The 237,516-nt window shown below is 44.4% G+C and overlaps 8 protein-coding genes across 17 annotated transcripts; 5 read left to right on the top strand and 3 right to left on the bottom strand.

Moving 5' to 3' along the window:
- Positions 1-30,411: 30,411 nt before the first annotated feature.
- Positions 30,412-54,867, bottom strand: LOC118918620 (uncharacterized). Its single transcript, XM_057492894.1, has 26 exons — positions 54,660-54,867; positions 50,751-50,955; positions 49,701-49,842; positions 48,909-49,042; positions 48,570-48,828; positions 48,028-48,126; positions 47,653-47,793; positions 47,445-47,525; positions 47,071-47,215; positions 46,532-46,666; positions 45,933-46,005; positions 45,278-45,463; positions 45,048-45,136; positions 41,239-41,328; positions 40,021-40,225; positions 39,779-39,917; positions 39,480-39,613; positions 38,812-38,965; positions 38,598-38,702; positions 37,858-37,956; positions 37,365-37,502; positions 33,195-33,275; positions 32,085-32,232; positions 31,280-31,429; positions 31,050-31,128; positions 30,412-30,953 (listed from the first exon to the last, which is right to left on the bottom strand). The coding sequence occupies exons 1-26, from the start codon at positions 54,733-54,735 to the stop codon at positions 30,746-30,748; spliced, it is 3,495 nt and encodes a 1,164-aa protein (XP_057348877.1). The 5' UTR covers positions 54,736-54,867; the 3' UTR covers positions 30,412-30,745.
- Positions 54,868-55,901: 1,034 nt separating this feature from the next.
- On the top strand, positions 55,902-57,939 carry CIAO2B (cytosolic iron-sulfur assembly component 2B). Its single transcript, XM_057493233.1, has 5 exons — positions 55,902-56,121; positions 56,278-56,355; positions 56,613-56,738; positions 57,205-57,250; positions 57,726-57,939. The coding sequence occupies exons 1-5, from the start codon at positions 55,966-55,968 to the stop codon at positions 57,821-57,823; spliced, it is 504 nt and encodes a 167-aa protein (XP_057349216.1). The 5' UTR covers positions 55,902-55,965; the 3' UTR covers positions 57,824-57,939.
- A 5,290-nt stretch (positions 57,940-63,229) lies between these two features.
- On the top strand, positions 63,230-66,538 carry RRAD (RRAD, Ras related glycolysis inhibitor and calcium channel regulator). The gene is made up of 5 exons (XM_036897886.2): positions 63,230-63,385; positions 63,596-63,980; positions 64,620-64,693; positions 64,826-65,030; positions 65,888-66,538. The coding sequence occupies exons 2-5, from the start codon at positions 63,611-63,613 to the stop codon at positions 66,163-66,165; spliced, it is 927 nt and encodes a 308-aa protein (XP_036753781.1). The 5' UTR covers positions 63,230-63,385; positions 63,596-63,610; the 3' UTR covers positions 66,166-66,538.
- A 2,425-nt stretch (positions 66,539-68,963) lies between these two features.
- Positions 68,964-78,784, top strand: CDH16 (cadherin 16). Of its 3 annotated transcripts, none has more exons than XM_036897897.2 (18): positions 69,059-69,188; positions 70,031-70,088; positions 70,371-70,454; positions 70,871-71,026; positions 71,096-71,234; positions 71,586-71,744; positions 72,434-72,630; positions 73,250-73,372; positions 73,580-73,730; positions 74,327-74,554; positions 74,633-74,709; positions 74,783-74,971; positions 75,072-75,313; positions 75,895-76,028; positions 76,743-76,985; positions 77,134-77,241; positions 77,528-77,644; positions 78,431-78,784. In XM_036897897.2, the coding sequence occupies exons 2-18, from the start codon at positions 70,044-70,046 to the stop codon at positions 78,526-78,528; spliced, it is 2,490 nt and encodes an 829-aa protein (XP_036753792.2). In that variant the 5' UTR covers positions 69,059-69,188; positions 70,031-70,043; the 3' UTR covers positions 78,529-78,784. The 3 variants fall into 3 exon arrangements, with proteins under 3 accessions (XP_036753790.2, XP_036753792.2, XP_036753793.2); XM_036897898.2 differs by having other exon boundaries at positions 69,144-69,212; XM_036897895.2 differs by lacking the exon at positions 70,031-70,088 and having other exon boundaries at positions 68,964-69,188.
- Positions 78,785-92,464: 13,680 nt separating this feature from the next.
- Positions 92,465-98,541, bottom strand: PDP2 (pyruvate dehydrogenase phosphatase catalytic subunit 2). 4 transcript variants are annotated; one of them, XM_036897763.2, is made up of 2 exons: positions 98,389-98,541; positions 92,465-96,355 (listed from the first exon to the last, which is right to left on the bottom strand). In XM_036897763.2, the coding sequence occupies exon 2, from the start codon at positions 96,308-96,310 to the stop codon at positions 94,895-94,897; it is 1,416 nt and encodes a 471-aa protein (XP_036753658.2). In that variant the 5' UTR covers positions 96,311-96,355; positions 98,389-98,541; the 3' UTR covers positions 92,465-94,894. The 4 variants fall into 4 exon arrangements, with proteins under 4 accessions (XP_036753658.2, XP_036753653.2, XP_036753656.2 ...); XM_036897758.2 differs by having other exon boundaries at positions 92,465-96,533; positions 98,389-98,537; XM_036897761.2 differs by lacking the exon at positions 98,389-98,541 and adding an exon at positions 98,102-98,334 and having other exon boundaries at positions 92,465-96,533.
- A 13,381-nt stretch (positions 98,542-111,922) lies between these two features.
- On the bottom strand, positions 111,923-120,358 carry CA7 (carbonic anhydrase 7). The gene is made up of 7 exons (XM_036897927.2): positions 120,212-120,358; positions 117,527-117,724; positions 114,886-115,004; positions 114,068-114,163; positions 113,900-113,962; positions 113,226-113,381; positions 111,923-112,713 (listed from the first exon to the last, which is right to left on the bottom strand). Exons 1-7 carry the CDS (start codon positions 120,249-120,251, stop codon positions 112,591-112,593), a joined length of 795 nt encoding a protein of 264 aa, XP_036753822.1. The 5' UTR covers positions 120,252-120,358; the 3' UTR covers positions 111,923-112,590.
- Positions 120,359-126,974: 6,616 nt separating this feature from the next.
- On the top strand, positions 126,975-148,949 carry NAE1 (NEDD8 activating enzyme E1 subunit 1). Of its 2 annotated transcripts, XM_036897693.2 has the most exons (20): positions 126,975-127,130; positions 129,773-129,876; positions 129,961-130,021; positions 131,322-131,352; positions 132,073-132,144; positions 132,374-132,453; positions 133,035-133,144; positions 134,913-135,022; positions 135,878-135,940; positions 136,309-136,372; positions 136,674-136,765; positions 138,557-138,616; positions 138,712-138,845; positions 140,202-140,277; positions 140,576-140,615; positions 142,020-142,106; positions 142,570-142,662; positions 144,877-144,991; positions 145,077-145,126; positions 147,978-148,949. In XM_036897693.2, the coding sequence occupies exons 1-20, from the start codon at positions 127,078-127,080 to the stop codon at positions 148,085-148,087; spliced, it is 1,605 nt and encodes a 534-aa protein (XP_036753588.1). In that variant the 5' UTR covers positions 126,975-127,077; the 3' UTR covers positions 148,088-148,949. The 2 variants fall into 2 exon arrangements, with proteins under 2 accessions (XP_036753588.1, XP_036753589.1); XM_036897694.2 differs by lacking the exon at positions 142,020-142,106.
- Positions 148,816-233,816, top strand: TERB1 (telomere repeat binding bouquet formation protein 1). Of its 4 annotated transcripts, XM_057492667.1 has the most exons (19): positions 148,816-148,949; positions 151,649-151,707; positions 151,834-151,896; positions 171,359-171,469; positions 171,654-171,782; positions 196,390-196,521; positions 197,374-197,434; positions 197,527-197,642; positions 197,742-197,864; positions 209,905-210,057; positions 211,400-211,531; positions 212,546-212,671; positions 213,850-214,007; positions 221,757-222,103; positions 223,122-223,186; positions 223,691-223,786; positions 228,338-228,487; positions 228,958-229,023; positions 232,212-233,816. In XM_057492667.1, exons 3-19 carry the CDS (start codon positions 151,866-151,868, stop codon positions 232,397-232,399), a joined length of 2,184 nt encoding a protein of 727 aa, XP_057348650.1. In that variant the 5' UTR covers positions 148,816-148,949; positions 151,649-151,707; positions 151,834-151,865; the 3' UTR covers positions 232,400-233,816. The 4 variants fall into 4 exon arrangements, with proteins under 4 accessions (XP_057348650.1, XP_057348651.1, XP_057348653.1 ...); XM_057492670.1 differs by lacking the exons at positions 151,649-151,707; positions 228,338-228,487 and adding an exon at positions 231,872-231,909 and having other exon boundaries at positions 148,827-148,949; positions 151,788-151,896; positions 232,212-232,346; XM_057492668.1 differs by lacking the exons at positions 151,649-151,707; positions 151,834-151,896.
- The last annotated feature ends 3,700 nt before the right edge of the window (positions 233,817-237,516 follow it).

Here is a 237,516-nt window from a genome sequence, read left to right as displayed (position 1 = left end):
TAAATTTGCAGTGTTAGTGTGAGAGCCTTTATGTAGGTTTCACATATAATGAGCACTAAATAAATTTAAGTTTTAAAGAACAAGCTCTATTAGCTCTATTATTTGTATAATCTAATGCCATTCCAAATGTTCACCCAAATGTGTAATCAGATCCTAAAAAACAAGATCCACAAGTTTTAGGGAAGTCATTTAGCTCAAGCAGGAGAGAGTCTGACATGGGATTTATGGCAGAGCTTGACTCAAAGATGTTCCTCAATAAATTCTGATTCTTAAAATTCCAGCTCGTCAAAAACTCAGTCCAAGGATGGCAAATAGGTGTCAACTAGATTGATGGTAGCTGGCCATTATTGCAAAGGATCGTAAGGATACACTTAAACTCACAGGAATTAGTAACAAGGGCAATGGCAATGTCTGCCTGAATGTAAGGTTTGGCAGAATTTCCCACCCTTGTGTAGTCCAATCTTGTTTTTATTTATATGGAACTGAACTAGGGTGACCGACTGTCCTGGTATTCCAGAGATGGTTCTGATTTCAGCAATGAAAGTCCTGTGTCCCAGGAAACCACTCAGTCCCAGGCAAACTGGGATGGTTGGTCACCCTAACTGAGATCCAGAGAGTGATTCATTGTCCAAAGTCAGGGAGGGAGTTTTCAGCAAAGTCAAACCTGTAGGCTCGTGGCACTAACAAACATACTCTTTCTGAATAGCAAACCGAATCAACTTCTTCCAAGGGCATGTTCCCCTGGCCCACATTGGGCCTATGTGAATGCATGTGTGTACACAAACAGAAAGGGTATAGATATGGATGTCCAATCCAAATCTTCCCCTCAGTTCTCTTTCAACTGCAAGTGACAGAAACCCAACTCAGGCAAACTTAAAGCTGAAAAGGGGTCCATTTTATTTTAATAAATACATCAAAGAGATGGACAGATCATCTTTTTTTCTTTTCTGTTTCTCCACTTTTTTCTCACTGCTTAATTCTCTCAGGCTCTCTTTGCTGGCATTCATATTCTGGCAAAGGCTGGGAGCAGCCACTTCTCCATCTTCAGGTCATAAAATTCTCAGGAAAGACTTTGGCCCATCTGGGTCTCATACTCTCCCCTCTACCAAATCACCATGTCTAGGCTGATATGATGATATTGGCCACCTTAATGTCACATGCTTTCCCATCAGGGGTTTGGGCCCTGGGATTGGCAGTCCAGAGAGAACCTGATGGATGAAAGGAGGAAAGAGAAGTTTTCCCAAAAGGAGGGAGTGGGAGTGCATTGTGGGCCCACTTAACAGCTTGTATAGTATCAGCTACATCCGGCAAAGGATGCCATTTTTCTTTTACTACCTAAAGGTTCGGGTGAAACTGGAGGGAGAAATGCCACACCAGTATGGGGAAAATGCAGACCAAACCATCCTTAAAAACATCTGCAACTTATGTTGAGAGGTGAGTGAGGCAGCTTCTACCCCAAAGCACCAAGGCAGAACTAAGTCACTCACAATGAACAGACATGTTCATCCATCTGCTCCTCTACCTCAAATCTTCCTAATCCAGCTAAGGCCTTTGAGCACTAGGACAACACAGCCCTTGTCTAAATGAGAAGATGGTGACTTTGTTTCCAGTCAATAAGGACTGTCTGAAGGCCAACAGTCAGGGAAGCAGAGTTTCTGCTGTTGGCCTCTATGGTAGGAAAAAAGGGTATCCCATGTGATACTATTCAGCAGCATCATATCCTGTTTGGGTAGACATTTGTACAAAATTTCCCATTTTTGTCTCTAAAAAATGATCCACAAGGCAGTGTTCTTACTCCACAAAAGGTCCAGGTAGGGCTCACAGACCAGCAGCTGATCTTGGTCTTTGGACTCTAGCAATGGGAGATGTGGAAAAAAATTAAAGTTGAAATATGATGCCCAGACAGACACCATGAACTTTGAAAAGGAAAGGGTCAGGTTCAAAACAAATCACTTCTAGGTTCTCTGGAGCTGGCTGAGGAGTGGGAGTGCAGAGCAGGGTGGAGTACTTTAATTGTCAGCCTAATGGGGGGCGGGGGGTGGGGGAATGATGCTGTGGGGGAAAGGGATGTGAAACACTGCTGGCAGACCCAAAGCAGCAGCACCACAGACAGCCTTGGGCAACCCCAGCCCACAGGGTAACCCACACTCTGCATTGTCTGGTGTCCAACAGGCCAGGAAGACCGGAAATAAGCTGAAGGCTGTAGGAGGCCATCTCCTCAGCTGACCTCTGTGTGCCTTTTCTGTTAAAAAATTTTCATTTGTTTTTTAATGGGATTTAAAAAATTAATAAAGGAAAATTTCACCCGTGTCAGGTATATTTAGACCTTTGCTTCTGTCCAGCTGGGTATGGATTGGTCCAGGCACCACCACCCTATGGAGGGGTTTGCTAAGAGCTGTCTCTGGTAGGGCCCACAAATGGAAGCCTGAGTGCATCTGTTCATTGCCTAGAAACACCTTCCCCACCCCCAAAACCTGGCTGAATTCTCTGAAGCCCTACTACCTGGAGCCTTTCTTTTCTAAGAATTCAGCCAGCCTGGGGCTTCCACTTCCTTGCCTTTCTGGGTGGACAGCTGCTTCTGCAGGACTCCCAGACTGACTTTGAATGCACAATAACACTTGTGGGGGGAGCAGATGGGACCCCCAGCTGTCCAGCCCAACTCTCTGGTGAAGCTAAGGGAGTTTTTTATGCCCCTTAACTCAGTTAATTCACCAACCACCTTCTGAGACAGGTCTTCTCATCCCCCTCTGAAAGATGAGAAATAGAAACTCTGGAAAGGTAACTAAGTAGCCATAGGATAGTGGCAAGACCTGACCTATTAGAGATAACAAAATAGCTAAACGTTGGGGTATATCACCTTCATTCACTCCTCACCATAACTCTGCAAATTTGGTATTATTCACTCTATTGAATGGATGAGGAAACTGAGGATCAGAGGGGTTGGTAATCCCAGGGTCATGATCTTAACCATTCCACTCTAAGGCCTCTGTTGGTGGAGATGCTTAAAGTCCTGCTTGGCTAACGAAACCAGGAGCTCAGGGAGAGTTGTGGCTGGGGTCATTCCTCCTGGAGCTTACCATGCTCCTAAAGGTCCCCAGCAAGTCAAATGAAAGGGTCCTCTTGTGGGCCTTGTGATAGGATGTGTCTTTTGACCTTGATGATTGTGCATTCCTGCCCCTGAGCCCAAATGTTTGTTCCTCTCTGGCTTAGAAGGTCGAGACATCCTGCCTCACCAAATCTGACAGAATGGATGGCTTTATCCAGATCTGGTGTCAGCAGCCACCCATATCTGCCTCTCCTTGCAGAGAGGGTGAAGTCCTCCCAGGTCCCTGAGTCTCTTGTGCATTTTTTTCTAAGGAAACAGTTTCCCTTCAGTTACTGAGGAAAGAGTGTACCATTTTGAAGCTGAAATAGGATCTGGAGCCACAAATGAGAGTCGAAGGGGGTGGGAAGGAAAGGAAATTAGTGGCTGGCACAGTGCCTAAAGCCCAGCTCTACCCAACTTCTAGTGTTTGAATAGAAACAGGCCTAAGTCCAGGATGAGGGTGTCATCTGCCTAAATGATGCAGTTTCCTGAGCCCTAAAAAATTCTTGAGATATAATTTACATATCATAAAATTCACCCTGAGGTACTTAAGAACCAGGAGGTTCTCCCTCTTTTTTACTCCCATGCTACCCTCCCCCACCAGCTCAGCCATCCCAGAGGGAGAGGAAAGCTAAGAGGAGCAAGTTTCCCCAGAATAGCATTTCTTCAGTGTTGGGATCAATAAACCCGTTTGCTTAAAAGGAACCAGATGATTTCATCCTTGTAATTACAAGTTTGACGTTTGCAAATCTTGCCCAGGCTCCAAATAAGCCTCTTTGTCATGGGAGATGGAGGGGTTTGTCTGGGTGCCTGGGGATGGGAACCTAGGGAACCTAGCCTGGTGAGCTGGGAAGAGGGCCAGGCTGGGGTCAGGAGGCCTGGCTGACCATCTTCAAGGGCAGCTTGGGACTTCTCCCTTTCCACTCCCCTACTCTTCAAGTTTCTGGTGGGTGATGGAAAACAGACTAGACAGGGGACTAGAGAATGGTAGTGGTGAACTCTAACCACACCGTCCTCCTTGTTAAGCCCCCTCCCTCAGGTCACTGATTTGCCTATGGCAGAAAAGTCTTTAGCCCAGCACTCATGACTCCCTGACAATCATTACTTTCCTTTCCAGTCCCATCTCTCATCATTTCTCCCCATGGCACCCTGCAATCTAACCACACTGGCCTGCTTGCATTTCCCACATGCATCAGTGCCTTTGCTCTTACTGTTCCCTCTATCTAGCATGACTTCCTTCCCTTTCATTCCTAGGAAAACTCATACTTTTTCTTTATGATTTCAGGAGCCTTTGATCATCCTCCACAGAATGATTGCTCCACAGAGTCTATCATCTGGGTTCATAGATGTGCCGGGGGGAAGGTTAGTGCACCAATGACACAGCAGCATCCTGGGTTCAGGGAGGATTTGGCTCCCCATTAATTTGTGTTTATTTTACTACCATGTAGCCTTCTACTGAGTGTCTCTCATCTCACTTTAAAATTTTTTAAACTTGCAGAAAATAGTAGGAAATATAGGAAAAGAAGTAAGTCCCACTACCCCAAAACAATCATTGCTAACATGATTTAAGTACATTTTTTTAGGCCTCTTTCCATCCACATCTCTTCACATAGTTATGACATTCTATAGGTACAGTTTTGAAAGCTCCATTATCACCTAACCCTGTGGCATAAGTGTTTTCCCCTGTAGTCATATCAAACTCCTAATGGCATCATGGCCAATCCCTTATGTTAGGCATTTATTTAGGTTGTTTTCTGTTATTCACTGTTATAAAATAGGTGTCTGCGAACATCATGGTGCTTAAGGCTTTTTCCTAAAAGTTTTGGATAGTGTTTTAGGGTCAATTTCCAGAAGTAGAACCACTATGTCAAAAAGTATGAGCATTTTAAGGTTCCTGATAACTGCTTCTTTTCTCTTCTTGAGTCTTAGAAACCTGTTCCCTTCTCCCTCCATTCCTCTTTTCAGTGTCTCAGACACAGGAAATGCCAACCAAGAATAAACCAAGACCTGCAGATAGAGATCAATGGATCAATAATGGAGGTTGAATAATTCAACATTCACTTCTGGCTCATTATTGACTCTTGAATCCAAATGCATCCTCTGTTACCTTCTCTCCTTTTGTCTCTTCCTGCTGATGATACCTTGACACCCTGCCTTGTTCTTGGATTCTTTCCTAAATGCCCCAAGTTCTAAACTCTCCTGGCAGGCAGAGTTTCCCATCATGCTATAATATTGTCTTGTAAATAGGCAGACAGAATTACTAGCCCATGGCCACCTCACCAGCCTGCATTTCTTCTAGGAGTACAAGAGGAACAATTGATAAAGCAGACAGTAATTCTCTTCTAGACGATACTTCTGGGCAAATAAGCAAAGAGTTCAGTTTCAGTCTACTCCAGCCCTGGCTAACTTCCTCTGCCTGGCTTGCTTCTTTCCCCTTTCTCAGCCAGGTAAAGTCTTACTTTTTCATTAAGTATGGGTTCAGAGGTCTCTGAAAAGCTTTTCTCAACTTTCCTGGGCAGAATGAATGCCCCACAGCATCCCCTTATCAATGCTTGCCCTGGAGACTGGACCCAACCTCCTCGAAGGCACCCCACAGTCTTGGTAGCTTCCCCAGCCCCACCCTATGCTACTTCATCTTGTTCCTCTTGCTTGATGGAAACTCCCAGCATGCCTTTCAGCTTAGGTAATGTTTGTGATTGAAATGGTCACAGAGATGTGCCACCCAGATCCATCTTCAGTGAAGGAGGACTTATTACCCAGCAGCTGGGAATGCTTTCAACCCCTTCAGGGATTCTCTGAGTTGCAGAGAGCTACCTGCAGGCTCTTCCTTCCTAGGCTGCTCACATCCAATGACTGATCAAGATGGAGGTATAAAGGCCCAGCAGGACAATGCCCATGGGCCATAATGGCTGCAGCGCTCCTTGTGGAGTCAGCTGAAGCTGTTATTGGTCTGCTCTGTAGCTTGACTTCTCCTTCTATTCAATTCTGCTTCTTTCCTCTCCTATCAACAGGTTTTGATCCCAAGCAAAACTTCCTAGAGAACTTGGCCTGTGCTAATGACAGTTATTCCCAGGAGAGCTTCCCACAGTGCCATCTTCCTTACTCCACCTAAGTCTGGTTGAGCTGGATGTCCAGTAAGAGGCTGTAGAGAAGCCACTTTATAAATGTGTTTAAGGTCTTGTTATGTTTTATTTTTAAAGCCTTTTAGAAATTATGTCAGAAGAAAAATGAGCCATTTTGGGACAACACCGGTGAGCTAAGTTTCTTCATTCATAAAATATGGACACTATATAGCATTTGCTTTAGAACAAAGTAATTTTTCAAACACTTGCTTACTGGAGTCTCTCAAATTCCTTCAAGGTAAGGGGGGAAGGAATTGCTGTCCTATTTTGCAGCTCAGGAAATTGAGACTCAGAACAAGTGACTGACTCATTCAAGGACATATGGTCAGGCAGACCCAGAGAGAAAGAGATCCCAGTAGAGCAAAGGAATCTTGAAGTTGAAGAAATTCAGTCCCTTCATTCTTTGTTAGAACAACCGGATGTCAAAGAGCTTTAGCAACCTATGATCCAAGAGCTAGCTGCTTCCTCAGTTTTTTAATGTATATACTGAGGACAAAGACATCTACTTGTATCTGCCAAGACTGTTCTGGCTTCGAGTGATAGAAACCTAACTAAAATGGACTTACATGAAAAAATGGAATATACTAGCTCATTTAACAGAAAAGTCTGTACTATCTTCAGGCATGACTGGATCCAGGTGTTTAAGCACTGACACCAGAAATCTGTCTGTTTCTGCCTCTGTCTCAGACTGTTGGTTCTGTTTTTCTGTTTTGGCTTCATTCACATGCTGACTCACCCTTAAGTGGGGAGGACTGCTTTTTCCTGATATTTCCACAAAAATCATGGGATTGAGTTTAATAGGCCAAGTTTGCGTTACCTGCCCTTCCCTGAACTGTGGACACTGAATTGCTATGGACAAGGTGACATCACAAGGAAAGGAATGGGTGCACTGGACAGGCAGAAACATCAGAAGGTGCCTGGATTAGTGTATCCCACAAAGTTATAAGCTCTCAAAGAATGGTGGCAATGACGGTCTTAAAGGTCCCTTCTAGCTTTGAAATTCTAGGATTTGTACAACCCTGTGATACCAATCTAGCTATAAATATTGGTAGTCAAGGGAAACACTACATACCAATTGGAGTTCACACAAGCTCTAGTCAAAACAGCATAAAACAAGCTGAGAAGGGGCCTGAAATAGGAACCTAGCAGAGCAAGGCTAGGGAGCTCATCCTCTCCTATAGCAGAAGGTAACTGCCTGTGGCTTGCCTCCTTTAGTAGCTGAGACAGAGACGGTGGCAGTGACAAGATCCGGGTGTGGCCTTGGAAGGGATTCCCTGAAGTTCCAGGGCCTTCTACATCCACAGCCTCTTCAAAAGCTTCTCCTTCTTTCAGCATCAAATGACTTGGCTGGCCTGGGGACTGGATCAGCTCTGGAGTTGAAAGCAGACATGGATAGGCTGGAAGGAGAAGTCCCCTGAGCTGCAAAGACTGCCCAGTGTGGAAGCTTTGGTTAGGTGGTGACCGAGCAATCGCCTAGACAGGGCCTTCTCTGAGGCATGTGCGCTGTGAGAGTGGATGCAGGTGGCCAGCCCAGAGGAGGCAGGGCGTGGAGCTCAGGCGCCTCCCAGGGGATCATCACACCGTACGCCAGGTAAGTGGCGCCCCCTGGAGGTTATGCTGCAACAGCTCTTCTGCTTGACACTCCTGGGCACTGTGGGAGGGAGGCATATGCCACCAAGGAAACAGGGTTCCTGGTGGTTTACCCGCTTCTCACATTAGACTCCCACTACCACAGGTTGTTTGGGTATGGTTGCATCCTCACTCTTCAGAAAAGTATTTTTTTCCCAGATATGCTGAGTATGTAGACACATTGGTCACCTAAAAGCTTGGCAAGGTCAGGATTTCTCCTGTGGAATATCTGATATCACACAGGGGAGCGAACAGTTGTACTAACACCCAAGGTCCCCACCCAGCAGCAGCCTTTCCTAGCACTGCAGAATCCCATGTTTCAGGAACAGCAAACTGATGGCATGCCCCTGGCTGGTTCTGAGAGGCCCAGCAACAGGGCCACAGTTTTGGAGTCTTGGGTCTGGGGTCTCTGGAAGGCCCCGCAGGCTACGAGTCCTTCCTCCAGGCCAAAATGTTGCTCCTTAGGCAAGAGACATGAATCAACAACAGGCGCCTCTGCCAGCTTTTGATGAATCTTCCTGCCACTGGTACTAATTTCCTGAAAGATTTTTCTTCCACCTTCAGGCTCTCCCACAAAAGGTTCTTGCTCCATAGGAGATCCATAATGATCACCCAGTGGCTCCTTGATGAGGTCACCAGCATGCTCTTCCACCAGCGCCTGTGGCTAAAAGGGCTGGGAGTCCTGGACCACAGCTGGCAGGGACTGGGGCTGGAGTAGCATCCTCCTGGGGTTGCTCCCAGTGCACAGATGAGGAGAATCAGGCCCAGAGAGGCAAGTGGCTTGCCTGAGGATACACACAAAGGAACAGGCCTGGCCAAGAACACACAGCTTCCAAATATTTCCTAGAAGAGGCATGCTGAACTCTGCTCCGTGAGGCCATCTGATCTCAGTCGCTGAGTTCTTTCAGGATTCAAATGGGTCTTTCTCCTCTTCTAATTAGCTCCACGGACAAACAGGCCCAAACCCAACCCCACTGTAGCTGTGGAGTTCAGTGCGATTATAGAGGGTTAGTAGCAGGAGGCTAGAGCGCTGTCATGATCAGCTTTCCATGGGGAAGAAGAGGGGTTTCCTCAGCAACACCTGGCTTGCCTGTGACCCCACCCTGGACTGGACACCCTGTTGGGGCCTTTCCTGGGTCCAGTGGGTGGGGACTGAGGTCCCACAGCCCTGGAGAGGAGTTGTGAGTTCCCAGGCTTGGCTGTGTAGGAGAGCACTGAGCCAGAATGACCCAGGGATCATCCTGCAGGTCGGGGAGGGAGAGTTGTCAGAGCCCTTCCTAGAGTGATCTAAAGCTCCTTGGAACAGGACACACAGGAATCTCTCTCATCTTCTACCTCCCTTCTCTCCCCTGTCACCACGTCCTGTCCTTCTGCTTTATGAACTTGCTTGCTCTGTTCCATGACGGACTCACTGTGAAGTTCTGCACTGCCCTCCCCTGGTCTCCCCACTTACACTGTCTCCTCGTGGAGTTCCTCTGCACTATGTAACCTCAAACCACGATTTCCCAGTGCTTCATGATAGAGTCTGTGCTCCCTCCCAGGCTTTCTAGCCTGGTGCTGCAGCTCTGGGCTCTCTTTCCTCCCTTGGGTTCCCTCAGTGACTATACTGACACAGAGCTGCTTGGATGGAGCAACCTAATTCCTGCTTCCAGGCCCTTGGTCTTGCTGTGCCCTCTGGTTGACATAGCTTCCCCTCTTTCTCCCCCTCTAATCCGTCTACTGTTTCCCACTGGTCCTTTGGAGCCTCCTCCGGGAAGCCTTCCTTGATTCCCCACTCCAGCCCGTTAGGTCATTGTCTCCTCTGTGTTCCCACAGTTTTTCAGGCTGACCTCGGGGTCTCAGTAATCAGACAACTGGGATGAGAAACAGATCCCTGCCTACTGCTACCTTCTGAGTGCCCCCGTCCTACCCTCCTCCAACTTGAACAGCCCCCAGCAATGCCTTGACTCTCTGTTCTAGGTGTGGGTCCACCTTCTTCCTTTCCTTTCCTCCATCCCCTGACTTTCTTGGCAGTGTCTCTTTCATTTGTCTCCTTTCCTTTCCTCATGCTTTAATTTAATGCACTTCCATCTCATTACACGAAGGACTCAAGGTATTACCTTTGTCGCTGTGTCTCTTCCTCACTGAGTCCCCACACCTGGTTTGTCACAGTTGCTTTCTCTCTCTCCACACAGTTAATGACCTTGGTTCATGGAAAGGGGAGATCTTGCTGCTTTAGAGAAGTGGTCCCCTCTCCCTCACAGAAAGCCTGTCCTAATAGGGCACACAGCAGCTCCCCAGCCCTTCCTTACCAAGGTCAGACCTGAGAGGGGTGGTGGCAGAGGGAGGGCACAGAGAAAAGACCCCCCTAGACCCTGTGCCACTGCATCTAGCCTACCTCTAACCCAAACCCCTGTGGCACTGATGGGGGAAATGGAAGACTTTTATAGCAAATCTTTGGTCAACCCCATTTGTGGACCTTCCTACCGAGCCCTCCACTACTGCTTCTTCTCTTCTAGAAACTTCAGCCTCTTATAGTATGTCCTGGGCATAGACTCACCTTGTGAGCCTCCTTACAGGGCCTCAGTGTATCCAAACTGAGCTGGAGAGAGGTCAGCTGAGGAAGGGGAAGCCTTGAAGCCCTGGCGCCTGACCCCACTGCTCCTTCTTACAGCCCATCGTCCTTCACCTGATGCCTCCCTAGACCTCAGAGCTTCTACTAGGTTGGGATCCCAGGCTTCCCCTGGAGCCTCTGTCCACACAACCTGTGGGGCTCCTGGAGGGCAGGACTGATCCTTCCCAGACCAGTCGGGTTGTGCATGACAGGGACCCAGGGGAGAAAGTCCATGCATTCACTCATCAGTGATGAGGGCCTGTGGCCCTGTGCTGCCCACCCAACCTCCTGCTCACCTCCTTGCCATGGGGGCACCATCCAGCATAGGCCCGGAGTTTCTAAAGCCAGATGTTCCACCGCCACAACCAGGAAACTGCTCTGGGGGCGGCCGGCCTTGGCCTTGGAGGTCCTGAAGCCAGGAGGATGGTGAGGCTGCAAGAGGGCTGGGCAGAGCCTGCGCCTTTCTGTAGCGCCTCAGTAGCCTGACAGCAGGCGCCGGGGCAGAGGCCGTCGGGGGCGTAGGAGCTCTCACCAGGCGGAGGCACCATTCCACTCGCCCCCTCTCCCCAGCGACGGCGAGTTTCAGCTCCCGGCGCCCTCGCGTCCGCCCGGGCTCTGGCCTTGCGCCAGGCGACTGGATCCATCACTGCAGTTGGCGGGAGGCCGGACGGCGCGTCCCCCGGGGGCTGCGAGGCCGCCGGCGCGGGCGGCCAGGCGGCCAGGCTGCGGCAGGAGGAGTGGCGGCCAGCGAGCGGCGGGAGCCCGGCGGCCGGAGGTGGCGGCGGCGGCGGCGGCGCTGCGGGGGCTGCGGTCAGCGCGGGCACCGCCGACGGGCCGCGTGCCCGGCACTAATTGGTCTTTCCTCAGCCGCCTTTGCCAGTAATTGCTGCTTCTGGGGGTGGGGAGCTGACGGGGTGTCGGAGGAGAGGAAGGGGCTCAGCCGGTGAGCCGCGGGGGCGCAGCAGACGCGAGTGCGGACCGTTCCTCCGCCAGCTCTGCACCGGTGCTTCCTTCTCGCGGCGGCCCCTGACAAGCGAGGGTAACCCTGGGGGAAAAGCCACCCAAGTATCCTGGGGCCTTCACCAAGATCCAATCAATTCTGAGAGCCTCTGCGGGTTGGGCCTGGCAGAGGCTTAAGGAGAGAAAAACTGGGTAGCCGTCGGAGGCCTCCAGGGCAGGCAGGAAGACAGGGTGGAGACAGTGCAGTGGGCAGCCCTCCCTGCACCCTCTCATCCAGCAGTGCCACCCAGAGGACTGCAGACAGGAAGAGGGGCACCTTCCCGAGTGGAAGGGGACAGTATAGGACAGGGCTTGTGGAAGACAGGGGGCCAGGCTGCTATCTAGGCCTCTCACTGGATTTCTTCCAGGCTCAAATTCCTCGGAAGGTTCTTGGGTTTCCCTGAGAGTCCTTTATGATCCTGGTATCTGCTGCAGCCTGGCTGACACATTGACTGAACCCTGGCTCCTGCTCAGCTGCACTCCCTCTAATTTGGGAGAGGATCGCCTCTGGGCAGGTGGCTGTTCAGAGATGGTTCCTTCCCCAGACCTGTGTGAGAGAGCCTGAGGAGGCAGAAATGAGGGACCCTCAGAGGCAGGCCTGGTCCAGCCCTCACTCGGGTTCCCACTGAGTAGCTATTTTGTTGCCTGTCCCCCGGTTAGGGCAGGGATGTTCTTCTGGCCATGACTCCCCTGAGAGTGGAGCTGCCACGCCTCTTCTAGAGGCCACCCTCCCTCAGGGATTGCTCGCTGTCTAGATGGAGGTAGCAGGGTAATTCAGACAGGGCTGGGTCAAATTCCTACCTCTGCTACCAGAGGTAGCAGGTCATGACCTTGAGCATGGCATTTTATTTCTTGTGCCTCACTTTCCTCATCTGTAAAATAGGTGTAATAAAAATCCATGTGACAGGGTTGTTGTGAAGAAAATTTTGCTTGAAAGGGGCTTTTCCTTCTCCAACCATCCCTTTGCTTTTGGGGTTTAGATACTGGGGTGTGGAGGACTGAATGGCCTTTACCCCACAAGTTTCTGCAGCTTCTAGTGATTTCAGAGACTCAAGGACCCCTAGGAATAAAGAGCCCAACCAACACTATAGTGTGGGACATAAAATCTGTCACAGCATTAATCACAGTAGTCCAAAGGTGGAAAAACCTAAATGTCCATCAACAGATAAATGGATAAACAAAATGTGGAACATATAAAGGAATATTATTCAGTTTTAAAAAGGAATGAAATTCTGATACATGCTACAATGTGGATGAAACCTGAAGACATTTATGCTAAGTGAAATAAGCCAGATACAGAAGGGCAAATATTGTATGATTCTGCTTATAGGAGGTATCTGGAATAGTCAAAGTCACAGGCTAGAAAGTAGAATATGGTAGTGGGTATCATGGTTTAGGGATAAAGGGGAAGAGGGCATTATTGTTTCATGGATATATAGTTTCAGTTTGGGAAAATGAAAAGTTCTGATGATGGATGGTTACACAACAATGTGAATATACTTAAGGCCACTAAACTACACTTAACTATGATTAAAATGGTAACTTTTATGTTACATATATTTTACCACCAGCCCCTCCCCTCCCTACCATACACCACACGCACACACGAAACAAAATAAAACAAAATACCTTTGGGACAGACTACAACATGCCAAGGTTGGGTTGCAGGAGAGGCCAGAGAGTAAAGAGTTTGGATGCAGCACCAAGACCTAAGCCCATGGACAACTGAGCATGGAGTGTGGATGTCCTGAGGAGCACACTTGAGACATGAAGAAAAAAGCCTGGAGTTTGCAACCTGGACAACTTTGCTGTAGCTCCCCTTGGCTGAGTGTAGCATAGCAGGCTCAGCCTGACAGGGAGCAGGCAGCAATGCTCTTTTCCTCTCAGGGCTCAAATTAAGACACCACCCACTTCATCAACCATTTTACAGATGGAGAAATTCACATCAAGTCAATGTATTTTTATTAAGGACCACCCTGTATCCAGGCTTTGAAAGGACCCTGGAGGAGATGTGTATGGAACAGGGTGTGGGGGAAAGGGAGGAAGATACCAAGCTAGCAAAGCTTCACTCCATGTAACAACCTGCCCAAGGCCTCAGGCCAATGTGAACAGGAACAAGGTTGAGCAGGACAAATGGTAAATAACAAGCTGGGTGCAGTGATAGGGCCAGTGGCAGTCTGGGTGAACTTTCCATAAGAAGTGTCTTCAAGTAGACTTGGAAGGGTGGAAAGATTTGGAGAAGTGACAAAAGGGTTTGTCCCGAGGCTGGATAGCTGAGCACAGTGTAGCACTGAAAGGGCCTGCCTAATTTGATGGTGTCAGTGAGATAGGTGGGCACCATGGGATTTGGGCTACTCAGGGCCCCAAACAACAGACAAAGGCTGGAGGTGGTAGGGAGCCTCCGAAGGCCCTAGGTTGGGGAAAGCAGGACACTTGTCCCAGAAGTATCCATAGCCAGTCTGGGACAATCCCATAGGCTCCCTTGTGCATGGTCACCCCCAGAATTGCCTCTCTTTCTCAGGTTCTTAATGTTGGTGCAGCCTCATCCAAAAGGCCATCTCCTTGAGCTGCATACCCACCTTCATGGGAAAATACAGCTGCGGGACTTCTCTCTGTTGTAGCATGGCCAATAGGGCAGCTTTCCACCCAGGAAGAGGAAGCAAAGAGGAGTAGTCCTGCTCATCTTCATCTTGCCTCCATTTTTTACCCTCCCGTCATCTTCCCTTTGGGAGGTGATGTCCAATAAAACTTTACAGAGATGATATTTAGACAGATCTTTAATAAAGAGTAGAAAAATGTGTGGTAGTGAGGGCTTTCCAGACAGAGGGAACAGTATGCACAAAGGGCTGGAGGTATGAAAGACCAGGGATTTTGGAGAAAGCACAAATATAGGGTTAGGTAAAAACATGGGGTTTCTGAAGAGGATGCATGTGGGAGAAGATGACATAGGAAAGATTTTAAACAAGGGATTTGAACTTTATCCTGGGGACAGACGGACACCATGAAGAGTTTTAAGCAGGTGGTAGCAGGCAGCCTGCAGCACGGAGTACACAAAGGTAGCATCCCCGACCAACTCCATTGCATGGTTTTGTGACATCTGCCAGTCACAGTCATCAATGTCACTTAGGTACACCTCTACCACCAGTGGTAACTGCTCCTTTCTGATATTTTGGGTGAGGAAGCCACATCCACCCTGGAGTCTGGGGTGCCAGCTGGGCCAGGGCTAGGTATGCTAGTAAATTGGAACCAGGCTCGGAACACCCCAGGAGTTTTTGGCCTCCGGGGAGGAGAAAGGGAAGCTTCTGGGAAGGTCTTCTTTTCTGATTCTTACCTCTGTGTTTCTGCTGCATGAGCACTGTCTGCCATGGCCCTGGGGCCTCAAGGGCCTTGCCCACCAGCAGCCATCTGATCCCATCCCAAACCCCAGTCCCCCAAGAAATACCTCTGTCTTAGTTGGGAGCCCCTTTGTGAAGAGCAGCTACTAGGCTTAAAAAAAGGTGGCTGAGGGGAATTAGCCTTGTCCAACCAAACTGAGCACCCCTAAGAGCATGTCCCCTTACCAAAAGGATGCTGATGCTCCATTCAGCTTGGCAATGGTTTCTTTTTTCTCCATGACTCCATGATTTAGTGGGAACTTCATGAGCTGCCCACAAGACATAGATCCAGGTGTGGGCCAGGCACTAATATCAGGAGGGATTCCACAGTTACATCAAGTCTTGCCCATCTACAAGGTGAGTTCTCACACAGAGCACACAGCCCAGAAAGGGCTCATGATCCTTTCTTGCCCTCCTGCTTCCAACCTGTCTATCACTACCACCTGGGTTGAGTGAAGTGGGGGGTGGGAGGGTGCTTCCTGAGAATGGGGCGTCTACCCTGACCCAGAAGCAAGGTAGGCCCCTAGGGTTTACAGCTGCCCAGAGGTTAAAGAATAGACATGACAACCTTCCAAACTATGATCTGAAGATTTGGGGCCCCTAAACCTCCAAGAAGCCATACTTCTCCTCCTTTCCCATCATTCCCAGCTAGTTCTCAGTGCTCAGGGACTGCAGAAGGCTCCCAGGCACTTGGATATCCCCAGAGGGGCCAACAAGATCTGAGCCAGTGCCCAGCACTACCCAAGAAGTATCCTCTGCTACCCCAACTATGGTGGGCACCCTTCTTACTCACAAAAGGCAAGAGCCACTTAAACTCCAGGCTGTTGACTCCCAGAAGATAAGGCACAGGCACAACCTGTCCCTGGGTCAAGAGCACCACTGGGTTGTCTGGGAACACTGTCCACCACAGGGCTCATGAGCCACACAATCTAAAGGCAAGGGGTGTTTCCAGCGGTCTTCCTGCATATCCTCCCATGATCCCAGCAGCCTATAATGCCTAGCTCAGTGGGACCCCTTCTAGAGACTGCTTTAGCCATAGGCCCTTTGGGAAAAGCTGGGGCTCAGTGACCCCTGGGAGGGCAGGTGTGGGAGAGGAGCAGGCTACTCAGACAGGATGCTCACCCCCAGGTACTTGCATACTTCAGTCCTTCACATCTCGAGGATCTCTGCTGACTGTCACCTCAATGAAGCCTGCTCTGACCCTCCTATTTAAAATTCCACAGCTTCCAATGTGCTTGACCTCCTTACCCTGCTCCATTTGTGCTATTCACTTATCACCTCTAAGGAGGTGAATAAGTTATTATTTGTAGTGTTTACTGCCTCTCCCCACTGGAACATCAGCCCTATAGGGAAGGAATCTTGGCTTGAACAATTCACTGAGTAGCCTGACACACAGTAGGTGTTCATTAAATACTCGAATTACAGGATGGGGCCTGCTAACCTCCTGAGGGTCTCCTTGGGGGTCCGGGTGGAAGAATCTCTGTAGGGGAGAGGAAGGGACTAGAGTTAAAGGAAGTCTACCCAATGTGCTCCTGAGATAGGGTCCGTGGCAGGGCTGGGTCCCAGGTCACGAGGGTGGCTTGCGTGCAGCCAGGTCAGGAAGCTGGAAGGACACTGTCTTCTTGGATGCACACATCCCCTCAGTCCCTGATTGTGCCCAGGCAGTCTATCAGAATCTGTGGCTGCAGCCTTCTAGGTGGGCAACCATCTGTGGGGAGAAGAGGTGCTCAGGGGTGCGCCCATCCTGGCTCTTGTCATGAGCCCTGGGGGAGAGGAGACACGCACCTTGACCACCATCAGTGGGTCAGGAGTGATGCAGGCTGAGAGGACTACAGAGCCACTCTGGGAAATGGCCCAGGGCAGACATCATCTGCAGGGGTGGGGGCACAAGGCATGCATGAAATGCACAAGCGAGCACCACTCTTAGATGGTTTGGGGTGCCTGTCTGGTTGTGGCTGGGAAGGGGACCCAGAGAGGGAGGCCCAGCAAGGAGGGAGTTAGGAGTCCTGGGTTGGAGTCCTACACCTAGAGCCAGTGTCCTCCTGCCCGTCTCTGGGCCTCCATATCTTGGTCCATGCAATGGGCCACCTGGGGTCCCAGAGGGGGTCTGCTGGGGTAGGAAAGGGCCTCTCTCTGCTACCGGGCTAGAAATGAGGGGGAAGAGACCCTCTGCCCCTGTTACCTACACTAACAGGTCTTAGCCTTTCTCTGCTGCCCAAGTTGAGGAAACAACTATATCTGGGGCTCCCTATCTTATCCCTTAGGCACCTCAGACTTTCTGTGCCCCAAACAAACTCTGCAGCCATCTTCTACTCTCCATCCATCCTGCCTCTATCTTAGAACCAGCCCCTATTATCTCCTCTGGGATTTTACCCTCCTTCCACCAGTTGGTCTTCAAGCCTCTGCTCCTGCTTCTTTCCAACCCAGTCCCAGCAGACTGAACCATCTCTCCAAAGGAACATCTTAGTGTGTCACTTCTCTACTTAAAATCTTTCCCTGATCTCCAGTGTGTTTTGGATAAAGTTGCTTAACTTCTCTAGGCCTCACTTTGTGGTAGAATGGAGAAAACTTTTCTTTATGTAGAATTGCAGAAAGGGAATACTTCTCTTTTTAGACTTTGAGAGAGTTAAATGAATGAATACCTGTAAGGTGCTTAGAAGAGTGTCTGGAACACACTCTCAAGTGCTGAGAATCCTTACTGAGGCCCACAAGGCCCTGTGTGGTATGGTCCCTGCTCACCTCCTAGCTGTGTGTTCTTCACAGGGCACCTGACCTTACACCCACACCCCAGGCACACGCCAGGTCAGAGGTCCCCCAGGAGTCAGGCACAAAGCTCAGTCTCCTACCTGGCTGCTAACTCCCAGGTCTGGTCTGTGGCCCCAGCCCTGCCTTGAGGGAAGACTGTGGGCTCTGTTCAGGGGATAGAGCTCTGGGGAAGGTGGGGAGGCAGGAGGTACTAGGTGATCTTTCTGGCCCACCACACACTGGCTGAATATCCTTACTCTCAACATCACCCTGCCTGGGGCTGGCTTGGTTTTCTGATCAGTTTTACCCATGAGCTAAGCAGAAACTCTTAGCTGTGAGTGGAGGTTGGTACCCTTGGCAGCAGTGACCACAGATTGGTGGACCAGCATGTTACTATACACGCAAACCTGCACATGTGTTTGTGCAGAGGAGGATTCTTTCAAAGGAACACACACCTGCGTCTGTGCTAGGTCTGCCCAGGCACCACCCTCAGCAGTCCGAGATGCATATAGCCCTTGATGATTGGTTGAACAGGGTCACGCAGCCTGGCTTTCCACTGAAGCTTGCGATATTCTTCTGCACCAAGCGCAGAGGTGCCAGAAGCCCCCAGCTCCCCAGGGCCTAGCTGTCACCCATGCTGGGCGTGCAGGGCTCACAGTCAGTGTCTGGAGGTCTCCCTCCTGGCTCTGCCTGGCTGCACCTAACCTGGCCTCGTCCCTCTGAGACTGGGTCTTTCTCCTACACTTCCTTCCCTGGCATTGGGCCTAGCTTCAGCTAGGTGGTCCGCCCCCACCGCCAAGCTGAGGCCCTGCTCCTCCTGCCCCTCACACGGTCACACACATTTGGCCACAGCCCTCTCCTTCCACCCAGTCCCGCCACCCCACCCGGAGCCCAGGTCCAGAGGAGGCAGTGCCCTGAGGTCCCCGACGCTGGTGCCCGGCCGTGCCCACCTCAAAAAACCCAGGATGCTGAGCACCAGCACCACTCCCTCACGGGCCTCCCACTCAGAGTGGTCGTATGTGGAAGCCGAGTCCACGAGGAAGCCTCCTACTGGGAACCTGGGTGAGGTTCCCTGCTCCTGTCGCAGACCTGGTTGGTGCTGTCAAGCCAGAAGCCTGCATGTGTTCTGGGCACCTTCCCCTCAGTCTCTGTTCTACCTCCCAAACAACTCTTGAATAGAACCCCCGCCTCCATCCTGGTGCTGCTGCTCTGGGAAGGCCACCACGAGCTCTGGCCGGGATACTGCCTCTTCACATCCCCTCCAACTCATCCCCAGTGGGATTCTGCCCCTTTGACTGGATGCAAGAAACCCTGTCTACTTATTCCTCTGACAGAAGGACTGATAGAAAACACAAATCTGACCATGTCAATCCCCTCCTTAAGACCTTTCCTGGCTCCTCCTGCCCTCAGGATAATGTCCCAGTTCCCTCACACTGACCCAGGCCCTCCTTTCCATCCAGTCACCTCCTTCCCAGCCACCCTTTGCTCCAGATACACATGGCCCCTTGCCTCCCACATCCAAGCCCCCGTGCCTCTGTCATCCCTGCCAAATGCCTTCTCCTCTGCCTGACACACCCGTACTCATGTTTAAGGCCCAGCCCAAATGGTGCCCCCTCTGCTGGGCATCTCCCCTCTGTACTTCTTCAAAACTCTATCTACTGTTGACCTTAGTACTGGGTTGAAGTTATTTCGATTGGTTGTTTTTCTCTCCAAGCAACTCTGCACTCCGTAGGAGCCGGAGTGGAGGTAGATTAATCTGATTCCTGGCATTCAACCCAGTCCCTTGAACTGTGTGGACATCTGATGTACTTACGGGACTTGGGCTGTCAGCCCATCTTGCCTTTTTTCCCTGCTGGCCCAGCCCCTAAAGTGGCTATTCTAGCAGGAGCTGAGGTTCTGCCCATTTGATTGGATGCAAGAAACCCTGTCTACTTATTCCTCTGCTCCCTTCTCCTCTGGTCCTAGCCTATCTTCAGTGTGTGTGTGTGTGTGTGTGTGTGTGTGTATATGAGTGTGTATAATTCATTCCTGCCTCCCAACCCCACAGCATTGCCTGCTCCCCTTCAGCTCCTTCCAACAGCATTTCACCACCTTTTGGTCCACACCTATCCTCTACCACTCACCTTTTTCAGGAACTATTCTATTTCTCTCTATCCCTCAAGGCCAAACTTTGTAACAGGTTGTCTTTCCCTCCACCCCTGGCTCCCCAACCCTGGCTCCTGGCCTCTCCAAGGTCACCAGCAGGCAGCTCATCTCTATCTCTAAACATAATCTTTAGATAATCTTTTAGAAGACAAAGATAGTCTTCCTTGATGGCTTCTCAGTGGCAGCTAATATTGGTGTTAGGGTTCCAATAAACCACATCCTGCATCTCACCAAGAAAGCCAGGGCACTGAAGCCGAGAACCAGGGTTCCGAGCAGCTGAGGCGTCTGTCCTCATCCCACCACCAAAGCCATTCCAACAAGGTCATCAGTGATCTCCATCTTGGCTAAATCTCTGTCATCATCTTGCTCGCCCTAGCAGCCCTCTACATGGTTGATCACAGTCCATTTCTTGAACAGCTGTCCCTCTCTAGGCTTCTGTAACACCCCTCTCTCCTCATTTTCCTGTCACTCATTGGTGACCCCGCCTCTTCTCCCAGGCCTAAGCATAAAAGTGCCCAAGTTCAACCCTCATTTCTCTTTTCATTTGGACTGTTCTCGTCCAGGCGCAAGCCTTCACACCACTGACATGCTGATGACCAGTCTTCATTCAGCACCCTTCATCTAAACCACCTTACCCCACATCTCCATGTGTACATCTAGCATACACGTCAAATTAACACGCCTCAAAATGAACTCCTGCTTTGCCCAAACCTGCTCTTGCCCCAGTCTTTTACATTTTGGTAAGCGGTACCCTATCCCTCTTGCTGCTCTGGTTCCAAACTCGTCATGTTCCTTGATTACTCTTCTCTCATGGCTCACATCCAATTCTCTGGCAAATCCTGTCAATTTTACCTTCAAAGTAAATCTGGAGTCTGACCACTCCCGCCACCTCCTCTGTAACTACCTTGGTCAAAGCCACCATCTCTGTAAGCACTTCCTTTCTCCCTGCTCCCCCCTTAATTACCACCCCACAGTCTTTTCTAAGCCACCTACAAATTCTTATACCTGACACTCTATGTTCCAAACAGTCAATGTCTGACAACTCATGGACAGTGTTTCAACAGCTGACACCCAGACTTCTGTACAATGGACACCCCAATCTCTAAACCACTGATCTCTGGGTTCTGACAATGGTCATCCCACATTCTGTCACCTGATCCACTGGATTCCAAGTAACAGTCACAGAATGTTCAGCATGCCTGGACTTCTCTCAGTGATGGCCAGTGTTCTAATAACGAATACACTAGGGTTCTAGTAACAGCCATTCATGTTCTAACAGTGGATACCTTGTTCTTAACAACAAGACATCTGGGGTGGTGGTTGTAGTCTTTTTTATTTTAATATCAATTGACACGCAGGCTCTCACTGTAGACATTTTTCTAAACTCAGTGCTTTATCCAACTGGTTGTTAATGATTACCACAGAATGTTCTGGACAGTGGGTTACTCAGTGGTCTGAGTAAACAGTAAATGCATTTGTTCTGGGTAAACTGCCAAACCCAGTGCATCAAAGGGCAATTATTGCCCCAAAAGGCTCATGTGACTCAAGGTTTGAGCCTGGCTGGAGGTGGCATTAACCTTAGGACATAAAAACTGAAACCACCTGTGGAGCTCCTTTTGCAGAGAAGGGCTGGTGGTGCCATGTGGGCTTGTTCTTGGGCTCAAGCCCCGGGGGAGCGGGAAGAGCTCAAGGTTAGCTGGGTGTGGGGGCCGGTATGTGTGCTGCATTGCTCCTTCCACACATTTAGGAAAACTTGGCCCCCCAGCAGGTCCAGTCAGTGAGCGCCTCCTCCTTGCCTGGAGATCTCCCATGGAGGAGCCAAGAACAGCGTTAACAGTGCCTTAAACACCACCTGGGCCAATCACCTCATTGTATAGGTTTGGTAACTGAGGCCTGGCCTGACTGTCACCATGTAACGTGCTCTGGTCCATGAGTTACTCAGATCCTAGCCCAGATGCAGGCATTGGTCTAGTGCCCTCCTTAGGGTCTGTCCACCTCGCAGTCCTCTGACTCTCACACAGAGGCATCAGTGGTGGCATTTCCAGTTCCTTCCCAGAGCTCTGGACACTCTGCACAGTGAACCTGTGGACACGCACAGAAGGTCTGGAAAAGGGGCCTCCTAGGAAGACATTGATGGGGGTCTTCCCCATGTGCATCTTCTTTCCTTGGGGGGTCCCACATTTGGTAACGACTAGAGGTTTTTTGGCATTCAGGGCACCTGAGAGAGAAGGGTCACCCTGACTCTTGAAAGGATCCCAACCTACCTTCCATGGCCCCAGCAACAGCTTGAAGCTTTTCACAACAATTGTGTGTTTGGCCACTTTTTCTGTTTCTCTCAGTATTCTTCTCTCTCATTATTTAAGATTTCAAAGCTGTGTTGATGGGTGCATAAAAGTTCATGTCTGTTATATGAATTATTTTTCTTTGTGTCATTTAAATATGATTTAATGACAATAAATGTGTCATTTATTTTGATTTGTTTGATATTGATATTATGATACCTCTTTCTTGTTGCTAACATTTGCCTGGCATACTTCTGGGAAGAAATCAAGCATATATACACTCTTATGTGTATTCTCATTCATATACTCCCTTGCACTAATACTCACATGTATATACAAATTCATAAATACATAAGTACATATGAGCACAGCTCATTTTTTAAAATTTTTAATTAAGTTATTATTGATATATACTCTTATGAAGGTTTCACATGAAAAAACAATATGGTTACTACATTTACTCATATTACCAAGTCCCCACCCATACCCCAATGCAGGCACTGTCCATCAGTGTAGTAAGAGAGCACAGCTCATTTAAAGAAATATGCAGAAATACAAGAGTTAAACACATGTCCATATACATACATTCATACATATGCATTTAAGTAGTTTTACATAGGTTACAATGTATCCATATGTAGCCTACATTTACTTACTACACACACACAGACACACAAAAACTACAAGTATAGTGACACCATAGGCAGTTCTTGGAATAGGCCAAGTTGAATTTAGCCTCTGCTTATGGGCCCTTCTTCCTCTTCTGAGCTCTCATCTGCCCACTCCTGCTGCTAAGGGTTGCTGATCATATCTGCTGTCCCTTCCTGAAGCACTCTTGGTCATTTCTTCCCCTCCTCTCTTATCAAAACCAAATTATTCTGTGTCCTAGTCCACTGAGATTCACTATGCAAAATGACAGAAGGCAAATTTGATCCAAGTATTATTGAACTTGGCTGTGCATCAGAATCATCTTGGGGAAGCATTGCAAAAATATAGATTCCTAGGCCCCACCCCACCATCTTCTGAGGATCTCAGGCTGCATCAGGAAATTAGATTGACAAACCCCTCCAGGAGATTTTGATGCAACCAGGTTTGGGAATGGCATTTGGATGTAGAATACACTCTCACACCCCCAGCCACAGGTGGCCAAAAATACCTCTCTGGTCATGTCCCCAGGTCTCTGCAGGTCTTACATAAACAATATCTGGGCACAAAGGAGTGGCTGTAATGGTGGCCCTTCAGGCATGGAGGCAAGATGCTGGGGCAAGGAGTTTTGAGATTCCTTGTGTGAAATTCTTTGCAGTTTACAAAGCCCTTTCACATGGCCCTCTTGCATGGGCTTCTCACTGGCTCTGGAAAGAGCTGGAAGAGGCCTAGAAGCCCAGAGAGGGGCAGTGACCAGCCTGAGGTCTCATAGGAAGCATCAGGAGGCTGAGGTCTGTTATATTACCCAGATTTATCCTGAATCCTAATCATGATTGAATAGCCGGCAACTATGATTTACCGATCCTTTATTATAGCCTGTGCCAAATTGTGCCAAACACTTTACATGTACTATCTCACTTCAGCCTCCTAAAAAAATATATAGGGTAAATATTATAATTACAGGGTATATCTTGTAATTATTGCACTATACAAATGTGGAAATGGAAGCCCAAAGAGGTGATATAATTTGCTCAAGTTCACACAGAGAGTGTCTCACATCTGAGCTCTGCTCTAAGCAGTGCTGCTGTACTGTCCTTACCCCAGCCTCTGGGAGGGCAGTTAAGCATATGGCAGGGTGGTACCCAGAGACAATATGTAAGCACAATGTTGTAGATACAGTAGAAACAATATTCCCCTTTTTCAGTAGCCATCAGATGCTAATTAAAACCAAGAGTTACAGCTTCCACCTAATCAACTAAAAAATGATGGCATCCAATTCTGGCAAAGACGGTGAAAAGGACAGTCATATATACTGTTGGTGGAGGATGAATTGATATAATGCCTTGAGAAAATAAATTGGCAATATGTTTGAGTCATAAAATGTTCACAGGCTTTGGCTCGGTAATTCCACTTCTAGTCTTTCCCTTATGAAAATGGTCAGAAATGCATTAAAAGAAAAATGCATTAAAAAATTCTTTTTGAACCATAGTCATCTGTACCATAGTGAGTACTGGAAGCATGATTTATAATTTGGGGACCAGGCAAAGTAAATATAACTATAAACTCATACGCTTATGATACGATTTTAAGTGAAAAACACCAGAGTATAAATTGTAAATACACTAATATCACGGCTATATATAAATACGCAGTAAAAAGACTGAAAGAAAATACACCAAAATATTAAAAGTGATTTAGCAAGGTTTCCCTTCTAAAAAACATTTCATCATTTATATAGGCAAAACTAACTATGAGGTCAGAATTGTGGTTCTTTGAGGGTATTGGCTGGGAAGCGGCAAGTAGAGTGGTGGGAATGTTCTAGATCTTTATCTGGTTACATATTTGTATTTATACCTACACACACTAATATACATACTAACATAGTGCTAATTTTATGTAATATTAATTTGGTTACATATTTACATTTACACAAACACTTTTATATGCATACTGACATAGTACTAGTTTTATGTAATATTAATTTTGTAAAGAATATGAATATAAATTAAATTTACACATAGTTATATTTACACATACACACACTAATATACATACTAACATAGTACTAGTTTATGAGATTATAAATTTTGTAAAGATATAAATATAAAATAAATTATAAACATATAAAATTATATATGTTATAAAATATGCTTTAAAGAAAATATAAATGTGCAGGCTCCCAGCTGGTGGTAGATTAGTGCCCTGAAATCATATCCCCATCTCCCCAGACCTTGTCTAAAGGCCCTACTTCCCCCATTGATCCTAGGAGTGTTTGAGCTGGGGGCCTGTCTTGTATTCATGTCCCTCTTGCCCAACACCTCAGGAAGGATTGGGGCTTACCCAGGGCTGTCTGCACCATCAGGCAGAGGGTGAGGCTCAGGCAGAGAATCCAATTCATGCACCAGCTGGCCGGTTTCTGCTGGGGTGATGGCCTCGCTGTGGATGTCAAATGGCAGCTGTGTCTCCACAGCATGAGCACTGGGAAGCCCCACTTTTAACTCCCTTAATCTCTGTCTGCAGGTGCTAGGGTGGGAGAAACTGTGACTAGCCTTCTGACTGGCCCACAGCTTTGGGGCAACAGGTCATGATAGAGCATATTAGCTCTTCAGAAAGACTTACCAGCCTGCAATCTCTGCCCAATTTTTTCATCTGTGCAATGGGCTTAAATATGAGCTAGTGTGAGTCAAGTTCTGAGCACACAGTAGATGCTAAGGTTGGAGCAGAATACTTGGGCAACTGGTCCCTCAGTGTCCAGGTATCCCCCCCTATGGATTTAAGGGGCTTAGGCCTCCCTGATCCCCTTTGCTTTGTCTAGTCTCTTTCTGTAGGCACTCTCCCACCCTTCCTCATACATCCTGACTCTTTCAGCCAGAATCAACATGTTGCAGTGGGTCCTGGGCCAGGTATAGAAAGTCCTGGGGGCATTCCTAGATGGCCACTGCTCTCACAAGTTCACGGTCCAACTGGGGCAGCCAGACCTGGAAGCAACCAGAGGGGCACCTGGGTGAGCCCAGAGCTGGAGGACTGTGGTGAGGGAAGGAAGGTTCCCTGGAGAAGATCCAACCTTCTAGGGGAAGGACAAGGAGTCAGTCAGGTAAAGGAGGACCCTATTTGGAATTCGGAGCTGCAGGAGCAGGTGGGTGTAGAGGTGGGGAGAGGGATGTTCCATCTTCATTCAAAGGTAAGACTGCTCCCCTCCTTATCTCTGGCTAACGCCTGGAGTCCTGCCCCACCTTTGAGAAAAGGGGGTCTGATGGGCTTCTGTGACTCCTTTCCTTAGCAAGGTAGAGCCAGTGGAGGGGAAAAGGCCCGGGGAACAGGCAGTTCTTACTTGATCCATGGCCTTCTGCTCTGTAGGCAGAGCAGAGGGTGAAAGCTTACTTCTTCTCTCAGGGCCAATTGTGTGGGCTTTTCAGAGATGTCCTCTACTCGGGACTCCTCTTCCCAGTTCTCCTCCCACAGAGGAGACTGTGTCCCTTCCTTAGTCTCAAGGAATGGACGTTCACTCCCCAGCATTGCTTCCTGAGACAGGCCCAAGGTGACCTCGCCATCCTTCAGAGTCTACATGGGCAACCCTCCAATATGCCTTGCTCTGCTCCATCAAGGGGATGGCGCAGCCCACTGCAGCCCCCTCTCCCCCTACCCACTGTGGATGCAAGCTCCTTTATATCCCTTTGGTGGAGTCAGACTGCAGGTGGCTGAGCCTCCTGGTGGGGGCAGCACTTCTCACCCTCCCTCATGGTCTCACACACAAAAAAAGCCCACAGGTGGAAGGGAAGGAAGTAGGGTGAGGATTCACGGTGTTGCAACAGCTCTCTCCAAACAAATTTCTCCCCAGTCTCTCCCCCTTCCACACTCTCTTTTTCAAGTCTTGAATGGCTGAGGGGCCCAGGAATTGTGGTAATGGTTCTTAGACCATTTCCTACAAAATTCTCTTGTAATGGTTTAGGACTTTCATGTCCACTGCATCCTGAGGTCTTGACTGACACATCAGTGTCTCCTTACGGTTAGCAAACTAGGTACCTTCATGTTCTGATGGCAGGAATGTAAGTAACATACACTTTCCTAAGGTCATTGAACAATATGGAGCATTTGTTGCTCAAACCTTTATACTACCTATCCAAAACACATTAAATTGTTTACATGATGAGTGTCCTATAGCCTTGTTGACAACAGCCTTACCCCAGCATGACCAGAAGGGATGTTACAACTATAGTATATAATAGATGCTACATGTACTTTTTTGTACATACCTTATGCTTTAATGTCAAAGCTTCCTAAGAAAGGAAAATAAAGGGAAGAGTTGAAGGGAATTTTCTGGAAGGAATGACTCCTGACAGAGTGAACTCTGGCAAAGTGCAGAGCTCCAGACTGTCTCTGGAGGGACTCTGAATGCAAGAGTGAGCTGCTGAAACCTCTTGGAACCAGAAAAAGGATGGGATTCTCTTTTGGGGAAAAACAGCTGGGAATCAGAAAATATTATTTGCCTCAATTGTAACCTTCAGTCACCACATAATGAAGCAATATTGGATGCAAAGGAAGGAAGGAAAGGGAGGGTTTAAGTGGTCTGCTATCTGAGAGGTGCTCAGGGAGCATTCCTGGGCCCTGAGAGGTCATATCGAAGTTACCAGGAAGTATGTGTTGGAGCCCTCGGGGCGCGGAGAGGCCCCCAGGAGTTGTTACCAAGCCCACAGCTGGATTGAGGCTGGGTTTTATTGAGGAGCCAGCGGTTGATGTAGAGGTGGCCAAGCACACTGGCTGAAGCCCTCCCGGGGTGTCCCTGTCTGCCTCCTAGGGGTGAGAGTTCAGGTCAGAACCCTGGTGGGCCCAGAACCATGCTCTCTTTTTTCCAACCCAGGCCCAGATGCTGAGCCAGCTCCAAGCACAGGCCTCACTGCGGTCTTGCCTCTAAAGATGTGCCTACATGTGTCTAAAGTCCAGTAGTGGACCAGGTGGGATCTTGGTCTTCCTCTCAGATCTGGCCCAGCTTAGACTCTTTCCAAACACCTTTATTTCCTTGTCATCATTATTATCATTATCCCTAGCATATAGGCAAGGAAACTGAAACCAAGGCCCCACAGGAAGTGTGAACTGGGTTGCCACAGATGGAAGGTGATTTATTGCTGGAAGGAAAGAGAAGAACAAAGGCTGGGGCCTTTGCTCATGTTGTTTCCTCTGTGTGGTATGCCCTTCCCTACAGTGTCAACCAGGTGAACTTCTAGTTATCCTCTAAAACTCAGCTCATCCCCTTGCAGGTTGACTTTGTGGATGTGCCACACTCCTACAGGACAGAGGCAGGCTCCTGCAGCCTCTTGCATCAGACCCCCATTTCTTCTATCTTTGGATTGTAGTCAAGGGAGGCAGAAGATTTTTTCAGACAAGTGTGATTGGAGTCTGTTTCTGTACCTATACTGGGGAGTATTTATTGAGCGTTTGCTGTGTGTCAGGCACTGTTCTAGGCACTTTACAGCTGTTATCATTCGATGCTCACAGCAGATATTTTAAGGGGTGACAGTATCACTGCCTCCATTTTACAGGTGGGGAAACAAGGAACAAAGAAGCTAAATAACTTGCTCAAAGATATGCATCCAGTGGAGTGCTGAACTGGCTGGAACCCTATCAGCCCTCTGTGTGTGTGATCACCTGTGTGCACAAGTTACTCAGTTTGGCACTGGTTGTACGCGTGCTAGTCTGTGTGTACTTGGGGCATCTGCCAGTGTCTTTCCAGGGGACTGGGTCCAGGTGGGCATGTCTGACCCTGCAGCACTTACTAGAGCTCATACGTGCACACCCTCCACACAGCCCTTCCTGGGACCCGGCCACAGGGAGACTCCCTGGGTCTTCTTCATGCGTGCTCCTTCCTCTGAGCCTTTGCGGGTGTCCGGCCAATCCTCTCCCTCCCTGTGTGGAAGAATCCCTAGAAGCTGGAGGGGCAGGTGAGGGAGGGAAATTGGCAGGAGTGTGGGGTCTGAGGCCCTGTTGGCAGGTGTGTCCACCCTCTCCACAGCCCTCGGGTGATGGTGACACCAAAGCTGGAGATGGTCCCCCCAAACCCAAGTCTGCCAGGTCTGGGACATACTCAGGCCTGCAGCAAGAGGCCTCTTTGTACACCTGGTGAGGTCAAAGGGCTCTGGATTTTCTGCCTGGTCCTGCTTACCTGCAGGCAGCCCCTGCAGAAGTCTTTCCCCTCAGCTTTGTGTTCTATCGGTTACCAAGTCTATCTGTCAACTCTAAAACCATAGCCCACCAGTGCCTCTCCACCTGCCTGGAAGCCTGTACTGGCCCCTCCCTGTTGTCCCTGTTCCAACTCTCATCACCACTCCCAACCATTCATGTCACCCCCTGGTTAAACCTTTCCAAGGCTGTCCATGTCCCTATTGCAGCCCACAAGGCCCCTCATAGTCTGGTCATTGAAGACCTCTGCAGCTGTACAAAACTGCTTCCTCAGCACATCTCAACCTCCAGGCCTTTGTTCCTGCTGGGCCCTCCACCAGGAATATTCTTTTCCCCACTCCCCATCCCTTGAGTCTACTACTCTGGCCTACACCTTTGAATAACCTCTGCATGACCTTCAGGACACAGCTTAGATGCCCCTCCTTTCCTGTCTCCCAAATCAGGGCTGGTCTACGCCTCTGGGCTCCTATAGCCCGTTGTGTCCCCAGAAGCACATCGGGTGTCTCCACTAAACACACTGTTTACTTGCCAGGCTCTCTACCAGCTTGTGGGGGCAGGCCTCCCTGGCAGAGGGGAGGGGATGAGAACAGAAGGCCCATACCACGGAAAGAACTTAGACTTGCCCTGAGCGCAACGGAGAGTCACTGGGAGCTTTTAAGCAGGAAAATGGCATGACTCAGAGCCCCTCTGTTTTTATGTCTCTCTTTCCTGCCCAAAATGGACTTCCCAGAACAGAACTGGTCCCAGCTGCAAGTGCTTTTCATGTAAACATCAGTGGCAGGAAGTGAGTTTGACTGGAGGAGGGTACATGTGGGACTGGAGTTGGTAGGATGGGATAGTGAGGGCAGGGGAAGTCGCTGTGATGTGTCTTAAAATTCAAATGTTTCAAGGGAATGGTGCATTGATCCTCACAAAAAAGAAATGGTTGCCCCCACCCAAAAACCTCTGTTTTTCACCTGTGGTAGCTTGAGGGAGGAGGCTTCTTCTTTTCCCGAGGGCAACAGCCTGCCTGATGCACTAGTCCAGACACCCTTCTGCCCCAAACTGTTCTCTTCTGCTCTGCTAGATGCTCTGGGACCTGTGCTGAGCTCCCCTGGAAGTTGGTCTACCCTAGCTGGGGGGAGTGGCCCAGCCAGGCCATAAAAGGTTGAGGCACTAGATGCCCACATCTCACATTCTGAGGGCCAGGGCTCTCTGGCCTGTCTGGACTCAGCTGTCTTATGCGGGGGCCAAGACTGGGTGGCACAAAGAAAGCTCCCTCCCCCAGCCCTAGTCAGAGGATGTGGGGACTGAGTTCTCTTCTAGGCTGGATTCCCTGGTCTCAGGACTTCCCTGACCCCTGGTCTTTCTCTGCCTTTTGGGGTTCATCCACCCTTCCAGCCCGGGCAGATAACATCCGTGCAGGACTGAGCATAGCCTTGGTGCCTGAAGGGCCTGGGTTCACGTCCAGCAGTCCCCATTCATACACTCTCTCAATCTTTTGCTCACTCATCAAACATTCCCTGATTCCAGGTCCTGCCCAATCCTGGTGTGGTAGATGCAAAATGGGGTCAGGCTGATTTCTACTCTCAGAGATCTCCTCAGAGGGGGAGAGAGACACAGACATAGACACAGACAATGCTGGCCTAGCATGGGCTATGTTGTAGTGGACACAGACTCAGGGCCAGGCCCAGAGAAGGCAGGGAAGGCTTCCTGGAGGAGGGATTGCCTAAGAAGCTAGAGGAATGAACTGGAACCTGCCATGAACCAAGTGGGAAAGGCACTTCATGAAGAAGGAGTTCAAGCAAAGGCCTGAGGTGGGAAGCCAGTGATGATTCAAAAGAGCATGCCAATCATGGGGGGTATATGTGCTGTCCCTTTAAGGGGCCTGACGGCAGGTCACCTGGTGCATATTACAGTCACTTAGCAGGGGGAGAAGGAGGCTGCTCTGCGGGGACAATGCCTCCCCTGCCTCACAGCTCCTCCTGGGCCTTCTGGCTTTTCTGCTTCTGCTGCTGCTTCTGCTTCAACTGCTGGATCTTGGTTGGAAATGTCTTTTCCCAGAACTGCATTCGGGCCTCCCTGAACTTCTGGCTGACTCGTGGTGTCAGGCTGATTTCCAGATATTGCTCTGACTGGTTGAATGGGGGCCAAGAAGGCAGCCCCTCACCATTGGGGTCCCTGGGTAGGAAAAATGAAGATCAAGGCCACCTTTGTCATCCCTGGGGGCAGATCTGAGTAGTCCAGGCCCAAAACCAGGTATGCCTACTTACTCACCCTGTCCGGGCAAAGTGGGTCCACTGGGCCATCATGGTGAGGCTCAGCTGCTTCTCCTCCTCTGTGGCTTCTGGAAAGGCTATGAGAGGGAGAGAGCTGGATCAGGGTCAGGGGGGTCTTGGAGAGGATCCAGGGATCCCCTGTGCCTACTAGAGCCCTCTGTTCCTGCAACCCCGCCCCAGCCTGTTGGAGGCTAACAGCCCAGGGATCACCCATCTGTCTGTCCTCACCCAGCCTGGAGCTCTCGTTTGTGAGGAAAGGACCCCCAAACATGAAAGCAAACTCAGCGCCATGGTCAGCCTTCACCCAGTCCGGCTTGATCTTCGCAAAACAACTGGGTCGATGCTGGAACTCATAGAAAAAGACTGGGACCCCAGAGTCTGTGGAGAGGGGGCCGGACCAGAGTTAGGTGCCCACAGCCTGATCAGGTCCTACTTTTGGCAGGACAGGCTCATAGTAACACCAGTGCCAGTAGTAAGAAGGATGATGAGAGAATGAGTAGCAGCAAGCACTTACTGAGCACTTGCTGGGTGTTGAGCACCATTCTGTGGGTTTCACGTGTAACCATGTCACCATCTTAACTACAGATTAGATTCTGCTATTATCGCCATTTTACAAACAAGGAAACTGAGGCACAGAGAGGTTAGGTATCTTGCCTGAGGTCACCAAAGATAGGAACTTGGAGCTGTTCTAGGGCTATGTCATGGATTAGCCACCAGGCTTGGAGGAAGTAAGACTCTTCTTTCAGGAGAAGTACTAAGCATGGCAGAAATCACTCAGGAGTCAAATGAACCCCCGAGATCGGTGATGGGCCCTGTTGGGTGACCTCTGACAAGTCACTACACCTCTCTGAGCCTTGGTTTTCTCCCCTGCAGAGTGCCCTGCCGGAGTCACCTCTCATTACTGTGACATTGCCTCCCAGAGAGGATGCAGGGTGTGGAGGCAGCAGTGGGATGTGGGGCCATGTCACCTGCGATAACCCAGCTCTTGTGCTCAAGTGGGAAGGGTGGGGCAGTTGGACAGGAATGGGCTCACCTCGAAGGTTTCTTAGAAAATCCAAGACAGGAAAGTTTATGATAGCGTCACCCAACAACTCCTGGAAGGCCTTCCGTTTGCTTGGTATATCTGAGATGCCGCCTAGATATTCATCTGTGAGGATGGGTATCGCCTCTGGGGGCATATCCTGGGGCAGAAGGTGAGGCTCAGACCTGCTCAAGTCCCACAGCCACAGCCCACCTTCCCAAGAAGTCCCACATCTTCTAGTATGGTCTCTTTCAGGTCCCAGGGCTTAAGGGCCACGGGCCAGCCACCTGCCTCCCTTGGGGGTTCTAGGTGGTGTCTATGTGAAGTCCCTAGCACAGGATTCTGGCCTGGAGCAGGTGTTCAGTTGAAGTTAATGAGGAAGTCAGTGAGAGAACAAATCATGGGGCTCCCCAGAGCTCCAGAGAGCCAGATGAGGTGATGTGAATGTGGAGGACTCCAGGAGATCCAAGAAAGGGAAATGCACCTAGATTGAGCATTTCCCTGGTACCAGTTCCCTGGTAGACTCTTCAAATGTAGCCACTGGACCAAGAGGTTTCCTTGGGTGGGAAGTTTCATTCCCATTTACAGGTGAAGAAATGGGCTCAGAGGGGTTTGGATAACTGTGGACAAGTAGCTAACGTTGGGATTTGACCCACCTGGCTCCACATCTGGCAGTGTGATCTAAACAGTTGAAGTTTGGGAACCAGACAGAGGGGGCTCAGGAGCTGTCTCTATCCTTTACCCACCAGAAGACCTTGAGCCTCAGTTTCCTCATCTGTAAAATGGGGATGATTAAAGTTCCTCCTTCTTGGTTGTAATGAGGATTGGAGGGGATGAATGCCTGTCCTAGTGCTCCGCACAGCACAGTCTCTGGCACATAGTATGTGCTCCTTTAAGGGTGGTCTACACTGATGATGATGATGATAACCTTCATTTGAGAACCACATTTGAGAACTTCATTTGAGAACTCATGTTCAAGGGAATTCCTGGGTGGAACTAAAAGTCAGCCATTGGACCAAGAGGCTTGGTGGTAGGTGTGTAGCTTGGTGGCTGGAGGGTGGGAGCAGAGACCATGCCGGCAGCACACTCAACTGTACTGCCCCTTCCTGCCTTTTGTCTCACCGGAGTGGTCAAGAAGGGTCTCATGGTGGTCAGCAGGCTGTCCAGGTCCATCTGCTCTATCTTATCCAGGAGATCCAAGCCCTGCAGAGACACCCAGGGCCCTCTCAGCACAGCCCAATTACTGCTTGCTGCCCCACTCCCAGCCACAAGCAGGCGAGTGTGCAGAGCCCTGTGCTCATTAACTCACCACAGACAAGTGTGACCAAACTCACACGTCCACAGACCAAAAAGATAAACTTCAAAATTGGAGAGGGAGGGCACGGCACCAAATACAAAAGGCAAGGGGTTAAAAGCAATCACTGAATCTGTTCAACATTCTCATAGGACATCAAAATCCCTGGGTTCTGTAGCAGGGGCTACAGGAAAAGTTAAAATGTTGTCTTTAAAGTTAAATATTGGCTTTATGTGTTACAGTTTTAAGGGCACAGCCTTTGGGTTCAAATTCCAGCTCTGCCACTTCCTGGGTGCATGACTCAGCACCCGTTACTGTCCGGGTCTCAGTTTCTTAATCTGTAAAAGAGCAATGACAAAAACCTGCCTCACAGCATTCTTTTGAGGACTAAGCGGGTTAATATATATGAGGGCCCTGACACAGAGCAAGCACTATGGAAATGTTAGCTATTGAAATTAATTTCATGGCCACTAGGCTCTTTATTAATGTTTGTGAGAACAGGAACAGAAAATCTGCAGATGAATAAACACAAACAGTGTGTACCCCAGGGGAGAGTTTATCTTCACTAAGCATTAAAGGACTAGACCAAAGGGCACAGAAGCTGAAGTAGCAACACTTTTAAAAAATGATGATCTATAAGATTGACTTACAAAAATCAACTGTGTTTTTATACACTGACAGTGAACGATCTGAAGATGATACTGAGAAAACAATCCCATTTACAGTAGCCTCCAAAAGGACAAAACACACAGAGATAAATTTAGTAGGGGAAGTGCAAGACTTGTACATTAAAAATTGGAAAACATAATTGAAAGAAGTTAAAGACTTAACTAAATGGAAAGACATCTCATTCTCATGGGTTGGAAGACTTCATATTAAGATAGTTAGGATGGTAATACTTCCCAAACTGAGCCACAGATTCAGTGTGATCCCTATCAAACCCTCAGCTGCCTTTTTTTTTTTTCCCAGAAATTGAAAAGCTGATCATAATCCATGTGGAAATGCAAGGGATTCAGTAGAGCCAATTACTATGAATTGAGTTGTATCTCCATTAAAAGATATGTGGAATCCTAACCCCAGCGCTGCAGGATGTGACCTTATTTAAATATAGGGCCTTTACAGAAATAGTTGAGTTAAGATGATCATCACAGAGGTAATCATGAGGATAGACTCTAGTCCAGTGTGATTAGTGTCCTTGTATAAAGAGGAAATTGAACACAGAGATAGATGCAGAGGGAAGACAATGTGAAGGCAGAAGGAGAATGCCATCTACAGGCCAAAGAATGCTTAAGGCTGCTGGGTGTAAGAAAAGAGGCATAGCTTCTCTCATAGTCCTCAGAAGGAACCGACCCTTTTAACATTTTGATTTCAGACTGCTAGCCTCTAGAACGATTGAGACAATTACTTTCTGTTATTTAAACCACCCAGGTTGTGGTCCTTTGTTATGGCAACCCTAGAAAAGTAATTGAGCAATCTTGAAAAAGAAGGACAAAGTTGGAAGATCCACACTTCTCAATTTCAGAACTTACTACAAAACTATAGTAATCAAGATAATGTGGTAGTGGCATAAGGATAGACATATAAATTAATGGAATAGCATTGAGAGTCCAGAAACAAGCCTTTACATGGATGGCCAAGTGATTTTCAATAAGGATACCAAGACAATTCAGTAAGGAAAGAATTGTTTTGTCAACAAGTGAAGCAGGAACAGCTGGATAATCACATGCAAAAGAATTCCTAACTTACACCATATAGAAAAGTTAATTCAAATTGATCAAAGACCTAAAGGTAAGAGCTAAAACTATAAAGTCCTCAGAAGAAAATACAGACGTAAATCCTTATGACCTTGGATTAAGCAATCATTTCTTAGGTATGACACCAAATGCACAAGCAACATAAGAAAAAATGAATTGGACTTCATCAAAATGAAAAAGTTTTGTGTTGTAAAGGACACCATCAACAAAGTGAAAAGACAAGCCAGAGAATGGGAGAAAATATTCACAAGTCATAACATCTTGAAATAAGAAAAACTCTTAAAATTCAACAATAAAAAGGAATCATCCAATTTAAAAATGGGCAAAGGCCTTTAAGGATGGATCAAAAAGAGATAATAACAAATGCTGACGAGGATGTGGAGTAGTTGAATCCTCATACACTCCTAGTGGGAATGTGAAGTGGTGCAGCCACTTTGGAAAACAGTTCGTCAGTTCTTCAAATGATTAAACATAGAGTGACTATGATCCAGTGATTCACGTCCAGGTATATAACCAAGAGAAACTAAAACATATGCTTGTACAAAAACTTGTTCATGGTAGGATCATCTGTAATAGCCCAAAAGGTGGAAACAATAGGTCTATCAACTGCAAAATGTGGCATATCCATTTAATGGACTATTTAGTCATAAAAAAAGAATGAAATACTGGTACATGGTACCATATGGATGAACCTTGAAAACATCTTGTTAGGTGAAAGAGCTCATACAAAAAACCCACATAGGGTATGATTCCATTGATTCAAAATGTCAGAAATAGGCAAATACATAAATTTGACAGAAAGTAGATCAAAAGTAGATTAGTGGTTGCCAGGGAATGGGAAGTGACTGCTAACAGGTATGAGTTTCTTTTTAGAGTGATGCAAATGTTCTGGAATAAGATAATGGCAATGGTTGCACAACTTTGTGAATATACTAAACCCACAGAATTGTATAATTGAAAAAGGGTAAATTTTATAGTATGTAAATTGTATTTCAATAAAGTTGATATTTAAAAAATTATTGTCTGCAATTGCTGGTAAAGTTGCAATAAAACCTGTAGACTCAAGTTGCTGGCAGCAGTTCAAATCAGTGTAGCAATTTCAGAAAATGCTATGCCAGTGGCAATATGGACGAAGTGGAGAGGTCTCTTTAAAGGGCATGAATTACTTTTCATGGCTGAAGTTTTCACCAGGAACATTTAGTAAACATCTAGTTGGCCAAAGACTTTACAGTTGCACTCTTATGGATAATAAGGAGTGTGCAGGGAATGCCTGTGACAGAGATGAGGGAGCAGCCCTCTGAGCCACCCAACTCCTGAAAAACATCCTCAGCTACAAAGTCCTGGGCACAGTGTTCCACACCAGGCAGGTTTGCCCAGGTGTCAGGAGGCAACCAGTTGGGCTTTCTTTCACTGTTACACTAACAACTCTTTGAATGGCAGTGTGGGGCCAAGGCTGCCTACCAGACCAGAGCACTGCTTCCCCTTAACACTCCTCTGCCATCACACACACACACACACACACACACACACACACACACACACACACCTGGTACTAAAGCGTCTACACGGTTCATCTTTGAGTATCAAGATTGCATGAACCTCTGATCTAGCAAGCACCCAAATGCCCCTCCTGGAATTAATTCCAAAGAAATAAGTCAGAGGGCAAAAACTTCAGACATGATATTCACTGTACTCTTAGCTTAAGTGATAAACACTAGAAGTTGCCCAAATGCCAAAGGGAAGGAATGTTATGATGGGACCCTCCCTTGGTGGAAGGTTTTGCAATCATTAAAATCAATTGCTGTGAAGATGGGTAGAAGAGTGAGAATAATACGATAACTTGCTCAGAAGGAAAGCATGGTGTTGACCATCTGTATGCGGAGTTCTGGAAGGGACTGGAAGGCACTTGGGCCATGGTATCCCCCAGGGGCTGGATGTTATCTGAAACCTGAGAGTCTCAGGTAATTAATCCCTTAGGTACTGAGTCATGCTAACCAGTCTCATAGAGCCTGAGGTATAAACCAGACACCAAGGCAGGACTATGCTACAGATTGGTACTGCCCAGAAGGCCACTTTATGCGAAGACTGGGTCTCCAAGAAGGAAACTTTTGCTTTGGGGAAATTAAGCTGATTTACCTTAAACCTCTCTGAGCCTCACCTTTCTCATCTGTCAAATGGGAGTGCTCAGCTCCCAGGTGTGGTGCGAGAGGCTGGGGCAGGGCACGGGGGCCAGAGGACACTTACCTTGAGGATGAGCCAGCCAAACTCGTGATTGGTGACACCCAAGAGGAAAGGCACATGGGAGAACTGCCTGTCCCTCAGGAGCTCCTTGGGGCTCTTGGGAAAGAAGGTGCCATCAATGGCGTAGGAAGCCACAGTTCCCTGCAGGAGAAAGCAAGGCAGAAGTCCTCCCTAACAGGCCAAAGTGCTTCAAAAGATGGGATCCCAGGGGTCACCAGGCTGCAAGCCTGGATGGCTGAGCCTTGAGGGAAAGAAAGAGGATGGCGGTCACCAAGCTACAGGACTGAGGGGGAGTCAGAGACCAGGCAACAGTTCTCAGGGCCAGAGGGGTCCTCCATTCATGTCCTTGGGCTTTGTTGGGCCCTCAGCTCCTTCCACTCATGGGTGGCTGACCCAGGCCTCACCCCAGATTATTGATTACCTCTCTGCCCCACAAGTGCTGGACAGGACCCCTCTGTGCCCCTGACTACCATCATCCCCCAAGAGGTGGGCGTACCAACTTGTCAAGGGGCAGCTCCTTGCTTGTCTTCTGCCGGAGGCACCGCAACATCTCAGCCGAGGAGTCAGAGCTGCAGCCCACGGAGTCCGCAAAGCTCTGGGGACAGACAAAAGTGTCTTGCCTCTCTCTCACCCATCAACTTCCACTTCCAGCTCTCTGCCTCCCAGAGAGGGGGGGGTGCATCTGTAGGAGAGCTGGGGCAGTGACATCAGAATTGGGACCTCAAGACCGTCCAGAGACCTGCCAACAACCCCGAGAGGCCTCTTTTGCCTATGAGCCTGGGTGGTCCCCAGGCACCCCATTGTATCATAGTGTCATTATCTATGTGTGTGGCTGAGTCCCCTTTACCCCTCTGAGAACTATATTCCCAGAGCCAGTGGCATTGGTAAAGTCTTGTAGAGTGAAGGAGAAAATGAGATAGAGTTTAGAGGGGGTGGGATCCCAGCAAAGGCCAGCCTGATAGATTGGGTAAGGTGGCAGGTGCTGAGGCTGGAGCAGGGTCAGGAAGTCAGTGGGAAGTGAGGCTCGAGGGGTGGGTTCCTGAATCCTTCTGCACCCAGGTGGCGCTAGTGGTTTTCCCTGCGATCCCACAGGCAGTGTGCTGCTTTCATCTGAGTGGGTCTGTCTCTGCTGACAAGGAGTGCCCTACCCATGGCACTCCCTCTGGGGCTCCAGGGCAAGCACAGGGGGAGGTGTGGCAGTTACCTGTGGGGTAAGAGAGTGACAGAAATGCAGACCTGAACCTGGGGCCCTGAGGTAGAATCCAGTACCCTCAGTAGGGTGATGATCCCACTTTGTGCTATGGCTCTGTGGAACAGCCCTGCAGCCAGCGGGGAGAGGACCTGGTGCAGTATAGAAGACAGACAGCTGTCAGAGGAGGGCAGAGGGGCTGCGAGGTTCGAGGTTCGAGACCACAGGAGACATCCTCCCTAGCCCCCTGTGGTGACTCACCAGGGCGGAGACAATGCAGCCACCAGCAGATCCGCCAAAGATGGTGACAGAGTTGTGGTCACCCCCAAAGGGGCCGATGTTCTCCCGCACCCAGCGCAGAGCAGCCACCACATCCAGGAAGCCCCAGTTGCCAGGTGCATGCTCATCCCCAGTGCTGGGGACAGGGTGGGGGCAGTGATTAGTGAAGGCTGGCTCCCTGACAGATTTCCCCGTCTTTGCAGGTTTGCTTTGAACCAGCCACCAAGTTGCCAGACCCTCCCTTGCTCCCCAGGTCTGTGAGGCATGCATTGTATCCATATGCCCAGCACACGGGGTGGGCTGACTTGGCTGGGTAGGCAGCCTGGGCTGGCTCTCAAGTGGCTGACAGAGCTTGTTGCTCCTTGCCCCCACACCCTGCTGGGACTGTGGCCCCAGATCAGGAGCCAATACCTTCGGCCCAAAGGCCCAAGTTCTCTGTATAATTCTGGCTTTGGTTGAGCCCCTCCCCCAGGGTGGAGCTTCAGGGGTCACCCAGACAGCACAGGGGAAAGGCCCTTGGTCTCTAAACCCCTTGCTTGCCCTGGAGGTCTCCATTTGAGCTCTGGACTCCCACCCTAGATCCCCATTCCTCTCATAAATTGGCCTCTCCTCAGTGCCATCAGTGCCCTCTGCCAGGACTGTCACCTCACCTGAGGAAGCCAAGGACCCCCAGGCGGTACTGCACCGTGACCACCACCACATCCCCGTAGGCGGCCAGGGCTGACCCATCCTGGGAAGTGGCAGCGCCCATAGTCAGAGAGCCCCCATGGATCCATACCATGACCTGCAGAGATGGCCATGGGGCAGTGACCCCCAGCTCCTGGGACTGAGCTGCCCACCCAGCAGCCCAGGGCACTCACAGGCCCCAGAGGCATTATGGGAACAGGGCTGGGGAGGAGACAGGCTGGGCAGAGCTGGACAGGGAGACAGGGCTTTCTGGGCTGCACACCGGCCTCCTGGCCCCTGCAGTGGCCTCAGCTGGGCTGTAGATGTTGAGAAGAAGGCAGTCCTCTGATATAGGGAAGACCTGGTTCTTTCCGTTCAGCACAAATCTACTGTTGTTCATTTTCTCCACATCCTGCAGGCACCTGCAGGAGAGGATGAACCCAAGGGCCAGCAGGTCAGCCCACAAGCCTCTAGACCCCTACCAAGCTGCCTGCTTGCCCACCTCCCCAGGGCTACTGTACTCACATCGCAGGGGTAGTGCTGGCATCCCGCACACCCTCCCAGGAAGGTGCTGGGCGTGGGGCTGAGAACCGGTTGGGGCCCAGGGGTGCCTGGGCATATGGGATGCCCAGGAAGACATTCACAAGGTGGTCAGTGCCTTTCACGCCCACCTGCCAGCCTCGCACACGACCCAGGGTGGTGTCCACTTCAGGCCGAGCACCCTCTGGCCCTGAGGACAGAATAGAGGGGCCACGGGGTAAGTTTGCAGCCTCCATGACAGGGAGGGGTGGCAAATGGACTCGTTAACATTTGCTCTTTGAGTACCTACTCTGCCAAGGCCCTGTGCTGAGCACTTTCCACACAGCACTTTGACTAACCTTCCCAGCAAGCTTGTGATTACCCTCCATTGTCTCCTCCCAGCTTCAGCATCAGCACCACTCTCCTCCAGGCCAAACCAGCCCCGACCCCCCGAGTGAAGGGACCAGGCACTTTGGGGACCCACAGACCAGCTGAACCTCAGACTGCTCCATCTGCTAAGTCAAGCGTAATAACCCTGTCTTTTTAACCCTGGAGGGACTGCCCTGCCCACAACGAGCCAATTCTTAAACAACAGACCGGGAAGTGTGTCTCTGAAATGCAAATCAACCAACCCAGAGCCCACACCCCTGCCACCTCCTCTATGGAGTGCTCACATTCTCTGCCACTAACCACCTGCCCTAATCACCCCAGGGCCAGGCACCAGACAAGCTGGTGCAGCACACCATGCCCAGAGCCCACTGAAATACCCAAACTAGCCAGTCCTAAACCTGCTCAGCCTGCCTCGCTTGTTCTGTCCCAGGAAACAATAAAGACTCCTGCCTACATCTGCCTACCCCTACTCCTACCAGACCCCATGCTTCCCTGCATTCTTCCTGTTTCTAGGGAACCATGAGTAGACTACTCCTTCCACAACAGTCATTTCTGTGTCTGTCTTATTGATGAAAATAAATCTCGGGTTTCCTTAAAACATGACAATCATGTCCTCTGGCTGGGCTGGGCTGCTCTGGAGATCACACATGACAGCGAGTGCAGAGCCCCTGCTCAGAGAGAAAGCACACCCCCGGCAGTCCTCCAAATTGAGGGCTCCTTCCCCCAGCAGGCTGCCCACCCCTCCCTGTCCCTACCTCACTCTTGCCCCCTCCCACTAAGGCCCCCAGCAGCCCCCAGGCCCCCACCTCTGCAGGTCCTGCAGGTGTGTCTTACCAGCCATTGCAGCAGGGAATGGCAGGAGCAGACAGGCCACCCAGACCAGGACCCTAGATGTAATTCTTACCACTGTCCCCATGCTCCTCACTCACAACTGACTGTGGGTAGAAGTGAAACAAAGTGGAATGAAATCCTTGCCCTTTGGTACAGCCAGTCCTGAAATGGTTATGTTATACCACCTGGCTGGTGGCCAGCCCAGTGAACCAGTGCCTGGTGCCCAGGCTAGTGGAGGTAGAATGAACCTGGGAGAGTGCACTGCAGGGGTCTGAATGATTTGACAACCCAGGCAAGGGAGCTTTGCACCCTGGTTCAAATACAGATATTTGCAATTTTGTGCAACTCCCACATCTCTAGTCACAAAACTCTTTCATTACCCCAGCAAAACACCCTGTACCGTACCATTAAGTAATCACTGTCTATTCCCACCTCTATCTCCTCACCTCCCACCCACTACATCCATCCCCTGATAATTTGATAATCATTAATCTGATTTCTGCCACTATGCATTTACCTATTCTGGATCTAGTACGTAAAAGTAATCATTCAATATATGTGACCTTTTGTCTGGCTTCTTTGACTTAGCATAATGTTTCTGAGTTTCATTCAGTTTGTGGCACAGAGCAGTGCTTCATTCTTTTTTATGGCTGAATAATATTTCACTGTATGTACAGACTACAAATTTGTTTATCCATTCATTCATTGATGGGTGTTTGAGCTATTTCTACCTTTTGGCTACTATGGATAATAGTGTTATAAACATTTACACATAAATTTCTGTGTGATCCTGTTTTCTTGGCTATATACTTAGGAACAGACTTGCTGGTCATACAGTAATTCTATGTTTAACATCTTGAAAAACTGACAAGCTCTTTTCCACAGCATCTGGCTGGTGCTTTTATAGAGTGTTGGGGCCTTTTAGGCCTTAGCAGCACTGCCATGGGGCCTCAGGACTGAGGGTACCTGGGGGGTATGTTGGCGGTGACTTGCTCATGTAAGCCCAATCTCTTGGAGGACCCTCAAGCATCAAGGCAGAAGCAGGGCACACTATCCTCAAAGTGTCCCTGAGACTTCTGGGCATGAAGGAGTTACGGTCTGAAGGTAGGCATGATGGAGGAAGGAGACAGGAAGATTCCTATTAACAACTTAAATCCTACTCCAAATCCCTGAAAGATGTGACTTGAGAGTCAGACAGCCTGTATTCAAATCATGGCTCTACAAAGTGCTAGCTGTGTGACCTTGACAAGCTACTTCACAGCTCTGGGCCGAATTTTATTATCCATAAAACAGATGATAAACAGGAACTGTCTCACAAGGCTGAAGTGAGGTTACACGTGTGAAAACAGGAGGTATGGAACCAGAGCCCACGGAAGCCTGTTCTTGCCAGGGCAGGGGTCTGTCGGCATATCTGTCTCCCTGCTGGCTTGGGAAAGCCCCTACCCCAAGGGAGGGCAGGATCTCAGTGCCTGGGCCTCAGGGTCAGGAACATGGCTGGCTGGGAGCGAGGGGAGTGGGGATGAGAGGATGGGTGGAGAATGGGGCACTGGCAAACATTTGCTAATTTGAACAGTTGGAAGTGCTGGTGAGGAACAGTGTAAGGTCATGCCTAAACAAAATGCCAGATCCTCTCCTGGGGTTCCAGCTGGCACCCAGAACTGGAGAGCCTTTAGGATCAAATTTCTGTCCTGTGAAAAATAACCAGTTCAAAGTTCTGAGTCCTCTTTTGTTGCCTCTCTAGCAAGGCCCTTCCCTCACCCTGAACTTTGATCCCCAGGCGTGATGGGGGAGGAGGGGGAGCAGGGGGAGGGAGAGAGGAAGAAGGAGATATGGAAATAGGAAACCAGCTGCAGTGAGATACCACTACACACCCACTGAAATTGATCAAATGTAAAAGACTGATAAGACCAAGTGTTGGCAAGGATATGGAGCAATTGGAACCCACATATATGGCTTATGAGGATGCAAAACTGGCATAGTCATGGAATACAGTTGGGCATTTTCTTTCAAAGTTAAACATAAACACATAACCCAGCAATACCACTCTTAGCTGTTTAGCCAGAAGAAATGAGACTGTATGTCCATACAAAGACTTGTTCATAGCAACTTTATTAAAAACAGCCAACAAATAGAAATCACTAGAATACCTATCACCGGGTGAATGGGTAAAATCTGGCATATTGCATGCGGAGTATTACTTGGCATTAAAAAGAAAGACCTACTGGTTGAATCATAAAAACTTTATGCTAAGTGACAGCAGCCAGTAAAAGATTATTCCATTTCTATGACATTCTAGAAAAGGCAACTATAGTGACAGAAAGCAGTTTGGTGGTTGTGTGGGTCTAGGGTCAGGGCAGTGACTGACTGCAGAGGGGCCTGAGGGAAATTTTTAGAGCAATAGAAGCATTCTAAAACTTGATGTGATGGTGACTCTATGTCTTACACATTTACCCAAATTTATCAAACTGTACACCTAAAATGGATTAACTTAATTGTGCAAATTGTTCCACAATTAAACTTTAAAAAAATTACTAAAACTAGACCTGGGAATCCAGTTTGGAGGAGTATACTATGCATCTGCAGGAATGCAAAATGTACATGCCACAGGTGCTCAATTAATGCTTTCAGGATGCAGGGGAAGCATTGTGGGTCACCAATTGGTGTTCACTGAAAGGAAATCCCTTCCTTCTCCCCTGGCTGTGTCAGGCCAGATGGGCAATGAAGGAATCTCCAGCCTTCGTGCCCAGTTTCAGGGGAGACTCTATGTTATGCTGACATGCAGTGGAGGGAAAGAAGGGGGACTTTCCTCCTAGAAATGTGTCTGGAGAGGGCAAGTTGGTCAGAGGTAGGGGAATAGAGGAAGTCCTAAGTCTATGAAAGAGGGATCGTCTCTTAGTGACAGAGAGAAAGTGCTTTGGGGCAACAGAGAGGCAGCGTAAACACAATTTGGTACCTTTGCATGCTGAGATAAAATGTAAGGGACTGTTTCTTTTGGGGGGGATAAGGTGGAAGAAGAAAAGTTTCGGGAACACAATGAGTAAGTAGAAAAACTAATCATGTGAAACAGTCACTGAGTTGGGAGATGTTCAGCAGAGAAGGTGGAGGTTGGGGGACAGCGAGGTGGGCAAAGGGAACTCTAGAAGGCAAGACACCTCCTTGGATGGGTGAGGGGACAAGAGTCTCTTTTCCTGGACCTTCTGGCCCCTCAATCCTACTTCCAGAAAACATACCACAGATAAATATCTTCATGTATATGCTACAATTATGTAAAGTTTGGACCCTATAGGGTGCAGAATCACTGAGAATAAAGGCATATTTCAGGAGGCAGGTGACTGAGGAAACCGCATGGGTCTCCCAGACACTTCACAGCTGGCCTAGGCTCCAGAGGCCCATAGACAAGCCCAGTCCTGCTTCTAACAAAAAATGAAGTTGGTCACCACCTCCATGGGACACAGATAAGTGAGTGAGTGGGTTCTTTAAATGTGAATGATAGATGGCACTTAATCTAGAGGGACAATGGGTGGGGACCTTTATATTCTTAATAGTTGGTAGCCTTGGTGGCTGAGGTCTCAAAGTCCCGAGCTCCTGGTGTCCAGAATTTCTATTGACCACTTACAGGTGTGAGAGCATATGGGGCTGAGAGCTACATGTGGGTGATAGTTCCCAAAGCACTCTGCTTCAAAGAGAGAGAAGAGATGGTGGGGAGGTGGTGACGTGAGGAAGGGAGGAGGAGGCCTGAAGCCCAGTGGGGTACTGGGCAAGGTAAACTTCTACTGGGGTTTGCCCATCCACAGCTTCTTGGGAGGATTTACCGAGTGCGTCTAACAGGAGAGGACCCATGGGGGGCTTGGCAACATCACACAGTAGGTTCTTAATAAATCTTTGCTGGCTGGCTGGCTGGCTGGTTGGAGAAATACATGAATGGCTAACTGGATGAAAGAAAAAACCAGTGACCCTCAGTGGGTGCGTGTGGGCACATCTGTCAGAACCAGACCTGCATTCAAGCCCACCCCTGACCTCCTCATGCCCAGACACAGGGAGCTACAGCTCTGGGTGCCTCTCCTCAGCCCCTGTTGGTTCCTGGATCTTCTGGAGAAGGGTCTTTGTCCAGAACTGGAACTTGTGGGCCTTCAGGGCTCGGCCCACCGAAGGCTGCACATTCAGCTGCAGGTATTGCTCTTCTTGGTCGTACACGGGCCAGTGGGGCAGATCCTCACCGTTGGGGTTCCTGTAGATATGTCCCCCCAAGCAAGGTCGTGTGAGAGTCACTCTGACCCCTACTGAGCTGAGACCTAAGTGCCCCAACTCAGGGCAGGCAAGACACCAAACATCTAGGTTTGGGGAATACAATGGGGAGGTTTCCAGATGTAGGAAAGAAACTACCTCCCACTATAGTGTTATCAGCTCCACTGGAGTGGGGGCGACCTGGGCTGTTTTGTCCTTTCCTGTCAGAGGGAGGCCATGGGAGTAACACAGCACTGTTACATGTGCCCCCAGCCCCTGCCCCAGGTCACCCAGAGATGGACCAAGAATCCAGCACCCACAAGGCCCCTCTTTGTCCTGTGGGTCCTGGAGCTAGGGAAGGAACCACCATGTAATTAAGGATGCATGTATGCTGATGAGGTCACCATAGATAAGGGGAGCCCCGGATGGATTCAAGATTCCCATGGAGATTGAGGTGAGGTGTGACATCTCACCCATTTCGAGCAAGGTTGGCCCAGTACTTCATCATCTTCCTGCTCAGCATCACCTCCTCCTCAGGGATTTCAGCTGCAGAAAGCAAGAGGACAAGAGCTCAGATCAGGGCCAACTTGGGTCCAGCCCATGGGCCTCACCCCACCACACTCGCCAGGGGTAGCTTTCCCTGGCCCCTCCCCTGGTCTCCGAGGCCTGGCTCTCTGCCAGCTCCCCCTGAGGGGAGCCAGCCTTCTCTGTACCCAAACTAAGCTCATTCCTGACCTAGAAGGCTCCCTTCTTCCTTTTGACACTGGAAAGTCGTCTAAGAAACAAATGTGCCTTTGAAACCCTCCCCACTGCATCCACACCAGATACCAATGGTTGGAGTAGGGAGAGGCGGAGGGAGCACATGCCCCAGTCTAAAGAATCTTGAACTAAAATTCTAGCTTAGTCTTTCTAGTGGTAAGACCTGGGACACCTAATCCCGCCCTCTCTTTGAGCCTCAGTTTCCTCATCTGTACAGTGAGGGAAATTACCCTCACACAGGGATCCAGCCAACATCCCATCCCATATCCTGGGAACAAGGTGCCTCTGAGGGACCCCACCCAGGAAGACTCACCAGAGTTCCTCCAGAATGTTCCAAAGACAAAGGGAATCTCATCACCATGGTCTGCCCTCACATGGGGTGGCTTGATGTCCTTGAAGAAGCTGGGCCGATGCTGGAATTCATAGAAGTAGACAGGGGCAAGCGAACCTAGAGGGGTGGGATGGACAGGCCATAACATGGTGTCCCCCGACCCCCAAGACTTTCCTGCATCACCCTTGGTGACAAGATAGCTAGGTCCAAAGCTTGTTGGAATCTGGACAGTGGGGGGATGGGATCTCATGCTGGAGCAGGGGCAGTGGGAAGGACCTGGGTTCAAATCATGACCTTGGAACTTCTTAGCTATGTGGTCTTGGGAAGTCACTGAATCTGTTTCCTCACCTGTAAAATGAGGGAAGTGCCTGTCTCTTAGACTAGCTATGAGGGTTTACTGACATGAGGGACATTAAAAAAACAGGTGTGGGTCAGGACCTGAACGCCAATAGACCTCACCTGGAACCTGCAGCTCTGTGCTGCCCCGTTGCTAATCTGGCCTTAGTTGCAGGTGTACTCACGCTGAAAATTTGCTACTTGGAGTGCAGGGATCACGAAGACAGCATCCTCCATCACCTCCTGGAACTGGGCTTTGAGGGCCTGGGGGTCCTCACTGTCCCCCATGTACTCCTCCATCAACAGGTCACCAATCTCAGAAGGCAACATCTAGCCAGGGTGGATCAGGAATAGTCATGTGAGGCAGGCTGGCAGGGGCAGGGAGGCAGCAGAGGCAGGCTGGGGAGATGGCTCCTGGGATGGAACAGGGAATGGGGGGAAGGTGCCAAGCTCTAGGGTGACCCTGGCCTTTGCTCATAGGGGACACTGCATGAACAGGATATCTGGAGTTTCCCCTGCTCTGGGACAGGAGAGGGGCCCCTCTCCACTGGGTCCTCACCATCATTGCTAATACTTCCTGTAGAGCAGCCTTCGTGGTCCCTCTGTCCATTTCTTTCTGAATTTTAGAGATGTTCATGAACTGTAAAGAAGCGGAGTCTTGAGTTGGGGGTAGAATGGGCCTGGAGTCACAAACTCCTGAGCAAACCTCTCCCTGCCACCCCCAGCGATAGGTATCCCAGCACCTTGGGCTTGGGGCTGGGCCTCACCATGGGGATGAGCCAACCATACTCATCATTGTTGACACCAATGATGCTGGGAACAGGTTGAAAATCAGCAGAGGCCATTAGCTCCTGGGGGTGTCTGGGCAGGAAGGTCCCATCTACCACACCGGGGATGATCTTGAAGGGCTGGGGGGACACACAAGTTCAGCTCTGATGCCCTGTGAGTGCTATCCACCCCTTCCTGGCAGGATGCTCACACATACCCAGGCTCAGCATGCCCTGGCCTTGATTTCCTGTCCTGGGCTATGAGGACACAGAGGCATGGAGATGAAGCAACTTGCCTCTGGTGTGTGAAGGGCCTACTGCCCGACACCTGTTCGCCCCCGCTCTTCACACACACACACATCCACTCAGCCCAACCTTGTTGATGTCTAGAATCTCCTCTTCACTCTTGCCTCGCAGGCAGTCCACCAGGGCCTCTGAGTCAATCTGGCCACAGGCAGATGGGTTGACCACCATCTGTAGAGATCAGGCAGGGGCTGGCTCACCTTCAGTGTAGGGGAGAGGCATTTTCCTAAGGCCCTAGTTGGGGGCAGGTGCGTGCTAAATCTCACAAAGTATTGTGCATGGATTCCTGCAGTTTTGACATTGTTCTAACTTCACTGATGCTCAGAGGTCTTTGCCAGAGGGGCCATCCCACCTGCATAGACTGTTCCATCCATAATGGAGACATTTAGGACAGCAGTTTTGGGTGGAGCAGAAAATACTCAGCTTCTGCAATGCAGAGGTCTGTAGAATCTGACACTTGAGCCCCTCAGCGATCCCTGGGTAGGTGGCAGTTCCCTAGGAGCTTCAATGTCAGGGGAGTCCCTGTTATCCCCATTAAATAGATAGAGTAATAGAGGCTGAGAGGTAAGAGAAGAGGTGGCAGGACTAGGTTTCCAACATTTGGGGGCACTCACTGCGGAGACCATGTCAGATGAGTTGGCAAGGAGGCCGGGCAACAGGGCCACACCACTCTCCATGATGGCACCGTGGAAGAGTCCTTGGGACATGGGGGACACCATGTGTGAAGATACACTTGTGCCACCTGCGGACTCACCAAAAATGGTGACACGCCCAGGGTCGCCTCCAAAGTAGGCAATATTCTGCTGGACCCAGTGTAGCGCGGCCACTTGATCCAGGTAGCCCCAGTTGCCAGATGCATGCTTGTCTCCAGTGCTGAGAAGTGGCAGGGATGGGGGTCAAGGGGTTGTCCTGGCTCCACTAAGCCCACATCGCCCAGCCTAGCCCCGTCTTACCTGAAGAAGCCCAGCACACCCAGGCGGTACTGGATAACGACCACTACTATGTCCTCAAAGGCTGCCAGTGCAGAGCCATCATATATGGAAGCCATGCCCATCACCAACCCGCCACCATGGATCCACACCATCACCTGGGGAAACGAAAGCACAGACACCATGTGGCTCCCACCCAGGCCAAACCCCACCAGGGCTGCTGTCTAGACTAACCACCACTTTGGGTCTATCCAGCTAATCACAGAGACAAAACTCAAATAGGACAGCATAGTGTCTTCATGACCTAGGCTGAAGGTGAGCCAAATTCTATTAGGAAAATTGGGTCTCCCGTACTTGGAGGCCTGCTGCATGTACCAAAGCCTGGCTCCTTTTCTCCCAAAACCTTCTCTGAGGTACAAAGAAAAGGGGCATCTCCCAAATCATCTCATATGCTAATTAATTAAAAATATCCTCCATTCTCATTGGTCTAACAGATAATCCATGGCTGGGGTCTCTGACCACCTCATGAGTGCAGCCCTCGTGCACCTGAGTGGGTCTTCTGGGCATGAGTTGGTTGGTTTAGTCCTGGGTCCAGCCCAGGGCCACATCTTCAGACCTCTGGGAACAGCAAGAGTTGTATGACTCTGTGCCTAGGGATCAGTCACCCATACTGGGTAAGAAGCACTCTTGGACCTGATAGTGAGAGGCTTCTCAACAGGGTCCATAACTGCAGTAGGGCCCAATCCGATCTTTTCCTTTCTAATCTTATAGAAGAAATGTCTTTCCACAGCTAGCTCGCTGTGGCCTGGCACTCACAGGCAGGTTGGAGCCCTCGTGGGTGTGGGCAGGTGTGTAGATATTGAGATACAGGCAATCTTCAGACATGGAGGTGAACAGCAGGGTGTGATTCAGCAGGTACTGAGCAAGTGCATCCATGAGAGTGATGTCTTGCAGACACCTGGTCACCATGGTAAGCAGTCAGTGGCTGTGGCCAAAACCAGTTTCTGGGCCCAAATTGGCTTCCAGCCTTCCTTAGTCCCACTTCCCTCAATAACCTATTCATACATAGTCCTTCTCTAGAGTCCCTCTGTACCAAGTTACAGGACACAGTCTCTAGGGAAGCTGGGATGGAGCCCAGTTTTCCAGGGAGGCTTCAACATTATGAGGGCCTTAGATACCAATCCTTCTAAAGCTGGGAAATCTTAACTCTTGGGAGTCTCTATGAGAACCATTGGTTGCATGTGTTGGCATTCACCACATTCACAAGACAGGCCTGGAATAAGGGAAAAGCACACATACATGCACTGCCTGAATGAATGGATGCTAATTTCTTATGAGAAGGGCAGTTCCTCATCCCAAGTCAGATTCTCAGGGAACCTCATCACTCCCACACAGTTTCCAGTTGTAAGAACATACACATGCCCCTTGCCCAATGCCACCTGGCCCTGTCAGTTGGCACAGTGACTGTGCAGATCGGGGGTCCCCCAATCCTCAGGGATCTTCAGTATCTGCTGCTGGGATCAGGGGTTCCTACAAGGTTCATGGAACCAACCCAAACCTCCCCTGGAGATACCCCCCTTGGTGGCAGAGAACACTAGGCATAACTAGAACCTCAAGAGATGTGTGTCTCTGCTTATCCCTTCATTACCTGGAGCTAACACCCTTTGAGTGCCAAGACCCAAGCCTGGGAAGGTTACTCCAACCTTCGAACGCTCAGTGTGCTCACTGGAAATGAATGTGGGAATCCACCAAACTCAGGGGGAAAACTGGCTGTGGGGGTTTAGACAAAATGACAACTGCAGCCTGGCTCAGAGCTCAGAGTACCCTCTACTCCAGGACCTAAAGTTCCCTGGACCCCCTGCTTACATGGCTGGGTGGGATGTCCCATCCTTTACACCACTCCAAGATTCAGAGGGCTCAGGGGGTGCAAATCGCAGCAGCCCTACAGGTGGCTTAGCAAAGGGAATTCCCAGGAAGACGTGGATCCCCACATTGGTACCCTTCATGTGGACGAGGCTCCCCTTCACCTGCCCCATGTGTGTGGTCCGGATGGGGCTGGCAGACTCCTGGCCTGTGAGCAGAGAAATGGACATCAGAGTTGAGCCTACCCTACCAGTTGCCCTCCTATCCTCAGTTCAGTCAGTGGACCCTGATTTACAAACACTGGCTTTAACAAATTTCCTGCCTGGAACCTTGTCCCCACCTCCTCACATTACTTTGTTGGGTCTTGCCCCAGCCTTTTCTACCACACTCAGTGAGGCTCCTTGGGGATCAGTACCATGGTTTAGTCCCTGGAGCTTCAAAAATGTCATATGAGCTTGGTGGGGTGTGAGTGTCCTTTTTACTGTGTGTATAGGACATATTTGGGTCATATGAGGCAGTATGAAAACTGTGGGAATTCGACAGACAAGGTTCCTGTCCTCAGGGATCTCATGCTCTAGGTGGCAAGAAATGACACAGAGGAAGCATCCTTCAAACAAAGAGTGATGTTATGAGAACCATAAAAGATTGTGAAAAGCTGTGCCTAGAATGTAAAAAGTGCAGCCTGCTCTCCTATGGGGATTAGGGAGGGAGGAAATGATTGAAAGTCACCTAACAGAGAAAGTCGATATTCCTAATAGATAAAGAACTTCTGCAAATGAGTAAGAAATATGTCTACTGTGTATATGTGCTGAAAGAATATGAAACGGTGAAAGAATGTGTTTCGACAGAATAAGGAATACAAATAAATGGTTCTTAAACAAATGAAGAGATGTTCATCTCACTCATGCTAAGAGAAAGGTACATTGAAATCTGACTATGATGTCAACTACTTATTTTGTCACAAAAAGTAGGATAATCAGACACTGTATATTTTCTCTCAGAAGTCCACAGCACCATATATGAAGTCATCTTGCTCAAAAACAAAACAAAGCAAAACCTAAAATCTGAATCTGATTAAGACTCTAGGATATAAATACAAGTTTACAGGCATACGGGGGACAAAGTAAGGGCTAAAAGACACCACAGGGATGTAATCGGCAAAACCCAAACTCTGGGATCTTCTCCAGAACAATTAGACTGTTTTCTTCAACACAACAAAATTACAAAGAAACTGAAAGAGATGCAGAGGAGGAATCTCAAAATTGAGACTCACGAAACACATCAAAAGACTGATACTGACAAATATTGGTAAGGATATAGAAAAAAATGGAACCTTCATATATTGCTGGTGAGAAGGTAAAACGGTGAAGGTGCTTTGGAAAACAATCTGGCAGTTGAAAAGGTTCAACAGAGTTCCCACATGACTCAGCAATTCCACTCCTAGATATAAACCCAAGAGAACTGAAAACAAACGTCCACACAAAAACTTGTACACAAATATTCACAGCAGGATTATCTATAATAGTCCTTAGTAGAAATGATCCACATGTCCATCAACTGATAAATGTGTCAATAAAATATATCATATCTACATAATGGATATTACTTAGCAATAAAAAGAAGTACTGAATGTACTATGACATGGATGAACCTTGAAAATATTATGCTCAGTGAAAGAAGCCAGTCACAAAGGACCACATATTAGATGATTCCATTTATATGAAATGTCCAGAACTGGCATATCCACAGAGACAGAAAGCAAACTGGTGGTTGCCTGGGCTGAGGCTGGAGATTGTGGTTGAAGGGAAAAGGGAAATGATATGGTCAACTCTGTGAATATCCCAAAAGGCATTGAATTATACACTTAAAATGGGTGAATGGCATGCTATGTGAATTATATCTCAAAGCTGTTATTTAAAGGAAGGAAACACATCTACCGATTTTTAAAGTATAAACCTTATTTGAATCCTGATTTTAAAAAACTATCCAAATATCATTTATGAGATAATACAAGAACATTTGACTAGATATTTGACTACATTAAGAAATCATGGTATTTATATATATTCCTTTTCTTTAAGTACAACATGAAAAAATTACAGATGATATGATGTCAGGGATTTGCTTCAAATAATGGGGCAAGGGAGAGGTGGTAGTCCAGGCAAAACTAGATTGCTCAAGTCTTGATACTTGTTGGGTTTGTTACATCATCCTCTCTACCTCAGATGGGGAGTCCCTAGTGTCGTGTGGTCCCAGGCAGCCCACCCTCTCTGTGCCTCAAGGTGCAGGAAGATATGCAGTCAGGTTTCCAGTTCCCCTGGTACTTTTAATCTCCACTGGCTCCCACCTCCCTGGTTCTTTCCCTCCTGCAGGCTCAGGTTCTCCCTCCACAGAATTTGGCAGATCTGGGCCTGGTTGCATAATAAAAAGTAAAAAGCAAAATAAAAAACCAGCCTCAGAGATCTACACAATCCTACACCTATCAGATTAACATGTATCAACAAGCTTGATGCCACCTGGTGTGGGTGAGGCTCGAGTCAGCGGCCACTCACAGGCTCCACAGAGAGCAACTGAAGAATGTCTTTCCAAGTCAAAAGGCCCGCTTCTCTTCCCATAACACGCGGCTTACACACAGCTCCTGGCCAGGTGAGATGTCTGTTCATGAAATGGTGAGATGTCTGTTCATGAAATTCACTGTGGCCACTGGCCTCCGATGCTGATGTTTATTACAGCAAAGGACAAAACCTGTTCAAACGTCCCTGATCAGAGGCCGGTTACATCTACATCTAGGACGGCTCCTCCTTGCAGAGAAGCCCTTCCATAAAATGGTATGTGGAGGCTCTACCATGTGAGGGTATGGGGAGATCACTCCCTGTGTCAGAACGTGGAAATGCCTGCACCTGTCCATTCTTGGGTTAACTCCCAAGCAGTATGTAGAAGGCCCTGGGGACCTTCATGGTCCCTGTGAAGAAGCCAGGACTGGGTGGGACAGGAAAGGGCCACACCCATCACCTATGTCCTCTTTTAGTTTGTCAATTATTTCTTTCAGAATGTGGGGCCAATCTAAAATATTAACACTTTTAAAGGGAGAGGCCAGGGGGATTAGTGTATTGTTTTGTTGGAACATTCCCTTGACCTCAACCTGGTTAGTGGCAAGTAAGGGGTAAGCTCCAGCGGGGTGTGGTTAAATGCAGACAGCTCCAGGGCGGATTGGACTAGGAAGGGGGTGCGCAGTCAGGTATAACAGGCAGGTCTGTTTTGGGTTAGGGTATCATGCCAGCGGGAGTGGGCACAGGAGCTGCAGAGGCCCTAGGCACCATGCTACATAGCTTAAACTGATGAGGGCCTGGAAGCTGGCACAAAGCGCAGTTCACCTTTGCCCTGGAAACCAAGACGCACCCTCGCCGGGGAACAGTGGGGCTTACAGAAAGACAAGGCAGCCTCTCCCATAGGCTTTAGAAGGCTTAAGTAGCCGAATTCATTGAGGGCCAGTAACCTTGCGTGGGGCCTTTTTGGATGGGTTCTCAGTGGTGCCAGAGCGCCCCTCTGGACAAAGACGATACTCACAGCCAAACCGCGACGGAAAGATACTGTTACACCACCGGCGTGCGGTGTCCGGTCCAGCATAAACTCTAGGAGGGAAACGTCCCTAACACCCCCCAGTCCCGTCGGTCCTCAGAGCCCCGCCGGCTTGGCTCCCCCCTCGGTGTTGTGTGACCTCAGAGGGCCGCTTGCACCTCAAGCGGCCCACCCCAGGAGGTTGCGAAGCATCGGATCCGGGGCTCGATTCTCGCGCTGATTCTTCACCGGCTCCCACCTCCCTGGTGCCCTCTCTCCCGCAGTCTCACATCCTGTCTTTGCAGAATTTGTCAAGTTCGTCTCAGTCCCTGTCACCCATCGAGGGACGCTCACCCTGGCCCTGGATGAGAAGCAGCAGGAACCCACAGGTCACCGCGCTCAGCCAAGCACAAAGTCTGTCCAGCCGCATGGTCTGCTCGCCACAGATCTTTTGCGGGTGTGTGTGCGCTGCCTTCGGGCACGCGGCTTTTCACAGAGAGGCTGCCCAGGGGCCCACGCAGCTGCCGACCGTGGAGTTTAGATCTGGGCAAGGAGTAGAAAGGGGCGGGCCGGGAAGGGTTGGGGATAGGCGGGTCTGGGAGAAAAGGGGAACTGAGCAGGCGAAGGCCAGTAGCAGGCAGGTGGGACCCGTCTGCCCCAGGCCCCTTCACAATACCAAGAACACTATCCTCCAACCTGGAGTCACTGTGTTCATTCTCCTTATAGTGACAGGCTCAACACAGCTGCTTGCGGGCCGAGAAAGGGAGCAATAAGCTGTGATTGGGGAACCAAGGAGAGCTTCCTTGAGGGGCACGATCAGGATTTCCACAGATAGAGAAATGGGAACGACCTTCGTTCAGGGTGAAGGGAACCGCTTGAGGAAGGCAGGGAGGTGTGACTCTCCTTCATCCTTGAAAGCTCCTCGCTTTCAGGAGACTCAGTATCCTGGGTCTGCCTTCAAGGTCCCTCATCCCCTACTGTCTCATATCTGAGAGTCTCCTTGAGCCTCCTCCCTACTCGGCCATGGCCCTTCTTTTGAAATGCACACGTGACTGTGGCACTCATCTTAAGGTCACCCCACCCCCACTCCATCCCAAACCCCCGCCAAAATCGAGTTCACGGTCATTTATCCATTTAACAAGCATTCAAAGAGCTCCTGCTGGTCGGTGTTGTAGGGACTCAGCGGGGAGCTCCCGGGCTCAAGGTGCAGCGGGGGATGCATGTGCGTCACCGAGAGGTTCCGAAACGCAGGGAACCCTGCCAGGATAGAGGCAACTCGGACCTCAGTGCCCGCTCAGCCTGAGGAGTGGACTTCCCGGAAAAAGTGGTGCCTAAAGGTACGCCTGGCTCAATCTCAGACCGGCCTTCAGCGCCGCTGAGAACCAGCCTTGGCTTCCGTCGTCCAGCACTCTACGGGCTCGCACGGCCCAGCACCGCTGGGATCCCTTCTCTGTGCCTTTGCTGGAGCGGTCCACATCTTCCCGGGTCCACACACACAGCTCGGTGAGGTCACCTCCCCTCCCGAATCCCAGGCCGATTAAGAGCAGAGCTGCGTGTCCCTCGTGCGACCCCGTCGTCACGCCACGCCCCTTCCCGTTCCCCGGAAGTGCGCGAGTAAGAGCGGAAGTGCCCGCCGACTGCAACCGGCAACGGGTTCGCTATGGTGGGCGGCGGCGGCGGCGGCGGCGGGGTAGGGGCTAGCCTGCTGGAGAACGCTAATCCCCTCATCTATGAGCGCTCTGGGGAGCGGCCGGTTACCGCGGGCGAGGAGGACGAGCAGGTTCCAGACAGCATCGATGCGCGCGAGATCTTCGATATCCGCTGCTGCCGGGCACGCGCGGGTTCGCGGGGATCTGGGAGGGGGATGAAATGATGTCCAGTAGTCGGTGGAGCTGTATCTAGGCCGGGCATTCCCAGCATAGGGTTCTGAGTGGGCAGAGGCGCAGAGTCCCTTTTCCTTCACTTGCCACATCTGATTCGCTCCATCAATGACCCGGAGCATCCACTGACGCTAGAAGAATTGAACGTAGTAGAGCAAGTTCGAGTTCAGGTGAGTCGCTCCTAGCGTCCTAGGGAGGCAGTTCGTTCGGGAGAGTCAGAAAGGCTCGGCTGTGTACGAAAGGGTTGGTGGTCTCATCTTACGGATTTCTCGGGATCTTTGGAAGGGGGGATTGTGCCCATTTTATGGACGGGGAAACTGAAGCCCATGGAGGTTAGACGACTTGCCTGGAGCCTCAAACTAAGAAGAGGGGCTCTGGGCTGGGAGGATCATGACTCCAGATATTCCATCCGCCGACCCCTAACCAGGTGAGCGACCCTGAGAACACAGTGGCTGTGGCCTTTACACCCACCATTCCGCACTGCAGCATGGCCACCCTTATTGGCTTGTCCATCAAAGTCAAACTTCTGCGATCCCTTCCCCAGCGTTTCAAGGTAAGTTGGAACTGAGGCCTGGGGATGGGGCAAGTGTGTGCATCTGCTGCTGAGGAGGATATGGACAGCATGTACGTAAATACAGATACATGGACATCATAGTGAGGCCAAACAGGATCTCAGCTAGCAGAGATGAAACTGGGAGGAGGCTTTCTAATTGGATGGACAAGAAGAATAAAGGCCTGCTTTGCAAAGTGCAGAAAAGTCCGGAGGAGTACGGCAGGATGGACAGTAGGGAGCTGTAGATAGCTTGGAGCAGGGATGGGGCCCAGGCAAGCCTTTATTAAGTCAACAGCAGTTGGTCAGTCCTTTGGGTAGAGACAGTGTTGCAATGTGTGGGTTTGGGGTGTAATAGAAGGGCCAGAGTCTAGAGGCATAATTAAGAAGGATCAGCTGATAGTGGGGAGAGGGGAGAAGAGGGTAGATAGGTGGGTGAGTGCTCAGGCCCCACCTCTCTCCCTCCCAGATGGATGTGCACATTACACCAGGGACCCATGCCTCTGAGCATGCAGGTAAGTGTGGGATGATACTGAAGTATTGGCGGTGAGGCTTCCCCCTTGTTATAGTGGTTCATAGGGCAAGATGGGGATTGGGTATAGTGCTGGGTAAGTGGCTCCTCAGTAGAGGTGGCAGCCTAGAGTGAAGCTAGTCTGACTTGAGTCTCCTGTACTTACCATGTTCTCTCCCTCCCACCCTCTTCCTCTCCTCTGTGCACAGGACCAGGGTATGTCATGTTTTGTAGTACAGGAGACAGACAGACATGAGCAGCCAGGTGGGAGGGGTTCCCAGGTGGGATAGGTGTGGGTGCAGGTGGTTGGGGTACCTAATTGAGGCTTAAGGTCCTGGGTAGGAGGTGACAGGAGGGCCTTGTTGGTGGGGGTATATATGTGTATATACATATACACACCAAGCTCTGAGGTATTGCTGGCAAGCAGGCTGGCCAGAGCCTGATTTTGATCCAACTTCCCACTCCTTTTGTCTACCCAGTGAACAAGCAACTTGCGGATAAGGAGCGTGTGGCAGCTGCCCTGGAGAACACCCACCTGCTGGAGGTTGTGAACCAGTGCTTGTCAGCCCGCTCCTGAAACTGGCTTTTCACCTCCCTGCCCCACCCAGGGCACATGGCCTTGTTTTCTTGAATCACTGACAATGAGAAACTAACATTTTGCATTTTGTAATAAACCCTTAATTTATATTCATTGCCCAGCGTGCCTTAGAGTCTTTCATCTTGATGGGATCACTCCAGGTTTGGGAGGGTGGGGTCGTAGTGAGTGCCTGCACAGGTTGGGTCCATACGATGCAGTTAATTTTTAAAATTTCTCCTGATGGTTTGGTTAGGAAAAGTTGCAAGTACAGGCATACTTCAGGTATATTACAGTTTTGGTTCCAGACCACTGCAATAAAGTGGATATTGAAATAAAGCAAATCAAATGAATTTTTTGGTTTCCAAGTGCATTTAAAAATTATGTATCCACCCTAAGTAGTATATTAAGTTTGCAATAGCATTATGTCTAAAAAAACAATGTATATGCCCTAACTTAAAAACTTTATTGCTGAAAATGCTGTCATCTGAGCTTTCAGTAAGTTGTAATTACTGATCATAGATCCCCATAACAAATATTGGCAGTTGTAGACTTACTCAGTGCAGGGTTGCATAAACCTTTGGTTTGTAAAAGAAATGCATTATCTGTGAAGTACAATAAAGCAAAGTGCAATACAACAATGTTTACCTGTGTACCGAGAAATGGAAAGAGTAGCATAGTGAACACACCTGCATACTCACCACCTAGATTTAATAGTTGTTAATGTGTTGCACCACTGGCTTTATTTATGTCGTGTATAATATCAATATATTTCAGAGTAAGCTGCAGACTCTTAATCCTTCACTTTTAAGTATTTGATCCTGTGCCTCCTAAGAGACACAGTTTAACCACAGTACTATTATCTGGCTAAAAAGTGAACAATTAACACCATCTAACATCCAGTCGTATATTAATTTCCCTAAAATGTCATTCATAGTTGCTTTTTAAATCAGGCTCCAAACAAGGCTTGTGTAATGCATTTGGTTATCTTTAGCTCTTCTAGAACTGTTCTCCAATCTCCCCAACCTTGTTATCTTTCCTGACATTGACTTTTTTGAAAAGTTCAGTTGAGTTGTCCTAGAGAAGTCGCACAATCTGATTTGTTCCACTGTCTGCTGTGTTTCCTATAAACTAGAAGTTGACTGAGTTCAGGTTTGAGTTTATTGATGAGAACCTTGCCCAGGAGTGTTGTATGTATCCTTTAGCATCGACTAGTAGCTGTGTGATGCCTGCTTATCTCACTGGTTGGGGCAGTGACATAAGATTTCTTTGTTGTAAGGAACCTGAAGCACTTTTTCCAGTGCTTCCAGAGGCATGTATCACCCCAGGTACTCAGGTCTGGTGCTTCTGTCTCCTCCAGTCCTATGCCCAGAGCACTGTTGGTCACCAAGACAGACTGTGGGGCTTAGACCTCACATCAGTCAGTTAGCCATAACATCATGATTCCCCTGCCTTGGTTTCTTTCTCTGAGGATAAATGGGGAAATTAAGAAGCTTTGCCCTACCCATCTCATCCCTGCTGAGGCTCAGATATGATGGTGGTCAGAGACCTCCAGAGGCCGCAGCAGGGAGCCTGAGCACTTGGCAAATCTGTTTTTGAGGGCCTGCTGACAATATTGAGCCTGTCTTGAGAGTGGCTGTGGCTGAGGGCTTCACATATACTACTTAGTCAATCCTTAATTCAGCCCTATGTGACAGTTGCTGTTCTTTTTATGCCCTATTTTGCAGGTGAGGAAACCAGCTTCTAGAACAAGTAATTTACTTAAGACCACTAGCTAGGGAGTGGAGAGAAATCTGAGCTGTTTAGCAGGTACTGCTCAGCTGGCAGGGGGCGCTGTTGCATGGATGGAAGGGCCCACCCCCACCCCCACAAGCCCCTAGTTCCAGAAGGGAATGGCTTTGGCACCTAGTGACCAAGATCTGGCCACCCAAGCTCAGAGAGGTGAAGCCATCAGCTCTTGTTGCCCAGTTTCTTCATGTGTGATGTGGGGATAGTAGTGACAATCACTTGGGATTGTCCTGTGGGGATATAAAATGGATCTGTGCCCATTTCAGGCAATCTTCCAAGCACTGTTTCCGCCATTTCCACAGATGGACAAGCTTAGTGCTCTAGAGAGGCAGGGTGACCAACCAGGGCCCCTCAGGCCCCGGGGAGCCTTCCCAACCACCAATACCCAGCTATAGGCTTCACCATGTATATGCCTCTGTCGGTACTGACAGCCCCAATCTCCCTAAGGTGTCCGAGGTGTCTGTATTCAGTGGGAGGCCATGGGAAAGGCAGGTGTTGCTGAGTCATTCAGCTGGCCCTCCTGGCTGTCAGGCCATGGTGGGCAAGGGATATCAAGCTGCTCATGTCCCAGCTGGCATATCAGATAGACCCCTTGTCAGTCTTGACTCATGTGTGCGTGGCCGCTGGCTGCCTGCAGGGATACCATTTATGAATCCTGGGCTAGGGCCCAGGGAACTTTCTGGAAACCCAGCTGCTGTCTGAGGACACTGGTATGAGGTGGGTGGGAGGTGAAGTTTTATGCCCCAGAAGCTCTCCACCAGGTGTGTCTGGCTCTGCTGTTTCTGGCCTGTGACTTCTCAGGCCTCAGTTACCATGTATACAGATTGGAAACAACATATCAGATTGACCCAAGGATTAGATGACATGTATAAACATGCCCAGCTGTGTTGTTGATTTTTGCTCATTGTCATGCCTCCAGCACAAGGACCTGGCACACAATAGCTACTTAGTATAGGTCAGTGGTGTGAATGAATGAATGAATGAATTAATGAAGCCTTAGAAAGAACAGAGAAACTGGGGCATGGGGGATGTTGTGTTAGGAGGGCTGGGGATACTGAAAGCCAGCCAAGTTCCCTTTGCAATCTTTTGCTACCTGAAGGAGGGGGAGGGGGAGCGGTCCTGCAGGGAAAAGGTGGGTATAGGGGAGAGGGGAGAGGTATCTGCATCTGTCCCTCTCCTGGGCAGACCACCATTTTGGAGAGAATGGAGTAGAAGCAGGAGAGGGCCCACAGCTCACTCATCCTGTCCTGTCCAACCAGGGATGATAATAAAAGTGTTCTTACTGAGATACTACTATATGCCAGGCATGTGCCAACTACTTTACCTCTGCATTTCATGTTATTTATATCTTATAACAACCCCCATGAAGACATCATCCCTGTTCTACTCCAGAAGAAACAGGTTTAGCCAAAATAAATGGGCAGAGATGAAACAGCTAGCAAGGGGCATGGTTGGGATTTGAAGGCTAGGCTGCCCCGGGCCTGTTACAGACTCATTTTGTTTCTTGTGGGCAGCCAAGCTCAGCTCAGAGAGGTGGGAACACCAAGAGGTAGGTGTGGGGGTGTCTCAAGGTCATGTCTAGTGTTGGTTCCTGGGGCCCCTGGCCATACCTAGGTTTGTGGTGAGTGTATGTGTGGCCTGTTGGGGAATGCCTGGAGCCTGAGTGGCCCGATGTGGACACAGTTCCCTTGGCAATGAGGAAACACTGCTGAGGTCAAGAACTCAGATTACCAGGGGGGGAAACCCAGCCCTAATTCCTTGCATGGCTCCCTGATGGGAAGGGCCACAGCTACCCCCACACACTCACCCTCTGCTGGACACCCAACGGTTCTTTTTAGTGGCACAGGGTCATGTGTGAAGTGGGTAGGAGGGGCCATAAACCCAGCCAGGATTGCTGATGGGAAGTGGTTTGCTTGCTCTTGAGACCTGTGTCCTCTGACAAGAGGCTCAACCCACGACTCCCTCTTCCCACTGGACCTCATCCAGGAAGCGAGAGTCAACAAGGGGTTGCCCAGGCCTCCAAGATCCCCCCAGGTCATGTGAAAGACACAAATGGACAAGCCACCCCTCTGTCCAGCCTTACCTATGTTGGGGACCTCAAGAACCAGAGAGCCCTGTATGAACCCCCCAACATGTACCTCACCAGGCCCTCCTCACTCCAAGGCCCTCTCAGATGTTGCCAAGGAAACTGGCACATCACCTAGAAAACCTGACCCAGGTCTCCATGACAACCCTGAATGGGTGCTCCCCAACCCGGCCACAATCATCACACTCAAACGTCAGGAGTCTGATAGGTCTCTGTCACAAAGTACCTCAGCCTGCCTGCAATCCTCACACACGCCAGACATGAGCAAGGGGGAATAGGTCATACCCAATTTATAGCTGGGCACCCTGAGGCTGGGAGGGAGGCAAGACCCAGGACTAGGAGCCAAGCCTCCTGTTCACATTTCCTCCCCTCTGTGCCCCTGCTTTCACCCTAGGTTTGAGGAGGGGGTGAACTCTGGGCAGTGTGGCACCAAATGGCTAAACCCATAGCCCCACCCCTGACCCTGACCATACTCTACACTCATATCCCTCCTGGTTGGGAACCTTTAGGACTTGTATGTGCTCTGAAAGGCAGGCCCAGTCCAGTGCTGGAAGGAAGGGGGAAGACATTGAAGATTCTTAAAGTGGCTGGATCCAGCGGTGATCCAGTTCAGTCCCACCCTTATCCGCTCCTGCTGGCATCTGACACCTATCTGCCAGGATTTCCCCAACTTTGGGCAACCTCCAGCCCAGGAGCAGAATGACCAGGCCAGGCCAGGGCCAGGTATTTTTAGCAGAGTTGCTGACAGCTGCCTGGAGGGTGCTGGGGACTGAGGTGGTGCTGAATTCATCCTTTTCTTTCTCTGGGCCTGTATTCTCTCCCCAAGAATTGAAGCATGCACCTCTACCCCAACACACTGCCAGAGGGCCTCCCTTCCTTGCCTCCCACCCCCATACAGCTCTCCAAGGGCCCCAAGGGTTCAGGGAGTGACACTAACCCTCACCCTGAAGGGCAGGCTCCTCAGGCAGAATCTTCAACTCCCCAGCGCAGGGAGGGGAGTGGGAAGGAAGGGGACTTGGTGTTGAGGCGAGAAGCCCGGATTTAGGACTCCTAAATTCTAGCTCAGATATGGGCCAGTGGACAGTGGGTGTCATGGGCAGAGAAGGGAGAAGTCTGTCCAGCCTGTAACTGGTCTGCTTGCTTGGGCAACAGGCCAGGACTCGGGGAGAGGGAAAGGAGATTTCACTTTTAAAGAGCCAGAACTAATTCATTCTCAGAGGGGAGTTGGCGCATTTAGCTGTGTAGCCTTCTCCGCTGTGTAGCCTTCTCCCGTTGCCCGACCCTTGCTGACACCCTCCATGCCCAACCCCCTCCTCCACCATTCACGTACTCCCATCCTCCCGCCCTCCCAGCCACACTCAGACCTGGGCTTTGTCTGCCCCGTCTGCCCCTGCCCCACCCCGGCTGGTGGGGCGGGGTCTCGGTGGGTGTGAGGTCCGAGGAGGAGGGTGGGGGATTCCCCTGGGTAGGGGGAGACCGACACGTCAGCCCCCGCTTCAGCGTGGATGGGGGCGAGCGCGGGGGCGGAGGCGGGGGCGGGCAGAGGCTTAAATAGGCGGCTCTGGTGGCCGGGCCCAGTGCGCACTGAGAAGGTGACAGTTGCGGCAGCGTCGAGTGACCGAGCTTGGTGTCTGCCTGTGGAGTGAATCCGAGCCCGGGACCTAGTCCTGACCGTGTCCGTGTGTGAGTGGGTGAGTGTCCTGGCGGAGTCGGGTGGGGATGGTCGCACCGTCCAGGTTGCGAATCGACGAGTCAGGAGGGTGGGTCACGATTAGGGCTTGGAGGGAACTGCGCAGGTCCTTGGCCCCAGGCATCTTGCCTGGCCCCGGGTTGGGCAGGGTCCAGCCTCGCACTCCATCTCCACCGCGGCTTACGGAGCCATCCGGATTCCCGTTCCTCAGACGGCGTCCGACGCGATGACTCTGAATGGCGGCGGCAGCGGAGCGGGCGGGAGCCACAGCGGGGGCCGGGAGCGCGAGCGCCGTCGGGGCAGCACACCCTGGGGCCCGGCGCCCCCGCTGCACCGCCGCAGCATGCCGGTGGACGAGCGCGACCTGCAGGCGGCGCTGGCTCCGGGCGCTCTGGCAGGGGCAGCGGCTGGGACCCGGGCCCAGGGTCCGAGGCCGGACTGGCCGGAGGACTCCTCTGAGTCTCTCAGCTCAGGGGGCAGCGACTCAGATGAGAGTGTTTACAAGGTGCTGCTGCTGGGGGCGCCTGGCGTGGGCAAGAGTGCTCTGGCGCGCATCTTCGCTGGTGTAGAGGACGGCCCGGAAGCAGAGGCCGCAGGTGAGGGGCTGGGACTTTCAAGGTAGGAGAGATACCAGGGTTAGGACTGGGGGCTACGGGGCTGGGGACCTGGGTCACTAGAAGTGAATACCACGGGATTCTGAAGGCACTTTCAGAATCGTGCCTTTACTTACCCACTTCACAGGTGGGGGGAAACTAAAGGAGCGGAGACCTCCAGCCCTTGACAGGGATAAAAATGCCCAGAGTAGAAGGCCCAGGGGCATACATAAGACAACGGAACACCCCTCTCTGCCATGGCTGGCAGAGACACAGCCAGAGAGAGAGTTTCTAGGACATGAGCCATAGGTGACCAAGGCCTCCAGGGGATGTGACTGTCACTGTTCTAAGACCACTGTGGTCAGAGCCACCCTGGGGGCCGGGCAACAGGAGAGCAGGGAGCACAAGAGTGGCCACCCAGGTCACTGCTAGCTTGGGGAAGGTCTCTAAGTCATCTGATATCGTACTCTCCACGCCCTACTTCCCAACCATGTCACTTCTGTTGCCGTGAAGCAGCCATCAGTGCAGGGAGATGAGAGGTGTTCTGTGGAGGAGTTGTGGGTGTGGCTGGAACAGGAAACCTGGCACATGCGGGTCCTTTTGGCAGCCAGCAGGTAACCTGACTACTGCTCTCCTGCTTAGGGCACACATATGATCGCTCCATTATGGTGGATGGAGAAGAAGCATCACTCATGGTCTATGACATTTGGGAGCAGGTAAGATGCAGGCCAAGACCTAGGGAAGGGTGGGAAGGGTGACCTGGGGGTAGGGGCCTGCAGGAACTGGCAGCCTTGTAACCCAGGCATGAGAACTATTGGGTAGATGTACGTTTGTATGTGTTCCCCCAGGATGGGGGCCGCTGGCTACCAGGTCACTGCATGGCCATGGGGGATGCATATGTCATCGTGTACTCAGTGACAGACAAGGGCAGCTTCGAGAAGGCCTCAGAGCTGCGGGTCCAGCTGCGGAGGGCGCGGCAGACAGATGACGTGCCCATTATCCTAGTGGGCAACAAGAGCGACCTGGTGCGCTCACGAGAGGTCTCCTTGGATGGTAAGCAGGGAGCGGGGTCAGAAAGGCAGGGAAATCCTGGCTGGGCTGAGGTCCTTCAGTCTTGGCTCAGCTCAAGTCCCTGGGGGCCATCAGTGGCTAAAAGTGCTCAGGAAGAAAACTTGGTGGGGGGAGTAGGGGAGAGCTACTGCCCTCCCACAGGACGCCCAAAGGCAGGAGAGTGCTGGGGAAATGAGCAAATGCACTAGGTGAGGTGGAAGCTGTTGCGTGCTGAGCTGGGCCACCTCAGGGCCCTCCTCTCCTGTCCCCTTTGGCCCTGAACCTGACAAATGAAGGGTGAGGAGAGTACAGGGAACCAGGCCAGAAGGTCAGAGCCTGGATTCCAGGCCTGACAAGTCTTGGTGTAGGCTTGCCCCTGGGGAGGACACACCCTCCTGGGCTCAACATCCTCTTCTGGGCCCCCAGAACTGAGCTCCTTGGAGAAACCTAGCAGTGGCCTGGTGACACCCTTCCCACAATTCCACTGTTATATCATCATGATATAACATCAAAACCATAAAACATTAAGCCGTCCAACAAAGTTCTCATTCTGTATTGCCTACTGCAGCACTTCCATTTAAATATCAGACTTTAAATTATTTCAATAAGTGGGTCTTCTTCCTTTGTGGGCCTTTGTGGGCTCCTTAAATGCAGGCACACTGCTGCTGGGTGGCCCAGCAATGCCTGGGACCCTACATACAGGAGCTAGGGTCTGTGTTTTTGGGGAGGACCCAGGGCTCCCCCTTCCCTTACCCACAGATTCCCAAGGAGTAGCTACCATGGGGTGGCCAGGGTTTGAGTGGGCTCCTCACCCACCCACCCTTTGTTTACTAGCATGTGTCTGTCCCCACCCACACCAGAGGGCCGAGCCTGCGCTGTGGTCTTTGACTGCAAGTTTATTGAGACATCGGCTGCACTGCACCACAACGTCCAGGCGCTGTTCGAAGGTGTTGTGCGCCAGATACGCCTGCGCAGGGACAGCAAAGAGGCCAATGCACGTAGGCAAGCGGGTACCCGGCGGCGAGAGAGCCTTGGCAAGAAGGCGAAGCGCTTTCTGGGCCGCATTGTAGCACGCAACAGCCGCAAGATGGCCTTTCGCGCCAAGTCCAAGTCCTGTCATGACCTCTCGGTGCTCTAGGCCCCATGGGCACTCACTGTGTTGTGCAGACAGATGGGCAGTTTGGTGGGCTGGCCCAGCCAAACTGCCCTAGGTGCCTCGGCTGGCTCAGACTCTTGGCAACCACCACCTCATGGTAATGGACAGACAGTGCTGTGCAGGGAGGCAGCTCCCAGTGGCCACCAAGGGCTGGGCCCACAGAGATGTGTGTGCAGGCCCATGTGTGTCCCAAGCAGCAGCCCTTGCCCAGCCCATGGGGCAGGATGTGTGTGGGGAGAGGACTCCACCTTTCTCCAAGCCTAGGTGTGCATGCCCTGGAGGGAGGCTATTCAGTGCAGTGGCTATTTGTTTACATGCAGAGTTTTGTAATAAAGACTATTTCCAGATAGGTCAAGGCTGTGAGCTCTGTGTTTCCTACTGTCTTGGGGACTTCAGGAGCAGGAAGATATCCCAAAGTTAAGGGATAGGGGCTCAGTGCCCTATCTTTGTGCATGGCCCTGACTATCCTAATGTTTGGCCTTGTAGACCCTGTTGGGTTAGAGGAGGCAGGTATGGGTTGGGCCCTGCTTGTGGGTCCAAGAAGCAGGAAGAGATATGAATCCTCCCATCCTATGATCCAGATTCTTCTCCTGCACTGAGGCCTGGCATTGCCCAGCTGATCGAAGGTTCAATCACTCCCACTGTATATAAGGGAAACTGTGGCTGCCCTAGGGACCACACCCTGCCTGAGATATCATAGCCAAATAAGAACCCTGAGTCTAGTTCCTGGGCTGGTGTCTTTGCCCTGCTTCCTCCTGAGGGGCTGGAAATCTGCTGAGGTGGGGTAAACTTCCAAGATGCCCTGGTGGGGAAGGAGGTGGCTAGTGGCTGAGGCTCTGCAATGGGGGGCTCACTGTTCTCTCCACTGCCAATTGGTGGACCAGTCAATTAGCATTGGCTAATAGGGTCTTGGTAGGAACAGCTTGGAGCCCTGCCTGTCTGGAAGGAGAGTCCTTGCATTTGTGTGGGCTTGTGTGCGTGTTTGCAGATAGCTGGAGGGGTACCTGGTACCTGTCTCCCCACCACCCTCACCCAGGAAGGGGAGTCTTCCCCAGCACAGGTGCCTGCTACCTACATCATTTCAGGAGCAAGTTTCCCAATTTGCAATGGCAGATGGGGAACTGAAGCACTTCCTTGAGGTTGCAGAGGTAGAAGTGGCTGAGAGGGGACTGATGTCTAAGTCTGCTGTGTACAGAGCCTGAAGGCACCCTGAAGCAAGGCTGGGGAGTGTCTGAGAAGGTTCTGGGCCAGCGTCCATACATTCCTTCCTTGGTTCAATTTATGCATTCCACAGACCCCTGGGTGTCCGCACAACCTGTTCAGAACACTGATTGCAGGTGTTCAATGGCAGGCTGTTGTGTGAGGGGCACTGTGCAGTGTGTGGGACCTCTCTGACTAAGCCACATGCCCCCCCGGCCAGTGTTAACTGCTCAAAGCTGCTGCTGCTCCGCACCTCACCCCATAGTGTATCTCAAGGCATGTGGAGGGCATGGTTTTCACAGAGTAGGTGAAGGTCCTGAGGCCTGAAGAAGAATCCAGGCCTTCCTGACTCTGCCACTTACTGGCTGTGTGATGTGAGCAAGCCACTCAGCATTAGTGTGTATCAGTGCGTGACATGGGGACGATGCCCCCTTCAGAATGGAAAAGGTGGAATAATAAAGGTCCACTGCCAGGCTCATAGTAAGAGCCCAACACATGTGAGACCCCTTTGGCATCCCTACACTACACCTCTCCAGGCTGGGCTGCCGGCAGTGCCTGCGTGACCCTGAGAAGGGCACTCAGTGCATGCATGACAGGCAAGGCTGAGGGCAGCTGAGGGGTCCCAAGCCAGCCTCCAGATGCACAGTAGGGACGACTCTGGGGGGAGCATGGGAAGCTCCAAGGACAAGGAGGGACTGGAGGAGGAACCCCTGACCCTTCCTACACTTCGTCCTGGTCCCGGACTCCCAGGCTCCAGACACTTCTCCTGGCTCCACTTGGCTGCCCTCACTGGGGGATGGGACCCTGGGCAACCCTGCAATTCCCTCAAGGTCACCTGGGCTGGCTCAATCCTCTTTTCCTTCTCAGAGGCAGGAGGCAGTCCATTGTCCCAGCCCTGTCCATGTCCAGGGCCTAGTGTGAGCACCTGGGGAGCCTTGGGGCTCTCACAGACCGCTTTCCCCTCCACACTGGTCCCACTGCTGGGTTGGTCTGGAGCCCCAGGTACCCAGTTCACACCCTGCTCATCTACCCTTCAGGTGCAACCTCCAATTCCACAAGCCAGACAGGAGCTGCAGACTGGGCCAGGGACAGGACCAGGACATGGCTGGGTCCCTGATCTTCCCTGGAGAGGGTTCCAGTCTGATGGAAGAGACAGACAATGACATCTGGTGTCCTTTCTGCATTGACTGAGGCAGCATGGGGCATGGAGGGGGGTGAGGAGGGGTTGAGGGTGGTGTATTCCTGGAGGAGAGCCCTGAACAAGCCTGGGAGCCTAGGGAAGGTTTCCTGGAGAGGGGAATATTTGAGTTGAGTACTGAAGCCTGAGCAGGTGTTCACCAGACAGATGAAGGGGTGAGAAGGGCATTCCAGACAAAAAGAACAGAGTAGGCCAAGGTGGAACCACACATGATGGTTCATGGGGGAGAGGCAGGGTTGAGTCTGGAGCCACAGAAAAAGAAATAGGGTCCAAGCCCAGAAGACCAAGTAGTACCCACTGGGCTGTGTGCGGGTGGGAGGAGTGCCAGGACAATGATCTCCCCACTCCTGGGGCTGGCGGTCATGGATGCTGAGCAGCCCCCAGCTTTCCAAAGTCAATGAGTAACTTGGGAGGCTGGGCAAGGCCAGACCTGCTGCTGTGGGCCCAGTGGCGTTTTCCACTCCCGAGCAAGTGTGGCTGGACCGCCCACCTGCTCAAGTGTCCACCCTGCCCTACTCCACCCGTTCGGGCCTGGCCAGTGCTCCCTGGGAAAAAAGCCCTCCCGCCCAGCAGCTGGACCAACAGAAGCAGCCTGAGGCACCAGCTGGTGATGGCCCGGGAGCAGAGGCGAGTAGGGCTGAGGCTGGTGCTGGTTGGGGTGGGGGAGGAGAAACACTGCCCTGTTCTGCCGTCATCCAGGGAAGAATTCCCAGGAGGGGTTGGAGTGCTTGTGTTCTGTGTGCCCAGCTCCATGCAGTGCTGGAAAATGCAGAAATGATAGTAGGGCTCCTGCGCCGAGGGAACTCTGTGCCTGAAGGAGGGCAGTGGGAGGGAGAGAGCAGTCCTGGAGACCCTGAACCACAAGCGCTGTGTTCCAGGAGGAGTGTCCTGTGGTCAAGTCCTCCGCGACCTTGGTCAGGACCTGCCCTTTAGGCCTTGCCTGCAACATGAGGCAACTGCAGGAAGTGACCCTCAGAGTCATCAGGGTCTTTCAGCTTAAAACTTTTTGTGATTTTGGGGCTGCTGGCAATCACCATTTGGGGATCTGTGAGCCAGGGAGGCTGTGGCAGGAAGGAGACAAAGGTCTGCAGGTGAAACTCCCACGGAGATCCTTGTGGGGACAAGAATGAAGAAGCAAGGTGGCTGGACCTGGGGGCCTTGGTGGGTCTGGCAGAGGATGTGGTGCTACCCTGCAGGGTCTAGGTGCTGCCCGCAGGCCCTTCTATGGGATGGAAGAGGAAGCCAGTCTGCCTTGAAGTTGCCCCACAGGGATCAGGTAGCAGGAGGTCCAGCTGGAAGAAAGAGGGACAGTTGCACCCGTGGGGCTCAGGGAGCTCAAGGCTTGAGGCTGAGTGGGGGTGAGGGGAGGAGGTCTTCCTAGGGGGAGGTTGGTGAGAGGGAGGCCCTGCCCACCAGTCTAGGCCGAGCCCTTACTGGCATGTCCCTCAGGCCTGTCCTGACCATGGTCCCTGCCTGCCTGTGGCTGCTCTGCCTCTCCGTCCCCCAGGTGAGCTGGGCCCTGCTCTTCTCCTTCAGACTGGCCTTGGGTGTTGGCACCCTTGCCCCCCACTCCACCTGGACCAGTCTCCCTGACCATGGATGGCAGTAGTTGGGGGGCAGTCAGAGCTGGCTGTAGGCCTGCTATGGGATCAGGAGGTCAAAGGTCAGAAGGTGGAGGGGCTAAGGTCTGGCCGGGCCCAAGGAAGGGGCAGAAATTCCCCTTCTCTGGCAGGTCCCTGCGTCCACAGCAGGAAGACAGCCCAGTGACAAGGTGAGAATCTTCCCACAGGCTCTCCCCAAGGCCCAGCATGCAGGACTGTATGTGGAAGTCCCAGAAAACTATGGTGGAAATTTCCCTTTGTACCTGACCAAGGTGAGCCTGAGCTCTGGGTGGCCTACCGTCCCTGCAAGCCCAGACTCCCCTACTTCCAGCACTCCTTTCTCTTTCTTGCTCTGGCTCTCTTTTAACCCTGCTCTCCAGAGAGTATGTAGTACAGTGTGAATAAGTCACAAGATTTTAATCCCAGAAGAAGGTAGGGCTTTGAAAAATGAAGTATTGGTGGGAGGGTTTCACGTTTTAGAAAGAAGGGCAGGGAGTACTGGGGAGCATCAGGCACTGGAAAGAACGCTGGCTTTGAATCTCAGTCCTGTTACTTACTGGTTGCATGACCTCAGGCAAGTGCTAGCCCTTCTGAGCCTCAGTTTCCCCATAGGAAATGGTGTCATTGGGTGGAGGAGGTATCCTGCAGGCCTAGCCCCGACTCCCTTCACCTCTGCTGTCCCCACCAGCTGCCGCTGCCCCGTGAGGAGGCTGGGGGCCAGATTGTGCTGTCGGGACACTCAGGCACGGCAACTGAGGGCCCCTTTGCTGTGGACCCAGAGTCTGGCTTCCTGCTGGTGACCAGGGCGCTGGACCGAGAGGAACAGGCAGAGTACCAGCTACAGGTACAGCTGGGCTAGGTGTAGGGAAGAGCAGGAGGGCAGAGCAGGGCACTAACTACTATTCCCTGCCAGGTCGCCCTGGAGACTGAGGATGGACACGTCTTGTGGGGCCCACAGTTTGTGCTTGTGTGTGTGAAGGATGAGAATGACCAGGTGCCCCATTTCTCCCAGGCCATCTACAGAGTTCAGCTGAGCCAGGGTACCAGGCCTGGTGAGTGTCCAGGGTAGCCAGCTCACAGTAAGGTCAGGTGGGTACGGGTGGGAGAGCTGTGGAAGAAGAGATGGCCAGAGAGTTGGCATCAGGACAGGGCAGCCAGGGTCCAAGCTGTGCCCTCCCATTCCTGTGCCATCCTGCACGCTGCCACCCCACGGAGAGGCCTCAGGGGAGCCCCACCCACTTCTTTCCTCAGTTTGCTCATCTGAAAAGTGGTGTGAAAAGCTCGTCTCCAGAGTTCTGATACAATGATGGGCCTGAAAGGAAGAGCCAGGGAGAGAAAGGGGAGGCACAGGGGACTTTCCCACCCTTTCCACCCCTCATTGTTGCCCTCTCCTTACACACCAGGCACCCCCTTCCTCTTCCTCGAGGCTTCAGACAGGGATGAGCCAGGCACAGCCAACTCAGATCTCCGCTTCCACATCCTGAACCAGGCCCCAGCCCAGCCTTACCCAGACATGTTCCAGCTGGAGCCTCAGCTGGGGGCTCTGGCCCTCAGCCCTGAGCGTGAGCCTGAGCTGGGTGTGATGGGGAGGGAGGGGCAGGGACAGCTGGGCAAGGCGGCTTCTCAGTGATAATGGAAGGATGAGGTTGGATCTGGAGAGAGAAAGGAGGAAAGAGCATTCTAGGTGGGAAGAGTAGCAAGGCAAAAGGCCATGCTTGAACCATGCATGGGGAGCTAAGAAATGGTGGGGCTGGAGTTCATCGGCCCTACAATCTGGAGACAGGACAGGAGAGACCTGACGGCATGCAGAGACCTTTCCCCTAGGATATTGCTGGGAGACTTATGGTCTGATGGCAAGAGAGACCTAGACCTGGGAGTTCGGACAAGAGACACAGGCTGGGGATGAAAAGAAAAGCCGATCATACACCCAGCCAGCCAGCCACCCATTTACCCATCTATCACCCAATCACCTATGCAGCCCATCTATCCAGATACCCATCCAATGAACCCATCCACACACCAAATTTGCCTCCATCTTATATCCCTCCCAATCCCTGTCCATCCACCATTCATTATGTGAATAGATATGGAAGTGACTTTGCAAACTCTCGAGTCCTGGCTGGATCCTCACAATGGTGCCAAAGTCTTTCTCGTCCTTTGAGCACCTTCTGTATGCTGGGCTTAGTGTTTGATACCTTGCTGAGAAGAACGCCTTGGACCCCTGCTCAGCTGACCACCCTGCCCCTTCTAGGAAGCACCAGCCTAGACCAGGCCTTGAAGGGGCCCTACCAGCTGCTGATACAGGTCAAGGACATGGGTGACCAGGCCTCAGGCCACCAGGCCACAGCCACCATAGATGTCTCCATAGTAGAGAACACCTGGGTGCCCCTAGAGCCTGTCCACGTGGCAGAAAATCTCAAAGTTCCATACCCACACCACATTGCCCAGGTGAGTAAGTGGCTGTCAGAGGCTGAAGCAGCCCAGTGGAATGTGAGGCTAAGCCTGAGTCTCATGGACATTTTGGAGGTGGGTCTGGGGCCAGCTTAACCCCTGTTCCTCCCTACCTATACTCCTCCTCATCAGTTCCCATCAGTTCCTATCACGGATTGGGGCATCCGGGGCCCTAGGACCAAGCCCACAGCTCCTCACCGGCTGTCCTATGGCAGGTGTGCCTCTGCTCTGACCTGAGTTTGCCCCAGGCTTCCTCAGGAAGAACAGCTGCCACCTCCCTGCTGCCATGGGGATTGTCACCCAGACCAGGAATGTCTCAGGCCTCCTCCAGGAATGCCCTGGGGTCAGGCCCAGCCTGAGAGGGCAGAGAATAAAACCTGGTCATTCAGATAATTTGGGCAGAGTCCGGGCTTGGACCAGGATAAGGCCACCATGGATTTGCCCCAAACAAAAGGGCCCTGCCCTACCTGGACTCCTGGAAGGAGAGCAGCTTGCCTGGGGTCACACAATAGTTGAGATCCATGCTCTCCCCGGGGAACAGTTGAGGTGTAAGGGCTGACATGGGCTGGTCCTGCCCCTCATCCTGGGGTGCCCTCATTCTGTGTCCCCTTCCCAGGTACACTGGAGTGGGGGTGATGTGCATTATCACCTGGAGAGCCAGCCCCCTGGACCCTTTGGTGTGGATGCGGAGGGGAAATGCTATGTGACCACGGAGCTGGACCGAGAAGCCCAGGCTGAGGTGAGGTGAGGGGGAACCAGGAGGGCAGACTAAAGGGTGCTTGGTCACTGTTCAGTTGGCTTCTGGGGTTGTCACATCACCCACAGGCACTGAGGCAGTGGAGGAGAGCCCAGAAGAGCTAAAACTGGCCACCTAAAGGGAACCCAGCCCCAGCCCAGGTTGGAGCTGCCCTTGGCCTTCATCTGAAGCTCCCACTGCCCACTACAGTACCTGCTCCAGGTGCGGGCTCAGAACACCCATGGTGAAGACTACGCAGACCCTCTAGAGCTGCATGTGGTGGTGATGGATGAGAATGACAATGAGCCTGTCTGCCCCCTGCACAGCTCCGCAGTCAGCATCCCTGAGCTCAGCCCCCCAGGTGTGCTACGGGCCTTCAGGAGACAGGGGAGGGTGAAGTCCCTGTGAACCATGCCATCTGGCTCTTCTTGTGGGGAGGGCCAGCGTCAGGCCCCTCCATCAATATTCCCCCAACACACACACACACACACACACACACACACACACACACACACACGCACGCACACACACACACACACACACACACACACACATCTTCAGGTTCAGGGAGGGCCAGCGTCAGGCCCCTCCATCAATATTCCCCCAACACACACACACACACACACACACACACACACACACACACGCACACACACACACACACACACATCTTCAGGTTCAGGGAGGGCCAGCGTCAGGCCCCTCCATCAATATTCCCCCAACACACACACACACACACACACACACACACACACACACACGCACACACACACACACACACACATCTTCAGGTTCAGGGAGGGCCAGCGTCAGGCCCCTCCATCAATATTCCCCCAACACACACACACACACACACACACACATCTTCAGGTTCAGCCCAGCAGAAAAGAGGACTTGCTGAACTAAAATTTCTAGGCTGGGCCATGGTCCCACCCAGGTGGGGTGCTGTCTTTGCAGGCACCAAGGTGACTAGGTTGTTGGCAGAGGACATGGATGCCCCCAGTTCCCCTAATTCCCATGTTGTGTATCGGCTGCTGAGCCCTGAGCCTGAGGTAGAGGCAGAGGGGAGGGCCCTCGAGCTGGATTCCTCCTCTGGCAGTGTGACGCTGGGGGCTGCCCGCCTCCCAGCTGGCCAGAACATCCTGCTTCAGGTGCTAGCTGTTGACCTAGGAGGAGCAGAGGGCGGTAAGTGCCTGAGGGTGATGGGGGCCCTGCCCCTCTATTCCTGGCCTGGCCTTCCCAACATGCCCTCCCCTGCCTCAGGTCTCAGCAGCACATGTGAGGTTGCTGTCACAGTTACAGACATCAATGATCATGCCCCTGAGTTCACCGCTTCCCAGGTAAGCAGGAGCAGGGAGGAGACCTTGGAATGGCGCTAATGGGGGCTTTACAGCCTCTCCCCATTCTCTCCAGATTGAGCCTGTAAGCCTCCCTGAGGACACAGAGCCTGGGACTCTGGTGGCCACGCTCATGGCCACTGATGCTGACCTTGAGCCTTCCTTCCGCCTCATGGACTTCGCCATTGAGGCAGGGAATGTGGAGGGGAACTTTGGCCTGGATTGGGAGCCAGACTCCAGTCATGTCCAACTCCGACTCCTCAAGGTAAAGGGCTGGGGGTGAGGAGGGGACACGTGTGTGCCCACATGCGTGCACAAGTGTCCCACGCCCTGACACACAGTGAGCCAGACCCCACTGGTTCCAGAACCTCAGCTATGAGGCAGCCCCAAGCCACAGGTTGGTGGTGGTGGTACAGAGTGTGGCGGAGCTCGTGGGGTCGGCGCCCGGCCCCAGAGCCACAGCCACAGTGACTGTGCTGGTGGAGAGGGTGGTACCACCCCCCAAGCTGGACCAGGAGAGCTATGAGGCCAGCATCCCAGTCAGCACCCCAGCCGGCTCCTTCCTGCTGACCATCCAGCCCTCAGACCCCATGAGCAGTCCTCTCAGGTGAGCGGAAGCCCAGCCTGGCTGGGTTGGACCCCCACTGCTCCCCAGCAATGACCCCCAGGGCCTCAGAGAGGACTCACAGTATCTATGGCCTGGAATATCCTTCAAACCATGGTTAATGCCAAGGTTGTGAGTCTTGGGGGGAGAGGGGAGGACAAGGACCGGATAAGCTGGATAGGGCATGGACAGGGGTGTTTGCACCCCAAGAGAGCTCAGATGCCTCCCTTGCCATCTTGGACCTGGCTCTCCTCAACCCCTCCCTAGATTGGAGCATACACAAAGCTGTTCCCAGGCTCTGGCCCCATCCTGGCCCCTTTGTGGGGGCGACCTGGGACTAGTGGAGCTGAGTCAGGCGCTCTAGACTCTGACAGTCCACCCCACAGCCATAGGTTCAAGCCCTGTCCCCTCACAAGCCCCTGAAGCTAGGGAGAAGGTCTAGGCACTCCTGGCCACTGCTACATCCCGAGCCACAGAAAGAATGTGGAACTTGAGCAGGTCACATGGCCCTGGAGGGAGTCTATGGGCAAGAGCCCATGTATGATCCTGGTGCCTTCCTGTCTCCCATCTTTTCTGGGCCTTAGGTTCTCCCTGGTCAATGACACAGAAGGCTGGCTCTGCATTGAGGAGGTCTCCGGGGAGGTGCACACGGCCCGGCCCCTGCAGGGTGTCCAGCCTGGGGACATGTACATGGTGCTGGCGGAGGCCCGCTATGCAGGTATGGCCAGGCAGCAGTGGGGACCTCTGGGAAGGAGAGTAAGCTTCACACAGACAGATGGGGAGGACTGGGCTTCCTCCCTGGGGCCCTTGCTGGCATCCATTCTGCCTCAGGCAGGAAGGGGGGCTGAAGGCGGGGTCCAGGGTCCCTCTTTGAGAATGCCTAGCCTCTGCTTTCACGCTCAGACCACACTTCGTGCTAGATGCTTGCAATGCCCCACAGCCCCAGAGGGCCTTTCAGGGTGTTGGCTTCAGACACAGGCTGGGAACAGAGGATACCAGGCTGGGCAGCTGGAGGGAGGGCAAGAGGCTGGGACAGGTGAGCCAGGAGGTGAGCCTCTGTGGGACACTAGGCACAGGAGTGGAGGACTCTGCATGACACTTTGACAGGATGGAAAACCAGCCCAGGGGTGGGTATGTCAGGGAAATGGGCCTCAGCTCTGAGCTGGGCTGTCCTGTGGTGCAGGACAGACCCACAGATCTGAGCTTCTTTACAGTCAAGGCATCTTCACCTTGTAGGGCCCTGGCATCATCAGTAGGGGTGGGTGAGGGGTGGTGAGGGCAGGCTTGGCATCAGGAAGGCACAGAAAGGCCATAGACTGGTGTGCGGGTGCTGATGGGGGTGGAGAGGAGGGGCGGTGTGAAGGGACATGCCTAGGGTCTCTGCAGGGTGAGACTGATGGGCTGGGCCAGCTCAGCACTGCCTCCTCCTCAGATGAACCAGCACTGAGCACCTCTGCAACCCTCGTGATCTACTTCCTGAAGGCCCCCTCTGCTCAGACCCCATCTCTGACCCCCATGCCTGCCCGACACCTCTGCACCCCCCGCCAGGACCATGGTGTGGTTGTCAGTGGACACAGTGGGGACCCTGACCAGGCCAACGGGCACGGTCCCTACAGCTTTACCCTTGGTCCCAACCCCACAGTGCAGCGGGATTGGCACCTCCAGGCTCTCAATGGTATGTGGGGTGGGGAGAGGGAGAGGCTGTGGCCAAGGCAGGGGGTGGGGAGGTGGGACTTGGAAACAAGATGCCCTTCCATCTAGGGGGAGCAGCTCCCAGAGGGCCTGTCCAGGCTCATGTCTGTGCACTGCTGTGTTCCCAACAGGTTCCCATGCCTACCTCACCCTGGCCCTGCATTGGGTGGAGCCACGTGAACACACAGTCCCTGTACTTGTCAGCCACAATGCCCGGATATGGCAGCTCTCCGTCCGAGGTGAGGCCAGGGTCTCCGTGTGGCCTGTAGTTCCTGAGCGAGCTATTGAGATGCAGGGGGAAGGCTTGGGTGCAAATGCATGCACACTCACAAGGACAGCATATGCCTGTGCACACCTGCCCATCTGTGGCTAGGCACACACACAGGAGTATGAACCCCCCCACCCACACATGAATCATGCTATACACAGAAACGTGCACATTAGCCAGCAGCTGGTCTGGGCTGGGGCTGGAAAGCCCTCTCCTCCTCCACCGCCCTTACTTTCCCTCCCTGCCCCTTTTCCCAGTGATTGTGTGTCGCTGCAACATGGAGGGGCAGTGCATGCGCAAGGTGGGCCGCATGAAGGGCATGCCCACAAAGCTGTCGGCTGTGGGCATCCTCATGAGCACCCTGATAGCAATAGGTAATGGAGGCCGGGCCCCCGTGTGGGTGAGGGAGGTGGATGGTCAGAGCTACAGCCTCCAGGTAAACAGTGCCCTGTGCTATGGTGCCCTGAGGGCTGGAGGAGGACCCCCCCCACAACTCTCCTAGTCCTTATGCTCTTGCTTCCTGTTATAATAGTCATTATGGTCATCACTGATGACAACACTTCACTACGTTAGTACATGTGGACTGTGTATCAGGCCCTATGCCAAGCATAGGATTATTGCAATGAATCCTCCCTACAACCTGTGAGGTAGATATTGGCATCTCCTCATTTTCTAGATGAGGTCACTGAGTCTCAGAGAGGTCAGGTGACTTATCCAAGGCTACACAGCCAGAGTGTGGCAGAGACCAAGTCTTTCCATCCTGCCTTCAGTTCAAGCCTCCCTCTGTCCCCTTATTTCTTTAGCCCCCTAAATTTTTCCCTGGCTGTTTTTATTTTGGTTGATTCTAGCACAATGCTACAATGTGTCTACTCTCAGGGGTCCATGGGAGCAACTCACTGGCTCCCAGATGACCTCCACCCAAAGAATTCCCCAGAGAAGGGGACTTTGAAGGCTGGGGCTTTCTAGGGCAGCCTCCGGAGGGCAGAGGCCCAGCAGGCCCAGCAATCAGGCCTTTTCAGACACCAGGACCACAGACAGAGTCCCAGCCTCAGGAATGCTGTCTAGGAAAACTGCTTCCTTATTAAGCCACTACAAATAGCAGGGCATCTTTGTGATGGAGAAGTCCCATAGCCCTTTCTGATGGCTGACCCATTCCTCAGGCATCTTTCTCATCCTCATCTTCACCCACTTGACCCTGGCAAGGAAGAAGGACCTAGATCAGCCGGTGGACAGCATTCCCCTGAAGGCAGCAGTGTGAATGGTCCAGGCAGTCCCAACTGGGAGCTTAGGCTCTGGCTCCATTGGAATCCACTGGGAGAGGACCCAGCACTGCAGGGTCCACATGGGCTGGGACGGAGTAGAAACCCTTTCACCTGCCCTGGGGTAGAGGTGACATCACCAGACATGTCTGCAGAGCCTGGACACTGCTCTGATGGGCTGCCCTTGGAAGTGTTCCAAATGGCAGCATTTTGTCCAATAATAAAGCCTCAGAGAACTGGGTGCTCATATCTGAATGTCATGTCCATGTATGCATTACCTGTGTCCACCTGCCCCTTCACCCCTTCCCTGTCTCCTGCTGTACAGAAAGGGTGTGGGGGACAAACCCGGGATCTCCATATGGAACATCATGTAGGCTGTTAGTGAGAACTGCGGTTGAAGCAAGCTGGATCATTTCCATGGGCATTTGGAGACCACTGGCTGCAGACCCTGGCTGGGTCAGCTGTCTAGATAATAGCTGAGAAGGGTGTTCTTCAAAGTGTCATTTCTGTTTTTCCTGGATTGTATTTGCTTTGGGAGAGTACCTAGTGAGTCCATGTGCTGTGCTCATATGTGAGCACACTCGTGTCTCTGTGCACCCACCTGCACATTAGGGTGGGCAGAAGGCCCTCAGTCTCAAGAGGGGTCTGAGGAGGAATCATGATGGCCCCATGGGGGAGAATAGGAGAGGTGAGCCTGGGGATGGGTCCTTCTGCCCCAGGGAGGGCCCCACAGCAGCTTTGGGGTTCACACACAGGCTGGTGATTGCACGAGGGGATCTGCAGAAAATCAGAGACAGGGGGTCACTCAGCAGGACAGCATTGGGGTGGGACAGGAACACCCCCTGGCTCACCCTGGAGCTGCCCCTGCCCCAGGGAAATCCCTTCCCCTGGCCTAAGATTAAGCATGGTGCCCTGCCGAGCCCTGACAACACCTCCAATCCCTGTCCCTTGACTGACCCCAGACTCAGGCTGATCCCCCACACTTCTATCCTAAATTTTTGGGGAACCAGGGTGGGACTTACTGTCCCAGGCACTCTGAGCTGATGATGGTAAATCACGGGGAAAGGAGAAAAACAATCTCTGTGGGGCCCAGGCCCTATTTTTAGGAGATAATCTCTCCACTCCTGGCAGATTCTGTGGGATGGGGGCCAAGCCCAGCCAAAAGAGACTGGGCGGGCATCCTGGCTGGCCTGAAGGAGCCTGGGCGGCTCAGCCAGGATCCCGAGCCCAGGAATGGACTCCAAGGCTGGTCCCAGCCATCTTGGGCCCAGGCCCGCCCAGCTAGACTACTGTGGTCCAAGAAGAGCTTCCTGCCCCTGTTCTAGGATCCTCTGCTTGGCCTATATCCACCCAGAAGCCTTCAGGGTGCAAAGCTCTTCAAAGGCAGCATCTCATATAATCTTCCCATCAACTTGTGAGGGCCAGATTGTTGGCCGCATTTTCCAGTGAGGATTTTGAAGACAAAGGAGGTTAAGAGCTGCAGCGCCAAGTCTCGGAAGCAGAACACAAGATGGGACTGTCTAGACTAGGTTCGTGTTCCTTTTCAGAAGTGCCCACAGCCTTCGAATGGTCTCTGCTTCCATGAGATCTCCCAGAAGTGCCTTAGAGATCACCCAGGCCAGCTCCTTCTCGTAAAGGGGGGAGAGTGAAATGCAGAGAGTTTGGAGGGACCTTCCCAAGTTCATCCAGCCAGTGGGAGGCAGCACCTGAACTAGAACCCTGGAATAACCCTGCCCTCTGGGTGTTTGTTCCAGATGGATAGATGGGTAAACAGGTTGGGGGGTGGATGAGTGGATGAATGGATGGGTGGGTGAGCAGGTGGGCGGGGCACCAACAAAGGAAAGAATGGTTGACAGGATACCAGGGCAAATTAAGGCATCTGCCTTAAAGCACCCTAGTCCGAGGCCTTCTTTCCTTGGCCTTCAAGCTAGGGCCACTCTCTGGTGGTGTCAGTGTTGGGGCTGACCATGAGGTCCACAATCCCCAGGGACATGGGCTCACTTTCTCTGAGCATCTGCAGCCATAAGTCTGTCCTGTGATCCTCAGTCCATTCTATAGAGGAAGGTGAGGGTCAGAGACTGGTGTGGCTTTTCTGGGGTCACAGAAGGAAAGAAACATGAAGCTGGCACTGGTTTGTGGACTTGGGGGTGGGTCAGCAAGCGCTTGTAAAAGTTTCCACTAGTGAGGTAGGCCCACTCTGTAGGCAAGGCCTACCCCCTGCTTGGGGAAGGTGGGGGATAACTGGTTGTTCAGTGTGGGTAAAATAACATGTGATCCATGCTCTGCCTCTTCCTTGCTGTGTGTTCCCAAGTGAGTGGCTTTACCTCTCTGAGCCTTAGTTTATTTGCTGATAAAATGGGCTTCACTGAAATGGTGCTGATGGGAGGACATAGGAGACAATCCCCACAAAACACATTTAGCACAGTGCTGGGCACACAGTAGGAGCTCAATAAACGTGGCTTTCTCTGGTCCCTAGACTGTGGGCTGTACTCCCCACAGATGCCTACAGCCACACACTTTTATACACTCCTCAGAGGCCCCATGAGAGGCTTTTAGAAAGGCGTGTGAAGAGGAGCCCCAACATGGCCCTGCTGGGTGACCCTGGGCAACTGCCCCCATTCAGCCTTGGCTCTTTACCAGCCCAAGGTTCTCTCTTCGGGGATACTAAGGGGTCTCATGGGGCTCAGCCAGGCCTGCAGCTGGAGGGAGTTGAGGGGTCTGCCTGGGTGGGGAGCTCATGCCCACCCCCACCCCAGGCCCCTTCCAGGGCACAGTGCCAGATCAAAGGGACCCAGCACTGAGGATTGGGAGGCGGCTCGGAAAGAATGTAAACATGAGGATATTTTTAAACTTTTTCCAGCCCCAGTGATTAGGGCTCTTGAAGCAAGAGGCCCAGAAGTTAGTCTGACCCTCACTCACAAAGAAAGGAGCAGTCTGGGGACCTCCCATACCCCCGCACCCACACCCACCTGTGCCCACCCAGGGCTCTAGCCTGGGCGTCAGGGTCGCTCCTCTGATCCCCGCCTGCACATGTCCTGCTGCTGGGGGGCAGTGTGTTTCTAATGAGGGGGCCTTGGTGACCCAAAGGATTGCAGGGGTTGTGGGGGTCTTCTTGGCAGGGCTAGTGTCGACAGAGTGAGCTTGGGGACCCACTGGCAGCCCTGTCACTCCATGAGGTGCGTGCGCGCGTGTGTGGGTGTGTAAGTGTATTTAAGGTGTGCCCGTGGTGCCTACCTCACAGTGTGTGAGCGTGACAGGAGCTCACCTCAGCTCCTCCTTCCTCCCCTCCCCCTCCCCCTGGAGCTCCTTGTGGGGTTGGAGACAGGGGAGAACAAGGGGTTGGCCTGAGGGTGTAGGAGAGGAGAACAGGGGGAAGATGAGGAGGGCGAGGGGGCTGGGAGCAGAGGGCTGAGGAGGCTGGGGGAGGTCCCGACCCCCGAGCAGTGAGTCAGGGTGTGAGAGCTGCAGGGGCCGCTGCCCTGTGACGGGGGATGGATTCAGCTCTCTTAATTACTCCCACGTGTCACAGCGGCTCAGGAGCCTGGACACAAGGCTTCCTAGATCTCCCTTCCTCCAGGTCACAGTGACGCTCACCCTGGGTTCCATGGCGACAGCCCCTTCCCTCAGAGTGACGCAGCCACCCCCACACGTCCATGTGACACAGTGGAGCACGCCCGCAGGACCATCACAGGAAGACTCCTAGAGAGGACTCAGCCACAACACGCCCCCTGACCCTGTGATTGTATGCCAGGGACTCCGCACCCTTACCCTGTCCACATCCCAACTGACCAGGAAGTCAGTGGTGCAGAGTTCACAGGGCATTCAGTTGCCATGACATCAAGGGGCCCTAACCCCAGGAGAGGACTTGCTGCTGTTTCCCATGCTTCAGAGGCTGCTGTGCCACCTTGTCCTGCTCATGGGTGCAGAGAGGGACAGTGTCCAGCTCCAGGCCACACAGCTCCTCAGTGGAAGGCAGGGCTCAGGCCCTAGGCCAGGATTAGCAGGGTGGTATGCTCCCCTTCAGAGCCCCTCTGCTGAGGCAGCAGAGGCAGAGGATGAGGCCTGGTGTTAAAAGATACTGCGGGATTTCCCAGGACAGTGGGGGAACCCCCTGGGGCTGCAGCTAATGGGGAGGGGGACCTGGCAACTAGTTCTCTGAGGGCCGGAGCTGCCTGCTGAAGACATTGCTGTCTTGTCCATGTGTGCCTGCCCACTTACTGGGCTGTTGCTATTCTTACCCACTTGGTGGTGGTGGCAGGGTCAGAGATAGTGGCTGGGAGGGAGAGAGTCATGAGCACCAGCCCCTTATCTGACACATTCTCTGGAAACTTGGCAGGGGCTGCCAGGCCCTGGGGGCCTGGGCAGGGTGGGTGGTGAAGTGGTCACAGGGGCAGGGTGGGAGGTGGGCTCACTCAGGGCAAGACCCTGCACCAGCTGCCTCACCAGCAGCAGGCAAGGTCCTCTCAGAACTGACTGGGGGTTTCCAGTGGAATTTCTTCTCATGTGCTCATCAAGACCCTCAAGGCATTCTCAGCTTCCTACCCAGTCCAACCCTGAATGAACCAACTCTGAGCTTTCGATGCCTCAGAAGACAATGTGTTGGTTTCCCAGTGAGGCCACAGGCAGGGACTGCCTCTATGGGAAGAGCACTGTGAGCCACAGAGGTCCACTTCCAGCACTGTGAGCCACTGTCTGGCCCACTTTCAGGCTGTGTGACCTTGGGCAAGTCACTTCCCCTTTCTGAGATTCAGTTTCTTCAGTTCTTTCCTGGGCTGTTGTAGGAATGACAAAACTCAACAGTTGGGAAGTTGGGTAAAGGGCTGCAAACGTGTATGTGTGCATGTGTTTGTGTGCCTGTACACATATGTGCACTCAGGGGTCGGGGACAGGATGGGGAGAGGGAGACACATAGGTCCCCCACCTTGGAGACTCCCGCCCCATGGATTTTCCATTGGCACGTCTGCACCCTCTCCCCTAAAATAGGCCCTACGAGCCGTGTGCGACAGAGCCCAGACTGAGGGGACTTTTTTTAGCTGCCCTTTGATTGTCACCTCTCAAACTGCCACTATTTCAAGCCCCAACGCCTAGAGAAGTAGGGCCAAGTGGGGGCTTGGGTCAGCTCAGTGGACCTGGCTGTCTCCCCAAAGGCATCCCCGAGGGGGCCAGCCATGCCCTCTCACTCCCAGCGCTGCTGGCAGAAGTACAGCATCCCCTATGTACTGGGCCTAAGGGCTCATCTGTCCACCTCCAGGAGAGCTGCAGACCTGGCGGAAACCAACCTCATTTATAGAGCTTACAACATGGGCCACTGGCGACTGTGCCAAGAGCAGAGCACGTTATGAGGATTAACTGAGATAATACAAGCAAAGCCCTTACTTAGCACAAGGGCTGGCACATAATTGGCCCTCAGCTACTACTATTATCATCACCGCAGCCACAGTCATTCTTGTTTTTGTTGTTACAGTAACATTTTTATCATGTTTCCTTCCAGTCTTTCTTCTATGCATTTATCTTATGTTCCTGAACTCAGGTCTCAACGCTTCTACCCTGATACACCTGGTTTCAGCAAAAAGGAGCACCTCCAAGTTGACTGGGTGTCCTGTGCATTTCTGGGCCCCACCCACAGGGATCATCCCTCTATAAATGGCCTTTGGGGTCTGTGACCCCTGAGATTGTACTTGACCTTTCAGAGTTGTCTGTGGTATGCCCACAGCTTCTGTTATCTCCTCCAATGCCATCAAACATGCCCCATAGGATTCCAGGGTCCTAGATTCTGAAAACAAGTTCTAGATGCTGGATCCCTTGATGGCCCCTGCACCTGGATTTTAGAACCCTCTGGCTGGAACCTAAGGAAATGGGCTTATTTCCACAGCTAGATATGAGAAAGAATTTTCCAGCTGTTCAGGTGCCTAAGATTTGGCAATGGGTCTGAGGACAAATAAGGAGGTTCTTGGCTTCCTGGACATGGTGTGTGTGTGTGTGTGGGGTTATGTATTGCCAAGACCTGGGAATGGGGTAGGTCCCAGATTCTGGGAAGTGGCTGGACAGGGAGAGTGACTTCCCCTTCTTTGCTGGGGTCATTTTCCAGCAAGGCAGAAGGGTTAGTTGGGGGTCACATGTTCCACTCTTGCCCAAAGTGATTACTGCACAAGATGAGGCTTCCTTGTTACCCTAAAGACAAAAATAGGTCCCGGGTGATGGCCAACGATCCATGCCCAGAACCACCTGGGTTATTCTGAGAGTGGCAGGCATGGGGCCAGGTCAGGCTTGGTCAAACAGGATGGAGCTGGAAGTGGCATCCTCAGCCTGCGGGTTCACCCTGCCCTTACCAGAATCCTAAATGGGGTGGGGAACTAGAGCCACATGCAGGCTGACCCTTGTTAGGTGGGCCTGGAATCCTGAGTCAGCTGTGTGACCTTGCGCCAGCCACTTGGCATCTCTGAGCATCAACTTTCTTCTCAAAAGATGGACAACTTGATCCCTGTTTCTCAGGGTGGATGGGAGAACTCTGTAAGCTGACAGGTGGTGCTCAAAAGATGTGCGTTATCTCCACTCAGTGTCACAGAGTACAGGCCCAGGGGTCCTACATAGCCCAGCTGCCAAAAGGCCCCTTCTCCCTCAGTCTGAAGGAGCCAGAGTCAGACACAAAGGCATGTTTCTGGAAGGTCTTGTGGGGATTTTCCAGGAACAACTCCATCCAGCTGGAGAATTCCATTCCCAGCCCTGCTGCCCAGGGCTCAGACTAAGGAGGGGATACTCCGGCTCACTCCAGTTCTGCCCAGCTCCTTCTCCTTGCCTGCAGAGCCTAAGTCAGGGTGGCCCACACTATATTCTCTCACTGTTTGCTGTGGAGTGTGAGGGGCCTAAAGGCCCCCCTCAAGACCCTGGCACAGAACAGTGCTGGGCACACCGTTGGTCCTCTTCAGATCCCTCATCCCTTCCAGGGGCCCTCTCTTTCCTTCATCCAACATCTCCTAGCATTTTCCCTGACTGCCCTCAGGGTCACCCCTGGACAAGTCAGCATGATGGAAGCTATGACTTGGGAAGAGAGGGCACCTGACCCAGCTCGGGGATGGGGGTTGACAAAGGCAGCTGGAGTGCGGAAGGGTAGCCAGGCTGGGACAGCTGCTTGGGCAAAAGCTCAGAGGACTGGAACACACTGTGATGTTGCCATGAGGCTGGAGCACAGGTTTGAGGGAGTCTGATAGTCGTTGAGATCCAGGGTGGGAGTTGAGCTGAATTCAGTTATTTGTTAAGCTGGAATTAGACCCTGGTTCCCTTTCCAGTCCAGGTTCCCTCTTCCCTCGACAGTTTCCCCACCAGGGTTTTTCCTGGGGTTGGCCAGAAACAGGGGAGTCCTCTCAGGGAAGGGCCAGGCTGGCAAATAAGAATCTCAGGACACAACAGGTTGTTAAAGCTGGGCCCAAGGGGCCCCACCTCAGCTCACCAGAAGGTGGCCACCCTCTGGGATATTCTTACACCCACAAAATGCACTTTCTGCCCACATGGGGAGTGACAGGACACTCAGATATGCTGGAAACAAATCTCTTGCAGAGTCCCAGGTGGGCCTTGGGGCCCAGCAGACCCACGCTGCCATTTGTCTCAACTTCAGCCCCGTACCTACGCCCTATCCAGCTTTGACCACCATCTCCACCCCAGGGGAGGGGAAACGTCACTCCTCGGCACCCTGCAGGCTGGCGCCAAAATTTCTGAGCCAGTGCAGAAGCCTCTGGGAGTCACATGGGTGGAAAAAGTTACAAGGTTCTAAATCAGCCAGCCTTTGGGTGATCTCATCCCCTTCCCAATATAGTCACAGTACCCTCCCCCACTCACAGGCCCCTGGCCAAGGGGTAAGTCACGAGGTGCTGATGGAGGGGTGTGTGTGAATGCTGAGGGAAGACTTTCAACTCGGGGTCACACTGTACGTTGCTTTGTAATTTGATTTCACACCCCCCCTCACTTACAGTATTTACATTTAGCAGTTTCCTGTCTAATAAAGATCTTCCACCATCACTTTTTTTCACTATCACTTTTGAAGTCAACCAAGATGGAAGCACCAGAATCTCTTTATCCAGCATATAGAGGAAGCATATATACCCAGTTTCTTTTTCTTACAAATAGTGGTGCCATGACCATTTTTGTTCAAACCCTCTTGTGCATCTGTTTGACCCCCTCTTTCTCAGATGAATTCTGACAGGTGCAGGGTGGCAGAGAAAGCCTCACTGTGTGACTCATGAGTTCTGGGCCCTCCCTGGAGCCAGAAGTGCCAGGCCCAGGGCAGGGAGGGGCATCAGAGACCAGGACTCCTAGAAGGGGTGACTCCAGCTTGTCAGAGAAGATGAAGACCTCTTTCTTTTTTTTCCTCCTTCCTCCCTGTGTGACTGTAGTGTCCACACACCTAGGGAGAAGGAAGAGGAGGCCAGGAGCTGGGGAGCAGGATTCTGAGCTTTCTCTAAGGGCGATGGGACACATGGAGAGGCTGAAAGCAGAGGAATGACATGGGTAGATTTGAATCTGACCAAGATCACTCTGATTGCTGTGTTCTTGGTGGAGCTGACTAGAAAGGGCTGCTGTTCTTTGGGGTTAGGGGAGGATAAAGGTGGTTTGGACCAATCTTGGGGCTGGGACAGGGGTTAGGCAGGAGGGGATAGACCCTAGAGCTGCTTGGAGGCTGGCTGTGGGGACTGGCTGCAGGGAGCACGGTAGGGAGGTGGGGTGGGAAGGGTTCGGAGATTTGGGGCAGTACACAGAGGGGAATGGCCACATTGGGAGAGACTAGAAAGGTGGCAGCTGCTTCCCCTCCATCTGCAGGCCACCATTTGGCTCCGGTTCCACATAAGAGACCATATGACAGGGTGCTTCCCCCCCCCCCGAACTTGTTCCAGCCCCAAGGATGTCCATGGTCTTGTGGAGCTCCCTGAATGGTGTTCCAGGTTGTCCCAGGGAGCCCCTGCTCAGACTGAGGCTGAGCCTGCAGGCTTCATCTCACTCCAGCTGCAGCCGACCCCTCCCACTCCAGCTGCGGCTGACACCAACATGGCCAGATGGCGACACCTGGAGGCAGCCTCCCGCCTCAGAGTGCTTCACCACAGAATCCCACAGCACAGGGCCTGTAGTGGTGCCAGCCCGGGGCCCCCCATTGGTTTGGTGCACCTGTCATGCCATCCTCAGGATTTAGAGACCAAGCCACCAGGCAAAGCTCAGAGGAGGCCCAGCTACTCCAACCTTCTATGCCAAATTTCATGCAGTCAGCAAGCCCGGGAGCCCCAAGTAAATTCATGGATACTCCCCCCCAACACAAGCTAGGAAGCACAATGACTGGCTTACTGATGCCATCCCCCCATCACCACCACTGCACTGCTTTGTTTCTGAGGAAGGGTCATCCCAGTAGCTCAGCCAGCTTCTTCTACAGGTCAGCTCCTCCCCTCCACCTCACCATCGAGGCCTATTTTGTGTTCTGAGTCCCGAATGACAATACCCAGTGGCCCTCACCTTTCCTTAGTGATTCTTTTTAATTAACTGTTCCTTTCCACCCATCCACAATCATAGTCTTTCTGTATGAGAAGCTCCTCTCCATGCCCCTTTACTTCCACCCATCTCTGTGCTGATGCATGCCCACAGCCCTTTCTGAGGTCGCTGCATGGTCTTGCTCACTTCCCCATCCCTGGAGATCACCTGAGCCCCATTAGGCTAGCTTCCCCTCAGCCTTCACTGCAATCCTTGCCCCTACTGCCACAATGCCCCTGGAGCCCATCCCCAGACCCACTGCCTGCCTTGGTCATGTCTTTGCATCTCAGTTTAATTACTGGGCCTCTGTGTGCACGTAATTAAACTTTGGTTTTTTCCTCTTGTTAATCTATCTCATGTCAATTCAATTAGACCTGCCAGAACTTTGAAGGGTAAAAGAAAATTTTTCCTCCTTATCATGTTTTTGTGGTACAGGGAGAGTGGGACTGGGTAAGATGAGGGCTGTCCAGAATCCCAGAAAGATGTGAAGAGGTAAAATCTGAGATAGTAGGCTTTGGAAAGTCCCTTCACAGACCCCTTTTCTAGGGAGTAAGGGTCAGTAATATGTCCCAGCCTACTTATTCCCTTGCCAGTGAAGATCATAACTGGAACTATGGCCCCCTCACTCCCACTTTGTTCCTCCCAGCTAGGCAACTTCCGATATGCATCAAAAAAGGTCAGGGGCCAGTTAAACAAAGACATTCTGACCCATAGTAAATATTCACTCATCCAAGATGGGGTGACTTAGGGTACTGGCCATCCATGATTCAGAGGGTCACCAGCCTGGGAACTACTTAAAGGCATTTAATAGCATCAAGTAAAATGGAAACAAAAACTCTAGAAGTGAACAGTATAAACTTATTCCCCCCTTTTGTTTTAGAGCCCAATGAGTTCAATTTTTAAAATTTAATTCTTCCTGTTTCTTTTTTTTATTATGTTCCAAAATGATAAGATACTGGAATATATAGGTTAAATATATCTGGCTTCTTCTCAGCCCCATCCCCACCCACCAACCCTAGGACAAAATTGTGCAGTAAGATTTTTCATGCATTATCATCAGTTTCTGAAAGCCGAGCATTGGGACAAGTGCATTGGTTAAAATCCCAGCCTTATCATGCTGTCATGGGCAAGTTTTTCAATCTCTTGGCCTATTTTACCATGCTTAAAGGACATGCAGTGCCTCCTGCTGTTCATAGCAGACCTTATCTGGGAATTGTTTAATCCCTCCTTCATATTTAAATGATAATCATGCTGGATACAGTATTCTTGGTTCAAGGCCCTTCTGTTTCATTGCATTATATATATCATGCCATTCTCTTCTGGCCTGTAAGGTTTCTGTTGAGAAGTCTGATGATAGCCTGATGGGTTTTCCTTTGTAGGTGACCTTTTTTCTCTCTCTGGCTGCCTTTAATACTCTGTCCTTGTCTTTGATCTTTGCCATTTTAATTATTATATGTCTTGGTGTTGTCCTCCTTGGGTCTCTTGTGTTGGGAGATCTGTGGGCTTCCATGTTCTGAGAGACTATTTCCTCCTCCAGTTTAGGGAAGTTTTCATCAATTATTTCTTCAAAGACACTTTCTATCCCTTTTTCTCTCTCCTTCTTCTGGTACCTCTATAATGTGAATACTGTTCCATTTTGGATCACACGGTTCTCTTAATATTCTTTCATTCCTGGAGATCCTTTTATCTATCTCTGCCTCAGCTTCTCTGTATTCCTGTTCTCTTATTTCTATTCCATTAACGGTCTCTTGCACCTCATCCAGTCTGCTCTTAAGTCCTTCCAGAGATTGTTTTGTTTCTGTACTCTCTCTCCTGACTTGATCCCTTAGCTCTTGCATATTTCTCTGCAGGTCCATCAGTATGGTTATGACCTTTATTTTGAATTCTTTTTCAGGAAGATTGGTTATATCTATCTCTCCAGGCCCTCTCTCAGGGGCTGTCTGGGTAATTCTGGACTGGACCAAATTCTTCTGCCTTTTCATGGTGATAGAGGTAGTCGTAGGCAGGTGGCACATGTGTCAGCTGGGAGAACAAAGTCCCTTCCTGCTTGCTGGTTGCCTTGCCCTTCTCCACTGCCTATGCCAGTTACCCACACCTGGGAGCAGGCTCTGGGTTAATTTCTTGAGCCACATGGGCAGGGAAGCCCAGAGCCCTGCAGGGAGAGGCAGGTGTGATGGGTGTGCTCTCCTGCGAGAACGGTGCCCCTTCACGCCTTGCCCCAGTTTCCTCTGCCTGCACCGGGCAGCTGAGCACCAGAGGTGGCTTTGGGTCTGGCCTGGGCAGCTGCGTGCCAGGAGGACACTCTGGGTGGTGGCTGTGGGCGCGGCCACCTTCAGGCTGCTCCGCTGCTGTGGCAGGGCCGTGCTGGCCAGGGGAATAAATGGCAGGCTGCTTGTCACTGTGAGGGGCCTCAGAGCTGTGCTGCCACCCAGGGGGTTAGGGCACCTGGAGTTCCCTGGGATTCCCAGCTGCTGGTCTGAGTGTGCTGGGACACTTCCATCCAGCTGTGAGGCCCCTGTCCCTTTAAGACTTTCAAAAAGCACTCGCTTTTCTTTTGTCCCAGGGGTGCCTGCTGCAGGGACCCGCTCATAGGTTTTACTGTTCCATTTCCCTAATATCCAGCACCCCACGCACTGTGTGTCTGCGCTCCTGGTGCGGATAGCTAGGGCTGGGTATTTAGCACTCCTGGGCTCCCTCTCCCTACCTGCTCCAACTCCTCTCCTCCCGCCGGGAGCTGGGGTGAGGGGCGCTTGGGTCCCACCGGGCCGCAGCTTCTACCTTACCCCCTTCTTGAGGTGCTGAGTTCTCGCAGATGTAGATGTAGCCTGGCTGTTGTACTGTATCCTCTGGTCTCTCTTTTAGGAATAGTTGTTATTTGTTGCATTTTCAAAAATACATATGGTTTTGGGAGATTTCCACTGCCCTACTCATGCCGTCATCTTGGCTCCTCCCCCCTTAGCAGACCTTAGATACTCCCTTTTCCACCTTTCCCTCCCCCTTATGTGCTCCTCCTCAAGGCCCAGCTTAACCACCCTGGCTCACACTGAATTGTATTTGCATTTTAAGAAGGACCCATTGGAGCAGTCCTTAAGAGCTCTATCACTCCGGAGGCAATGAAATATAGCTCATTTACTGGGGATGGCATGGGGGGTGGTCTTTAACTCTTTAGGTATCTGCCTAGACCTTTTTTTCCCAAAGCTGGCTCTCCATTTAAGATTCACAGAAGCTGGTTTTACAAGCTCAGTTAAATAGTATGAAATCCCAGCAGGCCTTGGCACTGAGTGTGGGGAGACCCTCACAATAAAAGCCTTCACTTCCTTTTCCTGCTTTTCAGCTCCCCACACATGGTCAACACTAAATGAGGATTTCCTTTGTGGTCAGCAGCCACCAAAAATTTACAGAGAAAACTTCTTTCGGGTGGACCCTTGAACAGACTAAAATCTTCCATGGCCAAATAAAGGTTGGCCTAAACTAGTACCCTAACAGTCTAAAAAAATTAGTATTCAAACTGAAGAAAAAATTTCATTTTGCCTTTTAATTACAAGTTTTATTTAAATATCTACTGATTAGAAAATCAATGTCAAATAGGAACATGGGTATACAGCTTAAAATATAAATGTCAGTAAATATTAAAGAACATGGTTAACAATTTTTCCCAGTAAATGCTTGGTAAGAAATATTTTGCAGGAACTTAAACATCAGGTGCCCAACACCTGAGGGACAGAGCCTCAGCCTGCTCAGGAGATGGTTGCCCAACAGTCTGAATGGGACTGGATGATGCACAGGGCAGCTTGCATGACATGTGGCACCACGAGGCTCCATACCGCAGCCCCAGAGCTACACAAAGGCTTTTTGCACCACAGGAAAGCATCAGGTTCAGAGACAAGCCACTTTAAGATGAAACTACAATAGCTCAGTTCCAGTTTAACCTGGGAAGTTAAGGCTCCCAACAATTGTCAAATGAAGATAGGTCACCAGGGGCTGATGGAGAAGAGTCAAGCCAGGCTCATTCTGAACACATTTATTGTTCCATATATTTATTCTCTTCTTTAACTCCAGTTTGAGCTGTTTATATTTCACTTTTGTATAAAAGGTGCCAGCTCAATCATGTCTAACCTGAACTTAACCCAGTGTGCCCCAATACTAGAGATCTTTTTGGCCAATCATACTTCTGGGAAAAAATGTTTATAAATTAACATACCTCAAAGTTTACATATATTCACTATAATAAATTAGCTTGAATGTTATAAATAACATCTCAGAAAACTGAATATAAGTAACTTAAACTAGCCTACAAATTTGAACTTAGGATACCATCTTCTCTATCCATTTGACTAATCCCCAGAATCATCAGAGCCATATTATACATAAAACATTTATCTAAATTATGCTATTACCAGTTTCTTACCTAAAATAATAAATATGCAATTTAAAGCACCAAAGCATACTTTATTCAAAAGTTATATCCAAAGCACTCCAAGTTCAATCTCATTTTTTTAGTTCATTTCAGATGTCTCAATATTGAAACCTTTACATAAAAGCAATGATAAATGCTTTGGAACACCTGACGAATATCACCAATCCCTTCTCAAATCCCACTGTCTTCAAGCAGTAGCCCGTATGTCTCAGGAAGGCTAATGATAACGGAATGGTGGTCAGGGAGACAGACACATGGGGTTTTATTTAGCCAGAAGCAGGTACTCCTTGGAGCATTTATGAAAGACCTGACAAAGTTCACAGTGTAAAGAAAGGCAGACAATAAAAGCAGACTTTCTTCCTTCTCATACCAATTAGAAAGCAGGAAATCAATTAGGCAGAGAGAAAAACACAGATATGCTTGGAGAAGCAGGTGGGAAGTCTGTATTTTTTCAGCTGTCCCACAAGTTACTGAGCCAGATACATTTATAACCCACACTAGGCTTCAAAACAGGATTCAGACACTCTGTGATCCTGGTAAATGCTCCAGGGGCATGCCAGGGTTTAGCTGGTCATGAGACACAAAGGATGTCAGACCAGCCGTCTTTGGCTCTAGCAACAAGTCTTCATGTGAGCGGAATGGTAGTGATTCACATTTTATTTCTGAGTTAAGATCCAGGAGATCAGAAAGAATACTAATGGTTTCAGAATAAAAACACCAAGGCTTTAGCATTCAAAAGAGAATTTCTTAGACGAAGCCATATAGCTAAATAGTTACACAGGAAAATGTACAGGGAAACGTTCCCCATGCCGGGCTAGAAGTATCGTAACACTTGAATGATGTCACTGGACATGGACAAAAGTGAGCAAGCCAAAAAAAAAAAAAAATAGTGAGCAAGCCAAACCTACTTATTTGGTTCTTTCAGTGGGTGGCAGGCAGGGTGAGATGAGGAGAGGGATCAACTAATGCAGTGCAGGAAGATAAAACTGTCAATTTTGTGGGATTATATTTGTGTTTCCATTTAGGGACACATTTCCTGTTGTTTAAATGCCACAGCAATTCATGAGAACACAAATTCATCCCCCCAAAGAGGACCCACATGGTTCAATTTTCCAATAAACACAGACTGCGAAGCCCACAGAAGCAATTACAGGTTACATTTTTATTTTCGCCCAAAGTTCTATACTAAATGTTTCTAGTTCCTGAGGAATAGCAGTGACAACTTATCCCACAGTCTAGGGATAAGTACTGTCCCATCTTGACAAATCCCCTTCCTCCCTCCTCCCCACTGCCTCTCAGGATGCAGACAGGGAGCCGTGGTGAGTGACTGTTCTTAAGGCCTTCATGTTTTCACCTCTCCAGATTTGGGCTGAATCTTAAGTCCACAATCGGCAGCATAAACCAGTCCCACCTAAACATCTGTCCCAACTACCATATAGGATCACATTGTCTCCTTCCTTGAGGCCATTTGAAGAGGGAGCAATTTTTCCAACCAGTATTGCAGCAGCAGGGTGAGGGAGTAGAGCATAGCACAAATAGGAGCATTAGGTGGAATTAACAGAATGTTTAAGAGGTATAATCAGGAAAAGTTAAGTGCTATGATAAATCCCCAGAGGCTAAACCCTGGAGGAAATTTTATTAATGCAGGAAAGGCCAGGAGTTAAAGCCTTAGACAGAAGTTACTTCCTGGTATGGCTCAAAGGTTCCAGGGGGTAGGACTCAGTGGTGGAGTCCTCAGCGAAGGGGACAACAAGCTGCTGAAGTAAATTCTGCTGGTCTAGAGGCCTAGCCCGTTATCCACAGCTGAAAACCAAGACATGCCAAGCATGCTTACAGCATGCCTGTTTGCAAGTTTGAGGACTTGGTTTTAAAATAAACTAAAACAGAATGAGAATGCAGCATTACAAAATATTTCCACAAGTATAATCACAAAAAAGTTAGAATATTGCATAGAAAAGTGTTCTGTAATGTGCTTTGTAAACCCAGATATTAGGAAATTAAAAACAAAAAACCAAACCTCCCTTCACAGCGTAGAAGTTCATGATTGTAAATTGGGGAAGAATTGTCAAATTTGCAGATTTAATAGCAAGACCTCAGAGGATCCTGAAGTTCTTCAGTCTTAGAACCATGATTAAATTTATCCTCTGAAGGCTCAGGTTGACACCATTTAACAGTGTCTAAGCCCAAAGGACTTCAGCTTTATGAACCCAAGCCAATTCTGTGGTCCCTACGCTCAGCCTTCTCTGAGTAGAAGGTGATATGAAATCGCTGCTATTGTTTTTAAACCTAGACTGTTTTTTACCTCATGTTAGTCTATTAATAAGCAAACTGTATCTGCCTGCCCTTTTAATAGTAAGGTTTGAATATCAGCCAGTTTAAGAGTAAGTGAAAATGTCTTAGAAGAGTATTTAAATTAACCATGGCAATAGCATGGGAGACTCTTAACTTTCCTTATAATATGTATCAATTGAGTCTGAGTTAAAATACACCACAGTGACAGTGATATCATCCCTGTACATCCTCGCCAAGTCCTCTGGCAATGTCAGCATGGCTGTCAGCCGCTCTGGCTCCATCTCCCCATACTCATTGCTCCCTATGGCATGTCTGATCAGGTGTGTGGCCGCATTGTGGTCGGCAGCGTGGAGCCCCTGGGCTTTCCTGTGCAGTAGCAGGCTCTGCATGAGTCCCAGCTTGGCAGGTCTCTGGACCAGGTTTGGCTTGTGCTGACCTGCTTCAGCCAGGTGCTCCACCACCAGCCTCACCACATCTTCATTTCCCACCATATCCCACAGGCCATCTGAAGCCAGCACCAGAAACTTATCCTGGGGCCTCAGCCGGTGGTATGTGACTTCTGGCTTAGCAGTCAGGTAGGGTGGAGTATGGTAATGTGGGGGGGTGAACTGGTAAATGTTGAGGGCCTCAGTGTCAAAGCCTCTCTCCAGGATGCTGCGTTGCAGCTCTTTACTCCATTTCAGCTGAACATCCCCAAAGGCCCTGCATGGCATGAGGACACCCAGTAGCCTGTCATCCATGATGACTGTCCTGTCTTCTGACTCAGGATGCTCCCCCTTTAGCCGTGACAGCTCAGCCTGGTTCCAGGCATTATGGTCATGGGTGAGAGGCAGACAAGACCACATGCCATTGTCCTCCTGGACACCAAGAATGGCCCGGCAGTCACCAGCATTTGCCACATGCAAGTGAACTCCATCAACATGGGCCACACAAGCTGTTGCTCCAGAGAAAGCAACTTGGAGTGATAGGTTCCTTGTGATCTCATCTTCCAGGGGGGCCTGAATTTCCAGCGAGATGTCTGAATCCAGTCTCTGGAAGGAGTACATCAATGCTTCTTCAATACTCAGTCCCATTTCCACGTGCAGGCCAAGCAGCTCCTGCCAGTACACACGGAGGTGATCAAGATGCACTGATGTGACATCCTTGTAGATACTGGCCCCTGGGTGTTTGAGCCACTGCAGGATGGGCAACAGGGGCTTCATGCTTTCCATCGCTCCCTCCATCTGCTCCAGGGTCTGCTGGGACATCAGTGACACTGCCACATAATAGAAGAGCCTCTCGCTCACTGCTTGAGCACATGCATGGCCACCATGTCCATCAAAGATGCCAAACATCAACCCATTGGTCTGCAGGCAGGAGGCTACGCCTCGCCGGTCCTCCACTGGGGAATTGGCAGCCAGCTGGTTGCTCTCATACCGCAACACTGAATTTGGGACTCCACTGACGAGGTCAACTATCTTGTGGGCTGATTCACCAGCTCTCAGTACTTCGTTTACCTGCTCAGGACTGAGCTGCAAGTGGAAATCATCTTCCTCTGTCGATGTGTGTCTGTAGGCTTTCTGCATTGCAAAACCACCACGTGAGGCAGGGTTTTTTAGGGTGGCTGGTGCCTGAGAAAAGGGCCTCCATTTTGACATATTTCCATTTGAGGCACACCTTACATACAAATGTCTGCCCCCTTGCAATGCGGCAATGCTGTTCCTTGCAGAACTTAAGATCCAGAAGGACACAGTACTTGACATTCTGAAACTATACCACCAGATGTGTTCCTAAAACAGTTTTTTAAACCTGAAAATTAAAGTTTAAGTTTCAAATTAAATTTCTTTAAAATACTTCTGAAAACATTTAATTTACTACTCTCCTGAACTAAAGTGATTTAAGGCAAACTACCTAAAAGACTTGACTAAACTCAAAATATTTAAGTCTCCCTATCTTCCACTGTAGCATATAAATGCACTCCAGAAAATGTGGAAACACTTTCCACTTTTAAAGAGCAACTAAGGTCTTCCCCACAGAGCTCACTCATTCTTCACAGATGACCCAGGGGCCCCCTTTTCCTCTCCTTTCCGAACCCGTTCTCTTGCCAGAGCCAAGTGTCTAGTTCCCATGTTCACTCCCCCAGCAGACAGTAAGTGTTGAAGTGTCTGCTTCTTCAGTACTCTATAAGCTCCTTGAATTTAGGAATGATAGCTGCCTTACTCACCACTGGCTCTCTGGTGCCCAGTCCTGTACCTGACACACAACAGGCCCTCAAATGTTGGCCAAACATGGCATTTTCAGAGGCCTGATAGCAACTAGGTCTGACACTAGCTGTCTACCATCAGACACACTGCTTCACTTGCCCTGCATTTCAGCAGTCCCCTGGCGGGATGGCAATACTGGTCTCATAAAGTTTTGTGAGGGTTTAGTGAAATATAACTCTTCTGCTCCAAAAACGGTAGTTATTACTTTTATCAATTAGGTATATACTCCTTCAGTTATTCTGTACACGTTTTTATATAGTTGTAATCATAACTCAGACTCTGGTTCTCCTGTTAAGGACATTTTACTCATGAAATAACCATCTTATGGGTGTGTAATACCCCATCTTGGCATAAACAATCACAATTTACTTACTTAACTGTTCTCTATTATTGGGTATTTAGAGGTTTCCACTGGGTAGCTATTTATAAAAACCAAACAGCACTATCTTATGCATCAACTTTTTCCCTAATTAGGTTTTAACCTACTTAGTTCCCAAAGGAAGAATCAGTAGGTCAAAGGGTGTGGACTCATATTGCCAAACTGATTTCCAAAGGTTCACATCTGTCTCCACAAGGGCATGAAGGGAAGTCTCCTAGCACCTTCAATAGCCTCTGGTGGTATTTTTCCTTTTGACAAAGATGCTCTATTTTCTATTTTCTCAGGTGACCCAGGAAAACAAGTGTTTCCCACCAGCTTTCCGATTTCGTTTATTAATCCTGCTCTCCCTGTATTTGTCTGTTGGGTTAACCAGAGCTCCCAGAACTGAGACCCACTCCTCCCCCGCCTCCCGGCCATCCCGTTGAACAGGGGACCGGAATGGTCGATCAGGGCGCGCAGAGGACACCTGGTACCCTCCCTTCCCCCGCCACCCCACTCCCCAGGCCCTACAGAGAAGTCAGGCAGCGGTGCCCAGACCTAGGCAGTATGCCGCAGCCGGACTCTTAACAATTTCACGTCCCCAGTGAAAACAAACAGTTCCCGGATTCAAGTCTCTGACCCACAGCGTCACAGATAAAAGCGAGGTCTCCGGCGTCCATCAAGCCAGACCTCAAACCCAGGCGCGGCCACGTCCCTGAGCCCCAGCTTCCCAGCTGTAAAATAAGGAAATTAACTCGAGACGCCTAGCTCACAGCGGTGTTCCAAGAGCCAAAGTAGCTACTGCGGGTGCCCTGGTGCGTAGACAAGGGTCCTCGGTGACACGGTGGAGAGAGGAGCACAAGTGGGGTGACAGTGACTGTGGGCCGGGCTCTTCCCAGTCCGCCCGGGCCCGCCCCGTCCCCTCCCCTCTGCTCCTCTCTCCACCCTGTCACCTGAGCCGAAGCTGCAGGCCAGAGAGGGCCAGGCGCCGGCGAGGCCAGGAGACGTTAGAGTCCGCATCCCACGCTCGTCCCCTGCCTACCTACGACCCTCGCGCTGCTTTCACCGGCACGCGCCCCTGCCGCCGGGTCCGTCCCGACAGTTCCGCGCCTGCGCACAGTGCCGCGGCTGCCGACACCTAGACCTCGCCTCCGTGAAGCCGCCACAGCACAGGTCCAGCTTGAGAAGGAAGCTGCCGCTCGCCTGCTCTCTTATTAGTTCATTTGCGGAGGCGGGCCCTTGACGGACAGCGGAGTTGCCCAATTGCTGAGGAAGGCGAGAAGGCAGGCGGGGATCTGACGATGGATAGGGTGAGCGCGGGCTTAAGGACCTGGCGGTGCCGCGGCTGAGCACCCCCGTTGCCGAGCCGGCTCCGCTCTGCACCCCTGGAGATGAGCTGCCTTTCCAAGGCATTACTGTTGTTAATAATACCCCACGGCTTCCTCTCCAGGTCTGTGCCGATCGGTCCAGACCCCTCTTGCAGGCGCCACACCCTTATTTCAAACACTTGGACACCTCCCCCTGGAGTCCCTCTGTCTGCCTCAAACACACCTTGCCCGGAACTCATCTTCTTGCCAGACCTGCTCTTCCTGGCCCCACCATTTTGCACAGACCTAAACTAGAAGTCTGGGAGTCATCTCCCCACCCCTGGACTGTTATCTAATCTTGTTAATTTTATCTCCTAAATACCTCTTCAAACATTTGCCTCCGGCGATTCCACCACCCTGTTCAAATCCTCTCATCTGTTCTTGCCATCTCCAGTTTCGACTTGGTCCTAGTTGTTCTTCCAATACAGAGCAGGCAGGGTGACCCTTCTAAAACTCAAATTCCAGCTCTAAAGTCTTCTTGGTTCCCGCCAAGCACTGGGCCTTGGACTGACATTTGGCCTGGCCCCTGACAGTTACCCAAATAATTAGTGGTTGGTAGCTTGGAAAAGGGTGAGAACCAGGACGCCAGGTATTATTACCTCAGACTCTTCCTTCCATTGTGAGAGCCAGTTATTGCCTGCTTCCTTATAAATAAACTCTTCTAACTGCGATAAGTCACAGTGGAGCCATTCCCTGGAAAAAGAGAAAAATGATCAGAAAAAGCCACTTAGAGCTCTGAGAATGTGGTCTCCCGGGAGGAAGACATGCTAGCTTACCTGGGGAGCCTGGCCAGCCCACCTGGACCCAAGTATGTGCCTGCCATAAAACTATTCCTGTCAGACTTGCCCCTGGTATATTTATACAGCCACTCACCTGTGGCCCTTTCTGGAAGTTCTACCAGTAAGTCAGAGTTTGCAGTATTTCTCTTCCTGGTTGTTGATAGGGTTGTTTCACACTCAATATCTAAGGGATTCTAAATAAAATGAAAGGGTACAGTTTTTTTTTTTTTTTTTTTAAGATAGTTCATTTGGGGTTGTATAGGGTCATCCTTCAGCACGGAGGCAGCACGGTTTAATTACTCAATCATCAGGCATTTATGGGTGTGTATAATATGTCAGGCCCTGGACTGACTGCTGGAGACATTGAGATGACACCCCCCACTGCACTTCCCTGAGAAAAATTACATCACTCTGCTAAGTCTGAAACCACAGGTTTCTAAGTTACCACACACACACACACACACACACACACACCTCTTCCAAAGTAAAAATGCACCCTTGAGGATTTTGTGAGCACTGGAACTTTTGTTTAAAGGCTATAACCAACTTAGTCACCCTATAATGGCCAGCCCAAGTACCCCATCCAGGCACCCAAGGCTTCCTTGTTCCAAGATCCTATAAGGAAAAAATGAAGGAAAAGGATTTCACTCTCCCTTGAGGAAGGAAAAGCAGCAATTCAGCTGTCATTTTCCAAGAAAATAGTAAAAATATTCAGCCTCACTCAAAACCAAGAAAATGTGAATTAAAATGAGTTATAGATTTTTGTCAACCAACCTGAAAAACATTAAAACCTGATAAATACCTAAAGTTGGTGAATGGGCATTACCGTCTTGGCATGTGGAAGTATAAATTGAGGCTACCCAATGGACAGATCTTTAATCTACTAATGCTTCTTTTAACTTAACCTAAAGAGACAGTCAAAGGTAAATGTTACAAATTTTCTATAGTAAGCATACATACACATTACTCCATGTGGCATACCTTGTATAAACAGATGAAAAAAAGAAGAAGCAAAACTGTTTTAAAAACAGCCAGAGGAATAACCTGGGTAGAGAGAGAGATCTCTTGGATGATTCTGGAAAAGTATCCTGATTCCTTAGCTACACAGGTAAAACTTTCTATGGAATGTTAAGAAAGCTGGATTAGAGGTTGATCTCATATCATGAGGAACTGAGATGTCCATGGCCAGTTTTGGCCTAACTGTCAAAACTATGACATCTGACCTGGTATCTGGGAGAGGTTGTGAAAACCTCCCAGAGGATGTCTTTCTTTGCCAATGAGCAGATGAGCTTGTCTTGGCCGTGGTTCAGGGGCATCATCAATCCACAGGGCATCTGAGTAAACCCAGAAAAGCCTTCCTGCTGATTTAAGCACATCTCTGCCCTGAGATAATTGTCCCAGAAACTGGTGCCATCCCATACCAATGGATTTAACTTCATCATCTTTTAGCCAAGCAGATGGCTTTTTCTGACACTGTTCTCTCCCAAATTGACCACACCCTTGGGCACACACACACAAACACATACCCTACAGGGCTCCCTTTCCTCCAGGGGGAATGGTTACCAATCCCAGCAGAGCAGCAAACACAGAGGCATATTTATCAAGTCTTGAGGATGCTAGTGACAAAGCCTTGGGAAATTTTGAAAAATACAAGTGTTGCCTCAGCCTTCTTCTCAAGCCTGCTTTGAAGCAATAGCACCAACAGGCTTGCCAGGTTATCTGGAGGCCCTAAAATGGTTGTGTTAAGCTTCTAGCTCATAGAGCCAAAGCCAATGATTGTCCTTTACTAGAGAAGGATGGGCAGACCTGCGTTTCTCTGTCTCTTTAAAGTTTCTTCAAACACAGGTCAATTTCTTTTACCTGCTTGATGGAGCAGCTGCACCCAGGCTTTGATGATCTAGGCTGGAGGGGCACCTTCTCCTGTGGCCCCAAAATAATCACTCCCTTTGCCACCACCATCCCACACCCAACCACACTCAGGCCTTCTTCACTAGCAGGTGCAGAATTTCCCATCACGCTGGAGTCCCAAGCTTTGCCCCTACTTGCTATGTGATCCTGGGCCAGTCACTTCCTCTCTCTGAGCCTATGTAGAACTACTTGGAAAGGGCAGTTGTGTGGTTATCGTTTGCACTCCAAGTTGCCGATGACTCAGATCCTTTTCTGAAAGTAAATTTGGAGAGAAGTAGAAGACCAGCTCCAAGGTTCTGGGGTGAGGAAGAGGAGGCAAGAGGAAGTTGGGAGACAGCCTGGAGCCCCAGAAGTACGTGCCTCCTACGCTTTCACTTCCAGTGGCAGAAATACAGAGCGGGCTCAGTCAGGAAGTAGTAGCCCTTGTGGCATGGCCTGTGCTCCTTAGTGAAATGTTAGTTCTCCAGGAACCTGCCAGTATCCAGTGGCGGCTCTACACCACTGCTGCGGAGTCCCTGCCTTGAGTGCCTGGGGCACCTCTTTCAGGCTCAGGGGTACCTGGGGGGTGGAATCAGGGGACACCATGGGCTGGGCTCAGGAGTGGGGAGGTGGAGTGTCCGCACCTTGGCCTGAGCAGGGGCCCCCAGCACCTAACAGGACCCCATGTGTGGAGTAGGAAAGGCTAGGAAGGAGTTGTTGGCCAGGACAGAACATCATATGGAAAAAACAGGTTACAACACAGGAAAGAGGGCATTTTGATAATAACAACAATTATTGATGAATTTCTTCTCCTTTTCCTCTCTACCCCTTGTGCATGCTTCTTGGCGTGCAGAGCAAAGTATATAGCAGGACACATGCCATTTGTTAACAATGCTCATCTCTGGGTCTTGAAACTTTGCAGGAACTTTCCCACTCTTTATCTTTCAATTAATTTCTTCATTTACTTAAAAAATTTTTTGACACACAGCATGTATTTAGTAATCAGGGAAACCTCCAATAATGTCTGTCCTACATGCACATAGGAGTGGGAGGGAAGAAGGCACAGCACAGCTGGGCTACCCTGGGGTGGGGGAAGCAGCTGAGGAGATAGCAGGGCCCTGGGGTTGGCGAGGGAGGGAAGTGCTATTTTATATCAGGAAATCAGGGTGGGCTTCTTCAATAAGATAGGCATTGGAGAGAGAGTTGAAGTTAGGGAGTGAACCTGGGAGTATCTGAGAGAGAAAACAGCAAGGACAAAGGTGCTGGACTTGTGAGTCAAGGGAAGGGCTTGAATTTTATGGCAAGGCTGCCTGACCCATCTCCAACCCTTGGGCCAAGGCTGGAAAGGACTTGAGAAAGCATCTCACCCGTGGTTTCCCAAAGTGTGCAGCAGGGAACACAGTCCCAGAAAATGTTCTGAGAGAAAAGGACCGTGTCCCTGCTACCCACCCTGGAAGAGATACACAATGAACACTGGCTTAGTTGAGGCACTGAAAATCATGCAGAAAAAGGAATTCACCCCATTTTAATGCAGCCATTCCAAACATTTCACCATGAATCTCCTGTTTGTTGTAAAATAGAGTCACATCATCTTGAAGGCAAATTCTGGTGTGCTAAGACCCCCACCCCTTAAGATCCAATCACCAATGCAGAACACACCCTACCCCTACTCCTAAAAAATGTGCTTCCTCACCCACAAGCTGCTGCTCCCTCTCTCTGGGGGCAGCCATTTTCTCTTTCAGATAATAAAATCTCTTGCATGGGCCCTTGTCTCCTGAGTTGTTCTGAGGTAAGGAGGGTCGTGGTGAGATACCCTTTCACATATGGCAGAACCTATGTACTTTGTGAGATGCCCATATATCCATTCTTTCAAGAGAAAAAAGAGCAAGAAGTCCAGACACCTGAGCTGACTTGCACAGTTCTCCAGGGCCCCACTGTAAGGTACGGCCCAGAGGGGTCTGGGCCTTGCTCTCTGGACTTGCAGCCTAGCCACTCTCCTAGAACCTTCCTCTCCTCATTTAATAGCCTGAAGGGCAAGTTTGGGCCCCACAGAAGCCAGCGGGAGAGCTCCTACATACGCTTCCAGGAAGGACAGTTACCCTCTTTCCATGTTGTGTTTTTGTTTAGCCAGCTTTGGGTAAAGACTCTGGTTTAAATAGGGCCTTCATCTCCATGGGCTAATGATGTATGCTTCTTTTCTGAGCCTGATCCCCCAGTACTCAATGCAGGACTGGTACATTTCAAACACATTCATGGTAAACTCAATATACTTTAATCAGCCAATAGTGAAAATCAAAGCCTCTGCCTGAATGTCTCACTTCTCACAGAAGGCTGAGAATTCATGGACTGTGTATTTTTTCTTCGCCTGCAGTGGACCAGAGTGGCACTGTGGCCTTAGGGCTCATTTGTGAAGCGCCAAGCCCATGAACATTTTTTACACCTGCTTTTCCAAAAGACAAGAGCCACCTCTGGCACACAGTATCCTGTGTAATGTGGTGGCTTCAGAGGCTGGGCCTTGGGACAGGCAGACACAGGAACCCCAGCACTGCCATTGACTTGGGTAAGGGACCTCAGCCAAATCCAGAGCCTCTGTCTGCTAAATGGGGGCAGCCACTCCCATGTATGCTGCGGAGGTATACCCCTTCCCCTAGCTGTGTAGTGACTGCAGAATGGGGACAAGGGGGAGTATATGGGGCTGTTGAAGCAGAGCTGTCCTCCTTTTCTTGGCTCCAGAGCTATTTCTGTATGAAGAACTAGGACCTGCCGCTGTAATCAGGGCACCCCCATCCCCAGGCTATGCTGGAGACCGGGTTAAATTTAATTCAGTTTTTTTTCCACATTAACCTTCAGTTCCATGTAACTACCTCCAGGCCTTAGCCCCTGCAATTCCCCTGCCTGGAATGCTCTCCTCTAGCCTCCATACCTTTGGGGAACAGTGGGGCAACCACCTCAGCCCCTAATGTACGCCCTTTCACCAGAACTGCAAGGGCGCTCAGTGGTGCTGACCAGCTGCCTGCCCCTCCCGGTGCTGGAGCCCTTGGACAGCAGAAGAAGCAAGAGTTTAAGGTGCCAGCAAAGCAGGAGCACAAATAACAGCAAAAATATTTTAAATGTTTTGACATCTAGTAACCTGCTGGGCAAGGTTCTACCTCAGCATAGCTGGGCTAGGCCCCTTGCTGATGGCTGGCTGGCTATGATGGACAGGAGGCCAAGCTACAGGTTTACACATAGCCACGAGGGGGCGAAAACACACTGCCGAAATCACTGGAGCACCTCACTTTGGGAGAGCTGGTAGAGGGAGTGTGTGTGTGTGTTTAGAGGTATAGGCAGTGGTGGCTCAGGCTTGGCTCTGACGTCGGCCAATCCACCCAGCAACTCTCACCATGTGACTTGGAGCAAGGGTCTTAATCTGACAGTATCTCATCTGCAAAATGGGACCAAGAGTGGTACCTACTTCAACGTGGGAATCATGTTAAGTGAAATAAGTCAGAGAAAGACAAATACCATATATGATTTCACTTATATGTGAATCTAAAAAACAAAACAAACACCAAAAAAGAAATAGAGCCATAAATACTGACAGCAGACTGTTGGTTACCATAGGGGAGGGAGGTGAGGAGATGGGTGAAATAGCTGAAGGGAATAAAGAGGTACAAACTTCAAACTGTGAAATAAATTAGTCACAGGAATGGAAGTACAGCACAGAGAATATAAACAATAAAATTGTAATATCTTGGTGTAGCAGCAAGGGGTAATTACACTTAACATGGTGAACTTTTAATAATGTATATAATCATGGAATCACTATGTTATACATCTGAAATTAATATAATATTGTATATCAACTATACTCTAATTTTTGAAAAAAAAGGTACCTACCTCAAAAGGTCTTGATTCTAATTAACTGAGTCAATTTTGGATTATGTTTACTGATGAGTCATACTACAGAGCCATGGAATGTGTTCTCAGGGGGCATCAAAGGAAGATATTTAAAAATACTTTGTTATTTAATATTTTATTAAAATAAGAGCATAATGAGAGAAATCAGAATTATGTTTACCTTCTTTATAGTTACCTGACAGTTTAGTATCATTCTGTGTTGTTTTTATATTCAATTACCTATGTGAGGGCCCAATAATCCTTTCAATGTGTGGCTTAGGTGGGTTTTCAGCCCCTGGAGATCTCCATGCGGCTGATGGGGCTCCCTCTCTGTGGAAGTGCAGTTCCTGAGGGGCCCAGAGCAGTTGAGCAGATGGCTATGGAGAGCCCAGTGAAGTGTAGGTCCTGGTGGCATCCTGTGAGGGAGACACTGTGTGATGGGCAGGAAAGTCCACATAGGGTCCCCAGCCCTCCATCCCCAGAGGCCAGTCTGCTACCCCAGGAGCTGGCCAGTGGAGGCCCCACCTTATGGTCCCCCACCAGTGCTCTCACCTGGGTCCCCAACTCCTTCAGGTCACGTTCATCCCTCCACCCAGTGACTTCCTTAGGTGCCCCTCCCTGTGGTTCTTGACCCTCAGATGGCCTCCTCTTTCCTCTCCTAGACTTGTAGTACCACTCCAGAGAGCATTCAGGTCATCTGCTGGTGATTGTCACATTGTTGGGGAGAGGCCCCTAGCATTTGGGGTAGTTAGGGGTATTGGGAGTCCTACAGGGAAGTTTTATACAACAAAGGACTGAGTTCTGCCCCATTTCCAAACATCTCACTTGGATGTTCAGACAGGTGAAGAATCTATCTTCATTTGAGCCTACAATCTTATTCTGTTTTATTTGGGAACACAAAGTAATGCTTGCATGTTTTTAATACATAGCAAATCACTGTACTTTGTGTTGTTTGGAATTTTACCAGGAGTTGTTCACCATCTGGGAATATCACACCATGAAGGCAACAATACTCATGTTCCTCTGCCTGGAATACATCTGCAGTTGCCATATTATGGAGCTTCTGAATAAGGGTGCAAATGTCAGGAGACCTCATCACATACTTGTGTCCTAGCATTTGTATTCTGACACACATTATTTTATAAAAAATTACATTATTTGTACATGCAAGTATATCTATGTATGATAAATGTCCTGTATATTACAACTAAGGCATTAAATTGATTTTTTTTGAAATTATATGCAAGGATAAGGTATATTTTCTTTGCTCTTCATTGAAGGCTCATAATAGGAGGCATTGCATTTAACGTTATAAAAAGTAGGCTCTGAGAATCTCACAAACATAATATGAGCAAAAATGCCAGAAACTAAGGAGGTTTCTGAAATGAATGATTTCACTCATTCTGAGTTCCAAACCAGACTAATGTAATTTATGCTATTAAAAGTCAGGATGGTGGTTACTTTAGGGAGGTAGGAACTTGATGGGGAAGTGGGGTTCTGGGGGTGCTGGAAATGTATTTTTGCTGGTTCCACAGGTTTGTTCAGATTGTGAAAGTTCATCAAGTGTACATACTTGTCTGTATATACATTATCCTTCAATTAAAAACAAAACACAAATGAAAAACAACATTAAATCATCAGTAATGAGACAAATCAACATCATGCCCCTAAAACCTACCCAAGATGTTTTTGTGATATTCCTACAAAAGGTGACTAGCCTGAGTTTCTCCATGAGGAAAGACCTGATCAACCCAACTGGGGGACATCCTAGTAACTGGCCCATACACTCCACCATATCAGTGTTACAAAAGATGGAGATAGATGGAGGAACCATCCAGAGAAAAGGAGACTAACAGGACTGGACAACTGAACACTACCCGTGATATGGGATGTGATCTGAGAATTTGGTTATAAAAGACATTATTGGGACAATGAGCGAAATCTGAACAAGATATGTTGATTAGATAACAGTAGGGCAACAATGTTAATTTCCTGATTTTGATACTTAACACTGTGGTTATGCAACAGAATGTCCTGTGTTCTAGGAAGAGCCACTGATGTATTTGTGGGTAAAAGTAACATGGCTGCAACTTATCCTCAAACAGTTTAAAAATGTATATATATGAAGGTGGAGGGTGAGAGAGAGCAAATGTGAAAACATGGGGAGTCTATGAGTATTCATTGTATTATTTTTTCAACTTTTCCATAAGTATGGAATTTTACTAAAGTAAAAATGTTTTGGAGTAACGGGGTGTGGGTCTGCTAGTGGAGCCCTAAACACTGGCTGTTCCTTCCACTCTTCCCACAGATGCAAGACCAGTTTTCCCTGGTGACAGCGTGAAGAGGGTCCAAAAAACAGGGAACCAAAGCCGGACATGTCCTGGCATGTGTTCCTCAGGACCTGAGGGGCCATCTCTAGGAGTTTTAGCTGACAGCAAGGGCTTAGTAGAGTTGGCTGAGGTTGGTCAAGCTCTTTCCTATTGCTGGACACCTTTCTTTCCTCAGCATATCCTCTGGCCTCAGGGAGCACTGGGATCCAGGCAGGGGCCCTAGAGACTATAGAGCTGGCTGCTGCTGTCCTGACCCGAGCCCCCAGGAGTTGCTGTAGCCACCCCTGGCACCAGCTAAAGCAGCCCGTTGGCAATCAGCCTTCTGCCTCCCACCTGGGGTCAAAAGGCCCACGTGAGCAGCTCTGTGCCGAGCAGACCCAAGCTGCACAGGCGTGAGGAGCTCCCTTCCAGGTCCCCTCTGCTGCCTCCAAAAACCTTAGGCCCCTGGATTTAGTGCTGGGACCAGGGCTTCAAAGTCTTGGCTGCCCCCCAAATAACTCCAGCTTACCTTCCCCTGCCTGAAAATGCACCATTAGAGCTCTGCTCTACTAGGAGAGAAATCATTTCCAAGCACTGACATCTAACATTCCACTGACATCATTGTTGTATGGGTCATAGTTCATGGACTTGGGTATGTGAAACACATGGAATATCTTTATTTTCTGTAAATCAATTAAATCTAGCTCTGAGCCCCCATGACATGGCCTGGTAGGAAATTTAGCCCAGGTATGGTCCTGTTGCATTGATGGGCAAAAGTCTGGGAGTCTTGGGAGGTTCTTCCAGTGATTTGCCCCTGCCAGGTTTGGCCCAGCATGCCAGCCCAGCCCCTTTCTGTAGGGGGCATATGGTGGGGACCTACATGCTGAGATCCAGAGCTGTCTGCTTCCCAGCTTGGTCACAGCCTGTCTCTGCCTCTAGGAAATCTGCTATCTCTCCTCCCTCAAGCCCTATTTTAGACCCTTTGGGCCTCCTGCGGACACATATTACAGATGGGGTAACTGAGACTAAGAGAAGTGATCACAATACAGACTGAGAAGGAGGTGATAAAATCAGTCCCCATAAGGTGTTACTGACTGTGTATGCTCCTGGGGGGATTTTCATTTCATCAGGGGACCGTGTCTTATCTGAGCACTGAGCATTTTCATTTCACAGAGGTGGACAAGCTTCAGAGGGCTTGAGTGACATACGGAGTAAAGCCCAGCTGTGAAGGCCAGTGCATCTGCCCTAGAGTTTGTGAGCAGAGGAGACTAAAAAATAGATGATTCCCCAGGTTCTGACTGGCTCCATGCTCAAAGGATCACATTCCCTCCTCCCCTCAGAATCTTGAACAACAAGTAGTACATTCTGAAAGTGAGCTCAGAGTTGAGGCGGTGACCCATGAACACGGGAGGCTCCAATATGCACAGACTGGACAGATACTATTGTCCGACCTCCTTCCCCACTCCCAGACCAGTTCCAGGTGCAGCCAACAGGCTTCTGTCCTGCTCCAGGCCCTATCACTTGGACATCAGTGTGGCTCCTCCCCAGACATCAGCTCTGTTGGGTTACTTTGAAGCTTCTACCTCAGACCCATCTCTGTCCCTATCCCCAAACCTTGCTCAGGCCATAGATCATTCTCCCCAGAGGTGAGTGTCTTGGCAGGTGCATGTCCCTGGCCAGCCCTGAGGGGATCCCCTGCAGCCTCTGCAGTAGCAGCTATAGAGGCTGGGAGCAAGTCTTCTGCAGGCAGTTTGGGGGCTGGATGTTCAGAGCCACCCCAGCTCCTGAGGTCCACCACAGAGAAGGGAGATGCTCAGAGGCCTAGGACCTGGCTCCTCCAGGAAGGCTCCGCAGGGAAGCCTGTGCCCCTGGCCTGGGCACAGACTCATCATGCTATAGCCACCAGCTTGGACCACCAACCCAGATCTCTTTGGGGGCCCAGGGAGGACCTCTTTGCTATCCTGGGAGCAAGCAGAGCCCATCTTATCTCAAGTGCTCCAAATGTGCCCAGCATCAGCTCTAGAAGGCAATCTTGCCCTGGGCCAGGATTCAGGGCCTGTCTGGATCCCTTGAGGCCTGGTTTCCTGGAGGCATTTGGGATCCAGCTGGGGCATCACATTTGGATGTAATAGGGTCAAATATTGAGCTGTGATTATAACATCAGGAGGCCACTTTTGGTTCTAAAATAGTTTTAAATTAAAAAACTGAATTAAGGGAAAAGGATTTAAGGAATAAAGATTCTTGGCAGGCTTGAGATAATTATAAAGCCAGATCTCATTTCTCAAGCCTTCCATGATGCCACCATCCCCAAGAGGGACTGGCCCAGGTCCCTGGCATGGCTAGCAGCATCGGGCCTGATTACCAACTCCCTGTGGCTACCACCTTGCCCATCCTTCCCTCTTTTGGGCCCAATGACTCTGAGCAGGAAAATTATGGGACAGATCCAAATTTGAATCCTGCTCTGCCACTTGCCTACTTAACCTCTCCCAGCCCCATCATCCTCATCTGTAAAATGGGAGTAATGACAGCTCTTGGATCATAGGGAGAGAGCCAGACATCTGCCCCAGGCCTTTTACCTGCCTTAAGGGGCAGCATTACTAGCATCATTTCCTGCTGCTACCCACCCCCCGCCCCACACACACCCCTGGAGCTGAGCACACACTGTCCTGCAGACACCACCCTTCTCCCCGGCTCCTGATGAGAGGGGGAAAATATGAAGGGAGCAAATGGCCCCTAGATCCAGTCACAGGTGTAGGAGGTGCAAAGCTGTGTCTGGCCCCTCATCAAGGTCCTTGCCCCATCTGTCCCCTGACCTAAACCACTCTGGGGACAGGTTTGCCCTGACCATGGGAGTAGAAGGGGGCAACAGAACAAGTCCTCTCCCTTCCCTACCTCCCTGGGCTTCAAGCTAGAAATCTAAGGCCCAATTCCTCCCTCTCTTCATAACCTCATCCAAAGCCCAGAAGTACCCTGTGACCTGGAAGGGCCCTTATGGTATAGTGGCAATGACAAGAGCTGTGGCCAGGGCGAGCAGTAGGATGCACCCGCCTCTCCAGAGCCATCTCTCAGCTATTCCTTTCGCCCCTTCACAACCTAACACATACACTCGCTGTCCCAGTTTCTCTCTTCCCCTCATCCTCAGTCTCTGCCCCTGCCCTGACTCATCAGGGTCGCAGCAATGGCTGGGTCTCTAAACCCGACTGTGCCCTTCTTTGGGAGCTCACCAGACTTGAGCCGGGGTGCTGGTGAGGCAAGTGAAGACTTCAGGGGGCAAATTTAAGGAAGCCTGCACTCTCAGGGCTGTGCAAATGCGGGGTCAGGGCCTGAGGTTGCATGCCTCCTTAAGTTTTGCATCTGAAGACATTGCTTGCCTCACCCTGGCTCAGCCCTATCTCAGACTCCTCAGCAACTCCCAAGGTCCATTAAAAGCACTCTTGCATGGGGGTACTGGCCCCCTTCTGTGGCTTTTCCCCCACCACTCAGCAGCTATTCCTCAGGATTCTGTGCTCTTCCTCGTTCAGCCAGCCTGGATCCCCTCTCATTGTGCATCCCTTCCCTCCAGCCTCTTGGCCTCTCCCACCACCTTAAGATGCTCCAAAGCAGCCCCCTTACCTCTACTTCTCTCCTCGGCTCTGACCCCAACTTCCAAGGGGCTTCCTAGCACTACCTCCTGGGCCCTACAAATGCTGTGAGTTCACCCTGGGCATCTCCTCCTGCCCTGGGGTTCCGAGTCCACATGCAGGCCCTACCTGTTACCCAGGGACAAACCCCAGCCTCCCCTCTCCCTCACAGCTGGCTAAAGGCTGCCTTTGGGCTCCACCTCTAAATCTCTCTCACCTAGTCTCCTACTCCCCACATCCACCACCCTGTGCCCTCTTTCCTGGCCACAGGCCACCACCTCCTCCCTGATCCCACTTCTGCCCACCCATCCACACTCCACAGGGATCTTCTCCCTTTGCACATCTGACCCCGCTCCTCCTCTACCCCAGACCCTTTATGACTGGCTCCCCATTAGCCTTGGAACCATCCCAGACTCTCTCCCAGGGCTCCAATTCCCCAGGTCCTTTTCAGCTCCTAACGCACTCTGGGCTCATAGAGTTCATAGAGAGCTCACCTATGAACTTGCACATGTGCTCTTCCTTTGGCTTCAAACATGCTGTTATCTTTTCTCTGACTTGGAATGCTGGATGGAATTTAATTTAATTTAATGATGTAGGCTCTCCCTTTTTCCTGCCCTGGTGGCTCCTGCCCTGCTCAGTAGCGATGTCCCTCCCAACATGCTATGCTGGACACACCACCATTGGCTCCTCAATACCTAGAACAGTATTTGACATAGCACAGACCCTCACTGGGTATTTGCTGCATGGATGAATGAATTTATTAATCATCGCATGGATGGATTGTCATGTAGGTGGCTTTGGTGACTGGGTGGGGATGAGGGGAGATATTACACAAGCTGCAGCCAGTGCCTGCCAATGGCAGCAAGTGGCTAAGGAGGAGAAGGCCATGTCATTTCCAGCAGGCTCAGTGCTGATTTTAATGACCTGGCAGTGAGGTGCGTGCATGGCGGAGGCCTGCAGAAGAGGTAACACTGAGAGGGCAGCTCTGCCCACCTCTAATTATTGCTTGAGTCTTTCTGGCAACGCCAGCTGCCTGTCCCAGGGAGCTTGGTCTCATCTGTCACAGTGTGAGCTCAGGGTAGGGCTGCTTCCATTGCCAGTGGGGAAGACAAGAGGAGGTTCCCAGGGACCTTTGGGTCTTGAAGAGCAGAAGCAGCCTCAGGCTTGGACCACATTCAGCTCCTGTTTTGCCTGTCCCCAGAGCAGCTGAAGAGTGTCCCTTAACTTAAGGGTCCCATAAAGAAGCTTCCAGGGTGGCCAAGAAGTAAGCCAGCTGAAGAGGGGTCCACAGCCCCTCCCCATCCCCCTGCCCCAGGCAGGGAGCCTTGGATGGTTTGGTGTCTGCTAACGTGAAAGCCCTTGGGAAGATGGTGCTCTTGTGGCCGGCTGGGCAGGCAAGCCATTCAGGCCCGGAAGGAGGCCTTGACCACACGGCCCTTCAGTGGCTGTGGTGGCCGGAAGTTGTTCACCATGTGGATCCTTTCATCGTCCTCTGATGTGAAAAGCAGGCTCCGGAACTTCTCCATCTTGAGAGGGCAGAAGAGATAGATACTCAGGGCAGAATTGGGGTGATGTGGTCCTCTCTGATCCCAGACACATCATCTGGCATACCCTGCCCAACCAGCTCTGTCCTTCCCTCCTCTTGCCCTGAAGGTAGGTCCCCGTTTCCCCCCACTTATTCTCTTTTTAGGACCCCAGCCTCAGTTATTTACTCATTAAAGGGCCTCTGGACCCACCCTGCTTCACCTAATTCCAGTTCCAATCCTGTCTAGCCAAGGTTTACCAACAAATGCAGCCTTCAGATTCTAACACAGTAGGAGTGGTTCCAGGATCCAGGTATCTCCCCTCCAAGCCTGTGCCTAGGTCCTAATGACTCACCATCAAGCTAACTCCTAACCAAGACTCTAAACGTTTATTAGCGAAAGATGGGAGCCTTGGTTGTGGGACCACAGGCTGTAGTTGCTGGCTGGGAGAGAACGCTGCCCAAGGTGGGCCCTGAGAGCCCTATGCCTCCACCCGGAGCTCTGAGAGTGCTCACCTGCCTCTCGGAGATGCTGATGGGCTCCCGGAGCACAATCCAGGTGACACTCTCACTCAGCGGGGGTGTCGTCAGGGAGCCCAGGTAGGTCCAGAAGTGCCGGCTGGCAGGCAGGAGGCATTTGGGGTTGAAGCAGCTGAACTGGGCCTTGGTGCCCTGGGGCAGGGTTGGGGAACCCAGGAATCAGCATAGACCACCCCCATGACCAGACAGACCATCAGCCTCACCACCCATTCTGTTGGCAAGATTTAGGCTTCTCATTGGTTCATTGATGCAAATTGTGGGCAAATATCTATGACCCCAGATGCCATCTCCCAGCCTGGGCCTAACCATTTTGCTTGTACATAAAAGCTATGGCTCCTCTGGCTCTCTGACTACTGTGTTCTCCCCTTTGTCTTCAACTGCTCTTAATGGCACTGCCTGTAAAATGGCTATTAACATGACAAACATCTAATCAGTCCTGTGCCCAACCAGGTTGCATGTTGGCCACTCAGTGAGGCCATTTCCCCGATGAAGAGGAGTCAGTTGCAGGGCACTGCAGGGGCTGACCTGCGCCCTTCATCTCAGCAAGGCTGTGCTGCCAGATCAGAGGAATGGATGGGCCCACTCAGTGATCCAGCCTCTTCCTCCCCACCAGGCTGCTCTGGGTCAGGGGTCTGGACCCCTGGTCTCACCTTAAATCGAACCATGTAGAGTGCATCTGTCAGACGGTTCATGCTGGGGTGCTCGTCCCCTGTCTGTCAGGGAGAGGGTAGTGTGAGCTCAGCACTCACTGTGTTCTGGAACTAGGGGCAGTGCCAGGCCTCCCATGCTCCTCCTGGCCCTGGGTAACCACCCCTCACCTCCAAGAAGACACCGACCACAGCCAAGCCATCAGGTGCTGAGGCCGCCTCCCCAAAGGTGCTGTATTTCTTGGCGTTCCAATGAACCAGGTGCAGCTACAGGGGCAATGACAGGCCAGGCCAGGTCAGTGCTTAGTACCTTCAAGGAACCATGGAGCTGGAAGCAAGGCTTCCCTCACTCCCATCACATTTCCAGCCCCTCTGTAGGAGGGCTAGGCTGTCAAACCTTTCAGGCCTGGGGTCCTGGGGGGCTCAGAGGAGTTTCCAACGGCCATAGATAGCATCTACTCTGCTTTAGGCCCAACCCTTTCCTGAGCTCTAGGAGCCCAAAAAGGAATCTGGCTCTGGACCTGACCTTGGTGAACAATCTGTGAAATAGATAATGGCCATCCAGTGTGACACCTCCCTGAGCTGAGTCCAAAGAATAAGTAGGGGGTTATCAGACGGAACCCTTGGGGCAAAGTATTCTAGGCAGAGAGAACAGCATAAAGCAAAAGCCTGGAGGTATGAAAGGGCAAGATGTGAGCAAGGGATTCATTATATGGTGCTCAGTATAGGGAGAGGCTGGGGGAAGATGAGGCTGGGCAAGGCCAATTCATGCAGGGCCTTGAATGTCAGGCTGTCATTAAAGAGCTGTTGGCAAGGGTATGGCAGGACTGCATTTGCCCTTTGGAAAAGCTCTTCTGGACACACAGACCAGGACAGCAGTGGGCTCCTCCTCAGCCTCTCCAGAGCCCCAGACCAGGAACCCATCAAGCCCCTAACTATTCAGTTCTTCCCCAAAAAGTAAAGGGATTCAGGTAGAGCAGGACCCTTACCTCACTGGGGAATGACTTGCCATCCACTGTGTGCTCTGAGCCCACACTGTGCTTCTTGCCCCAGTGGAAGTGGAACTGCTTGAGCCGGTAGGGCCCATCCAGGGGGCCTCCAGTCACCACTGCAGGAAGAGGTGGGCTGTGTAGTAATTGGTGTGGGAGGGCCCAGCAGATGGTAGTGCTAGGACCAGGGCAGTGCCCAGGAAGGGGATACAGTTTTCATCTGGAAAATTCATTGGGCAAACTGAGCTTGGGTCAGTCCCCACCTCATCCCTTCAGCCCTTAGGAGGGCCAGGAAAGAAATCCTGGCAGCCTGCAGGTGATAGAGGAGTCTGGTCACAATAGTATCTCATTCCATCTGGCTGGTCATCCTCCCTATTCCTGCCCAATTTCACATAGAAACCGGGACCTTGCGTCTCAGGCCCCCATTACCACTAACAATAGGCCTCTGATTTCTGGAGCCCTGACCCAGGGCTGTATTGGAAGTATCATTTTATTTAGTCCTCAAAGAAGCCCTTGAGGGACAGAACCTACTATTATTTCTGTCTTATAAAGGAGGGAATTTAGGCACAGAGAAGGCAAGGCATTTCCCCAAGGTCACACAGCAAGACACTGAGCTAGGATATAAGTCCATATCTCCTTCATCAGTGCAGAGCCCAAGTCCCTAATCACCAGGCTATGCTGCCTCCCCAGAAACTTGAGCCTCCCAAGGAACTGGTATTATCAGGTCAGCTCCTGAGGTCCCTGCTCTGATGGCCAGGCCCAGGCACCTCCAATGCCTCACCCCCATGGCCTCTTTGGAGGGCTCCACTTGTGTCCTGGTTTTGTGACTTCGCCACCCTAATACCCTATGAGCTGGGGCCATGTATGAGCCTCCTGGGACTGATTGAATTTCCAGCTGAAAGGGATCTATAGTGAAGGAGACCCAGGCAGGCCTGAATGTGAGCCCCTGGATCAGGTGACGGCCCCTGAGCTCAGGGTTTCACTAGACCCCTTCAGGATGGATGACCAGAGCAGGGCCTTCCCCTGGGGTCCTCTTGAGGAGGAGGATGATGGTGTCCCGGAGAGCCCTCCTTGCCGCCTTGCTTTATCTGAGAAGCAGGGCCTGTCCATGGCAATCCTAGGCAATTGACAAAGAGGGAGTCTGGAGATGGTGGCCATAGGCAGGAGCCCAATCAGGCTGCCCCATCCTGGGGAGGCAGGAGCAGCTGGGCCTGCAGGTTGAGTTCCTGATAGGACCCTTGGGTGCCCAGCCCTGTGAGCATGCCCCACCTGGGACCCCATATATAGTATCTCAGAGAGTAAACGTCCTCCTTAACTCCCTCAGTTTGGTTCCCCTGGCCTACTCCCTCTGTCCTGACCATAGAACATATTGCCACTCACTGTGCACTCACTATGTGTTCTGTACTTTACTAGCATCATCCTCGACAGAGTCCTTGAGGGGCACACCGTTATCCTGTTGGACAGATATGTGACTGAAACTCAGAAAGGCAGATATCCTGCCGAAGGTCACACAGCTGGTGAGTGGCAAAACCCCAACTGTGTCACTCCCAAACCCACCCTCTTTCCTTGGGCTACCTGATACCTAAGGCCTGGGTATTCTGGTAGGGGAGGGAGCCCCAGTCAGGCCTGAAACTGAGCCCCTCGATCAGTGGCCCAGAAGAATGCCATCTTGGGCCTTCCCCAACAATAGTGGTCCTCACTGAGCCACTGATGTCTGAACTGAACCCTCTGTGCCACCTGAAGGCACTGTGTAGGTACAGCTGTGTGAAAATTGCTCCTTTATAAACTGTCATCTAGGGTCATCAAGAGCTCCATGTCTCTCCCCAAAGCTCTGGGTAAGAGGCTTTCTTAGAATTCAGTATCAGGAAATGCTGTGTCTCTCGTCTGCGGAGCTGCAGGATTTTCTCCATTCTGCAACAAGAACTTAACTGATTCTCTTTCCCTTTTTTCCTAGTCTGCCAGGGAACTCAGGTCTAAGCAACTAAGACCACTCTTATATGGCTTCCCTCTTCTTCTGTGCTTTTTGGTTTTCTATTTGAGACTTAAATTCCCTTCAGTGCTTTTATTGTGTGTGTGTAGAGGTGGGAAGAATACCAGTCAGTTCCTTATACAAGGAACTCTAGCAGTTTCCCTCCTTGCCCACTCCACCCCTCACAGGCCTGGTCTTAAGGACAAAATCCCTTCACTGAGAAGCACTCCTGAGGACTACTGCCTAGGAACTTATCATGAAAGATCTTGGACTCTAATCCCAGGGCAAAGAGACCTTGGAAGGAGCTGCCACAACACAAGTTCTTGCTGGCCTCTCTGGCTCAAGAAGGTTGGGATCTTGAGGTTGTGGGTAGGTTGGAAAGACCTTTGGGGTTGGACCAGACTGGTTCTGGCATTCCCCAGCTCACTGAGTCTCTACTTGCCCGTCTTAGAGGTGAGCTGACCATGTCAGTTTTCCATTTTTCCTCTCTATGACTCTAGAGAGGAAAATAGGATCTTATTGTCCCATTCTATGCATATAGAGACTGAGGTTCAGCCCAAGGCTTCATAGCTAGTGAAAGGTGGAGCCTTCCTTTCTAACCGCAGCATGCTGACCAACACAGGGGTAGGACGGCAGGGTGAGGGGTGCCTGGCTCTGGCAGGGGCCACTTACCAGTTCGGTCATCACTGTCATTGAAGTCCACCTGGACTGAGTGGCCATTGTTGGCGATGCTGAGGGATGCGCAGGCCTCATAGGAAAGCTCCAGTGGCTTCAGGCTGGGTGAATACACAGCCTGGCTGGATACAATATTGATTGGTGATTGGCGGTCTCCCTGGGCAATGGGATACAACTTGTGCCACTGTGAGGGGCCTGCAGGTGGGGAGAGGGCAAGGACTCAGGTCAACGCTTATCTCTGGGCTGTAGGCCAAGGACACATGTGGGGGTGATCTCCCTGGTATCCTTTCAGAGGTTAGCCTTAGCTGTGGAGCTGTATAGCTTGGAGTGCCAGTCTCCACTTTTCCACTTCCCCTCTCAGCCTCCATTTCCTTGTCTGCAAAATGGTCTCACTAAAAACTCATCTTCCAGAGCTGATAGGTGGCCCAGAGAAGTAACGTAAGCATTGAAGGTAACATAACACAGCTACAGGCTTGGGAGCAGTTCTAGGCAGTGAGTCCTCTCCAATATCCAGTACATGCTCAGAGAGGCCCCCAGGAATCTAAAGTATCTGGCCTGACCCTACCAGGTATCTGGCCTTTTCCCGCACTCTGGGGATGCTCCTGTACATGTTTGTGATAATAACAAAAGCTCACAATAACCTAACTTTGGCTCTGTGATATGCTTTTGCTCCTCACAACCACCTTGTGAAGCAGAAACCAGGATCATTCCCATTTCACAGATGAGAGAACTGAGGGCCACTCACACATATGTGCACACTTACTTGGACACTGGTGTAAACACACAGCAGGTGCATACATTGCCCCAAGATGCCCTCCCCAGGCACATGCTTACAGGTTCATAGAGATTTTCACATATGCACATGTATGCGCACAGTGACGTGGGCTCATCAGACCCAGAGAGGTAAGGCCCAGGACACACATGTGCAAACACAGCTCTGCCAACTACATCTGATGCATGCATAAGCACTCTCACACAAACACCCCTGTTGCAAACCAAGATCTGCACTTAGAGACTGCACTACAGCAAAACACGTGCTCATGCACACGCACACACACACACACACACACACCTGCGTGCACACCCACGGGCGCCCACCACCTGCCTCCCAGAGGCTCCATCTGCAGCCGAGAGGCTCGGCATCTCCCCGGGGAACATCCTGAGATGCAGCCTATTTTTAGAGCTATTGCCGGCTGGTGCTTCTCCCCGTTTTTGGCTTCTTAAGTTTTCCAGAGAAAACAGCAGCAGGTGCCGACAGAGCTGTGTCCCCGATGGATGACTCAGAATCGTGGCCCAGACCCACTGGGTTATTTTTGAAGTCCTGTGAGCATGCAGCATGCTGGCACCTCTATACTCTGTCCTTCCCTCCTGCATTGCCCCTAGAATGAATGGCCCGGGTCTGGCTGGGTGAGGAGTAGCAGCCTGAGGGTGGCAGGCCCATGAGACAGGCTCTATAGAATACTGGATGCTCAGAGCTGGGGGCAGGAAGGCTGGAGTCAGGGGACTCTGACTCTGGGGGAAGCTCCCAGAAGCTGGCTCTGGGAAGGTGATCTTTTATGGTTTTGTTAACTTGCCCCTTCTCTGGCTCTCTCTCTCCATCTCTGCTGGTCTCTGTTGCCTTTTTCTGAATGTCTCTTTCTAGTTTTTGCATGCCCAGATCTGGTGTTCTCCCCTCCAAAATATTCTCCTATGTCCTCAGGGTTCCAGAAGGAGCCAGAGACCCACAGCATCTCCTTAACTCTCTCTGGACCACTGCAACCTCTTAACTCCTGGACCATAGCCCAGGACCTTCACCCGCCTCACAGAGTGACTGGCTCACCCCAGAGAAGTGGGGGTGGGAAGTGTTTCTCCCATTGGCACTTTCCTTTCTGCCCACACCCTCCTGCCCAGGGTTTCCTCTTGGCAGCCTGGATCTTGTGTCCCATTGTTCACCTGAGGAAAAGGGTGAGTCCCGTAACCCACCTTCCCACCCTGGCTTAGTGAGAAATTGCCCCAAAGGGAACTGACCTGCCCCAAACCCACATTCAGCCATCTGGTTTTCACCTTCTGCCTCTTCTCCGTTCCTTTATGTCCTAAGGAAACTGAGGCAGAATGGAGGTGCTATATTTCTGGTCTGCCCAGAAGGCTGGTGTGGGCCAGGGGCTTCCAAGCTTCACTCCAGGACAGGCTCAGATACCTTGCTGCAGGCACCCAGACATATATGTGAATCCCCCAAATCCCCTTCCCTCACATACCTGCCCACAGGAAAGCTCAGACACTTCCGCGGGGAAACTCCCGGGGACACCGCGCCCTTGTCCACGCGGAGCCCAGCTCCCGGGAGGTCCCCGCACACATACCGTGCGCGCTCCCCGCAGACACCCGCGCACAGCGCTCCGCCCCAACCGTCCCCCGCTGCCCTGGGCCACCTCTCCCTCTGCGACGCGGAGGGTGAGTGAGCGTCGGGGCCGGGTCCAAGCAAGCGCGGCAGTCAGGGACTGCGCGGAGGAGGCGGCGGCTCGCTGGCGCTGGCTGGGTCGCAGGGCGGACTTTGCGCCAGGCGCTGGGGAGCCAGCACTCGGGATGGGCAGAGGGGCCGGGTGCTGGGATCTGGACAGGAGGGGGTTCTTGGTCCGGCCTGGGGGTGGAGGGCTTGCGGGTCCAGGAAACCCAGCCAGGCGCGAGTCCCCGCGGGTCCGCGCCTACCGTCGTTCTGGCCGTAGCCCCAGCCGTGGTGGCCGGTCATGCCGCTGTAGTCCCCGCAGCCGTGCACCTGCCCGCTTGGCTCAGTTCTGCTCTCCTGGGCTGCGGCTCCGGCCCGCTTGCTGCCACCGAGCAGCCTCTTAAAGCGGCGCTGGGCGGGAGGAGCAGTGCTTGGGGGACCCGCCCCCGCCCCTCAGCAGGGTAAGAGAGGCCGGCCGCGCCCCGCCCCCCACCCGCCCGCCGGCCAGGAGAGCCCGGAGTCCTCACCCCCACCCCAGCCCTGGCTGGACCGCTCTCCCTCCTTTTCTTCTGCACGTGTACAGGCTCTAGGACACCAAGAACTGCTCCTGCCAAGGGCTGCCCCAGTTTCCCCAAATCCATTTCCTTGGCAGGTCCCTGAGGGGTAAACCCCACCACCTAGGACCTGCGCTCTGGGCCCGGAGTCCTCTGGGATTGGAAAGTCCTCTCTAACATGCAAAGCGCACTGACTATCAATGTTTGGAACCGGAGCTTCCCCTCTTTGCCAGACACTGTGACAGGTGCTGGGCCAAGCTTTGGGCCCCTCCTATCATCTGTCCCTCTCCGCTACCTTATGACATTGGGTGATTTTCCCATTAGCCTTATTTCGCAGAGTAGAGGACTGAGGCTTAAAGAGAAGTTACTTGTCCAAGGTCACCTGGCCAGCGTGAGAGGGACTCATTCCCAGTTTGCCTCACTGCAGATACTGTGCTCTTTACCACTTCTCCTTGGTTCTGGGAGCAAGGGGGGCCCTGTGGGTATAGGGGTCTAGGAGCCCTGGGATAGGTGAGGGGAGCAGGACTGGTAATTCAAGCCCCTGGCTCAGAGGGAAATGGTGAGTGGTGGCATCAAGCAATGGGGATACAGGCAGACAGACCTACAGACATCAGCTGGCTTCCTCATGGAACCAAGTCTAAAGCCCTGCTTACCACCCTCTTTTTTTATTCTCTCCATTGCTTCCTCCTGTCCAGGACTCTGAGTGTTCCTCTGTATCCCACTGTCTGTCCCTCCTTTCCTTGCTTCCTCATGACCTCTGACATACCTGCTGGGAGCTCAGGTCCTCCACCCTGCACTTCACCTCAGTGCCTGGCTTGGCTCAACATTTTCTCACCCATGAGCCCTGGTCCTTGCTGTGCCCTCCACTTGGTGCATCCTTTCTGTCTTCCACCCACTGACTCCAGCCGGCCCAATCTGATTCATCTTAGAATGTGGCCTTGTGCCAAGTATAGGGCTTGTCTATGGCTAGACCTCAGCAAGCAATTTTAGGAAGAAAAACAGATGGGCAGCTGGAAGGACAGACAAATGACCCCACCCAGGGGCCTGTTTCCAACAGGAGTTGAAGGCCTATTTGTCTGACCTTGACTAGAGGAGACTATTACAAGCCCTGATCTTGGCTGGTCTTGGAAAGGACTTTTCCATCTTGTCTGCCTGGCTCCCCTACTTCTCTGTGGCTTTCTTGGTTTCCTTCTCCCAAGCCCTGAGCCCTAGTTCCACAGTAGAGTTGTAGAGATTAATTGACAACTAACTTGGCTAGGCCAAAGTTAGTCAGTGAATTTCCAGCCCTGCTTTAGTCCCCATCTCTGGCCCAGGAGCTGGAAGGGGCCCTTAATATAAATCTGACCATAGGGCAGGGACAGGTACTTATGATAGAGATGCAGGGACTGGTCCCCAGACCAGCATGTGACAGAGAATGCAACATTTTCAAGGCCCCAGCTTTCCAAGCCAGAAATGCCATCTTCAGACTAAGAAGACGAAAGCTTGCTTCAGAGAGAGGCCTGCAGCCTTTGTCCCAGAAGAGCCAGCCACCCTTCTCCTGGGGGAGTTGCAACACTTTCAGGGTCTGGGGAATGGGCTCAAATGTGTCGTCTACTTTGAAATTGACCCACTTCTCCCTCACAGTGACCCAGGACTTTTTCATATTTATTTTTTTATATTTATTTATAGTATATTTATTTATATACTATATCACATACTCTATTTGTAGCATTAAAACAAATAAAGTTGGAATTATTCATATAGTTTTGCATCTGCACAGCAACCCTGGTGGTATTTTCACCCCATTTTACAGATGAGGAAAGCAAGGCTCAGAGAAGTACTGAGTCGGGTGCACAGTGAGTGACAGAATAAAGATGAAAATCAAGGGCTGCTGAGTTCCTTCTTCAACATGGCCTAAAATCTCGGCGAGGGGGAGGAAGTGGATTTTAAATATGATTGTCACCTGCATATGTATGCAAGACTCTTTGGAAGGTGGGGAGAAGCTAGGGAGAGTGTTTGCCTAGGAGCCTGGAAGGGTGGGGAAGGGTGTGGAAAAGTGGTGGGAGAGACACTCTTTACTGCCTTTGCACTTTCTGAAAGAATTGAAGTATTACCTCTTTAACAATCAAATAAAAGTTGATCCAATTCTTTCCTTCCTGCAGCCTTCTTTCAGCAATTTTATCAGCGTGCTGGAGTGCTGGAAACTCAGGTGAGAGGAGCCGATGGACCTTGTCATCTCAGGTGAAGCCCCAGTTGCCCTGTCAGCCCACTCAGGTCAACTTGCAAAAGCCTGTGCTCCCATTCAGGCATCTCCTGCCTCCATTACATGCTGTCTTTAAGCCAAATTTATTTCACTGCTCTGGAGTTTATTCTTTGGTCTCGCTGCCATCAGTGGCTTCTAGATTTTACTGTTTATGGGGGAGAAAGAACATGTAGTTATGAGGGTTATGATGAAGGGCTGGAGTAGGAGGGCAGGAGCAGGTTATGCGGCCACACCTCATTCATTAAGCGTCCTTGACCAGATCTCACTTCCCCTCTTGAAGGTACAATGTCTTTGCTCTACGAGGTGATGAGGGGATCATTCCTGCCCTGCCCACCTCATGGCGATCCCTGTGACCGCTAGTTGAGAGAACAAACGTCCAGTGCTGCACCAAATGGCAGAACCATGCCTGGTCCTCACTGTATTTTTTTTTGTCTTCACTGTATTTTATGCACACAAGAGGCCAGGCCACAAGTCCTGTGGCTTGGAGATCTAGGATCAAAAGTACAGTTCATTGTATTTTTAGAAAACATTTCCACTTCCAAGTGTGTGTGGACTCAGACAGACCTGGACTTGAGTCCTAGCACCACTGGCTGTGTGATCTGGGGCAAATTGCTTCACCTCTCTGAGTCTGTTTTCTTCTCTATAAGGTAAGACTAGGGAGTCAAAAGAGAGCTAATAGGATGTTAAAGTGAGGTGATGCCTGTGAGATTCCTGGTAACCAAGGACATACTCCTCAGACCCTAGAACCTCTGGTCTTTCCTCTTTCCCTTAGCTTATTGGGCATATTTAAAATCTAACATTCCTTTTCTAATAACAGTATGACACCTACCTATTCATAGTAGAAAATTTGGCAGAATCAGGAAAACATAGAGAAGAAAATTAAAATCATTGTCATATCACTACCCTAGAATTGCCACTGTTAACATTTTAGTGACCATCCTGCCAAGCTTTCTCAGTATGTATTAATGGTACTTCAAAACCAATCAGAATCATACAGCTTTGTGACCAGTTTTTTTCACCTAATGTTCTATGGTAAGCATTTGGAGTTCCTGACACTTAATAATTGCATAATGCTTTAGTGTGTGGATTATTTCCAGTTTTCACTATTGTAAATAGCATAGCACTACAGTGAATATCCTTATTTATATATCTCGTGTGTGTGTGTGTGTGTGTGTGTCTGATGATTTCCTTGGGATAAATTGCTAGAGGTGGAATTTCCAAATCAGATGGTACACACATTGCCAGTGCCAAGACATTTTAAAATGTTGAATGTATGGTGGAAGTAGTTTCAGCAATTTATTCTTTCATTCATCAAGCATTTGTTGAAAACTTATTAGATGCCAAGTGCTGGGTCAGGCATGGGTGATATAATTGTACATTACAGATTCACAGCCACCTTAGGGGAAGGGTAGGAGACAGGAAAGGGATTGGCCAGTGAACCATAGGATGAGAAGGGCTGGAATAGGGACAGGGACAGCTACTGCCCAAAGCCTGGGAGGGTGCCCTGGGTCATGACTCATTCTTCCTGCCTGGTTTTCCACAGATAGTAAGCTCTTCCAAAGCTGAGCTAGCCCCAAACTTCCTGAGATTCCAAGGATCCAGTCTCCCCAAGCTGAGAACAACCAGGATGGGTAAAATAACAGACCTGAGCTGGGGTCTGGCCAGACCTGTTGGGATGTTTGTTTCTAATCCTGCACCACCTTTTAGTAGCTGTGAGACTTCGAAATTTTATTCACCCTTCCAAGCCTCTGCCCTCTTGTCTATAAAATGGAGTGAACAACAGTATCTATTGCATTAGGTGACCATAAATGAGTACAAAATAAGGTGATGCATGTCAAGAGCCTGCCTGGCATATAAGGGCTTAATAAACGGGGTTGGGGGCTTGTATCATAGTTATGGGGTTCAGGTTTCCCACCTGTTTTGATCAGTGGGAGGTTGAGCTTGGTTGGTAGTTCTTCAACTTGAGCATGCATCAGAATCATCTGAAAGGCTTGTTAAAACAGTTTCCTGGGCCTCACTCCAGAGTTTCTGATTCAGCAGGTGTGGGATGGGGCCTGAAAATCTGCATTTCAAACAAGTCCCCAGGTGGATGTTGATGGCTGCTGCTCCAGGACCACACTTTAAAAACCAATGGTTTAAATGAACGAAGCCATAGTTTCTTAGTATGATACTTCTGATTCTCTGGCCTCCACAAGAGGAAGAATTTACCAGTGGGCCCTGGATTACCAGAAAACAGGTTTGGTCTGATTAACCTCCAAGTTTCCAACACAGGCACCTTTACATGCTATTATGCATTGAACTGGATTCCCCCCAAATTTGCTGAAGTCCTAACTCCAGTGCCTGTAACTTTGATATTTGGAAATAGGGTTTTTGCAGATGTAATCAAGTTAAGATGAGGTCATTAGGGTAGGCCCTGATCCTATGTGACTGGTGTCCTTATAAGAAGACATACAGACAGAGACATGAGGGGAGCATGCCATTTGCTGATGGAGGCAAAGACTGAAGAGGTGCAGCTGTAAGCTGAGGATTACCAGCAAAGCACCAGAAGCTAGGAAGGTCAGGATGGATTCTTCCCTTCAGGCTTCAGAGGAAACACTGCCCACAGCTTGATTTCAGACTTTGAGCTTTCAAAATTGTGAGCACAATTTCTGTAGTTTTACTGTAGTTTTAAGTGACCCAATTTGTGGTACTTTTTACAGCAGTTCTAGGAAACTGATACCAAGGTATCATTTTACAGACGCCACCACTGCAAATCTTCAAAATCATACACTTCTTCAGAGATAGTATGACTTCCTTACTCCCCCCACCATATTTGGGGATGTTTCCTTTCATGCAGTCCATGACTACACAGAGCATGAGAGGTTAAGCACTAAACTCTCACCTGTTGCCTTTTGACCTTCCCACATTCCTTGGGCGTATTTTATTATCCCTTATAATTCGCCTGTCCAACTGAAGAAGGAAATGTGACAATATAAGCACATGATGAGCTGGGAGAACCTCAGGCCTTTGTTTCCCATCAGTGTAGTTCTATGGGTGTGGGGTAGGGGCCAGGGAAGTCATAAGAGGGTATTCTGCCACTATGATCCCGGAAACAACACCCAGGGGGAATTGTATCCACTTTATCACTACATCATTTCTGTCAAGTTGTTCCTCCATTCCCTGTCACCATCCCAGGGTGGGGATCTGTGCTCATTTTCACCTATTTCAGGCAGTTATTCACCTGAAGGTGCCAGGAGGGAGACAGGAGAAGGAATCCTTATCTCCCTTCCTGCTGGTTTTCTGGCTTCCGGTCTCCTCTCTCTCCTCCTTCCTCTTGGGATAGCCCCTTTCCCTACAGGGCAGCCATCCTCTTCCTGAAAAGTTGCTCTTTCCAGAAAGTGAGCTAAATAAATGACCTATCTATTGTGCCTGCTGTCTCTCAAACCTCCCCTGATCACCTCCTACCTACCCTTCATCAAATCCCCCACCACACCAAACTTCCTTTAGTGCCTCTAGCCTGACATGCTTTCTGTCTCCCAGAAATGACACCTGCTGTTCCTTCTGCTTAAAACATTCTTCCTTGATTACACCACATGCAACATTCCTGGAAAGATGGAATGGGTGGGGTTCCTGTGCACATTCCCAGCACCCAACTTCCCTGTATAGGAGGGCCACATTGTCTAGTAAGTACTTGTTTATTGTCTTTCTCTCCTCTCCAGACTGTGAACTTCTCAAGAACAGGGCCCCAGACTTACTCCTTTTTGCATCTGCAGCCTGGTAGCTTTGTGGTTTGAAACAGGCCCTCAGAGTGGGCTTGCTGCATGATAGGATGGAAGTGAAGAATGAGCAATGATGGTCATACTAAAGAAAGCTATTACACATACAGGATTTTTTTTGTGTGTGTGAGCCTGGCTCTGTGTATCCAAAATCTCATTTAAGGCTAACAGAACTCTATGACAGAGACCCATTTATCCTCATTGCACAGGTGAACAAATTGAGGATTTGCTCTCACAACCACTTGGTAAGTGGTTAAAATCTAAATCTACTTGATTCCAAAGCCCGAGACCCTTCTACTCTCCCCTGTTCCCCCCATTACCGCAAGTACAGTCACGTACTGGCATACTAGCGCGGCTGGCGCGTCGGGCGAACACTGGACCACCAGCACCGGCTGAGTCCCGGCTGTGGCCGCGAATGCCTGGGCAAACTAGCGACGCGTGCGCAGTGCAACGGCGGCGCCCCCTACGGGCGGTGCGAGGCAGACAGCGGCGTCCAAGGGGCGCTCAGTGCGCCTGCGCCTCGTGGAGCTGGTGGCGGTGCTTGGTGGGACTCGGCTGTTCGCGCGGCGGGCGCGGCCATGGCGCAGCTGGGCAGGCTGCTCAAGGAGCAGAAGTACGACCGGCAGCTGAGGTGAGCCAGGGCTCACCGAATCGGGCGGCGGGCCGGCGGGCTCCCATGCATCCGGGCTGGGCCTAAGCGAGCGGGCGGCGCGGTCGGGCCTCTCGGGCCTCCCTCCGGGCCGCGCCGCGCGGAGCTCGGGGAGCCGGCCTGGGGCCGGCGGTGCTCCTCGAGGTCTGGATCCCCCTCTCCGGAGGGGCGCTCCCTCCCGCCACACGATGTGCATTTCGAGGTACGCGGTTCCAGCGTCAAACGGGTCACCAGGGCGTCTGTCGGCCCGCCTCGCCCCGCTTAGACTCCTCGTTTTTCTGAATGGGGGCATCAGGAGTACACCATCCCTGCCGCCGAGAGCGGCACCCAGTGTTAGGTATTGTTCTAAGCTAGCGCTGTCCAATAGAAATGTCGTTAGTCTCATGCGAGGCACATATGTAATTATACATTTTCCAGTATCCATGTTAAAAAGAAAAACAGGTGAAGTTAATTTTAATACACCGTTTAACCCATCATATCCAGAATATTATCATTTCAACACGTAATCAACATAAAATAGGTATTTTAATTTTTTTTCACAACTGTCTTCGAAATCTGGCATTTTCTTTTACAGCACATCTCAGTTTGTACTTAGCCTCATTTCTAGTGCTCAGTAACCACAGGTAGCTAATAGCTACCTTGATGGACACTGCAGGTATAAACCATCAGGCAGGTCCTTGGCTACTTTCTTGCCTTTTCTCCTTACATTCCCCATTCCTATTTATTGAGCTGCTTCTATGTGTTAAGACTGGAAGGGACACAGATGCTTATCACCCCCTTCCCTACCCTTTCTGGAGCCCCCAAGCCAGGAGAGGTTACAGTGTGTCTCTAAGGACTGGAACTCCCATTTGCACCTACAGCCTACTGCTTGTATTAGGGTCTTTTAGGCACTTAATTCTGAGAGCAGCCTTGAAGGCAGACATTCTCTTTGCATTATTGATGGAGAACCCGAGTCTTGGAGAAGTTACATAACTTGTGCAGAATTTCCCATGTATTTGAGCCAGGATGTAATCTCAGGACCCTCTGACTTTTTCAGAGCTGGTACTTAGTCACATCACTGTGCTTCCAAGCTATGAAATGTGATCATGTTCATTGGAGGAAGGTGGCAGAACCCTTGTAACCAACTTGTATTCTCTTGTAAATTCTTGGAGTGCCTTGTGTTTTGAATGCAGATACAACCCTCCAGGACAGAACTGAGAAGATATTTGAGGTTACTAAGTAACTGTAACAAAAGAGAGATTTGCTGAGTCCAGTCTACTTAAGAACCAAACTTTACCTTTCATAGTGAGAACTGCTTACTGGTTTTGAAGTGTCAAGAGGGAAGCAGGTAGAAGAAGTGAAGTTGTGCAGCCAGCCAGCCAGCCAGCCAGCCATCAACAAAGCCCTTTCCTTAGGCCAGCAAGAGAGTAGAGAGGATTGATTTCTTATCTGGGCCCTTTCTTGAAATATGTTACCAAGAGATGCATGATGCACCAGTATTCTCTGAGGCTCTCTGTCCAGCTACCCAAGTATCCATTAACCAAATATGTCAGGTGTCTTCTATGCACTCTACTTACATAGAAAAAATACAGATGTTTCCAGTCTGTCTGGTTCTTCTAGGCTATTGCTCCATATGTTTGATAGCTGTTCAGCGATCAGTTATCCTGAGCAAAGCACTGTACGGGGGCATTAGAGCTCCAGGGGTGAACTCGGAGTGGCATGGGCTCTTATGGAACTTAGGGTGGAATGGAGAGATGGATGTTCAGCAAATAAAAAACTAAATGAGGCGGTTACAGTTGTGATATGTTCTGGAGGATGTACTGGCTACACAATAAGAGGGAATCTGCCTTAGATCGGGTGACAGGGAATGCACCTTAAAGTCTGACAGTCCTCCAGGCTATGAAATTTTTATAATGATTTGGTCTCCCTCTGTACTTCCTCTACCAACAAGAAAAGATAAATTAATTAATAGGCTTTCTGGGTGAAGATAACCAGGTTAGCCCATATGCCATGGTACATGTGTGATCATGTACATTGACCAGTTAATGAGATGCATTAATGTGAGTCAGGTTATAATATATATTTCTAATCCTTGTTATATCTTTGTGTTTGCCAGTATATGTATTTATTAATCATGCTATCAGAATGTTCATTGGGTATTTTAAAAAACTCCTAGAAGTCAATGTGAAGTTTTTTCAAATGATAGTTAATCAGTTTCATTGGTAAAGCTTTTGTCATTCTTGCAGATGTCACATTGATTGATAAGTCCAAGGTCAGGATCTTAAATATACTGGATCCATGTAACTTAAGAAGAAATTAGAGAACAGAATAGGTTTTAAGTCTAAGACACTTTACTTTAATGTTAATATTATCGAAAGACTTTCTGTTCTGTAAGAGCTGAAGACTAAGTTCCTAGTTCTGATTTGACCCCTTCGAACCATGCAAGGCATCAACCTGTCTGAGGCTTAGGCTACTCAGTTATTAAATCCCTGTAACACCTCCTACAGTTCCTGTGTCATGTTTGCCCTGGTTATCACATAAGTTATTCTACGTAAGAACACTTTAAAGATCAAAGATAACCATTCAAATAAAGTTGTATTTTTGTGAAAGTTTTAAAAATGTTGAATTTGTGTCTTGTTTTGTAGGTTGTGGGGTGATCATGGGCAAGAGGCTTTAGAATCTGCTCATGTTTGCCTAATAAATGCAACAGCCACAGGAACTGAAATTCTTAAGAACTTAGTATTACCAGGTAATGTAGTTTTGTGGTTGTAAATTTACTTAAGGTTTTGAACTGGAAATGTATATTCTTGACTGACTCTGTTTTACCTTTCAGGTATTGGTTCATTTACAATTATTGATGGAAATCAAGTCAATGGAGAAGATGCTGGAAATAAGTATGTTATATTCTTTTCAAATATATGCATGTTAGGAAAAGCAGTGCGCTATCACAGGAGTGAGGCTTAACCAGCTTCATCTCAATCATGGTGACTTGACTGTCAGGTGGAAATAATCCCTATGTTTAGGATTATGATGAGGATGAAGTGAGTCAATATAGGTTCAGTGCTAGCAGTATCTGGCGAGTAGGTTCTCATCATTACTGTCTTTATTGTTGTTATTAATTCAATGGAGTCATTATTCCTTTATTTGTGAAATCTGGATACTTCCTTAGTCCTTGCATTGATTCCTAGATATTAGTATATAATTAACAATAATTGTATTTTTGGATTATAAGAATAATAAAAAGTATCTCATTTGTGTTGTTGTCTAAGTGTTTTCCAGGTATGTCTCTCTCTACACTACCATGTATCTATAAAAATGCTATTTTCAGGATGGCCTGTATATCATTCTTTAGAGATGATCAGATTTAGACTTTCAGAGCATTGGGCGTCTGCGATGTCTCATTATATTTGTTGGGAAACAACAAAATGCGTAGATAAAAAGGAAATTAGAATTTAGTTCATATTGATATTTGATATCTTTTCTTTGGGTGATAATATATCCATCACATAGCCCTTTTAAAAAAATATTTAAAAGTCCTATTTTCTTCGCTTACTTGGTTGGTTAGAGCAGGATGTGATAAGAATAAGCTTTTTCTTATGGAGTCACTGAGCATGTGTTTCAAATGGTATCCTGACTCCGATTAGCCTGGGATTTAGGCACTGGGGCATGACAAGGGGATGTGTGGGAAGAAGCTTGAGTAAATCTGTTATAGTTATCTGCAAAAGCAAATGGTTCAGTACAGCATATCCCAAACGTGGTCTTTGGAACATTGGTTCTAGGGAATGTTAATAGCTACTAAATAGGCAAATGGATTCCATGGTCAAATGAGTTTCGGACATGGGTCAGATGAAGTTATTCTTTAATATAAGACTTTACTTTCATGTGTATTGTGGACATTATGAATTTCCAAGAAGGAAATACATGGTGTTTCCCTAACTTTTTTAAGCCAGGGACCCCTTTTCTCTCAGAGCACCTTATGAAATTTTTATTCTGTGATACACACATTGGGAAACAATAATTTATTAGCCTGTTTTTGATTACAAATTTCATCCAGGTTTCTTCCTCCAGAAGGGTGTTACAATCTGTAATCAGAATATAGTTTGCTTTGTACTATGAATGAAATATACTTGGTATTACAAATAACCTTTCCTTTGTAGTCAAAGAGGCCCTTAATTTTTTTTAATTCTATTTTAGTTTTTTCCTTCAAAGAAGCAGTATTGGCAAGGTAAACAATTAGTTTGTTATATAGTTGTGTTTGAGTATCTAATGAGCCCACTGTGTTTTGATTGCATGAAAAGCTTTGACTTTAAAGGAGCTTATTATTATGCAGAGAAAAAACTTCAATTAGCTAATTTTTTCTGATCTTGTAAATCTATGTTTGGTAGTTTAAGAACATAGTACTGTTTGTGTTTTTGCATTGTATGCTGTACTAAAGCTAAATATTGAGTGATGTTCATGTTCAGGGAATGGAGTATTCTAGTTAACAAGATTTTAAACTAAGAGTTAGCCATAATATCTTTTATTTTTGTATTTCATATTAAAAATCTTACAGTCATATTAGTTAACTTAGTACAATATTCTGAGTGGAAATGACTGTTTCTTTAATGATTGACCTCTTCTGTACAGGATTGTAAATGTGGGAGGTTAGAGTGAATCTGAACTTGATTCAGAATATCCCTGCCTGCTACCCAGAGTTTTCTGGTAATTTACCTAATCTGAAAATTCAGTGCAAATAATGTAGTTGTTAAGAACTGTTAATGACAGTTTAGCTCTGTTGTAGGTGATGTTCTGGTTGAGTCAGTTTAAACACTATGAAAGCAGAGTTGTCAAATCTATGCATGAAATTTGGGTAGTTTAATAGTGTGATTGCCTGATTTGTAAATTGAGGTGTTATATTTTAGCCACATTTTTTCTAATTCAAGTCAAATGCTTTGTTTCTAAAAAGAATCGTGCTCAAGCTGCCATGGAATTCTTAAAAGAATTAAATAGTGATGTCTCTGGAAGTTTTGTGGAAGAGGTATATATGTATATACATTATTATTTCTGTGTGGAAATGTGATTTTTTAATTCAATGCCCTAGGACTTTATAGTTTTGAATTTTTGTCTGTTCTTTAGTTGAGAGTTTTAATTACTTCAGCATTGGAGTCTAGCATGTTCCCTCATTTGTTCTAACATAGCTTAATTGTTTTCTGCCATGTTTAATATGATTGTGAAATTGTTGAATTTTTTCCCTCTGTCCTGTTTAGAGTCCAGAAAACCTTCTAGACAATGACCCTTCATTTTTCTGTAGGTTTACCATTGTGGTTGCAACTCAGCTTCCTGAAAGGTAAATTTTTATGTTAATTTTTTATTTTAATTTCTTACTAGGTTTGCTTAGTTTTGTTTTCTCTGCAGAGTCTACTTCTCAAAATTCTTAAATTCTATGGAGACCTTTAATTGGAAACACTTACAAATCTCCAACATTGAAAAGATAGGGAAGAGAAAATTATTGAGATGTGAAACTTCTAAAAAAATATATATTTACAGCAGTTAAATTCAACATTGGTTATTTTTTAGTGGAAAAAAACCTAGTTAGGATTAATTATATAAAGTGCTTGGAGGTATATACTATCGTTTTATTAATATTTTCTTCTTTGTTATGCAAATGTTAGGAAGTGTCTTTCAATAACATTCTCCCTAATGCAAAAGAGGAGGCTTTCATCTCTCTCTAGTCCAAAAGATATACTTTCTTTGACGCTGCAACCTTGTGGCATTGCTTCCTGTTCAGTGTATCCTTGACCTGCTTGTGTAAATGCAATAAATAAATCTTTGGATTCATTTTTTAGTAAGAAAGTTCATTTATTTTAAGGTGTTTCCATGCTTGTGATATATCCATTTGCTTATGTTATTATTTATTGTGCTTTACAGTATGTTACTACGTTTAGCAGATGTCCTCTGGAATTCCCAAATCCCTCTTTTGATCTGTAGAACATACGGACTAGTTGGTTATATGAGGATCATTATAAAAGAACATCCAGGTAAAATTATTGTACCTGTGAGGTGTGATATTGGTTGCTTTCGCTATAAGTTTAGAAACTTGACAATTTAGGAAGTCAGTTCTAAATTATAAAGTAAATTTGTAACAGCACAATTCCAATTATAGGTTCAAAGTGGCAAATAATCAATAGGTTTTACTCTAACATTTCCTTTACTTAGCATTATAGAAGGATACAAAGCAGAAGCTGTAACAGGTACAGCTTCTTCATTTTATTAGAAAGTTCAGCACTATGCAAGTCCATAGGTTTTTTTGCCTCCTAATCCACATAGGGCATGTATGGATGCCACAGGGAAGAGCCAGCATATGTGGGTCACACTGACACATAGAGGTCACACCACATTTTTTTTCTTTTATTGAAGTATCATTGATACACAATCTTATGATGGTTTAAGTGTACAACACAGTGGTTCAACAGTTAACCAATATTATTAAATCCTCACCCCCTCTAGTGCAGTTACTGTCTGTCAGTGTAGCACACCACCTTTTCCCTACCAGTATTTTATCCCATTCTCATACAGGTGTTAGGCTCCCTGTAGTTTAGCTACAGTTCCATGCAACAAGCAAGGAATTTACCTAACTACTGGTCCAAGGAGACAGTGTTACAGGAGAGCAAAGTCATTCATAGGCAGGATTACATCAACTCAAGACAACAACTAGTCCTTTACTTAAAAATTTTAATCTTAAGTCATCATGAAACTTTCATTATTCAATACTCCTGTGTTGCCCTGAGCCAGGGTACTCTGCAGTGCAATGATAGCAGTTGGCATTGGCAACATCACTGGGGAGTAGTTCCTGCTTGGGCAGTTCAGGAGTGCCTTGTTGGGTGGTGCTGGGCCCTTTAAGAGTTGTAAGTGGGAGAGTAACAGGGTGAAAGTTTCATCTTAAATGGGTCAGTCTGTAGCTGGGTGGAGAATAAATGAACTTGAAGGGGCAAAGATTGGAGGCAAGGGTTGCTGTTCAGAAATTTCCAGTTGTCCAGGTGAGAGAGAGAGAGCACACGTGTGTGAATGCCATGCCTTTGACTTAAGGCAGATATTATAAAGATAGGGATGAGGGGGTAGATAATAATAATAAGATTAATGTTGCTAGCTGTGTGCCTGCCTTTATGTGAATTATTTCATGTAACCTTCCCTAAATCCTTATAAAATAGTTACTGTTATATCTGCTTTTTACAGATGAGGATGCTCAGGCCCAGGGAGATTAAGTTAATTGCTTAAGGTTACACATCTAACAAGTGACTGAACTTGCCATATTAGGATCTAAACACTTGCTGAAATTATACTCTGCTGTACTCCCCCATGTGGAGAACTGTGTAGGAAGTACACTGAGAAATGCTGAGTGACTTATGTTGGGCCAGGGAAGAAAGAAGTCAAGGATGACATCAGGTGGCTAGGGGAGAGGTCTAGGTAGATGGTGATGCTTTCTGTTGAAGACCAGAGGAGGGGAAGGGAAGGTGGTTTACATGCTATCTGAACACACATTTTTATTAATGTTGATCTTTTTCAGTTAAATCAACAAGAAAATTCTTCTCTAAATAAGTCTTGGTTTTACTTTGATTGAAACTATAGTCCACTTACAATTTGTGCACTTAATGAAATGTAAATGTGTATGTAAATTTACCTCAGTAATGAACAAACAATGAAAAAACCTGTAGGCCCTATGCCCATTAAAAAATCTCTTAAGTTCTATAACAGAGTGTATTGCCAGCAGTATCATTAAAGAAGTTTATCTTTGGGATTATTTCACAGTAATAGAATCTCATCCAGATAATGCATTAGAGGATCTACGACTGGATAAACCATTTCCTGAACTGAGAGAACATTTTCAGTCTTATGATTTGGATCATATGGAAAAAAAGGTTGGTAGGATATATGACCTTCCATTTATAGATAGGCTTCAAACATTTTTTTTAATGTAAGGTTTTTGAATTATACCACAGTGAGAAAATACTATAGACCTCTATATTCCTGTCATCCAGATTATGTAGTAACAGCACTGTACCTAATTTGTTTTAAATAAATTAATTTTTCCCCAAAATCTAAAAATCTTTTTTATTGAAGTTAATTAGCTGAACTGAACATACTGTGTAATCAATATCCAGGTCAAGAAATTGGACATTAACGTATCCCAGAAGCCCTCTTCATGGCCCTTTCCTAAACAAATAGATGTACTTTTTAAAATAGTTTGGATTTGGGGTAGGTGTTTGTTGAAGTTGATGCCTCTTGAAAATTATTTTTAGTGTTTGAGTTACCAAACAACTGCATATTTCATTACAGAGATAGTGATACTTATAAGAGACCATATAGTTTAAGGAATATATGTATTTTTTCTTACATATTAATTAATGCAGGTATTTGGTTCATTGGAAAACCCAGAGAAGATGCTCTTTCCTTAGTCTAGGACTGGGATCTGAAATCAAGAGACTCATGCTTTATTTTTGGGTGGCTATCTCTGAGACTGTTTTCTTGGTAAAATGGGGACAATTGTAGTACAAACTTGCCATATTAGGATTAAATTGTACACTGTCTCTAAAAAAATTTGTAAAGCTTTTAACCCAGTTCATTTTCCTTCATTCAATATTGTACGTATTCTGAAAGATGATCATAAATATTGTTGAATTTGTTGAAAATGAGAAGGTGTAGTGAAGGATAAGTGTTAATTAGTTAATGTTAATTAACACTGACATTTTCTTTGATTTTTCTCTCATGTTCAGGACCATAGCCACACGCCATGGATCGTGATTATAGCTAAGTATTTAGCACAGTGGCATAGTGAAGTACGTCCTTTTTTTAAAAAAGAAATTACATATGTAACTGTATTTTCAATTTATTGGAGGGGAGTGGGAGATTAATTTTTTTTCTTCTGTGGTTACAGGGCAGATAGGTGCTTTTCATTTTAAATCTAGCAGTTCCTCTTTTACTGATATTTTTAATAACAAAATGAAATTTGAATATGTCATTCTGAAACAGGCAGTGGGAATGATTGTAAAGTTCTTTTGTCTATCAAGTCAGCCTCTGATTTCACTGAGGTTTATATTTACTAAGAAATCTCATGTGGATGGGAGAGTGGGGGAAACTTTGGACTCTTCAATTCCCATATTTTGATTTTTTATAATTAAAGTCTTAAAATTTTCAACCAATTTAGACAAATGGACGAATACCTAAAACGTATAAAGAAAAAGAAGACTTCAGAGATTTGATTAGACAAGGTAATATTATGGGATGTGACTAAACTGTTATATAGTTTTAAATTGCTTGAGGCTGATGCTTATCGGATTTCTGTCAGTGCCTTTGTCAGATGACACCATCATGAGCTTTTATTTTTCCTCAGGGGAGGTTTAGAAGCCACTCCTTGTATAGTTTTAAGAATGACTAATGATAAGCCATATTTCTGGGGTTTCAATATCTGATCCTCCCTTCAGAATCTGACAAGGTTGTTTCCATAATGTTGGGGGGAGAAGAGTGAGATGAAAAGGGTTGTTGTCTGCTGACCAATTTCTATTTTAATAGGAATTTTAAAGAATGAAAATGGGGCTCCAGAAGATGAAGAGAATTTTGAAGAAGCTATCAAAAATGTGAACACGGCACTAAATACAACGCAGGTATTAAAAGAGTGGCTAAGGGATTCACAAAAGAAAAGTGTTTTCTGAAGTCCTTAAATATGTTTGATTTTAAATTTAAGATAGTTTTTTCTAAATTGTGTAGCTGGTTAGAAATTAAAATCTATAATGTAGATTGAATCTTGTTTTAATAAGATTCTGTTTTGTCTTTGTTAAAATGGATGTCAGTGTGTCAGCATATAATAGTGATGCAATGACTTACATAAATTATTTGAAGAAGATGATTTGTGAATTGTAACAATTTGGGGGTAGGAATTACATAGTGAAGGTGATATTTTGCTGGTGCAAAATAGTGTTGCCTGAAAAGTTAAATCTTACCCTGCATTTGCTTTCAGCCATAATTATTTGGATATAATGAAAAATATTCTTAATGATATAGTATTCCTTAAAGATTATTTGGAAAATAACTCCATTTAGATGCCGTTTGTTTTGTTTTGTTGTTCAAGTCTGGCCAGTGAGGTTTTGGGGAAACTTGGAATAACATAACTAATATTTTAAGTTAGAACTTTCTTATAATTTAAAACAGCAAAAATTGCTGCCTTTCAAGTGAGGAAGGTGCTTAAGGTGTTATTACAAACTTTTTGGAGACAATGAGGTAGTGTTGCTGAGTGATTAAACGTGTGTATTTTGTGAATCAGTTTTCTGGGGTGATGAAATTTTTCTGTCTTAATTGGGGTGATGATTAAAAATACATGTAAAGTTATCAAAATGCATCAAATTGTACATTTAAGATTTGATGCATTTCACTGAATGTAATATTTACTCCAATTAAACAAAGTTCTCATGGTTGGGGGATAGTGAACTAAGTAAACAGATAAATGCACTTAGTGGTATGAACAAAATTAGAGCAGAAGGGGTAGAGCATGATGGGAAGGAGGAGGTGTGGGGTTGGGAGGGGGCCCGAGAGACTCTCCGAGATGTGTTTAAGCCTGAGTGAAGTGACATGCAAAGATCTGGTGGAAGAGCTTTTCAGGCTGAGGAAGCAAGCTCATGTGCAAAGGCCGCGAAGTAGGATGAAGCTTAGTATTTGTCCAAGGATCAGTAAGAAAGTGTGTGTGATTCAAGTGAAGTGAACAAGGGGGAAAGTGGTGGGAGGGACTTAAGATTTGGAGAGGCAGAATGGGCCAAATCATATGGGCCTTGCATGCCATTGAAGCATTTTGAGCAGGGGAGTGGAGTGACCTGATTTATATTTCTAAAATATCATTCTGGCTTTTGTGAGGAAAATAGACTATAGGGGCCTGGGAGCAGAGGCAGAGAGACCAGTTAGGAGGTTATCAGTAAAACACAACTATAGAATCAAAGCCTATAATTTCTGTCATTTTTGTTAATGTATGGTGATCTTACTAGCATTAAAAGTAATTTACCTAGCTTTCAGCAGTCACTGATAGGATGTTAGGGTTTCAAATTTTTAACAAGATAAAAAAACAGAAAGGACTACAAATCTAGCTTGGTAGTAATGCCTGTAATCTTTGTTATATCTTTAGCTATAACTATGTAAGAAAGATTTACTTTGGTTCCTACTTTACCCCATTTATGATGGAAAGAATAGGTCAGTCTTCACTGCTAACACTGGGCAGGAAGGGATTTTCTTCCATTCCCTTTCCCTATCAAATTAGCATCTGGTACTATTTCTAAATGAAAGTCTAAGCAAATAAGAAGTTCGTATTTGATTACATCTTGAGAATTCAAAGAACTTGTTTGGAGATACAGCAGTGAAAATAAAGATGGTCACATTTTTTAGTAAATGTTTCATGTTCCTTTCTTTGTTAGATCCCAAGCAGTATTGAAGATATATTTAATGATGATTGCTGCATAAATATCACCAAACAGGTAAAAACAACAAAAGCAAAAATAGTGTCACCTTAACCTTTGGGTCAAATTCAAATGCCACTTAATATTAGTTAGCTTTTTTCTTATTCTTTTAGACTCCATCATTTTGGATTTTAGCTCGTGCCTTAAAGGAATTTGTGGCCAAAGAGGGTCAAGGAAATTTACCTGTTCGAGGCACAATTCCTGATATGATTGCAGATTCAAGCAAATACATAAAACTGCAAAATGTGTAAGTCAGTGTTTTCAAACTGTAACAGAAAAACTAATCTGTTTATATTAGAGATGAACATGTTTTCTCAGTCTATCAAAAATCAAATCAAAATCCTATAATTGCATTGCTTTAAAAGTAAGCTAAAGAATTTAGGGGGCAGATTTTTTCAAAATTGATTTAATTTTTTATGATAATTTTAGGTTCACAGCAAAATTGAAAATACAGAGAGTTCCCATATATACCCTCTAGGGGGCAGATTTTTTTCTTTCATATTTCATGATATAACTTAACATTTGAGCACTTAACTGTATTATGAACTCTTCTAGCTATTAACTAATTTAATGTTCACAACAACCCTCAGAGAGATACTGTTATTGTCCCAGTTTTACATATGAGGAAATGGAAGCATAGAAAAGGTAACTTATTAAGGGTTATTTACCAGACAGCTGGTAAATGGGAAAACCTGGGTTTCAGCCCTTGAAACCTAGCTCCATACTCTCAACTAAGGCCCTATACTTTCTTTTATCTGTAACTTAAAACTTTTAAGTCTTTAGTTTTGATGAATTTTTTATCATTCATGTTTCATAATTTAAAGAGTTGATGACTATAGATAGAGACATGCTGTTCAGGTATCACTAGCCTGAACCCAGATAGACTGTCACAAGGATAGGTCTCAATGGACATTGCCCTTATGTAGTTCCAGCATGGTGCTGATGAATCCAGCTGCTGGCTTGGTTTTCTCAAGGGCCAAATAATGTTACACACAGGTCTGTGTTCTCTAGACAGATTGCACTCTTCATCACTGTCACTGTCAAATCCTTGTTGTCCTAGTCTAAAAGTTCAACTACTTAAAACTTGGGAAAAGCCAAATGAGGATAGAAAGAAGTTTGACCTCACATCATAGGTAGTCAGCATAACACCAATTAGCTTGAGAGGGTGCAAATGTAAACAGACTTAAAGAAAAGTTTTACATGAATTTGTAGATGGGTAGTTTGGAAGTATTTAACTTTCTTTGGTCTTGGCTTCAAGGAGATAAATCATGTTCTTCAGTAACATGTTTTGTCAGGTCATTTGTCTGGGAAGCATGGAGCATCGATCCCTCTAGGTGGGTAATTTTTAAGTTGAGTGCTATTAACTATAGAGGGACTCCAGGTATTAGTGGCTTCTAAGAGTCCATCATCAACACTGGGAAGATTCCCTGCCACTAACAGATGCTGCTGGTAGCATTTCCATGGCATTTTCATATTTTGAGTATTACCAGACCAGTATTTTTGCATGTAAAGGAAAGAAAATTTTTTGTTTGCTTCATGGTGATATTTAAATTTTGCTATGCTTAAAATTTGTTAATAGTAGCTTTTTGTTGTTCTTTTCCAGTTACCGTGAGAAAGCAAAGAAAGATGCTGCTGCTGTGGGTAATCATGTTGCCCAATTGCTGCAGTCTATAGGCCAGGTAAGGTGCTGGGTACACTGCTTTTGATGGACAACACAGCTCCTATCAGCTTGATGGAATAACTCCAGCCAAAAAGGTTTAGACATAGAGGGTGTAACACTGGCTCTGAGCTTCTTCAGAGACATCTCTCACTTGTCTGCCTAAGGAGGAACCTGTCATAAAGAAACAAGGTGTTTTTTCAGTGCTCTCCCAGTACTTAGAGAAAGCCTCCCCATCTCACAGTGATGAGCTTTGTGCTATACCTTCTGTTGATCTTCTCTTTTGTACTGGAGCAAAACCTGCATTTATGTCTTTACAGGCACCAGAGTCCATTTCAGAGAAAGAATTAAAATTACTCTGTAAGTCCCTTGAATTAATTTGCTTATTTTGCTTGATAGAAATATGCCACTGGAAGTGTTCCCCAGAATGTTAAACAGTTGCATGCTTTCAGGAGTATAGATACAATTTTTGGGTAAGGTTTTTTCCTCATAATAAATGGAGAGAATATTTTAAGACTGAGTCAGAGATAGAGCATATCTATTTATGGCAGTGCTAAAAAGATATGAAGGTCAATTAATTGAAAATTGTTATTAATACAGAATTATATTTGGCTCATTAATTTTAAATAATTTGGGAAAGTTTTATTTGAAGATTTTGGGTATGAGGTCTTAAATCACATGTACATTGACAGTATTAATTTAAATACTTATTTTGATCTGTGTTAAATGACTATAATGGAATTAAGAATTTTGCCATCTAGTTTCAGAATAGCTAGACTCCTGGAGTCTTCTTGGTAACTTCTCAGTTGGTCCAAAGCAGCATTGTCTTTTATTTAAGTATTATCTTAAGAATAGTAAAATCTGTTTTACATGCTGTCTGAAGATTTTTCCCTGTAGTCACAGCCTATAGTTTTTGCAAAAGTCTGTATTTTGTACGTTCCCTCCTCCTTAAAAAATACATATCCAAGTTCTGTATGTCATGACTCTTCTACAATGTTTGCTCAGCTTAGTTTTAATGTTTTGTCCACTACTAATCTTGTACCTTGTTTTTGCTGTGGTGTTTGTTCTACTAGATTATAAGAGAACAGATTAAAAGCTGGATGTTAGGTATTTGAGGGTTTGTTATTTTGTTCTCTCTACTTGGGTGATGATTGAAAATTTTTTTTTTTTGAGAGGGCATCTCATATTTATTGATCAAATGGTTGTTAACAACAATAAAATTCTGTATAGGGGACTCAATGCACAATCATTAATCAACCCCAAGCCTAATTCTCAACAGTCTCCAAGATGATTGAAATTTTCATAATATAATGTTTATTTACTTAAAGCCTCACATATACCAAAAGCACAATACATGTAACACTCTCCTTTAGGACTACTTATCCATAATAATAATAAAACTATTCACTGAGCTCTGCCAGGCATTGTGTTAGGTAGGGACTTCACACGGTTACACATTTGATCCAAGAACAACTCTCAAAAATGAACAATTTTATCCCCATTTTACAAATGAAAACTGAGGCTCAGGGAGGTACTATCACCTACTTACTCAGTGTTAAACTGGTTGTAATGCCTAGACATGAATTAAGATGACTTGTGTTCTAGTGCTTTCTCTGCTAACCATTAGAGCCAAATAGAAAAGCATTTCTTTACATTTCCATGTCTGTAAAAACTATACACAAAACTTCCTATTAAAGTGACCTGTGACTTGGAATATTCATGTGTCTCAACCCTTTACTTCCATAATGTCCTTCGTGTGTTCAGGCAGCAATTCTGCATTTCTTCAAGTGGTAAGATGTCGATCCTTAGCTGAAGAATATGGCTTAGATACAATTAACAAGGATGAAATTAGTAAGTATAGTAACTTTTGATGCTAGATTATCAATTTTAAAGATATAAATATTTTGTGTATAATAGTATTGGTATATGGTGATAAAAAAAGATAACATAAATATTTATACTCTAAATTTTATTCTGTAAACTAAGAAGTAGTAATAATTTCAAAACATAAAAATATGTATACAAAATCATGTTAGGTCACTGAGTAAGTTGTGTGATACGTATAAGAACTAAAGTCAGCATGTTATTTCTCTAGTAGAGATTATATGGCTATCAGTAATAGTTCATAGGACCCTGGGTTTCTTCTTAGGTGTTTCTCCCTTTATTTTACTGTTATTTACCATTTTCTATTTTATTATTGAAAATATTTCTTTGTATCCTGAAACTTGAATATATAGTAAATTCAGTCCTCAGTCCTTCATTGTATTTATGTCATGAATTACCCAAATTATACTGAAAATTGTTTTCCTTTCAGTTTCCAGCATGGACAGTCCAGATAATGAAATAGTATTATACTTGATGTTACGGGCTGTTGATAGATTTTATAAACAACACGGTAGATATCCAGGTAAGAATAGCACTCAAATTATCCAATACAATAAAATCTTGAATAAATACTTAAATTGAATTAAATCTTAAAACATTCTTGGGGTGTTTGTAGTAGTGGTGCTTGAATTTTACATTGTGAACAGTTTATACCTAATTCATCTCAGTGAGGAAATACCATTTGTTTTTTAAGTGTAAATATTTGCAAATAGTGTTTGATTCTAAACCATTACATGAGAATGTTGGTTGAATGCATATGGAATAAAACTTTTTTTCCTGTCAGTTTCCATAGTTTACTTTCTGAGACTCACCCTGAGTTGAGTGTATTATTCCTGAGTGTAATGGGAAAGCCACAAGAAGTATGCCAGTGACTTCTGAACTCAGAACTTTGAAGATGTGGGGATTTCTTTGCTCAAGATCTGTTTTTTTGTTATCTGTAAACATAATTGGGAAATTGGCATTATGTCAAAGATCTTTAGTTAACCAGAATGTTTTTATTAAGATGATAATTGGGTGGGATTATTGCATAGAGGCACATTCTAGGTGTATCATAGAACCTGTTGCCCCAACTGATGTAGTATGCCCACTGAATTATAGTCTTAGTGAGCAAGGTTACCAGAAGAAAAGGAGTAAATACCAAATATGTATTGCTTTATTTTTATTAAGTGGATTAGAATGTATTTCTCATTATCTGTTTCATAACAAACCAACCTAAAACTTAGTAATTTAAAACAAATTACTCTCCCATGTTTTTGTGGATTGGCTGGGCTCTGTTAGGCAGTTCTCAGTGGGGAGAGGGGAGTCTCATAAGAGTTGCATGATGCCTGAAGCTGGCATCATTCTAATGGGTTGATTGAGCTGAACATCCAAGAAAACATTTTTTACTCAGGTGTCTGGTACTTTAGTCAGGATAGCTGGAACTGCTAGGGGCTGATAGGCATCTCTGTCTATGGCTGGCTGGGACTTCCTTATAACATGGCAGTCCTGGGTAGACTTATTACATGGTAACTAGCTTCCCCAGAATGAACATTCCAAAAGACTCAGACGGAAGGTACAAGACTTTCTATGACTTTGCCTCTGAAATCATACAGTATCACTTATGTTGTGTTCTATTGGATTCCCAGGGCCATCATAGTTTAGGAGTGAGAGTAGACTACATGAGGACAGGAAGGAGTGTGCACTGGGGAGCCATCTTGGGAGTCTAGCTACCACATGGCGTACAGACTTTGGAGTTAAATGTAGGTTCAGATCAAAGCTCTGTCACTCAACTGTCTTTTGACCTTGGGTGAGTCACTATTTCCCTCCAAGTCTTAGTTCTCTCAGTCGTGGAATGGTGATAATAGTGCCAAATAGTATCTACTCTGTTAGATTGTAAGGGTTAAGTATGTGATGTATGGGAATCACTTAACACATGCCAAGTATCTTGTGCTCAATTACCTAGCTGAGGGTAGGTGCAGGGGGGTTAAGTACTCAATAAAGGATAGGTATTACTATTATTAAAGAATAGTGAAGATAATTTTTAAACTAAAGGGGTTAAAAAATACTATTTTTTATAATACCTGAATATTATGGCAATTACATTTTCCTTTCTCGTAATAGTAATAATACTTACCTTCGGAGACATTATAATGTAATCATTAAGAACTGTTCAGGCTCATATCCCAGTTTTACTAAGTAACTCAGGCATATAACCTGTCTATGCCTCAATTTTCTTATCTATAAAATTGGGATTATATTTCATAGGCTTGTTGTGAGGATTAAATCATGAATATATATAAGGCGCTTAGAACAATGTCCAGCATGTATTAATGCTCAGTACATGTTACCTGTTATTACAACTTCATGTCCTCCATGTCATTCATTCTCCTGGAAATGGATAATAAACATAATTTTTATGAAGAGTATAAATAAGACATTACTGTTCATTCAGTTCTTTCAAATAATTATTGATTACCAACTATGCACCAGATACATTTCTAGATACTGGGTATAGAGCAGTGAACAAAGCAGGTTTATCAAACTTAAATTTTTGATAGGTTTTAGATGTTCTCTTGAATTGTTCAGCTTTGTGATAGCGGCAAATACTAGTCTCATACTTGTTATTTTTGTTCCTACTTCAGTTTCACGCTTCACTGTTTTGACTAGAACACCCAACCCTGGATTAAATAAAGGAGGTAGCCATTAATTTTGAATTGCATACCGTTCAATGAAAATTAATTTACGTATGTATCTCTAGGAGTATCTAACTATCAAGTTGAAGAAGATATAGGAAAACTGAAGTGTTGTCTCACTGGCTTCCTTCAGGAACATGGATTATCTGTAATGGTGAAAGATGATTATGTCCATGAATTGTGAGTATTTTTTTGGCTGTATAAGAGATAATGCTTGTCCTGTCATAAGCCTGATCAAAATTCACGTCTCCATCCTTTCCTGTAGTTGCCGATATGGAGCTGCTGAGCCACACACCATTGCTGCTTTCTTAGGGGGTGAGTTGCATAGATCAGAAGGCTGTTTTGCTTTCTTAGCTATTTTAACTAGGGAGGTCAGTGAAGCCGGATGTTACATTAAGCTTAGGTTATTTCAGTAGCTCTTACACCGGTCTCCCTGCTTTCCATCTCTCCCACTGCTGTCTGTTTTAAACTTCTAAAGAGTCAGTAATCTTGATAAACAATAGCCCTGATTGTGTCTCTCCCTTAATAACCCTCTGCCCTGCCAGTATTCACATATACACTACAGTGGTCCTTAGAAAACAAGTCGAGAGTCCTTCATTTGACATCAAAAACACTGTATGTTCTGGTTCTGGTTCCACTCAGCCTATTTGGCTCTGGTTTTTTCATGTTCTTGCTTTTCTGCCAAACACGTCTTTTTTTTTTTTTTTTTGAGAGGGCATCTTTCATATTTATTGATCAAATGGTTGTTAACAACAATAAAATTCTGTATAGGGGACTCAATGCACAATCATTAATCAGCCCCAAGCCTAACTCTCAACAGTCTCCAATCTTCTGAAGCATAACGAACAAGTTCTTCTTACATAGTGAATAAGTTCTTACATGGTGAACAGTGCAAGGGCAGTCATATCACAGAAACTTTCGGTTTTGATCACGCATCATGAACTATAAACAGTCAAGTCAGATATGATTATTTGATTTTTATACTTGATTTATATGTGAATCCCACATTTCTCCCTTATTTATTTATTTATTTTTAAATAAAATGCTGAAGTGGTAGGTAGATGCAAGATAAAGGTAGAAAACATAATTTAGTGCTGTAAGAGCGCAAATGTAGATGATCAGGTGTGTGCCTGTAGACTAAGTATTAATCCAAGCTAGACAAGGGCAACAAAACATCCACGGATGCAGAAGATTTCTCTCAAAACGGGGGGTGAGGTTCTAAGCCTCACCTCTGTTGATCCCCAATTTCTCACCTGATGGCCCCCCTGTGACTGTGCCTGTCTTAGGTTGTTCCTCCCTTGAGGAATCTTACCCGTCTCTGGCTAACCAGCTGTCTTCCAGGGCCATACAGGGAAATGTAAAGTTGGTAAGTGAGAGAGAAGCAGTATTCTTTGAAAAGGTTAGCTTTTTACTTCTTTGCAGATTTATGCCCTGTGGCTTCTATGCCCAGCATTTGTCTTGAGGTATCTTTACCGCTTGGAAGAATTATGATACTCGGTAATTTTCGATATGAGGCATGAATTCTACTAAAGGTTTGTAATTAGGAAGGAAGAAGAAAAGCTATAGAAGTAGCAGATGGAAGAAAATATCAAGAAAGATTGATAATTTCTTTGACATAACTTCTTGTAGAGTAACATAAGCATGTATAGGTTTTAACAAACTACTAATCAAATTGCGTACACACATTAACAGAGTAGGAATACAGATACATAACAAAAGCAGACCTACAATTACCAGCTATATACAGTGAAACCAAGAAAACCAGTTAGGTACCCTAGGCATTTGCCAAACACGTCTTTTTTATTACCTGCTCCATGAATCTTTACCCCTCTTGGCCCATTTGCTGTAAATCTTCTTATTTACTGCATGTCTAAGATCTACCTCTTCCTCAAGGCCCAAGGAAAAAATGCTATCTCCTTCATAAAAACTTACTGGTGGCTGGAAATCCAAGCTCAGAGACAGCATGGTTGGTTTCTGGTGAGGTCTCTCCTTGTGGCTTATAGGTGGCCACATTATGTTGTGTGCCATAACCTCTTGTGCAGGGAGGGGAGGACAGATGGGACACAAGCACTGATGTGACTTCTTATGATGGCACTAATCCCATCATGAGGGGATTAGTACCCTTATAACTTCATCTAACCTAATTACCTCCCAAAGACCCCAGCTCTTATCTCCAAATACCATCACATTGGGAGTTAAAGCTTTAACATACAAATTTTGGGGGACATAAACACGCAGTTCATAACATATGCATTCTTATTCTGCACACCTCATTATATTCCCTCATTTCTTGCAGTCTCTCCTCTTGCACTCATATCCCCCTTCCTTGCTTTTTTCTCTTTAGCACTTTAAAGTAATTTGGCACACTATATATTTTATTTATTTGTAAATGATCTCTCCTTGGCTACTGAAAAGTAAGATCCATGAGGGCAAGGATTTTTATCTTTTCTTCCCAACTATATCCCTAGTACTTAGAATAGTATCTGGTATATAGTACAGTATCACATTTTATTCAGACAGTGAATGTTTGTGAAGGATGAAGTTTAGAATTATAAAAGATCACGACGTTTTTTCTTGGTGGTTTGGTTTTTTTCTATTGTTTGCTTTGTTTTGAGTAGGTAATTAAAAAACTTGTTACTGTTACTATATACTCAGACTGTTACGGAGTGTAACAGTCTGGCAGCATTTAATATAGATCCTTTCCAAATTACAAACGTATTTAGAACAAATATACCTTTATTCCCTTATTATAATAAAAGTAAAACAGGCACAAGGTAAAATTTAAATGCAGCAGAATGGTGTCCTTTAAGAATCTTTGATTCCTATATGTATCCTTTTAAAAAATACAATAAACTATACTGCTGTTTTGACTTTACTTATCTTGCCAGTCTTTCTAAACTACAATTAAAAATACTTCATTCTTTGATACTGTAGCATAACATCCCAAGGTGTGAATGTATAGAATAACATTTTTATTTCCTTTAATAACAGTAATTTTTTAAAATGTCCTTTATTTTGGTGTGACTCAGTAAGCTATATCTGTTTTGGATTACTTTTAAACACCTTTGCTTTTGGAAAGAAAAGTTTTTACAGAATTGAATATTTTTATGTAACTCTTGAAATTCACTTTTTTCAGAGATATGCTTTTCTCCTTTTTTCCTTGCAGGAGCTGCTGCTCAAGAGGTTATCAAAGTAATTACCAAACAATTTGTAATTTTTAATAATACATACATTTATAGTGGCATGTCACAAACTTCAGCAACTTTCCAGTTGTAAAATAAGCATCCTGTGTAGTGTGTGAATGATTGAAACTGTAATCCTTGCCCTCAGGTTGTGCTCTAGTCTGTAAAATTCTGCTAAGGGAGAACTGTTAAAATGTTTCCTTAATAAACATTTTTTTCGCATTTGTAATAATGTAGTTTTGTTCTTTGAGGGAAGGGGAAAGGGATCAGTCCTTCTGTCAGAGAATAAACGCTATCCATTTCTGAGTTAATTATTTCTGGCTTGCTAATTATTTACAGAAATCCTTTGTTAGAAATAGTGTAAAATATTTTTCTTCTTACAGTCTTAAATAATGAATTTAAGCCATGTTCAGAATCTAGCTGTGGACATCTTAGGGACCATCACTATTTGTTAAAATTAATAGAATTTTTAAAGACAATTATTTCAAATGTACAGTTTCGTCAGAAAACAAGGACAGGATGTGACGAGGAGGGAAGGTTGGGAGAGAGGAATGAGATGCAGGCTTGAGGCTCCGATGGCCGGCCAGCGGCTGGGCTCCGACCCCAGAGCCCGCCTTCCTGACACCTTGCTAAAAACCGGGGGCAGCGAGGCTCCGCTGGGGGGCGGGACGGAGCGACCGGAAGTCCTGCCACGCGGAAGTGTGACTTCTTGGTGGGAAACGGGTACGGCGTCGTAGTAGGCGGGTGGAAAACGGTGGGCGCTCAACGCGCTGCGACTTGAGGTTAAAGGCTACGGCCTCCGCTCCCGGCGCTTCTGGGTCCTGACTTCGCCGCGCCTCGGAACCTGTTGGTTGCCAGGTGTAGAAGGCGGGCTGCGGCAGGCAGGCCCGGGTCAGCCCTCACAGCGGCCGGGCTGCGAACGCCCCGCTGCGCCCTCCCTAACCGGCTCTTGTGAGGTAATGCATTGAGCTGGCGGGAAGGGGTTTTGCGGAGAAGGCAGCCGACCCAGCTGCAGTCCCCACAGCAGCTGGCAGGGGAAAAACTGTCGCGTACCGTGTAGTCTAGGCGTCCAAAGAGCCTGGCAGTTTCCGACCCTGATTGTACTCCAGAGTCCCGGGCGCCTTTCCAGGTGATTGCTGTTTGGAAGGCGTGGGAACCACAGGTGAATCATCTCAGATCGTGGGCGGGGCCGCGTGTTCCGCATCACCTGAACGCGGGGCCCGTTAAATTGGCTGATTTTCGGGCCTACCTGCTGCTCGTGAATGGTCTGTCGTGGGGCTGGGTTCGCGCCTTTGACTAGCGCCCTGGTCCCTCGCAGGAATTGGAGAACCCTGGTTGAAGAAGAGCCTGAGCGACCACCTGTGCTCTGCAAATGTTTTCAGCTCTGTAGGTGAGCCACGCTGTGGTATTAATGAGCGCAGGAAGAAGAAACGGTGGAGTTAGCTTCCCCCTTGGAAATACCGTGTGGAACGGGGATGAGGATTAATGCGAAACAGTTGCTCCACTTAGCATGTTAATGTTGCAGAGTGAACAGACTGCTGGTACCCTCAGCTTTTTTGGACCCGAGTGACTTGTTTCTCCATCTCTTTAATGTGACAGAAAGTTTATATTACATGTACTTACGTAATGGCCCTTTCTCCCTTGTCTCTCCTACTTTAGAGGAAGGTTTCCGTTGTGTTATGGGTCCAAGCTGGGTATCCACTGTCAACAACTTAGTGGGATTTTTCGGCCCTGCCAGCATTACACAGAAATATGTAATTTATCTTTCTGGGTGATACTAAGATTTCAAAAAGCTTTTCAGGTCAGCATTTTCTAGGCCAGGAAAAAGAGTAATGTTCAGTTAGTTTTCTTGTTTGAATTTGAGTTAACAGTACTGTTCTGGGGAATAGTTACAAGGAAAACCTGTAAATGGAATAGTTTCTTCCGGTTACCTGGAAAAATCTATATTTTTTTCTTGTGAGAATACAGTAAATAATTTTGAAATCTTGCTGTTCATTATAGTTTGTATCTATTCACTAAATTACTGAAACCAATCTGCCTTATTGGCAGATGCTTTTGTTCTTGGGAATAGACCATATAATTTTATAATTATCAGTCCCTTGAAAGTTAGTAGCTTTTGCTGTGGATGTTTTGAAGCACTTAGCTAATAAATAGATGACTTGTATTAATGATACTACTAGGTCTTTATTAAACTTTATCCAATATTACTGTGCATAGTAACCATTAGAAAACAGTATATGAAAGACAAAATGGAATAGAAGGTAGTGTATATTGTCGCTTTCAATTTTAAGACATTTAAATTTGAAATTACCCCTCTTTATTTGAAATATATCTTTTAAAATAGTTATATTAAAAAGCAAAACAGAGTGGTTAATTAAAACAAATAGCCCTTAAACTTAAAGTAGTCCATTTTTTTAAGTCTGTTTTTTAATTATTTTCTTTTGCTAAATCTTTACCTACTTGTTCAAAGGTAATGCACATTTACACATTAGAGAGTTTAATAGAGGATAAGAGTATAGGGACTGACCTTGGATTTTTTTGATTCCCATTCCAGCTCTGGCACTTACTATCTGTTTGAATTTGGGCAAATTGTGTACCCTCTCCTCATCTGTAAAGTTGTAAAGACTAAAAACATAAAATTTAGAAAGTTTATGGAACAGAGCCTAGCTTATGATAGCACTTGCCTAACATTATAAACTCTTATTATAAAAATGGGAAAAATAGAAAACAGTGGAATAAAACACTATAGAACCACCAGCTGAAGACAAGTGTTAGCATTTGCTGTTTTCTGTCTTGTTTTATTTTATGTTTGCCTCTACTTAATTGGGATCATGTTGTAGATAAAAGTTTGAGTATTGCTCTTTTTGATTGACATTGTAATATAAGCATTTTTGCTTACTATTAAACATTTCCGGTAAACATCAGTATGCTGGTAACAATATTGTGTGGATGAACTATAACATACCTAACCATTCCTCTTGTAACAGAATATTAGGTTAAAAAATGGCAAAACATTTGTATAGTACTGTATAAAAAAATTCTCACATTTATTAATTTTTTCTTAGGAATTTCATTTTGAGAATGAGAATGAAAAGGATAATTAAGTATCTTCCTTTAACCATGTAGTGTTGGAGTAAAGAATTTTAGAGTTCTGTAAACCTTGATTTATTGCCCTAAAAGTTAATTAGGATCTGATATATTTTTTCTACATAATCAGTTTAGTATTTTACAGTGAAACATCTGAGAGGCTATGTCAGGGTTGCTAGTTATTTTTAAAATTCTTCTAACAAGTGCTAAATACACAATGATTTAAGGTTAACAGTGGAATACTACATTGTAAAAACGTGGGTTATTAGAAAACTTTTAGTATGAAGCTTAGCTTGTGAAGAGAAATGCAGTTCTAAAGTGTGTGTGTGTGTGTTTTGAACTTTTGATTCATGGAATCTGAATCTGAAATGAAATGCAAACTTACAGGAAAGAAAGGAAGGAAATAGAGCCAGAAGAGGATCAAATAGAGTTGACCAGCCACTTACATATTAACTGAATAAAATGTGTTGAATGCCTGTAGTACTTAAGAATGCCAGATGCATAAATGTATGTCTTCAAATTTAATTCTTGTACCAACTCTGTGAAATAGAGGTTTCCTATTTTATAGATGAGGAAACTGAGCCTCAGAGAACTTAAGCTGTGAACATCCTGTCTCACACACATCTAGTAAGTTTCAGATTTGATCCCTGCTCTTCTGGCCTCAGGAAAACTATTCTTTCCCTATCTCTTTACATTTATAATTCTAGAGCTCTCAAAATTGATTGAAGTTGAGAAAATACCTTTATCTTACAGTTGAAATATACAGAAAAAGAGTACAGACAAGCATGGAAAGTGAGGACACAAAGAAAATACAAGGTGAGAAGTTCATAGATCATATATCTGGAATTAGCTTTATAATATATTTGTGAGATGTGCTGCAGATTTTCTGACAGGATCCAGGAAATGAAAATCATTCAGGAATTTTACATAGGTATTTATTGTGTACCTAGTCTATGCCTGTCACACTGACTTCAGGAACTGAAATTCTAATGGGAAAAAGCATACTCATAATTAGAATACCATATGATAGCTGATTTTATGGAATTATATAGAGAACAATGGAAACCTGAGAGAACCATCATCAAAGTATGCCTGGAGGTACAGATTTCAGAGTTGTCTTCAGAAAAATGAAATTAAATCCATGGATGTGGAGGAGATTAATGAGAGAGGAAATAGTAAAAGAGAAAAGGATGGGAAATAGTGTTCTTTAATGCACACCGTACATAAGGGTTTTGCTCAGGAAGAGAGCCCTCAAAAAAAAAGACGGAGAAACATTTCAGAAAGGTGAATGGAGAGTCAGGAATGGGCTATTTTGGAAATCAGCCTTAGGAGAATGCCTCATGAAAATGATTTGAGAGCGTCAGTGTCAAATGTCCACAGATGATGACTGAATTGTCCAGTGGATTTTGCATTTAGGTCATTTGTTTTATAAACAGCAAATTTAATAGATTTCAGCCATATTGCAGAGACAGTATGATTACTCTTCTTAAAAACTTGACTATGCTAAGTGAACTAAGAGAAAGACATAAACAATATGAGTTCAGTTATATGTGGAATCTAAAAAACAAAACCAGACTCAGATTCAGGACAGACCGATGGTTGCCAGAAGAGTTGGGTGGGTGGGTTGATGTATGGGCAAAATGGATGAAGGGGATCAAGAGCCACAAACTCTCATTTATACAATAAATAACTTGTGGGCATTTATGTATAGCATAGGGAATATAGTCAATATTATATTAACTTTGTTTAGTGACAGATGGTAATTAGACTGCTACGGTGATGATTTCACAATGTATAGGAATGTCAGATCACTATGTTATACACCTGAAATGAGTATGATATTGTACTTCAGTTATAGTTCAATTAAATAAAAAGCTTGACGGAAGACAAATGGCGGTAGCTACAAGGAGGTTGTAATGTTAAGGGAAACTTAAAAGAGGCCTAGAGACAAAATAATATATGAAGAAGGAATGGGGATACTGGAGGAAAAGATTGAAGAAATTGGAAAAATGGGGATAATTTTAGATGCCCCTCTTAGACCACTTATCACACTGTAGGAATTACATCTTTCTCTGGTCCATCACCAGATTGTGAGTTCCTTGGAATCAGAATCCCCATCTGGTACAGAGTGAATGCATAGTAGACATTCTGTAAAGATTTGTTAAATGAGTAGATTTTTTAAAACATGTACCTATAATAGTGCCTTTTGACTTACATGTGAGAGAAATCCAACTCAAACTAATTTAAGTAAAAAAGGAAATATATCAGTTATACAATTGGGAAACCTAGAACTATCAAGAAAAGGTCTCCAAAGAAACTGACAAGATGGAGGAGGGAAATCTTTCTGGGCAGGGAAAAATCGCCACTGAACATAGTCACTGTAGGGTCCCAGAACATGGGTGAATGGATTAACCATGAGCAGGAAGGGAGCTAGATACCTGTTCTGATACTGTAGAGGAAGAGATAAGAATGGGTGTAGCTGTAGATATTCTGCAGGCATTCTATGTTGTGGAAAGTGTTTCAGGAATTCTGTGAGGCCTAACATCTGTTTCTTTTTGACTAAGGGCTTATCCTGGCATTTGCAATCTGCTTTGACCAGAGAGCAAGGCAAACCAGAGATGCCAGATAATGGCCCTTTCCCTGGGAACAGCCCTAAAAAGTGACTGATGGGAGTTGATGGACAGGTACTCTTTAGCCTTTGACTGGGATGATCCTGAGATACATGGCTCTACCTTGGCTCCCAGAGTTTCCTAGTAGGCTTAAGCTCCAGTTACCCATAATAATAATTTGCTTCTCTCTGCCTTCCCTTTCCTATTGCATCTTTTCAAAAAGCTTTGTGCACTCAAATCCTGGTCTCTAGGTCTAGTTCCAGGGAAATCCAAATTAAAACGTAAAGTGAAAGCGAGGGGATGTGGGGTTGGGTTGGAGGTTTGAAGAGAGTCAAAGATTGGAATAGCAGTTGAGGAAAATGGGATAGGAAGCAGAAAGGAATGGGGGAGATACAGCTGACCTCATGGGATTGCTGAGTAAAGTTGGAGGATGTAACTTGGAATGCATACCAAATATTTTTAAATGCGTAATTGCTTGTTTTTGTTTTTCCTTTAAAGAGCAGAGAAAGGAAAGTGTTTTTGAGTCATGTTTAGGATCATAGGACATGGCTAGTGGAAGGACAGAGGATCCAAGGAATCCTAGCAAATAATGGCTGAAGTGAAGAATCATGGGATCTGGGATGAATAGGGAAGAAGTGAATCTAGAAGACTTGGAGAACAGGAGATCAGAGATTTTTGAGGTCAAGGAGTAAATAGGAATAAGAAAGTGAGACAGTTGAAAGAATTAGGGGTCATGACTCCAAAAGTGAAATACCAGTGTTGAAAATTTCACTGGTAGAGCTGCTCTGATTAATGACGGGTCCAAAATTTGGCCTTGGACATGAATAGCCAAATTTACATACAGTTTGAAATATGGAAAGGAGAAAAAATGTCTCTTTCCCAGCATCCATATCAATCACCCAAAAGAATTGTGATTGGAGTCACTTTGGTCATTTGCAAAGCATACCAATAATTTGTTTTCTTAATATGTAATAAGTTTATTAATATATAATTGACATATCACACAGTTCACACATTTAATGTATACAATTCAGTTGTTTTTAGTATATTCACAGCATTGTGTAACCATCACCACAATCAATTTTAGGACATTTTCATCACCTCCAAAGAAGCCCTGTATCCTTTAGCAGTCATCTCTGCCCCAACCCTAGGCAACCACTAATATGTTTTCTGTCTCTAGATTTGCCTATTCTGGACATTTCATATAAATGGAATCCTTCAGTATGTGGGCTTTTGTGACTGGCAGCTTTCACTTAGCATAATATTTTCAAGGATCATCCATGTTGTATTAGTATCTTCATTTTCTTTTTGTTGATGAATAGTATTCCATTGAGTGGATATATCATATTTTATATATTCATTCAAGAGTTAAGGACATTTGATTCTACTGTTTGGTTATTATGAGTAATGCTGCTATTAACATTCATATACAAGTTTTTGTGTGGACATGTTTTCTTCTCTTGGGCTATATCTAGGAATGGAATTGCCAAGTCTATGGGAAATTTATGTTTAACCTCAGAAACTACTAGACTGTTTGCTAAAGTGGCTATACCATTTTACATTCCTACAACAATGTATAAGGGCTCTAGTTTCTTGAAATCTTTGATTAACACTTGTTATAATCTGTCTTTTTTATTATAGCCATCCTAGTGCATGTGAAGTGGAATCTTGTGGTTTTGATTTGCAGTTCCCTAATGACTAACAATGTTGATATAACTTATTGACCGTTTATATATCTTCTTTGGAGAAATGTCTATTCAAATCCTTTGCATGCTTTTTAATTGGGTTGTCTTTTTTTTATTATTGAGTTTTAAGAGTTCTTTGTACATTCTGAACACAAGCCCCTTACTGGGTACATAATTTGTAGGTATAGTTCTCTAATCTGTGAGTTGTCTTTTCACATTCTTGATGATATCTTTTGAAGCCCCCAAATTTCAGTTTTAAGTCCAGTTTATCTAATTTTCTTCTATTGCTTGTGCTTTTGGTATTGTACACACTTCAATTTCTGTTTGCTTGTTCATTTTCTTCAGGAATTATTGAAAGAACTATGTTGCATAGCCTGGAAAAGATAAATTAAGTTGTAGATGTTAGTAGGTGTTTGGCTAGAAAGGAAGGGATTATAATAAGAAATACCAAAGTATGAGAAGGGAGTACACAGGGACTAGAGGAGTGCATAAAGAAGTTTCTTGCACTTTTCAGTTGTGCCTAGAATTGAAAATCACCATGTCCCATCAAAATTACTGTTTGGGATATTGTTGAGTGGCTTATTGATATCCATACAGTCAAACTAAACTTCTTACAGTTTCTTTTTTGTTAAATTTGCATCTCCTTTATTACAGCTGAGATTTTTTCCAGCTTTATTGAGATATAATTGACATAAAACATTGTATAAATTTAAGGTGTACTACATAACAATTTGATACACATACACATTGGGAAGTGATAACCACAGTAAGGTCCATTAATACCTCTGTCACCTCACATGATTACTTACCTATTTGTGTGTGTGGCATGGTGAGAACTCTGAAGATCCGCTCTTAGCAACTTGTAAGTATACAATGTGGTATTGTTAACTTCAGTAACAATGCTGTCATTAAATTCCCCAGAACTCTTTTTTAACTTTTATTTTTATTAAGGTATCATTGAAATACACTCTTATGAAGGTTTCCCAAGAAAAGCAATGTGGTTGCTACATTCACACTTATTATCGAGTCCCACCCCACACCCCATTGCAGTCACTGTCCATCATTGTAGTAAGATGCCACAGAGTCCCTACTTGTCTTCTCCATGCTAAACTGTGACCCCCCCCACATACTGTGTGCACTAATCATAATACCCCTCAGTCCCCTTCTCCCTCCCTCCCCACCTGCCCTCTCCCACCCCTCCCCTTTGGTAACTGCTAGTCCCTTTTTTTTTTTGAAATTCTTTAATTTTTAAAATTTTGGTATCATTAATCTATAATTACATGAGCAACATTATGGTTACTAGACTCCCCCCCACTATTTTATTTTTTTGATTTTTTTATTTTGATATCATTAATGTACTTGAACAAAATTATGGTTACTAGACTCCCGCCATTATCAAGTCCCCCCAACATACCCCATTACAGTCACTGTCCATCAGTGTAGTAAGATGCTATAGAATCATTACTTGTCTTCTCTGTATATACTGCCTTTCCCGTGTCTCTCCACCTACATTATGTGTGCTAATCGTAATGCCCCATTTTCCCCCTTATCCCTCCCTCCCTTCCCACCTACCCTCCCCAATCCCTTTCCCCTTGGTAACTGTTAGTCCATTCTTGGGTTCTGTGAGTCTGCTGCTGTTTTGTTCCTTCAGTTTTTTCTTTGTTCTTAGAGTCCACAGATGAGTGAAATTATTTGATACTTATCTCTCTTTGCCTAACTTATTTCACTGAGCATAATACTCTCTAGCTCCATCCATGTTGTTGCAATGGTAGGATTTGTTTTCTTCTTATGGCTGAATAATATTCCATTGTGTATATGTACCACATCTTTATCCATTCATCTACTGATGGACATTTAGGTTGCTTCCATTTCTTTGCTGTTGTAAATAGTGCTGCAGTAAACATAGGAGTTCATATGTCTTTTTCAAACTGGGTTGCTGCATTCTTAGGGTAAATTCCTAGGAGTGGAATTCCTGGGTCAAATAGTATTTCTATTTTTAGTTTTTTGAGGAACCTCTGTACTGCTTTCCACAATGGTTGAACTAGTTTACATTCCCACCAGCAGTGTAGGAGGGTTGCCCTTTCTCCACATCCTCACCAACATTTGTTGTTGTTTGTCTTTTGGTTGTTGGCCATCCTAACTGGAGTGAGGTGATATCTTATTGTGGTTTTAATCTGCATTTCTCTGATGATTAGGGGTGTGGAGCATCTTTTCATGTGTCTGTTGGCCATCTGAATTTCTTCTTTGGAGAAGTGTCTGTTCAGCTCCTCTGCCCATTTTTTAATTGGCTTATTTGCTTTCTGTTTGTCGAAGTGCATGAGCTCTGTATATAATTTGAATGTCAACCCCTTATCAGATATTAGACTCCCCCCATTATCAAGTCACCACCACATACCCCATTTACAGTCACTGTCCATCAGCGTAGTAAGATGCTATAGATTCACTACTTGTCTTCTCTATGCTGTACTGCCTTCCCCGTGCCCCCTACCTACATTATGTGTGCTAATCATAATGCCCCCTTTTCCCCTTATCCCTCCCTTCCCACCCATCCTCCCCAGTCCCTTTCCCTTTGGAAACTGTTAGTCCATTCTTGGGTTCTATGAGTCTGCTGCTATTTTGTTTCCTTAGTTTTTGCTTTGTTCTTACATGGCACAGATGAGTGAAATCATTTCATACTTGTCTTTCTCTACCTGGCTTATTTCACTGAGCGTAATACCCTCTAGCTCCATCCATGTTGTTACAAATGGTAGTATTTATTTTCTTATTATGGCTGAATAATATTCTATTGTGTATATATACCACATCTTCTTTATCCATTCATCTACTGATTGACACTTAGGTTGCTTCCATTTCTTGGCTATTGTAAATAATACTGCAATAAATATAGGGGTACATATGTCTTTTTCAAACTGGGCTCCTGCATTCTTAGGATAAATTCCTAGGAGTAAAATTCCTGGGTCAAATGGTATTTCTATTTTTAGTTTTTTGAGGAACCTCCATACTGCTTTCCATAATAGTTGAACAGTTTATATTCCTACCAGCAGTGTAGGAGGGTTCCCCTTTCTCCACATCCTTGCCAACATTTGTTGTCTGTCTTTTGGATGGTGGCCATCCTAGGTGGTGTGAGGTGATAGCTCATTGTGGTTTTAATTTGCATTTCTCTGATGATTAGCGATGTTGATCATCTTTTCATGTGTCTTTTGGTCATCTGAATTTCTTCTTTAGAAAAGTGTCTGTTAAGATCCTCTGCCCATTTTTTAATTGGCTTATTTGCTTTTTGTTTGTTGACATGCATGAGCTCTTTATATATTTTGGATGTCAACCCCTTATCAGATATGTCATTTATGAATACATTCTCCCATACTGTAGGATGCCTTTTTCTACTGGTGGTGTCCTGTGCCGTTCAGAAGGTTTTTAATTTGATAGAGTCCCACTTATTCATTTTTGCTTTTGTTTCCCTTGCCTGGGGAGATATGTTCATGAAGAAGTTGCTCATGTTTATGTCCAAGAGAGTTTTGCCTGTGTTTTCTCCTAAGAGTTTTGTGGTTTCATGACTTACATTCAGGTCTTTGATCCATTTCGAGTTTACTTTTGTGTATGGATTTAGGCAGTAATCCAGTTTCATTCTCTTACATGTAGCTGTCCAGTTTTGTGAACACCAGTTGTTGAAGAGGCTATCATTTCCCCATTGTGTGTCCATGGCTCCTTTATCGTATATTAATTGACCATATATGCTTGGGTTAATATCTGGACTCTCTATTCTGTTGCACTCATTTATGGGTCTGTTTTTGTGCCAGTACCAAATTGTCTTGATTACTGTGGCTTTTTAGTAGAGCTTGATGTTTGGAAGCGAGATCCTCGCTGCTTTATTCTTCCTTCTCAGGATTGCTTTGGCTATTTGGAGTCTTTTGTGGTTCCATATGAATTTTTGAACCATTTGTTCCAGTTCACTGAAGAATGCTGTTGGTATTTTGATAGGGATTGCATTGAACTGTAGATTGCTTTAGGCAGGATGGCGGCCATTTTTTTTTTTTTTTTTTTTTTTAATAATTATTTTTTATTGAAGGGTAGTTGACACACAGTATTACATTACATGAGTTTCAAGTGTACAACACAGTGGTAGAACATTTATATACATAATTCTAGGTTCCAGCTATCACCCTACCAGGCTGTTACAATATCTTGACTATATTCCTTATGCTATACATTACATCCCGGTTACTAATTTATTTTACCATTGGAAGTCTGTCCTTTTTTTTTTTTTTTTTTTTGTGAGGGCATCTCTCATATTTATTGATCAAATGGTTGTTAACGACAATAAAATTCTGTATAGGGGAGTCAATGCTCAATGCACAATCATTATTCCACCCCAAGCCTAATTTTTGTCAGTCTCCAATCTTCTGAGGCATAACAAACAAGTTTTTACATGTAGAACAAATTCTTACATAATGAATAAGTTACATAGTGAACAGTACAAGGGCAGTCATCACAGAAACTTTCGGTTTTGCTCATGCATTATGAACTATAAACAGTCAGTTCAAATATGAATACTCATTTGGTTTTTATACTTGATTTATATGTGGATACCACATTTCTCTCTTTATTATTATTATTTTTAATAAAATGCTGAAGTGGTAGGTAGATACAAGATAAAGGTAGAAAACATAGTTTAGTGTTGTAAGAGAGCACATGTAGATGATCAGGTGTGTGCCTGTAGACTATGTGTTAATCCAAGCTAGACCAGGGCAATAAAACATCCACGTATGCAGAAGATTTCTCTCAGAACGGGGGGGTGAGGTTCTAAGCCTCACCTCTGTTGATCCCCAATTTCTCACCTGATGGCCCCCCTGCGACTGTGCCTGTCTTAGGTTGTTCCTCCCTTGAGGAATCTTACCCGTCTCTGGCTAACCAGTCATCTTCCGGGGCCATACAGGGAAATGTGAAGTTGGTAAGTGAGAGAGAAGCCTTATTGTTTGAAAAGGTTAGCTTTTTACTTCTTTGCATATTTATGCCCTGTGGCTTCTATGCCCAGCATTTGTCTTGAGGTATCTTTACCACTTGGAAGAATTATGATACTCGGTAAATTTGATATGAGGCACGAATTCTATTTAAGGGTTGTAATTAGGAAGGAAGAAGAAAAGCTATAGAAGTAGCAGGCGGAAGAAAACATGGGAAGATTGATTATTTCTTTGATATATCTTCTTGTAGAGTAACTTCAGCATGTATAGGTTTTAAGCTACTACTTAAATTGCACACACACATTAACATAATAGGAGTATAGTTACATAACCAAAGCATATCTGTAATTACCAGCCATCTGCAGTGTAACCAAGAAAACCAGTTAGGCACCTTAGGCATTTGTGAAAACTTATCTATGATATGGTGGATATTGTCCAAATGAACTTGAACAGTCTGAGAGAAATCAGACAAATTAAAACAACCCATTCCTGGGGACTGTTCACATGCCATATGTTCTTTTAACAATAAATAGTTTGTAGTTGTAAGACTTTGGAGCGCTACAATTTGCACTTCTCCAAATTCTTGGTTGAGTTCCAACAGTATAGATCCAGTCCAATTTTGTTGTTTTACTGTATGCACAGGCCAGCTTAGATATCTCCTTCCTCATTCCCATGGCAGGTCCAGGAACTGGTGGGATGAGTGCATCTACAGCTGTAGCAGTGCGTGGATCTTTGTTGGGTTTTTTGATGATCATCTTCTGGCATGAGTCTTCCAGAGGGTGCAGATGTTGGAAGTTCTTTTTCATATCGTATCTTAGTTCATTTTCGGGGTAGCCCAATTAGGCTTTGATCCTCTGTATAAACACAAACAGACCCTTTGCCTACACTTTTATATGCCCTTTATACCCTTGTGTAGAACTCGTTGGAGGTTACCACACAGGAACTGCCCTTTTTTTTTTTTTTTTTTTTGCTATCACTAATCTACACTTACATGACGAATATTATGTTTACTAGGCTCTCCCCTATACCAGGTCTCCCCTATAAACCCCTTTACAGTCACTGTCCATCAGCATAGCAAAATGTTGTAGAATCACTACTTGCCTTCTCTGTGTTGTACAGCCCTCCCTTTTCTCCTACCCCCCCATGCATGTTAATCTTAATACCCCCCTACTTCTCCCCCCCTTATCCCTCCCTACCCACCCATCCTCCCCAGTCCCTTTCCCTTTGGTACCTGTTAGTCCATTCTTGAGTTCTGTGATTCTGCTGCTGTTTTGTTCCTTCAGTTTTTCCTTTGTTCTTATATTCCACAGATAAGTGAAATCATTTGGTATTTCTCTTTCTCCGCTTGGCTTGTTTCACTGAGCATAATACCCTCCAGCTCCATCCATGTTGCTGCAAATGATTGGATTTGCCCTTTTCTTATAGCTGAGTAGTATTCCATTGTGTATATGTACCACATCTTCTTTATCCATTCATCTATTGATGGACATTTAGGTTGCTTCCAATTCTTGGCTATTGTAAATAGTGCTGCAATAAACATAGGGGTGCATCTGTCTTTCTCAAACTTGATTGCTGCATTCTTAGGGTAAATTCCTAGGAGTGGAATTCCTGGGTCAAATGGTAAGTCTGTTTTGAGCATTTTGATGTACCTCCATACTGCTTTCCACAATGGTTGAACTAACTTACATTCCCACCAGCAGTGTAGGAGGGTTCCCCTTTCTCCACAGCCTCGCCAACATTTGTTGTTGTTTGTCTTTTGGATGGCAGCCATCCTTACTGGTGTGAGGTGATACCTCATTGTAGTTTTAATTTGCATTTCTCTGATAATTAGCGATGTGGAGCATCTTTTCATGTGTCTGTTGGCCATCTGTATTTCTTTTTTGGAGAACTGTCTGTTCAGTTCCTCTGCCCATTTTTTAATTGGGTTATTTGTTTTTTGTTTGTTGAGGCGTGAGAGCTCCTTATATATTCTGGACGTCAAGCCTTTATCGGATGTGTCATTTTCAAATATATTCTCCCATACTGTAGGGATCCTTCTTGTTCTATTGATGGTGTCTTTTGCTGTACAGAAGCTTTTCAGCTTAATATAGTCCCACTTACTCATTTTTGCTGTTGTTTTCCTTGCCCGGGGAGATATGTTCAAGAAGAGGTCACTCATGTTTATGTCTAAGAGGTTTTCGCCTATGTTTTCTTCCAAGAGTTTAATGGTTTCATGGCTTACATTCAGGTCTTTGATCCATTTTGAGTTTACTTTTGTATATGGGGTTAGACAATGGTCCAGTTTCATTCTCCTACATGTAGCTGTCCAGTTTTGCCAGCACCACCTGTTGAAGAGACTGTCATTTCGCCATTGTATGTCCATGGCTCCTTTATCAAATATTAATTGACCATATATGTCTGGGTTAATGTCTGGATTCTCTAGTCTGTTCCATTGGTCTGTGGCTCTGCTCTTGTGCCAGTACCAAATTGTCTTGATTACTATGGCTTTATAGTAGAGCTTGAAGTTGGGGAGTGAGATCCCCCCTACTTTATTCTTCTTTCTCAGGATTGCTTTGGCTATTCGGGGTCTTTGGTGTTTCCATATGAATTTTTGAATTATTTGTTCCAGTTCATTGAAGAATGTTGCTGGTAGTTTCATAGGGATTGCATCAAATCTGTATATTGCTTTGGGCAGGATGGCCATTTTAACGATATTAATTCTTCCTAGCCACGAGCATGGGATGAGTTTCCATCTGTTAGTGTCCCCTTTAATTTCTCTTAAGAGTGACTTGTAGTTTTCAGAGTATAAGTCTTTCACTTCTTTGGTTAGGTTTATTCCTAGGTATTTTATTTTTTTTGATGCAATTGTGAATGGAGTTGTTTTCCTGATTTCTCTCTCTGTTGGTTCATTGTTAGTATATAGGAAAGCCACAGATTTCTGTGTGTTGATTTTGTATCCTGCAACTTTGCTGTATTCCGATATCAGTTCTAGTAGTTTTGGGGTGGAGTCTTTAGGGTTTTTTATGTACAGTATCATGTCATCTGCAAATAGTGACAGTTTAACTTCTTCTTTACCAATCTGGATTCCTTGTATTTCTTTATTTTGTCTGATTGCTGTGGCTAGGACCTCCAGTACTATGTTAAATAACAGTGGAGAGAGTGGGCATCCCTGTCTAGTTCCCGATCTCAGAGGAAATGCTTTCAGCTTCTCGCTGTTCAATATAATGTTGGCTGTGGGTTTATCATAGATGGCCTTTATTATGTTGAGGTACTTGCCCTCTATTCCCATTTTGCTGAGAGTTTTTAACATGAATGGATGTTGAACTTTGTCAAATGCTTTTTCAGCATCTATGGAGATGATCATGTGGTTTTTGTCTTTCTTTTTGTTGATGTGGTGGATGATGTTGATGGACTTTCGAATGTTGTACCATCCTTGCATCCCTGGAATGAATCCCACTTGGTCATGGTGTATGATCCTTTTGATGTATTTTTGAATTCGGTTTGCTAATATTTTGTTGAGTATTTTTGCATCTACGTTCATCAGGGATATTGGTCTGTAGTTTTCTTTTTTGGTGGGGTCTTTGCCTGGTTTTGGTATTAGGGTGATGTTAGCTTCATAGAATGAGTTTGGGAGTATCCCCTCCTCCTCTATTTTTTGGAAAACTTTAAGGAGAATGGGTATTATGTCTTCCCTGTATGTCTGATAAAATTCCGAGGTAAATCCATCTGGCCCGGGGGTTTTGTTCTTTGGTAGTTTTTTGATTACCTCTTCAATTTCGTTGCTGGTAATTGGTCTGTTTAGATTTTCTGTTTCTTCCTGGGTCAATCTTGGAAGGTTATATTTTTCTAGGAAGTTGTCCATTTCTCCTAGGTTTCCCAGCTTGTTAGCATATAGGTTTTCATAGTATTCTCCAATAATTCTTTGCATTTCCGTGGGGTCCGTCGTGATTTTTCCTTTCTCGTTTCTGATACTGTTGATTTGTGTTGACTCTCTTTTCTTCTTAATAAGTCTGGCTAGAGGCTTATCTATTTTGTTTATTTTCTCGAAGAACCAGCTCTTGGTTTCATTGATTTTTGCTATTGTTTTATTCTTCTCAATTTTATTTATTTCTTCTCTGATCTTTATTATGTCCCTCCTTCTGCTGACCTTAGGCCTCATCTGTTCTTCTTTTTCCAATTTCGATAATTGTGACATTAGACCATTCATTTGGGATTGCTCTTCCTTTTTTAAATATGCTTGGATTGCTATATACTTTCCTCTTAAGACTGCTTTTGCTGTGTCCCACAGAAGTTGGGGCTTAGTGTTGTTGTTGTCATTTGTTTCCATATATTGCTGGATCTCCATTTTGATTTGGTCATTGATCCATTGATTATTTAGGAGCGTGTTGTTAAGCCTCCATGTGTTCGTGAGCCTCTTTGCTTTCTTTGTACAGTTTATTTCTAGTTTTATGCCTTTGTGGTCTGAAAAGTTGGTTGGTAGGATTTCAATCTTTTGGAATTTTCTGAGGCTCTTTTTGTGGCCTAGTATGTGGTCTATTCTGGAGAATGTTCCATGTGCACTTGAGAAGAATGTATATCCCGCTGCTTTTGGATGTAGAGTTCTATAGATGTCTATTAGGTCCATCTGCTCTACTGTGTTGTTCAGTGCTTCCGTGTCCTTACTTATTTTCTGCCCAGTGGATCTATCCTTTGGGGTGAGTGGTGTGTTGAAGTCTCCTAGAATGAATGCATTGCAATCTATATCCCCCTTTAGTTCTGTTAGTATTTGTTTCACATATGCTGGTGCTCCTGTGTTGGGTGCATATATATTTAGAATGGTTATATCCTCTTGTTTGACTGAGCCCTTTATCATTATGTAGTGTCCTTCTTTATCTCTTGTTACTTTCTTTGTTTTGAAGTCTATTTTGTCTGATATTAGTACTGCAACCCCTGCTTTCTTCTCACTGTTGTTTGCTTGAAATATGTTTTTCCATCCCTTGACTTTTAGTCTGTACATGTCTTTGGGTTTGAGGTGAGTTTCTTGTAAGCAGCATATAGATGGGTCTTGCTTTTTTATCCATTCTGTTACTCTGTGTCTTTTGATTGGTGCATTCAACCCATTAACATTTAGGGTGACTATTGAAAGATATGTACTTATTGCCATTGCAGGCTTTAAATTCGTGGTTACCAAAGGTTCAAGGTTAGCCTCTTTAGTATCTTACTGCCTAACTTAGCTCGCTTATTGAGCTTTTATATACACTGTCTGGAGATTCTTTTCTTCTCTCCCTTCTTGTTCCTCCTCCTCGATTCTTCATATGTTGGGTGTTTTGTGCTGTGCTCTTTCTAGGAGTGCTCCCATCTAGAGCAGTCCCTGTAAGATGTTCTGTAGAGGTGGTTTGTGGAAAGCAAATTCCCTCAGCTTTTGTTTGTCTGGGAATTGTTTAATCCCACCATCATATTTGAATGATAGTCGTGCTGGATACAGTATCCTTGGTTCCAGGCCCTTCTGTTTCATTGTATTAAATATATCATGCCATTCTCTTCTGGCCTGTAGGGTTTCTGTTGAGAAATCTGACGTTAGCCTGATGGGTTTCCCTTTATAGGTGACCTTTTTCTCTCTAGCTGCCTTTAACACTCTTTCCTTGTCCTTGATCTTTGCCATTTTAATTATTATGTGTCTTGGTGTTGCCCTTCTTGGATCCTTTCTGTTGGGGGTTCTGTGTATTTCCGTGGTCTGTTTGATTACTTCCTCCCCCAGTGTGGGGAAGTTTTCAGCAATTATTTCTTCTAAGATACTTTCCATCTCTTTGCCTCTCTCTTCTTCTTCTGGGACCCCTATAATACGGATATTGCTCCTTTTAGATTGGTCACACAGTTCTCTTAATATTGTTTCATTCCTGGAGATCCTTTTGTCTCTCTCTATGTCAGCTTCTATGCGTTCCTGTTCTCTGATTTCAATTCCATCAATGGCCTCTTGCATTCTATCCATTCTGCTTATAAACCCTTCCAGAGTTTGTTTCATTTCTGCGATCTCCTTTCTGGCATCTGTGATCTCTTTCCGGACTTCATCCCATTTTTCTTGCGTATTTCTCTGCATCTCTGTCAGCATGTTTATGATTCTTATTTTGAATTCTTTGTCAGGAAGACTGGTTAGGTCTGTCTCCTTCTCTGGTGTTGTCTCTGTGATCTTTGTCTGCCTGTAGCTTTGCCTTTTCATGGTGATAGGAATAGTCTGCAGAACTGGGACGAGTGACGGCTGGAAGGACTTCCTTTCTTGTTGGTTTGTGGCCCTCCTCTCCTGGGAGAACAGCGGCCTCTAGTGGCTTGTGCTGCGCAGCTGCGCGCAGACAGGGTTTCTGCTTCCTGCCCGGCTGCTATGGAGTTAATCTCCGCTGTTGCTGTGGGCGTGGCCTGGCTCGGGCAGCTACTCCAAAATGGTGGAGTCGCGTTGGAGCAGGAGCTGCTGGGAGGCTATTTATCTCCGTAAGGGGCCTCCCTGCTCCCTGCAGCCCAGGGGTTAGGGTGCCCAGAGATCCCGGATTCCCTACCTCTGGATTAAGTGGCCCACCCTGCCCCTTTAAGACTTCCAAAAAGCACCCGCCAAAACAAAACAACGACCACAAAAAAAAACAAGAAAAAAAATTTTTTTAATTAAAAAAAAAAAAATTTTAATTAAAAAAAAAAAAGGTGGTCGTTCGTTTTTCTTTATTCTCCGGTGCCAGCCTCAGGCCTCTGCTCACCGGTCTTTCTGCCCTGTTTCCCTAATATTGGGGTCCCTGTCCCTTTAAGACTTCCAAACAGCGCTCGCCAAAACAAAACAGCAAAAAAGCAAAAAAAAAAAAAAAAATGGTCACGCGCTTTTCTTATGTCCTCTGTCGCCCAGCCTCCAGTGCCTGCTCACTGTTCTTGCTGCCCTGTTTTCCCAGTATCGAGGGCCCTGCACTCTGGCCCGGATGGCTGGGGCTGGGTGTTCGGCAGCCCTGGGCTCCGTCTCCCTCCCGCTCTGCCTGCTCTTCTCCCGCCGGGAGCTGGGGGGAGGGGCGCTCGGCTCCCGCGGGGCCGGGGCTTGTATCTTACCCCCTTCGCGAGGCGCTGGGTTCTCTCAGGTGCGGATGTGGTCTGGATATTGTCCTGTGTCCTCTGGTCTTTATTCTAGGAAGGGTTGTCTTTGTTATATTTTCATAGATATATGTTGTTTTGGGAGGAGATTTCCGCTGCTCTACTCACGCCGCCATCTTCCGCCCCCCACTTCGGATGGCGGCCATTTTGACAGCATTAATTCTGCCTATCCAAGAGTATGGGATGAATTTCCATTTATTAGTGTCATCTTTAATTTCTCTTAAGAGTGTCTTGTAGTTTTCAGGGTATAGTCTTTAACTTCCTTCATTAGGTTTATTCCTAGATATTTTATTCTTTTCGATCCTCTGCTCATTTCTTAATTGGATGATTTGCTTTTTGTTTGTTGAGGTGCATGAGCTCTTTGTATATTTTGGATGTCAACCCCTTATCGGATATGTCATTTATGTATATGTATACATTCTCCCATACTGTATTATGCCTTTTTGTTTTACAGGTGGTGTCCTTTGCTGTACAGAAGCTTTTTAGTTTGATATGGTCCCACTTGTTCATTTTCACTTTTGTTTCCCTTGCCCGTGGAGATATGTTCATGAAGAAGTTGTTCATGTTTATATTTAAGAGAGTTTTGCCTATGTTTTCTTCTAAGAATTTTATGGTTTCATGACTTACATTCAGGTCTTTGATCCATTTTGAATTTATTTTTGTGTATGGAGTTAGGCAGTAATCTAGTTTCATTCTCTTACATGTAGCTGTCCAGTTTTGTCAACACCAGCTGTTGAAGAGGCTGTCATTTCCCCATTGTATATTCATGACTCCTTTATCATATATTAATTGACCACATGTGTTTCATTTAATATCTGGACTCTGTCTTCTGTTGCACTGCTCTATGGGTCTGTTCTTGTGCCAGTACCAAATTGTCTTGATTAATGTGGCTTTGTAGTAGAGCTTGAAGTTGGGAAGCGAGATTCCCCCTGCTTTATTCTTCCTTCTCAGGATTACTTTGGCTGTTCAGTGTCTTTTGTGTTTCCATATGAATTTTAGAATTATTTGTTCCAGTTCGTTGAAGAACCCTGTAGGTATTTTGATAGGGATTGCATTGAATCTGTATATTGCATTAGGCAGGATGACCATTTTAACAATATTAATCCTTCCTACCCAAGAGCTTGGGATGAATTTCCATTTGTTAGTGTCCTCTTTAATTTCTCTTAGAGTGTCTTGTAGTTTTCAGGGTATAAGTCTTTCACCTCCTTGGTTAGGTTTATTCCTAGGTATTTTATTCTTTTTGATACAATTGTGAATGGAATTGTTTTCCTGATATCTCTTTCTGCTAGTTCATCGTTAGTGTATAGGAATGCAATAGATTTGTGTATTAATTTTGTATTCTGCAACTTGCTGAATTCAGATATTAGGTCTAGTAGTTTTGGAGTGGATTCTTTAGGGATTTTTATGTACAGTATCATGTCATCTGCAAACAGGGACGTTTTAACTTCTTCCTTGCTAATGGATGCCTTGTATTTCTTTGTATTGTCTGATTGCCGTGGCTAGGACCTCCAGTACTATGTTGAATAGAAGTGGGAGAGTGGGCATCCTTGTCTTGTTCCCAATCTTAGAGGAAGAGCTTTCAGCTTCTCACTGTTAAGGATGGTGTTGGCTCCATGGTATCTTTTATAAGTTTATGGTTGTAGATTTTACAGTTAGGTTTACAATGCACTGTTAGTCAGTTTTGTCATATGGTGTGAATTTATGCTTTTTTTATTATGTTTTTTGAATACGGATATCCAGTGGTTCCTGCACCATTTGTTAAAGGCTGTCCTTTCTTGTCTGAATTGCCATTGTTCCTTTGTAAAAAATCAGCTATTCATGTATGTATTGGTTTGTTTTTGCACTGTATTTCATTTATGTATTTGTCTTAGTTGATGCTAATTCTGTGCTCTTTTGATTGCTGTACTTTCATAATGAGTTTTGATATCAGACAGTGTTAGTCTTCCAGCTTATTCTTCCTTTTCAGAATTGTTTAGCTATTCTAGTCCTTTATATTTCCACATGAGTTTTGGAATCACCTTGTCAGTTATTACAAAACTTGTTGTGATTGCATTGAGTCTATAGATCAGTTTGAAATAATTGACATCTTAACAATATTTTGTCTTCTGACTCCTGAACAAGGTGTTTCACTACCTTTATTTCAATGTTCTTTAATATCTCTCAGCAGTATTTTTTAGTTTTTAGTGTGTGTTTCATTCAGATTTTTTATCAGATTTATTCCTAAGTATTTCATATTTTTGTTGCTATTGTAATTACATTGCTTTTAAATTCAAATTTCAAATTATTTCTGGCATATAAAAATATGATTGATTTCTATATGATAAATGGATATGCTAAACCTTACTAGACTCATTAGTTCTAGTAACTTTTGTAAAGTCCATGTGATTATCTACATAAATCATATAGTATGAAAATGCAGATATTTTTACTACTTCCTTCCCACAAATTTGAATGCCTTATAATTAATTTTTCTTACCTAATAGCACTGGCTAGACCCTCCAGTACAATATTAAACATCTTGGTCTTGTTCCTGATTTTAGGGAGATGAGTTTAATCTTTATCAGTAAGTGTTATGTTTACTGTAGGTTTTCTTTGTAGATATATTTTGTCAGGTTGAGGATGATCCTTTCTATTCCAAGTTTGCTGAATTTTGAAAAAAATCAGAATTGAATGTTGGATTTTGACAAATGCTTTTCTTTGCATCTGTTGAGATGAGTATATAGTTTTCTCTTTTAGCTTATTACATACAACACACACACACACACACACACACACACACACACACAGAGTGACTGTTTTTGAATCTTAAACCAACCCTGCTTTCCTCGGATAAACCCATTTGGTCATGTGTATTGTTATTTTAATATATTGTTGGATTCAATTTGTTAAAATTGTTTAGACTTTTTGCAGGTAAGTTCATAAAGGACATTGGCCTATAGTTTTCTATTTCTTTCTAGTGGCTTTGGTTTTGGTATAAGGGTAATGCCGACTTCATAGAATAAACTAGGAAGTATTCCGTCTCTCTGAACTTTTGGAAGAGTTTGTGCACATGTGACACTATTTCTTCCTTCAGTGTTTAGAAGAATTTACAAATGAAGCCATTTGAGCCTGGAGTTTTCTTTATATAAAGGTTTTAAACTAGGATTTAAATTTCTTTCATAGATGCAGGTCTATTTAGGCTATCTGTTTCTGCCTGGATGAGTTTTGGTAATTTGTGTCTTTCAAGCAGTTTGTCCATTCCTCCTAAGTCATTTAATCTAGAGGTATGAAGTTATATATAACCATTATTTTTTGAATATCTATAGAATCTATGGTGATGCCATCTCTCATTTTGATATTGGTAAATTGTGTCTTTGCTCCTTTTTTTCCTGATCACTTTGTCTGGAGGTTCATCACTTTTATTGATCTTCTCAAAGAACCGACTGTTTTTTTTCTGTTTTCTATCTCATTGATTTCAGCTTTGATCTTAATAAGTTCCTTCCTTCTGCTTACTTTCGGTTTAATTTAGTTTGTCTAGTTTATTAAGGTGGAAGCTGCGGTCACTAATTTGAAACCTCTTTTTATAATATAGGCATTTAATGTTATAAATTTCCTCCTAAATACTACTTTAGTAACATTCCAAAAATTCTAATATGTTATATTTTCATTTTTATTCGTTCACTTCTAAATTGCAGATCCTTAAACAAGTGCATATTTACTTAAAGAGGAAATTATTTGGATTTTCTACTCCTGTATTTTATGCAAGGGGAAATCAGATAATTACAAGAAACCCATTTCAAGTTCATAAACACATTTCTTTTGCATATCTTTTTTGTTAGATTATAAAAGTAATGCATACTTATTTTGAAAGCAAACATTGCAAATATTTGTAATTTAGAAAGTGAAAGTTAAATGGTTAGTTTTTGAAAGGAAATGTTTAATTTAAAATAATGAAATTTTTGTTCTTTAGAAATAAAGACCGACCTGAATTTATTATTGGAGTGTTTGAAGTATCAAATGGACAACCCTTCTTCACAAAAGGAAGCTTTGGTCACCATTCATTCAATTTGTGAACACAACAGTAAGACATGACCATGAATTTTTATCTGTGATTCTAGTTCTTTAGTATCGTGATATATGCAAAATGCCTAGTTCTTTCTTTTCCATTCAGTTACTCTGCATGTTGTTATTATGTTCATGTGATGTATTTTATCCTTAAAAGAATAAGCTTAATATCATTTCTATTTTGTTTGCACACTGTACAGGTACTGCAGGTGTTTATTTTTGGGAAATTGGCGGTTTGATGTTTGTAAAAGATCTTGCAAAGTCAAGCGAACATAGCATAGTGAAAGAAGCAGCCTTATATACATTAGGAGCAGTTGCAGAAAACAATGGTAAAATACAAAAACTTAATTTCATTATTCTTCAATGATTGTGTGATGCTTTAACAAACTACTGAAAAATAATGCTATACTTAAATTCCTTTTTTACATGTCTAGTTTCACCGAGGCATTATCTATCTATTTATTTATTTATTATATATATTTATATATATTCATGCATGACAAAGATTTTATTTAACTTATTAACTAATGAAGGAACCAGTAAAATGTTATAGTTACTTCAAAAGCAATGGAAAAAACAATACAGGCATTGGGGAATGCTGAAATAAACTTATAGACACATAACTGGTCACTATATGCAGGACAATAATTTCGTTCTACTGGACAAAATATTTTACATTTCTATGGACAAGAATAACTATCAGTTTTCTATGATTTACAGAGTTATAAAATAGCTCAAAAGATAGTGAAAGGCACACATAATCTAGAAGGGTGTGCTAGACGGGATATTTAGAAATTGTTTTCACTCATTCAAAATCTCTCACAATCTTTCTTGTCATTAATTGGAAATGTTTTTTTTCACTTTACCTTTTACTATGCTTATACCTTTTTGTGGGGGTGTGGGAGATGGGAGGGAGGCATGCAAAAGTTTTTTATTTTATGCAAATAAAATTCATCATTCTTTCCCCTTTTTGATTCATAGGATTTTTGAATCATAGGAAAGTTTTCCATAGTTGGTAGGTGATAGGAGAATCCACCCATGTTTTATTTTCATACTTTTGTGGTTTTAATGTTTACTTTTACATTTTTCATCCTTTCTGAATTTTCCTGGGGCATGGTGTAATGGATGGCTCCAGTTTTATCTTTTTTTTTTTTTTATAACAGTCAGCTATCTAACACTTATTACAAAGTAGATCTTTTTCACATTGATTTAAGATACTTCTATTATCATTTAATGAATTTTCGTATGCAGTGGGTCTGTCTCTGGTTTTCCTATTCTTCTCATTGTCTATATATCAAAATTCTTTAAGAAAAAGGTGAAGATAGCTCACAGCCATCTTATATGTGAATCAGTATGCTCTAGGTATAGAAATTCATGTTGGTAAAAACATTTTACTGTAGCATACCTGAAATGAGGTTGAATCTAAGCCATCAGTTTGTCGAATAACTTTATAGTCTTCTATTTTCAACCATTATATATTCCTTCATCACTTCTTAAGAAACAAGCTATGTGCTAGGCATTGAGGATAAGTAAGACATTGTCATTGCCTTTTGAAAGTGTAACAGCTTGTTCTAGACACTAAATAAAATACTGATTATGAACCTATGTTCAAATTCTTTTTTAAACATTCTGTTAATGGAATGATTCTCACAAAAAAACTGTCAGGTGTCATTTTTGCTTTTTGGAAAGATATATATTTCTAGAAACATCTTTAAAAAGCCCAAGTGAAAAAGAGGCTTAAAGATGGCAGCATGGGAGGTGAGACAAATTTCTTCCCAAAACCACATATAATATGAAAAAATAGCAAAAACATCTAATCCTGAAAGGGCAATAGGAAAGAAGACTGTGGCATTCAGACTGCCTATACCTGGGGAAAACAGCAGACCTCAAGGAAAAGGGTAAAGTACCAAAGCCATGATCCAGAGGGACACAAGCCCTTCCCCGACACCAGCTTATCAGCAGGAGGAAGAGAAATGGAGCAGGGAGGGGGTAAGGGCCTAGGACTGCTGAACACCCAGCCCTGCAGATCTGGTCTGGAAACACGAACCTCCATTACACATGGTGCTCTGGAGATTAGTGGAGTTGGAAAACTAAGAGAGGTGGAATTCTTAGAGAGACTGAGATTCCAACTGCTTGTGGAAAACACGTAACCAAAACTGGCTGCTCTGGGACAAAAAAAAAAAGGTGGGCAGTCTGAGAGACTTCCTAACAGTGAGAGGGCTGCTAAAGGGGCAAGTATTGCACAGAGATTGCTGCTCAGGAGAAAGGACAGGTGGACAAAATTGTCCGGGCACACTCTGCCTAGCAGATTCAGAATTTACAGGAGCTTCAGGTGCTCCATCCCCCTGGCAGGCTACGCAACTCTGAGGCCACCATCACAATATGCATTCTGCCGTGCCTTCCTCCTGGCTGGCACCAGCTCATAAACAGGCTGCCGCTGCCATTGCACCAGACCAGCTAGAGAGCAGCCCTGCCTATGGCAGGTACAAGTACAAAGCATAGAGGCTTCTCCCTGTGCATTCAGCCCATGGGACCTGGCAGTGGAGGCAGGCACATAAGCTGGGAAGCAGGAAAGAGCTTTCCCTCCTGACAGGCAGGAGGACCATTTGCCTGCAACCCCTGCCATCGCTCCAGGGGCTGAGCAGCTCCAGAGAGTAGAGCTTCTGGGCACTAGAGGATGCCACATGTAAATATGAAATGTCAAAAGAATCTGGTTCAAACCAAAATCCCACAAATACCAGAAAGAGGGCCAAGTGAAACTAAACTCATCAATCTTCCTAAAAGAGATTTCAAAATAAAACTCAAACATGCTCACGGAGCTGAAGAAAAATATTCAAGAACTAAGGGAGGAATTCAGGAATGAGATACAAACGTTAAAGAATTCAGTATCTGAAATGAAACATACAGTGGAAGGATTCAATAGCAGATTAGATGAAGTAGAGGAATTGGTAAATGAAATGGAAACTAGAGAACAGGAATGAGAAGCTGAGGCACAGAGAGAAAAAAGGATCTTTAGGAATTAAAGTATATTGAGAGAACTATGTGACTAACCCAAACAGAACAAAATTTGCAGTATAGGGGTACCAGAAGAAGAAAGAAAAAGGGATAGAAAGTATCTTTGAGGAGGTAATTGCTGAAAACTCCCCCAATTTGGGGAAGGAGATAGTCTCTCAGGCCATGGAGGTGCACAGATCTCCCAACCCAAGGGACCCAAGTGTTGCAGTCAGGGACCGTGAAAATGAGAAACCAGGTCAGAATGACATTTCATGCAGAGGGCTCAGACTTCCTCTGGAGACTAAGCACCAAATCAGTGTTCCTCCGCATTTTTATTAGGTTACAGCAAGCAGAAAAACAATAATAGGTTAATAATTATTTAATGTACTTTCTCATCAAAACAACCAACCATGAACAAGATATGTTTTTTATGTTCCTATTATGTTAAGTCAAGTCATCTGGTTAAGTGAATTTCACAGCATGTTCCTTGTCTGGGTTGGCCTCAGAAGGATCACAAGTACTGTTTGCAGCTCCTGTTGCACACTGTTCATAACTCACACCAGATTCCAGGAATTAAAACGTACTGTTGTTTCTATTAGATTGGTTTTGACTATAAATTAAGTTTAAGCAGAAACTAAATTACAGCACGGTTAACTGTCAGAGTATTTACACCCAAGGAAGAAAACACCAAGATTTATGATAATTAAAATGGCAAAGATCAAGGATAAGGACAGAGTATTAAAAGCAGCCAGAGAGAGAGAGAGAAAAGATCACATGCAAAGGGAAAGCCATCAGGATATCATTGGACTTCTCAGCAGAAACCTTACAGGCCAGAAGGGAGTGGCATGATATATTTAATGCAATGAAGCAGAAAGGCCCTAAACCAAGAACTCTCCCTGGCAAGATTATCATTTAAATTTGAAGGAGGGATTAAACAATTTCCAGAGAAGGAAAAGCTGAGAGAATTTACCTCCCACAAACCATCTTTACAGTGTATTTTGGAAGGACTGCTCTAGATGGAAGTGTTCCTAAGGCTAAATAGCTGTAACCAGAGGAAATAAAACCACAGTAAAGAAATTAGACCAATTAATTACTGAGCAGGTGCAAAATGAAATCAACTGCCCCCAAAGTCAGTCAAGGGATAGACAAAGAGTACAGAATATGATACCTAATATATAAAGAATGGAGGAGGAAGAAGAAAAAAGAAACTTTAGATTTTAATAGCATACTAAGTGAGTTAAGTTAGACTGTTAGATAGTAAAGAAGTTACCCTTGAACCTTTAGTAACCGTGAATCTAAAGCCTGCAGTGGCAATAAGTACCTACCTATCAATAATCACCCTAAATGTAAATGGACTGAATGCACCAATCAACAGACACATAGTCACTGAATGGATTAAAAAACAAGACCCGTCCATATGTGGCCTACTAGAGACTCACTTCAAACCCAAAGACATACACAGACTAAAAGTGAAGGGATGGAAAAAGATATTTCATGCAAGTAATGAGGAGAAAAAAGCAGGAGTTGCAGTACTTGTATCAGACAGAATGGACTTCAAAACAAAGAATGTCACAAGAGACAAAGAAGGATATTACATAATGATAAAGGGGTCAGTCCAACAAGAGACTATAACCATTATAAATATCTATGCACCCAACAGAGTAGCACCAACATATGTGAAACAGATACTAACAGAACTAAAGGGGAAAATAGAATGCAATGCATTCATTCTAGGAGACTTCAACACTCCACTCACTCCAAAGGACAGATCAATCAGACAGAAAATGAGTAAGGAGAAAGAGGCATTGAACAACATATTGGAACACATGGACCTAACAGACATCTACAGAACACTTCATACAAAAGCACTAGAATACACATTCTTCTCAAGTGCACATGCAACATTTTCAAGAATAGATTGTATTCTAGGGCACAAAAACATCCTCAGTAAATTCAAAAAGATTGAAACTGTACCAGCCAGTTTCTCAGACCACAAAGGTATGAAACTAGAAATAAATTATGCAAAGAAAACAAAAAATCCCAAAAACATATGGAGGCTTAACAACGTTCTCCTAAATAATCAATGGATCAATGACCAAATAAAAATAGAGATAAAGCAATACATAGAGACAAATGACAATGATTAATTTGCAAAATCTGTGAGAAACAGCGAAGGCCATGCTAAGAGGGAAATATATTACAATACAGGCCTACCTCAGGAAAAAAGAGCAATCCCATATGAACAATCTAAACTCACAATTAATGAAACTAGAAAAGGAAGAACAAAAGAGGCCCAAAGTCAGTAGAAGGAGGGACATAATAAAGATTAGAGCAGAAATAAATAAACTCAAGAAAAATAAAACAATAGAAAGAATCAATGAAAGCAGGAGCTGGTTTTTTGAAAAAAATTAAAAAATAAAAACACCCCTAGCCAGACTTACCAAGAAAAAAAGAGAGTCTACACAGATGTACAGAATCAAAAATGAGAGTGGAAAATTACTACGGACACCACAGAAATACAAAGACTTATGAGAGAACACTGTGAAAAATTATATGCTACCAAACTGGATAACCTAGAAGAAATGGACAACTTTCTAGAAAAATACAACCTTCCAAGGCTGACCCAGGAAGGAACAGAAAATCTGAATAGACCAATTACCAGCAAGGAAATTGAACTGGTAATCAAAAAACTACCTAAGAACAAAACGACTGGACCAGATGGCTTCACTGCTGATTGTTTTTAAGTTGAACAGTGATTTAAAAAAATTTTGGTATCATTAATATACAATTAAATGAGTGACATTGTGATTACTAGGTCTCCCCCATTATCAAGTCCCGGCCAACTACCACATTACAGTCACTGTCCATCAGCATAGTAAGATGCTATAGAATCACTACTTGTCTTCTCTAGGCCATACTGCCTTCCCTGTGCACCCCCCCCGACCTCTGCATTATGTGTGTTAATGTAATGCCCCTTATTCCGTTCTCCCTCCCTTCCATCCCCCACCCTGCACAGTCCCTGTCCCTTTGGCAACTGTTAGTCCATTCTTGGGTTCTGTGATTCTGCTGCTGTTTGTTCCTTCAGATTTTTCTTTGTTCTTATGCTTCACAGATGAGTGAAATCATTTGGTACTTGTCTTTCTCTGCCTGGCTTATTTCACCAAGCATAATACCCTCTGACTCCATCAATGTTGTTACAAATGGTAGGATTTGTTTTCTTCTTATGGCTGAATAATATTCCATTGTGTATATGTACCACATTTTCTTTATCCATTCATCTACTGATGGACATTACATTGTTTCCATTTCTTGGCTATTGTAAATTGTGGGGTGATAAACATAGGGGTGCATCTGTCTTTTTCAAACTGGGCTCCTGCATTCTTAGAGTAAATTCCTAGGAGTAGAATTTTAGGGTCAAATGGTATTTCTATTTTGAGTTTTTTGAGGAACTTCCATACTGCTTTCCACATGGTTGAACTAATTTACATTCCCACCAGCAGTTTAGGAGGGTTCCCCTTTCTCTGTATGCTCGCCAGCATTTATTGTTGCTATTTTTTCTGTGTTGGCCATCCTAACTAGTGGGGGTGATATCTCATTGTGGTTTTAATTTGCATTTTCCTGATATAGTGATGTGGAGCATCTTTTCATGTGCCTGTTGGCCATCTGAATTTCTTCTTTGGAGAATTGTCTGTTCTTATCCTCTGCCTGTTTTTTAATAGGGTTATTTACTTTTTGGGTGTTGAGGCATATGAGTTCTTTATATATTTTGGTGTTAACCCTTGTCAGACATGTCGTTTACAAATATATTCTCCCATACTGTAGGATGCCTTTTTGTTCTCCTGATAGTGTCCTTTGCTGTAAAGAAGCTTTTTAGCATGATGTAGTCCCATTTGTTCATTTTTTATTTTGATTCCTTTCCTGAGGAGATGCTTTAAGGAAAAAGTTGCTGTTTATATTTAAGAGATTTTTGCCTATATTTTCTTTTTTTTTTTTTAAAGAGAAAGGTTTAAAATTGTTATTTATTGCCATTTTGGTCATGTAAAATGGTGTATAAATTATGTCATTCAAGAGAGATAGGTTGGTGCATTTATTGAAATATAACTTTCAGAGACCTGAAAGATACTAAGATTATTTTAACACAACTTGAATCTAAAAACATGTTTGCCTTTATTCCTTAGTAATACAGGAAATATTGCCACAATTAAATGTAAGAGTAAAATTTAGCAAAGGATAATTCTATGTATGAAATTCTAGATTCATATATATTTTAGGCAGAGAAAACCCCATGATTTAGTATTAATCGTGAGGTACTGTATTAAAAATAAAATTGTGTCTTGCTGTAGTACTCTTTAATAAAAAGTTAAGTCTATTTCAAGTAGTGCTTTTTGACACCAAGATCCATCTTATATCATAACTGATCTACCAATAGACATTTTCCTTCTAAAGCAGTGTCATAATTTTGGGTTCTAAATCCTGCTCTGCAGGGTAAGAAATGACATAATTTTGTAAGAAACATTAATACTTTCAGAAATTAGAATTCACTAATAGAACTTTAAAAAATTCCCAAACAATGGGATACTTAGTGGTCTCAAAGAATTAACTTGACAGTTTTTACATTTTTACATCTCATCTCATTGTATGCAAATTCTATACATTTGCTTCTTACTGTTAATTAGATAATTTTTTAACTATAGTAAAGGAAACATTACTTAAGGCCACAGAAATCTGAAATTTCAGAGAAACTGTTTTCAGCTTAAGATATTATGTTAATGGACAGTTAAACTAAGAAGCAGTATGACCAAGAGCCACTCTCTGTGGATTGCAGGCTTCACCATACGTAACACTGGACAGTCTAGAGGAAACCACCTCGTAGTTCTGTGTCTCACATTCCCTGCCTACAAAATGAGGATAGCAATAGTCACCATTGTATGGGGCATAAATTAGGTAATGCATAATTTGTTTAGACAGTCCTTAAAGTATGTGCTTTGATTGTTATCTATAATTACTGTCTTTTTAAAAAAATTTTATTTTGGTATCATTAATCCACAATTACATGAAGGACATTATGTTTACTAGGCTCCCCCCTTCACCAAGTCCCCCCCACATCCCCGTTCACAGTCACTGCCCATCAACATAGTAAGATGCTGTAAAATCACTACTTGTCTTCTCTGTGTTGCACAGCCCTCCCCGTGCCCCCCACCACACTATACATGCTAATTGTAATGCTCCCTTTCTTTTTTTCTCGCTCTTATCCCTCCCTTCCCACCCGTCCTCCCCAGTCCCTTTCCCTTTGGTAACTATTAGTCCATTCTTGGGTTCTGTGCTTCTGCTGCTGTTTTGTTCCTTCAGTTTTCTTTTGTTCTTATACTCCACATATGAGTGAAATCATTTGATACTTGTATTTCTCCGCCTGGCTTATTTCACTGAGCATAATACCCTCTAGCTCCATCCATGTTGTTGCAAATGGTAGGATTTGTTTTCTTCTTATGGCTGAGTAATATTCCATTGTGTATATATACCACATATTCTTTATCCATTCATCTACAGATGGATACCTAGGTTGCTTCCATTTCTTGGCTATTGTAAATAGTGCAGCGATAAACATAGGGGTGCATCTGTCTTTTTCAAACTGGAGTGCTGCATTCTTGGGGTAAATTCCTAGAAGTGGAATTCCTGGGTCAAATGGTATTTCTATCTTGAGCATTTTGAGGAACCTCCATACTGCTTTCCACAATGGTTGAACTAATTTACATTCCCACCAGCAGTGTAGGAGGGTTCCCCTTTCTCCACAACCTCGCCAACATTTGTTGTTGTTTGTCTTTTGGGTGGTAGCCATCCTTACTGGTGTGAGATGATATCTCATTGTGGTTTTAGTTTGCATTTCTCTGATGACAAGCGATGTGGAGCATCTTTTCATGTGTCTGTTGGCCATCTGAATTTCTTCCTTGGAGAACTGTCTGTTCAGTTCCTCTGCCAATTTTTTAATTGGGTTATTTACTTTCTGTTTGTTGTGGTTTGTGAGCTCTTTATATATTTTGGATGTCAACCTTTTATCGGATCTGTCATTTATGAATATATTCTCCCATACTGTAGTATGCCTTTTTGTTCTATTGGTGCTTTCCTTTGCTGTACACAGGCTTTTCAGCTTGATATAGTCCCATTTGTTCATTTTTGTGTTTGTTTCCCTGGCCCGGGGAGATATGTTCATGAGGAAGTTGCTTATGTTTATGTCCAAGAGATTTTTGCCTATGTTTTTTTCTAAGAGTTTTATGGTTTCATGACTTACATTCAGGTCTTTGATCCATTTCAAATTTACCTCTGTGTATGGGGTCAGACAATGATCCAGTTTCATTCTCTCATATGTAGCTGTCTAGTTTTGCCAACACCAGCTGTGGAAGAGGCTGTCATTTCCCCATTGTATGTCCATGGCTTCTTTATCATATATTAATTGACCATATATGTTTGGGTTAATATCTGGAGTCTCTATTCTGTTTCACTAGTCTGTGAGTCTGTTCTTGTGCCAGTACCAAATTGTCTTAATTACTGTGGCTTTGTAGTAGAGCTTGAAGTTGGGAAGCGCAATCCCCCCCACTTTATTCTCCCTTCTCAGGATTGCTTTGGCTATTCAGGTTCTTCTGTGGGTCCATATGAATTTTAAACCTATTTGTTCCAGTTCGTTTAAGATTGCTGTTGGTATTTTGATAGGGATTTCATTGAATATGTAGATTGCTTTAGGCAGGATGGCCATTTTGACTATATTAATTCTTCGTAGCCAAGAGCATGGGATGAGTTTCCACTTGTTAGTGTCCTCTATAATTTCTCTTAATAGTGTTTGATATGTTTCAGCATATAAATCTTTCACTTCCTTTGTTAGGGTTATTCCTAGGTATTTTATTCTTTTTGATGCAATTGTGAATGGAATTGTTTTCCTGATTTCTCTTTCTGCTACTTGATTGTTAGTGTATAGGAAAGCAGCAGATTTCTGTGTATTGATTTTGTATCCTGTAACTTTGCTGAATTCAGATATTAGATCTAGTAGTTTTGGAGTATACTCTTTAGGGTTTTTTATGTACAATGTCATGTCATCTGTAAATAGTGACAGTTTGACTTCTTCTTTACCAATCTGGATGCCTTGTATTTCTTTGTTTTGTCTAATTGCCGTGGCTAGGATCTCCAACATTATGTTGAATAACAGTGGGGAGAGTGGGCATCCTTGTCTTGTTCCCAGTCTTAGAGGAAAAGCTTTCAGCTTCTTGATGTTAAATATGATGTTGGCTGTGGGTTTGTCATATATGGGCTTTATTATGTTGAGGAACTTGCCCTCTATACCTATTTTGTGAGAGTTTTTATCATGAATGGATGTTGAATTTTGTTGAATGCTTTTTCAGCATCTATGGAGATGATCATGTGGTTTTTGTCCTTCCTTGTATTGATGTGATGGATGATGTTGATGGATTTTCAAATGTTTTACCATCCTTGCATCCTTGAGATGAATCCCGCTTGACCATGGTGTATGATCCTCCTGATTTATTTTTGAATTTGGTTTGGTAATACATTGTTGAGTATTTTTGCATCTATGTTCCTCAGGGATATTGGTCTGTAATTTTCTTTTTTGGTGGGGTTTTTGTCTGGTTTTTGTATTAGGGTGATGCTGGCCTCATAGAATGAGTTTAGAAGTATTCCCTCCTCTTCTATTTTTTGGAAATATTTAAGGAGAATGGGTATTATGTCTTCTCTATATGTCTGATAAAATTCAGCAGTGAATCCATCTGGCCCAGGGGTTTTGTTCTTGGATTGTTTTTTGATTACTGATTTAGTTTAATTGCTCTTAATTGGTCTTTTCTTTTCTTTTTTCTTCCTTAGTCAGTCTTGGAAGGTTGTATTTTTCTAGAAAGTTGTCCATTTCGTCTAGGTTATCCAGTTTGTTGGCATATAATTTTTCATAGTATTGTCTAATAATTCTTTGTATTTCTGTGGTGTCCGTCTTGATGTTTACTTTCTCATTTCTGATTCTGTTGATGTGTGTAGATTCTCTTTTTCTCTTAATAAGTTTGGCTAGGGGCTTATCTATTTTGTTTATTTTCTTAAAATACCAGCTCTTCATTTCATTGATTTTTTTCCATTGTTTTACTCTTCTCAATTTTATTTGCTTCTTCTCTGATCTTCATTATGTCCCTCGTTCTGCTGATTTTTGGCCTCATTTGTTCTTCTTTTTCCAATTTCAATAATTGTGTCTTTAGACTATTCATTTGGGATTGTTCTTCCTTCTTTAAAGAAGCCTGGATTGCTATATAATTTCCTCTTATAACTACCTTCACTGCATCCTACAGAAGTTGGGGCTTTGTGCAGTTGATGTCATTTGTCTCCATATATTGCTTGAGCTCTGTTTTAATTTGGTCATTGATCCATTGATTATTTAGGACCATGTTGTTAAGCCTCCTTGTGTTTGTGAACATTTTTGTTTTCTTTGTACAATTTCTAGTTTTATACCTTTGTGGTCTGAGAATTTGGTTGGTAGAATTTTAATCTTTTTGAATTTCTGAGCCTCTTTTTGTGGCCTAGTATGTGGTCTTTTCTGGAGAATGTTCCATGTGCACTTGAGAACAATGTGTATCCTGCTGATTTTGGGTGTAGAGTTCTGTAGATGTCTGGTAGGTCCACCTGTTCTAGTGTGTTGTTCAGTGCCTCTGTGTCCTTACTTATTTTCTGTCTGGTGGATTTGTCCTTTGGACTGAGTGGTGTGTTGAAGTCTCCTAGAACGAATGCATTGCATTATATTTCCTCCTTTAATTCTGTTAGTATTTGTTTCACATATGTTGGTACTCCTGTATTGGGTGCATATATATTTATAATGGTTATATCCTCTTTTTGGCTGTCCCCTTTATCATTATGTAAATGTACTTCTTTATGTCATGTTAGTTTCTTTGTTTTGAAGTCTATTTTGTCTGATACAAGTAGTGTAACACCTGCTTTTTTCTCCATATTAGTTGCATGAAATATGTTTTTCCATCCCTTGAGTTTTAGTCTGTCTATGTCTTTAGGTTTGAGGTGAGTCTCTTGTAAGCACCAAATAGATGTGTCTTGCCTTTATCCATTCTATTACTCTGTGTCTTTTGATTGGTGCATTCAGTCCATTTACATTTAGGGTGATCATTGAAATACATGCACTTATTGCCATTGCAGGCTTTAGCTTCGTGGTTACCAAAGGTTCAAGGGTAACTTTTTTCTATGTAACCGTCTAACTTAACTCACTTATTAAGCTATTATAAACACAGTCTATTGATTCTTTATTTCTCTCCCTTCTTATTCCTACTCCTCCATTCTTTATAAGTTAGGTGTTTTTTTTTCTGTACTCTTTTGTGTTTCCTTTGACTACTTTTGTGAATAGTTGATTTTATTTTTGGGCTTTAGTTAGTATTTGGTTAGTCTGCTTTCTTTGGTATGATTTTATTTTCTCTGGTGACATCTATTTAGCCTTAGGAGTGCTTCCATCTAGAACAGTCCCTTAAAAATATCCTGTAGAGGTCGTTTGTGGGAGGCAAATTCTATGAGCTTTTGCTTGTCTGGGAATTGTTTAATCCCCATTCATATTTAAATATAATCATGCTGGATACAGTATTCTTGGTTCAAGGCCCTTCTGTTTCATTGCATTAAATATATCATGGCATTCTCTTCTGGCCTGTAAGGTGTCTGTTGAGAAGCCTGATGATAGCCTGATGGGTTTTCCTTTGTAGGTGACCTTTTTTCTCTGTCTGCCTTTAATACCCTGTCCTTGTCTTTGATCTTTGCCATTTTAATTATTATATGTCTTGGTGTTGTCCTCCTTGGGTCCCTTGTGTTGGGAGATCTGTGGGCTTCTATGTTCTGAGAGACTATTTCTTCCCCCAGTTTGGGAAAGTTTTCAGCAATTATTTCTTCAAAGACACTTTCTATCCCTTTTTCTCTGTCTTCCTTTTATGGTACCCCTGTAATGTGAATATTGTTCCATTTGGATTGGTCACACGGTTCTCTTAATATTCTTTCATTCCTGCAGATCCTTTTATCTCTCTCTGCCTCAGCTTCTCTGTATTCCTGTTCTCTGATTTTGTATTTCATTAACGGTCTCTTGCTCCTCATCCAGTCTGCTCCTAAGTTCTTCCAGGGATTGTTTTATTTCTGTATTCATCCTCCTATCTTGAGCCTTTAGCTCTTGAATATTTCTCTGCAGGTCCATAAGTATGATTATGACCTTTATTTTAAATTCTTTCTCAGGAAGATTAGTTATATCTTTCTCCCCAGGCCCTCTCTTGGGGGTTGTCTGGGTAATTCTTGACTGGACCAAATTCTTCTGCCTTTTCATGGCAATAGAGGTAGTCGTAGGCAGGTGGCGTGTGTATCAGCTGGGAGAACAAAGTCCCTTCATGCTTGCTGGCGCCCTGCCACTCTCCTCTGCCTGTGTCAGTTACCTGCACACCAAGCAGCCCTCAGGGTAACCCATAACCCTGTGGGGTGTTGCAGGTGCACCGGGTGTGCTCTACTGCGCGAATGGTGCCCCTTCACTCCCTGCCCCAGGTTCCTCTGCCTGCGCCGGGAAGCCACGCACTGGCGGTGGCCCCTGGGTCTGGCCCAGGTGGCTGTGTGCTAGGAGGAGTCTCTTTGTGGCTGCTGTGGGTGTGGCTGCTCTCAGGTTGCTCCGGTGCTGCAGCGGGGCTGCGCTGGAGGGGGAATGAATGAAAGGCTGTTTATCACCGTGAGGAGATTCAGAGCTGCGCTGCCTCCCAGGGGGCTGGGGCCCACAAAGCTCCTCAGGATTCCCAGCCTGCTGGGCTGAGTGTGCTGGGACAATTCTGTCCAGCTGTGAGGCCCCTGTCCTTTTAAGACTTTCAAAAAGCACTCACTTTTCTTTTGTCCCATGGGAGCTGGCTGCAGGGACCCATTCTCAGATTTTACTTTTCCGTTTCCCTAAGATCCAGCACACCATGCAATGTGTGTCTGTGCTCCTAGTGAGGATTACTGGGGCTGGTTATTTAGCAGTCCTGTACTTCCACTCCCTCTCCGCTCCAACTCCTTTCTTCCCACCGGTTAGCTGGGGTAGGGGGAGTGCTTAGGTCCCGCCAGGCCACGGCTTGTGTCTTATCTGCTTCATGCAATGCTGAGTTCTAGCAGATGTTGTACTGTATCCTCTTGTCTCTCTTTTAGGCGTAGTTGTATTTGTTGTATTTTCAAAAATATATATGGTTTTGGGAGGAGATTTTCACTGCCCTACTCACGCCGTCATCTTTGCTCCTCCTTCTAGGGTGCATTGATATTTATAATAGTTATATCCATTTGTTGGACTGACCCTTTTATCATTATGTAATGTCCTTTGTTTCTTGTTACTTTCTTTGTTTTGAGGTCTATTTTGTCTGATACAAATACTGCGACTCCTGATCTTTTCTCCATATTAGTTGCATGAAATATCTTTTTCCATCCCTTTACTTTCAGTCTGTGTATGTCTTTGGGTTTGAAGTTAGTCTCTTGTAGGCAGCATATAGATGGGTCTTGTTTTTTAATCCATTCAAAAGCTCTATGTCTTTTGATTGGTGTATTCAGACCATTTACATTTAGGGTGATTATTGATGGGTATGTACTCATTACCATTGCAGACTTTAGATTCCTGGTTACCAAAGGTTCAAGGGTAATTCCCTTACTATCTAACAGTTTAATTTAACTCACCTAATATGCTATTACAAACACAACCTAAAGGTTCTTTTTTTTCCTCCTTTTTCTTCCTCCTCCATTCTTGGTATGTTATGATTCACATTCCGTACTCTTTGTCTATGTCTTGGGTGACATCTGTTTAGCCTTAGGAATACTTCCATCTATAGCAGTCCCTCAAAATGCACTGTAGAGGTGGTCTGAGGGAGGTAAATTCAGCTTTTGCTTATCTGAGTATTGTTTAAACCTTCCTTCAAATTTAAATGATAACCTTGCCGGGTAGAGTATTCCTGGTTCAAGGCCCTTCTGCTTCATTGCATTAAATATGTCATGCCACTCCCTTCTGGCCTGTATGGTTTCTATTGAGAAGTCTGATGATAGCCTGATAGGTTTTCTGTTGTATGTGATCTTTTTTTCTCTCTAGCTGTTTTTTTTTTTTTTAGATTATTTTTTTATTGAAGGGTAGTTGACACACGGTATTACATTACATTAGTTTCAGGTGTACAACATAGTGATTCAACATTTATATACATGACAATTCTAGGTACCAGCTATCACCATACCAAGCTGTTACAATATCTTGACTATATTCATTACATCCCGGTTACTTATTATTTTACCATTGGAAGTGTATACTATTTTTTTTTTTTGTGAGGGCATCTCTCATATTTATTGATCAAATGGTTGTTAACAACAATAAAATTCTGTATAGGGGAGTCAATGCTCAATGCACAATCATTAATCCACCCCAAGCCTAATTTTCGTCAGTCTCCAATCTTCTGAGGCATAACAAACAAGTTCTTACATGGAGAACAAATTCTTACATAGTGAATAAGTTCTCACATGGTGAACAGTACAAGGGCAGCCATCACAGAAACCTTCGGTTTTGCTCATGCATTATGAACTATAAACAGTCAGTTCAAATATGAATACTCATTTGATTTTTATACTTGATTTATATGTGGATACCACATTTCTCTCTTTATTATTATTATTTTTAATAAAATGCTGAAGTGGTAGGTAGATACAAGATAAAGGTAGAAAACATAGTTAAGTGTTGTAAGAGAGCAAATGTAGATGATCAGGTGTGTGCCTGTAGACTATGTGTTAATCCAAGCTAGACCAGGGCAATAAAACATCCACGGATGCAGAAGATTTCTCTCAGAACAGGGGGGGTGAGGTTCTAAGCCTCACCTCTGTTGATCCCCAATTTCTCACCTGATGGCCCCCCTGCGACTGTGCCTGTCTTAGGTTGTTCCTCCCTTGAGGAATCTTACCCGTCTCTGGCTAACCAGTCATCTTCCGGGGCCATACAGGGAAATGTGAAGTTGGTAAGTGAGAGGGAAGCCTTATTGTTTGAAAAGGTTAGCTTTTTACTTCTTTGCATATTTATGCCCTGTGGCTTCTATGCCCAGCATTTGTCTTGAGGTATCTTTACCACTTGGAGGAGTTATGATACTCGGTAAATTTGATATGAGGCACGAATTCTATTTAAGGGTTGTAATTAGGAAGGAAGAAGAAAAGTTATAGGAGTAGCAGGCGGCAGAAAACATGGGAAGATTGATTATTTCTTTGACATATCTTCTTGTAGAGTAACTTCAGCATGTACAGGTTTTAAGCTACTACTTAAATTGCACACACACATTAACATAATAGGAGTATAGTTACATAACCAAAGCATACCTGTAATTACCAGCCATCTCCAGTGAAACCAAGAAAACCAGTTAGGCACCTTAGGCATTTGTGAAAACTTATCTATGATATGGTGGATATTGTCCAACTGAACTTGAACAGTCTGAGAGAAATCAGACAAATTAAAACAACCCATTCCTGGGGAATGTTCACATCCCTTATGTTCTTTTAACAGTAAATAGTCTGTAGTTGTAAGATTTTGGAGCGCTACAATTTGCACTTCTCCTAATTCTTGGTTGAGTTCCAACAGTATAGATCCAGTCAAATTTGTTGTTTTACTGTATGCACAGGCCAGCTTAGATATCTCCTTCCTCATTCCCATGGCAAGTCCAGGAACTGGTGGGATGAGTGCATCTACAGCTGTAGCAGTGCGTGGATCTTTGTTGGGGATTTTTGATGATCATCTTCTGGCATGAGTCTTCCAGAGAGTGCTGATGTTGGAAGTTCTTTTTCATATCGTATCTTAGTTCATTTTCGGGGTAGCCCAATTAGGCTTTGATCCTCTGTAAAAACACAAACAGACCCTTTGCCTACACTTTTATATGCCCTTTATACTCTTGTGTAGAACTCATTGGAGGTTACCACACAGGAACTGCCCTCTTTTTTTTTTTTGGTATCACTAATCTACACTTACATGATGAATATTATGTTTACTAGGCTCTCCCCTATACCAGGTCCCCCCTATAAACCCCTTTACAGTCACTGTCCATCAGCATAGCAAAATGTTGTAGAATCACTACTTGCCTTCTCTGTGTTGTACAGCCCTCCCTTTTCTCCTACCCCCCCATGCATGCTAATCTTAATACCCCCCTTCTTCTCCCCCCCCTTATCCCTCCCTACCCACCCATCCTCCCCAGTCCCTTTCCCTTTGGTACCTGTTAGTCCATTCTTGAGTTCTGTGATTCTGCTGCTGTTTTGTTCCTTCAGTTTTTCCTTTGTTCTTATATTCCACAGATAAATGAAATCATTTGGTATTTCTCTTTCTCCGCTTGGCTTGTTTCACTGAGCATAATACCCTCCAGCTCCATCCATGTTGCTGCAAATGGTTGGATTTGCCCTTTTCTTATGGCTGAGTAGTATTCCATTGTGTATATGTACCACATCTTCTTTATCCATTCATCTATCGATGGACATTTAGGTTGCTTCCAATTCTTGGCTATTGTAAATAGTGCTGCGATAAACATAGGGGTGCACTGATCTTTCTCATACTTGATTGCTGCATTCTTAGGGTAAATCCCTAGGAGTGCAATTCCTGGGTCAAATGGTAAGTCTGTTTTGAGCATTTTGATGTACCTCCATACTGTTTTCCACAATGGTTGAACTAACTTACATTCCCACCAGCAGTGTAGGAGGGTTCCCCTTTCTCCACAGCCTCGCCAACATTTGTTGTTGTTTGTCTTTTGGATGGCAGCCATCCTTACTGGTGTGAGGTGATACCTCATTGTAGTTTTAATTTGCATTTCTCTGATAATTAGCGATGTGGAGCATCTTTTCATGTGTCTGTTGGCCATCTGTATTTCTTTTTTGGAGAACTGTCTGTTCAGTTCCTCTGCCCATTTTTTAATTGGGTATTTGTTTTTTGTTTGTTGAGGCATGTGTCTCTCTAGCTGTTTTTAAAAGTCTGTCTTTATCCTTGATCTTTGCCATTTTAATTATTATATGTCTTGATGTTGTCTTCCTTGGGTTCCTTGTGTTGGGAGATCTGTGCACCTCCCTGTCTTGAGAGACTATCTTCTTCCCCATGTTGGGTAAGTTTTCAGCAATTACCTCCTCAATGACACTTTCTATCCCTTTTTCTCTCTCTTCTTCTTCTGGTACCCCTATAATGCGAATATTGTTCCGTTTGGTTTCGGTCACACAGTTCTCTCATTCTTTCATTCTTAGAGATTCTTTTTTCTCTCTGTGCCTCAGCTTCTTTGTATTACTCTTCTCTAATTTCTATCCCATTTACCTTCTCTTCTACTATATCTAATTTGCTTTAAAATCCCTCTATTGTATGTTCCATTTTCATTTCAGATACGGATTTTCTTAACGATTGAATCTTGGAGTTAAATTCCTTACTGAGTTCTTGAATATTTTTCTGTACCTCCATTAGCATGGTTAGAATTTTTATTTTGAACTCTCTTTCCACAAGATTGGTGAGTTCAGTTTCATTTGGTCCTTTTTCTGGGGCTTGTGAGATTTTGGTCTGGGCCATGTTCTTTTGATGTTTCATATTTCTGTGTGGTGCCTACTAGTGCCCAGAAGCTCCACTTTCTGGAGCTGCTCAGCCCCTAGAGTGAGGTTGGGGGTCGTAGCTGAATGGACCTGGGGCCTGGGGGAAGGAAAGATCTGTTTCCTGATCCTCGTCTGCCATGCCTGTCTCCACTGTCAGAGCCAATGGGCCAAGCAAACAGGTGTAAGCTTCTGTGGTTTGCATCTCTAGCTGTTGTAGGTGGGGCCTCCCTCTGGCTGGCCTGATACCAGCACAGTGACTGCTGGTTTGCGAACTGGTGCTGGCAGGCTAGGAGGATGGCGCAGCAGACTGCGTGTCTAATCTTTTAAATCCCTGCATTGTATGTTTCATTTCAGAAATGGATTTTCTTAATGATTGAATCTCGGAGTTAAATTCGTTACTGAATTCTTGAATATTTTTCTGTACCTCCATAAGCATGTTTATGATTTTTATTTTGAGCTCTCTTTCAGGAAGATTGGTGATTTCTGTTTTATTTGGTCCTTTTTCTGAGGTTTGTGAGATTTTTGTCTGAACCAGGTTCCTTTGAGGTTTCATATTTCTATTTGGCACCCTCTAGTGCCCAGAAGCTCTTGTGTCTGGAGCTGCTCAGCCCCTGGAGTGCGGTTGGAGGTCACAGGGTAGTGGCACTGGAGCCTGATGAGAGGAAAGAGCTGTTTCCTGCTTTCTGGTTGCAGTGCCTTTCTCTAGTTTCAGAGCCAGTGGGCCAAGCACGCAGGTATAAGTCTCCGTGCTTTGAGTCTCTAGGTGTTGTAGGCGTGGCCTTCCTCTGGCTGGCCTGACACCAGCTCAGTGACTGCCAGTTTGTGTGCTGGTGCCAGCAGGCCAGGAGGAAGGCGCAGCAGGCTGCATGTCACAGTGGGTGGCCTCGGAGCTGAGTAGCTAGCCAAGGGGATGGAGCACCTGATGTTCCTCAAAGTTCCCAACCTGCTAGGCAGAGCGTGCCCAGACAGCCTTGTCCACCTATCCCTTCTCCTGTACAGCAAGGTTCATGCAAATCCCACCCTTTCAGCAGCCCTCTAGCTGCTAGGAAGCCTCTCAGACAGCCCGCCTTTCCTTTTTCCCAGAGTGGCCAGATGTGGATCCCCATCCTCCACAAATGGCCAAAATCCACCTGTCTCAGATCCCCATCCCCACTAACGTCCAGAGCACCCCACATTGTAAGTTTGGGCTCCAAAGCATATCTCCAGGGCTGGATGTTCAGCAGTCCTAGGCTTTCACCCTCTCCCTGCTCAGTTTCTATTCCTCCTGCTGGTGAGCTGGGGTGGGGGAAGGGCTTAGGTCCCTCTGGAGCAAGGCTTTAATATGTTACCCTGTTTCATGAGGTCTGCTCTGTTCTCCAGGTGAGTGCAGTCTAGTGCAGCCTTCTTTCCTGTTGCTATTTAGGGTTAGTGTATTAACTATATTTTCCTAGTTTATGTGGTTTTGGGAGGAGTTCTCTGTCTCACCTCTCATGCCGCCACCTTGAATCAATCTCTCCACTGCTGAATTTTATTAAACATTTAGTGAAGACCTTAACACCCATCATCCTTAAAGTTTTCCAAAAAGTAGAAGAGGAGAGAATACTCCCAAACTCATTCTGTGAGGCCAGCATCACTCTAATAACAAAACCAGACAAAGACACCACAATAAAAGGAAATTACCAACTAATATCCCTGATGAACATAGATGCAAAAATACTCAACAAAATATTAGCAAATTGAATTCAAAATACATCAAAAAGATCATACATCATGATCAAGTAGGATTTATTCCAGGGATGCAAGGATGGTACAACATTCGAAAATACATCAACCTCTTCCAGCACATCAACAAAAAGAGGACAAAAATCACATGATCATCTCCATGGATGCTGAGATAGCATTCAACAAAATTGAACATCCATTCATTATAAAAACTGACCAAAAGGGTATAGAGCGTAAGTACCTCATCATACCGAAGGCTATATATGACAAACCAACAGCCAAAATCATACTTAATAGTGAAAAGCTGAAAGCTTTTCATTTAAGACTGTGAAGAAGACAAGGATGCCCACTCTCCCCACTTTTATTAAACAAATTCTGGAGGTCCTAGCCATGGCAATCGGACAACACAAAAAAATAAAAGGCATCCAGATTGGTAAGGAAGAAGTTAAACTGTCCTCTTTGCCGATGACATGATATTGTACACAAAAACCCTAAAGAATTCGCCCCAAAACTACTAGAACTAATAACTGAATTCAGCAAAGTTGGAGGATACAAAATCAATACACAGAAATATGTTGTAATCCTATATGCTAACAATGAACTAGCAGAAAGTGAAATCAGGAAAACAATTGCATTCACAATTGCATCAAAAAGAATAAAATATGTAGGAATAAACCTAACAAAGGAAGTGAAAGACCTATACCCTGAAAACTACAAGACCCTTATGAGACAAATTAAAGAAGATACCAATAAATGGAAATAAATCCTATATTTATGAATAGGAAGAATAAATGTTGTCAAAATGGCCATCATGCCTAAAGCAATCTACAGATTGAGTTCAATCCATATCAAAATACCAATGGCATTCTTCAATGAATTAGAGCAAATAGTTATAACATTCATATGGAACCACAGAAGACCTCGAATAGCCAAAGCAATCCTGAGAAGGAAGAAATAAAGCAGGGGGTTCTCACTTCCCAGCTTCAAGCTCTACTACAAAGCCACAGTAATCAAGACAATTTGGTATTGGCACAAGAACAGACCCATAAATAAGTGCAACAGAATAGAGTCCAGATATTAACCCAAGCATATATGGTCAAATAATATATGATAAAGGAGCCATGGATGTACAGTGGGGAAATGATAGCCTCTTCAACAGCTGGTGTTGGCAAAACTGAACAGCTACATGTAAGAGAATGAAATTGGATTACTACCTAACTCCATACACAAAAGTAAACTCAAAATGGATCAAAGACCTGAATGTAAATTGTGAAACCGTAAAAGTCTTAGAAGAAAAACAGACAAAACTCCCTTGAATATAAACATGAGCAACTTTTTAATGAACATATCTCCCCGGCAATGGAAACAAAAGCAAAAATGAATTAGTGGGACTATATCAAACTAGAAAGCTTCTGTACAGCAAAGGACACCATCAATAGAACTAAAAGGCATCCTACAGTATGGGAGAATATATTCATAAATAACATGTGATAAAGGATTGACATCCAAAAGGGTTGGCCCCTCAACAAACAAAAGCAAATAATCCAATTAAAGAATGGGGAGAGGATCTGAACACTTCTCCAAAGAAGAAATTCAGATGGCCAGCAGGTACATGAAAAGATGCTCCACATCCCTAATCATCAGGGAAATGCAAATTAAAACCACAATGAGATATCACTTCATGCCAATTAGGATGGCCACCATCCAAAAGACAAACAGCAACAAATGTTGGTGAAAATGTGGTGAAAGGGCAACCCTCCTACAGTACTGGTGGGAATGTAAATTAGTTCAACCATTGTGCAAAGCAGTATGGAGGTTCCTCAAAAAACTAAAAAAAGAAATACCATTTGACCCAGGAATTCCACTTCTAGGAATATACCCTAAGAATGCAGGAGCCCAGTTTGAAAAAGACATGCACCCCTATGTTTATTGTAGCACTATTTACAATAATCAAGAAATGGAAGGACCTATGTGTCCATCAGTAGATGAATGAGTAAAGAGGATGCGGTACATATACATAGTGGAACATTATTCAGCCATAAGAAGAAAATAAATCCTACCATTTTCAACAACATGGATGGAGCTAGAGGGTACTATGCTTAGTGAAATTAGCCAGGCGGAGAAAGACATACCAAATGATTTCGCTCATCTGTAGAGTATAAGAACAAAGCAAAAATTGAAGGAAGAAATCAACAACAGACTCACAGAACCCAAGAATGGACTAACAGTTATCAAAGAGAAAGGGAGTAGGGAGGTAGGTAGGTTGGAAGGGAGGGATATGGGGGGAAAAGGGGCATTACGATTAACACACATAATGTAGTGGGGGTGCACAGGGAAGGTAGTATAGCACAGAGAATCCAAGTAGTGACTCCATTGTATCTTACTATGCTGATGAAAAGTGACCGTAATGGGGTATGTGGTAGGGTCTTGATAATGGGGGGAGTCTAGTAACCAGGATGTTGGTTGTGTGATTGTATATTAATGATACCAAAATTTTAAAAAATACCAATAAATGGAAATACATCCTGTGCTCATGGATAGGATGCATAAATACTGTCAAAATGGCCATCCTGCCTAAGGCAATTTACAGATTCAATTGCAATCCCTATCAAAATACCAACAGCATTCTTCAACGAACTAGAGCAAATAGTTCTAAAATTCATATGGAATGACAAAGGACCCCGAATAGCCATAGCAATCCTGAGAATGAAGAATAAAGCTGGTGGGATTATGCTCCCTTCCCTCAAGTTCTACTACAAGGCCAGAGTAATCAAGACAATTTGGTACTGGCACAACAGACGCATAAATCAATTGAACAGAATAGAAAGCCCCAATATAATCCCAAGTGTAGGTGGTCAATTAATATATGCTAAAGGAGCCATGGATATACAATGGGGAAATGACAGCCTTTTCAACAACTGGTGCTGGCCAAATTGGACAACTACATGTAAGAGAATGAAACTGGATTATTGTCTATCTCCATACAGAAAAGTAAACTCAGAATGGATCAAAGACTTAAATGTTAGTCATGAAACCATAAAACTCTTAGAATAAAAAAAAGGCAAAAATCTCTTGAATATAAAATATGAGCAACTTTTTCCTGAACATATCTTCTTGGGCAAGGGAAAGAAAAGTACAAATGAACAAGTGGGACTACATGGAACTAAAAAGCTTCTGTACACCAAAGGACACCATCAGGAGAACAAAAAGGCATCCTACAGTATGGGAGAATATATTTGTAAATGACATATCCGTAAAGGGGTTAACATCGAAAATATATAAAGAACTCACATGCCTCAATACCCAAAAAACAAATAACCCGAGTAAAAAGTGGGTGGAGGGTGTGAACAGACAGTTCTCTGAAGAAGAAATTCAGATGTCCAGCAGGCATATGTAAAGATGCTCTACATTGCTGATTATCAGGGAAATGCACATTAAAACTGCAATGAGATATCACCTCACATCAGTTAGGATGGCCAACACAGAAAAGAATAGCAACAAGAAATGCTGGCGAGGATGCAGAGAAAGGGGAACCCTCCTACACTGCTGGTGGGAATGTAAACTAGTTCAACTATTGTGGAAAGCAGTATGGAGGTTCTTCAAAAAACTCAAAATAGAAACACCATTTGACCTAGGAATTCCACTCCTAGGAATTTACCCGAAGAAAACAACTCAGATTCAAAAAGGCATGTGCACCCCTGTGTTTATTGCAGCACTATTTACAATAGCCAAAATGTGGAAGCAACCTAAGTGTCCATCAATAAATGAATGGGTAAAGAAGATGTGGTACATATACACAATGGAATGCTATTCAGCCATAAGAAAGAATCAAGTCCTACCATTTGCAACAATATAGATGGAGCTGGAGGGTATTATGCTCAGTGAAATAAGTCAGGCAGAGAAAAACAAATACCAAAGGATTTCCCTCATTTGTGGAGTGTAACAACAAAGCAAAACTGAAGGAACAAAGCTGCAGCAGGATTACAGAGTCCAAGAAGGGACCAGCAGTTACCAAAGGGGATAAGTGGTTCAGGGTGGGTTGTGAGGGAGGGGGAAGGGGATTCAGGGGTATTATGATTGGTACACATGGTGTTGGGGAGATCACAGGGAAGACAGTGTAGCACAGAGAAAACAAGTAGTGACTCTGGCATCTTACTACATTGATGGACAATGACTGTAATGGTGTATGGGTGTGACTTGATAATATGGGTGAATGTAATAACCACTGTGTTTTTAATGTGAAACCTTCGTAAGAGTGTTTATCAATGACACCTTAATTTTAAAAATAGCTCAAGTATCGTGTGTCCTTGTTTTCTAAAGCAGGTTTCTGAATGTTTTTGATTTTTTCTTCCTAAGTGTTATTTACTCAGCGTCTTAAAATTTTTTTTTATATTTAAATTTTTTTTAGAAATTCTGTGGGATTAGGATACATATTTTGGAGTCTCAGTCAAGTACTTCTGGTTAAGATATTGATTCTTTGGTCTGCTAATTGAGTAAGCAAATATGAATTGGTCAGAAATTTCATTGTGTATAATTGTTAATGAAATGCGATCTGGTTGAGAACCATCCATTTGGCACCCTTATATTTTATTTAATGTATTTTGAAACTTGTCTTTGTTAATGCATAGAAATTAAAATCATACTTTTATATTTCAGTTTACTGTCAGCAGTCTTTGTGCACTTCAGAGTTGTTTGAAGACCTAACCTGGTTCTTATCTAATAATGATTCGAATACAAATTTGAAAAGAATGTCTGTCTATGTTATTTTGGTTCTAGTTTCAAAAAATAGTAAGTATATTCTCTTATGTTGTAGAAACAATTTTGGAAAACAATAAATTGGAAGTCATTATTAATCCTCTCATTCTAGTCCTTTTGTCAGTGTCATTTTTACTTACTGACTTCTGAAAAGTACTAGCATTAAAGACAAGAGAATACTATGTTGTAATTCTTTGGTATTTTTAATTTTAAAAAATACTTAAGTGATTCATATTATTTAATTAACATTGTAAAGAACAACTTTAAAAGCAAAAGAGAAGCATATAAGTTAGTTTGGTTGTTTTTCTACTTAACTGGCCATTTAGTTACAGTGTTTATCAGCCAGCAGTGGCCTTACATTTCATGTAGCTCTTCTTTGCAAAAGTTTTATTTTTTGTGTTTTTAGTTTTTATTTTAGAAGAATTTTAGATTTAGAAAAAGTCTGCAAAAATAGTATCAATTGTTCCTGATATCTGCTGCCCAGGTTAAGGTTATTTTATAACATCACATTATTTAAATCTTCAAATTATTAGAAATTTTATAAGCATTTAAAATGCTTTTAGATTTTATTTTCCCTATTTTGAGTTTATTTATTTTTTCTATTTTGAAGCATATTTTGATATTGTAATACAGAAACATGCAAAACAAGTGTTTTGTAATTTTTAAAGGACACTTCAATGCTGTCATTCTCTAAGCATATGTAATGTTTTTTCTGTATAAGCTTGAGTAAAGATATTTATCTGCTGCAATTTGTGTTAAGCTTTGTAATACTTTTAAGTTATTCAAAGTTACTTATTAAAAATACTACTTAAATGTTGTTTTCTATTTCTACAAAAATATTTCTAAACAAAAGTCATATGTAATACATACTTTTTTTTTTTTAAGGAACTGGACAAACACTTGTGAGAGAAACAGGTTGTATTACAGTTCTGTCAAAGTTGTTCAGGTAAGCAAATATAAATTTGGTATTGATTATTTATTACTTAAAATCTTAATATATTTGTATTAATTTACTTTGTTTTCTTTTTAACCTAATAGGGAAGCTCTTTCAAAGCATGAGGTGAATTTATCAGATAAAAATGTTTTCCAGTGTTATCAGCTGTGGTCTTCAGTGTGTAGTACTCTGTGTGTGTGTGTCAACAATCCTCAAAATGGTAATTATCGTGAATATTTAAAAATTAAGATAAATATAAAAACAAATGAAAAATTATATTTCCAAAAATATCAAACATTATTGACTTACCTCCTTTCAGATGAAAATCAAACGTTTTGCTGTTCACTTTTTCCACATGCTAATGACTGGCTAACAAATTCCAAGAAACCTGAGATAATTCGCCCTCTCTGCTCATTTATTGCATTCACTCTTGCAAATAACAGTAAGTATTCAATATTTTCTAGGTTATACTTGAGGAAACATATTTCAAAACATAACAAAAACTTATCAAGTTATTATTGAATTAATATAATTAATGGACTGATTTTATTCCAATATAAATTGGTTTATTTTAGATGTATTTGAACTATTACAAATAGGAAAATCTTTAAAGAGATATTGTGAAAAAGATACTGGGAACACGGTGGTGGTAGTATAGTTTTGAGTCTCCCCAGATAACCTCACAAAAAACAACAACTAAACAGCAAAACCAAAAGCCCACAGAGTGTGTTCTCTGACCACATAGAATTAGACATGAATAGAAATAAGACATAAAAATTCCCAGATATATGCAAATTAAACATCTCAGTACTAAAAAAACAAAAAGCACAATGTATGAGTGAAAGAATAAGTCATAAAGAAATCAGAAATATTTTTAACTGAATGATAATTAAAACAATATAAAGTAAACTGGGATTCTGTGAAAGCAGTGTTTACAGGGAAATGTGTAGTGATAAGACTTGCATAAGGAAAGAAGAAAGGTCTCAAATCAATTATATTAGTTTCCACCTAAGAAACTACATAACAAAGCAAGTTAAATTCAAAGTAAGCATATTGAAGAATAAAACAAAGAGGTCAGAAATCAAGGAAATAGAAAGCAGAATAGAGAAAAATCAGTGAAACCAAAACCTAGTTCTTTGAAAAGATCAATAAAATGGATCTTTTGACAAGACTAAGCATGAAATAAAGAGAGAAGGCCCAAATTAACAATATCAGGAGTGAGAGATGACATCACTGTAGAGCTTAACAGATATTAAAAGACTAATAAAGGAATAGTAGAAAATAACTTTATGCCAACAACCAAATATGACAATTTACATGAATTGGACAAAGTCTTTGAAAGACAAAGACTACCGAAGCTTACTCAAGAAGAAATAGATGCCCTAAGTATTCCTATATCTATTAAAGAAATCAAATTTGTAGTTTAAAACCTTCACAGAGAAGACACCAATAAATGTAAGTCTATCCCATGCTCAAAGATAGGAAAAATTAATATTTTCAAAATGGCCATCCTGCCCAAAGCAATTTACAGATCAACCCAATCCCTATCAAAATACCAACAGTATTTTTCAATGACCTAGAACAAATAGTTCTAAAATTCTTATGAAACCACACAAGACTCCAAATAGCCAAAGCAATCCTAAAAAAGAACAACAAAGCTGAGGGGATTACACTCCCTGACTTCAAGCTCTACCACAAAGCCACAGTAATCAAAACAACTTGGTACTGGCACAAGAACAGACCCACAGATCAATGGAACAGAATAGAGAGCCCATATATAAACCCACACACCTATGGCTAATTAATCTATGATACAGGAGACAGATGACAACGACCTCTTCAACAAGTAGTGTTGGCAAAACTGCACAGCTACATGTAAGAGAATGAAACTGGATAATTAACTCCATATACAAAAATAAACTTGAAATGGATCAGAGATCATGAAACCATAAAACTCTTAGAAGAAAACATAGGCAAGATCTTTTGAATATAAATATGAGAAATTTTTTCCTGGACACATGACTCTGGGCAAAAATGAACAAGTAGGACTACATCAAACTAAAAAGCTTCTGTACAGCAAAGGACATCAGCAGAACTAAAAGACATCCTACAGTATGGGAGAATATATTCATAAATGGCTCATCTGATAAATGGTTAATGTCCAAAATATACAAAGAACTCATACACCTCACCCAAAAAACAAATAACCTGGTTAAAAAATGGGCAGAGGACCTGAACAGACATTTCTCCAAAGAAGAAATACAGACTATGCATGAAATAAAGAGAGAAGGCCCAAATTACCAATATCAGGAGTGAGAGATGACATCACTATAGAGCTTAACAGATATTAAAAGAGTAGTAAAGGAATAGTAGAAAACAAATTTATGTCAACAACTAAATATGATAATTTACATGAATTGGACCAAGTCTTTGAAAGACAGACTACCGAAGCACGTGAAAAGATGTCAACAGGCACGTGAAAAGATGCTCCATATAGCTAATCATCAAGGAAATACAAATTAAAACCACAATGAGATATCACCCTACATCAGTTATAATCGCCACTACCAAAAAAACAAGAAATAACAAGTGTTGGTGAGGATGTGGAGAAATAGAAACCCTCCTGTTGGTGGGAATGTTAAATTGTTGCAGCCACTTTGGAAAGCTGTATGGAGGTTCCTCAGAAAACAAAATAGAAACGCCACTCGACCCAGTAATTCCACTTCTAGGAATTTATCTGAAGAAAACAAGATTCCTGATTCAAAAAAGATATATGCAAATTCAGATGGCCAACAGGCACATGAAAAGATGCGCCACATTGCTAATCACCAGAGAAATGCACATTAAAACCACAATGAGATATCACCTCACACTGGTAAGGACTACCATCATCCAAAAGACAGACAACAACAAATGCTGGCAAGGATGTGGATAAAGGGGAACCCTCCTGCAGTGCTGGTGGGAATGTAAACTAGTTCAACCATTGTGGAAAGCAGTATGGAGGTTCCTCAAAAAAGTCAAAATAGAAATACCATTTGACCCAGGAATTCCACTCCTGGGAATGTACCCTAAGAATGCAGGAGCCCAGTTTGAAAAAGACATATGCACCCCTATGTTTATCACAGCACTATTTACAATAGCCAAGAAATGGAAGCAACTTAAGTGTTCATCAGTAGATAAATGGATAAAGAAGATGTGGTACATATACACAATGGAATATTATTCAGCCATAAGAAGAAAACAAATCCTACCATTTGCAACAACATGGATGGACCTAGAGGGTATTATGCTCAGTGAAATAAGCCAGGTGGAGAAAGACAAGTACCAAATGATTTCACTCATCTGTGGAGTATAAGAACAAAGCAAAAAGTAAAGGACCAAAAACAGCAGCAGACTCACAGAACCCAAGAATGGACTAACGGTTACCAAAGGGAAAGGGACTGGGGAGGATGGGTGGGAAGGGAGGGATAAAGGGGAAAAAGAGGCATTATGATTAGTGCACATAATGTAGCAGTGGGGGACACGGGAAAGGCAGTATATACAGAGAAGACAAGTAATGATTCTATAGCATCTTACTATGCTGATGGACAGTGGCTGTAACGGGGTATGTGTGGGGGCACTTGATAATAGGGGCAGTCTAGTAACCATAATGTTGGTCAAGTAATTGTACATTAATGATACCAAAGAAACACACACACAAAATACATGCACCCCTATGTTTAGCACCATAGTTTTTGCAATAGCCAAGATATGAAAGAAACCTAAATGTCCATGAATAGATGAATGGATACAGAAGTGGTACATATATACAATAGAATATTATTCAGCCATAAAAAGAAAAGAAACCTTTCTATTTGCAACAACATGGTTGGATCAAGAGGGTATTATGCTCAGTGAAATGAGCTAGGCAGAGAAAGACAAATACATATGATTTCTCTTATTTGTGGAATATAAAAGCAAAGCAAAACAGAAGGAAGAAGGCAGCATAGACTCGTAGACACCAAGAAGTGACTAGTGGTTATTAAGTGGGAGGGATTGGGGTGGGTTGAGGGGGGGAGGAGAAGGGGGAAAAAAGGGCACAATAATTCATATTCACAATATAATTTGGTCATGGGGATGGTAGTACAGCATGGAAAGTAGAGTCAATGATTCTCTAACTTTTAAAATTAAAGTATCATTGATAAAAATCTTACATTGGATTCAAATGTACAACACAGTGGTTCAACAATTACCCATGTCATTAAATCTTTACCACCTCTAGTATCATTACTACCTATCAGCATAGTAAGATGTTACTGGATTTGTCATATATGGCCTTTATTATGTTGAGGTATGTATGCTCTCAACCCATTTTGTTGAGTTTTTATCATGGATGTTGAATTTTTTCAAATGCTTTTTCAGTATCCATTGAGTTGATCTTTTTGTTAATGTGATATTGATTGATTTATGAATTTTGTACCATCCTTGCATCCCTGGAGTAAATCCCACTTGGTCATGATGGATGATCTTTTTTTATGTATTTTTAGTTAGGTCTGCTAGTATTTTGTTGAGGATTTTTGTGTCTTTGTTCATCAGGGATATTGGTCTACAGTTTTTGTGTGTGGTGTCTTTGCCTGGTTTTGGTATTAGAGTGATGCTGGCCTCATAGAATGAGTTTGGAAGTATTCCCTCCTCTTCTACTTTTTGGAATACTTTAAGAAGGATGGGTATTAGGTCTTCTTTAAATGTTTGGTAGAATTTGGCTGTGAAGCCAACTGGTATAGGTATTTTTTCTTAGGTAGTTTTTTGATTACCAGTTTGATTTCATTGCTGGTAATTGGCCTGTTCAGATTTTTTCTTTCTTCCTACATTAATCTTGGTTGTATTTTTCTAGGAAGTTGTCCATTCTAGGTTGTCCAATTTATTTACATAAATTTGCATAGTACTCTCTAATAATTCTTTGTATTTCTATGGTGTCCATTGTGCTTATTTCTTCTTCATTTATGATTTTGTTTATGTGTGTACACTCTTTTCCTTGATAAGTCTGACTAGGGGTTTATCTATTTTGTTTATTTTCTTGAAGAACCAGCTCCTGCTTTCACTGATTTTTTCTGTTGTTTTATTCTTCTCTATTATATTTATTTCTGCTCTGATCTTTTTATGTCTTTCCTCCCACTATCTTGAGGATTCATTCTTCTTTGTCTTCTTTAATTGTGAATTTAGACTGTTTATTTGGGATTGTTCTTGTTTCTTGAGGTAAGCCTGCATTGCTATGTACTTTACTCTTAGAACTGCCTTTGCTGCATCCCACAGATTTTGGGATGTTTAATTTTTATTTTCATTTGTCTTCATGTATTGCTTGATTTCTATTTTAATTTGTTCATCAAACTATTGATTATTTAGGAGCACGTTGCTTAGCCTCCATGTGTTTGTAGGCTTTTTTTATTGCTTTATGTAATTTATTTCTAGTTTCATAACGTTGTAGTCTTAGAAGCTGCTTGATACAATTTCAGTCTTTTTAAATTCACTGAGGCTCTTTTTGTGGCCTAGTATGTGAAGTGTTCTGGAAAATGTTCCATGTGCATTTGACAAGAATATGTATCCTGCTGCTTTTGGGTGGAATGTTCTGTCAATGTCTGTTATGTCCAACTATTCTAAAGTATTGTTCATTGCCTCTGTTGCCTTACTTATTTTCTGTCTGGGTGATCTGTCTTTTGGTGTGAGTGTTGTGTTGAAGTCTCCTAAAATGAATGTGTTGCATTCTGTTTCCCCCTTTAATTCTGTTAGTATTTGTTTCACATATTTTGGTCTTCCTATATTGGGTGCATAGATATTTATAGTAGTTATATCCTCTTGTTAGACTGACCCCTTTGTCATTATGTAATGTCCTTCTTTGTCCCTTGTTACTTTCTTTTTTTTGAAATCTATTTTGCTGATACAGGTACTGGTACTCCTTTTTTCTCTCTATTAGTTGCATGAAATATCTTTTTCCATCCCTTCACTTTTAGTCTGTGAATGACTTTGGGTTTGAAATGAGTCTCTTATAGGCAGCATATAGATGGGTCATGTTTTGTTATCCATTCTTCCACTCTGTGTATTTTGATTGGTGCATTCAGCCATTTACATTTAAGATGAATATTAATATGTACTTATTGCCATTTTATTATTTTGTTTTTTTTATGAAGGTATAATTGATACACAATCTTATAAAGGTTTCATATGAACATTGTGGTTACTAAATTCAGCCATATTATCACATCCCCCCCCATTGCAGTCACTGTCCATTAATGTAGTAAGATGCTATAGAGTCACTACTTTGTCTTCTCTGCTATACTGCCTTCCCCGTGCACCCATACATTATGTGTGCTAATCATATTTCTCATTTTTATAGCTCCTCTCTTTTCTTTTTTTCTCTCTTATGCTCTTCTCTTGTTACTTGATGAATTTCTTTAGTTTTGTGATTAATTTTTCTTTCTTTCTCTCTCTCTCTCACTTTCTTTTTTTTTCCGGATTGTAGGCTTTAGTTTTGTGGTTACCAAATGTTCAAGAATAACTTCCTTACTATACAAGTCTATCTTTTTTTTTGTATTAAACTATCATTATACAATCTTATGATGGTTTCAGATATACAACCCAGTGGTTCAACATTCACCCATATTATCAAGTCCTTACCCACTCCATTGCAGTCACTGTCCATCAATGTAGTAAGATGTTATAGAGTCATTAACTGTATTCTCCATGCTGTACTACCGTCCCAGTGACCAACCTATATTGTGATTGTAAATTATTGTGCCCCTTAATTCCCTTCTTCCTCAACCCTTCCCAAACCCTCCTTTTTAGTAACCACTAGTCCCTTACCAGTGTCTAAGAGTGTACTGCTATTTTGTTCCTTTTATGACAATGTATCTTAAATTGCTGATTACTGTATTTCAAACACAATCTAAAGGTGCTTTTTTTTCCTTCTTCTTCTTCATCCTCCACACTTTATGTATTAGATGTCATAATCTGTACTTTTTGTGTATCCCTTGACTGATTTTCTGAGTTGTTTGTTTTGCTCTTTGTTTTAATTAGTAGCTGCTTGGTAATTAATTGGTTTACTACCTTTACTGTGTGTTTGTTTTCACTGGTGAAAGCTTAGTAACATTTCCATCTACAGCAATGCTTTAACATATCCTGTAAGACTAGTTTAGGGGTTGTGAATTCCTTCAACTTTTGTTTCTCTGGAAATTGTTTAATTCCTGCTTCAAATTTAAATGATAATCTTGCTGATTAGAGGATTCTTGGTTGGAGGCCCTTCTGTTTCTACATTAAACATATCATGCCACCCTTCTGGCCTGTAAATTATCTGATGAGAAGTCTGCTGATAGCCTAATGGGATTTCCTTTATAAATAATCTTTTTTTCTCTCTCTCTGGCTGCTTTCAACATTCTCTCCTTATCCTTGATCTTTGCTATTTTAATTATATGTCTTGGTGTTGTCCTCCTGGGGTTCCTTTTGTTAGGGGCTCTCTGCACTTCCATGACCTGAGTGTCTATTTCCTTCCCCAGATTGGGGAAGTTTTAAACAATTATTTCCTCAAAGAGACTTTCCATCGCTTTGTCTTCCTCTTCTTCTGGTACCCCTATTGTTCAAATATTGCTCCATTTGGGTTGGTAATACAGCTCTCTTATTCTTTCTTTCCTAGAGATCTTTTTTTCTTTTTTCCTGTTCCCTCATTTCCATTTTATTTATAGCTTCTTCAAACTGTGATAATCTGCTTTTAAATCCCTCCATTGTATGTTTCACTTCAGATAGTATATTCTTACGTTCTGAGTGGCTCCTTTTCAGGTCTTCTGAGATCTTGAATATTTTTCTGTGTATCTGTGAGCATGTTTATGACTTTTACTTTGAAATCTTTATCAAGAAGATTGATTTTTGCTTCATTTAGCTCTCTTTCTGGTCCTGTCTTGTAGTTTTGTTAGGAACATATTCCTCTTCCTCCTCATTTTGTCAGGATTTCTGTGTTTCCTCCTTAATATTAGATGGCTCTGCTTCTTCTTCACCTATGGAGTAATACATTTATGAGTGTAGCACTAGAGATAAGCACCCTCTAGGGCCCAGCAGCTGAAGACTCCTTACTTTCTGGTGCATGAACCCTAGCTGTTGGTGTGCAATGGGCAGGGCTGCCTTTCTGTTTTGCTTGTAGTGGTCTGATTCTTGTAGGTGGTCAGTTTGTTTTGGCCATGCCTTTTTGGTCAGCACAGAAGCCTCTGCTGAAGTAGCTGTGGGCAGGGCCATCCTCTGCCTAGCCTGCAGCAGTGGCAGGGCTTCAGGGTTAATAGGGAAGGTGGGATGATGTGCAACTCTGCCCAGGGCAAATGCGCAGCACCTGACTTGGGCACCCACAGGGAGGAAGGAACTCTTGGGGTGGCTCCTGCAGGCACCTCTCCAGTTCAGCTGAAACAGAGCCAGTAAAGCTGGGAGAGTCTCCCTCTGCCTAGAAGACAGCAAAGTCTGACATTGTTGCCAGGCCGGGTGGGTTGTCTGCAGGCCATGTGTGCAGTGCTTAACCTTGGGGCTTCATTGCCAACGAGGGAGATGGAGTGTCTGGGGCTCCCAAGAGTTCCCAACCTATTGAGCTGAGGGCAGGTTGGGGAGGTATTTTCCACCTGCATTTTCTCCTGAGAAGAGAGCTCCATCAAATACTGACCCCTCTCGTACCCCTCCCGCTGCTGGGAAGTCTTTCAAACTGCTTTTCTTTTGTCTCAGGAGGACTGGTGGAACATGCCTGTTCTCCACAAGCAGCTGGGATCTCAGCTTCTCTGAGAGTTTCACATGTCTTTCTTGTCCAGCCCTGTTAATCACCAAAACACCATGTAATGTGGGCTCATGCTCCTGGAGCAGATCTCCAGGACCAGGTGTTCAATGATCCTGGGCTCCTATCCCCTCCCCGCTGTTCCTCTTTCTCCTGCCTGTGGGGTGGGGTTGGGGGAAGGCTTGGGACTCGGTTCCCCACCGGATCTCGGTTTTGCCACTTTACCCTTTTCTGTGAGGTCTTCTCTTCTTCCCCAGATGTAGGTAGTCTATTCTGCAGTCTTCAGGTCATTTACAGGTTTAGTTGTATTTTTTTATGTATTTTTGTGTTTTATGTATTTTGGGTGGAAGTTTATGCCTCACCTTCCTATTCCACCATGTTTTTCTACCTCTGTAACATCTTTCTATGTTGATAGATAGTACTGCACTACAGTGGGGTGAGGATTTCATAATATGGGTAACCATTGAACTACTATGTGGTATATTTGAAACCAACATAAGATTGTATATCAAGGGTACTTCAATAAAAAACAAAATAAAACCTTCACAGAGGAAATTCCAGGCCCTGATGGCTTCATTGGTGAATTATATCAAACATTTAAGTGAAAAATTCTACATACATTATTCCAATAAAAGTGGAAGAAATACTTCCAAACACATAAGGCCAGCATTATTCCTACAAAAAAAGGTTTTGGAAGAAAACTATAGGCCAAAATACCCTTTATGAACATAGATGCAAAGATTCTTAACAAAATACTCACAATTCAAAGCCAGCAATATATAGAAAGGATAATATATTATGCTTAAGTGGTATTTATCATAGGAATGCAAGATTGGTCTAACATTGGAAAATTAAACATATACACAGACCAGAAAGGAAAACTATACAGATACCCCCAAAAATGCCGAAAAAGCTGTTCACGTAATTCAGCACATGTTCAAGACAAAAGTTTTTGGTAAACTATGAATAGAAAGGAACTTCCTTTATATGATAAAGGGCCTCTACAAAATACTGTAACTAACATACTTAATGGTGAAAGACTTCATGCTCTATCCCAAGACTGGAAAAGAAGATGGCCACTTTTACCACTTTAACATTTTACTGGATGTCCAAGCCAGTGCAATAAGACAGGAAAATGAAATAAAAGCCATAGAGATCGGAGAGAAAGATGAAGATACAGTATTTATTCATAGGTGATATTATTGTCTGAAGAAACTACACAAAAAGCTTCTAGAACTAAAGTGATTTTAGCAAGATTGCAGGATATATGGTCATATTCTGAAATCAATTGTATTTCTATATACTAGCAACAAACAATTGAGAACTTAAACTATCATTTACAATAAAATAAACAGGGATAAATCTAATGAAATATATTCTGTATGCTACAAATTAAAACATTGCTAAGATAAAACCTAAATTATAATGAGAGATATATTCTTGGACTGTAAGATACAATATTGTTAGAATGTCATTTCTCAAATTCATCTTTAGATTCATGGCATTCCCATCAAAATTCCAGCAGGCTTTTCTGTAAAATTTGACAGACTGATTCTAAAATTTACATGGAAATACAAAGGGACTAGTCTAGTCAAAACTGTTTTTGAAAAAGGACAAAATTGTATGATTTATATGACCTGATTTCAGTACTTACACAGTAATAAAGTGTGGGATTGATTTAAGTATAGACATAGTAGATCAATGAAATAAAATAGAGAGCCCATATATATATATAAAGATTGACTTTCTACAAAAGTACCATAATTCCATGTGGGAAAGATAGTCTTTTCATCAGCTGGTACTGGAAAAGTGGAGATTATATATATATATATATATATGAATTTCAACCCTTATACAGTATACCAAAAAAAACAAAACAAAACCCCTAGACCTTAATTTAAGAGGTAAAACTAAGAAATTTGTAGACAAAAACATAGGAGCAAATCTCTATAACTGGGGAGTAGACAGAATTCTTAGGGGCCAAGAGCCACTAAAGAAGAAATGATAAACACTGGACTTTATTGAAATTAAAATCTTTTGCTCTTCAAAAGATCCTGTTAAGATGGAAAGACAAGCCATAGATTGAGAGAAAATATTTGTGAAGTGTGCATCTGATAAAGAACTTGTACCCAGGATACCTAAAAGAACTCCACAAATCAGTAAGACAAAAAACAACCTAATGACTTAAAGATAGGCAAGATTTGGATAGATACTTCACCAAAGAAAATATGAATATTAAATAAGCACTTGAAAAGATGCTCAAAATCATTAATCTGCAGAGAAATCCAAACTAAAACCTCAAGGATCTATCACACCCACTAGCATGGGCTAAAAGCAAAGTCTGGTAATACTAAATATGGATGAGAATGTGGAACAACTAGAATTTTCTCACACTTTTTTGGTATATATCTATGTTCAGATGCTTAAAGCAAAAAGTCCTGTTTCAAATGCAAAGGAATATATCTCTATATTGTCAAAAATTGGAATTTATTTCCATGATGCTTTGATATTTCCTCTTTCTCTAAAGGCCGATTTGGATAACTAATAGTAAAAGACCCCTTTACTCTCGGCACACTGATATGAAAAATTAGAGAAAATTTGAAGTATTTAGTGTACAAGTGTTGATTAGCATGTTCTTCAGCTTATAAGCCTAAATATTGATTACAGGCTATAACTAAAATCTTATAGAGTCCCATTTTCATCTAAGCATTTAAACATACTTCCTTTTTCCAAGATTTTTTTTTTATGAAAATACTTTGTAGTAAGGAAGCCTATTTTGAAGTCTCCATACTACTGAAAATGTTTGCTTATCCTAAATTACATTTCCGGATACTTCCTTTCCCAGATGTAGGAAATTCTGAACATGGTCATTTTTTTTTTTTAGGTTAACATCTTTGTGTTTTATTGAAGTACTTTTTGTTTTTAAATCATCTTGGCTCAGTTTGTGGTAGTAGGTAGACTGGGAAGAAGGTTTGTGACAAAATTATAATCACTATCATTATATCCATTTGTTATAAACCCATTGCTGGAGTAGGGGCTGTAAAGACTACTGAATGCACAGACTCCTGGGATACTTTCCCATCCAAATCATTTTCAACAGGGAAACAGAAGTCTTCAGACTTAAAAAAAAATGTATCTGTCATTGAATCTTGCTTGGAATAGTAGTTAGGACTCTCAACAATATGTTATAATTTTATGTTCCAAGAAGTAGAGGAATTTCTTAAATAAGGTAGATGAAATACATGTTCTTTTGGAACTGTTAAATTACTTTGCCTTTTGTAGAGTCAAGCAATCCGAGGAATGAGTTACGTTGGAGTTTAGAAAATAGGCAGCTTGCTAATTGCAATACCAAGCTGAACGAATGAATCTACTCTTCCTAGCTCTATTGAAGGATTTGAGTTAAATAATGTCATTCTTGTGAAATATCCCAGTTCTTTCTAAATGAAACAAAAGAGATTATCTAGCACACAAGAAAAATACTGTACTGTACATGTAGTTGCATTATGTCAAGGTGAGTTTCTTACATAAGTAAGTTTTGATTATATATATTTACACACACAGGTAAGGATTAGATTTTCATTCTTTAATTTTGGGATTTTTTTAGTAAGCACATGAAAAAGTCAAGTTGTTGTATTTAGTGAAAATTAATTAAATGAAAGCGTACACTTGTCTATTTAGAGGTATTAATAGTTCTTCTTTATTCCTTAAGCATATGTCCAGAAATACTTTATATCTGTGGGTGGACTGGATGTATTGTCTCAAGTTCTTGTGCAACTGGAATCTGATTCACACAAGACTCCTTGCAGTGCTAAGCTTGCAGTGGTGGTGACAAAAACAGTGGATGCATGTATTGCTGATAATCGTGAGTGAAAATGTGTAGTAATTTTTCTAAAGTTGCATTCTGTTTGAATTCACCTTGGTGAGTTGAAATGGTAGCTTGAATACTAACATGGGTTGGACTTCCAGTTCCTCATGAGTGGGAAGGAATCTTAGGAATTATCTAGTTCAATTCCTCATTTTCCCATGGAAGGAAGTTAAGACTTCCCTAGGGGTTCAAATTGAGGTTTTCTGTCAAGTTCAATGATGGAATCAAGATAAGATCCTATCATTTCTAAACCTTTGTTTCACTTGAAAAGCAGCTTTAAATTTAAGAAAGTAAGGAACATTTTGGAGACATGAAGAATGGAAAACCTAATTTATAGATTTTTAAAATTATGTACATAAAGAGTTAAGGTATGCTTCTTTCTGCTAAGTATGAGGTCTGACTTAACCAACCATGACTAGTGAGTGGCAGAACCAGACTTGAACCCATGGATGCTTTCACATGTAGAAATACTGAGGAATGATCGTCTGTAAATCTTTGTAATAAGCAATTCTTGACATTCACAAATAATTGACAATAAATAGGTGACTATTTAAAAATCAGTTATTGAGAGCCTGCTAGTACTGGGCTCTGTGTGAGCTCTAGAGATAGAAAAATGATTAAGACATAGCTCCTTGAGAAATTCATTACCTTATAGTTGATATCAATATTGTTAGACTCTGGGAAAACTCTGTTAAAAACCCCATGAGAAGCCTAGTAAACATAATGTTCCTCATGTCATTGTAGATTAATGATACCAAAAAAACCACAAAAACCCCATGAGAAGTACAGCTTATAGTGGCAGATTTCTTGAATTTTGTTACATCTCAGCATAGCTTCAGGAATGCTTCACTGCATGTTAATATCAGTAGAACCATGGCCAGTTAATAATGTGTTTCAATAATTACTATTATAACAGTGGAAATTGGTTACGAAAGACTCCTTACTGTTCAGTCTAGATAAGGAGAGGTGTGTAAGGTGAGAGTAAGCATATTCAGCTTTTAGGAAGAGAGTATTATTACTTCATATTCACACCATTATGCAGGGAAGGTAAGAAGAAACCATTCTTCGAAAAATTTGCTTTAGTAAAATGTTTTTAGTATAGGAAGAGGGAATAATGAGGGCTATATAAGTCACTATCTTATTACAATACATATAGTTATATTCACACATATATACACATGTACATATTAGATGTTTTATGAAATATGAATATTAATATCATATAGACATGTAATATCACTCTCCCAGGTTAAGATCTGAAAAATAGTATATGTATAGTTGTAAGTGTTAAGTTTGTACTTAACTCTCTTTTTAATTTTTCTCTATTTTATACTAATAGCTACTTTCGGCATTATACTATCTAAGTACCACATTGTTTCAAAACTTCTGGCATTACTACTTCATGAAAGTCTGGATTCAGGAGAAAAATGTAGCATCATACTTACTCTTGGTCATTGCACAGAGGATTGTGGTAAATACTGAATTTATTTAGTGTGCTTATTAAACCAGTGGAGTAGAAATACACTTTTGTTTTTTTCCCGCAGTCATATGAAAGGCTTAAAAGTATTGTCTTTATTCTAGTCATTCAGGCCCCAAACCAGTCATTTTGCTCTGTATCCTCCTTCATCCATTACATTCATTCACTAAGACCTGTGGTTCTATTTCTGTTTACCCCTCCTATCCCTTTTGCCCAATTCCAGTGATAGCCTCCCAATTTAGACCCTATCCCCTCAGCATCTTTCATCAATGTTACTGCAATAGATTCCTCCCTGTGTTCCCCTCCTTCTCTCTCCATTTTTCAACCCATCCTTCACCCTGCTGCACAGACCTGATCCTATTCCCTTGCTGAAAACCTTCAAAAACTCTTTACCTGTCATTCTCTTCTCTCTTTTTTCTCCTCCCCTTCCATTTTCCTGCCTCTCTCTACTCCCCTCTAGCTCTCCCTCTGTCCACTCTCCTTCTCCTTTGCACCCTCTTCACTTTCCTTTCTCCTTTTCTGGGAAATCTCTCTCCTTTCTCTCTCCCAGTCCCACTTTGCTACTTTCTTGTCTTCGCTCTCTCTTGCTTCTTCTGCTTTCTCTCCCTTCCCTCATTTTTCATTCCCTCCACTAGTTTATTTCTCTATTGTTTCTCTTAGCCTCTGTATAATTTAGGATTTACTATAGCTTTAAAATGTTTTTATTTTTTTATTGAGGTTTATTTGACAACCATACTTTTTTTTAAGCCAACTGAGGGCAGACTGTTTTCACTTGTGAGTTATTACACTATTCTGTGGCTGTATATCAGATATCATCACTTATGAGATTTAGGTATTTTAGGTAAGTGGCTTGCTTCCTAATTGGAAAATACATATTTTTGAAGCTATTTTTTCCCTATTTTTAAATTTGAGCTGTATTTGTGATTATCACAAAGAAGAAATATGACCTCAAGCAGATAGTTTATGATTGAATAACTATCTTCTGCTTTCATTTTTGATGTTTTCCAGAGGAAAATCAGTATGACCTTTTTAAAAACAATGGGCTTCCACTCATGATACAAGCCTTAACTGACTCGCAGGATGAAGAACTAAACAAAGCTGTCACTTTTGTGCTTCACAACTGCAAAAAGATTAGTAAGTTTACTGTTATTTAAAAAAAATACCAACCAAGATTTATGAAGGGGAATATATATCTACTTTGATCAACCAAACCCCTTAAGCTCCAGTGTCTGCTTACATTTGGAAAGCAGACTATATCATTTGGACATGACAGCTAGTGTTTCAGCTTATAAAAAACCAGTAATGATACTTGACAACAAATAAAGACAATCCAAAAGAAAAAGCCTTCCTGGAAAAAATCAACAGTATAGATAATTCACTCATTTTATTCAATATGGACAAATTCAAGTGTAGGACTTAGGTTTGAGGGCTACACGTGACTTATAATTAAATTTTAATACAAAGTACATTCGTTTATTTAAAAAATGTTTGAAAGCCTGTAATTTGCCAGGCACTGTGCTAGGCATTAGGGATATAGCAATAAGAAACAACATTCTGTGTGTTCATATTGCTTATCACTGGAGAAATAGATAGTATTTGAATAATCTCAAAAATGAATGTATTGTTAAAAGCTACATAAGGGTTAAGAATGGATGAAGCACAGATCTTAGCCTGTAACAAAAGACTATGACCTAAACTTGGAGCAGAAAAGGCTTTGGGAGAAAGTGATTCTTGAGCTGAGATCCGAATGTATAGAGTCAGTTAGGTGAAAAAGAAGGAAATTTGCTGTGGGCTAGTGTCTGAGGCATAAGCCACAGTGAGGCACAAAGGTCCTGTGATAAGAGGGACCTGGTGTACTGAAGGAACTGATGGCCAGTGTGGCTAGCAGGAATATAGAGGGCAGTAGCCATGAAAAGGATTTTGGTTCTCGTGGAAGAAAAATTGCTGCCAAAATATATGAAAAGAATATTTTAAAGATAGGAAGGAACCACTTTATGAAAACTGTTTAAAAAGAAATCTATTTTAAAATCAGTATCCATATACCTGAGGGTGTTCATGTGCCTAGCATAGCATATTTTCACCCTATTCTTTTTCCTGTAACTCTTAAGAGTAAAGTCTAATTTATGACTGGGTCCTAGGCCTCTGGCAAGCACTTGCTTTCTACTCATTTTCAGTGCCCCTTAGGCAGTTAAGATAGTCTGGATGGGCAAGATTTAGAGAAGGGAGTGTGGGGTATGAGGGTCCTTATTTAAAGTGTTAAATTCACGTTTTTAGTAATGGATAAACTCACTATTTTTTTCCATATTACATAGCTGAGAAATTATTTCTAAGCATAGGAGAATATTCTTTTGATGAAAATGAAGCAAAACAATTACAGGACATAAATGTGAAAGAGAAGAATCTTGAATACTGGAAGAATGCGAAGGAAATTCTACACAGAATAGAACGGCTTGAAAGAAAAGGAAATGAGGTTGGCTTTGTTTCAAAGAATATAGAATTTTTTCAAATATTTTTTAACAGTGGAGGTTAAAGTGTAAAAGATTTTTCTTGCCAAGTTATTTAAAAACATTTTTAAAATTTAAAATTCATAGTAATACTTGAGGAATCATCTTTGAATAAAGAAAAAGAATTTTTAAAAGTGCATATAATGACTGAAAAAATAAGAGACATGGAGGATAGAGCCAAGAAACCTAACATTTGCAAAAGTGTTCAAGAAAGAAAAGGAGGAGAAATAATCTCTCTTTCTGTTTCTATATGTATATATATGTATATATATATATATATATATATATATATACACATTTACATATTTTTTCTGTACCTTCATATGTGCATACATTTTTTGGTGTATTTTTTAAGATATCATTGATATACACTCTAATGAAGGTTTCACAAGAAAAACAATGTGGTTATTATATTCACCCTTATTATTGAGTACCGCCCCATACCCCATTGCAGTCACTGCCCATCAGTTTAGTAAGATGCCACATAGTCCCTACTTGTCTTCTCTGAGCTACACTGTCTTCCCTGTGAACCCACACACACCATGTGCACCAATCATGATAACCCACAATCCCCTTCTCCCTCCCTCCCCACCCACCCTGCCCCACCCATCCCCTTTGGTAACCTCTAGTCCCTTCTTGGAGTCTGTGAGTTGGCTGCTATTTTGTTCCTTCAGTTTTGCTTCATTCTTATACTCCACAAATGAGGGAAATCATTTGGTATTTGTCTTTTTCTGTCTGACTTATTTCACTAAGCATAATACCCTGTAGCTCCATCCATGTTGTTGCAAATGGTAGGATTTGTTTCTTTCTTATGGCTGGATAGTATTCCATTGTGTCTGTGTACCACATCTTCTTTATCCATTCATCTACTGATGAACACTTAGGTTGCTTCCATTTCTTGGCTATTGTAAATAGTGTTGTGATAAACATAGGGGTGCATATGTCTTCTTGAATCTGAGAAGTTGTTTTCTTTGGGTAAATTCCTAGGAGTGGAATTCATGGGTCAAATGGTATTTCTATTTTTAGGTTTTTTAGGAACCTCCATATTGCTTTCCACAATGGTTGAACTAGTTTACATTCCAACCAGCAGTGTAGGAGGGTTCTCCTTTCTCTGCATCCTCGCCAGCATTTGTTGTTCCTTTTCTTTTTTATGTTGGCCGTACTAACTGGTGTTAGGTGATATCTCATTGCGGTTTTAAATTGCATTTCCCTGATAATTAGCCATGTGGAGTATCTTTTCATGTTTCTGTTGGCCATCTGAATTTCTTCTTTGGAGAATTGTCTGTTCATATCGTCCGCCCATTTTTTAATAGAGTTATTTGCTTTTTGGGTGTTGAGGCATGTGAGTTCTTTAGATTTCGAATGTTAACCCCTTGTCAGATATGTCATTTACAAATACATTCTCCCATACTGTAGGGTGCCCTTTTGTTCTGCTGATGGTGTCCTTTGCTGGACAGAAGTTTTTTAGCTTGATGTAGTCCCATTTGTTCGTTTTTTATTTTGTTTCCCTTGCCTGAGGAGATGCATTCAGGAAAAAGTTGCTCATGTTTATATTCAAGATATTTTTGCCTATGTTTTCTTCTAAGACTTTTATGGTTTCATGACTAACATTCAGGTCTTTGATCCATTTTGAGTTTATTTTTGTGTATGGGGTTAGACTATAATCCAGTTTCATTCTCTTGCATGTAGCTGTCCAGTTTTGTCAATACCAGTTGTTGAAGAGACAGTCATTTCCCCCATTGAAAATCCATGCCTCCTTTGTCTTATATTAATTGACCATATGTAATATCTCATTTGCATACAGTGACAGTTTAACTTCTTTCTTACCAATGTGGATGCCTTTTATTTTTTTGTGTTGTCTGATTGCCGTGGCTAGGACCTCCAGTAGTATGTTGAATAGAAGTGGGGAGAGTGGGTATCCTTGTCTTGTTCACAATCTTAAAGGAAAAGCTTTCAGTTTCTCACTGATAAGTATGATGTTGGCTGTACGTTTCTTATATATGGCCTTTGCTATTTTGAGGTATTTGTGCTCTATACCCCTTTGTTGAATTTTTATCATGAATGAATGTTGAATTTTGTCAAATAGTTTTTCAGCATCTATTGAGATGATCATGCGATTTTTGGACTTCTGTTTTATTAATATGGTGTGTCATGTTGATTCATTTTTTAATATTGTACCATTCTTACATCCCTAGAATAAATCCCACTTGATCATGATCTTTTTGATGTATTTTTGAATTTGGTTTGCTAATATTTTGTTCAGTATTTTTGCATCTATGGTCATCAGGAATATTGGTCTATAATTTTATTTTTTCTGATGTCTTTCTCTGGTTTTGGTATTAGAGTGTTGATGGCCTCATAGAATGAGTTTGTAAGTATTCCCTCCTCTTCTACTTTTTGGAATACTTTAAGGAGGTTGGGTATTAGCTCTTCTCTAAATGTGTAATAAAATTCAGCTGTGAAGCCATCTGGAGCAGGAATTTTGTTCCTTTAGTTTTTTGATTACTAGTTTGCTTTCATTGCTGGTAAGTGGTCTGCCCAGATTTTCTGTTTCTTCCTGTGTCCCTTTTGGAAGATTGTATTTTTCTAGAAAGTTGTTCATTTCTTTTAGGTTGTCCAATTTGTTGGCATATAATTTTTCATAGTATTCTCTAATACTTTGTGTTTCCATCATGTCTGTTGTGATTTTTCCTTTTTCATTTCTGATTCTGTTTATGTGTGTACACTCTCTTGATAAGTCTGGTGAAAGGTTTATCTATTTTGTTTACTTTCTCAAAGAACCAGCTCCTGGTTTCATTGACTTTTTCTATTGTTTTATTCTTCTTTATTGTATTTATTTCTGCTCTGATCTTTATTATGTCCCTCCTTTCACTGACTTTGGGACTCATTTGTTCTTCTTTTTCTAGTTTCATCAATTACGAGTTTAGACTATTCATTTAGGATTGTTCTTTCTTGAGGTAAGCCTGTATTGCTATGTACTTTGCTCTTAGAACTCTCTTCACTGCATCCCACAGGTTTTGATCTTTTGATTTGCCTCTATATATAATGCTTGATCTCTGTTTTAATTTGGTCATTAATCCATTGATTATTTAGGAACATGTTGTTAAGCCTCTGTGTGTTTGTGGGTTTTTTGTTTTCTTTGCATAATTTAGTTCTAGTTTCATACCTTAGTGGTTTGAGAAGCTGGTTGACACAATTTCATTCTTTTTTAATTTAGTGAAGCTCTTTTTATGGCCTAGTATGTGATCTGTTCTGGAAAACATTCCATGCACACTGTAGAAGAAGGTGTATTCTGCTTTTGGGTGGAGTGTTCTGTAGAAGTTTTTTAGGTCCATGTGTTCTAAAGCACTGTTCAATGCTTCTGTTGCCTTTCTTATTTTATGTCTGGTAGATCTGTCCTTTGGAGTGAGTGGTGTGTTGAAGTCTCCTAAAATGAATGTGTTGCATTCTATTTCCCCTTTTAATTCTGTTAGTATTTGTTTCACATATTTTGGTGCTCCTATATTGGTGTATAGATATTTATAATGGTTATATCCTCTTGTTGTACTGACCCCTTTATCATTATATAATGTCCTACTTCTCTCTTTTTACTTTCTTTGTTTTGAATCTATTTTCCATGATACAAGTACTGCTACTCCTGCTTTTTTTCCCTATTAGTTGCATGAAATATCTTTTTCCATCCCTTCACTTTTAGTCTGTGTATGTCTTTGGGTTTGAAATGAATCTTTTGTAGGCAGTATATAGATGGATCTTGTTTTTTTAATCCATTCTATCACTGTGTCTTTTGATTGGTGTATTCAGACCATTTACATTTAGGGTGATTATCAATAGATACTTACTTATTGCCATTGCAGGCTTTAGATTTGTGGTTATGAAATGTTCAAGGATTAGCTTCCTGACTTCCTAACAGTGTATCTTAAATTGCTTATTACTGTATTTCAAACACAATCTAAAGGTTCTTTTTTTCCCTCCCCCTCTTCTTCTTTGTTCACCTCCACTCTTCATATATTAAGTGTCATATTCTATACTCTTTGTGTATCCCTTGACTATGTGAGTAGTTGGTTTAATTTTGTATTTACTTAGTAATTAATGGCTCTACTACCATTACTGTGAGTTCATTTTCTCTAGTGAGAGCTATTTAGCCTTAGGAGGATTTCCATCTAGAGCAGTCGCTTTAAGAGATCATGTAAAAGTGGTTTGCTTTTGCTTATCCAGAAATTGTTTAATCCCTGCTTCCAATTTAAATGGTAATCTTTCCAGGTAGAGTATTCTTCATTGGAGGCCCTTCTGTTTCATTACATTAAATATATTGTGCCACTCCCTTCTGGCCTGTAAGGTTTCTGCTGAGAAGTCTACTGATAGCCTGATTGAGTTTCCTTTATAAGTGATCTTTTTTCTCTCGCTGCTTTCAATACTCTCTCCTTGTCCTTGATCTTTGCCATTTTAATTATTATATGTCTTGGTGTTGTCTTCCTAAGGTTCCTTTTGTTGGGTTATCTTTGTGCTTCCATGACCTGAGTGTCTGTTTCTTTCCCCAGATTCACAAAGTTTTCAACATTTATTTCCTCAAAGAGGCTTTCTGTCCCGTTGTCTCTCTCTTCTTCTTCTGGTACCCCTATAATGCAAATGTTGTTCCATTTGGATTGGTCGCACAGCTCTTATTATTCTTTCATTCCTAAAAATTCCTTTTTTCTCTCTGTTCCTCAGCTACTTTGTTTTCCTGTTCTCTAATTTCTGTTTCATTTGCCATCTCATCTACCTCATCTAATCTGCTTTTAAATCCATCCATTGTACATTTCATTTCAGGTACTTTATTCTTCAGCTCTGAGTGGCATTTTTTAAGGATTTCTATCTCTTTGTTGAAGTCCTCCCTGAGATCTTAATACTTTTTTGTAAATCCATGACCATGTTTATGACTTTTCTTTTGAAATCTTTATCAGGAAGATTGGTGATTTCATTTTCACTAAGCCCTCTTTCTGGTGTTTTTTCTTGAATTTTTGTTTGGACCAAATTCCTCTGTCTCTTCTTTATTTTAAGTGTTTCTTATTGGATAATAGATTTGTGTAGGAGTGCCCTTTTAGTGCCCAGAAAGTCAATTTCCTGAGCAGGAGCCCCAGCTCTGGGCGTGCACCTTTCTGCCCTTCTCTGGTGATCTGATTTCAGGTGGACTGTGTAGGCTGTCAACTGATCACAGGAGTGGGGAGAATACTCTCTGGAGCTGCCATGGGCGGAGCCACCGTCCCTTCAGGCTGCTGCATTGGGGGGTGCCACAGACAATTGGGACTGGTGACTGCTGGGAGGAAAGAGCTCCTGGCTGGGACTTGTGCACATGCTGGGCTGCGGGGCTGAAGCTGTCATGGGAGGAGCCACCCTCCCACTTGCCTTCTGTGATGGTGGAGGCTGCTGACAAACAGAACCAGCATCTTCCAGGAGGAAAGAGCTCCTGGGGCTGGCTCTTGTACACAGCTCCCCAGATGACCCAAAATAAGGCTGAGCAGGCTAGGGGTTCTCCCCCTATATACTTGGGAGTAAAGTTTGATTTCACTCCTGGCTGGCAGGTCCCGTGCCACTGCGAGGAGTCTCCGGCTGTGTTGCCAGCAAGGGGGATGGAGCATCTGAAGCTCCTGAGGCCTTCCAACCTGTTGGGCTGAGGGTGGGCTGGAGAGGTTGTCCACCTGAACTTTCTCCTAAGCAGAGAGCACTGTGCAATCCTTGCCTCTGTCACTGCTGGGGAGTCTTTCGAGCTGCCTGCTATGCTGTATTTCTCAGGAGGGCTGGTAGAGCATCCCTGCTCTCCACAGACAGCTGGGATCTCAGCCTCCCCATGTTCCACCCTTCTCTGTTGTCCAGCCCCACCAATCACCAGGACACCATGCAATGTGGAGTCGTGTTCCCAGAGCAGATCTCCAGGGCCAGGTGTTCAGGGGCCTGGTCTTCCATTCCCTCCCAGCTCCCTTCCTCTTCCTCCCACCTGTGGGTTTGTGTCAGGGGAGGGCTTGGGTCCTATCGGATTGAAGCTTTGTCACTTTACCCTTTTCTGTAGGGTCTTCTCTTCTTCCCCAGAAGTAGGCTGTCAGTTCTGCAGTCCTTAGGTTGATTTCAGGCCTAAGTGTATTTACTGTATTTTCGTGTTCTGTGTGATTTGGGGAGGAGATTTTTGCCTTGCCTTTCTACACTGCCATATTTTTTTCCCATGTTTTATGCTTTTTTAAAACTTGTTGTTTCTAATTGGTTTTTTGGAAAGACCAAATGTAAATATGGGTGTTCAATTCATTATCTTTATCTGGAAGCCCTCTTTATTCTTTTTTTTTTTACTCCATTGATGGATATGCTAGCTCCCTTTCTGATGAACATACAGGTTTTTCCAACTTTTAGCTATTACAAACAATGCCTCAGTTAATAACATTAACATTTTGCTCATGGAAACATGCATCTACAGGATTTTTTTTACAGATATGTTTGGTTTTTATTATGAAGGTTACTATCAAATTGTTTTTCCATAGGATTTGTACCAATTTACATTCCCATTGTATCATAGGGAAACATCTTTGCCAATGTTATAGATGAAGAAAGATGTCTCAGTATCATTAAAAAATTTTTTTATTAAGGTATTATTGATATACACTCTTATGAAGGTCTCACATGAAAAAACAATGTGGTTACTATATTTGCCCATATTATCAAGTCCCCACCTATACCCCAATGCAGTCACTGTCCATCAGTGTAGTAAGACGCCACAGATTCACTATTTGCCTTCTCTGTGCTACGCTGTTTTCCCCGTGACCCCCCACACCATGTGTACTAAACATAATACCTCTCAATCCCCTTCTTCCTCCCTCCCTCCCCACCCTCCCACACCCCTCCCCTTTGCTAACCACTAGTCCCTTCTTGGAGTCTCTGAATCTGCTGCTATTTTGTTCCTTCAGTTTTGCTTTGTTGTTATACTCCACAAATGAGGGAAATCACTTGGCACTTGTCTTTCTCTGCCTGGCTTATTTCACGTCTCAGAATCATTTTAATGTTCTTTCTCTTGATACACATGGGATGGGACTTTTTTCATAAGAGCTTTTTATATTTCATTTCCTGTGAACTGTTAACCTTTACCTATTTTTTCTACACTATTTTTGATCTTTTTCATATTTAATTGTAGTAGCTTCTTATAGACATTATTAGAAAAATTATACTGTAGCCCAAGAAATGACTTACACATATTCTTAAGTGTTTTGATTATCATTTGGTTTTGCTTCTGGCCCTATTTTCCTCTGAATTCCCCTACCCCCATGCTATTTTTGGTCTGTAGCAGAACTTTGAAAAACTTTTTATATGGTAAAGTGTATTTTTTTCCTTTAGGATTTATTGATTTATGTAATACTGAGGAAGGTCTTCTTCCTCTTGAGAATATTAAAATTTGTTTTCTTTTTGGAACATATATAATTTCATTTTTTATATTTCAATATTTATGTCATTTTGACTTTATTTTTGTGTAAATGGTGAGATATGGGTCTAATTAATTTTTTCCCCAGATGACTAACCAGTTGTCCCCAAATCATTTATTGAATAAATCCCCTTTTCTTTCTAATGTAAACTGTCCCTTTTATCCTATATATTGTATTGACAGCCATAAACTTTCCTACATTATTTAAAGGGAGTATAAATTGGGTTAAAAAGCAAATGGATTATCTTGAAATTTTTTACTTATGATTTTTGTATTCTAGGATGAAATACAGAGAGACAAATATAAGGATATTTCATCTGTGAACAAAAATACTCAAAATACATTGAAACACCTGCCTGCAGATATTATCGGTGGAGGTTTTAAAGCAGAGGATAAGGATAAAAGCCAGTCTGGAAAGCTTCAGAGTTACAAGTCCCATGGAGTCATATCTAAAGCATGTACAAATGATAACCAAATGGAGACCCTGTTAAAGAGTGCAAATCCAGTCAGTGCTTGTTATAAGGGGAGTGAGCAGAAAACAACTTTATGTAAAGCCAATTCAAGCTGTAATCAAAACTTACAGAAAAAAACAGCTTTTGAAAAAAAGAATCTTGTTTCTCAGTCAAGGTATAGTTTAGTAATTGTTTCTAATATTTCTTTATTCAGCAGATAATTTTTGGGCAGTATTATGTGCCACACTGTTAAGCACTGGGATACAGAAATTATAAAATATAGTCTTGGGAGGGGCCTAGAGGAGGCAATGTTGGGAAAGAAGTTTGGATGGGGTATAATGGACCAGTTCATCTAGGGCCTTGCATATTATACTCAAGATTTTCAGTTTTAACTCAGGGTATAGGGAGTCATTGATGATTTTAAATTGGGTGACATCATATTTGAATTTTAGAAAGGATACTCAGAAAACTTAAACTGAAACCCTATACCTGAAGTAACAATGCATGCATTGACAACCATTAGCAGTGTAACAAAAGCCAGTTTTTAAATTTAATTTGATAAAAGAGTAAGGTGTGATGAAAATCTGATTTAGGCTTACCTTTTTATTTGTTCCTTGTACATCCCTCCTTTACATGTACTGCAGATTTTTTCTCCTTCACATGTAGCCTGTGGGGCTGGACCTGGGACCAGCTTTTCTTCTTAAACCCTCTCTTAGTTCAGCTCTTCCGATGGTTACTGTGCTAGGTAGGAAACTGAAGAGGATGCCACTGTGTCAAGTTTGTAAGGTACACTAAGTATTAGGAAGATGGATTACATTATCACCACCCCTTTTTTCCTTTTAAAACCATCATTGTTAATTTTAACTTGATTTCTCAGGGATGTAGAATTGGGAAGCAGATACGCTTGTGGGCCAGCCTTCTTGCCTTCTGGCCCACTGATTTTTTTCTCTCCTTTTTTTGCATTCTTTTATAACTTGTTTTCCATGCTTCTGTTTCCATCAATGTTATTGCCATCAGGAATATTGTTCAACTCCACATTTAGAAACAGTGCTATAACCATCGCAGACTCTATTTTGGCAGAATTTGGTAGATTTTGGTAGATCCTGGCCCTAGCTCATGCTTGCCCAACACCCGGAAATATTTTTCACATACCAGACAGTGTATTTAGTAATCTGGTGTCTTTTTTCTTTTAGTGACCATGTTTTTAAACATCCAACTCCCGCTGTCAAAAATAGAAAGCAACAGTTACCAGTAACAGGTATGATTAAAAATGTTTCTTCCTTGATTTTTCAAGAAAACATACTTTTGGTCACAGGAATGGTAGTATAGCATGGAGAATATAGAAAATCTTGATTCTTTAACATCTTCGTATGTTGGCAGATAGTAACTGCACTACTGGGGGTGAGGATTTAATAATATGGTTAACTGCTGACCCACTGCATTGTATACTTGAAACCAATATAAGATTGTATTCAACTATATTTCAATAAAAAAAAGAAAACAGATATTTAGGTGACTAATATAGCTAAAAATATATATTGGTATATTTGCCCTCTAACGAATAAGCCACACCTTTGACTCTCTTTCTGGTATAAATGCCTTAGTCACCTTAATTGATATCCAGAACCTTTCTGTTTCTCCACCAGAATGTCTAGATATGTAATACTGGGCTACAGTTTATGAAAATCTTGAGAATTGGTCTTGTAAATGCCAGGTCCTTTCCATTAATTGAAAAAATCTTGTATTTTACATTTTTTTTCAGATCCATTTACATTATGTTCAGATATAATAAATAAAGAAGTCATCAGTTTTCTAGCAACCAAAAATTGTTCCAAAATGTTGAAGTATAGATGCTCAGGTAAATATTTTTCTAATTGCAGTTGTTTCATAATTAAAGCTTTATATAATACGAGTTAACTGGAATTTGTAATAGTTCTACCTATGTGACTTAAACTTCATTTCCTTTGGAGAAACAACTATCTGTAATATCATAAAATACTCAAATTAACACCTTCTATCTGCATTGCCAGTGCTCCCAATATTTGTTTGTATGAATCAACACCGCTAAAACTTTTTTTTATTACTCTATTATTCTCTGTCACTGTTAATACCATTTATAAGTTTAACTTCATTGGAGTAAGGTAAACAGTTTTTATATTTTCAGAGAGCCAATAAATAGGTATGTGTTCTGGATTATGCTCTAAATATTACAGGCATTAAATATCAATATCTATTTTTATGTTTATAGTAAATATGTGTTTCTAGTGTTTCATGCCCCATTTTTAATTTTTTCTGCAGGGCACTTGTGAATGTTCCATAGTGCTTATTCCATCCCTTCTCCTTTGTACCCCAGGGCTCTTTGTTCACGCTTATTATTGCACTCTGCTCTATGGAGAAAATTGAGGCTATTCCACTGTTCTTCAGTCTTGGATGTAGTTTATCTCTTTTATGCTAAAACTGATACCTAGCTATAATCTGAGTCCCATCTGTTTATTCTCCCCATTTTAATACTTGTGAAATCTTTCTCTTCAGTCCCTCTCTAGCTATTAACTCCTTCTGTCCCCCCTTTAATTATGTTAATTTCATCTTAAAAAAAATCCAAATACTTTGTGTGATTTGCTATCCCTTCAAGTATTCATCTACCCTTTGTTCCACCATTTATTACCAGGTTTCTGCTCTTGCTCCCTTCTTTTTCAGTGTATTCATTACTTTCTTAACCCCCTGCAATCTGGCTTTATTGCCATTCTGCTGAACTTTAATGTTAAAGGTTACCTGAAGCCTCTTTTGTTTCTCCCCAAAATCAGTAACTTAAAAAAAATTCTTAACCTGATAGCTCTGTACTATTGACTACTACTCCTTGAAATCCTCTCCTCTAGATAGTTTTAAAGCCACAGTTTCCAAATCATCCATCCCAGTTCCCTAGAGCTCTGCAGTAAACTCACAAGGTCACTACACAGTATTTAAAGATTTTTAAGTGTTAATACAAAATAGTCAACATCCTTTGAACAACACATGAACTACTAGGTTAAAAGTAGCTTACAGTTTCAACATTAGCTTACACGACATTCTTTTTAGTGATGTCATGCTTTTGTGGAACTGGGTTTTCAGTGATGGTTGTGATAAAAAGCACCCCATGAAAATCGATGTGGAACAGGAAATGAGGGGGACATTGTCCAGTCTGATTCCAAGGTTTGAGAGGCTGTGCTATACACAGGTGCCCACATCCCATTAGGAATTAGTTGATTCTTGAGCAACATGGGTTTGAACTGAAGGAGTCCACTTATATGTGGATTTTTTCAATAAATATATTAGAAAATTTGGGGGTGATTTGCAACAATTTGAGAAAACATTTTCTTTTTTCTAGTTTACTTAATTGTAAGAAAACAGTGTAGAATACATGTAACAGAAAATGTGTTGATTAGCTGTTATGTTATCGTTAAGGCTTCTGGTCAACTGTAGGCTATTAGTTAAGGTTTTGGGGAGTTAAAAGGTATATGTGGATTTTCAACTGCTGGGGGTCAGCACTCCTAATCACATTGTTGGAGGGTCAGTTGTAATTGTAATTAATAATAGTCAAATAACAAATATTATTTTTTCTTTTAGTTTAGGTGTATTATTTTTTCAAATGGCTGCTAAGTTTTAGATCATAAATACTTACTGTTTTGAACCTAACAGAATAGTTGGTATTTCTATGACCTGGGATATCTTAAAAAATCACCAAGATCTTAAGTGTGCATGAAGTGGGAAAGTTTGGAAACCTCTGCTCTAGTCTAAAGTATTTTATTTGGCATAGTAGAACCTCTATACCTGTTAACTCCCTTCCATCCCTTAGTTTGTCTGAGATGACTGTTTATAATTCTTTCTTCCCTCAGTAGCAACTCATTCATTTATCTGGCTTTTATTTGGGAAACAATATAGTACAAATGGCACTTAGGGAATGCTTTTTTATGGCAGGTACTGAAATAAAAAGTGAAAAGATATCAGTTCTCACCCAAAGAAGTTAACAGTCTAAAAACCATTCCATTTTATCACCTTTACTGCCTTATCTTTCTCTTTCTCCCAAATTTCTATAGGTATTCCCCCAAGAAATAGTCTACAGTACTTAACTCTTTGCAGCATTTACTTTTGTGGCATCAACTATCATTTTACTGATGATTTTCAAATCTCTATCTCTACACTTGGCGGCTACCTTGGATTCTTCCATTTCCAGCTGTTACCAGGACATACTCACCTCAGTACCTTGTTGTTATTTCAAGCCTGATGTTTTCAAAACACAGCATCTTTCTCCCTCTTAAATTACCCTCCCTCCAGCCACTCCATTTCTATTACGTTGCTGGTATTCTTCTGGCCTCCCAGATTTCAAACCTTGAATCATCTGTAAATATTTTTTCCTTATGCCATTATTTCTAGTCTGTCAAATTTGCTGTTTTGCTTTTGTTTTTCCCCCCACATAGGCCCTTTTTGCTTTATGCCTAGATTACTGTAGCAACTTTCTAGGAGTCTTTCAGTTTCAAGTCTCCCCAATCCCCAACAATAATATGCATACTGCTGCTAACTTTTCTTCCTAATATGTGATTTTTTCCATGTCACCATACTCAAACACCCTTGATACTTTCTGTAACTCATTGAATCAAACTTTCTGTCTGGCTTTCAAAATTTTGTGGAATTTTGTCCTGCTATCACCTGTTAAATTTTACTGCATGTTTGTTCTCTCTATGTCTGCCAGAAATGTACCATGCTTATTCCAAACTCTGTCATTCGATCAACTACCAAATTACTTGAGAATTATACTAAACTTCTCCTTTACCACAATGGCTCATTATTTGTCAATCTGACCTCCAGATTCTCTACATTCTCCCTGCAGGTGCCTTGTTTCAGAATCTACTTATTTATTTCCTGGACTGTTGGTAGTAAACTCTCAACTGATCCTAAATTGAGCTTTCTGTAAGACAATTAAAGTCATGTTATTTCTCTGCTCAGTAAATATTCTTCAGTTCCTCCCCATTGACTTGAAGATAGTTAAAAATTCTTAGCATGGCTTTTAAGACCATTACTGATCTGTCCCCTTGCAATCCTCACCAGCCTCAACTTTTCTTCCACACTTCTCTCATACCTTATACTCAAGCCACACCAAAGTACTCCGAGCACACTGTGTTTTTTCACTCTTCTGTGCTTTTGCACATGTTCATTGTATTTGAAATGTCCTCATCCCAGCCAACTTTCTGCCTTGCCAACTTCTAGTGTTTTAGGAATGGGCTACTGATACCATTAGGTGATAAGCACATGGAGAACTTTACAAGGGATGAATATAGCTGACATTACCTGAACCTACTAATCAATCTTAACATTAAAAAAGAAAGACAGTCAGATTAGAGAGATACTCAAACTTTACATGCCTCTTCATATGATACTGTAAGAAGTACACAAAATTGCCCATGAGGAGTTTCACTAAAAATAATTGAATCTGAATATGATCAATCTTCTAGTATATAATTACTAGTTTATTGGGCACACAGGAACATTTAAAAAGATGCAACTAGGATATAATCAGTAAAACCCAGTCTTTGGGAAACAATATAGTACAAATGACCTGATATCTACAAGTAAATGACAAGGAAGAAATGAGGGGATTGATAGATTTTAAAAAACTGAAGAGAAAAGAAAGGAGGAAATGTAAAAAAACAAAAAAACTGAAGAGACATGCCAGTTGAATGTAGTAATGGATCTTGTTGGCTCATGATTCAAACAAATCAACTATAAAAAAGTTTTGAAGTGGTGGTGAAATGTAAACACTGAGTGGTCACTAGATTATATTAAACATAATTTTCTTATGTATAATAATGATTTTGTGAATTTTTTAAAAAAGAGTCATTATCGGTCAGGGATGCATACAAAGCATTTACAGATGCAATGAAACTTAAATGCAAATTCCAGGCTTCATAATCCTGTGTGGACATGGGAGGAGAGCAGAATAGGAAGGGTATAGATAAAATATGACTGGCCATGAGTTAATAATTATTGAAGCTGTATTGATACATGGAGGTTCATCATATGTCACCCTTTCCTCTTGTGTGTTTGAAATTTCCCATAATAAAGCATTAAAAAGAAAAAAAATACTGGGCATAAGTGTCACTTCTTTTGAATATCTTCCCTAAGTGTGACCTCTGCTCAGAACTGGACCAAGCTGGATGCTCTTTTTCTATACCACCATAACTCTGTTCACACCCCTATCATAACAATTAATCTCACTTGCTGTCTTTACTCTTTACATAACTTTGAGCTTCTTGATGTATTTGTAATTAAGTTTCTGATTTTGTTTCAGTTGCCATCAGAAAGATATTTGCTTTCATAGATTTGTTGGTAGATATTTTGTACCATCTATACATCACTTTAATTTGTTTTCTTTTAGGTTGTATAGCAGTAGGAAAATGCCTGAATAGCCGAAATTTTAGCAAGCTCTTGCACTCTTGCCCATACCAGTGTGATCATCACAAAGCCATTTTGGAAGCTGAAGACAGATACAAAAGTGCACTAAGGAAATCACTTATCTGTAATAAAAGTAATTAATTCAGCAGCTTTACAACTGTAATTATGACTATACCTTCTGAACTATGATCTAGAGCATTAAGCATATATATATATATTTTTTTTATTAAGGTATCATTGATATACACTCTTATGAAGGTTTCACAAGAAAAACAATGTGATTGTTACATTCACCTTTATTATCAAATCCCCCACCCATACCCCATTGCAGTCAACGTCCATCAGTGTAGTAAGATTAGAGCATTGAGTATATTAAAAGCTGGAGGGTAAAGTAATGTTGAAAAGAAAATCTGTCTCTGAGCAACCAGTGATTTAAGATGTACCCAGGATGTAGATTTAGTCTCTGGGGTTTAAAAATTCTACCTTACCCACCTAAGTATTCCCATTAGAAGGAGAAAAAAACAAGATATACTAATGGAATTACTCAGTGCTGTTATTCAGATTGATACTTGAAGCATGCTAAATGTTTTCCATCTTTTTCAGAAATTCTGCTGACCCCACGTAGGAGACGGCAACTCAATAATGAATCTACTACCCCTGAAGGAATAAGTGAATATATTTAACTTTTAAATAAACCTAAACTTCATATATTCCTAAGAAAGAACAGCTGAAGGATTGTTCTCAGTCTCATCACTAACGGCTCTTAAAGAACCTTTTGCTCTCTGATAAGGGTTACACTTCTTAAGAACAGAGACTTCTTTCTTCCCTTATGTTGCTTGCCCACCCAATTCCTTGCCAGCTATGGAAGGAGCAGGAGGAAACTAACATTTATTAAGCACCTTCTATGTGCTAAGTGTTTTAGAGATATTTCCTTTAGTTCTTTTTTTTTTTAAAGGTATTATGGATATACACTCTTATGAAGGTTTCACATGAAAAAACAATGTGGTTACTACATTTACCCATATTATCAAGTCCCCACCCATACCCCAATGCAGTCACTCCCTCAGTGCAGCAAGTTGCAAGAGATCTACTATGTCCCTTCTCTGTGACACTCCTTTAGTTCTTATAATAGCAGTGTAAGGTAGGCATTATTTTATTTGCTCCTCAAAGCACAATGAGTTGGCAAATGGTAGAGCTTAGATTCAAATGGAAACCTGTTTTTCTCTAGAAGCCCCTGTTCTGTTCTCTGGATCACATTTCTATTTTCAGAACAAAATTATACTCCTATGCATAAGTGCTTCAAAGAGATTTTGAAGAAGGTTTTGGCTCATAACTATAGCTCTCCAATCAAAATAGAAGAGAAAAATAGTATAAACCTTAAAGCCCAGCTTAAACATCAAAGGCTTTTTAAATGATGAGTTAATTTACAGGAATATTTAATTTCAGCTATCGCCATCCCAAATTTATCACAGAGACTTAAAGAGCCTAACCGTTTTCTTCTAGTCACATGGAATTAGGACCTGCAGAGTAAGAATAAGCAGTTGAGTACCTTACTTGTCAAAGTAACCTGGCAATTAGTAACATCTGTAAGACAGAACCATTCTGTTATTGCAAAGACATTAGGACTTGGTACACACAGGAAACATTTTGTCACATACTTCATTTGGCCATTTTCATTGCCAAAACCTTGAAAAAATACATTTTTACTTTTATATCTGGGTCTTTTTTCTAGGGTAGAAGTTCTGCAGGCAATTTAAAATTAAGTTTAGTACCAATCGAGCACAGCCCACTTTTTTAAGTAATACTTTCTGTAGAAGCTGTTAGAAAAAGAATATTTTTCCATAGAAACGTTGTACTTGGGAGTCTTGTTTTTGACAAAAAATTGGCATCAAATTAATAATAGATTTTTTTCAGCAACATATCTTAAAAGCAAATGTATAACAACTAAAAATATTCCATAATTGTTTTACACAGTAAAATCATTTGCAAAGCCATGTGAAATGTACATAATTATACATTGATTATACAGAGGAATACTACTGCTAAGTGACATTCAGATTATAGATACACACATTTTTTTTTATAGGTTAGAACTGCTTTAGCTAAATTCAAATAGCTAATAATTCAGCTTGCTTTTTTATAATTTAGAAAGTCATCTCAAGAACATAGTGATTAGATTGGGCTTATAGCTCTTTCACCAGCAGGCCAGGCATATTTGATATATTGCCACTTTTTTCCCTCTAGGTAAGTTTCACTTCTGTATTAGAGACATTTATCATTTTTCATTTGGTTATAGGTTACACTCAAATTCTTTTGAGAAGGACCAGTGTAGCATCTAAGTATTTAAAGAGCCTTGGAGACAAGGCTCTCTCTCAGGATGAATTCATATCTTGAGAGGGTTTGAAAAATAAAAGTCTCTAGAACTGAACCTTCTTGCCTTTTCTTCCAGTGTTTTCCTAATGCCCAGTAAATATTTGAAGGAGCCACAGAAGGGAGCCTTGTGCTGTAGAAAGCCGCTGCCTCCTCCTCGGTTGCCTAGCACTCTGCTGTGATAACCTTTGAGGAACTGGCTCCAGATGTTAAGTGTAGGAGTCAGTGAGATGGCAGCTGCAGTGGAAAAGTGGGAATTGTCTTTAGATGAACAACTCCAGGACCCCAGTGTCCCAGAGGTTATAATAACCCATCCAGTCCTGATTGTAATGAGTTCAACTCATTGGGCAAGTGAAGCTAAAATCATCAATTTCTTGGATAACCACAGTTTTCCAGTAGACCAAAAGTAAGAAGTAGTTGATAAGTTTTGAAACAATTTTTTTTCCCAGGAATTTTTTTTCTTCCAAAAAGTATTTATTGATCACTTATGTGCCAGAGATTGTTTTAGTCGCTGGGGATACAATGGGTGGGCAAAAAAGACAAAAATTCCTGTCTTTACAGGGCTTACGTTCTAAGAAATACCATGAAGTAATATCAGACATTACTTTCATTAATTTCTCAGTCTTCTGGTGGTAAGAGTTTCTCTTCTCTTTTAAAAGATCTGAACTGTGGCTCCTATCCTAAAGGAGGTGGACAAATGGCTAACAGTCTTGGCCTGCAAGGAGAAGATTTTCTAAGGCTATCCCAATACAACTATTCCAGGTCCTACTAAGATGATTAGCAGCCTTAAGTGGAAACACAATAAAGCCCCTCATCAACATCTCCCTACAATGATAACATGAATTAACAATGAATGAAAAAAAGCTTAAAAGAAAACTGTTTCTTAGTAGTCATCATCAGAAGATATGTATGTTTATAGATACCAACATACATTCTTTGTTACAGAAAGTATCCCTGAAAACCAGATAGTTAAAAACTTCCTGCCTCCTTGCGCAGGCTACCTTTTTTTTTCCTCATCAAGCTGAACACCCATATAGGTAGTAAATGTGTATTTTAAAGCGAATTTCAAAAGACCCCTAATTTAAAACATTAGTCAACCCTGATAATTAAAGTAACAAGTATTGATATTCTTTTCTATTCTATGAAGTTATGGAGCCCTTTGGGAAGGCTGTATCAGTAAGATAGGTAAGCTGTTTGTTAACTATCCTCACAGGAATGTTGAGAGAATTAACAATCAAATGTTTATAAACTCTGTTTCTTGGTTGAAAGATGTAGCAAGTATTATTATTGAAGGAGTCAAAAGGATAGTATCTGGCTTTAATAATTGGCACTGAATTTTTTAAAAACTGAATTACATTTCTATATGATGATTAGTTCAGGCATGAAGTTTTCATATCCTTAGAAAAAGTTAAGCATTTATTTGGGTCTCAAGAAGATCCCTTTTTTCATCAAGTCCTAATATATCCTATAATTCTCATTAATTACAGAAAAAAGAAGAATTCGCAAAAACTTTACTGAAGAAGAAGTAAATTACCTTTTCAGTGGAGTTAAGAAAATGGGAAATCACTGGAATTTAATTTTATGGTCTTACCCCTTTCAGCAAGGACGGAAGGCTGTGGACCTTGCTCACAAATACCACAAGCTGACCAAACGCCCCAAGTGTGCGGCTCCTTGAAAGGAAGAATTGTCAGTTTTTAGTTTGAACTCCTAAAATACAGTGCCTTGAAGATACAAAAATTTAAAGTACTCTTCCAAACTCTTATGAAACTGGGAGTGTGGAAATGGGGAGACTGTTTCAGTTAAATACTTTTTGCGATGCTGTAGTTCATCCGATTATTAAAAATAATTTATATAACAAATTGGTTTTTAATGTGTAGATTAGTAAGACAAAGTTCCTTTATAAGGGCAAACATTTGTTTAGGCATATGCTTTTATTTTTCCTTAAGCTGAAAAAACATAGGTGAGAGGAAAAAAAATGGCCAGCCTTTAAACATTATTTGACACTATATTGCAACTAATACTATGTAAATCATTTGGATTTGAGTATTCTGACCCAGTGAAATTCCCTCCCCAGAATTTAGAGAATATCCCAAGCCACTCAAGTGAGGTTCTCACCCCCAAACTCAATGTTTGACATTTTATTAATTTTGTTTGCAATTCCTTTGAATACTCCCAGGTTCTCTGGTCAGGTTCACTTCTTTTTGGTGAACATTTATGTGCTTTTGCTTTTTAAAAGTTTAAACCAATTTTTTATTGTTTCTTTTTTAAGTTTTCTTCTAGTAGAAAACCAAACAGATATCATTCTATTTTTCTTACTCTTTTTATTTTCCATCATGATCCCCGAAGGATGCTTTGGCAGCCTCCATTATACTTGAAATGTTGTTGCTGTGGCATAGTGATCAGGTATCAGGGTCTGAAAGCTCAGCTGTGCTTAGGTACCCATTGCTTCACTACTTCATGTCATTGTAGTAGATTATTCAATCCCAAAGGGTATTTTCCTGTAAGTATGATTCTTTGACTTTTGCAGATCATGACAATTCTTATTAGATAAAGCAGAATTTTTATTAAATTTATTTTCTGGTCCACAATGAAAATTCCAGAGGGTCAATAAGAAGAAAATTTTCTATTTAATCCAAATTTTCCTTTAGGCAAAAGAATAATTTACAATTAGGAAAATTCCTTGCAGTATTTAAATGAATCTGTCAGTATTTCCTAATCCCTATGGGGATGATTTAAACAGTGTGCTGGATTATTTTGATTTGTACTTCTCAAGATTTATGAAAGCTGTTTTAGGTCAAAGGGAAAACATTTTGTCTGTTGCTTCAGTCTTACTGGCTTAGATCATCAGAAAATTTCTCTTACCATTGTTTAGATAATGTTTAGATTAAACATCTAATTTTAATCATTAGATAATATCTAGATGTTTAGCTTAAACATCTTTTTCCATTTTTAGTGGGTCTTAGGTAATAGTTCTTTTATTGACTGGACATTGTTTATGTAATGGAAAAAATCAAACACTGTTTCCAGAAGTATTCCCAAGAATATAGCATACAGTAGCTTAGACACTGTTTTATGTCGGTCACTAACACTTATTTAAAATAACCTATACTCTACTATTCTCTGAAACCTTCATAAAATTTTATTCCAACCCTTGGCTAACTTTTGGTTAACATGAGCTGGGTTTTTCCCCTCAAATAGAGATATTTGGTATAAAAAGGAAAGCTGAAGAATGATGAAATACAGGACTATATGTCTTTAGGAATTCAGAGCTAGCCCCATCAACAGGGAGTAAATGATTTTTGTAATGACAGACCGTTGGAGTTGGAACTGACTTCAGTTATAGTTGCTTCCAGAAGCATGAATTGCTGTGCAATGATCTGGACCTTCATGACTGTCTTTAATTTGACATATATCCTCAGCAACCTGGAATATACTACTTCACAGGGTGGTAATTGATGGTTGTTTCTTCCTTAGGTTAAAAAGAAATGTGCCTTCTTGGAGCACCTTTTGCAGAAACACCAAAGTTGAATCCTTTTCCATGTGCCAGATGTTGAGAGAGTTAAAGATAGGTGTCTATTAAATAAGTTTCCCCTCTATAGCCTTTATCCTTAATGCTGATGAGTCCCAACTACTTCATGCTTCAGCAGAACCCTGTCAGATCCCCTTACAAGTTTAGTCACTGACCCCTGCATGCCTCTTTGTCTGTTTTAAACTGTCTGGAAAGAAATGTGGCTGACTGGCAGAGTAGGTGAGCAAATTCTTTGCTAGGCCCAGTGAGGTTATTTATTTATTTATTTATTTAATTTAGGTATCATTAATGTACAATTACTTAAACAACATTATGGTTACTAGACACCCCCTATGATTAAGTCCCCCCCCACATACCCCATTACAATCACTGTCCATCAGCGTAGTAAGATGCTAAGGAATTACTTGTCTTCTCTGTATATACTGCCTTTCCCATGTCCCCCCCGCCACTGGCTACATTATGTGTGCTGCTCGTAATGCCCCTTTTCCCCCTTATCCCTCCCTTCCCACCTACACTACCCACTCCCTTTCCCTTTTGTAACTGTTAGTCCATTCTTGGGTTCTGTTGAGTCTGCAGCTGTTTTGTTCCTTCGGTTTTTCCTTTGTTCTTAGAGTCCACAGATGAGTGAAATCATTTGATACTTGTCTTTCTCCACCTGGGCTTATTTCACTGAGCATAATACCCTCTAGCCCCATCCATGTTGTTGCAAATGGTAGGATTTGTTTGCTTCTTATGGCTGAATAATATTCCATTGTGTATGTGTACCACATCTTTATCCATTCATCTACTGATGGACACTTAGGTTGCTTCCATTTCTTGGCTCTTGTAAATAGTGCTGCAATAAACATAGGGGTGCATATGTCTTTTTCAAGCTGGGCTGCTGCATTCTTAGGGTAAATTCCTAGGAGTGGAATTCCTGGGTCAAATAGTATTTCTATTTTGAGTTTTTTGAGGAATCTCCATACTGCTTTCCACAATGGTTGAACTAGTTTACATTCCCACCAGCAGCGTAGGAGGGCTCCCCTTTCTCCACATCCTCACCAACATTTGTTGTTGTTTGTCTTTTGGATGTTGGCCATCCCTAACTGGTGTGAGGTGATATCTTATTGTGGTTTTAATTTGCATTTCTCTGATGATTAGTGATGTGGAGCATCTTTTCATATGCCTGTTGGCCATCTGAATTTCTTCTTTGGAGAAGTGTCTGTTCAGCTCCTCTGCCCATTTTTTAATTGGCTTATTTGCTTTTTGTTTGTTGAGGTGCGTGAGCTCTTTATATAATTTGGATGACAACCCTTTATCGGAATTTAGGAATATATTCTCCCATACTGTAGGATGCCTAGGCCCAGTGAGGTTTTATGGACCTTACCTAAGATACTTCTTCACATTCTACATGACCAACTCTCAGATTATAGTTTATATATTATGATTTGTAGAGGGAATTAAAGATGGCAGCATGAGAGGTAAGACAGAGGCTTCCTCCTAAAACTGCATATAATACAAAAATATAATTAATACAACTAATCCTGAAAGAGCAACAGGAAAGAGGACTGCGCCAAACTGCATACAGCTGGAGAAAAGAATAAACCTTATGGAACGGGGTAACATACCAAAGCTGTGGCCTGGGGGGACCCAAGCCCATACCCGACCCCAGCTCACTGGCCGGAGGAAGAGAAACTGAGTGGGGAGGGTGTGGAGGCCTGGGACTGCTGAATACCTAACTTCAGAGATCTGCTCTGGGAGCGCAAATCTACATTTCATGGTGCTTGTTGCATGGTACTCTCATGACTAGGAGGTTGGAAAGCGAAGACAGGCAGAATTCCTGGAGAAACTGAAGATTCCAGCCAGTTGTGGAAAACAGGGATCCATATCTGGCTGCTCTGGGACAAAAGAAAGGCGGGCAGTCTGAGAGACTTCCTAACAGCAAGAGGGCTGCTAAAGGGGCCAGGATTGCACAGAGCTTACTACTCAGGAGAAGGGACAGGTAGACAAAATTGTCCAGGTGCACTCTGTCCAGCAGATTGGGAGCTTTCACGATCTTCAGGTGCTCCAGCTCCCTGGCTGGCTACACAGCTCTAAGGAACCCCAGCCTACTGCGCCTTTCTCTTAGCCAGCCCCACCTGGCTCGTAAACCAGCAAACACTTCCCTGGCATTAGGCCAGCTAGAGGGAAGATCTGTATACAGCAACTAGAAACAAAGCATAGAGGCTTATACCTGTGTTCTCGGCCCACTGGCACAGGCAGTGGAGACAGGCATAGCAGCCGGGAAGCAGGAAACAGCTCTTTCCTACTGCAAGGCTCTAAAACCACTCCCCTGTGACCCCCAACATTACTTCAGGGGCTGAGCAGCTCCAGGGGATAGAGCTTCTGGACACTAGAGGGTGTCATATACAAATATGAAATGCCAAAGGAACCTGATTCAGTTAAATTATGAATACAACTCCTGAGAAAAATTTAAATGACATCGACCTCATGAATCTTCCTGAAAGGGAGTTCAAAATAAAAATCATTAACATGCTCATGGAGGTACGGAAAGATATTCAGGAACTCAGGAATGAATTCCGGTTGGAGATCCAATCATTGAAGAGCACAATGGAGGGTATTAAAAGCAGATTAGATATGGTGGAGGAGATGATAAATGAAACAGAAACTAGAGAAGAGGAATACAAAGAAGCTGAGGCACAGAGAGAAAAAAGGATCTCTAAGAATGAAAGACTTGAGAGAACTGTGTGACCAATCCAAATGGAACAATATTCGCATTATAGGGGTACCAGAAGAAGAACAGAGAGAAAAAGGGATAGAAAGTGTCTTTGAGGAGGTAATTGCTGAAAACTTCCCCGATTAGGGGAAGGAGATAGTCTTCCAGGCCATGGAGATGCACAGATCTCCCAACACAAGGGATCCAAGGAAGATAACATCAAGACATATAGTAATTAAAATGGCAAAGATCAAGGATAAGGACAGACTATTAAAAGCAGCCAGAGAGAGAAATAAGATCACATACAAAGGAAAGCCCATCAGACTGTCATCAGACTTCTCAGCAGAAACCTTACAGGCCAGAAGGGAATGGTATGATGTATTTAATGCAATGAAGCAGAAGGACCTCGAACCAAGATTACATTATCCGGCAAGATTATCATTTAAATTTTAAGGAGGGTTTAAACAATTTCCAGGTAAGCAAAATCTGAGAGACTTTACCTCCTACAAACCATCTCTACAGTGTATTTTGGAGACACTGCTATAGATGGAAGTGTTCTTAAGGTTTA

This window comes from Manis pentadactyla, chromosome 15, assembly GCF_030020395.1.
Source record: "Manis pentadactyla isolate mManPen7 chromosome 15, mManPen7.hap1, whole genome shotgun sequence".
NCBI classification, from domain to species: Eukaryota; Metazoa; Chordata; class Mammalia; order Pholidota; family Manidae; genus Manis; species Manis pentadactyla.
Note: the sequence above shows the minus strand (reverse complement) of the source record. Positions and strands in the feature narration are given on the sequence as shown.

Excerpts from the sequence above, each read along its gene's own strand:
- PDP2 (XM_036897758.2), bottom strand. The coding sequence starts at position 96,487 with ATGTCAAGTACTGTGTCCTTCTGGATCTTAAGTTCTGCAAGGAACAGC.
- CA7 (XM_036897927.2), bottom strand. The coding sequence starts at position 120,251 with ATGACCGGCCACCACGGCTGGGGCTACGGCCAGAACGACG. Across the intron at positions 114,164-114,885 it reads GCAAGTCATTCCCCAGTGAG|CTGCACCTGGTTCATTGGAA; the intron begins GTAAGGGTCCTG and ends TTGCCCCTGTAG. Across the intron at positions 113,963-114,067 it reads TGGTCGGTGTCTTCTTGGAG|ACAGGGGACGAGCACCCCAG; the intron begins GTGAGGGGTGGT and ends TCTCCCTGACAG.
- CDH16 (XM_036897895.2), top strand. The coding sequence starts at position 68,979 with ATGAGTAACTTGGGAGGCTGGGCAAGGCCAGACCTGCTGCTGTGGGCC. Across the intron at positions 73,373-73,579 it reads ACCGAGAAGCCCAGGCTGAG|TACCTGCTCCAGGTGCGGGC; the intron begins GTGAGGTGAGGG and ends TGCCCACTACAG. Across the intron at positions 77,645-78,430 it reads GAGCACCCTGATAGCAATAG|GCATCTTTCTCATCCTCATC; the intron begins GTAATGGAGGCC and ends CCCATTCCTCAG.
- CIAO2B (XM_057493233.1), top strand. The coding sequence starts at position 55,966 with ATGGTGGGCGGCGGCGGCGGCGGCGGCGGGGTAGGGGCTAGCCTGCTG. Across the intron at positions 56,122-56,277 it reads ATGCGCGCGAGATCTTCGAT|CTGATTCGCTCCATCAATGA; the intron begins ATCCGCTGCTGC and ends CACTTGCCACAT. Across the intron at positions 57,251-57,725 it reads CCATGCCTCTGAGCATGCAG|TGAACAAGCAACTTGCGGAT; the intron begins GTAAGTGTGGGA and ends TTGTCTACCCAG.
- TERB1 (XM_057492667.1), top strand. The coding sequence starts at position 151,866 with ATGGAAAGTGAGGACACAAAGAAAATACAAG. Across the intron at positions 210,058-211,399 it reads TGCATGTATTGCTGATAATC|CTACTTTCGGCATTATACTA; the intron begins GTGAGTGAAAAT and ends TTATACTAATAG. Across the intron at positions 212,672-213,849 it reads TCACAACTGCAAAAAGATTA|CTGAGAAATTATTTCTAAGC; the intron begins GTAAGTTTACTG and ends CATATTACATAG.
- RRAD (XM_036897886.2), top strand. The coding sequence starts at position 63,611 with ATGACTCTGAATGGCGGCGGCAGCGGAGCGGGCGGGAGCCACAGCGGG. Across the intron at positions 63,981-64,619 it reads CCCGGAAGCAGAGGCCGCAG|GGCACACATATGATCGCTCC; the intron begins GTGAGGGGCTGG and ends TCTCCTGCTTAG. Across the intron at positions 65,031-65,887 it reads ACGAGAGGTCTCCTTGGATG|AGGGCCGAGCCTGCGCTGTG; the intron begins GTAAGCAGGGAG and ends CACCCACACCAG.
- LOC118918620 (XM_057492894.1), bottom strand. The coding sequence starts at position 54,735 with ATGCGGCTGGACAGACTTTGTGCTTGGCTGAGCGCGGTGACCTGTGGG. Across the intron at positions 31,430-32,084 it reads TTTTCTAAGAAACCTTCGAG|ACTCTGGGGTCCCAGTCTTT; the intron begins GTGAGCCCATTC and ends CCCTCTCCACAG. Across the intron at positions 30,954-31,049 it reads ACCCACTTTGCCCGGACAGG|GGACCCCAATGGTGAGGGGC; the intron begins GTGAGTAAGTAG and ends TTTCCTACCCAG.
- NAE1 (XM_036897693.2), top strand. The coding sequence starts at position 127,078 with ATGGCGCAGCTGGGCAGGCTGCTCAAGGAGCAGAAGTACGACCGGCAG. Across the intron at positions 130,022-131,321 it reads GGAGAAGATGCTGGAAATAA|TTTTTTCCTTCAAAGAAGCA; the intron begins GTATGTTATATT and ends ATTCTATTTTAG. Across the intron at positions 136,766-138,556 it reads CGGCACTAAATACAACGCAG|ATCCCAAGCAGTATTGAAGA; the intron begins GTATTAAAAGAG and ends TTTCTTTGTTAG.